The sequence below is a fragment of the Ruditapes philippinarum genome, unplaced genomic scaffold (genome assembly GCF_026571515.1).
Source record: "Ruditapes philippinarum isolate M1 unplaced genomic scaffold, ASM2657151v2 ctg617_1_1_1_1, whole genome shotgun sequence".
Lineage (NCBI taxonomy): Eukaryota > Metazoa > Mollusca > Bivalvia > Venerida > Veneridae > Ruditapes > Ruditapes philippinarum.
This window is the reverse complement of record NW_026859650.1, coordinates 486,329-755,012: the sequence shown is the minus strand read 5'-3', so window position 1 is coordinate 755,012 and position 268,684 is coordinate 486,329. Positions and strand designations below refer to the sequence as shown.

The window sequence follows — 268,684 nt, the reverse complement described above, 5'->3', positions numbered from 1 at the left end:
AGGTCACTTACCATGGAGGAAAAGTACCACGAGGTTTCGTACCATTTTTGGAGGTTATGTACCACATATATATTTTGAAATAAATTTTTACAGTGAAAATATTTATAGCTTAATAATTATAATAAAAAAATAAATGAACGAATTATTATCCCCCGCCGAAAGGCGGTGGAGGATATAGAAATAGCCTTCATCCGTCCGTCCGTCCGTCCTTCCTTCCGTCCGTCCGCTCTCATGGGACAGTAATAATGTGGCTAGAGGGACAATAGGTAACTGTTCTTTCTCTTTGATGTCATTCATTCCGTAATGCATTTATGTGGCTATTTTCTTTTGTGTGGATAAAAGAACAATAAAGTAGTCACATTAGTACTGTCCCGTTAGAACTTCCGTCCTTCCGTCCGACATTTTTGTCCAGAGCATATCTCAAAAAATATTTGAGGTATCAGCTTGAAACTTCATAGGTGGATAGATCTCATTGAGGAGGAGTGCAGTGCAACTCTAACTGCATAATTTTTGAGTTATTTCCCTTTGTTATTTTTCAAAATTAATTTTTGTCCAGCGCATAACTCTAAAAGCCTTTGAGATATCAATATGAAACTTCATAGGTGCATAGATCTCACTCAGGAGATGTGCAGTGCACAAAAATGATAACTCTAACTTTCATAATTTTTGAGTTATTGCCCTTTGTTATTTTTCATACTTAATTTTTCGCCTGAGTGGAGCATAACTCAAAAGTGTTTGAGATATCATCATGAAACGTCATAGGTGGATAAATCTTATTTAAGAGGAAAGCTGTGCGCAAGAATGATAGCTCTTCCCTTTATAATTTTGAGTTATTGCCCTTTATTTCATACATTTTGCCTAGAGCTTGTCTTAAAAATTTTAAGAGGTATCAACTTGAAACTTCATAGGTGGATAGATTTCATTTAGGAGGTGTGCAGCACACAAGAATGATAACCTACCTGCATTATTTTTAGTCATCAGTATTCACTTGGGTTTCAAATCTGTAATCGTTTCCATTACCAAAAGACCACTTTAAATTGAATTATTCTGCTCTACTGCATATACATTCTTCCAATGAGCAAACACATTCGGCGGGGGATGGCCATGCTAACATAGCTCTTGTTAGATTAGTATTACTTATTTCTTAAAAGACATAAAATTATCATATTAAAGCGATCTTAAATGGCAATAGTAATAGTTTACCTGTATCTATTCTTAAACAGTCAGAAATGAGTTATCAAACAAATAAGTTAATAACACTTGTCATTGAAAGAGCCAAGGGGTTCTTTTCAATAAGAGCTAGGGACTGGTTCCCGAACTCCCTTGTATCTCATAGCTTTCTCTGAAGTGACTTAGTCTTGTCTAGAGTCATATCTACGTCCCCGCGAGGGGTATAATGGAAGATAGATACATAGAAATGCATAATAGAGTACGAGAGGGCCATGATGGACCAGAAATCGCTTACCTGTATATAGGCCCCGGGCGGGGCCAATTTTGACCCAGGATTTTTTTAAAAATAAAACTTTGTAGACACCAGTTAGAACATGTTTCATGATAAATATCTAAGCTCTAGCTCTTTTGAGTTTTTAAAAGAAGATTTTTAAGCTTTTACTATACACATGTAGGGAAAAACAAAGACCCGCCGCCCCGGACGGGACCAATTTTGACCCAGGGCTTTTATTTGAACAAACTTGGTAGACACTCACTAGAAGTTATTTCATGCTCAGTATCTTAACTCTAGCTCTTTGGGTTGTTTTAAAGAAATTTTTTTTTAGTTTTTTACTATAAACATATAAGGAAAATCAATGACTCCGGGGCGGGGCCAAATTTAAACCCCAGGGCCCTTATTTGAACAAACTTGGTAGACACCCATTAGAAGATGTTTCTAGCTAAATATTTTAGCTCTAGCTCTTAGGGTTTTTTAGTAGGCAAAGTAACTGTTCTTTGCACTGCACTTCTAATCAATGCGATCTATCAACCTATAAAGTTTCTTGTTGATATCTCTTATAGTTTCCAAGTTATGTCACGGACAATTTCAAAATGTAAAAATGAACAAAGGGCAATTTCTACAAAATTTGGCAAGGCAGAGTTCAAGTTATAGGCACTGCACATCTACCCATTGAGATCCATCTACCTACAAAGTTTCATGTTGATATCTCTTGTAGTTTAAGAGTTATTTCCCGGACAAGATTTTTTTAAAAGGGGAGATAATTAAAAAATTGGGCAAAACAGAGTTATGTTTTTTTTGTACTGCACTTTTACTCAATGAGATCAATCTACCAACAAAGTTTCATGTTGATATATCTTATAATTTTAGAGTAATTTCCCAGACAAAGTTCAAAAAGTAAAAATAAACAAAGGGCAATAACTCCAGAATTAGGCAAGGCAGAGTTATGATTCTTGTGCACTGCCCATCTACCCATTGAGATATATCTACCTACAAAGTTTCATGTTGATATCTCTTATAGTTTTACAGCTATGTCCTGGACAAGATTTTTCTAAAAGGGGAGATAATTCAAAAATTAGGCTAAACAGAGTTATGGTTCTTTTGCACTGCGTTTCTACTCAATGAGATCTATCTACCTACAATGTTTCATCTTGGTATCTCTTATAATTTTTGAGTTATGTTCCGGACAAAGTTTTCACAGTGTTAAAATTAACAAAGGGCAATAACTCCAAAATTAGGGAAAAAAAGAGTTATTGTTCTTATGCACTGCACATCTACCCATTGAGATCTATTCACCTACAAAGTTTCATGTTGATATCTCTTATAGTTTTAGAGTCATGTCCTGAACAAGATTTTTCTATAAGGGGACATAATTCAAAAACCGGGCAAAATAGAGTTATGGTTCTTTTACACTGCACTCCCCCTCAATGCCCTCTACCACTGTATGAAGTTTAAACAAATTATCTCCAAGGGTTTTCAAGTTATGCTCCGGACAAGACATTGGACGTACATACAGACGGACACTCCAACATTTTGGGTTTAGGGGCTATCTTCTTTGTTATTTCTTTTGTCTGTTTAGGGGCTACTAGCCCATAAACCCTTTGATCACGGAATAAACTTATTGTTCTCTTTACCGTTATATAGCCCCTAAACCCAAAATGTTTGCTCGGACAAACGGACGGACAAGGAGCCGACTGCTCCCCCGAAATTTTTCGGGGAGCATAAAAACACTTTGATGAAATGACCTGTTGGCGTCAGTGACCTTTGACAATAAATACGTTGGGCAGAACTTGTCTAGGCGTAGCTATAAATACAGTTTGAAGTTCCCTGGTCAATGCACTTTAATCTAATGACTAATGTTTAATGTCACAGGGACACTGACCGTTGACCTGAAATTTGGGGTGACTTGTAGAACTATTCAAGGTGCATCAACATATTGAAGTAGATTGGCACATTTTCCATATTGATAAAAACAAAATAAATGTATTTGGATATTCTTATAAAATATTCCATAAAGTTCTAAAGGATCTAGTATGAACATTTATTCAATGAATAATTATATTTTGTTCTAGAATATTTTATTATCTGCTATCTAAAACAAGAACGTGTTTGTTAAACACAAATGCCCCCGGCTCAGATTCTTGTCAGTAGCAATATTTCAAAAAATGTTTACCCATTCACTCAGTTATGGACAGAAAAATTGCCAAAAAATTGTTAACACAAGTTATATAGCTTGACAAAGTCATGGCATTTTGTAATTGTGAAAAATATAAGTTGCCAAGTCATTGCTCTGACTTTTGAAGTTGAAAAATATTCAACTTCATGCAAGTTATCTTCTACATCTGTCATTAAATAAAGGCTGTATGGGCAAAAGTGTAAAAATCTATTTTTAGCACTGGTGACCTTAACCAAACTGACCCCTAACTCTATCCAAAAGAAGAATATCATGTAAGTTATCTTCCAACCAAATATGAAATACATGTCAATAAATAAAGGCTGTATGGGCAAAAGTGTAAAAATCTATTTTTAGCACTGGTGACCCTTAACCAAACTGACCCCAAACTCTATCCAAAAGAAGAATACCATGTAAGTTATCTTCCTACCAAATATGAAATACATCTGTCAATAAATAAAGGCTGTATGGGCAAAAGTGTACAAATCTATTTTTAGCACTGGTGACCATGACCCAACTGACCCCTTACTCCATCCAAAGGAAGAATACCATGCAAGTTATCTTCCTACCAAATATGAAATACATCTGTCAATAAATAAAAGCTGTATGGGCAAAAGTGTAAAAATCTATTTTTAGCACAAGTGACCTTGACCCACTGATCCCTACCCCAATCAAAAGGAAGAATACCATGCATGTTATCTTCCTACCAAATATAAAATAAATCTGTCACTTAATAAAGGCTGTACGAGCAAATGTGTAAAATTCTATTTTTAGCACTGGTGACCTTGACCCAACTGACCACTAACTCCATCAAAGTTTATGTTTCTATCAATTATAAATAACATCTGTCTATAGAATAAGGTCAATACACCTGTAAAAATGTAAAATCTATTTTTAACATTGGTGACCTTGACATTGGTAACATTGACCTTGACCCAAATGACCCCTTACTACACCCAAATAAGGAGGACCTCCCTTTTTAAACCCTGTATTAAACTTAAGACATCACATAAAATATAAAGGCTGTATGAGCAAAAATGTTAATATTTATTTTTTAAACCAATGACCTTGACCTTGACCCTAGAGACCGCTTACTCCACAAAAAATTAGAGAACCATCAAAGGTATCCACCTTCTAAATATGAAAGATATCATTATAGAAATTAAGCAATTAGGAGAAATTTAAGATAAATATCCAACTTGCCGAAATAGGTTAACCAGACTAGGCCCTATTTTCAAAGTGAAAAAAGGGAAATTACTGGGAAATATGGATGACACAGTTATTTAACTTGGCAATATCATGAACTTTGTATTGATAAGTAAGTGTGGAAATTATAAAGCCATTAGTATAGATAGAACTTAAGATATTTCCAACTTGCCGTTTTAGGTTAACCATTATTCATTTTCTAAGTGCAATAACTTGGTAAATATGAAAGCCAGAGTTATGAAACTTGCCCAGATCATGTACTTTGTATTGATTAGTAAGTGTGTAAACTTAGAAGCCATTGGTACAGGTAGAACTTAAGAAAAATCCAACTTGCCGTTCTAGGTTAACCTCGTACGGACAGACGGACGAACGGACGGTTCAATCACTATATGCCTGGGGGCATAACAAACATGTATTTATTAAATGATCATGTATCTTAAACTAAAACTTGGATCATGTATCTAAAACTGGCCAAAAACATCCATAATTTTGACCAATCCTTGTGTTGCTGAGAGGGTCATGGCAACAGCTTCGCATTTATTTCATTTTTTTTTTCCTTTCTTTTTTTTTGGAATGTTTGGGGTAATAAATAAAACAAACACAAATGTAAAGCAACATTTATTCTAATGTACAGGAACACATAAAAGGCAATCACAGATTTTTTTTACAATGGTAAGTGTAAAGAGGAAGGGGGGGATAACAACAAGAAAATTAAACTGCTTCAGTTGGCCCCTTTTCAAAACTTTTAAGAATTTTTTTTTATCAGAGATTCCTTATATTTTTCATTTAAATATCAATCATATTACATTATACACATATTTCCACATTCACATCTCAGAAATAACAAATAAATAACAAACTCAGTTATTTTTCTACTATAACATCATCTTTGTTGTTAATATTTTAATAAAATCACATTAACAATGTAAATCATCACAAACTTAAATAAAAAGGCTAGGCCCTCGTGATATAATTTTCCCTCGTGATATAATTTTAAATTAAACCTTGTGATATAATTCCTCGTGTTCGAACTCCAAAACTAAATTCACATTTAGTGATGTATTATTTATGAATTATCAGTGGATTTTTCCCTCCAAATAATTCTGCAATATAAACATGCCCCACTACAAATTCAGTCTGAATTGTATCTAACTGTATTTCACTGAACAGCCATATGGCATTATGTCGGTTATTGGTAACTTGACCTTTCATGGCTGAATTATTGGTGATTTGATTTTCTCAAGTAATAGTTTATTTGACTTTCTCTGTGTTATTGGTCATTTGACTTTCTTTGTGTTATTGGTTATTTCACTTTCTCTATGTTATTGGTCATTTGTGTGCTGTTGGTTATATGACATTTTGTGTGTTATTGGCAGGGCTTCCACTAAGTTTCAAAATTTGGAAGTCAGAGACGGCAAAATCTCTGATATTGGAAGTCAAGAAGGAAAAGCATTAAATTTTGGAAGTCACAAGCCAAAATCAATGAGTAAATGACTCCCAAACTTCCATTAACGGAAGCCCTGTATTGGTTACTTGACCTTGATGGTCATTTTTACATAATGTGTTATAAAGTATTTGAATTTTAGTTGCTTATTGCTTATATAACCTTTAATGGATAATCTGTTCTCAATTTCATTTTGACTTAAATGTTGTTAAACTTTAAGCTTCAGTGGGTTATTTTCCAACCCAGTCTAACAAATATTTTTATTCTATTCTGGTGTCTATAAATGAATATACTTCTATAAGACTAGTATATTTAGAAAAAAGTTTAATTACCACTTTAATAAAGTGTTACTGTAATACATAAAACTTACTTTTAAGTCATAATATAAATTATGCGGAAACTATGTTTCATCAAAGATCAGTGGTGAAACCGAATTCTGAACAAGAAAAGTGAAATAAAAATTTGCTGAATAAAGAATTCATAAAAATTATTTAATTACGTTACAAGGTAAAAAAGCTGCATTAAACGTTGCCAATAAAAATTAAATAGTAAATAACAACATGTACATACCACTTCCAAAACAGATAGCAAAAGAAATGTATGAAAGTAAGTAATAAAATAAAGATGATAATTTGGCAAGTATACTCCAAATCTTAAAGCTAAACAATGCTGTAATAACATAAATCCATTAGTTAATAAAATCCACTGATACATAAAATTCATTGATTCATAAAATCCAAAATACATAAAACCATTGGTTCATAAAATCATTGGTTCATAAAATTCACTGATTCATAAAACTCATTGATTCATAAAATCCAAGATACATAAATTCATTGGTTCATAAAATTCACTAATACATAAAACTCATTGATTCATAAAACCCAATTGTTCATAAAATCCATTGTAAAAGCCATTGATACATAAAACTCATTGATTCATAAAACCCAAAGATTCATAAAACTCATTAATTCATAAAACCCAATTGTTCATAAAATCCATTAGTAAATGAAATCCACTGATACATAAATCCATTGGTTTATGATCATAGAACCCAAAGGTTCATAAAATCCATTGATACATAAAACCCAATGATTCATAAAACCCACTGATTCATAAAATTCATTGGTTCATAAAACCCAATGGTTCATAAAATTCATTTGTTCATAAAACCCAATGGTTCATAAAAATTCATTGGTTCATAAAACACACTGATTGATAATATTCATTGGTTCATAACCAAATGGTTCATAAAATTCATTGGTTCATAACCCAATGGTTTATAAAATCCATTTGTTCATACAATTCATTGGTTCATAAAATTTCTTTTTTAATTTCAATAATGGTTTCGGCAAAAGTTTCAAATCTGAAATCATACAATGTTAATTCAAGTGAATTTAGGGTCAGCATATTATAATAAATTGGCCATTATTAAGATGGAAAAAAAAGAGACAAAAAAATAGAAAATATATATTCCTACTTTGACACATTTGTTCTGAGTGGTCAATTTCGCCCACAGAAAAAATTCATTGAAAATTTATTTAGCAGGTTCTGAAATTTCACACCATGATAATAATATAGGAAAATGGAAAATATAGGGATTTTATCTCCATTTTCACAAACCTGTCAATCAAGTAAATGAAACATGATTATTGAATTTTTCAAACTTGACATAACTCTATGTATAACATTTGATTACAAATTTCAACCACCTCTAAAAAATCCTTATTTAAGATAACAAAAAATTGTATTATACAGCAATCTCACCAACACTATATTGTGAACTGAAACAAACCAGTACCAGTCTGATAAACCATTCTAATAAACCAGTCTGATAAAACCAGTCTAATAAACCAGTCTGCAATGTAAGGTACACTAGAGAAAATGCTTATATTGGAGATGGTAACATTTAGAACATTTCATCAACAATTTGGACGTTAAAGGGTGTAGGCATTGGGTGGGGACGAGGGTAACAAAACTAAAACAATGGCAAGTAAACATGATTTGACTTTGTTATTGGGGGGGGGGGTTGCTTTTTTTACATTTGAATGATATAGTAACTCTTAAATATATATGCAACTAAAATGTGAGATGAATATTGATCAGTGTAAAATAATAATAAAATAAAACATAATAAGAATATGTCAATAACATCCTTTTTTTAAACCATAAAAAAATAATAATAAATTGTGGAGATTTTATAGGTGGTGTGTGGCAAAAGTGCTTGAACACAATATGACCATATACAATACATGTATATATTTTTTTTGAAGTATAGTGCATGTATATACATGGTGTGGGTATAGGGCATTCATGTACATATACATGTATATGTAAGTGATGATGATTATTGATTAACAAAGTTTCAATACATATAATTACAAACATGGTTATTTTAAATTAAACAACACCAGATACCATAAAATACTGTACATAAATTCTAGAACATTAATTATGATAATTGTATAGCAACTAAAGTTGAAATTCTAAGCTTGTGATGCTATGGGTTTCTTTAAATTCTGTTAGATTACGGCTTTATAATTACAATTTTCTTGGTATGAGGAACCACTTACAAATGAGCCGCATCATGACAAAACCAACATAATGGGTTTGCGACCAGCATGGATCCAGACCAGCCTGGGCATCCGTGCAGTCTGATTAGGATCCATGCTGTTCGCTTACAAACCCTATAACAAGTAGAGAAACTGATAGCGAACAGCATGGATCCTGATCAGACTGCGCGGATGCACAGGCTGGTCTGGATCTATGCTGGTCGCAAACGCATTACGTTGGTTTTGTCATGACGCGGCTCAAATAGCTTGTTTGCATGCCATAATGCACATGCCATAATGCAATATAAATCAATTGTAACTACTGACCTCCTTCTCCCAACTCCCCACCCAAGGAAGACTGTGAGTGGTGTGGGGGAAATGAGCAAATTTTTTACTTTCCATCTGTCCCGTCCCTGCTGGGTGGTCAATGTAGTGATGTTGTTTTGGCACCAAAATTTCAGGTTTAGGACTAGCTCAGTGTCAGGGCATTTAACCAGGATTTAACCATCTGATGTCCCCACAATGTTGAGACCTGATAAAATTCTACTACTACTAAACACAGTAACTAAAAATCAGATAAATTAACACAATATTGTCACTAAATAAATCTAAATTATAATAAAAATTCATATTCATTCATATCAATATTCTCAAGCAATTCATAAAAACAAACAAATCACATAAACAAACAAATCATATAAACAAGCTAATCATACAAACAAACATATCAAGAACAAACAAATCATATAAACAAATCACACAAAAAACCAAGCTAGTCGTACAAACAAACAAATCATATAAACAATCAAATCATATAAACTAGCATGATTATGAAACATTACATAAACTTTCTGCTAAGCCATATAATGTACCTTTAAATAAAAATACCTTGTCTAATTTAGTTATTTTTCTCCCTTCAAACAAAAGTTTAAATATAATTTGATCACAAATTCACATCTAATGAGTTTGCATCGCTGAGACAGTATTCATGGCAACCAAAAACAATAAAAACAACAAAACAAAATATTGACAAAAAACTAAATCATCAATAGATTCAACTCTTATTTAAACACTTTCATGTATTTCAGTGTCAGAACTTGAACATAATTCCAAGTTATAATAAATAACACAAGACATTATCATTCGAAATTCATAAATAATTTGGCACTTAAGCTTTAGGCAGTTTGTAGCTTTTTTATCCTTCCAGTTTCAATTTTTTTTAAGTTTGGCTTTAAGTAAGTTGTAAAGTAAGACAGACACACATACAGACATGGAGATACCTGACATTTAACCATTGACCTGCTGAATTTTTAAATGAACTGGTCCATTTTACATTCTTTAAACTGTCCATTTTCAATTTTATCAAGATGAAAATGTAAATCAAGTCAGCCAAGAGTATGTCAGCTTTGATCAGACTGCACGGATGTTTAGCCTAGTCTGCCTGCATAATTGCCGCAAAGGTGAACCACTTTCGGTCACAGCAGGTTCAAGATTTAACACTGTGTGGTTTATGTGTTGAACTAGTAAGTCGCGTGGGTTCAAACCCTATCTGGGGCAATCTGTTGTTTCCATGGACAAGAAACTTTAAACTCATTATTTACAAAGGATGGTTCGAAAATGGATTCGGACGTGCTTCAATATGCTTATAACAAAAATCATACCAGTATGTCAAACTGCAAACTATGGCCAGCAATATTTAACGCAAATAAAAATCATACATATGTAGGATAGGAATTTTAGGATCCATACACCTATTTCTGGATGCATTAACATACACACGGGCATGTTAAAGTTTGATACTAAATGCCTATGTTTTTTGACACGAAATGGTAAAATAGAAACATGAAAATAAAGAGCACATTTCACAAGAAGAAGAACAACATGAAAATAATATAGGTCTATCATGGGATTTTTGTTGAACCGTAGTAAAATATTAAACACATAAAAATAATAAAATATATCAACATTTACAGCTATTTTGTTAGAAATTGTAAATAAAAATAAATATGGCAAAAAATGTACTTCTTCATTAAGGAAACAATAAAATAAATAATGAATAAATTAGGTAAATCTTACTGCGTCATGTTGCAATTAATTGGTAAGTATGCATGTCGATTTCGTAAAACGCACATGCTGCAATATAAAATCTGCTATGAAATTCCAGATGGGGAAAAATTTCCTTAATTAAAAAATTTGACATGGCAAGTCAAGGTCATTTCAGGGTCAAAGTGAACACATGATAATAAAACTGTCATTTAGCTTACATAAAATGTTATGGCCATGGTTAGAGTGGTATACATCAACAACAATGATAATATGCTCTTAGTCACACTGGCCCAGGGGGGAGGGAGGGGGGCTGGGGGAAGATGAATGATAAAGCAAGTTGAGATCATTTCATGTCAAGTTATTCTAAAATCATAATAATAAATCAGCTTCTAATCTAAGTTAGTAAATGTGCTTGAAAAACATTTATACACTCAAAGTTGTTTGGCAACTTTGCGACATTCACTGGCACATGAATTTACCAGGTGGCTTCCATTCAATACTAAATAGAATCATAAATCTGCTGGGAGGCTAATGGAATAGCTTTGCCTAAGAATGTTCTAAAAGTAATTGACAAATGGTACAATGAAATAAATCCCAAAACTCTGTCAATACAATGACAAAGATTAAAATGGCATGATAATGTTTACATAATAACACATGTACATTAAAGTGTGATAGTATTACATGCATCATAAGGCATATCACAAAACAATCTTCAACATTCCTCATAATAAACAATAAATTAAACCAAATATACTTTAAAACCTATGAATAGAACACAGCTGTTGTAATTAACTCCCAAGTACATCCATACAGCTAATTTCTATATGTGCGAATGGCTAAAATCCATGACATCACATTCATAAGTAGTGACATCAATTTGGCACCAGTGTGATTAAAAAAGAAAGCTGATACATTTTACTCCCTTGTTTTGGCATTTGAATATCTATGATAAGTTGATAACAGATTGATGTTGTCAGAACTGATGTACTTTAACACCAAACTATATTAAATCAGTGAATGATTAGTTATGGTACAAAACTTTCTATTGTAACTTTGTTACTTTTCCGAAAAATGCTTGCAGAAATTTTTCTATGCAGCAATATTATGATGAAAATATGTCGTAACATGATATCACAGATTTCTGCAAGCATATTAGGAAAAGTACAAAATCTACATTCGAAAAATATATATAAACTATTGGAATTGGTAAATGTTTGCTTCAAACATGGTAAATGTTGATAATTCAATTAATGATAAATATCAGGTAAAAGTTAGCAAATCCATATAAAATTATGGGCACGACCATTTGCAGATACACAATGTTACCATAACAACTGTCACATGATCACCCACCCTGATGATAGTAACTAAATTTATAAAGTGAAATGATTTACTTTTATAAAGTTATATGAATTACTTTTATAAAGTAATATGAATCACTTTTATAAAGTAATATGAACTATTTTTATAAAGTAATATGCATTAGTTTTGCAAACTAATGAATTATATTTTTTATAAATAAAAGTGTTCGGAATTCAAATTTTCTTCAAGCAATAATATAATCATATTACATTTAATTACCTGAATTTCATTTTCCTTACAGAAATAATGAATTACATTTAATAAAGCATATGATTGGGGTTTTTTATAATGCAACTTTATGAACAAAATTTTAAAAAAACCTGTCAGAGTGACCTAATTATTACAAATATTATATAAAGAAAGTGTTAAAACAAACATAAAATGTGTCATGATTAATAATAAAGTGCATATTCAGCAAAAAATGATAAATTGTGAAAATAAATGTGTGCATTTTTAGTAAAGTAAATTGTGACCAAAGAAAAGGCATCTTTCATAAAAGATGTTTTTTCTTTCCCACTTGTTAAATAGGGTACATAAATTGGAAATATTTAAATATTTGTCAGTCACTCAATGTCTGTATACATCAGCTTATCAATGTACAAGTTGTTGTTCACTTCGTCTTACAATAAACAATTAAACTTACAAAACTTACAAAAATACCATGTTGATGAACAAAATGAATAAAACAAAATGTGACTAAATTAAAGGTTGATTTATATTCCCATCTCTGACTGACTAGATCAGATGTGCAAATTAATTGGTGATAAACAAATGTATTAAACGTGCTTCATGGGTACATATATACAATGTTTATGCAAAATTAGCTGAAAATCACAAGATTGGTTTGAGTGAATATGTCCACTAAAGATAATAAAGAGTGTCATATCATACATGGACCATTAACCAATACAAAATAAATTGAATTCTACACACATAAACTCTATATCTAATACATACATGTACATGATACAGTCAACCCTATTTTGTAGACTAGCTCTAAATAGAGGGACCTTTAAAGACCTTAAATTCATTTCAAATATTCAAAACATTCAAGCCTACAATAAATGACCATTCATCAAACAATGTACAACTGCGAATATTACTAATATTCAAACAATTGTTTTGATAAAATTTATGAACATTACTTGTGCACAACTTTTTTGAGAAATGAACATTACAAGTGTACCACTGTTTTGAGAAATGAACATAACCGGTTTACAACTGTTTTGAGTAATGAACATAACTTGTGTACAACTGTTTTGGGCATGTGTCGATTTCAAAGACATAAATTTTTTCTTATTATTGTAGTATTGAATAATTACCTTATTAGTTATGATCAAACATTTAAATGAAATTTTAACACATTATAGTTTTGCGAATAGAGCTCTGGACGGATTTATAGATATATGCTACTCAGAAACAATTAATTTACTTTTGTTCAATTTGAATAAAAAATAAAGCCTAGAAAAAAGCCATCTGGAAATTTCTTTTAAAAGCATTAAATTCACAGCCTGATATTTTACTGACGAGACAAAAATAGTCTTAAATATTCATGCTCATCAAAAATATTAATAAAAATCAAGCAAATTTGATTTTGGTCTTGAAAAACTACCAGTAACTGTGAATTTTTGGACATTCCCTGAAATGTTTGGTTCTTATTTCATATGAGAAAAAAACAAAAATATTAAAAACTCAGAAAATGCTTAGTATTCAAATATTACTCCCTTTTTTGTCATTTATCAAGGAGCATAACTCTGAATAGTAACACATTTTGACATGGTAGAAGACAAATGTAAATTTATGCCTGAGAATTTTTTTTGTAACTTTTCATGTGAAAACACTGTTATTTCCTGATTTTAAATCACATATAAACAGTGAAAGTTAAGCAATTTGAAATGGTTCAAAAATGGGATGTTTCTAACAGATCTTTTACTCCTATTAACGGAGGTCCGTTTTTATTCTTTTATATATATATTAACGGAGGTCCGTTTTTATTCTTTTATATATATATTAACGGAGGTCCGTTTTTATTCTTTTATATATATATTAACGGAGGTCCGTTTTTATTCTTTTATATATATATTAACGGAGGTCCGTTTTTATTCTTTTATATATATATTAACGGAGGTCTGTTTTTATTCTTTTATATATATTAACAGAGATCTGTTTTTATTCTTTTATATATATATTAACGGAGGTCTGTTTTTATTCTTTTATATATTAAGTAAGAATTGAGATAATACCCTATCATATAAAGATGCTAATGATTTTTTTTAAGCTATATCTTCTTTTAGGTTTTGATATATATCAACTCCAAACTTGAGATGTCACATCATTTTTCTACCTATATCTTTATCGTCATCAAAGATGTTTTTCTTCTACTCCATTTCTTTTATCATCAGTGACCTTCACCTGCAGCTCTGTCCCCTGCAACAGCTCTTCCGCGGCGACTGCTATGACGTCGTCCCTCGCCCACGGTTGCATTTCTCCCGAGGCAAATATTCCGTAGAATACCGAGCCAAAAATATAGAATCCACCAGCTATATAGAACACTATTTGCCACTGTTCCCGAGACTGGTCCTATAAAAACATAAAAACAAAATTACCATTATTTATATTTTTTCAGTACCTATAATTGATAGACCCTTGCAAATAAACATTTGTAAAACAACCATGATTCCAAAGGAAACTTGTCTTCATATCTTTAGATTTGATCATACCTCAAAGAAATCAATTTTACCAATTACCAGATAGTTATGTAACCAGACAATAAAAAAACTAGACCTATCACTGAAGGTGATTAATACCCCCACCAGCAACTTTGACTTTTTGAAAAAAAAGTAGTCTGAAGAAAAATTTGAACACAAACTATCAACTGTGTACAAAGAAATATTTCAATTTATTGTAATCGCAACTGGGGTCTCGAAATAAGCTTGCTAAGTTTGATTACAATATCTCATTCCTAACTCTAGTTATTGTCCGGAAACCATTTTTCTATTTTTAGTAACACTGTAACGGTGACCTTGACCCTAGGGGGTCCAAATGATATACCAACCCAGGTCTTCATATAAGCTTGCTATAGGCCAAGTTTGATAACAATATCTCATTCCTAACTCTAGTTATTGTCCGAAAACCATTTTTCTATTTTTCGTAACGGTGACCTTGACCCCAGGGGGCCCAAATGCAATACCAACCAAGGTCTTCATATAAGCTTGCTATACGTCAAGTTTGATAACAATATCTCATTCCTAACTCTAGTTATTGTCCGGAAACCATTTTTCTATTTTTAGTAACACTGTAACAGTGACCTTGACCCTAGGGGGTCCAAATGCAATATCAACCCAGGTCTTCATATAAGCTTCCTTTACACCACATTAGATAACAATATCTCATTCCTACCTCTAGTTATTGTCCGAAAACCATATTACTATTTTTCCTTACGGTGACCTTGACCCCAGGGGGCCCAAATGCAATACCAACCCAGGTCTTCATATAAGCTTGCTATACGCCACGTTTGATAACAATATCTCATTCCTAACTCTAGTTATTGTCCGGAAACCATTTTTCTATTTTTAGTAACGGTGCCCTTGACCTTGACCCCAGGGGGTCAAAATGCAATACCAACCTGACTTTCCACATAAGGTTGCTATACACCAAGTTTGATTACAATACTTCATTCCAAACTCTAGTTATCGTCCGGAAACCATGATGTGGACCGACCGACGGACCGACCGACAGACAAGCTGACTCCTATATACCCCCCCTAAACTTCGTTTGTGGGGGTATAATAACTAAGTTAAAAGTGAAATGGTCTATAATGGAAATAATTGTATCAATAGCATTCAGTATTTAATATAAGAACAATCAACAAAAGAATTGTGTATGTGTCTTGTTGACAAGTGTGAGATACATGATCTGATATAACATACCGTATAAGTGGTTTTTTCTGCGGTGACTTTATTTCTGCGTTTTCTGCGGTCAGCTTCAGCACCGCAGAAATAAAAACCGCAGAATATTTCTCCACATTTTTTTTAAAGAAATGAGTTCTACATTATGACCTGTTTCCTTTAAAGGAATAAAGACTAACGGATTATAACGGTTAGCGGGTCATCGAGTTATATAAAATTGATTTCGGCTAAATATGCAATATGTGCATGTAAGGATGTAATTGTTGTTAATTATGCCAATTTATGAACAAAGAAATTCAAACATCATAGTGTTTGCCTGTACGCTAAAGGGTTTGTTTACCACTAAATCATTAAAACCATTTAAACCCTTATACTGCTAAATAATCGTCGTATACATTAATTGTTGTCTGATTTACGATAAACTTCTATCAATTTTATAAAATTAAAGATACTACCGTGGTATATTTTTCACACGTCATTTCACACTGATTTAAAGATGCAAACTGTCTATTGATGCACATTATATTTGTTTGCAAGCAAACAATATAATTGTTTGTAATTACTATATAATATAGTTCTGCGGTGACGACGGTAAACAAAATTTTAATGCGAATGTGTACATGCAAATAAAATAGGTAAAGTAATGTGACTTAGACTTTGATAAGATGAGCCGCAGAATTAAAATCACATTTTGTCCAAAGAATGTGCCGCAGAAATTAAGTCCGCAGAAATAAAAACATGCCAAAATTTTGAAATACCGCAGAATTTGGAGCCCGCAGAAAAAACCACTTATACGGTAATATTCATATAGCAGAATGACATAATAAAATGTTCTAGTACCAATTATCATTATTAATCATATAAATGTTCATAATAAATCACTTAGAACCTTATCAACATTGTTTATTCAAGAAATATTTTATTAGAATAAATTATACAAATGATACAATTCTATTGTTGTTTTTTTTTCATTTTTTTTTAAATATTTATGGTAAATGTGCCCACTGCAGACCTTATCCACTTTAAGCTGCTCTCTATATCTCATGATATTTAGCAATATTTAGGTAAATTTGATCATTTTTGACTTAATCTTTATTTATGTACATGAAAGTCTAAAAATAAAACAATTAATGGGCCTTGTTTGAATGACCAAACCAAAATCTTTTTTTTATGTTTCCCTGCAAGAATATTGGAAAAAAGTGAAGCAGTAAGCACTAAATCAACATATATCAGAAAGAATATGCACACATAAAGAGCTGAAATCATCTCTCGAAATTTATACTAGAACTATAATCATTTTATCAGACAAGTCTTGCATGTTTAGTATGTGTTTGACAGAAAAATGTTTTTGTTTTTTTTACCTTCATGCCTGACCCTGCCCCTAAACTAAACAAAGTTAACAAATATTTTTCCAATTACAGCTTACTTAAGCACCCAAGCAAATATCATAAGACTTTTACCCAACCTGTGAGATTTTTATTCCAAAGGTTACCATTTAATTTTTTTTTATCTCTTAACATGAAGTTTTAATATGCTATATACAAACAAACAATTCAAGTTTACTTAACTATATAGATTTTGATTCTAAGGTCATGAAATGAAATCCTAAAACTATTAAGATTCTCTTGTTTTTCTTTTTTTTTTTGTCAGGTTTTAAGTTATATAAACACATATGGCTACTTTCTAGCTTTACTGGTAGAGGAAGACGTTAAGTGTCTCTCCCTGCATTATTTCAGACACCAGCAAAGATTTAAGAAGAACTATCGACTTTTTGTAAGCCATCTTCTTTACTAAAAGACTCCAAAGTCTAAAAGTCTATAGCAGAATTTAAAGTCATATTGTGACAGGCAAGTGGTTAAAAGCCAACCTTGACTATTTGGCTATGAACCCATCCCCCACCCTCCCCCTAACCGAGAATAAATGTAATAAGTTGTAACCTGTGTTTGGAGCATGTCAGTCCCAATACTTACCGATTCAAGGGGCAAGTACAATTTTGCATCAAAGATCAGAGGGAACTGATGTTCAGAACTAGTTAAATTTTCTTGTAGAGAATTTGGGTTTAAAATCTTAGCAATTAAAAACATATGTGAGGTAATTCACTAACACACTACTGACTTAACAACACGTAAATGAGGATATTTACTGATACACACTTCCAAAACAACACTGAGACAAAAATTCTTAAAATAAAAAAGATATAAAAAAAATATCATAAAGGCACCAGATTATAAGAAATAAATTTGACGCATTATATATATAAAATGTGGCAATGAAAAGGTTACGATCTTTTAACATTAATACATCCAAAATCACATAGTGGTATCGCACATTTAAGTTACTGAACTTAAAACACATTTTTTTAAATGATGTGCAATATCTTATAGCTGCATGTCTCCAGATGAGCCAAAATATTTTTAAGAAAATCAAACTTGAGAAAAATGAACCAAGATTTTAAGAAAAGTAAAATGATTCAAGATTCAAGTAATAATTTAAATGTAATTTGCGATTAATGGCTGATTTTCCAGTATAAATCACCATATTTCTACTGCTTGACTAACGTTTTCAGAGCTACTTTCTCACATTTTGACCTCTTTTTGGTAATTTACACTAAGTGCCGTGTGCAATGTGTAAATTACTTTCTTTGTTCACTTCACAATATTTTACTTTTAAATACATTTCAAAATTTTCATGAAAATTTGCATAAATTTGGAGTTATGCTGCTTTAAGAAAAAAAATACATATTTAATGAAACAGTCACAGTTTAAAAGTGTGTATCAGAAAAACACAGTGAATAGAAGGTGAAAAAGTTTGAAAAATTAAAGTGACATTAATACATCCAAGCATAAATGGTGAGTGTTCAGGGAAAATTCAAAAGAACTTCACATTTTGACGTAACTTTTTCAAGTTTATACATGTATTTTACTTCGCATTAATATGAATAATCAATAACACATGTGATGTGACTCAAAGAAATATTCATATTATATTCGTTGGCATTTATCAGTAACATTAGTGTGTAGTCTTTTATATTTTAAGCAACTTTTAATATTATATTCTAAACATTTCTCATTATATGTTATTAGTCAATCACTATTACATATTACAGTTTTGTTTTAAAGGTACATATCTACATCTAGTACAACTAAACTTGACAAGCAGGAAATGAGCATACTGCATACTGTCGTCAAGATTTCATTGAGAAAAGTAAGGCATTTCATTGAGTATTTATATCATGATATTGATAAGAAATAGCAATTTTTGTATCATTACTATATAATAAACTCAAGAAATTAGAATATAAAAGAAATATAAAGAAAGCATTGATCTTTGCACCACATGTAAGCTCTTGTGAAAATTTAAGCAAAACCATCACGAAGCTGAACAAGAATGTTGACATGATGCCACTTTAAAAATGATTAAAAAACTTACTTTTTTGGTTTTGTTTGTTTGAGTTTTATGTCACACCGGCACAGTATACTGTATAGGTCATATGGCGACATTCCAGCTTTACAAGTGGAGGAACGAATGGGCACCTGAGTAGAACCACTGAGGTTCTGTAAGCTAACAGCATAGCTTCCTCACATGAAAAAATCCAAAGTCCCTGTTGGGATTCGAACCCACAGCAGTGAGGGGCAAGTGGTTTGAAGTCAACAAAATTAAACACTCACAACCGATGCCGCCCTTATAGTTTTGTTGGATTTTAAGTGACTCTGTAAAGGTCAAAAGGTCAAATGGCATTTTCCAGATTTTCATTGCAACAAGGCATCTAAGTAGAACGCTAGCCGCATAGTTTCCTCACATGAATGAGTCCAAAGTCTCTGATGGGATTCGAACCTGCAACCTCGCCAGGGGCAAGTGATTTTAACTTGGTGACAATAATCATTTTGCCACTTAGGCCATAACTTTGAACTGATAAAATTTTTTAGCCAGTGACCTTTACTATTCCGATATCTACAAATGGACGATTACAATATCTACAAATGGACTATTCCAACCTCAAATCAGATCCATTACAAAAATTTAACAGGATACGGATCATCCTGTTTAATTCACAAAAATCACATAACATACATAACAGAGATCAACAATAACTACAGTTAAACTCAAACTGTGAGAAATGAAAAAGACATAGAAATGTGTAATGACAAAGTGAAATTTAGAAAAAAGTTATTCTTGGAAATATATGCTTAGCACAGGGAGTCACTTACCAAACAACCATTAGTTTTAAGAATAATTTTCCAGACAAGTGCAAAATAATTTTTCAAGTCATCATTTTCTCCAAAATTTAAATCATTAACATTCAAAATATTATGTAGAATTAAATACTTTCAGATGATAACGTATGAAATATTATTTAACATCGGCCTTTAATAAGAAAGATAGTTATATATACCTCTGCAGAAGCATCTTTGGTCTAAATTGACATTGGGAAATAAAATATTCAGATTAAAGAACTAAACTATTATGTTTATAAAAACAATAAAACAAAATAAATACAGAATGTTCATACAGCGTTTTAATTGAAGTGTCTCTTAAAGGTGAAAATGCTTGAAAATGTCAGAAAAATGTCGGACATATACAATATGTGCACAGTGCAGGCACAAAGTTAGAATAGTAGAAATTTGTAACATAATTTCCCCTTAATAGGTGCATAAAACCGTATTTATCGTAACATATTTTATTTCATGTAAATTTTATTAAAGTCAGAATTTTACACTTGTTTGGCAGTAAATAGTGTAATATACTGGAGTTATATATTAAAGCATAAAATATTTAACAGCAAGGTGTTAGTTATATATATGGTTACCAATTAAAAGCAAAGTGTACAATTCCACAATTTTTCTGCCCTTTGGTGTAAAGAAATTGGATAATTTGCTTTCCTTAAAAGCTAATTTTGACATTAGTTTCTAAGTCAGCATGAATATGCCACTTTTGCAAAACAACATTACATGCCTGACATTTGGTCAGGCTATCCAGAATATTTTCATTGTAATGTCAAATAAATATTTATTGACGATTTCTTTTATAAATGATTAATCATGCCTGACTAGTTGCATGCTGAAGTTATCTTGGCCACTCTGCCATTATGACTTACAATATTAGATAGGTAACATTCCGGAAACCTGGGTAGAAAATTTATGTATTTGTACATTTTATATTTGAATATACTGGCTTTATAATGGTGTATATAAAGCTATACAGATGCATTCACAATGTCAATAAAAAAAATATTGATTTAAATACACAACTGCATTATAATTATATTCTCACCTCAGTTATCACGCCAACAACATATGGTGATAAAAATCCCGTCACAGCTGCAATAGAGTTTGTGATACCAAACAATATCCCCGCAAACGCTGGAGCAATGTCCATGTGGTTTACAATCCATCCGCTGTACTGGAACCCGGTTGTTGCCACGCCCAGAACCAGCAGGGCAATAGCAAAACCAGGCTGGGTACAATCCACGTAACCTAGACAAATCAGTAGAGCAGCTGGCAACAACATTCCTAGAAAATAAAATACAATCATAGACAATAAAATAACTACAAAACATTCCTATGAAACAAAATGAAAACAAAAGTGTAAACATTCTTTGAAAAGTAAATGAACACATTGGCACCCCTTTATAATGCTTAAATTGGGATCCAAGGACTTAAAAAGCAATATATACAGGTTTTTATATATGATATCCATCTAGAGATCAGATTGTTGAAAGGAAGAAATTCATTGTATTACCCCAACCACATACATACAACGGCAACATTTTGTTATATTTCAATCAATGCAAATCATTTTCATATAATAATAAATCTATTTCTTAATCATGTAAATAATTGAAACAAATATTATGTTGAAAAATATTATTAGGCAATGTACTTCTATTAGAACAACGAAGAGCTGTCCATAGGACAACATGCTCGACTATTCTCAGTGTTTGATAGCAAAAAAAGAGCTTGGATAATATAGAAAAATCTGGGTTCAAAAGGGGCAATTATTCTGTCAAAAATTAAACTGTGACTTAACAGCCTAGTATAGCCTCACTTTACCTGTGATGGTAAAAGCCTTTCTTGTGATGGTTATAGAACAACAGCCTTTAGACATGATAAAATCAGCAATCCAGCCTGACACATTTATCATGGCCCAAAACACTATGTAAGGTAACGCAGAAAACAAACCATTCTGAAAAATTACAGAAGAAAAAAAATCAAGAACATAATAAACAAAGTCACCTGTTACATGTTTGTTTGATTGGGTTTTACGTCACACTGACAAGAGTATAGGTGCCCTGGTCATATGACGATGTTCCAGCTTTTCTAAAGAAAGACATCAAAGTGCGCTTCAGTGCATTATTTCAAGCATAAACGGGCACCTGAGTAGAACCACCGACGTTCTCTAAGCTAGCTGGATAGACCACTTATATGGAAAAGTTTATACCATTTCAGACCTCTTAAAATTATAGTGACTTCCCAGAGAGCCTGTAACCCTCAACAGATTTTCAGTTCGAGTCTGTTAAATGTTTGATGGTCAACTGTTTGGACACTATAATGGTAAAAGGCTCTCAGCAATGTGTACTATTTTTCATATAATGGCATATCTCTTATTTTAGAAGATTTTGCATCAATCTTTTCTATTTCTCTCTGAAACAAAATATTATTTTGCTAATTTAAAGTAGGGTTTTATCTGTTAAGCAATGATTTCATGCATGCAGCATTAGTTGTTAAGACAATTTACTAACATGTTTGCTTCATACAAGCATTTTGGAAGAATTCTTGAATTTTTCAAAATTCTAATAAATTTTTTTTTTACAGTTGATATATAGCTTAATACACTTCAATACTTACAGCAGATATGTCTAGTTTCAACACTTCATTCATATATGTTGGTATACTAGTCAACAAAGTGTATGTTCCCCAGTCAGTGGTAATATTAGCTACCAAAATGGCTATCACAGGCATTGATAGGGCCATGCCCTTCCATGGAACATCTAACTTCTGAAAAAATTAAATTAACTGTAAGTCGCAGTATTCTTCCAATCTTCCAAGTTCATGATAAAATAGTTTTTCCATGTTAAAAACTTTTTCATTGTAGCTTAAAAGATGTTATCTGGAACTCGGCAAATGTGGATTTTTCTGAACTAATGCCCCAGTACAAACAAATTTTAACTACTATAACTTCAAGGTGCACTCCTGGTCACAATAGATTAGTCAACCTGTTGCACTTACTTTTGAAGCTGTAACATTAAAAGTTTGTTAGTACCCACAGGTTTGCTTGGAAAAATCCTTAAATATTCTAATAAGTAAGTCTATTGCTATGATAGCTATCATCTGTACTGTTAGTTGTAAGTTTTAAATGAAACACTTAGGCAGAAGGTCATAAGAAAATTCGGCACTTATTTTGAAAATTTTTCCTAAAACTGATGAAAACTTTTGTCCAGATTAAAAGATTGGACAAGTTCAAATCATAATTGACATAAATTTATTCCATACATTTTAGAGTTGGAAGAGAAAATAATCTTTGAACCTATGTATTATTTATAAGCAAGTTATGGCTGAATAAATTCTGTAGAACCTATTTAACTTAAGGGTAGCAAACTCAACAATAACCAAAAATTGACCCAATAACGTATCTCAAATACTGTATAAGTGGATATTTCCTGTGTCGAAAAGCTAGCGAATTAAAACCCCAGACATACGAGACAGTGAGAATATATATGCAAATCATGCAAGGGTAGAATTTAATGACAGGTTGGTTGATATTTACGCTAGAGGTAATTTAATATAGCAATTTTCATCAATTCGTGAAATTCGCAAATATTTACACGTCGCTAACTTAACTGCTTATACAGTACACTAACCTTATCACCATCTGAGTTTACGCTATCTTTCAGGGCATGTTTGATGTAATTTCTCTCAGCTTTCGTTATTCTTTTATGTTGAGATGGGGTATCGCTCACAAAAAACATCCACAGTACAAACCAAACAAAACTTAATATTCCTGAAATTGAATAAATTGAATGAGAATGATATTTCATAGAAAAACAATACATTGTAATTTGATATAAAAACTCCTCACTTTATAAATGGACTAATCAAAAATCAACTTTAGCACTACATTCGTAAGGTAAGAAGCATTAAACATGCTTGTAAGTCATGCATTTCAAATAACATTATAAAACATATGAGCCGTGTCACGACATAACCAACATAGTGCGTTTGATACCAGCATGGATCCAGATCAGCCTGCGCATCTGCGCAGTCTGATCAGGATCCATGCTGTTCGCTATCAGTTTCTCTACTTGTAATAGGGTTGGTAAGCGAACTGCATGGATCCTGATCAGACTTCGCGGATGTGCAGGCTGGTCTGGATCCATGCTGGTCGCAAACCCATTATGTTGGTTTTGTCATGATGCGGCTCATATATTTCCCCTTTCTAAGAAAAACACATTTTGAGATGGTCATTTTAGCATACAACTGCCTCCTTATGACAAATTATTAGCCTTTATTACAATTTTCCTACAACTACATGTCAATTTGTTTTCTTATAAATCACTAATGCAAAACTCATCTGAAGAGTACATCTGTATTTCTCAGAATTGATATTGACCTTATAGTATATGATGTATAACAATGGTGTAAAAGAATGATTGCAGAGGAATATAATATTATAGAGGATATTCAAGTTTATTATATACTTAAAAATGAAATATTGAGAAATATTGATGAAATAAAATGCGTATTTTCATTTCCCGTATTTTCACTCTAAAAATTTATTTTTCACTGCAGTGAAACATATTTTCCGTATTTTCTCTGGTGTCTTGCCGGACTACTTTCTTTTAAATTCTGCCAGTACACAAAATTTAAGGGAAAGTCTTTCAAATTTTAATGTCAAAAAAGAGAAAAATGTATATAATAAACAGAAAATTCAAGTTTTTTCTATAAATACATGATTTATTTTCATCTTGTGGCATGAAAATTACCATATTTCACTCGTGGCTACCGCCACTCATGAAATATTTATTTTCATACCACTCGATGAAAATAAATCATGTATTTATAGACAAAACTTGAATATCCTCTATTTCTTCTATAAATACATGATTTATTTTCATCAAGTGGTATGAAATATGGTAATTTTCATACCACAAGATGAAAATAAATCCTGTATCAATAGAATAAACTTTATTTTCTGTTTATCATATACTTTTTTTCTTTTTAAAACTTTATGAAAAGGAAGAATGCCCTTTTAATTTTCTGTAATATCTGAATATAGAAATAAGTAGTCCGACAAGACACCAGTGAGTATACTAAATATATGTTTCACTGCAGTGAAAAATGAATTTTTACAGTGAAATACGAAAAATAAAAGTATGCATTTTATGTCATTAATAATTCTCAATATTTTATTTACAAGTATATAATAAAAACATTTATCTCTCATATGACACTGCCATATCTATATATACATACCTAATACATAAAATATAGATGGCCAACCACCAGCAAACCCGTATTTACAGAGTAGACCTGCTAGAGGGAACGTGATAACATTGCCCACCTGTGCCCCTGAAAATAAACATTTATATAATAAATGTTAAATCTATATTATAAAGCATAGATAATTGAAAATTTCCAGTTAGTTAGTTCATTCGCTTTCCATTAAAAATCTGAACAGTCAATATTTCCATATTAAGAATTAATTTTAATTTCTCCCCGTCATATGTACATTTACGAGCTTTTTTTTTAAAGTAACATACATGTAATAGTACATGTATGAAAGTCATGACTGTTTTATATAAACAAAATTATTCAAAATACAATCATGACATAAATAATCATTAATATAAAATTTAATGTTGAATCAAAGTTACGACATAAATAATTTTGATGGTAAGGTTGTGTTTTGTTTTTTCATTGAAAAAGTACATATATATTATTACAAAAATCACCAAAAAAGTATTTTTTTCCAAATGAATTTGTAGTGCTCTGTAAATGTACATTTTACCAACATAGGTAAATGCTTTGTATACCGTACATACATGTATATAAGTAAATGTTTTATATAGGGTAGTAACCTACACATACAATGTTGTATGTAGTGTAAAAATTCGAGAAAAACGATTATATGCTTTATCAATGGTATATAACATAATCACAGATGGTACCTACCAGCATAAGTAAAAGCTGCCAATTTACTTCGCTCCAGTGGTGGTGCCCATGATCCCCATAGGGCATGCATTGATGGATAACAAACACCCTGGTAATAAAAGAACAAAAAAATAACTGTATTTATTTCCAATTTATGTCAAATATTTTTCAGTTTATCTTAAAACTATACAATGTTTAATGTACATTGATTTTTTTCTTATTTTTTTTAACAGCCGAATAAAGTTCCCCCTAATCCCAAAAAGCCAAAGTGTACCCCGAGGATGCTTTATTCCCCCCCCCCCCCCCCCTGAAATGCCCTGAGACAATTTATCACCAAAAGTATGACTTAGCCGAATTAGATAAGCTTGATGATAAATACAATAGACTGAAAGACAAAAAGCTGTCAGTATAGATAGTGTCTGCTCTGTACCTTGTGTGTTCAACTGAAATAAATAATAAATTTGATTATATATGGCTTGCTCCTTTTTTCAGTTAATTTTTTAATAATCATTTACCCCTTTTTCTGATTTTTCACGCTATTTTTTTCCCCTTTAGAAACTCACAGGTTGTTTTGAAAATTCATAAAAAAGTCACTGATTATACTAAAATAATCAATTAAAAAAAAAAGATGATTTATAGCGAGAAATCAACATACTAACCGAGGTTATCCCAACAATGACACGTAAAACTATCAACATAATATAGTGCGTTTGTGCTGCAAATGGCGTGAGAAATGTAGCGATAGTTGCCCCTAACATACTGTATCCCAAAACCCTCTTTCCTCCCACTTTAGTTGCAAGCCAGCCCCCTGGAATTTGGGTGAGCAGGTAGCCCCAGAAAAATGATCCCAGTATCACACCTTGTATAGACTTGTTCCATTCAAATTCACCATCCTAAAGAAAAAGATAAAATCAGAGTGACAGAAAATCAAGTATGAGAAAAATTGAGTTGTTTTTTTAGTATGATAATACAAATCGTCGCATCGTTGCCTTTTTATTAAATATACTGTGCTAAGATGATGTAATATTTAATTTATATTTACAATATCATTTGACATTATATTACAAGACTATAATGTATAATTAGAACTCATTTACAAAATATAGTACTTTAAAGAAACTTTATCATCAAACATTAATACTGCACTGCCACAGAATTGCTTTCTTCCTTCAAATTTGAAAAAAAAGAGCTTGAAAGAAGCACTTACATATTATAATCACATTCACATTGAACACTTCATTAAGTGCTAAGATATCTATACTCCTTACAAAAATTTCATTCTTCAAAATCATCTACATAACCACATAACCTCATAACCTTTATAGAGCACCGCCCTTTGCCCTTTGGAAGACAAAAATTTTGTTTGTTGCAGAGAAGTGATGCTCTAGAGGTATTTATTAACCTTTTGCTTAAGTCTTACTTTTACTTAGTGGTCTTTGTATTATTATTATTGTTATTGCTACACAAAGGGTTGCTCAATAGAGGTTTCACTGTACCTGCATATCTTTGCTACTTGTTCCATTGGCATCGACTGCCCCAACCATTCCACATTGGCTACTATAGCTGCTAGTCTGTGATCCATTACCACTTGTATTGGCATCCTTTAGGCGGAGAGCTGTCTGATTAACCATGCATACAATAGCTACACTCATATTCACACGTAGGGCATATACATTCACAAATCCAAAAAATCCCAAAACTGCGAGCGCTAGACGACAGGAGGTCCACCATGGTACTGAAACGCACATAAATTATTATTCATCAATATCATTAGTTAAAATGTTGTATAATTCTGTTGTATTTTTAGCCTGTATGTTAAAACATCCCCTTTTGCCCTTTGATCCCTGGTTAATTAACACATGTTTTCTTTAATTAGCACATCTGTTGTCTCAGATAAAAAATGAAAACCTGTATGATATTATGAATAATTATATACATAAAATTCAGTTTCAGATCAAAAATATCAATAAAAAAGTGTTATTTGGATAACCTAGCTGAAATGTTTATATCATCATCATCATCTCAAGTAATTGCATCACTCCGCAAGGAGTATACTCGCAATCGGATAAAAACTGTATATACATACGCAGCAGGCAGGACTGACTGTTTTCCAAAATAAAAAGTTTCCTTATTTATAGTTTCTAAACAACTCCGTGATTAGTATTTTATATGTTGGCTGGCCAGAGCTGATTGGAAAGCATCCAGGCTGGTCTGTCTGGTCAACAACGTCTTGCGGCAGCTTGTTCCAAAGCACGATGGTTGCGGGAAAGAAACTATTTTGGAAGATGGAGGTGCGTGCTCTGATTTGGCGGAAGCGTTGGTTGTGCCCTCTGACAGTCTTAGCATTGGTAAGTGGAGGATCTGGTATAATATCCACAAGGTTGTGCATTATCTTGAAGAGCATAGTTGTTCTGGTGTTGTTGCGCCGGTGTTGGAGGGTGTCCCATTTGAGGTCGGTAAGCATGTCGGTGACGCTGCTTGTTCGCGTGTAGTCTTGTTTCACGAATCTTGCAGCGCGACGTTGGACCATTTCTAGTTGGTTGATAAGACCCTCAGAGTGAGGGGACCAGACAGATGAGGCGTATTCAACAGTAGGTCTGATATATGTCTTGAAGGCATTAGACTTGGCGCTTGGAGGGCTAGATCGTATGTTTCGCCTGATGAATGACATGGTGGAGTTAGCCTTTTTGGTGATGTTATCGATATGTTTTTTCCATGAGAGGTCTGAAGAGATGGTGACTCCAAGATATTTGGCATGATCTGCAGTGTTGAGTTCTTTTCCGTGGATGCTATAGGTGTTAGTACTAGGTTTTCTTTTTGTTGAGATGTGGATGACTTCACATTTGTCGGGATTAAAAGCCATCTGCCAATCATCCTCCCAGGATTGGAGACAATCAAGGTCATGTTGAAGTTGGCGTGAGTCCTCAAGGCTACGGATGATTCTATGCAATCATCGGCGAAGAGTCGAGCCGTGGATTGGACTTTCGATGGTAAATCATTGAATTGATGTAGGCCAAGAAAAGAAGAGGGCCAAGGACGCTGCCCTGAGGGACACCAGAGGTGACAGGTGAGGTAGCTGAAAAGGAGCCCTCAAGGACAACCTGTTGTGTGCATGACGAGAGAAAGTCTTCAATCCAGGAGTGGGTTGTGCCTCTTATTCCATAATGGTCCAGTTTCTGAAGGAGACGTGAGTGTGGAACTTTATCAAATGCTTTTGAGAAGTCAAGCAGAACAGCGTCAATTTGATGGTTGTTATCTATTCCTTTGGCTAAGTCATTGATGGTCATTAGTAGTTGAGTGTCGCAGGAGCGTTTTTTTCTGAACCCATGTTGGTAGTCAGAGAGGATGTTGTGTGAGTCAAAGTGAGACATGATGTTGCTGAAGATGATGGGTTCCAGTACTTTGCAGGAGATTGATGTTAGAGAGATAGGTCTGTAGTTGGATGGTGATGAGTGATTTCCTTTTTTGAAGACAGGTGAGACAAGGGCGGTTTTCCAGTCAAGTGGGATCTGACCTTGATCCAGAGACAGTTGGAATAGCTTTGCTAGGCCTGGAGACAACTCTTCTGATGCAAGTTTGAGGAGCCTAGTGGGTATCTTGTCTGGGCCTGGAGCCTTGTGTGGCTTAAGATTTGACCTTTTCCAAAACCTAGTTAAACACCATTTTCCGGTACGTTACAGATTTAGCTCTGGGGAATTACACCAAATGAAATACATAACACAGTTACATGACATTTCTATTTTTCCATCATTCTTTTACTGTTTAAGGTGAAAAAATTGATGTTTTTGAAAATTATCAATATTCCTTTAATATCTATTGCAAATTTTTCAAAAAAATAAATTGTTTATAATGAAAATCAATAAAATTTAAACAGACATAGTGGAATCTTCCATAATAAATAAGGTTATTTTCTGCGTCAACTTGTGTATTTACTTTATTTTTTGTATGGAATTATTCATACAATGATATTTAATTACTTTCTTATAAAGAAATAACTGTTTTATTTTAATTTAATTTAAAACAAGGGTGCCATAGTCACAAAATACGCCCGTTTACGAAAGCTTTAGCTGGAGATGGGGGCATTATTGATAAGTGTTATCTAGCAAGCAAGCTTTTATTCTTGGCACTGTGTTGTTAAATGAACCTTAAAACAAATCAGTAGGGAAGATATGCACAGGATGTGTGACCTTGACCTTGGTCGCAGGGGACCTGAATTTTATGCACGGCACTCAGCCTCACAATGATGAACATTTGTGCCAAATTATATTGAAATCCCTCTATGCATGTAGAAGTTTTGCTCCAGACAAGCGTTTTTCTATGAGCTCTAACTGTGACCTTCACCTTTGACCTAGAGACTTGGTTCATGTGCAGGGCACTACGTCTCATGGTGGTGAACAATTCTATAAAGTAACATTAAAATTCCTCCATGCATGTAGAAAATACGCTCCGGACAACATCTGGATATTAATCATCTCCAGTGACCTTGACCTTGCAAATATTAACCTAAATTAAATGTGTCACACCTGTAGTCATGATAGTTACCATTTGTGCTACAATCCATCAATAAATGATGACTAAATGGTCCCTATACACATCTTCAAATTTTTATCTGAACTTTGACCTCTATGTGTAACCTTGACTTTGGTCGCAGGGATCTGAATTTTGCGTGCGACACTCAGCCTCACAATGGTGAACATTTGTGCCAAGTTATATTGAAATCCCCCTATGAATGTAGAAGTTTTGCTCCTGACAAGCGTTTTTCAATGAGCTCTAAGTGTGACCTTGACCTTTGACCTGGAGACCTGGATCATGCATGGAGCAATACATATCATGGTGGTGAACATTTCATAAAGTATTATAAAATTCTTCCATACATGTAGGAGATATGCTCCAGACAAAATCTGGATATTTCACCATCTTTAGTGACCTTGACCTTGCATATATTGACCTAAAGTACATGTGTCACAGCCGTAGTCATGATAATGACCATTTGTGTTACAATCCCTCAATAAATGATGATTAAATCGTCCCTATACACATCTTCATATTTTTATCTAAACTTTGACCTCTATGTGTGACCTTGACCTTGGCTGCAGGGACCTGAATTTTGTGCGCAACACTCCGCCTCACAATGGTGAACATTTGTGCCAAGTAATATTGAAATCCCTCTATGCATGTGGAAGTTTTGCTCCGGACAAGCGTTTTTCAATGAGCTCTAAGTGTGACCTTGACCTTTGACCTAGAGACCTAGTTCATGTGCGTGACATGGCTTCTCATAATGGTGAACATTTCTGTGAAATTTCATTAAAATCCCTCCATGCGTGTAGGAGATATGCTCCGGACAAAATCTGGATATTTCATCATCTTTAGTGACCTTGACCTTGTATATATTGACCTAAATTATATGTATCACAGCCATAGTCTTGATAATGACCATTTGTGTTACAATCCCTCAATAAATGATGACTAAATGGTCCATATACACATCTTCATATTTTTATCAGAACTTTGACCTCTATGTGTGACCTTGACCTTGGCTGCAAGGACCTGAATCTTGCGCGCGACACTCCGCCTCACAATGGTGAACATTTGTGCCAAGTAATATTGAAATCCCTCTATACATGTGGAAGTTTTGCTCCTGACAAGCGTTTTTCAATGAGCTCTAAGAGTGACCTTGACCTTTGACCTAGAGACCTGGTTCATGTGCGCGACACTGCTCCTCATAGTGGTGAACATTTGTAAGAAGTTTCATTAAAATCCCTCCATACATGTAGGAGATATGCTCCGGACAAAATTGGACGCCGCCCGCCCGCCAGGGGCGTTCCCATAATACGTCCCGTTTTTCAAACGGGCGTATAAAAAGGCCGAAAACATCGAGTTCGCTATTACGATGGTCCCCTATGGTACCACTGTTCTTATTATTTCCAGCAAATTTTACACATAAAAAAGACCTTGTATTTACTATTTTATTAAATTATGTTAAACTGTCGCATCTTGACTTTAAAATACACATGTCATTCATAGAATAATTCAATGATTTATATTAGAAACATCTATGGTCATTTAGTCATGTTTTGAATGGGAGCTTAAACGGAGAGCACTAAGGTACCGTGGTATGTAAATTGATTGCCCATTTTGGCTTCAGTAGAATTTTTTCAACAGAATATGACATCACTCATGATCACTGCAGTTTCAGCAGACGACCTTTATTTGTCAGAACATGAAATTTTCAGTTTAACCGGTAAATATGGGATAAAATTAAAAAAGTATTTCCAACACACTCGGGCAGCTTTGGTTTTTTCTATCAATGACAGAAATTTATTTAAAATGAAAATATTTCGAATATTTGTTTTCCAAATTCAAAAAAGCAGCACTTCAACTTTCACTTTAATGGTGGAAACATTCGATTGGTCGCATTCAGTGAGTATAGAAACACATTTTCCGATTGCACCGGAATGGGCAAGGACGCGTTACCCGCGGGGAGTACTACATGTATACACTCCATTAGGTAGATTCCCCAGAGCTATGTGTAGTGGAACCCCATTGTATCGTGCTATTCATTGTATCGATCTATTTACAAATCTTTCGATTTTTTTGCAAAATGCACTAGCAACTGATTGCTAACATTTACAACAGTGTCACGAAAATCTTTCGCATTCGTTTTGTGCCGTAAAAATGATAAAAAACATGTTTCCAGTACCGTCAGACTTTGTAGATAATAAATAGACTTAAAATTAGTGTGTTCTTATTAAAAACACATTTACTGCCTGTTGAAAGTTCCTAAATTTATGCTGACATTTTAAAACAGACATCTTTGATTCTAATTGACTGAAAAATCTAGCATAAAGATGGGTCAGACTTCCAAAACTTTGACTAACTGAGCGATTCTCACAATGCATCGATATAATGGCGTGACCTAATTCTTCAACCTGTTTGACATATCTGTAAATAACCGTTTATTCCAAAGCTAAAAACTATATATCAGTGATGTTTGTCATGTAATATTTTTGACAAAAGAATCAAAATAAATGATACAAAATAAAGATTCAGGGAAATTTAAATTTTTTGACTGCAGTTGTGATTTATGAGTATAGATCGATACAACGGGGTTCCAGGCTACAGAAAGTACCGGAAAACGGCGTTTAGCTAGGTTTTCGAATTCGTTTGTTCTAAGCCAACATAAAATAGCACAGTAATATTTTGTTCATATAAATTTATTTATCAAATAAGATTGATGCTTACCAGATTCTTTGTCAAAATCATCTTCCACATCAACCTCTGGGACTGGATTGCTTCTTCCTTTTCCCATTTTCTAAATCTAAGATCTAAATCCTGTTTTCTAATGCTTGATTCAAAATTAGTTCCACTTGTCTAAACTAAACACAGTTCGTTTAACTTTGATCAATTCGCCTCAAGATCTTATCTAAATCCTCATGTGTAGACTAAATCTGCATGAAAAGAAAAAGTTCCCCCTCAAATCAATAAAACTTAATCGAAAGTCGAACACCCTTATCTTAAAATAATTATTTATTCAATTAATTCTAAATTTATCTTTAAAATAGTTTTAATTGCATGTACATTATGTTACACGTTTTTCTCTGAGCCCAACGTAAACAAGGTGATGCAACCGGATGCTTGTTTTTGCTGAAGGCATATTCGTTTCATGCCAATACGGATTAAGGGTTGTCACGTGATCAATGAAAAAAACGATATTACTTTGTCCGTATGTAGCTTAAATAGGTTTATGCAAATGTTTAAAGATATGGGGATTGTAGCAAAATATTTTTAAATTGCTCTTATTAATGCCATTTTCAAGATATACGTTTAAGACTCAACGCTGATGTTTGCAGACGACAAAATTTTATGCGTTTGAGTTTCAAACGAATATTACCATTATTTACCGGAAAATGACGTGGATGACCGAAATGTTACGACTGAGACAATCGCAACTTTTCGGCCTTTTCCGTACGTCTTCGGATAATTTGCCCAAATTCCCATAATTAACCACAATGAAAACACCATACGTTCGTAGTACTATAGTGGATATGGAAAACTCGATAGTAACATTTAACAAATGTGTCCATATATGAAGAAAAAATGCAACACTAATTGCAAACGTATAAAAATCAAAATAGATTTATTTACTGCTTTTTCATGATAGAACCTATTAAAAAACAAGAGCAATGCTATTTTAAAGTGGGGCAATATATGCCCAAATTTAATCAAATACATGTAATCGATCTCTTAGGGAAGAGACCTATTCATTATACTCGGCCAAAAATGTTTTATCTTAATTATCCTAATAATACTAAATAACCCCGAGGAAGCATTTTGTATCAATGCTACATGCCAAATATCTAAGCTCTGTCACATTGTAGTTTCACACAATAAGATTTTAATGTATTTTCCTATACAAGTCAATATAAATCAAGTGATCACAGAGACATTTTGACCAAAGGGGCATAATTAATATCACATAGTAGAGATCTACAAGGCAATGCTGCTACAAGCTTAATATCTAAACTTTAAGATTAGAGCTTAGTGTGATATAGATTTGTCATTGATCAACCACCATGCTGTAATGTTCACTGTCTTTGTATCATGCTGCCCATCCGTTACCTGACAAAACAGTGGAATAAAGGTGGGGGGGGGGGATCTATGTCCTATGGACACATATCTAATTTTAGTGATTTTGCTACTGATAAAAGCACTGATGAAACGGAATAAGTTTGAACAACGAATTTATCTTTAAAAAAACTTACAATTTAAAAAAATAACAGTTGGTTCACGTGTATGCGCTGCTAAAGACAACTAGAACTCCGCGAGTCGGATGTGTCGCCTTGTGAACAATATAGTTTAGGAGAAATGGCCCGGACAAAAATGAAATTTGAAAATCATCAAAGGGCAATAACTCAAAAAAATAAGAAATGCAGAGCAGCAGTTTCTGTGCACTGCACTTCTTCTCAATAAGATCTATCATCCTATTAAGTTTCAAGTCTAAAGCTTTTATACTTTAGGAGAAATGGCCTGGACAAAAAACAAGAATGAAAATTAACAAAGGGCAATAACTTAAAAAATAAGAAATGCAGAGTACCAGATCTTTGGCACTGCACTTCTTCTTAATGAGATCTACCATCCTGTGAAGTTTCATGTCCTTAGCTTTTATACTTTAGAAGAAATGGCCCGGACAAAAATACAGTATGAAAATTAACAAAGGGCAATAACTCAAAAAATAAGAAATGCAGAGTACCAGTTCTTGTTCACTGCACTACTTCTTAATGAGATCTATCATCCTGTGAAGTTTCAAGTCCATAGATTTTATACTTTAGGAGAAATGGCCCGGACAAAAATAAAGTATGAAAATTAACAAAGGGCAATAACTCAAAAAATATGAAATGCAGAGTACCAGTTTTTGTTCACTGCACTACTTCTTAATGAGATCTATCATCCTATGAAGTTTCAAGTCCATAGATTTTATACTTTAGGAGAAATGGCCCGGACAAAAAAAAAGTATGAAAATTAACAAAGGGCAATAACTCAAAAAATAAGAAGTGCATGGTACCGGTTCTTGTGCACTGAACTACGGGTCATTATAAGAAGCATGCATAGCAAGTTTGAAGTCAATCCGACTTATAATGACTGACTTGTGCTCCTGACAAGCTTAAGGGGACACCGACGCCGATGACGACAACAACGCCGACACCGCCGACAAAAGTAACCCCTATATGTCGCCTTTTTTAAGGCGACACAAAAACAATAACAACATAAGCCATTTCACTGTACATAACACAAGTTTGAATGCAGTAATATATTCAGATTTGGAAAAGGGGTTGGCCCCTACGAATAAGGCACTCAGTATAGGGATATTTTTGTTTGAGTATGGATGCACTTGTTTGACAAAAGAACATTTGTATTAATTTATCCTTTTTTTATTAACGTAATTTGATGATGGTTGTCACTGCCAGAATAGTAGCAATACTTGAAATCTTAATACTTTCATGATAAATGATGCCCTCGTGCACTCAAATTGTACTCCACCTACAATTTTAAGTACTTAATTGATTTATGTTTTCATTTTAATGATTTTGTTTACATATTAAACCCCAGAAGCACACTACTCAACGGTTTGAGCAGTCCGCTAGCTCAAAAGGACAAAAGACTCACACTAACGTTTCATTTATTCTTGAATTCCTAGAGTGGAAACACTTATCAGCTTATCTGGGCCAATGTTAGTCTTATTGCTTGATTATATATAAAGAAACTTATGATATGGTAATTCGTATGACATAAAATCGTTAATAACATTGTTAATTTAAGCATGTCCCTGAAGTGATTACACGATCTTAATTGTGTGTGAGATATACTGAAAAAAAGTACTGATGTTTAAACAACGACTTTTCCTAAAGAAAACACTTTTTCAAATAAAGAACAGTTGGTTCATGTTTTTTGCGCTGCCGGGTTCAAAAACAATAACAACATGAGACGTTTCAATGTATAATAAAATACGTTTGAATGCAGTAATATGTTCAGATTGGGAATAGGGGATGGCCCCTTGGAAAATGTTGCTGGCTCGGTTTGGTTGAGCCTGTTCATGTAAGTTCATGCAATCTTTCATAAGTAAATCAATACTTATATATTTATTTTGTATAAATTAATCAGATGACCATAGTCTGCCATCAATCGTTAAATTTTACTGAAAATGGCATAACCCCAACAATCCAATTTCTCCTTTCAAAAGATTCTCCGATCACATTTTAGGCATCAGTTAATCCTTCTAAAATATATCTTTATGAATTTCGCTTGTTAGCACCAACAGATTACATAGCTGTGGGCAATAATTAGTTGTCATCCATTCTATTTTAGCATTTTTTTAAAGGTGTCTATATACAGTACGCATAACCTATTAAAACACAAGTCGGCAAGAGATGTGTTCATTGCAATGGAAAATGTTATATTTTTATTTTCAATACTTTCTAGGATTTTCGTAATCGTCCCTGAGATCAACTGTTTCCTTTCATCCTCAAATATAATGATGCACGTCTGGATGTGGATTTTGGTATTTTTACCATTTTTCTCACAAGTGTCATTTCCGGTTTAATTTCCAATTAGCAGACAATTAATTTTATGTGGAAAAAGGTAGATATCTGCTCACATTATTTCAGAAAATAACATATTATCTTTGTAACTTTTGAATTGAACATGTAATTTTCACTTTTAACCGCATATATTTATGATGAGAGCATGTGTTCAATTGATACCGCGATAATAAAGTGTACTAGTTTTCGGATAGACAAAATGATAGCTTATTCATAATTTATAGATGAAATATTGTAAAATGAGTAATATGTTTTCTCAGCTACTATCTTTAAGATTTTCATTAAGTTGATGTTATCAATTTTGTTGTCCAATCTCATGATATTAGAATTACTAGAATGTTGTTTTAGATTTTTTAGATTTTGTTTAGAAATTTATTTAACTACTGAATCACTGATCCACTGGCACTAGACTTGAGCCTGTGGTAAGTTAATGATTCACTTCGTATAGACTTGGTCTGCATCAGTAGATACTTTTTGGTTGATTCTTGTGATGAACTTTATAAATCTATGTCCCCACGCAGAGTTTGAAATTTTACAGGGAAATAAACAGGGTTCTCACTAGGACTTTAAAACATGGAGTCCATGGACTCCCAACCCTGAAAAAGTTGGAGTCTAAAAGCGCGTCACAATAAATATGTTTACAGATTAGTCATTCAATGCTCACAATAGCATTGCTGATATTTTGAATCTTCAAGAGACTTCCAAAGTTTATAGTTATTCAAAAGAAACTCTGAACTACATAGTATAATTATTGTTTTGTTGTTGATATTTATTATGAAATTATTTCATTATAATGCATCAACACATGGAAATCGTTTGTTTGTTTTTTTTCCACTTTTATACCAAATCAAATTTCATTCTGGTTAAATAAGTCCACTCTAAAGACAAAAAGTTTATATTTGTAAAAAAAACGTAAATGTATATAGGCAGCGTTTAGCGGAATGAATAGGAAAATCGTGTACAGCTTCAAACAGTGTGTAAGAGATTCATCCGATCGACAATTATTTTAGCAAATATCTTCAAAAGGGGGCAAATTGAAGATCGATATTTAAAGATTTAATGTTGATTAAATAATAAAGGAACAATTCATTCGCATGTTTGGCTTGGAAACCGAGAATTTTTGCGAAATTTTAGGGTTTCTGGCGAACGTGAAATCGCCGATGTTCGGGATCAATTTTCGGATAGAATCTAAATATCAAAGAAAAGCGTATGTGTATTTTGGTTTGTTGTCCTGGCATTTCGGCACAATATCTTAAATTCTTAATAGCCTTATCGAAAGTTCTTGCAAGAATGAAACTAAAGCAAAATTGTGCATAGAAAATGCCTAAAATATTCGACAATCATTCAAAATTACACTCATTTGTCATTTTAAACTTGCGGCGTAAATAGTCGATAATGTTATCCTTTTGTCGATAAAATTTGCTAATTTCCAATCAACTGTTGATCAAAGATATAAAATTATCACCTCGTGTTATATCTGGTAATTACATGTACTGTACAGCGCGTGTATACATTAGTCTGATCACTATTGAGTGATAATGATCGTAAGCGTTATCACTGATTGGCTAATCGCTTCACGGGTCGATGTGCATAGGACCGCCTACCTATAGACTGACACGCGCTGACGCATTTGTGTATTTCTGGTTGTAAACAATCGGTAATGTTTATGCGTCCCCAGGCAAAATTAAGCGTACGTGGAATCCTTGCTCTGAAATATTTGCGTCCAGCTGTAATAAACATGCGTACCGGGACGCCGAAATAAGCGTCCCCGAGAACCCTGAATAAATACAAAGATACCTTTAATGAAATGTTATGAAATAACAAAGTAACAGGGCTGGCAAAATCTGATTTTCAATTTCTTGTCCGTTTTTATGTGAAGCATTTTTTAGCTTGTCCGTATGATATTTACATAGTTAATTCTTGAAAAATTTCACTTATCCGTATAGGCTGTGGGACAACCTGGGCAATACAGATTTTGCCGGCCCTGATGAAATAAGTAACACCATCATTTATGAATTATTAAGGCGACATGATGTTATATGAATATTGATTTTCTAACTATCTAGTCAGACTCCCAATCAGTGCTTCGATTTAGAATAGTTTTACTGCAAAGAAATTCTTGATTATTATGCTATATTAAAACATAGTCTTGGGTTCTATGATCTATAGTATCTAAGGTGTAGCAGATAGAAGATGAATAACAATTTTTTTTTACAGATTTCCTTTACTTTAAAAATTTTAAATAAAATAACTAACTATGCATTTGTCACATTGTTGTGTATTCAAAATAAATTAAATAAAGCTAGATATAAAACTGAAAGTAGTTATAGTTTGATTAAAGACAAAAAAAAAAAAACGACTGGATTTTTTTTATGACTGAATTTTTTTATGAATGGATTTTTTTTCAATATAATAATAAGCAGGGTCTTTCAAATAGAAAATTTGAAAGACCCTGTAATAAGTGAATATAATTTCTAACATTTTTGGAAATATTTGGCTTTGTTAATCACTGACGGACAATTGTGTTAATGTAAGTGATACTGCAAATTTGGATTAAAAAATATTTTCCATGATATTTTAGAAATATGGACGGTAATCATGATGATTTTGATAAAAAAAGTAGTTAAAAGCAGTGATTTTTTTCCAATTTTCAAAACAACCTGTGGCTTTCTGAAGGGGAAAACATAGCGCGATAAATCAGAAAAGGGGAAAAACAAATAACAACAACTGAGAATGTAATTTACCCACACATTTTATAAAATTTTCAAAGTAAATAGCACAGGCTATAGGAACAGCTTTCTGTCTTCCAGCTGATTACTGTTAAGTCATGGTTCTGGTGAAAAAGTGCACAGGGCATTTCAGGGGAAAATATTAGCTTTTTAAGGGGAAAATAAACCTATTTTGAGCTAGGGAAAACAGCCTTTATTCAGCTGTAAAATACAGGGAAAAATCACTGAAAAGAGATCAGTTACCAGATAGAGGTGCTCTTTTCTCTGCCTGTGAAAGAAGCCCTAATTATTATGGTTGAAATAGGCCGTACATTGAAATTAGGAAAAAAACTTCATAAAAAGTCGACTTTGGGAATTTTAGAGTAACCAATAGAAAATAAGGAACATATTTCAAGGGATTCCCTTTTTGAATGAAAACACTTTTTCAGAGAAAATCAACAAGATGATTGATCATTAATGCAGATTGGGATTTTTTTTTATTTTTCTTCGTTTTAAAAAAACATATTAATATGTTATGGCATCAGTTGGTATTACCTCTGTTTTACTTTTGATAAAAATATGAGGGAAATAAAGATGGTTTGATTTCGTTGATATAACATTAGTTCGAAATTTTATATCAAGAAAACACTTTGTTTTATCATAGAGATAATAATTTTTAAAATGGAGAGGAAGCTATTGTGTCATACACTTAAAATCTTTAAAACGATTAAATGTCCCGCGAGTTCATAATTATATTTTTCTTGAGATTTATATGCCACCATCTTGAGTTTGTCAAAATAAATAAAGAAATAAAGAAATAAAATAAAATGGAAAAAATATTCCATCTTTGAGCTTCTTATCCCTCAGTATTATAAGTCTTTGGTTTTATAAGACTTTGATTTACTAATCAATTGGACCTGGCAGGTTGTCATAGTTAATTTTTAAGATTAAATAACAAGAAATCAAGCATTCTGATTTTACAAGTCATTTTTTCCCATTATTTTGAAGGTTCTACACATATTAAAGGAATAATTATGCTAGGGTAACATTTTGACAGAGAGCAGAATGAAAATTACTAGGTGCCTGTTAATTAGCATGAGTGAAATAACACACAGAGAAGTACCATACATGAAGATCTCCCTCCACCACGGCATGCTGTATGTCCTTAATAGTGCTTTTGCGACTTAAAACCCAAACCAAATTATAAGTTTGAGTAAGCCACTGGCCTGTAATCAGAGTAAGCCACTGGCCTGTAAACAGAGTAAGCCACTGGTCTGTAAACAGAGTAAGCCAATGGTCTGTAAACACAGTAAGCCACTGGTCTGTAAACACAGTAAACCACTGGTCTTTAAACAGAGTAAGCCAATGGTCTGTAAACACAGTAAGCCACTGGTCTTTAAACAGAGTAAGCCAATGGTCTGTAAACACAGTAAGCCACTGGCCTGTAATCAGAGTAAGCCACTGGCCTGTAATCAGAGTAAGCCACTGGCCTGTAAACAGAGTAAGCCACTGGTCTGTAAACACAGTAAGCCACTGGCCTGTAAACACAGTAAGCCACTGGCCTGTAATCAGAGTGAGCCACTGGCCTGTAATCGGAGTAAGCCACTGGCCTGTAATCGGAGTAAGCCACTGGCCTGTAAACAGAGTAAGCCAATGGTCTGTAAACACAGTAAGCCACTGGCCTGTAATCAGAGTAAGCCACTGGCCTGTAAACAGAGTAAGCCAATGGTCTGTAAACACAGTAAGCCACTGGTCTTTAAACAGAGTAAGCCACAGGCCTGTAATCTTACCCGACTCTTAATTGAGTGGTGCTTCATATTTGTCTTATTTCAAAATCCTCTTTTGTTCTAAATGCATTGCAGGAATATTCTGTTTTTTACAAGGATCTGGAAGGTTAAATGTTGGAAAAAAACATTGTGTTCACTGTTGTTTAAAGTATTCTGTAAGTAAAAATTACATCATAAATGCACAATAATTGATGTTTCTTTGTTCCAGTGTTGCAACCATATATAAATACATTGTAATTATATTCACTGTAAGATTAAAATAGAATAGTCTACCATTACATTATGAGGATGTGTTTTATTGAGTTGTAAAATTTGACTGGGTGATGTAGTTTTCCTGATTAACTTGTCAGGCATCTGACAGGTTCTCTTTTATGCTGCTTGTTTTACACCTGTTCTTTTTATACTTGTCCAAATTAATTAATTATTAAAGCTACTGAAGTCAGCAAATATAGCAATTCATGCAAGTTGTTGTTGTTAGAAATTTTTTATTAATATTGAGTCATTGTTGTTTTTAATTCTTCCTCTATAGAAGCATGCCTTATGTTAATGAAAATGTACAAAGCAATATATACAAATAGTTTTGAAGTGATTTGAGAAAGTTAAAGGTACTTATTGTTGACTGTTGTAAGTTCTTCTTAATTTCATATAGGTTACTTCAGTTTTGCAAGTCATCCCTCGATATATGTAATATCTTAATTATATTTCTGTAAATCATGGAAGAAGAAGCTGTGCTTTGGTTTTATATAGAATTTGTTTTAGTGTGATTGTGTAGAAAGATACAAGTGTTAAGACACATTCTCCAATCTGTTCCTGGAACCAAACAGTACTGAACAATGTGTGTGAAGGTTCTTGCAATGGCTCTTGCCTTGACAGGTTTTGAACCTGAATGGATAGTGGTCCTTCGATAACTAGTCCCATACGTCAACCACTTAGCCATGACGCGGTGCTTTAATCAACTATCCTCCAGAAATATATGTATCGAGTCACTGGTGTCTGATGGTACCTATAAATAAGCATGACCTATATTAATAATCCCTCCCCTGCAATTAATGAGGCCCATTAAAACATAAACACTGTAATATTAATAAGGAATGTTCATTTCAACAACGAGTTGTAATATAAAATGTTTTTACTGTTTGACACATATGAATATTGTATGCAAATGAATTAAAATGTTCAGGAACATAATATGATGCTTTTTTATGTAGGGTTTTTACTGTTTAGGAATGATTTCGTGCATGTGCCATTCACTCATAAGGAAATAACGTCACCTTAGAGCAGTAACGCGTGAACACCTAATATAATTTAACATGAGTTAACCCGATATTGCGCTAAGACGACAATATACCCTTATATTCCTGTCATACAATTATTTTTTTAAAGATTCAAACAAAAACTTTGTAGATTGCAGGCAATAGATATTTTAGCTCGATAAATTTTAGTTTAAAATCATTTTATGCATCAGGGATGCAGGAGAAAAAAATGAGATGGTGGCCAATTACTTTAATAAAAGGGTCCAGGGGTCAATACACATAATGTGAAGCATAACTTCTGTTATGTATTACAGATGTAGCTATTTCATCATTTTTCTTTCTTTTCTCTTTCATGTGACATGCACGGCTTCCTATGACATAAATTCTGAGAAAGTTTTTATTTTTATGAACCGAAATATGCATGTTATTAAATATCAATTCATCTGTTGCAAAAACATACTTCTGCATTACACTGCATTTTACCAATATCTCTTTCACGTCAAAAAATTGTTTCCAAAATTAAATTTCCTTGTAATAAAATGAAACTGTAAAGTTTTGTGCCATAAAAGCTCTGATGCATGAATAACTTCGAAAGCTACCAAATGTGACAAAATTGGATTTATAATACATTGCTGTTCAGCGTGTGTTTTTTTTGTTTTAAGATGTTGAATACTGTAAGAGAGAATGTTTTGCTGTGTCTTTGATAATTTTATTATTTTCACCGTCATACAGCTGGTCCATGGAAACATCATCTGCGCAGCAGTGATAACATTTATTTTTTGCTCGTGCATTTGTTAGGCTTTTAACTAAGCGCGTCAAACTTGTATCGTTAGTTGTGAAATTATCATCCCATTAAACCTTTTTATAAATTTTTTTGGGGTTCGGAGTGAGGGGTGGCGCTGTGTGTTGAGTTTTAAGTTACCACTATATACAAGAATAACATTGTTATAAATTTCTAATAATGTCAATTTTCTAGTAATGTTAATTGGACTAAATTAGTAAATTATTAACACTTTTTATCACATAAACCAAGGCGCAGGAGTGTAATAAAGCCATTGGATAAAAACTATATTACACTAGTGTAGTAATACTTTGACATGACTTATAGGTACGTCAATGAAATATGGCTACCATTCTTTGAAATATTGACATTAATTATGTTAAGTGTGTCCTTGAACTTTGTCTTATTATTTTGAAAATCATCTCTCAATTACCTAACACAACAGATCTGATCGAAGAACTTATAACATATAACAATCAAATCAATTGTGTCAATGAAACGATTGATACTTCTGACAAGTAGTACATCCTGTACAAATAGTGAATTTGCAGAAACAGATGACATTGAGATATATTTTGCAACTGCATTCTGCAGCCACTCAGAAATATGAATTCTCTCTTTATCAAAATGATTACAATGCATTTCCGAATATGGGGAAACTATTTTCGTACCTTCTCAGTAACCAGTTATTGAATTTCCTAACCAGTTTTTAGCTAAAACCCGAATGTACACGTTTAAACGGATAAATGTAACACCCCTACTTTTTAATCATTAATAGTTCCAATTTGGCTAAACCAGTCATGGTTGGTAGTTTGATGCAGACGCCTGTAAATTACTGTAAGTAACACAAAGGTCATCACTTGTTGTTTATACATGTATTACTTGTACTCTTCCTTTAATGGCTTCAATAATCACAAGTAAAAAGATGATGTTTATATGAAAATGAAAAAAAAAAAATATGATTAATTTTCAAAGTTAAATGATTGATTACTTAGGTAAGTAATGGTAATTAAGTTTACCTCACTGGAAATAATATTTTAGTGTTTCATTGGGGAAAATAGTATGTATAATATGGCATAAAGATACTTCCCACAACCTTTTGTATTCTCAAGTGCTTATTAAATTGTGATGTTTACTGGAAGGGAGATAATTGTGTCTGACTGGTAATATTTGAAGTGTAGTCATTATTACCTCCCTTCTAATTATAACATTAGAACCTCTTCAAATGTGTCATCCAATTAAATACATGTATATTGGAAATTAAAGAAATGAATAAGTATTGAATACAATGTATCTTTGTGACTTTTGCAGGCTAGTCCATGTAATATTGTATGCTGTTAGCTCAAATAACTTTATTTGTCATATACACAAAACAAAAATTATTGTCAGCACTGTCTCACTGGCTTTGTTTGAATAAATATGAGTTATAGAATTTTAATTTTCCTAAGATTTGTCTAGATTTTTAACCTTAAACCTTTAAAGCTTATCTGGCACTGTCTCAAATTGGTTGAAAGAGGCCTGGAATTGTAACTAAAACAAAACAAAAACAACAGAGCAAAGAAGACAGGGTATTTGTTATACAATAGGTTGCCATGGTGTTGCCATTCTGCTTTATTTATGAAATCATCACTCCTTTCATAGTATTCTGGTAGGAAAAAAGTTTCAATATTTTGTTGTTTTTTTACTTGATAAATGTGATAATAGAATACTAGGTTTTGTAAGATTTCGACATTTCGCTATATTGTATATAAAATATTGATCAAATAAAAGAAATAGTATATAATATGTCCATAAAATTTGGAAATCTAAAATGTATTTGTTCAATAATTTTAATATCTTGACTAAATGATAAATAAAATGATAAATAAATAAAACCTGATGGAACTCATAATTAGTGATAATCCTTCGTCAGCTGACAGTATATAGCCAGGCCAGCCTGCATTTCCATGCAATCTTAAATCAGGCTGTAAAAAAGCACTGTTTGCTGATGAATTTTAGTATTTTGATATTGAAATCCCTTAAATTTTAAAATGGACTGTTCCAAATTTGCAGTAGGATAATTCCTGGACAAGTCCATTTAAGTATTAATCAGTATATTATTTAGGATTACGTGCCCTATGTTTAGATTGTTTGGTTGTTAATAAGCAGCCTTTTATTCTTGTTTATCCTTTATAATCTGTTTGTTTTTGTAAGTTATAATAATAATTAAATAACTGCCCTGATCATGCATCACATTCATATTTATTCCAACTTTTTTAATAAGCCTTAATGATAGGTGGGGTCTGAATTAGGCCATGCTTGAATTCAGTTTCAGGGAAAATTATTAATTAGGAACCAAAGGTTCTAGAATGTACATTGAACCAATTACATTTTTTTTCTCACCATTTTGCCAGCTAATTTTTTTGTTTGTTTTTTTTGCTTGATGTTGCATATTACATGAACTTTAGTTTTATTTTGAAAAAGATGTTCTATTTTGAAAGGATTGGAAAGTCACATCTATATTATGCCGTGGACGCTTTTATACTATTAGTTAAGAAGACTTTAGAAGGATTAAATATATACATGTAGTATGGAAACATGGTCTGAGCCATTAGGCTTGGGATATATATAGCAAACGGCTGTATGTAAGATTGTTTCTTTGACGGGAACTTCCATTGTTGCTACTGATGTTTTATTTTTGTCCGCTGACTTAACTAAGGAAATGTGTCAATTTGTAATACAGGGGTTGCTGACGAGGCACAATCTCTCTAACAATTTATGTTGAACATTGAGTAAAATGAGCCGCGTCACGACAAAACCATCATAATGGGTTTGCGACCAGCATGGATCCAGACCAGCCTGCGCATCCGCGCACTCTGATCAGGATCCATGCTGTTCGCTATCAGTGTCTGTACTTGTAATAGAGTTGGTAAGCGGACAGCATGGATCCTGATCAGACTGCGCGGATGCAGATGCACTATGTTGGTTTTGTTGTGACGTGGCTCAAATGGTCTTCTGTGTCTCACTGCTGATTCAGAAATTGGATATTATAGTTGTCAATCTCTTGTGAAAATAATATTAATTACTGGTAAGTTATCCAGGAATGCCCCTTAGGTGGACTGACAGCCAAGATATGAAAAAAATTGTGTTGAAATTGGCATAAAAACCAGACAAGCTTAACGAAGAAAGATATTCTTTTTATGAATAGTCAGACCCATACATCCCCTTTCAAATCTGCACAACCAACAGTGCTACATGCAAGGAAAGTGGAGATATTGACGGCCAGAAAAGATTTTTGAAAGATTTTCATTTAAAGATGGACTGCAACCATGCAGTGCCAAACCTGACATGTGATAACAATTTGTTTTAAACTGAATTCACCCATCATGCTGAATTAACAAGTCCGAGGTCCATGACTTTTGGCCGTGTGGCATATACATCAGCCTGTGGATTGCTTGACCACTCACAGTCATGTCTATTCAAATCCTGCTGTTGTAGTTGATTTTTATGCCCCTGGGCATATAGTAATTGAACCGTCCGTCCGTCCGAGCCAACATTTGATTATTATGAGCTTCATTCCGTAGTTAAATAAAGAACATAAACTCATAAAATTCAAATTAAGAGCTATTTTTTTGCTTTTATGAGCTTATTTTGCTTATGGACGTTGGTCCAGATGCTGTTTATGAGCTCATTTGCCTCATAAACATCAAATTTTGGTATGTCCGTCCGTCCGTCTGTCTGTCCGTCCGTACGAGGTTAACCTAGAACGGCAAGTTGGATTTTAAGTTCTACCTGTACCAATGGCTTCTAAGTTTACACACTTACTAATCAATACAAAGTACGTGATCTGGGCAAGTTTCATAACTCTGGCTTTCATATTTACCAAGTTATTGCCCTTTTCAGCACTTAGAAAATGAATAATGGTTAACCTAAAACGGCAAGTTGGAAATATCTTAAGTTCTATCTATACTAATGGCTTTATAATTAGCACACTTACTTATCAATACAAAGCACATGATATTGCCAAGTTATATAACTGTGTCATCCATATTTCCCAGTTATTTTCCTTTTTTCACTTTGAAAGTAGGGCCTTGTCTGGTTAACCTATTTTGGCAAGTTGGATTTATCTTAAATTTCTCCTAATTGCTTAATTTCTTTACTGATATCTTTCATATTTAGTAGGTGGATACCTTTGATGGTTCTCTAATTTTTTTTGGAGTAAGCGGTCTCTAGGGTCAAGGTCAAGGTCACTGGTTTAAAAAATAAATATAAACCTTTTTGCTCATACAGCTTTTATTTTTTAGATGATGTCTTAGTTTAATACAAACACCTTCTTCTTTGGGTGTAGTATTGGGTCATTCGGGTCAAGGTCAATGTTACCAATGTCAAGGTCACCAATGTTAAAAATAGATTTTTACATTTTTACAGGTGTATTGACCTTATTCTATAGACAGATGTCATTTATAATTGATAGAAACATAAACTTTGATGGAGTTAGTGGTCAGTTGGGTCAAGGTCACCAGTGCTAAAAATAGATTTTTACACATTTGCTCATACAGCCTTTATTAAGTGACAGATATATTTTATATTTGGTAGGAAGATAACTTGCATGGTATTCATCCTTTGATTGTGGTTGGGATCAGTGGGTCAAGGTCACTTGTGCTAAAAATAGATTTTTACACTTTTGCCCATACAGCTTTTATTTATTGACAGTTGTATTTCATATTTGGTAGAAAGATAACTTGCATGGTATTCTTCCTTTGGATGGAGTAAGGGGTCAGTTGGGTCAAGGTCACAAGTGCTAAAAATAGATTTTTACACTTTTGCCCATACAGCCTTTATATATTGACAGATGTATTTCATATTTGGTAGGAAGATAACTTACATGGTATTCTTCTTTTGGATAGAGTTAGGGGTCAGTTTGGTCAAGGTCACCAGTGCTCAAAATAGATTTTTACACTTTTGCCCATACAGCCTTTATTTAATGACAGATGTATTTCATATTTGGTAGGAAGATAACTTGCATGAAGTTGAATATTTTTCAACTTCACAAGTCAGAGCAATGACTTGGCAACTTATATTTTTCACAATTACAAAATGCCATGACTTTGTCAAGCTATAAAACTTGTGTTTACAATTTTTTGGAGATTTTTCTGTCCATAAGTGAGTGAATGGGTAAACATGTTTTGAAGTACTGCTACTGACAAGAATCTGAGCCGGGGGCATTTGTGTTTAACAAACACGTTCTTGTTTTTTCATAAATTTACCCATAAGCAACTCAGCTTGTTTGCAAGAAATGCCATTGCTTAGTATATTAACGGATGCCCCCTTTAGTATGAGACATTGTAAGAGTGCCTTATTGAGTTGTGGCTCAAACTATAGAGCTGGTGAGCGGTCATATGGATACTGACCAATATAACAGGGTCAGAATACAAAAAAAAAAAATGCAAACAAAAAATTTATGAATACTCGTGTTTCTGTAAAATGTTTACTGGCTCTAGGATATCTATAACACTTGTCTTATATTTCTCACTAACCAATATTATATATGAATATTGAAGGATGATATTGATCATGTATCTGAAAGGTTACATCAATCTAGAGGGTTTGGGTCAGAAACTAATATATTACATATACATTTGTTGACACTTGGCTCTTTTCTATTTATAGATCACAAACAGAATTGGCTGGAAAAAAATCTGGATATATAGTTCACTTACTTATATAGATAATTTTTGTGCTTCTGATCATTTGTATTTTCTTTAGAAATAATTGGCTTTTTGACATGGTTTTTTTGTGTGTTTTTCTTCACTTTTGAATTTACAGTGATATTCTCCTATTCTCCTGTGAATAAACAGAGAAATATTCTTTTTTGACACAACCTATCATAGGTAGGCTATGTACGTACATTTCAACCAAGTACATTTCAACCAAGTCGGGGCCGGCAAAATCTGATTTTGACTTACTTGCCCGTTTTAATCTGAAGCATTTCTTAACTTGTCTCTATGATATTTATATATTTTATTCTTGAAAATTTCCACTTGTCCATACAGGCTGATACCTTGACAATACGGACAATCAATTTTGCCGCCCCTGCATGTTCTTAAAGAACCGTGATCATGAACCTTTTGCATGTTGTACATAGGTTGTAATACATAATATTATCTTGTTTTTTTGACATTGAACAACATAATATATTTTTAAAGGAATATTATTCTGTATGCAACTCGGATGGAAAAAATCAACTCTCCATTTTTTTTGCCCTGAGGTTCTCCTTGACCTGGAAATTTTCCAAAATTTACTTTATAAATATCATATGGTTAAGTAAAGAAATACATTAAATAAAACAGAAAAGTAATTTAAAATTCAGATTTTGTCGGCCCAGTAATTTAAGATTGTACCGGCCCAGTAACTGGAGCTGTTTGGGTTATTTTTACGCTGGGCACCACTTGTTCATTCCCCTGTGTGCCTCAGTATAATCAACATTACCGCTATGTTAAAAGAAACACTGGTACCCAAAAAATCTTAAAGATTAGAACAGAGTTCAAGTAAATCAGGCAAACATTTTCTTTTCGATTTATTGGAAATTTTTTTTTAGAAAAGTAAAGAGACAATTTTGTTGTAAAAGAAGTTTTGGTTATGTTGTTTAAAAGATGTGAACCAATCAAAATTAAATGTCACCTTTCAAGTTTAAAGTAACAGCAATAATCGTGTGACAGATGTTTGGAAAAAAAGCAAAAAAATATCATGTGAATATCATGACCATGTAAAAAAAATGTGAGGTATTCATAGATTATGTTTGGTTTGTTTAATGTGAAATATGTCAGAATTGGATATATCAAATTGATTCACAACAGCTGGGCAATTAATACCACAGTTTATAAACATTGCTGAAGACATTTTGCTTTAGATTTATTTATATATTATGATATACATGCAGTCATTGAATTTAAGATTTTGAATTTACTGGCCCGAATTCCAGTTTTGAATATATTCTACTATATATTTAACAAAATTTTCTTAAAATTTACACTGGCCTGACCTAATTTTCACTGGCCATTGGCCACCGGGCCTTTGCTAAAGTCGATGACTGTACATGTAACTAAATCGCTGTGTAGACCAATTCTGTGATTAAGAAATAAATGATACAAGTTGTATCAGCTTGCAATAAATGATACAGTTTTGAAAATTAAAAGGACTTGTAATATCACAAAACCACTACTCCTTTTATTTTTATAGACTGACAATGAATGATACAGTGATTATAGTAAGACTTTCATTTCTGAAAAAAAATTAAAGTTTGTCATCCAACAGTGCAGTGATTTTTTCAGCCTATATTAAACAGCTGAATAAAGGCTGTTTTCCTGGTGCAAAATAAGTATATTTTCTACTAAAAATGCTATTTTTATGCCCACATGGCACTAAAGGATGTCCGTTCTCATGTTGTGTCACATGTAGCTCTAAAAGTCCTTGATTAAGAGTCAAGAATTCAGTTTTGTTAGAGTTATTGCCCTTGACTCATTAAAAATTTAGTCATGAAACTTTACAGAAATGTTGATCAGCATGTGTAGTTGTGGTCCTGGAGGTTTGCTTGTGGATTTATTCAGTATTTGTAGAGTTATTGCCCTTGACTTAGTTAAAATTTGCTATTTGCAACTTGTGTAACGTGCCTAGTCCAAAAAGTGAGTCATGAAACTTTCCAGAAATGTTGGTCATCATGTGTAGTTATGGGGTTTGCTTGTATTCTGTATTGTCAGAGTTATTGCCCTTGATGTAGTAAATTATTTTGAATAATCTTTGTATATTTTTCACCAGAACCAGCTGACTCATATCAGCAAGTTGATAAATTCATTTGACTGAAAGACAGAAAACTGTCTCCTAAAGATAGCCTCTAAAATGTAAATGTGTGGGTAAATTCCATTCTCAATTGTTGGAATTGTATTTCAGGTCTACCCCCTTTCCTGATTTATTTATTTTGGTATATTTTCCCCATAAGAAAGTCACAGGCTGGAGGCTAACATATGAACTTCCAGTTTCATCATGGTTTAGGTTAAACACAACTTGTATGAAATTCTTATCAGTTTCAAACATGAATCATTAAAATAAATCAGTCTTTGAAATTGTTGACATAATTTTCAGATGGCGTTCTCTGTAAAATAAACAAAAAAAGTTTAAAACTATTTTAATCAGAAATTTACATCTTAATTGCATTTTCGAAGCATCTTTTTAAAAAGGGAACACAATATTCCTGTTAGGGAATAAGTTGTCTACAGTTATAATTCTATAATAAGGATGTTAAGAAAACTCCCACTAAATAGACTCGTAAACACAAAGTCTGTAGAATAGAAATGATTGTGTTTTTTTTAAAGCAAAAAAACAACAACAAAAAAATGTTTCTCACTTGGCCAACAACTTAATTAGTTTAACGATAGTAAACAAATGCATATATGCTGTTCCATAATGTTAATGAGGTATAATATTAATACTACAAGAAAATGGGCAGAAAACTAGCTGCATCAACTCTTATCTACAGCTTTTATTGCTAATAATACTGCCTTGCGTAATGAATCTAAAATGTTTATAGACAATTATAGAGATTTTAATCTGGGCAAACTATCTTGAGAAAACCTACAGTTGCAGCTAAATGCAGTCTTAAAGGAGTGTCAGGCTTTAAGTTTGTATGTTGGTAATTATAAAGAATTAGTTTATACATTTCCGCATAAGCTGACTATATAAAGATGTAATGGGTGTTTCATGAACTGTTTAATGTTGATTTTACAGAAATTTCAAGGCCATGACATAAAATAGAGAAAGAAGAAGTTAGAAGCAATACAGATTCTTAAATAAGTTCAGGTACTGGCCTGGCAGCTGTTTATATATACATACAAGGTGGTCTTGCAGCTGGTACAGGGTAGCCTTGCAGCTCTGTTGATATACATACAGGTTGGCCTGGCATCTGGTGTTGATATGCATACAGGGTGGCCTGGCATCTGGTGTTGATATACATACAGGATGGCCTTGCAGCTCTGTTAATATGCATACAGGGCGGCCTGGCATCTGGTTTTAATATACATACAGGATGGCCTTGCAGCTCTGTTAATATGCATACAGGGCGGCCTGGCAGCTGCTGGTAATATACATATAGGGTGGCCTTGAAGCTGCGGTTTATATACGTACAGGGTGATCTTGCATACTTTAGGATTGACTTGGTAGCACTTGAGTATATCCAAACTTTCTGGTCAGCTCTTATAGACACCCCTCTAGATTGCATTCAAGTTGGCAATACTATATACTCTTAGGATAGTCTGACAGCATTTAAATACATTCAGACTCAGGCTGTGTGGCTCTTGTTTAAAATTAAACTTTTTCACCAATGTGAATTGTAATGTATATGAGTGACACAATATTGACAAGAATTATTATCATTTTATAAATACTTTGAATTTTCTTTTGAAGAAAAAGGTAATAAACTTTCAAAATTCAATTTAGTACTCTAATAAATTTTATTTAAAAGGTGCATATCAAAAATGAAATGTCATTTTCAGGTATATTATTTGTACTAAATGAGCTATTACCCTTGAATTTTCATATCATTTGATATTAGTAATTGAATTCTGCAGCTATTACAGGATCATGGTCATTTTCATTATTATTATAAAAGCAGACAGATGCTTTTCGTGGACTGAAGAATAATTTGTCTATGAAATTTAATGTCTGTTGATCGTTTTAAGAAAATATTGCATTATAAAAGGTAATCTTACCATGATCAGGAGGAACATTTCCCACAAATGATCTGAATCATTTGAACAATTTTCTTTGCTTTTTTAACGTTTTTTTTTTTTTTTTTTTATAAATTTTGAATTTCTGGAGTTTCTAATGAACAGTCTGAGACTGTGGTTAAGAAATTGATCCTGTTTTATTGGTATGGTATATAAAAGAAAACAGAACAAGTTATTCATATGCATGAAATTATTTTTAGCTCGACTAGCTCGAAAAATATTTCACTCACCCCAGGCATTGACGCTGGTGTCACACTTTGTTTTAAAGGGGAAACATCTCACAGAATATACATACTTAACCTTTTACCCCATGAGCATATTGCAAAAAATGGCCGTTTTCATTGAAAAGCCTCCTATAACATGAAACTATGAAAAATGCTTCAATACTAATGAAACCTGGCACAAATGTTGACTACACCATAGCCTCTGTAACAGCATGCTCAATGGTAAATTTCCTGTTACCATGGCAACGGGGGCACGTCTCAAAATTGCCAAAAATCACTATTTTGCATTGTTTTTTTCCATCAAAACTGATTTCAAAGTGCTGCAACTTCTCAATGAATTGAGATAGAGTAAAAGGCTTTTCAGCGTCGGTTACTAGTTACCCTAAGATCGACCTGAGGCCATTTTTAGCCTGTCACATGTCCAAAATTTTCTTGGCGATGAGGGGGACTACCGCCCCCCTTCAAACCCCCCAAACAGAAGGGGGCACATCCCCCTTCTGGCAACCCCCTGATGTAACATTTGGATGGGGGACGGCGCCGAAAAAGTGGTCACTTTTTTAACAACATTTCTCAAACGAAAAACAGTGTTTGGGGCCTAAATAGGGCATTTTTTCACTGTTTGAGGCCTCAAAAAAAGGGGGGGGGCAAAAAGCCGTCGAAACACGCTTATATAAGGGAAAAGGTTAATATACAGACAGCCTTTCAGCTTACTTTCACCTTAATGAGATTGACAAAGTTTTTGCGTGCAAGTTGGTATCTCCAAAAATTAATGAAGGGAATTGGTTGAAAGCTTCACACACTTATTCGAGAGAATTATAGATGGTTTCATTGTCCAAGGCCCAATGGACTTTGACAGAATTATGGCCCTTTTTGAACGTCGAAAAATTATAACTATCAAGTACTAAGAAAAGTCGAAATAACTTGTTGTTAGTAATATTGAATTGAATGCATGTCATCATGAAGTCTTTAATGGGTTATATTCTATATTAATGTGTCCATTTAAAGGCAGATTAAGTCTCAGAAATGAATTAAGATATTTCATCTTTAGAAATTTTAAGGGGCAATCATGTGCTTTATAATGTTCTTTTTAATCTAGAGCATGTGAATATGCTTAATCATTGGAAGAAAGTTAGGCACTGTCGTAAAAAGAAGCAAATTGTGAAGAAAGTGGTATTCTGAAATTTGGGGGAAAAAATGGATATTTTGGATTCAGAATTGGTGGTAACATCTGAGTTCCCCGATTATTTTGGTGATAAGGTTTAAATGTAAGTTGATTCTCCATAAAAGCTATTGTAACAGAGTAAATCTGTGACTCCTTTGGTTGATTCCAGTTCATGTTTCAAGTCTTTTGTAAAGTTTAATATCTCAGTTGGAAGTATGGCAAGTTGTGATTGCTGTAGATTTTTCATTAGCACAAGTTGTCCAGGAGGTGGAAATAAAAATCTCATAATGTCATGTGGTATGTACATGTACCTTTTTCAAGAAAATTATTATTTAATATTAACAACTATGATGATTTATATCTAAATAAGGATAGGTAGATAAGTGTTTTTAGTAGCAGGTGGGCTTTTGTGATGGCAGTTTGTCTCATTGTCAATCCTCCATCAATATCTACATTTTCTATTAACAATTTGGTGAATTTTGACCAAACTGTCAGGTGGCCCTCTACAATAGGTTACGAAAATTCACAATTCTCAAATATTAGTTAATGACAAAGAGACCAGATTTTAAAGTGAATTGGGTATTACTCCATCATTTCCTTTGGAATTGGGTATTGGCTCCATTTAATTGGGTATTCCAAAACTCAATACCCTATGATTTCAAGATCAATTGGGTATTCAATTATGAAGATATGAATGGTTTCAATATCAATAAAATTTAAACTGTTTTAAAAAGAAAATAGGATTAACAATTTACTAGAACTTTTCACAATTGTTTTATTTTTTATATAAAATGCTCATGTTATATTTCATAATATTTTTAACAAGTTCGTTTTCTGACTGATTTTTGATTATTTACGACTGTTTTGTTCAAAACGACGCCATATTGCTTTCAAAGCGTCTATTGATACAGCTGGGACCTACTTATTGACGGTCTCCGCAAAATCAACGGTCTCTGCCGGTCTGTAAAGACCGTCGGCCTGAGTAGACAAATCGACGGTCTCATGTTTTATTGATATGGCTAAGTCGGTCTTTGGAGACCGTGGACCGTCGAAGACCACAGACCGTTGATTAGTTAGCATTAATTCGGGAATATTCTGATAGCATGCATATCAATATAATTTGTCCAAAACTACGAGCATACAACAGATTCATTTTGCGGTGATGAAAATGACAATACGCACAGGTTTTTAAGACAATTGCGTATTTTATTTTTTTTAATGGGTTTTGATACGCATTCTTAAAAAATCAATTGCGTATTTTATAAAATTAATTGCGTAAATACGCAAATACGCACCTTATCTGTTGCTCTGAGAGACAGAGACATTAAAGTATAGAACTTTATTTAATAAAAGGTGTTTATGCTTTAGACATTTCCCCCCATTTTTTAGCATATATGCTGTACCATAATGTTAATGAGGAATAATACTACAAGTAAATGGGCAGAAAACTAGCTGCATCAACTCTTATCTACAGCTTTTATTGCTAATAATACTGCCTTGCATAATGAATCTAAAATGTTTATAGACAATTACAGAGATTTTAATCTGGGCAAACTATCTTGAGAAAACCTACAGTTGCAGCTAAATGCAGTCTTAAAGGAGTGTCAGGCTTTAAGTTTGTATGTTGGTAATTATAAAGAATTAGTTTATACATTTCCACATAAGCTGACTAAAGATGTAATGGGTGTTTCATGAACTGTTTAATGTTGATTTTACAGAAATTTCAAGGCCATGACATAAAATAGAGAAAGAAGAAGTTAGAAGCAATACAGATTCTTAAATAAGTTCAGGTACTGGCCTGGCAGCTGTTTATATATACATACAAGGTGGTCTTGCAGCTGGTACAGGGTAGCCTTGCAGCTCTGTTAATATGCATACAGGGTGGCCTGGTATCTGGTTTAAATATATACATACAGGGTGGCCTGGTATCTGGTTTAAGTATATACATACAGGGTAGCCTTGCAGCTCTGTTAATATGCATACAGGGTGGCCTGGTATCTGGTGTTAATATACATACAGGGTGGCCTGGTATCTGGTGTTAATATGCATACAGGGTGGCCTGGTATCTGGTGTTAATATGCATACAGGGTGGCCTGGTATCTGGTGTTGATATACATACAGGGTGGCCTGGTATCTGGTGTTAATATGCATACAGGGTGGCCTGGTATCTGGTGTTAATATGCATACAGGGTGGCCTGGTATCTGGTGTTAATATACATACAAGGTGGCCTGGTATCTGGTGTTAATATACATACAGGGTGGCCTGGCATCTGGTGTTAATATGCATACAGGGTGGCCTGGTATCTGGTGTTAATATGCATACAAGGTGGCCTGGTATCTGGTGTTAATATACATACAGGGTGGCCTGGCATCTGGTGTTAATATGCATACAGGGTGGCCTGGTATCTGGTGTTAATATACATACAAGGTGGCCTGGTATCTGGTGTTAATATGCATACAGGGTGTCCTGGTATCTGGTGTTAATATGCATACAGGGTGGCCTGGTATCTGGTGTTAATATACATACAAGGTGGCCTGGTATCTGGTGTTAATATGCATACAGGGTGGCCTGGTATCTGGTGTTAATATACATACAGAGTGGCCTGGTATCTGGTGTTAATATACATACAGAGTGGCCTGGTATCTGGTGTTAATATGCATTCAGGGTGGCCTGGTATCTGGTGTTTATATACATACAGGCTGGCCTGGTATCTGGTGTTAATATACATACAGGGTGGCCTGGTATCTGTTGTTAATATGCATACAGGATGGCCTGACATCTGGTGTTAATATACATACAAGGTGGCCTGGCATCAGGTGTTAATATACATACAGGGTGGCCTGGCATCTGGTGTTAATATACATACAGGGTGGCCTGGCATCTGGTGTTAATATACATATAGGGTGACCTGGCAGCTGCTGTTAATATACATACAGGGGGTAACCTGGCAGCTGCTGTTAATATACATACAGGGTGACCTGGCATCTGGTGTTAATATACATACAGGGTGGCCTGGCAGCTGCTGTTAATATACATACAGGGTGACCTGGCATCTGGTGTTAATATACATACAGGGTGGCTTGGTATCTGGTGTTAATATACATACAGGGTGGCCTGGCAGCTGCTGTTAATATACATACAGGGTGACCTGGCATCTGGTGTTAATATACATACAGGGTAGCCTGGCTGCTGTTGTATATATACATACAGGGTGACCTGGCATCTGGTGTTAATTTACATACAGAGTGGCCTGACAGCTGCTGTTAATATACAAGGGTGATCTGGCTGCTGCTGTTAATATACATACAGGGTGGCCTAGCAGCTGCTGTTAATATACATACAGGGTGGCCTGGCAGCTGCTATTAATATACATACAGGGGGTAACCTGGCAGCTGCTGTTAATATACATACAGGGTGGCCTGGCTTCTGTTGTATATATACATACAGGGTGGCTTGGTATCTGGTGTTAATATACATACAAGGTGGCCTGGTATCTGGTGTTAATATACATACAGGGTGGCTTGGCAGCTGCTGTTAATATACATACAGGGTGGCCTGGCAGCTGCTGTTAAAATACATACAGGGTGGCTTGGCAGCTGCTGTTACTATACATACAGGGTGGCCTGGCTGCTGTTGTTAATATACATACAGGGTGGCCTAGCAGCTGCTGTTAATATACATACAGGGTGGCCTGGCAGCTGCTGTTAATATACATACATACAGGTGGCCTAGCAGCTGCTGTTAATATACATACAGGGTGGCCTGGCAGCTGCTATTAATATACATACAGGGGGTAACCTGGCAGCTGCTGTTTATATACATACAGGGTGGCCTGGCTGCTGTTATATATATACATACAGGGTGGCTTGGCAGCTGCTGTTACTATACATACAGGATGGCCTGGCAGATGCTGTTAATATACATACAGGGTGGCCTGGCAGCTGCTGTTAATATACATACAGGGTGGCCTGGCATCTGGTGTTAGTATACATACAGGGTGGTCTGGCAGCTGCTGTTTGTATACATACAGGGCGACCTGGCAGCTGCTGTTAATATACATATAGGGTGGCCTTGAAGCTGCGGTTTATATATGTACAGGGTGGTCTTGATTACATTTAGGGTTGCGTTGTTTCTCTTGCATACTTTAGGATTGACTTGGTAACACTTGAGTATATCCAAACTTTCTGCTCAGCTCTTATAGACACCCCTCTAGATTGCATTCAAGTTGGCCATACTATATTCTCTTAGGATAGTCTGACAGCATTTAAATACATTCAGACTCAGGCTGTGTGGCTCTTGTTTAAAATTAAACTTTCCCACAAATGTGAATTGTAATGTATATGAGTGACACAATATTGACAAGAATTATTATCATTTTATAAATACTTTGAATTTTCTTTTGAAGAAAAAGCTAATAAACTTTCAAAATTCAATTTAGTACTCTAATAATTTTTTTTTAAAATGTGCATATCAAATATGAAATGTCATTTTCAGGTATATTATTTGTACTTGAGCTATTTAAACCCTTGAATTTTCATATCATTTGATATTAGTAATTGAATTCTGCAGCTATTACAGGATCATGGTAATTTTCATTATTATTATAAAAGCAGACGGATGCTTTTCGTGGACTGAAGAATAATTTGTCTATGAAATTTAATGTCTGTTGATCGTTTTAAGAAAATATTGCATTATAAAAGGTAATCTTACCATGATCAGGAGGAACATTTCCCACAAATGATCTGAATCATTTGAACAATTTTCTTTGCTTTTTTAACATTTTTTTGTTTTGTTTTTTAAATTTTGAATTTCTGGAGTTTCTAATGAAAAGTCTGAGACTGTGGTTAAGAAATTGATCCTGTTTTATTGGTATGGTATATAAAGGAAAACAAAACAAGTTATTGTTAGCTCGACTAGCTCGAAGAATATTTCACTCACCCCAGGCATTGACGCTGGCGTCACACTTTGGTTTAAAGGGGAAACAACTCACAGAATAGACATACTTTATATTAATATACTGTCAGCCTTTCAGGAAATTTGCACCTTTATAAGACAACGAAGTTTTTGCCTGCAAGTTGGTATCTCCAAAAATTAATGAAGGGAAATGGTTGAAAGCTTCACACACTTATTCGAGAGAATTATAGATGGTTTCATTGTCCAAGGCCCAATGGACTTTGACAGAATTATGGCCCTTTTTGAACGTCGAAAAATTATAACTATCAAGTACTAAGAAAAGTCAAAATAACTTGTTGTTAGTAATATTGAATTGAATGCATGTCACATATTGTGAAGTCACTAGTGGGTTATATTCTATATTCATGTGTCGGACATTTAAAGGCAGATTAAGTCTCAGAAATGAATTAAGATATTTCATCTTTAGAAATTTTAAGGGGCAATCATGTGCTTTATAATGTTCTTTTTAATCTAGAGCATGTGAATATGCTTAATCATTGGAAGAAAGTTAGGCACTGTCGTAAAAAGAAGCAAATTGTGAAGAAAGTGGTATTCTGAAATTTGGGGGAAAAATTGGATATTTTGGATTCAGAATTGGTGGTAACATCTGAGTTCCCCGATTATTTTGGTGATAAGGTTTAAATGTAAGTTGATTCTCCATAAAAGCTATTGTAACAGAGTAAATCTGTGACTCCTTTGGTTGATTCCAGTTCATGTTTCAAGTCTTTCGTAAAGTTTAATATCTCAGTTGGAGGTCTGGCAGGTTGTGATTGCTATAGATTTTTCATTAGCACAAGTTGTCCAGGAGGTGGAAATAAAAATCTCATAATGTCATGTGGTATGTACATGTACCTTTTTCAAGAAAATTATTAATAACAACTATGATGATTTATATCTAAATAAGGATAGGTAGATAAGTGTTTTTAGTAGCAGGTGGGCTTTTGTGATGGCAGTTTGTCCCATTGTCAATCCTCCATCAATATCTACATTTTCTATTAACAATTTGGTGAATTTTGACCAAACTCTCAGGTGGCCCTCTACAATAGGTTACGAAAAATTCACAATTCTCAAATATTAGTTAATGACAAAGAGACATAGACATTAAAGTATAGAACTTTATTTAAAAAAAGGTGTTTATCATTAACACATGCTTTAGACATTTCCCCCCATTTTGTATCTAAGTTTTAACAGTATGATGTAGGACTACTTATTCACAAATAATGGCATAATTGTTGATAATTTTTACAATTCAACAAGCCCCTAAAATCTATTCACTGAAAACATTTTAGCGCTTGAGTACATGATTTACTATTTTACACAATTCTTTTATGGTGACAGTCATGTATGTCTTTGGAATGCAGTGAACATTTTGTGGGCACCCATTTTCAATCATAGACCTCTCACAAAACAGCCATTGGCCTTTTATTGGGAAGAGTAATGTCTCTCTCCATGCTGCTGTTTGCAGAATTAAAACGATTATTTCATATCAGTTTTAAATTAATGCTCAAAAAACCCACCTTTAATCTGTGTGCTGCTTGGATTGTTATATCACCAAAATCCCGAGCTTAATGTTAACTGGTTAAGATAACATGGAAAATTGCATTCTTTCATTAAAGGTTCAGTCCCCAACTGCTGTAACTGCTGATATGGCTTTTGCTCTTTGAAAATTGAATATGAAAATTTCACAGATTTGTTAATATTTGTATATGTAATGTTGTGTCTTATTTATTGCTATTGTATGATTGTCTATTTGTGCATCTGGCCACAGTTATAATAATGTTAACTGTTTGTACATCTGGCCACAGTTGTTATCTACTATTTGTACATCTTGCAGTTATTGTCAACTATTTGTGCATCTGGCCACAGTTATTGTTAACTGTTTGTACATCTAGCTAGAGGTATTGCTAACTATTTGTGCAACTGGCCACAGTTATTATACCCCCACAAACGAAGTTTAGGGGGGGTATATAGGAGTCAGCTTGTCGGTCGGTCGGTTGGTCGGTCGGTCCGTCCGTCGGTCGGTCCACATCATGGTTTCCGGACGATAACTAGAGTTTGGAATGAGCTATTGTAATCAAACTTGGTATATAGCAACCTTTTGTGGCAACTCCGGTTGGTATTGCATTTGGACCCCCTGGGGTCAAGGTCAAGGTCACCGTTACTAAAAATAGAAAAATGGTTTCCGGACAATAACTAGAGTTAGGAATGAGATATTGTTATCAAACTTGGTGTATAGCAAGCTTATATGAAGACCTGGGTTGGTATTGCATTTGGACCCCCTGGGGTCAAGGTCAAGGTCACCGTTACTAAAAATAGAAAAATGGTTTCCGGACAATAACTAGAGTTAGGAATGAGATATTGTTATCAAACTTGGTGTATAGCAAGCTTATATAAAGACCTGGGTTGGTATTGCATTTGGACCCCCTGGGGTCAAGGTCAAGGTCACCGTTACTAAAAATAGAAAAATGGTTTCCGGACAATAACTAGAGTTAGGAATGAGATATTGTTATCAAACTTGGTGTATAGCAAGCTTATATGAAGACCTGGGTTGGTATTGCATTTGGACCCCCTGGGGACAAGGTCAAGGTCACCGTTACTAAAAATAGAAAAATGGTTTTCAAACAATAAGTACAGTTAGGAATGAGATATTGTCATCAAACTTGGTGTATAGCAAGCTTATATGAAGACCTGGGTTGGTATTGCATTTGGACCCCCTGGGGTCAAGGTCACTTATACTAAAAATAGAAAAATGGTTTTCGGACAATAACTTGAGTTAGGTATGAGATATTGTAATCAAACTTGGTGTATAGCAAGCTTATATAAAGACTTGGGTTGGTTTTGCATTTGGACCGCTTAGGGTCAAGGTCACCTTTACAGTGTTACTAAAAATAGAAAAATGGTTTTCGGACAATAACTAGAGTTAGCAATGAGATATTGTAATCAAACTTTGTGAAAAGCAAGCTTATTTGGAGACCCCAGTTGGGATTACAATTAATTGAAATATTTCTTTGTACACAGTTGATAGTTTGTGTTCAAATTTTTCTTTCAGACTACTTATTTTTCAAAAAGTCAAAGCTGCTGGTGGGGGTATTAATCACCTTCAGTGATAGGTCTAGTTGTTAACTGTTTGTACATATAGCTACAGGTATTGCTATATGTTTGTGCATCTGGTCGAAATTATTGTCAAATATTTGTACATTTTGCAGTTATTGTCAAATATTTGTACATGTGGCTACATGTTTGTACATGTGGCTAACTGTTTATACATGTGGCTAACTGTTTATACATCTGGCTAACTGTTTGTACATCTGGCTACAGGTATTGTTAACTGTTCATCTTGCAGTTATTGTCAACTATTTGTACATCTGGCTAACTTTTTGTACATCTGGCTAACTGTTTATACATCTGGCTTACTGTTTGTATATCTGGCTAACTGTTTATACATTTGGCTAACTGTTTATACATCTGGCTAACTGTTTGTACATCTGGCTACCTGTTTGTACATCTGACTAACTGTTTATACATCTAGCTAAAGTTATTATCATCTATTTGTACATTGTCTCAAGTATTGTCAGATATTTGTACATCTGGCCACAGATATTGTCATTAATTATTGACCAAAGGTATTGTTAGGTATTAGTTTGCACATCTGTCTAATCTTACGGTACCACAAATTTCAACAAATTTTTGTACATCAGGAAATGATTATTGTTTTTTAGACATCTTGCCACATTAACTAGCATCAACTATTTGTACTTCTTGCCCCACTTATAATCAACTATTTGTCTATCAGGCCATGTGCATCTTGCCACAGTTATTATCAACTATTTGTTTATCAGGCCAGTTATAATCAACTGTGCATCTTGCAATAGTTATCATCAACTATTTGTTTTTGCCAACTATAAATCTTGCCACACTTATCATCACCGCCTCCATAGTCGAGGGGTTAGAGTCTATGACTTCTAATCCAGTAACCTATCTGGCGTGTGTTCGATCCCTGGGAGATGCTTTGGTTATTGCCAACTGTGCATCTTGCCACAGTTATTATCAATTATTTGTTTATTAGGCCACAGTTATTGCCAACTGTACATCTTGCCACAGTTATTATCACCTATTTGTTTATCAGGCCACAGTTATTGCCAACTGTGCATCTTGCCACAGTTATTATCACCTATTTGTTTATCAGGCCACAGGTATTGCCAACTGTGCATCTTGCCACAGTTATTATCATCTATTTGTTTATCAGGCCACAGTTATTGTCAACTGTGCATTTTGCCACATTTACCATCATCTATTTGTTTATCAGGCCACAGTTATTGTCAACTGTGCATTTTGCCACATTTACCATCATATTTTTGTTTATCAGGCCACAGGTATTGTCAACTGTGCATTTTGCCACATTTACCATCATCTATTTGTTTATCAGGCCACAGGTATTGCCAACTGTGCATCTTGCCACACTTACCATCTATTTTCTTATCAAGCCACTGTTATTGCAAACTGTACATTTTGCCACAGTTAATATCAACTATTTGTTTATCAGGCCACAGTTATTGTCAATTTTTTGTACATCTGGCCTCTGTTATTATCAGTTATTGTGACAGGTATATTGTCAACAATTTGTATATCTGGCAACTGTTTGTGCACAGCTGTGTACATCTTGAAAAAAAGCATTAATTGTTAGACATACAAGACAAGGTGTTCAGACCGTTTTGAAATACATTGATGTTTTACATTTTGTCTCAGATAATGGGCTAGATATTTAATTGTCCCCCGCCTTTTCGAAGAAGAAAGGGGGATATAGTAATAGGCTCCGTCCGTCCGTCTGTCCGGCCGTCCGTCCGGCCGTCCGTCACACTTTCATGTCCGGTCCATAACTTTGTCATTTATTGAAGGAATCTGAAAAAACTTAGCACAAATGTTTGTTATAATAAGACGATGTGTCATGTGCAAAAACCAGACCCCTATCTCCAAGGTCAAGGTCACACTTGCTCATTCAAGGTCAACATTGTCTATTTGATGGTATATGTCGTGTCCGGTCCATAACTTTCTTATCTTTGAAGGGATTTTGTAAATACTTGCCACAATTGTTCACAATAATGAGATGATGTGTCATGTGCAAAAACCAGACCCCTATCTCCAAGGTCAAGGTCACACTTGCTCATTCAAGGTCAACATTGTCTATTTGATGGTATATGTCGTGTCCGGTCCATAACTTTCTTATCTTTGAAGGGATTTTGTAAATACTTGCCACAATTGTTCACAATAATGAGATGATGTGTCATGCGCAACAACCGGTCACCTACCTCCAAGGTCAAGGTCACACTTGGAAGTCAAAGATTAACATAGTCTATTACAGGGTATATTTTGTGTCCGGTCCATATAACTTTTTCATTTATCAAAGGAATCTGAAATAACTTGGCACAAATGTTTGTTATAATTAGTCGATGTGTCATGCCCAACAACCAGACCCCTACCTTCAGGGTCAAGGTCGCACTTGCGCATTCAAGGTCAACATTGTCTATTTGATGGTATACGTTGTGTCTGGTCCATAACTTTCTTATCCTTGAAGGGATTTTGTAAATACTTGCCACAATTGTTCACTATAATGAGACGATGTGTCATGTGCAACAACCGGTCACCTACCTCCAAGGTGAAGGTCACACTTGGAGGTCAAAGATTAACATAGTCTATTACAGGGTATATTTTGTGTCCAGTCCATAACTTTTTTTATAGATCAAAGGATTTTGTAAATACTTGCCACAAATAGTCACTATAATAAGACAATGTGTCGTGCCCAACATCTGCATCCCTACCTCCCAAGTTCAAGGTCACACTTAGAGGTCAAAAGATAACGTATTCTGTTTTAGGGTATATTTTGTATTTCTTCAGGATTTTGAAATAACTAGGCACAAATAGTCACAATAATAAGACAATATGTCAGGTACAACACCTGCACCCCTACCTCCAAGGTCAAGGTCACACTTAGAGGTCAAAGGTTAACAGAGTCTGTTATATGGTTTATTTTGTGTCCCGTCTTATAACTTCTTCATAGATCAAGGGATTTTGAAAATACTTGGCACAAATAGTCACAATGATAAGATGATATGTCATGCATAACACATGTGTCCCTACCTCCAAGGTCAAGGTCACACATAGAGGTCAAACATTTACATACTCTGTAATAGGGTATATTTTGTGTCCAGTCCATAACCTGGAATTTTAAAAATACTTTGCACAAATACCGTAATCACAATAATAAGATGATATGTCAGGCACAAAACATGGGTCCCTACCTCCAAGGTCACACTTAGAGGTCAAAGATTGACATAGTGTGTTATAGGGTATATTTTGTGTCCGATCTATAACTTCTACATAGTTCAAGGGATTTTGAAAATACTTGACACAAATAGTAATATTAATTAGATGATATGTCATGCACAACACCTGCACCCCTACCTCCAAGGTCAAAGTCACCATTTGAGGTCAAAGGTTAACATGATAGAATTTTACATTCCGTGTTTCATTTTACTAGTATTTCTTTAATAAATTCATTGTTGCATTTGTAGATCTAGCATTGATCATAATTTTGGAATGAAAGTCCTGACATCCATACCTCAATCTTTTGAAATAGCACAATTTTATGCGTCATATAAAACTTCCCCGAGGCGGGGGACGTTGGTAACTCTGTTACAAATTCTTGTTAGTAATTAATTTATTCAGTTATTTCATTAACATACAGCTAGATACCTATTAAAGAAGTCATTAAGGTCAACAAGTTGAATGTTTACAAAATAATGTGTGAACTTAGTCATTATAATTATGCTGCATTTACAATTTTACATAGACAGCTAAATGGACTTAAAAACCTTATTTGGAATTGTCCATTGTTTTAAAGGGACTCCACTGAGGTTTTTTGACATGACTGCATGGACTGAAAATATTTTTTTCTCAGATTTGTGCATCATTTGAAGTAAGTATTTAATAAATCAGTAATTTTTGTGCAAATTTTTTTTCAAAATAATTCCCCTCTTCTGTTTTTCCAGAAAAATAATTTCTAATGTGCAAAATGATTCCAAAATGAAAACTTAAATTGGGCAAAAAATCAATATTCAATTTAATTCTGAGTATATTTCTTTAAAATCCTTGGCAGATTTGTCCATATCTATATTATTATTTCAAATTTTATGTTTTTTAGGCTTTTTGACTTCAGTAAGAGCTCCTTTAATAGATTTCAGGGTCAAAACCAGGCATTAATTGTCAGACTGCCTGTATGGCAAGACTTTATTGCAATTTGAGTTTTAAATATTGAGAACATTGCATAAGAGAAATAGGGATAATTTCCTAGAATATTTAAGATATTTTAGAGCTTAAGGATATTATGATTTAATAACAGAAATTCATTAATAGAAACATGAGGAGGGTAAAATTATATTTTTACTTCAAAGATAAAATAATAAAGTCTTTATTTAAAGAGGCTACACAGTTACAACAAAGGCAGTCTACCCTGTGGGCCTCATATATATATAGCGTTATATAAATAACATGCTAAATATCTTAATGGTCTTGTCCGTCTTTCAATCTGAACAATACAATTCATCATTTTTACAGAAAACTTCAAAATATGCACTGGCTGAATAATGTACTTCAAAATATGCACTGGCTGAATAGTGTACTTCAAAATATACACTGACTGAATAGTGTACTTCAAAATATGCACTGACTGAATAGTGTACTTCAAAATATACACTGACTGAATAGTGTACTTCAAAATATGCACTGACTGAATAGTGTACTTCAAAATATGCACTGACTGAAAAGTGTACTTCAAAATATACACTGACTGAATAGTGTACTTCAAAAGAATAGTGTACTTCAAAATATACACTGACTGACTAGTGTACTTCAAAATATGCACTGACTGAATAGTGTACTTCAAAATATACACTGACTGAATAGTGTACTTCAAAAGAATAGTGTACTTCAAAATATATACACTGACTTAATAGTGTACTTCAAAATATACACTGACTGAATAGTGTACTTCAAAATATACACTAATTGAATAGTGTACTTCAAAATATGCACTGGCTGAATAATGTACTTCAAAATATGCACTGACTGAATAGTGTACTTCAAAATATGCACTGATTGAATAGTGTACTTCAAAATATGCACTGATTGAATAGTGTATTTCAAGATATGCACTGACTGAATAGTGTACTTCAAAATATACACTGACTGAATAGTGTACTTCAAAATATGCACTGATTGAATAGTGTACTTCAAAATATGCACTGACTTAATAGTGTACTTCAAAATATGCACTGACTGAATAGTGTACTTCAAAATATACACTGACTTAATAGTGTACTTCAAAATATGCACTGACTGAATAGTGTCCTTCAAAATATGCACTGACTGAAAAGTTTACTTCAAAATATACACTGACTGAATAGTGTACTTCAAAAGAATAGTGTACTTCAAAATATACACTGACTGACTAGTGTACTTCAAAATATGCACTGACTGAATAGTGTACTTCAAAATATACACTGACTGAATAGTGTACTTCAAAAGAATAGTGTACTTCAAAATATACACTGACTGAATAGTGTACTTCAAAATATACACTGACTGAATAGTGTACTTTAAAATATACACTAATTGAATAGTGTACTTCAAAATATGCACTGACTGAATAATGTACTTCAAAATATGCACTGACTGAATAGTGTACTTCAAAATATGCACTGATTGAATAGTGTACTTCAAAATATGCACTGATTGAATAGTGTACTTCAAAATATGCACTGACTGAATAGTGTACTTCAAAATATGCACCGACTGAATAGTGTACTTCACAATATGCACTGACTGAATAGTGTACTTCAAAATATACATGACTGAATAGTGTACTGATTGAATAGTGTACACTGCAGACCATGACTGGCCTATCTTGGTCTGCACTGTTGGCATGGGTAGATTCTGCAGCTGACTGAGCTGGCTAAGGGTTACAATGCAATTAAATCAAGTGTTGCTTTTTTACTGCACAAAGGGTTCAAAATATCATTCTTTTTCTTGACATAATTGTGTCAATGGAAAGAAAACATGATGCTAAAAATATGACTTTACTTAAAAAAACAAAACAGAACAAATTTCTTTAACCTTGCTCTAATTAGAAAAGATATAAATACTTTGAGAGAAAAAATGGCATTAAACACTGTAAACAAGAAATAAATCGGAGAACAACACGTTAAAGGTGGGCAGAAACCTTTAAAATTTGTTTTGTAATGGAATGCAAGGCTTTTATCACTAATTTTCTGCAAATTTATCTTCAACATTTTAACGACCCTTTTATTACTGTGTTATATATCTTATAGTGGTATTAACACAGTATTTGCATCCTAATAGTCTTGCAAGTTTTCAATAAAACTCATCATAAAAATAATGCATTACAGATGCCGTGAAGAAATTATATTATGTTTTTTGTTGTAAACAGTAGGAGTCTTAAACTAAAGACTATGGCATAGTTCCTTCTCTGTGAATGAATTGCAAGAAGTACATCAACAACACCTTATTCTTAGCTTCTTTAGTGATTTATCTGAAGAATTTTTGCTACTGACAGAAAATTAAAAAAGATGTTTTATGCCACTGGTTAATTATAGTGAATGTGCCAGCTTGATTTAAAAGAATGTGGAAAAAAGCATTGATGTATTGATGAAGTTATCTACCAAGCTGAATTTTAAATAGTTTTTTTTACACATTCACTGCAAAACCCTAATTATCCTACTGTCAATTATAATATTTGGCACTTACAACTGCTGTTACACTCTGGAATCAAAGGTGATAAGACAGATAAGGTTGCCTCTTCTTTGTTTCTACTGGTGTCAAAGGTTGCCTCTACTTTGTCTCTACTGGTGTCAAAGGTTGCCTCTTCTTTGTCTCTACTGGCGTCAAAGGTTGCCTCTACTTTGTCTCTACTGGTGTCAAAGGTTGCCTCTACTTTGTCTCTACTGGTGTCAAAGGTTGCCTCTACTTTGTCTCTACTGGTGTCATATGTTGCCTCTACTTTATCTCTACTGGTGTCATAAGTTGCCTCTACTTTGTCTCTACTGGAGTCATAGGTTGTCTCTACTTTGTCTCTACTGGTGTCATAGGTTGCCTTTACTTGGTCTCTACTTGTGTCAAAGGTTGCCTCTACTTTGTCTCTACTGGTGTCATATGTTGCCTCTACTTTGTCTCTACTGGTGCCATATGTTGCCTCTACTTTGTCTCTACTGGTGTCATAAGTTGCCTCTACTTTGTCTCTACTGGTGTCAAAGGTTGCCTCTACTTTGTCTCTACTGGTGTCAAAGGTTGCCTCTACTTTGTCTCTACTGGTGTCAAAGGTTGCCTCTACTTTGTCTCTACTGGTGTCATATGTTGCCTCTACTTTGTCTCTACTGGTGTCATAAGTTGCCTCTACTTTGTCTCTACTTGTGTCATAGGTTGCCTCTACTTTGTCTCTACTGGTGTCATAGGTTGCCTTTACTTTGTCTCTACTGGTGTCAAAGGTTGCCTCTACTTTGTCACCACTGGTGTCATATGTTGCCTCTACTTTGTCTTTACTGGTATCAAAGGTTGCCTCTCCTTTATCTCAACTGGTGTCATAGGTTGCCTCTACTTTGTCTCTACTGGTGCCAAAGGTTGCCTCTACTTTGTCTCTACTGGTGTCATATGTTGCCTCTACTTTGTCTCTACTGATGTCATAGGTTGCCTCTAAATTGTCTCTACTGGTGTCAAAGGTTGCCTCTACTTTGTCTGTACTGGTGTCATAGGTTGTCTCTACTTTGTCTCTACTGGTGTCAAAGGTTGTCTCTACATTGTCTCTACTGGTGTCATAGATTGCCTCTACTTTTGTCTCTACTGATGTCATAGGTTGCCTCTACTTTGTCTCTACTGGTGTCATAGTTTGCCTCTACTTTGTTTCTTCTGGTGTCATAGGTTGCCTCTACTTTGTCTCTACTGGTGTCATAGGTTGCCTCTACTTTGTCTCTACTGGTGCCATAGGTTGCCTCTACTTTGTCTCTACTGATGTCATAGATTGCCTCTACTTTGTCTTTACTGGTGTCAGAGGTTGCTTCTACTTTGTCTCTACTGGTGTCATAGGTTGCCTCTACTTTGTCTCTACTGGTGTCATAGGTTGCCTCTGTTTTGTCTCTTATGGTGTCATTAGGTTGCCTTTACTTTGTCTCAACTGTTGTCATAGGTTGTCTCTACTTTGTCTTTACTGGTGCCAAAGGTTGCTTCTACTTTGTCTCTACTGGTTTCATAGGTTGCCTCTACTTTGTTTCTTCTGGTGTCATAGGTTGCCTCTACTTTGCTTTTCCTGGTGTCATAGGTTGCCTCTGCTTTGTCTCTACTGATGTCATAGGTTGCCTGTACTTTGTCTCTCCTGGTGTCATAGGTTGCCTCTACTTTGTCTCTACTGGTGTCATAGGTTGCCTGTACTTTGTCTCTACTGATGTCATAGGTTGCCTGTACTTTGTCTCTCCTGGTGTCATAGGTTGTCCCTACTTTGTCTCTACTGGTGTCATAGGTTGCCTCTACTTTGTTTCTTCTGGTGTCATAGTTTGACTCTACTTTGTTTCTTCTGGTGTCATAGGTTGCCTCTACTTTGTCTCTACTGGTGTCATAGGTTGCCTCTACTTTGTCTCTACTGGTGCCATAGGTTGCCTCTACTTTGTCTCTACTGATGTCATAGATTGCCTCTACTTTGTCTTTACTGGTGTCAGAGGTTGCTTCTACTTTGTCTCTATTGGTGTCATAGGTTGCCTCTACTTTGTCTCTACTGGTGTCATAGGTTGCCTTTACTTTGTTTATCCTGGTGTCATAGATTGCCTTTACTTTGTCTCTACTGGTGTCATAGATTGCCTCTACTTTGTCTTTACTGGTGTCATAGGTTGCTTCTACTTTGTCTCTACTGGTGTCATAGGTTGCCTTTACTTTGTTTCTCCTGGTGTCATAGATTGCCTCTACTTTGTCTCTACTGGTGTCATAGATTGCTTCTACTTTGTCTCTACTGGTGTCATAGATTGCCTCTACTTTTGTCTCTACTGGTGTCATAGGTTGCCTTTACTTTGTCTCTACTGGTGTCATAGGTTGCCTTTACTTTGTTTATCCTGGTGTCATAGATTGCCTCTACTTTGTCTCTACTGGTGTCATAGGTTGCCTCTACTTTGTCTCTACTGGTGTCAAAGGTTGTCTCTACTTTGTCTCTACTGGTGTCATAGATGGCCTCTACTTTTGTCTCTACTGGTGTCATAGGTTTCCTCTACTTTGTCTCTACTGGTGTCATAGGTTGCCTTTACTTTGTTTATTCTGGTGTCAAAGGTTGCCTCTACTTTGTCTCTACTGGTGTCATAGGTTGCCTCTACTTTGTCTCTACTGATGTCATAGGTTGCCTCTACTTTGTCTCTACTGGTGTCATAGGTTGTCTCTACTTTGTCTCTACTGGTGTCATAGGTTGCCTCTACTTTTTCTCTACTGGTGTCATAGGTTGTCTTCTGGTATCATCCAGTTGTTTCAATGGCACCTCGACTGAAACCAGTCTTTGAACCAAGGTTCTTGAAAAGGTTCCATTCATGGAATATAGTCAGAAACCAATAAATGTTAAGAAATTTAATTTATAAAGATTATTCTGAATGATTCCACTAATTAATGAACCTTGTTGACTAGCTTTTTGAAGCCGTGAATATTAATGGAAGTCATGATTTCATCTGTTAATTATGCAATTTGTTGAAATATTTAACTACATTAGATTCACCAGATGAGAATTTTAACAATTTAAATGAATCTTTGATGATAACATATTTAATTAAAAGGTACATAGACGAAATGATTACATTCAAGTATTTGGTTTAATATCTAATGTAATTAAGATGCTATTGCCAGCATTAAATTAATAAAAAAAAAACTTAATCAGTTTGTTAGATTTAAGATTGACGGGAAAGATAATTTCTCTAAATTATTTCTCTGTTGTTTCCATACTGCCCTTCCACCTACTTATGGCTCTGTGTCCACCTTATAGAGGAATTTTGTAATAGAGGTACTCTGGAACTGGCAAATGTGGGTATTTTACCATCTAATCCAGGAGTTTATAAACGTTTACAGATACAACTTGGTAAATTTTATATTGATTATAGAAAGATTTGTTTCGGTATAGAGTACAGTCTCCTAAATGAAGTGCTAGTTTTCTAAGTGAAGGGTAGTGCATGATCAAAGTTTGTTTGTACCCTAGGATTAATAGGGAAAGTACCACATATGCCAAGTGCCAAATATCATCTATGGTGATACATGTTTCCAGTAGTTTTGCAAAAATAAGAGTCAACAAAAGCCGAATAGTGATTTTATAATAATTGATAAGTCATATTTTCCTTTTAAAATCAGATACTCGGGAAATCTCAAATGTGGGTTTTTCTGCCTCCCCCTCGCAAACCCCCCTCCTGACCCCCCACCTCCCCAACCCCAATCTAATCCTGGGGTACAAACAAATCTTACAGTTACAACTTGATATATAATAAGTATGGAAAATAAGTGCAAGTGCATTGTTCACTCTATTGTGAACAATAAGAAGCTATAGCATTGTACCGTGGCATTAGATGAAGAAAATCCTCATTTGCCGAGCTACGTATAACCTATATTTCAAACTCTCTGTTGTTAATGTGAGGGGTTTTGAAAAATATATAGACTAATGATTACACTGTATTTTTTTGGTATTTTGAAAATTTCTCATTAAATAATGTACTTGATAGCATTTTAAGATCCTGTTCTATAAGAATTTCTGATCAATTTGTGTATTTTCATTATCCAGGTGTTCTTTGTGGTTTCTGGTATTGGCTACATCTAAGGGCACCTAATATTTACAGAGGACTGGAAGACAGTTACAAGACCACCAAGGGTTTACAGTTTTGTTGAACTGGGCTTTAAAAAGTTGCTGTAAGTAAGTTCCGGAAATAAAAGTAGTGAAATGATTGATGTTGCCAAATTTCTGTAAATTGTAAAACGTGTGTAGGATACATACAGCATATTTGTTAATTTATGTGTAAGATCGAAATATATCCCAGTGAGCACCAAAAAGTATATTTCACGAGTAGTGCAGCCACGAGTGAAATATGAATTTTTGATGTTCACGAGGTGAAATATATTTTGATCCTACACTAAACTAAACAATTTATTATATGCAAAGAAACGTTTAAAAAGTCATTTTAACCTAATACTAAATGAAAAGCGTGCCAAATAATTATACAACATGACGTCATTTATGACGTCACGTTTTTAAGTTGGTTTCCAGTACCGTGCACGCTGGTATTTCACTGAAACTACATAAGGGGCTTAAATTCAAAACAGTGAAATTATCAAATTGAAAATTTCACTGTTTCAAACAGTGAAAATATCAGTTTTATATTTCACTGATATATTTCTATAAACCACCGAAAAGCATGTAATAAAAGAGTTATACTTTGAAATTTTTTTTGTGAATTATACAATGTTCAGTTTTAAGTTTTTCAAGCAAAACCTTGCATGATTCCTTAAGATTAGGTTGCTGTATTCACAATTTTTGTTTGGAGTGGGGGTGGGTTTGAAGGATCTATGAAAATAATCTTTGGGTATACAAGAAATGAAGAAAGTTACCATACCTTACACAATTGTTTTATAAAGATAAGATGCTTTTTATGCCCCCATTTCGAAGAAAAGGGGGTATATTGCTTTGCACTTGTCGGTCCGTCGGTCCGTTGGTCCGTCGGTCCGTAGACCAAATGGTTTCCGAGTGATAACTAAAGATCCCTTAGGCCTAGGAACTTCAAACTTGGTATGGTGATTGGTCATGACCAGTAGATGACCCCTATTGATTTTGGGGTCAAGGGATCAAAGGTCAAGGTCACATTGACCTTGTAAGCAAAAACGGTTTCAGATCAATAACTAAAGAACGTTAAGGCCTAGGAACTTCAAACTTGGTATGGTGATTGGTCATGACCAGTAGATGACACCTATTGATTTTGGGGTCAAGGGGTCAAAGGTCAAGGTCACATTGACCTCTTGGGTAAAAAAGCTTTCCGAGTGATAACTAAAGAATCCTTAGGCCTAGAAACTTCAAACTTGGTATGGTGATTGGTCATGACCAGTAGATGACCCCTATTGATTTTGGGGTCAAGGGGTCAAAGGTCAAGGTCACATTGACCTTGTAAGCAAAAACGGTTTCCAATCAATAACTAAAGAACGTTAAGGCCTAGGAACTTCAAACTTGGTACGGTGATTGGTCATGATAAGTAGATGACACCTAAGGTCACATTGACCTCTTGGGTAAAAAGGGTTTCCGAGTGATAACTAAAGAATCCTTAGGCCTAGAAACTTCAAACTTGGTATGGTGATTGGTCATGACCAGTAGATGACCCCTATTGATTTTGGGGTCAAGGGGTCAAAGGTCAAGGTCACATTGACCTTGTAAGCAAAAACGGTTTCCGATCAATAACTAAAGAACGTTAAGGCCTAGGAACTTCAAACTTGGTATGGTGATTGGTCATGATCAGTAGATGACCCCTATTGATTTTGGGGTCAAGGGGTCAAAGGTCAAGGTCACATTGACCTTGTAAGCAAAAACAGTTGCCGATCAATAACTAAAGAACCTTAAGGCCTAGGAACTTCAAACTTGATATGGTGATTGGTCATGATCAGTAGATGACTCCTATTGATTTTGGGGTCAAGGGGTCAAAGGTCAAGGTCACATTGACCTCTTTGGTAAAAACCGTTTCCGATCAATAACAAAAGAACCCTTAGGCCTAGGAACATGAAACTTGCTATGTTGATTGGTTATGACCAATCAGATGACCCCTATTGATTTTGGGGTTAAGGGTCAAAGGTCAAGGTCACATTGTACTTGTAGGTAAAAACGGTTTCTGATCAATAACGAAAAAACCCTGAGGCCTAGGGACTTCAAAATTTATATGGTGATTTGTCATGATCAGTAGATGACCCCTAATGATTTTGGGGTCAAAGGTCAAGGTCACATTGACCTCTTAGGTAAAAACGGTTTCTGATCAATAACTAAAGAACCCTTAGGCTTAGGAACTTCAAACTTGGTATGGTGATTGGTCATGACCAGCAGATGAGCCCTATTAATTTTGGGGTTTAGGGGTCAAAGTGCAAGGTCACATTGACCTTGTAGATAAAAATGCTTTATGATCAATAACTTAAGAACCCTTAGGCCTAGGAACTTCAAACTTGGTATGGTGATTGGTCATGACCAGCAGATGACCTATTGATTTTGGGGGTCAAGGGGTCAAAGGTCAAGGTCACATTGACCTTGTAGGTAAAAGTGGTTTCCGATCAATTTACTAAAAACGCTAAGGCCTAGGAACTTTAATCTTTGTATGATGATTGGTCATGACCAGCAGATGACCCCTATTGAGTTTTGGGTCAAGGGGTCAAAGGTCAAGGTCACATTGACCTTGTAAGTAAAAACTGTTTCTGATCAATTACTTAAGAACGCTTAGGCCTAGGAACTTCAAACTTGGTATGGTGATTTGTCATGACCAGCAGATTACCCCTATTGATTTTGGGATGAAGGGGTCAAAGGTCAAGGTCACATAGACCTTTAAGTAAAAACGGTTTCTGATCAATTACTTAAGAATGCTTAGGCTTAGGAACTTCAAACTTGGCATGGTGATTGGTCATGACCAGCAGATGACCCCTATTGATTTTGGGGTCAAGGGGTCAAAAGTCATGGTCAAATTGACCTTGTAGGTAAAAACGGTCAAGTAACTAAAAACGCTTAGGCCTAGGAACTTCAAACTTTGTATGATGATTGGTCGTGACCAGCAGATGACCCCTATTGAGTTTTGGGTCAAGGGGTCAAAGGTCAAGGTCATGACCAGTAGGTACTTGATAACCCTTATTAACTGTTTGATCACTGGGTCAAAAGTCATGCATAATAACCTTATCACATGACTAATTGGCTGCTGATAGGGGGCATACATGTTTTACAAACATATCTTGTTTCATATTGCTTTAATTTCATGTATTGGACCATTAATAATAATTGGGATAAAACAAAAGGCGATGGTGGGGGGCGGGGGGTGGAAAGGGGTCTTATGTGTCATGTTGACATTTTTAGTTTTAATTCCTTTAAGAAAAGTTTATTTATGTAACAATTATTGTTTTAAAGTGTAATGACTTGAAACATGAACAAAACTTACTTAAGTTTATCTAGACCATAAGTCTACAGTTATGTTAATGATATAGAGAAGGAAAGTTTTACTGCAAGGATTAGATATTCATGATCAGGGGTGTACAGTACTATAGGATTGCAATGAAATTATATACTACAGAATTTGCTTAAGGCATAATGCATTATAACTTAATATCATAAATGTTTTATATGTTATCTCAATTCAGAGGAAGTTAGAATGATCTCTAAAAAGTTTAACATTGCGAATGAATGAATATGGTATAAAAATGGGCGGGAGTCAGGGTATGTGGTCAGGGATAGTCAAGAATGTGTAATAAGACCTTGACATTGTATAAAAGCATGTGTATGAAATAGATTTTTTCGTCTGAAAATTTGTGATTGAATTTGGGCTATAATGTAAAGATATTTGTTTCGTCCTTTGCAATGATTAAGGGCCACTGTGAGATATGTCAGAAAATGTGTAAGAACATTTTATCCCTGTCATGACATCCTCATTCAACCTGGAGCTGCAGGATACCCCAGGAAGATGGACTTACTCCAGAATTTTGAACATTTTTTGGTTTTCCCAGCTAATACAAACTTTCACAGTTATCACATTGAAAATAAACAAAACAGACTGAATAATCTATTGTGCACTAGAAGTTTTTCTGGTATAAGTTTGTTTTGGTAACGCGGAAACGCTTGGAAAAATCATCAATCGGGAGAATTTCAAAATAATTATACTTTACTGAATAGCAAGCAGTGCAGACCATGATCAGACGTCAAGGAGGTGCCTTAACTCAGATCTTGGTCTGCACTGCTAAAGCATGAGCAGAATCAGCTTTTTCGACAGCAGGGTCTGTTTCTATTTATATAGAACTTCTTTGATAATGGGAAAACCTTGTAACATTTTACGCATCTTTCAAAGTTATATACAGTCTTCTACAGTCTATCTCTTGAATGAAGTAAACAGATCTGCTATCTACAATTTTCATTTTTTGTATGCAATAAAAAAAAACAGCCTGCATAAAGTGAGATAAATCGTAACTGCATTAAGAAAAATATACATAAGAAATATTTTTACATACTCTTCACAAAAAAAAGGTTGTTTTAGTGCATTTGTATTAGTGGCAGTCTTACAGTTAATTAATTTTTGGGGCAATCTGATATCAAGTTTACCAAATGAGGATGACAAGATGGCCCATATAAAATCACTGAGGTGTGTAAATTTTAAGTCGTCATCATATTATTTCAAAGGATTTGCTTTGACAGCCGAGTGTCCAATTTAAGATATCTGATACTTAAGTTTAATGCTTTACATATTGTCCGAATATATATCCTATTTTGGAGCAGAATTTATAAAATATACAATTTCAATATATAAACCACTTTTTAGGGGGTTGATTTTATATTTAAAAAAAAAACTGCTTGCAGTCTCGTAAACACAAGACAGCTAGGATTTTGACAAGTTCATAATTCAGTTGAAATTTCAGCTGCTTGTTGACATAAATATATTTGCTTATAGAACGATGAAATTTCATTATGAATACAGTCAAACCTGTAAGATGTAAAACCATCAGTATAGTATATGAAAGTTAAAGAGGTTTCATGGGAGTAGCTACCTTAAAGAGAGAAAAAAACTCACATTCAGGGGCAGATAACCAGTGTTTCTGCCAGCTCTGATTTTCTGAGGGTCTTTTATGACCCCCTGTATGATGTTTTAGGGGTCATTTCAAATTCATAAGGGTCATGCCAATAAATTTAACAAAAATGTAAAAAAAAAAAACAGGTAACACTTTATAAGTTTTATTTACAATATTTTGTATATTTTTCGTGAAGAAATTGGTCAATCTCTGCTATTTTGGATTATTTGTCATCCAATAATAACGCTGTATTTCTTAAAAATTATGTGTGTTAATTTTCATAGAAGAAAGAAAGTCGATACTATATTGAAATTCGTTCATAGTCGCCTTCTATTTTTCATAGTGCTTCATAGTACCGCCTAGTGACGTAATCAAGGGCCAAATAAAGCTTGACACTAAATATGTTAGTGTTCATCCTTAGCTGTTTTACAGAAATTAGAAACATTCTCCTGTCGCTATCGCTCCCTTCGAAGTTTCTAATTTCTGTAGAACAGCACAGATGAACACTAACATATACGCAGACTGCATTTTCCAGCAGACAGTTATTCGTTCGCAGAATATGACGACAACAAAATAAATAATTTTGTCTGGGCGCTTTCAATATATGCAGTAACGTATAAATGCAAGCGTTTATTAACTAGTTGAAATTGGCTAAATGCCGGACCACGGACCCGGTAAATTTCATTTCTCATTAAAATTATAGTGGAGCCCACGGTAAACATTCCGTACATTTTTATACTGAATTGACGGTTTATAGTCTGTATATCTGACTTGTGTTGAAATCAGCGACGGTGAAATTCTTGCGTCACAAAATATGCACTAACTAAATTTCATTGCGTCATGGCTGAAAATAGTGCGCCAAAAACGCAAAAACGCGCTCTGGCAGAAACACTGGATAACTCAAACTGAAGGCTGATGACCCAAAAATTTTTTTTCGTCAATTCATTTAAATTATGAATATCTTTAATCATGCAAACTTTAAGAAAATTTTCTATGCCAGTTTAAATTTTCCTTCTTTGCCTTCGTAAAAAAATGCACTACTCCCATAGTCCTCAATTTGAGCTTTATTTTGACATATTAAAATATGACCTTAATCCCTAAATCACATTGATTTTAAAGGTCAGATTTTTGAAACTGCATAATTCTAGAGGAAATTTCACCCTAACTTTGTTATATATTTATTAACAGATTTAATCCAAGGGTCAGTGATTCAATCCTCTGGGGAGACATAATTTCTCTTGTGACAGTTGATTTCTGGACATTGAGTCCAATGGTCATTTGGCTCCACCGCTGATTCAGAAATCATGTGGGATAAGTAGCCGGTCATTTATGCAGAAATTGATGATATCTGGTTAGTTATCCAGGAAAACCAGGTAGATGGATCAACCATAAAGATATGACAATAAGCCTATTTAAAATCCTGAGAAACGAATCTGTCATGTCTGTGTGGATTTGGTTTTTCTAAAGTTATTTATCTTGTTTCTTCATTTATAATCTGATATTGGAAGAATTTTCAATTTATAATCATATTATCAATGTGACGAGGGTTTGATTCATGCCTTTGATAAACATTCTTTTATTCTAGATAATCACAATAATAATTATAATAATATAGTGTCAATACAAACTACTACTGATCTTCAGAAATGAAGCATTTAATTTCCTTGTATCATAGAAAAAAAACCAGGATGAAAGAGAAACCATTTGAGCCACGTCACGACAAAACCAACATAGTGGGTTTGAGACCAGCATGGATCCAGACCAGCCTGCGCCTACGTGCAGTCTGATCAGGATCCATGCTGTTCGCTATCAGTTTCTCTACTTGTAATCGATCCTGATCAGACTGCGTGGATGTGCAGGCTGGTCTGGATCCATGCTGGTCGCAAACGCATTACGTTGGTTTTGTCATGACGCGGCTCATTTTGTATGTAATTTGTAACTGAAGCTAAATAAATGAGAAACGTTGACATAAATCTGGCATTTTATGAAGAAATTTTGCAGAAATAATTCTGGATAATGGTTACTTTATGTATAGCCTTAACATTACATATATTAGGTTGAAAGACTCTGCCTGATTGAATTAACAGACATGCAGTAATAGCTTCCAAGGAAATATGTTTGCTTTGTAAAACTGGAAATATATCCCAGACATGGCATATGGAAATCAGGTGTATTGTTTACAACTTGTGTTGAATAGTGAATTGTTTTTTTTTTTTTTGCCTGGGAACAATTGTACAACCGGTAAACACCATTCTTTCTGGGATAAGAATTCTAAAATTTGGCATTTATTTCCTATGTTATTTCCTCAAAATATTCAGTACCTGTGTATCCAGTTTTATTGAATGGCACTTAAACCCATAGGCTGTAGAATTGTAGGACTGTAGAAATACCATAAATGCATTGAATATTGCAATGATATTTTCTTTTTCCGATTCATTCTTATTTGTAGTACTCAACGTTTTGAAGATTTTTTTCCTGCACAATATGGAGAACATCAAATTGTAATCCAGATATAGCTGGTTCGATATTGGATTGAAATTTCACTCACCTGGAAATCATGTGGGTTGATATGTTGGTCACTTGCTGAGTTCATAACTTGCTGAGTTCATAATGACTTGTTTGGAACCAAACACATGTGTAAATCCGCATTCTCCTCAGGGTCACTGGTCCGATCTTTGGGCAAGGTGAAATTTACCGCGGGGGGGGGGGGGGGGGGGAGATAAGTAGTTGGTAACTTGGGGACAATTTGGTAATTACTTATTTAAGTTACCGTATCCAGAAAAGATGGTTAGATGGATTGATTTACTGCTGATAATGGTATGACCATAAATGTTTTAAAATTGGCATAAAAACTGGAAAAACGAACAAACAAATCGGAATTGAAGCCACAAACAAAGACACAAACTTTATAATTAATTATGTCAATTGGCTGCTATTTAATTAGCATTGTTTTCTTGTTTTCTTTGTCTATAACTAGGGAAACTTTAATACCTCCTTCAAGTAGGATGGATATTTTTTGGAAGAGATTGTTTTTTCCTGTCAGCAGACATTTATGTTTGCCATTTTTATTTGGATAATTTCCTGCAGAAGCTGTGTTTGTTTTTACCAAATCTATTTCATACTCATCATATTGTTTTGAAGGCTGGTTATTGACAAGTATGAAGAAACTTGATTATAAGAAACCCTCCTGCAGAGTAAAATATTTTTCTCTTTCCTTCTATTCTTCATTAACACTTTATTTGTTAGTCTATTTCAGAATATACATATATTGTGAGTCACCCACAGCTAAATGGAATTAATTTGTTAATTACATTCTGATCATATTTCCTATCAGAAAATTAGAAAGATGGTCTGTCTAAGTCACATGACCTGCTCCTGCCACAAGTTAAAGGTAATAATGAGCAGAAATGTTTCTAGGTTCAAGGTTAATTTAACATTTTAAGCTCAGAATAATTATGTTTTAGCCTACAGTTTCATGGCAATCCTAAATTTTGTTTACCACTGTAGGATTCACCTACCGGCTTTGAGCTCAATTATTTAAGACAGTGATAGTTTAATATAAAAGACATCTCAACTGCTTTGAGCTCATGTGATACTTGAATATAAAAGACACCCCCCTTATCTGCTTTAAGCTTATGTGATACTTGAATATAAAAGACACCCTCCCTTATCTGCTTTGAGCTCATGTGATACTTATATATAAAAGTCACCCCCCTTATCTGCTTTGAGCTTATGTGATACTTGAATATAAAAGACACCCCCTCCTTATTTGCTCTGAGCTCATGTGATACTTAAATATAAAAGACACCCCCCTTTTCTGCTTTGAGCTCATGTGATACTTGAATTTAAGACACCCCCTTATCTGCTTTGAGCTCATGTGATACTTGAATATAAGACACCCCCTTTTATCTGCTTTGAGCTTATGTGATACTTAAATATGGAAGATACCTGTTCTAATCTTAACTGCTTTAGGTCCCGAGGTTTGAATATAAAAAAACACTTCCTCTGCCTCAACTGCTTTGAGCTTATGTGATACTTGAATATAAAAATCTGGAAAGAGTGTGATCCCTTGGAACATTAATCTCAACAAAATTACATGAAAATTGCAGACTTGGTTTGATAGAGTCTGCACATGAAAGACATCTCAACAGCTTTGAGCTTATCATTTATGTGATATTTGAAATTATAAAAGACACTTCCTAAACTGTTTTTAGCGAATGTGATACTTGATTATAAAAAACACTTCCTAAACTGCTTTGAGATAATGGGATCCTCCTTCTCAACTGCTTCGAGCTTTTGTGATACTGGCAGTCTGGCATCTCCAAATGGCTTGCTGAAATGGCTGGCCACCAGGTAGAAATACACAAAATTACAGCTTAATTCTGCTCTGATAAAAATAATAGCTGGCTGAGCTTAATATAGAAATAGCTTTCAACAAATGATTTTCTCTTCCAACTAATGGATAAATTTTGATGACACTCAGCATTGTCAGAAAAAATGTTCCTTGTGTAGTACATTTAGCACTTTATAAAAATAATTTAAAAAATCATTCCAATTTACAGAACAAGATGGCTACCAGATCTAAAAATAGAAACAAATTTTATCTTCTCATTACTTAGCACATTCTGAAAGAACGGTCTGTATGCACATTATACTGTAAAAAAGCAATTCAAATTGTTTCTGCATGCAGGTGAGCAAAAAGGACATTTATGGTCCTCTTGTGTTAGAATTATAATACATCTTTATAAACTGAAAATTTTATGTTTACATTGAGTATTTTATGTACATTTTGTATTACTTAAGAGTTTTTGTAAGTCTGGGAATAGAAGATCCATATTTTCTGTCACATAAAATAATACAAAATGAGTTAAACATATAAATTATGCAGGTCTGGCACCAGCATAATTTTATGGAACAGATTGCTTTTAAACATAAATTGTTTAATAAATATTATCCATTTCTGGATAAATATTATCCATTTCTGATTTATATATAATGACTATTAGGAGAATAGGGAAAGCTAGTGGGCTGTGACTAAAAAAAGGATTGGAGCACCACACTAAATACCGTATTCCGGTATATACCGGACAAGGCGCTTGAATGATAAAATGCTGAAATCTTGTCTTTTTACCCAACGGAATGAACTTTAACAGGTCTAATTCATCTTTTCACACCGAATCAAGTTCGATAATCAAGGAAAAATGTAAAATTCGGCGAAAAAAACGATATTTGTCTATTTTGTGATCATGATTTCTGCAAGCGTCTAGAGGTACTGCTCCAATCCTGTATTGAGCTAAATCCAAGCTAGTGTGCTCACCCTGGCATTGGTGTCGGCATCATGGTCACATTTTGGTGTGCAAGTTGGTTTCTCCATAATTACTGAAGGGACTGGATTGAAATTTCACATAAGTGTTCTATATGATTATCATATGTGATGGGAACAGGTCCCATAACTCTTGAGTCACTTTTTAGCTCGACTATTCGATAAGAATAAGTAAAGCTATTGCAGTCACCCGAGCGTCGTCGTCAGTGTCGGCGTCTGCGTCGGCGTAACCACTTATGTTAAAGTTTTTGTAATAGTTCAAATATTTTCAAAGTCCATTGACATATGGCTTTGAAACTTTGCACACTTGTTCACCATCATGACCTCAACCTGTAGGCAGGAGGAGGTAACTCTATCAAGCATTTTGACAGAATTATGCCCCTTTTTCGACTTAGAATTTATGTTAAAGTTTTTGTAATAGTTCAAATATTTTCAAAGTCCATTGACATATGGCTTTGAAACTTTGCACACTTGTTCACCATCATGACCCCAACTTGTAGACAGGAGGAGGTAACTCTATCAAGCATTTTGACAGAATTATGCCCCTTTTTCGACTTAGAATTTATGTTACAGTTTTTGTAATACCTAAAATATTTTCAAAGTTCATTGACATATGGCTTTGAAACTTTGCACACTTGTTCACCATCATTACCCCAACCTGTAAACAGGAGGAGGTAACTGTATCAAGAATTTTTTTACTATCAAGCACTAAGAATAGTCGAGCGTTGCTGTCCTACCGACAGCTCTTGTTTTATACAGTTATACCCCATTTCTTATTTTCAAGCACTGAAAAAAGTTAAGACAGCTCTTGTTTTTGTTAAGTACTCCATTTAGTAACTTTAACATTTTTAGCTCCACTTCAAAAAAAAAAAAGAGGCATTGGTTAATTTTTGGGTAAGACCATTTTGGCAAAATTTGTAAAAGTTATTCATTTCAAACGTTGTATACATGTTTATTATCAAGGAAAGACGCTATTTCAAAAGGGCAGGTTAAGTCTAACAAGCATATTTGCAGGGTTGTGCCCCTTTCTCTGTGTTGCTTTTATTTTACTATCCATATTTTTGCGATGTTAAACCCAACCAAATAAAAAAAAGTAATTAAACAAGCATTTATATATTGCCTTTATGGAACAGAGACAGTCTTGGTTGTTTAACATAACTTAATTAAATTGTTGTTATGAATTTTTTTTCAAGCTTATATATTTCAAGGTGAAATATTTAAGTATTAAATGCTTTAAATACCTGTTGGTAACAAGGGACATGTGCAAATTTATCCTAAACAACCTTGTAAAATATTGTAACAAATAATTGTTGCTGTAATATACAGATAAAATAAACATTTTAAATTCCCAGAAATAAGCTCCTAGAATCTTATTGCAGCTTCATGCTTTTTTTTTCTGAAAGGTTATCTTTGGAGGGAAAAATCAATTATAATTAATTAGATTGATAATTATTAATTAGTCTTAACCACAACTTATGCCATAGATGTATTAAAATCTTTGATATTCTGTAAAAATTTACACTACTCTTGTGAAATTGCATTAAGTTACTACATTAAACAAACTATGCAAGTTTTGATTGAAGCCAAACAGGATATCTAGGCTGGAGACACAGTTGAGGGAACATGCTAAAACTGTTGAAACCGAAGCCATTAAAATGACATTAAAGTAAACAGAGTATCTCATACACTCACATGCTTGTATGAATGTCAAGATTAATATCAGAGTAGGTTTTATTGCGCCACATCTATTCTACAGTGCTGAAAAGATATTTTTATATATCAAATGTATGAGAAATAACATTTCTCTCTCTCAAGGTTCCCTGATTTTTTCGTGAGTCATGTCATTTTTTTTATGATTCACATTTTTTTAAAGGGCATATAGGTTTTTATACTGCTTAAGTTGAAGAAGTTACATAGTTGTATGGAAAAAATACCGTAGTAAGGGCTTCAAATTGGTTGTTTTCTCTACTGTTGACTGAAAAGCAATATTTACGCAGTAGGTCCGAATCCTGCCACCAGAGACTTTGGATTCTTTCATGTGAGTAAACCATCCAATGTCTGTGGTTCTTAATTAATAGATGACCTACTTGTATCTGAACTAGTGCACATTGCACAGAGGGTCACCTTAGGTCATCCTTCACCAGTAAAGCTGGAAAGTCACCGTATAACCTCTACTGTACCTGCAATGGTTGGACGTAAACCGATCCAGAACAACCAAAATGTAGTGGTCTGTCTATTTGACCTAATTATAACTAAAAATGTTTACGTTTTTGGTGACGTTGCACAATATTATTGATTTAGTGGAAAAAAATGGAATGACAATTGCGCAAGATGCAGCTGAAAGGCAAGACAATATCTGGGTCACAGGTACAATCTGTCTACCCCCACCCATGTAGAGTCATGCATATCTGTTAATACTTACTGCAGCGTTTGATAAACTTTCATTTTAAGTTTCAGAATTTTAAGAAAATGTGATCTGTTAATTAACTTTCCATCTCATGATCTGAATTAAAAAAATATGCCCTTGGTGTTTTATAGGCTTTTCCTTTTGCAGGGGCCAAAAAGGGCTTTAAAGTAAAAATTAAAAAATCCTTTTAAAAGGCCCCAAAAACAAGTGGGTTTTAGCGAAAACTTTCAAAGGGGTGCTAAAAAGTTTTTCAAATAAAAGCCCTGGGAAATCTTCCCCCCGGGGGGGCCCCTTGATTTTTCGGGAAAGTAAAAACTTTTTTTTTTAAAAAACCCAAAAAATTTCCTTTTTAGGGCACCCAAAAAAAGGGTTTTTTTTTTTTTTAAAAAAATTTTGGGGGTGCACCAAGTTTTTAAAAATAAAAAACCCGGGGGGTTTAAAAGGGCTTAAAGGGGTTTTTTATCACTTTAAAAAATTTAAAAAAATTTTTTAAAGCCAAAAGGTTGAAAAATATTTCCCGGGGGAAAACCTTTCAATTTTTCCAATTTGAAAAAAAAGGGGGAAAAAATGGCCCGGGAGGGTTTCTTGTTTTCCCCTTTAATAAGACCAAAAACCTTTTTTGAAAAAAGGACAGGGCAAAAATTTACCCTTTTTAAAAGGGGTTTCTCCCTTTCCAAAAAAAACCCCGGGGGAAAATTCCCCCCCATTTTGATTTTTTTGTAGTGTTAGGGGGAAAACAAAAAACAAAAAAACCCAAAAAGAAGAGGGCTTTATTTGACCTAAAATTTCAAAATATGTTTCCCAATTTTTTGCCCTTGGGCAAAATTTTTTTTGTTTTTTTAAGGGGAAAAAAAAAATTTTTGGAAAAAACCCCAAATTGCAGGTTTGTTTAAAGGATAAAAAATTTCTGGTAAGGGTTTTAAAAATTTTTTCAAAAAACCCCAAAACCGGCCTTCCCCCTAAGGGTTAAATTTTGGGTTTTTAAACCCCTATTTTTTAAATTTCCAAAAAAATTTTTTAAAAAAATACTGAGTTTGATTTAAAAAACCCCATCTTCAGGGGTTTTCTGAATTTTAAAAAAAACCCCTTGGGGAAAATTTTCCCGCCTTTTTTTTTTCCTTTCAGGGAGCGGAATTCGGGGCCCACCCCTTTTTTCCCAAAAAAGGAAAGGTTTCTTTTAAAAAATCTTTAAAAGTTTTAAAAAAATTGGAAATTTAACATAATTTTTTTTTCCCTTTTTCCCCCTTTTTCAAATATTTTCGTTTTTTCATGGAAAACCCCCCAACAAAAATTAAAGGGGGTTTGGGTGCTTCCCCCCTTGAAAAAAAGATTTTCCCCAAATTTTAATTTTAAAAGGGGTTTTTTTGTTTAAAAATTTTTTTAAAATTTGGCCTTTAAAATTAACTTTTCCTTTTAAAATTATTAAATTTTTTAAAAAAAAACCCCAAAACCCCCTTTTTTTTCCCAAAAATTTAAAATTGGGAAATTTTAAAAAAATTTAAGGGGTTTTTTTTAAAAAATTTCTTTCGATTTCTTTTTTGAGTAAATTTTTATTAAAAATTTAAAACTAAGGGTTTTGGCAAGAAAAAATTTGGGGTAATTTTTAAAACCCCAGCCCAAAAGCAACAGTATAAGCCTGGTCAGTCTGCAGGGCATGAGCGGGCTAGTTTGGGGAAATTTGGGGACTAAGGGTCTTTTGGGTTTCAATTTTCCCGGGTTTTTAAACCATAAAAATTATGTTTTTGAAATTTTTTCTATTTCCAAAAACCTCTTGTGGCTGAGGTTTTTGTTTTTTATGAGTTTTAAGGCATTAGAATTTACCCACCGGTTTAACTTGAAAGTTTTAAGAGGGGATTTAATTTGGGTTCAAATTACTGGAATTGATGCATCTTTTTTAGTTTTAGCAAGTAAAAGAGACTAAAATTGGTTTAAATCCCCCCTTTGGTTTTCCCTAATTTTGTAAAAACCTAAAGGTTACCCAATATCATTTTTCCGTTTCGGGCCCAAATTTTACCTAAATTGTTTTGGAGCGTTTTTTAAAACCAAAAAAAAAAAATTTTTCCCAAATTTTTTTTTCTTTTTTTGTTAAAGAAAAAATTTCATCCCCCTTGTGATCAGTTTTTAAAAAGTTTTGCAAAATTTAGGGGTTTAAGTCTTGTTTTTATCAAAAATGTTTCTTTTAGTTAACTCCTAGAATATATAGAAAATTTTTGTTAATGTCATGCCCACGAGAATGGGGTTTTGTAAATTTAAAAATCTATTTTTAAAAATGAAAAAGCAGTTATTTTGAGAATATTTTTGCAATGTTAAAAAAATTTCCTCCAAATTCCCCCTTTAGGAATTAAAGAAGAATCGGGGGGTCTTTTAAAAAGATTACAGGGGAATTTTGGGGAAAGGGCCCGGTTAGTTTAAAAAGGGTCATGCATCATACCACAAAAAATTTGCTTTTCCCGATTTGGCTTTCCTTGTCATTTGAAAATAGTTTATATGTTTACAATTGATATTTTTAGTTAACCCTTAAAGATGGGTTAAAAGGAAAACCCTTACCCTTTTTTAAATCCTTTGTAAAAATCCCTTTTGTCATGACATCAGACCAAAAAAAAGAAAAAAAAAGGAAAAGTCTAAAATTTTGTTAGGTTTTTTTTTGAAATTTTTTAATTTTTTGGGTGCACCCCTTTAAACGAATTCAAGGCCAGTTGCCTTTGTGCCATTTTTTATAATTTTTAAAATTTTTGGCAATTTAAAAAAATTTTTAAAATTGATTGTTCATGTTGCGCTTTTTTCAATAATTTTGCAGTGTTTATAAAAAAGGGGAAAGTCCCACATTTTTCTTTTATTTTTTTAAAAAACTAATTTTACCATTAAATTTAATGAGCACAGGTTTTTTCAACTCTTAAAAGGCCATTTACTTGGAGTAAAACTTATGACAGAGTTAATTGCCCTTGAATCCCAAAGTTGTTTCCCAAAATTTTTAAACAGGCTATTATTCAAGTAAAAAAAATGACTTTAGTTATTCCCCTTTAATCAAAGTTGTTTCCCAAAGTCTTTTGGAAAAGGCCTTTATTACTAAAAGAAAAAAATTAGGGAAAGAGTTTTTTGCCCTTAATCCCAAAGTTTTTTAAAAAAGTAAATGGTTTTCTGATTTTTAAATAAAGCTTTTTTTGAAAAGGGAGTGTTTTTTTTTTGTACCCCCTGAATAGAGATTTTTCACATTTTTGGGAAATTTTATGCAAGCCAGGAAGGGTTTTTTAATTTGGGAAATTATTTAAATTTCAGAAAAACTCCATCCAAATTTTTTTAGTTTATTTTTTTTTCTCTTTTCTTTTTTTCTGTCTGAAAAGTGTTTGTTTTAAATTTCTTCCTTTTTCAATACTGGCAAGATATAAATTAAAAACCTTTCAGACAAAAAACCCGTTTTTTTATATCCCCCAAGAAATTTTAAAAGAAAGTTTCTTAAACTTTTTTTTCCTTTACATTTCATCTAAAGGGTTTTATTTTTTTCAAACTAGAAATTTTAAAAGGGCGATCTGTTTCCCTATCCTAAATTGTCGGGAACTGTTCTTTCCCTAAAAAACCAAAAATTTTTATTCCCTTCCCATTTTATCTTTAGATCTCCCAAACTGTTCACTTTATTAAAAATCAGAAATTTTATGAGCATTCTATTCTATAGAGTCTACAAATCAGAAATTTTATAAACATTCCATGTTACAGTGTCTACAAACAGCATGTTTACTTAAAACCATACATTTTATAAGCATTTCATTTACAGTGTCTACAGATTGTTCACTTTAAACCTAAGCATTGCATGTTAAGCCCATCTCACACAGGACACACGGCTTACACGGTTGGCCACCTGTGTAAACCGTACATACAACCGAACAAACCGTAGCGTTATCCGAGTTACACTCGGGCCATTCGAGTGTATCCGTGTAAGCCGTGTATGATTTTTAAAACTTTTAAAAAACTGGTACGGATGCCATGTCCGTGTATGACCGTATAAGCGACCGTACAAGACCGTAAGAGACCGTATGAGACCGTATATACAGCCGTATGTGAAGTCCACTCCACGAGTGAGCCCAACCGTATCAATGTCGTATATAAATCGTATGGAATCGTTCGAAAAGACCGATGTCCCAAGTCCTACATCCAACACCCGATTAACACCACGAATGTCACAAGATCATCACGGTACGAATTCAAATGAGTGCACACACGGTTTCATACGATCGCCATAGTAGCGACCAATACGGTTCATATACGAAACATACATGGCCAAGAACAGTAAAAAGTACGGATATACAGGGTCTCACACGGCCTCGTACCCTTCTAACACGGCCTCAGCAAGAAACGTTACAAAAACACAAACTAACTGCTGCTACCATACCAAGAGTACTTGATGCATCACACTAGAATGTGTCAAAGAAGAAGGTTTGGACGCATAGAAGGAATACAAGAAAAAGCCATCCAGGCCCACCCACCACTCCAAACTTATTGACTCTGATAAGCTGGAGGACCAACCGACAATAAGACCATAGTCTCCCAGGGATTTCAAACTCCAAATGCCCTCCAGCAAACCGCTGCACCACAGAAAAAAGACACATTCATTTTTACATTTTCTTCACCTTTTTATTCATTTATTGATGTTAATGATCTATACTAAAGGTGTTCGTCGCTGAAAATTTTCGAAAATTCATGAAGTGCCAAGTCATCAAAAATGGGTAATTTATATGAAAAATATACACAAATGTGTGCATATTTCGAGCCTAACTCGAACAAAAGTCGGCGGGACCCTATGTAAACCCTGTGAAAGTCGAGTAAATCGAGTAAATGTCGTGTTTTAAATCGTACCAGACCGTACTAGACCGTACTTGGAACCGTACAAACAGTCCGTATGTATTCGTATGAAAATCGTTGTTGATTTTAACCTTGCTTGACCGAGTAATTTCCGGTGCTCAATTCGTACATTACTCGTGCTATATTCGAGTCTAATTCGTGCCAACTAATCCACAAGCATGGCTGGAGCGCTCAAAACTCGTACCAGTCAACCCGTGTATAACCGAGTATACCGTATGGGAATCGTGTGTCCAATCGTGTTTTGTGTGAGACGGGCTTTATGGAGTCTACAAACTGTTCACTTTAAACCATGACGTATACTGTGTCGATGTGACGTTAAAACCCAAAACAAACAAACAAAACTTTAAACCAGAAATTTTATAAGCATTTCATGTTAGAGTCTACAGACTATTTACTTTAAACCAGAAAAATTTTATAAGCATTTCATGTTAGAGTCTACAGACTATTTACTTTAAACCAGAAATTTTATAAGCATTTCATGTTAGAGTCTAGTCTACAAACTGTTCACTTTAAACCATGACATATACTGTGTCGATGTGACGTTAAAACCCAAAACAAACAAACAAAACTTTAAACCAGAAATTTTATAAGCATTTCATGTTAGAGTCTACAGACTATTTACTTTAAACCAGAAATTTTATAAGCATTTCATGTTAGAGTCTACAAACTGTTCACTTTAAACCATGACATATACTGTGTCGATGTGACGTTAAAACCCAAAACAAACAAACAAAACTTTAAACCAGAAATTTTATAAGCATTTCATGTTAGAGTCTACAAACTATTCACTTTAAACCAGAAGTTTTATAAACATTTCATGTTAGAGTCTACAGACTGTTCACTTTAAACCAGAAGTTTTATAAGCATTTCATGTTAGAGTCTACAAACTATTCACTTTAAACCAGAAGTTTTATAAGCATTTCATGTTAGAGTCTACAGACTGTTCACTTTAAACCTGAAGTTTTATAAGCATTTCATGTTAGAGTCTACAAACTGTTCACTTTAAACCAGAAGTTTTATAAGCATTTTATGTTAGAGTCTACAAACTGTTCACTTTAAACCAGAAGTTTTATAAGCATATCAAGGTAGAGTCTACAGACTGTTCACTTTAAACCAGAAGTTTTATAAGCATTTCATGTTAGAGTCTACAAACTATTCACTTTAAACCAGAAGTTTTATAAGCATATCAAGGTAGAGTCTACAGACTGTTCACTTTAAACCAGAAGTTTTATAAGCATATCAAGATAGAGTCTACAAACTGTTCACTTTAAACCTGAAGTTTTATAAGCATTTCATGTTAGAGTCTTAGCAGACTGTTCACTTTAAACCTGAAGTTTTATAAGCATTTCATGTTAGTCTACAAACTGTTCACTTTAAACTTGAAGTTTTATAAGCATTTCATGTTAGAGTCTTAGCAGACTGTTCACTTTAAACCTGAAGTTTTATAAGCATTTCATGTTAGTCTACAAACTGTTCACTTTAAACCAGAGGTTTTATAAGCATTCAATATTAGAGACTACAGACTCAACAGTTCACATTAAACCAGAAGTTTTATAAGCATTTCATGTTAGAGTCTACAAACTATTCACTTTAAACCTGAAGTTTTATAAACATTTCATGTTAGAGTCTTAGCAGACTGTTCACTTTAATCCTGAATTTTTATAAGCATTTCATGTTAGTCTACAAACTGTTCACTTTAAACCAGAAGTTTTATAAGCATTTCATGTTAGAGTCTTAGCAGACTGTTCACTTTAAACCAGAAGTTTTATAAGCATTTCATGTTAGAGTCTACAAACTGTTCACTTTAAACCAGAAGTTTTATAAGCATTTTATGTTAGAGTCTACAAACTGTTCACTTTAAACCAGAAGTTTTATAAGCATATCAAGGTAGAGTCTACAGACTGTTCACTTTAAACCAGAAGTTTTATAAGCATTTCATGTTAGAGTCTACAAACTATTCACTTTAAACCTGAAGTTTTATAAGCATTTCATGTTAGAGTCTTAGCAGACTGTTCACTTTAAACCTGAAGTTTTATAAGCATTTCATGTTAGTCTACAAACTGTTCACTTTAAACCAGAAGTTTTATAAGCATTTTATGTTAGAGTCTACAGACTATTTACTTTAAACCAGAAGTTTTATAAGCATTTCATGTTAGAGTCTACAGACTGTTCACTTTAGACCAGAAATTAAATAAGCAGTCTTATATTCTACAAGCATGTCAAATATCCCCTTAAATTAAAGTCTATAGATGGTTCAAGTTCAATTTAAACCAGAAATTTTATAAGTAGCCCATAGAAGCAGGTCACATATCACCCTGCATTATAGTCTATACAGATGGTTCCGGTCCACTTTAAACCAGCAATTTTATAAGGAGGTCTTACCGTCTAGAAGCAGGTCAAATAACACCCTGCATTATAGTATAGAGATAGTTCCGGTACATTTTAAACCAGCAATTTTATAAACAGGTATGTCTTACAGTCTACAAGCAGGTCAAATATCACCCTGCAATATAATCTAGAGATAGTTCCGGTACACTTTAAACCAGAAATTTTATAAGGAGGTCTTACAGTCTAGAAGCAGGTCAAATATCACCCTGCATTATAATCTAGAGATTGTTCTGGTACATTTTAAACTAGCAATTTTATAAGGAGGTCTTACAGTCTAGAAGCAGGTCAAATAACACCCTGCATTATAATCTAGAGATTGTTCTGGTACACTTTAAACCAGAAATTTTATAAGGAGGTCTTACTGTCTACAAGCAGGTCAAATATCACCCTGAATTATAATCTGGAGATTGTTCTGGTACATTTTAAAAGCAGGTCTCACTGTCGATAAGCAGGTCAAATATCTCTAGGGACAGTTCCGGTTCAATTTTAACCAGAATTTTTTTATGTAGGTCATATTCATGTACCATGCTACAGTCCACAGACTGTTATAAATTATATTTTCTTGCTGTTTTTACATACCATTTAGTTTAATAGGGCAATATTCTGTTCTGTAATTACTTACCCCCTAATGTGGATTATGAGGGTGAAAAAATTCATAAACCATCTTAAAATATAAATACGCTATATATACTTATGCATATAATTTATGTACCATCATATGTAATCAACAACAGATGCTGGTGAAAAAAAAGAACAACATTTATGCTCCACTTAACTCGGCCACATTCTTTATATTATTAGCTGTATTTCTCTGTTGGATTACAAGCATTTTATCTCAACAATTCAGAAAATAACCTTGGTGTTTTGTGGCAATATATATGGGTTTTTTTTTTTTAATGTATCTGGTTTAAAATTGGATTAAAGTTTCGAAAAGAGGGAAAATATTTCAAATTATCCCAAAGTGTTATTGTTTTATGTATAACTAAGTTAACAGAGTTTTGTTATGTGGTTGTATAAATAAATACAAATGGTTTAAATGTGGTTATTTTCGTGTTTTTCTAATGTTCATTGAGGGAGCGTTTTAGTTTCAGTGAAATATATGTGTTAATGTGTGATATTTTTTCGAGATTGTTTAATAGATTGCGTTGATTACTTTTCATTTAATTTAAGTGAAATGCACACCTGATGGCCACAGGTGTATATGTAGCGAAAGCATTTGTATAATAGAGTGAGCAGTGAAACAGTCAGTAGCCAAAAAAAAAAATATCTCTCTCTCTCTTGGCATACATTTAACATGCTGTTTATAATAAATTTTATAGCTTACAAAATTTATGGTAAAGCATCTCTTTCTGTCATGCTGTGAAACTTGAAATTTGAGATAGACTTGTATATGGGTAGATAACACTAAAACCGAAAACCCGAGTACTTCTTCCAACTTAGTGATATTAAACTGGTAAAAAGCTTGGCAACAGGCCCTTTGATGGTATACAAAAAATGCCGGTTGGAATTTAGCAGAGTTTGGTTGTTTATTGTCAAGAAATAACATCCGCTGCCGAAGAAAAACCAGTTTTCCAGATTTTCTTCGAAACGGAATACAAGTTGTGTTGTTTTTTTTCTTATGTGAAAATTTCAGTGTGCAGTGAGGGATAAATTGTTTCATTTGTAAACGAAGGTTTTAAGTTAAATTTGTTAAATGTGTAGAATTGATGTTGTATTATAAATCTGTCGGAACTGAGTGAGGTAATTTATCTCATTCAAAGAAAAAGTGGGTGGAGCTATATAAAAATCATTCAAAGTGGCGCTGGATTTCGTAACCCAAATCATGGATAAAATTCCAATCACTGGTTCCAGCACTACAGGTAATAGAAGCATGTTTGATCTCTCTTCAATGTGTTACATTAATAATAATAAAAAAAGTAGTCAATCAATTTGAAATATTGTAGTATAAATATAATATAATGTAAGCTTGTAAAGATAAATTAATAGTCCTTGAAATTGAATTTTATTCACTTTATCTCATCCTTTAAGGAATAAATTACTCACAATTGATATATTTTTATTGATATAGTTTGGCATCAAAGTCCAATGTTGGATACTGATGTTGACTTGACACTTGCACTGTGGGGGGGGGAATTGGGGTGGAGGTGTAACAGCAGTAAATTCACGATGCATGTTAATGAATGTAGTGAAGGTGTCCATGTATATTGAAAGATTAAAAATTAATGTCAAGGCTGTTTTGAAAATATTGTTCTGTTTAAATATAATTGAATACTAATAAGTCCAACTAATTGTACTGTGCACTGAGATACTGTGCCATTTTCGTGTCTGGGCAATATCTGGCCTCTAGAAGCGAGATTTTGACCCAGAACAAAAATATCTCAGAATCAAGCTTTGGCATATCAAAACATTTTGAATAAATTGAATACCTGACATAGCCCCAATAACCATATAGTAAATTTCCTAAATTTTTAGTGAAAAATCTTGATATATCCTGTCTGAAATAAATGGTAAGTGTGATTTGTCTGGTAGAAGATTTTCGTCCATGCAGTGTACTATTTTGTCTTTGTTTTGATGACCTGTCTGACAGATCTTTGAGCTTGTAATGGCCGTTTTTTTTTTCATCAACTTACATTAACTTAACCCTAACCCTTACCCTACTGAATTAGTGTAATGAACTTGTCCTCTTTTAAATTAAGAACAGTTCATTTGTAGTTTCTGGAGACAAACAAAATTAGCCCTCTAAACTTGCTTAATTTGTGTTAAAAATTTGCCCTGGTTTGAATTTGGAACAGTTGATTTGAAGAATAATGGATTTCAATATCAAAATACAAATTAAAGTGAGCCACCAATAGTATAAGAGCCTTTTAAGACAGCACAGCTGGGTAGTTTGACCTGGGTGGCAAAGATTAATGCCAACTATATAGACTGTATTGGTCAGCTTATTGCGCTGGCCTGGCTATAATGCTGCAGGGATGGCTGTGACATTTAAGCAGCTAGAGTTGAAATGGTGAACCTGTGTTGTGTCATTTAAGCAGCTAGAGTTGAAATGATGATGTCATTTAAGCAGCTAGAGTTGAAATGGTGAACCTGTCTCCTGTTATTTAAGCAGCTAGAGTTGAAATGGTGAACCTGTCTCATGTCATTCAAGCAGCTATAGTTGATATGGTGAACCTGTCTCATGTCATTCAAGCAGCTAGAGTTGAAATGGTGAACCTATCTCATTACAAATGGGCAGGGGGGGTAGGGGGGCCTCTTTCACAGTTTCTGCTTTTATTGTTACTGTTTATTTTGTTGCTTTTGTGGTTGTTGTTTTTATCAGGTAGCACCTTTGTAGAATCTTTGGCCTTTCTCTTGCTAACTTGATATCTTTCCTTGCGCAATGTTCTTAGAGAGATTCAAACCAACGTAGAGGCGGGGACCAAGTGATAATTTGTCAATGACCTTAACCAACATGTCAAGATTGCCTCTGCTCAAAGGTCAAGGTCACAAAAGGATGTATTAGGTCATATATGGTAATAATTAATTCATTTTTCTCAGTTTGAGACAATTGTAAGCTCATCTCTGTCTACATGAAATATGCATTAACAACAATTATGAGTCACCACTAAACATCTATGTTTCTAATAGATTTTACTAAGTTAATTCCTCTTATTTAGATACATTATTAGTGAAGCCGGTAAGCAGCAGCGTCTTTTATCGAATGTTTGTTTTTGGGCCATGGTAGGAGCTGTTATTATTAGCAGTTAATGTCATGTTGTGTTAATTAGTTTTATTTTGATTCTTAAAAAACAAGTTAACAAATATGTTGTTATATTTGTAGTTAATATCATTATGTTAGGAGCATGGATTGTGCATTTTGATATTTATTTTCATTTACCATGTTATTTGCTCTATATTTTAGTTGTTTTCCAAATTATTTCCCCTTGTTTTAGTATTTTAACCAAGTTACTTCCCCTGATTTAAGTTTGTTACTAAGTTACTTTCCTTGTATTTTAAAAAGTTTAAAAAGTAACTTCCCTAGAATTAAATTTTGTCAAACAAGTGACTTTCTAACAACTTAGTTAAATGATTGTGTTGGAAAGTAATCTATGGAAAATATCTTAATGTGTTCTCAAAATAGAAATGTTTTGAAATGTTATGATACTTTTACCGATATCTTTGATCAATGTTTTTTTTCATTCAAGAATAGCAGCAGCTGTCACCGAAGTTTAAACTGGAATGATAATGTTGTCATTGCCATAAAATTTTACAAATGTCAATTTTTTGCTGTAAAAACTGAGTTATTGTCAGCCAGGCATAAAGTTATGATGGTTGAGATACGATTGATCCACCAATTAACAAAAATAAGCAGTGTTAAGTTTGATCATGGTTAGAACATAGTCAACATAAAAATTAAATTGTTCGTTAACACTGACTAGCGGTCACATTTTTGACTCAATCATCATCAAACTTTGTCAGGATGCTTGTCTATATGTAATTGCTTGGATGAGTTCGAACATGGGTTATCTCAGATGAAAAACTTAAGGTCACAGGAGCAAAAAATAGAAAAATCTTGTTAACACTCAAGTGGCTACTGTTTTGATCCAAATATCCTGGAAATTAGTCTGAAAGTTTGTTTTCATGATTTCTAGGTCAAGTTGAAATATGCGTCACCTGGGATCAAAAACTAGGCCACACTGCCCAAATATGGAAAACTTTGTAAACACTGTAGTGGTCACATTTTTGACTCAATTGTCATCAAGCTTTGTCAGGATGCTTGGCTCGGATGAGTTTGATTGGTCAGATGAGCGATCTAGGGCCATTTTGGCCCTCTTGTTTGCCAATTTATCACTGAATGTCTACAGACTTGTCCTAATAGGGAGAGCATCAAATTGATTATCCCGGGGTCGCTGGTTAGATCGTACGCGAGGCATAATTTCTCTGTGACAATAATTGATCTCATATTTGGAGTCTTACGGTTAAAATAGATTGTCTCCCAGAGCTGATGCAAATGTCTTGTTGGATTAGGAGTCAGAGGCACCATATGTGGAAAAATTGATAATTACTGGTTATAGTCATAAGATTGGAACGCCAAAATAGACTCAAATTTTTTATTTAAACCCCTTTTTAATTTGAATTCCACAATGTTTTTTGCAAACATTGGAAGCAAAGAAAGGAATCACGAGAGAAAGATTTGATCACTTAATAACAGGGGCTTAAAAATACTATTGTTAATTTTAAGTTTAATAAAATTATTATTTTCTTTTATTCAGATAGGGAAAAATAGAGAGGCAACTTCAATATTACGATAATTTAATATTTTAATTGTATGTGTGTTTGGACAGTTGTTTAATTTTACTCTTTTGGGGTTATTTTTTTTTTCGCCAGTGAAAGTTTAGATAAGCTGCAGATAACATGTCTTTTAACGATTACATCCATGTTCGGAAATTAGGAAAACTCAGTGCTGTCCTTTTTGGTCTATTCCCAAATTGGGTAAACCGTAATAACCTTAATGTTACTCTTTTAACTAACGAATAAATTTTTACCCTTAATGAATAATTTTATATTTCACTTGCATTTATTTATTAAATACAGCAGATTGAATGAAACTGCTGTTACCACTAGATAATGATTGTTTTTCTCCTTCCAAGTGGATGATTTATCTAAATGTTTAATGGTGTAGGGGTTTTTTGTGTATTCTCTGTATAACTGCTCGATGTTTCAAGGTATCATTACAGAAGCACGTGAATCATCTCTTATCTTCATTTTATGTATTTCCATTCTGCAGAATGGTTTAGATATATCATTTTAAATGGTTATTAACTTTTCTGATGAGGTTGGAACTCAGATGGAATCTGCTCTCGTGTGCAGAAAAAAAAGATGGTGTCTTATTAATATTACATGTTATATAATAATATTGTTGTTTTCCTAGTGTTGGAAAGGGTTCTTATTAATATGTTTCCCCATTTTTCAGTGTTATATATTTTTTACAAGTTTGCCCTAGCTAGCTGGTAATTTATATCCTTTTGTAATTTTTTTCCTTGCAACTTCATTCAGTAATATCAACTGATATCTTAGATACTTTGTGTCATTTATACCACCCTATTGTCATTTTTCATTGAAATTAGGTCAAGTTCAAGGTCAGTGAGGCTAAAAATAGATGTTTCTACATATTTCACTCATGTTTGTAGCTTTAATGACAAAGAATTACCATGGAGCAACATTAATTGTTGACTCACTCATTTAGACTTTTTCTTTTTCTTTTTGTCTGAGTTTGCAAAAGAGACGCTACATTTTACTTCAAGTTTTGGTTATATCTTTTTCAATAAATGCCAGGGCAGGGGCAGGGTAAAAACAAGTGTTTTTTCCCCAGACTTTCATTATAATAGTAATGTAAATAATGATTCATTACCCAAATCTTATATTAAAATGTTCCTTTTAAGTTTGATAAAGTAATCGATTAAAGAATAAGGTTGCTATGGAGACAAGGAGAAGTCTATATTCCTTAATTATATAGTTGTAAAAGTCTGAAATTTAAAACATTCATGAGGCTTGACATCCTATGTTTCCTTATTCTATATTAGTTAAGCAGGATATATACCTATGGGTCATGTAAGTATGTTTTTCAGAAGACTTTAAGTACAGTTACCATGGCATTTCTGTTTACGTAAAAAATTATTTATTGCTGTCATTTAATCTGACATCGACCATTCTTAAAAGCCATAAGAAAGTACCATAAAAATTTGAAATTTAGGATTAATAACAAGTAACAATACACATGTATAATATTGGGACATATTTTTACATGAGTTGCCATTTATTGTCTCATAGAATTATCTAGGAAAGCATTATCACAGATTGTTTTTCGACAAAGCCGCAATGGATAAAGGTAATCTTCGTAATTGTATTGTCTTATTGACAGCATGTTATTGAATAAGACCCGAGAGTTAAAGACAAAAGGTATTCTTGTGAAAATGCTTGTGGGACTGGGATTTTGTGAAGTTGTTTCCATCCTTGTGTTTTAATAACACTTTTTAAGCTTAATTATTAAAGATAGCTAACTGTAATTGCTATGTGTCTGTTGGCCATCAGTCCTCAAATCAAATGGCTAATATAGGGCTTAAGTAAATTTAGTTTACAGGAATGGTCCTTTACTATAATTGTACTGGTCTGCAAATCAACTCATGTCTGTTAGATCTAAAAATAGAAATTAATAATCTTCTCCGCTAACACTGGGTGATTTTTATAGAATTCTTTAGGAATGATCATAAGGTTGTCCTTTTACACAGTCTTCTGGACAAATCATTGCCAGTTGGCACCAGCACAGAATATAGATACAAAGTGTTAACATTTACCAATATTGAAGATCTGAAACAGGCTGGTCCATGTTTTAATCTGGACAAAACTCTTTTGTCCTTTAATGTAACATTTATGTAATATGTACAGATTGAATAGTCTGACCATGATCAGACAGCATGGATTTGATGGCTGACCTTGGTCTGAACTGGTTACAGGGGTATATTTATTGCAACAAGCAGTCTGAAGGATAAATGATGTCCCCTCATCGCACACTTGGTTCACTTGTAAAATTGAACTTCATAGGACTGATCATTTTTTACAAAAAAATAATACTAAAACTTCTTTTCAACAATGGTGCAATAAGAAAAGACAAGAGTGGAAAGTAGGTCAAAGGTCAAGGTCATTAATTTAAAGAGTGGTAACTTTTATGTTTTTGAACAGACATGAACATTTTTCTGTAAAACAATGAGACATATAAATTAAGTTTGTTTAGCTTTTGCTGTTAAGTACATTCAGTTCCGTTGGAAATGTCTATATCACGGCTAAAAGTCAATTTCTTGTCCACAAATTGCGCAGTATTTTAGTGATTACAGATTCACAAGGGCTGCTTATTTTAGTTTTCTGAACCAAAATAGAACCAACTATTTAATAAATAAGAGCATGTAGGTCTTAAAGTGTTTTTATCTAGTTTATTTTGTACTCTCTCTCTTTGGGAATGATTTCTTGTCTGTTTGTAAAACATTTATTGCTCAAAAATATTAACAAGATGTCTGTAACTTACGGCAAATTTGATAGCATTTAAATAGACAAAAGTGGTCACTTCTGAAAATATCAAAGGTAAGTCAGTTCTTAATAATTTACTATGTAGTGAGAGGAAGTGTCTGGAAATATGTACTGTTAAAGTACTTTTGTTTCATTTGCGGATTAATGTATTACTAATAATTTTCTGGATGGATATCAGCTGGAACACAGTTGATGTCATATCATATTGATGGTACAGACTAAGCAACATGATGTGCATGAATCTTGACATTTATATCATGATGCATTATTCTTATGGTTTACTTTGCACTATTCGAGACTTCGAGTCAGACCTGTGGCAAACAAACAAAAGAACCCTTAGCCCTCTGAGAAGCAATTTATCCATGCTTAGCTACAAACACTAAGATCTGAGCTTGCAGAAATGCGTGTTTATTTGAGACTGGGAATCAGAACTGTGTTTCAAACCTGTTTTTTATACGCCCTTTTGAAAAATGGGTCGTATTAAAGTTTACCCCAGGCAGGCTGGCGGTCTGGCAATGTCCAATTTTGTCCAGAGCACATCACCATAGTATAGGCATAGAGGATTATTTCAATGAAAATTCATAGAAATGTTCATCACTTTAAGAAGCTGTGTTGTGCACATGAACCAGGTCTCTAGGTCAAGGTCACACTTAGAGGTCAATGAAAAATGCTTGTCCGGAACAAAACTTTTATATGCAAAGAGGGATTTCAATATAACTTGGCACAAACGTTCATTATTGTGAGACAGTGTTGCGTGCAAAATTAAGGTCCCTGCAGCCAAGGTCAAGGTCACACATACAGGGGTCAAAGAATATAAAAAATGTGTAATCGGACCATTTATTCTGAGAACAGTTGTTACATGATTCCTTTTAATAGATATATTATAAGACATGAAAGATAATACATATGTCTTCTGGGTCAGTAATTGCAGGTTGTCAAGCAAGATACATTACTTTGAAATAATAGATATTTTCTGAATAATTCCGCTTTAATTTTTAACTTTATAGCCCTTTCTTTACTAAACTTGAGTGCTAAGAACAATCTCATCAGATTTTTTTTCAACTTTGATGATTTTTTTTATAAGTTTTAATGTGTTTTCTTACAAATTTTATGCATATTGGTCCAGGTTTAGTGTCTGCTCTCTTCACTCAATTGGGAGGGCATTATATAAGTTATCTAGGGGTCGTTGGTTTGATCATGGAGTGAGGCAAAATTTCTCTGTGACAATCTCAAACATTATTAAGTCCAATAGTCCGATTTGCCTCTCACTGCTCATTCAAATATGTGGAATTTAAGTTTTTGGTCACTTAATACCGAGAAATAGGTAATTACTTGTTAGTTATTCAGGAAATTGGGAAAGGTAGATCAATTGCATCTGACGAATATATCATGAAAACCAAAAAAAAAAAACGATAAAACTGAGTTTTGGTAAAAAAACTTTCTCCTTTTTAGCCTGACTATAATTTGATAAGAATAAGTAGAGCTATTGTAGTCACCCGAGCGCGTCGGCTTAACCACTTACATTAAAGTTTTTGAAATACAGTCAACATTGTATTAAGAGACCACTCAAGGGACTGCCAAAAAGTGGTCTCTTAATAAAGTGGTCTCTCAATAGAATTCTGGAAAATTCGAGATTTATTTTGACAAGTCATAGATATATTAACATCTTTTTTATAAAAACAAAACTATACAATATTATGTATGCATTACAGTTTTATAATTACATTTATGCCTTTTCTAAAAATAAAAGTCATCAATATTGTTTGTTTTTGTTTTTTAGTAGAAATTTGTGTACATACGCTCATAATACTGTCAACAGGTCATTTTGACCATGAAACAAAGCATATTGTCTTATATTTTTAATATGTTCATACACATTTCCTGCTGATAATACTTTAGAATCATCAGCCAGAGATCCAGATAATTTTTTATGCAATGAGTTTTAAACTTCTTGATTTTTTCAACAATTAGTTTTCACACTACCCCCATTTCAAATTCAATAAAATTTTTAGAGATCTAGGATTTTTTTGTCTTTTTTTGTCGAAGGGTCATATTTATAGGGATACTACATGTATTTTATAAAGCATCAGATGAGCACCTACATGAGCAATGAAAGGCTCAGTTTTGTAATGTTTAGTCCACTACGTTTCACGATTTTATTTCGACTACAATCGATGACATTTGCTATTTACTCAGACTCAATTCCATGCACGATTTCCTCATACAATTTATCCGGTCTTATTAGTTGTCTGTCTTTTTTTCGCTCGATCCGACGTCATTTTCGTTAAGGGAGGTCACTCTGAGCACATGACAAAACTATGCAAATGCGGTGTTGAGATACGTTATTGCTCTGACAAAATATGTCACAATAAATATTACGATCGGAAAATCCGATTTTGAAACGTTTGCAATTGTTATTCATTTCGTTTTTAAACGACAATTATTTGTGACCAATGACCATGAAAAATATTTGTTTGTTTGCTTGTACACATCTAACTTACTCGCTAATTACACAGGTGAGAATGCCCGCAGGGAAGATTGTTTGTCACGGCCGTTTAATAGATACTTTAACACTTAATTTTGTACATTTGGGCCGACATTCAGTGGCCGCTGGCCGCGATATAAAATAGTCGTTTAATAGAATTAAATTAAATAGTAAAAATCATCGGTAGGGATTTTATGCGGCCGCTTAATAAAAAAGTCGCTAAATAAAGGTGGCCGCAAGTGCGATGCCGACTGTACCTCAAATATTTTCAAAGTCCATTGTTATATGGCTTTGAAACTTTGCATATTTGTTCACCATCATGGCCTTAATATGTACAACTGTATCAAGCATTTACACAGAATTATGCCCCCTTTTTAGCTCACCTTGCACAAAGTGACAGGGTGAGCTTTTGTGATCGCTTTTCTTATGGCGTCCGTCGGTCCGTCGTCCGTCCGTCCGTAAACTTTTACTTTAAATGACATCTCCTCATAAACCACTAGGCCAATTTCATCCAAACTTCACAGGAATGTTCCTTTGGTGGTCACCTTTAAAAATTGTTCAAAGAATTTAATTCCATGCAGAACTCTGGTTGCCATGGCAACCGAAAGAAAAAACTTAAAATATCTTCTTTAAAAAAACCCAAAGAGGTAGAGCTTAGATATTTGGCATGAAACATCTTCTAGTCAGTGTCTACCAAGTTTATTCAAATAAAAGCCCTGGGGTCAAAATTGGCCCCGCCCCGGGGGGTCATTGATTTTCCCTATATGCATATAGTAAAACCTTAAAAAAATCTTCTTTTAAAGAACCATAAGAGCTAGAGCTAAGATATTTAGCATGAAACATCCTCTAATGGGTGTCTACCAAATTTGTTCAAATAAAAGCCCTGGGGTCAAAATTGGCCCCGCCCCGGGGGGTCATTGATTTTCCCTATATGCATATATAGTAAAACCTTAAAAAATCTTCTTTTAAAAAACCCAAAGAGGTAGAGCTTAGATATTTGGCATGAAACATCTTCTTGTCAGTGTCTACCAAGCTTGTTCAAATAAAAGCCCTGGGGTCAAAATTGGCCCTGCCCCAGGGGGTCATTGTTTTTCCTATATGCATATAGTAAAACCTTAAAAAATCTTCTTTCAAAGAACTCAAAGAGCTAAGATATTTAGCATGAAACATGTTCTAATCAGTGTCTACCAAGTTTGTTCAAATAAAAGCCCTGGGGTCAAAATTGGCCCCGCCCCAGGGGGTCATTGATTTACCCTATAATGCATATAGTAAAACTTAAAAAATCTTCTTTTAAAAAACCCAGAGAGCTAGAGCTTAGCTATTAAGCATGAAACCTCTTCTAGTGGGTGTCTAACAAGTTTGTTCAAATAAAAGCCCTGGGGTCAAAATTGGCCCCGCCCCAGGGGGTCATTGTTTTTCCTTTTATGTATATAGTTAAAACACAAAAAATCTTCTTTTAAAAAAATCTTAAGAGCTAGAGCTAAGATATTTAGCATGAAACATCTTCTAATGGGTGTCTACCATTTTTGTTAAATTAAGGGCCCTGGGGTTAAAAAATTGGCCCGCCCCGGGATCATTGATTTTCCTTTTATGTATATAGTAAAAACTTAAAAAATGTTCTGTTAAAAAGCCCAAAGAGCTAGAGTTAAGATATTAAACATGAATTATCTTCTAGTGAGTGTTTACCAAGTTTGTTCAAATAAAAGCCCTGGGGACAAAATTGGCCCGCACAGAGGGGGGGGGGTCATTGTTTTTCACTATATGTGTATAGTAAAAACTTAAAAATTTTCTTAGAGCTAGAGCTTAGATATTTATCATGAAACATCTTCAAATGGGGATCTACCAAGTTTGTTCAAATAAAAGCCCCTGGGTTAAAATTAGCCCCGCCCCGGGGGCCTTTATACAGGTGAGCGATTTCAGGGCCATCATGGCCCTCTTGTTTTACTTAGAATTTACGTTAAAGTTTTTGAAATACCTCAAATATTTTCAAAGTCCATTGACATATGGCTTTGAAACTTTGCACACTTGTTCACCATCATGACCCCAACCTGTAGACAGGAGGAGGTAACTGTATCAAGCATTTAGACAGAATTATGCCCCTTTTTTGACTTAGAATTTATGTACAAGTTTGCATACCACCTTAGATATTTTCATATTCTATTGACATCTGGCTTTGAAACAAGTTGAAATATTATACTCTTCTTTGAGAGCATAATAGGACTCTCTCCAAGGCCTATAACTGTAACATGGATTTAAAGAAAAATTTTGCCCTTTTGTAAACTTAGAAAATTTTTTATTATCAAGGCTCTTTTTTTCTTTTTTCTTTTTTTTTTATTATCAAGCACTAAGAATAGTCGAGCGTTGCTGTCATACCGACAGCTCTTGTTGTTGACTGTGAATTTCTAATCCCTGCGAATGATAAAATTTCAAGATGTGGAAACTGGACTTCAGTGACCATTCAAACTTTAATTTATAGATTGATGATTAAGTCTATATTAATATAATAGAATTTGTTGACAAAATTTGGTAGAAATTGGTTGAAATTTTACATGTTGATGGGTGGAACACCTTAGAAAAGGAAGATTTTTTTTTTCATGAATTATGTATGGCTGATTCATGCATGTTCTAATTTATTTCAATAAATTACTTATACTGCAGTATTTTTAGTCATCTGAGACTTGAACGCTCGTTAAATTGTTGCTGTTCATAGAATGAGGAAGATATTCTAGGTATTGTTTGCTACTAAAAATGTGTGTCAAGGTTCCAAACAGCAATATTTTGTTTCTTGTTTCGACTGTATGGTTCTTCTTTTTGAACTTTATTTGAAACAATGAGTTTAAATTTAACTTATAACTATTGAAAAATGTGCTAGCTTCTAACATTAATTTAAGGTACTGTGTTTGTCACCACTGACTTATTGCTAGGGCTGTCATTGATGGACAATTTTGTATCGATATATCGAGAGACAAATATCGAGGATATATCAATTTTAACAGTAGATACAATGAAAAACATTAAAATTTGTGTTATAATTTGGGATCATGGTGTTATGCATGTTACAAAAACTACAAACTAACAGAAAGTTTCTTTTTTCTCTTATTTTTGTCACTGACATTTGAAAACAGAGTTTAAAGTTCAAGTTTAGCCTAGAAAACTGGAAAAAAGACCACTGGCTTCTCTTAGGCACAGGTGGCAGTATCAGTGTTTGGACACCCAACCCCTATCTGCCCCTGGACCCCTACTACAACCCTGAAAAAAAAATTAACACTCTAAGGCTTACTATAAGGTACCAAATACAAAACCACCGATGAAATTTAAAAAAAAAAAATTTTTCCACTATCAAAATTATAATTATAGAAAGGTGTAAAGCCTACTATATGTTCATTTGCCAAACAATGTGGAACACAGGAAATCGTCGTTTCGGCAACTGAGGCGCATTCCGAAGGCATTTTGCTGCATCATTCATTTACATCAATAAAAAGAACTTGAATTCCACAGCTTACTTAATTCAAGTTTAACGAATACCAATATTCTATCGATTTTTTCTATTTCACGGTAATTTTTGACTTGTCGCTGCCATTTTGGATTCTGATACCTGTGTGTTATACGCGATCTGATTGGACGTCAAATTTGGCTCGTCCAATCAGATCGCGTATTTCAACCCAGGTATCAGACTGCAAAATGGCTACGACAATTCAAAAAATACCGTGAAACAGAAAAAATCGGAATGATAGTGATATTTGTAGACTTGAATTAGATAAGCTGTGGAATTCTAGTTCTTTTTATTAATGTTAATTAATGAATGATGCAGCGAAATCCTGCCGGAATGCGCCTCAGTCACCGAAACGACGATTTCCCGTGTTCCACATTGTTTGGCAAATGAACATATAGTAGGCTTTTCACCTTTCTATAACTATAATTTTGATAGTGGAAAATTTTTTTTTTTTATATAATTTCATCGGTGGTTTTGTATTTGGTACCTTATAGTAAGCCTTAGAGTGTTGAATTATTATTTTTTCAGGGTTGTAGTAGGGGTCCAGGGGCAGATAGGGGTGGGGTGTCCAAACACTGATACTGCCACCTGTGCTCTTTAACCGGTATATATTTACTTACAGAAATAAATAAATTTTAGCTTGTATGGATATTTGAAAATGTGTATTGATATTGTATCGGAGGATGAATATAATCGTGAATTTACCGAATTAATGACAGCCTTTATTATAGCAAAAAAAAAAATTATTTGGAAATTAAAAATTTTTGGGGGGGTTCAGTGGCCCGGGGGTTAAGGTGTTACTTCAAAAACTTGCCCCCCGCTGTGGGAAGAATCCGACAGGGGGCTTTGGATTTTTCATGTGAGGAAGCTATCCCGCTAGTTACGGGAAAGTTGGTGGTTCACTCAGGTGCCCCTTCGTGCCCGAAATAAAGCACGGAAGGGGCCCTGAGGGTTTTTCCCACATTAAAAACTGGGAAGTTGTGATAGACCCATAATAATAATAATAAAAAATAATTAAAATTCTTTTTTAAAAAAGGTTTTAACATTAAAAATACAAACAAATTTTATATTTTTTTCCAAGTCCCCTCTGAAATAGAAAACAACAACAACAACAACAACAGGATATGCATAGGTAGAAAAATGAATGTACAATATGTAATTTTTAGAATATTACAACTCATATATTTTCGACAGACACTCAACAATTTGTTTAAACATATACGTATATTGCATCATTCGTTCGTTCGTTCATATATTTATTCATTCATTCATTCACTCATATGAACATCAAGATATGCTTTGTATTTTTCTTTAAAACATTTAAGGTTATTAACATTACGAATATTTAAAGGTATATTGTTCCAAATGTTCATGCCATAATAAGAAAATGTGTCTTTAATATAATTTGTTTTAGGTCTTGTCCATAATACAATATCTTTTCGTGACCTAGATCTTAAGTTATATATTTTGTTGTCGGATAAAGTCATCAGTTCTGTCATATAAGTCGGTGCCATGTTATTTAAAGTTGTGTCGATGTGACGTAAAACCCAAAAACAAACAAACAAAGAATATTTTGGGTTTTTCCCAGCTAATCCGGAGTTACAAACAAACTTTAATCGTTACAGTTTCGAAAACATGCGCAACAGAGGTTGACTTATCGACTAATTGACTAATTTTTCTTTCTTATATAAGCCACTCACATGAGAAAGAATAATTTCCATAGTAACCAACCTAATAAGTTACAACAATAAATGGTCCTTCCTGTAAATGTGAGACGTTTCTTGCAGTAGCCCAGCAATTTTTTACAAAGGCATTAAAGAAGGATACAAGAAAAGCATTGATGCAAAGCATCAAAGGGCGACGCCAAAAGAATTTGATCCAGTTTGCACCTAAATACTTAACAAAAGATGTGTACTTTATAGCAGTACCATTTCATGTGACCTGGAGGCTAGGCCCAGTTTAAGTTGAAACTTAACCAAAAAGAAAAGACTCTGTCTTGCCAAGATGCAAAAGACAATTTATAGTCAATTAACTAATCTTACGATTTATTTTACCAGATACAAGGATACCTGAGTCATCATCATATAATCACAGGCACGAGTATTGGACCTGGGAAGAAAAAGTATGACCAGATTGATAAAAAAAAAACTGTGTTCATCTTAAAAGTGTCAAAAACCAAAAAAAAAAAAAAAAGTAAATAATGACCCCCTTTAAAAATATACTATTAACTTAAAGTATATTTTTAAAGGGGGTCATTATTTACATTTTTTGGTTTGTGACAATTTTAAGATGAACACAAGTTTTTTATCAATCTGGTCATATTTTTTCTTCCTAGGTCTGATACTTGTGCCTGTGCATATAATAAAAGCTTATTGCTCAGGTTGCAGACATGTCATTGACATATATTAGACATAAAAGAGGACCTAAAATGAACATCAGGGGGACACCATAGGTACTCAGAGCAGTAGTAGGAGTACCAGCCACATCAACCAGCTGCTATCAGAGATAAGACTTGAACCATGTAAGAATGTCATTACATATGGCAGATGCTTGAAGTTCCATGAAGAAGAAGAAAAAGAACTTCTTCATGTGCAGTATAGTGTGATCAACTGTATCAAATGCTTTTTGTAGATCTAAAAGTATCATGCAATACTGCCTTTTGTCCATTTCAAATAAAATACAATCTATTAAATGAATCAAACATGTGTCAGTTGAAAAACCACTTCTAAACCCTGACTTAAACTGCCTGACCATGACTCGAACCCATGACTTCAGAAGACCAACTGAGCCTATCCGGCCCGGCTAGACATTTTCTCTTTAATAATGAAATAGTTTGCTAAACCACAACATATTTCCCCACTCTATTGGTTTATGTCCTTGAAATTTCTGATGTTTACAGAGCATAGTGAATTAAACTCATGGTTATATGCAGTCACTGGATGAGAAAAACTTTCAGCTTGACCAGAACACAAACCTGTGACCCACAGAATAATGTACCGCGCGGCTGTAAGCGATTGAACTATCTGGCCGCTTTACACATTTTCTGGCCTAAATAGTGAACAGTTCTAAAACCGTGACAGATATGTAGATTTTTAAATTAACAGATAATTAATTCTTAATTAATAAATAAGAAATAAACCTTACATACTCATAGTCTAAATTAAAATAACAATTTATTTTATTATGTATAATTATTTTTACTAAAAAAGGCTTAGACAGTAAACTATTGGTTGTGCCATTATTTATAACAGGTCAATTTGAAAGTGAACATAACTGTGCTAATACATGTACAATATCTATTTTTTTGTACGGATAAAAAACTAACCTTTTTTTCTATGATAAGAAATTTTATGAAGGCTGATTTGTATTTTGCATCAAGGGCACTGGGCGAAAACACGAAAAATGCAACAAACACACACTTTGTGTCTGGCGCCCGGTTACTTTTTTGTACTTTGTTGGTTTTCATGTGGCAAAAATCACCCGCTATAAAATTTAGTGTACAAATTTATTCAAGGGCAAATAACAATCTACTCTATGAAAAGTCTGTTGTCGGGTTTGACTCAGGAGACCTAAGCTTGGAAATTGAGACCGGTGTCCCTCCATTACAAATAGATAAGACAGAAGCTGTCCTTTTCAATCTATGCACATGTTAGAAAAAAAATTAGAATAACCATTCAAATATGATTTTTTGAGACTTTAACAATTATATTGCTTGATCCAAGTTTCAGGACATTTTCAATCAAATACATGTATTATCATTTATAACTTTAAATGAAAGTCTCATCCCTTTAATAATAATGACATAACGGTAACTCTTTAAATTCGAAATATTATAAGTCTCATCAGTCATCATATCAATATACTAAGATATACATGTATGCACATAACATTAATAATTCCCAGTTTCTATTTAAATAAATATGAAATCCTAACATTAACATTGGTACTAATGGATGGAATTCAAAATCTAGTAGAAATATATAAAACTCTGTTATAGATACTATTATTAGCCATCTAACACTGGGTATAAACAACTTTAACCTGTAGACTGATCAATACATGTATTATCATTTATAAATTTAAATGCAAGTATCATCCATCATAACTGTAAGTCTTTAAATACAGAAATACACATTATATCCATATACTATGATACACTTGTATGCACATTACATTAATAATTCTCAGGTTCCATTAAAAATAAATATAACATCCTATTAACAGGAATTCATAATCTTGTAGAAAGAAAACTATACTGTAATGTACATGATATTGTATAGTACATGTATAAAAGTAAAAAAAAATCTCAAATACTATATATATAATATAAATAGTCTATATCATGTGATACAGATTAAGTTGTGTTAGTGTCTAAACATTAAATGCATATCTCTTACAGTAACAAATACTGTCCCTCTTTTAACCTTCCATTAGACTTACTATACAATGTATAACTAACTGCATATAATGTAATCAAGTGTTTAAAAATGAGCACCTATATGTATAGCTTAAATAATTCTACCTTTCATTTTTTACCAAAAGGTTATTTAGTAACAATTCATATACAAACACATAGAAAATAATAATTTCACATAGTGATTAGAAGATGCCTCTAGCAGAATACCTATAGTATGTACCAACTGAAACAAACTAGAAAAAATCTGGCCTAGGGTATATCAAGCCAGTAAAAATATATATTCAATATTCACTCATCAGGGCCTCTCTGCTTTTGATGACCTTACAACTTGGTAAATTTTATAAAAAACAAAAAAATAGTAAGTAATACTAAAGATAGAGTAGACAGAAAAGAACAAATAATTTAGTAAACATGAGTTACTTCCCCTTAAAAATAGAGAAAACCTGAAACCCAAAAAGAACACCCTTAACATTAAAAATGACGAAATGTTGCAGGCTAAGTCAGTTTTATTAAGCCATGCAAATTAATGGTAAAGTATTCATAAAAAAAATAGATGACCATGTGACAGCAGTTATTGCAGAAAATCGGATAGCTTTCAACATCCGGATACTGGTACACTTTGTAAAAACAACCATTCTGTGCAACAGATCAACGTAATATGGATAAAATCAATAGGATAATCGTTAACAACAGTCCATTACCTATCCTTATACTCATTTGCAGGTGAACTTTCTTCTTGTAAAGAAAATTTCTGAAAATATATAAATGAATGAACGAAAGGATACAGCATCAATGTAGACCACAACGATATTCGAAATCCGGGTTTTAGTATTGTCAATAAAACTAAGGGACAAGCTGTTAAACTGAGCCTGCAATTTCGTGAAAATAATATCACAATGCACATGCTTTTTATATAAAGTTATTAAATACAAATATAACAACATATTTGTTTACTTGATTTTTACGAATCAAAATAAATCTAATTAACTCAACATGAAATTAACTGCTAATAATAACAGCTCCTTCCATAGGCAAAAATAAAAAGCATTCCATATAAGACGACGCCGCTCACCGGCGTCGCCAATAATTTTAACAAGTGTGGAGAATTTCCTTAATATTTGCACGATTAAAAAAGACCTTAAAGAGCAAAAAACTTCATATCATGGGCTAATAAAGCAAAAAACTTCATTTCAGGGGCAAGTAACTCAAAAAGTAGAATGGTGCCCCTGACCCCATATTTTTTCCATAAAGATTCTCTTAAGCAAGCAAAGTTTTTAAGCAAGCAAAATTTAAAAAAAAACTCAATGCTTAAAGTTAAAAATTCTGTCTTTGTCTTTGTAAATAATGGAGCTATTTTAGGAAATATCTTTTAAGCAGTTGAGTGTTGCTTTAGAAAACATGCTCACTATTGACCTAATTTAAGGGCTCATTTTTCACCATTTTGCCCTTTTCTGAAAACCATTAGTATACTATACAAAAAATGAAATTCTCGATTTGGGAATAAACTAATTTATATAATGACCATAATAATGATACCATGTTATAAAAATCGATACTCTAATTTATCAGCAATAAAAATTGCATCCCCAATTTATTGGTAATGAAAATTGCATCCCAATTTATTGGCAATAACTAATCTTTTTGTGAAAATCTTAATTATCAAACAATTTCATTACAATATTCCATTAGGTTTTTGTGAAATTATTCGGAAATTATTCGGAAATTATCATGTGAAATGTGTTTATAATCACTGCAGTATTTAGCAGGAAAAAAAAGAAAGAAAGAAAAATAACAGACTGTTGAAAAAAACACTGGTTTGACATGTAAAGTATGTAAGTTTATACCCAGAAATTCACTTTGGTTTATCAGATTTTGAAATCTTGACATTTCCCAATATTACCATTGGCATCTCTGTGCCGCATTTCATAGATAGACAAGATTTTATTTTGGAATACTTTTGGCTCCAGTTGGAGTGATAAGCAGTTGGCCTAATCTTGTTACTGATAATTTATCATCCACATGGTTTTGATACAAAATGCAGCCCAATCATTTATACAAGAGGATATTTGATAGCAATGTCTAGAAAAGCATTCAGTTATGGCTTATCAGTTGGGAGCTTATTACTGAAACATTTCTACAAATTTGCTGTATGTTAAAAGTGTTGTGTTTTTTTTGTGTGTGTATTTAAATATGATGATTAATTTATGAGTATAATAAATAGACTTTGGTTTTCTTTGGTTTTTAATGTAAGTTAAATGTAGTTTTGTTGAACAATTTGATTGAAATAATTGCATTTATGAAGATGTCATGCAACTTATTGCATAGTGGTAGTAATGCAAGAATTTGCATCATTTTTCTACATTCATAACAAAATTATGTTGTAATGCAAGATTTTGCATCATTACTAATTTACATTCATAACAAATATATATAAGTATGTCACATTTTGATTGTCAAATAAAAAAGAATACAAGATCAAAGTCAACACATTATTTTAAAACAATAGAATATGAAACCTCATTAATAATAAAGCAATGCCAAAGTGGCACATTTGTGATATTAACAAAAAAAGAAGTTGCATCATTTGTCACATACACAAGAAACACTTGAAGTCATAATTCACAAAATATGAAAAAAGAAGTCACATAAATTGAATTGTCACGCACATGACATTTAAAAAGAAGTCACATGATTTAAATTGTCACATACACGACAAAACAAAAAGTCACATGATTGATTTCAATTATCACACATGTAACAATTGAAAAATCATCGTTTTTATTATCACATACACAACAATACATCAAGTCACATCATTTTAATTGTTACATACATAACTTGAACTTCTGAAAAATGTTATGAATTTTTTTTACATTCTTTTCTGTTAAATTATTGAAATTAAATTTTCACAGTAGCCAGACTATATTTGAATGATCAGGATAAACAGAATATATTAATTATCATATTGAATAAATGAAAATCTACTCATATGTTAAAAAGTCCAAATTTTTTTGAAATTTTGCAGATTTTATTTTTCAACATGAACACTGTACTGGGATTTGTCATGATTTGATGATGTCATGAATCAGAGAGCACATGTTGTTGTGCTGCAAAAATTAGTAAAAATGATTTAAAACCTTTAAAAAAAAACATAAAATAAATTAAAATTTTGTTTGTTTTGTTATGTAAGATCAAGTTATATTTCACTCGTGAACACCATCACTTAAATTTTTATTTGCTGTTATGCCATTGACGTCTGGTGTTCACTCTGTGTAATATATTTCGATCTTAACATGCAAAACGAACAAGTATTCCTCTATATAAATAATATCTGCAGATATGAAATTCCTCAAGAATAGAACAAATCATTCGCATGTTTCTCCTAATTCTTTGTTATAAAAGCATAGGTTTTTTTTGTAATTTTTTGCCAAAAATTTGATGAAGAAATTTTTTTTTTTATGTAAGCGTTTACCATGAAAGTATTTATGTGTTTGTTATAAATTTAGACTGTATGTATGAGAGATTCTTTGTTGTCAATTATCTTGGGGTATATTATAAGATATATGTGTATATATATATAAGATGTAAAGACTTGATAAGGGGCATGTAAATAAACCAAAGTACTTATCAGGGATGTAACATATTATACTGATGATAGACATAGATTATAGTACCGTAAAATCAGTAAATTATTTTCTGAGTATATTTTCGTGACAAACCGAACGTTTATAGCAGTTAAAAGATACATTTTGTAGCGGATTTAAAGATTTAAACTTGCCATGCATTAAGTTGAATCATAATTATTTGATTAAATTAAAAAGAATTTGTGCTAGATCTTAAGAAGTTATTTGTCAAAAAGATTGAAAATTGTCAGTTTAAATTTAAAGTTCTGCGGAATTGATCCAGTTTATGGTATTATTAAATGCAGTATGTTGTATATTTTGTTTATCATATTCATGCTATCCCAGACTGTATGTTTTAAGCACTGTGTTTGTTCATTTTCAATTTAACGTGATAAATTTATCAGTATTCGGACAAAATTCTCTCACTCGGGCACTTTGAATATGCTGTATATGGAAACAGGTCTTGTACAAGAAATGGTATTGGAATAAATTGCCACTCGTGAGCTGATATTATATGCAAGTTATTAAATTTGACCTAGTTTTAAAAGAGCTTGGTTTTTCTGGGAATTTCTACTACTTAACATCTTGAACGCATTCAGTTTAAATTGTTCTTATAATAATCGGAATAACAAAATTACGAGTGAAATTAACGAACAATATTACGAATTTTAAGGATCTATTGGGAGGAAAAGTGAGTATTACTGAATTATTTAAATGTGTTTTACAAATAGTTATTGTTTATAAACGTTGTTTAAACTAAATATCTTTGAAACATGTGATTTACTTAAATGTAAATAAGATATATTCTGAAATTGCCAAAATCATTTGTATCTGTATTAATTTTGTGGTTTGATTAAGAAATGCTTTTAGGTGCAAACTAATTATAATTTCACATGATGTTTAAAAAGAAACCAAATAATGTAAAAAAATATTGAAATTTTGTAAAAACTTTAATAAATAAAGAATCAGTCAAAATCATTTCGTTTAGTGAAATTTTTATTACACGTTTCAACTAGCTTCATTAACAAATTGACTGAAAGTCTTAATATTATGACGGCTTATTCCTGAAACTGTTTAATAATTCCGTAATGGACATTATTATTCAACATGTCGTCCTCAATTTTGAACTGTCCTTATGCCAAGAATATCTGATCCTATTGAAATGTCAATGAGGTTATGAGGCCATAAGTATAGATTCCCCATCAGGCCAAACATTTTAATTATGTGGTAGTGTTCATCTTTAAAAAAAAGAAAAAAAAAAAAAAAGGTTCCAATTCTATTTATTATGATACTTGTGCCCCCCTCCCCCACCCCCTACATGGCTGAGTGGTGATTGTCACTGCCCTTAGAGTTAGAATCATTGTTGTCTATTATTTCTGAAGATTACATGAATCTCGTCTGCATTAGGACATTGAAATTCTTATTTTTATGTAAGGAAGTTACCATGCTAGTTTCTAGATTTTCAAAGAATGTCAAAATTACTGCTGTCTGAAGCAATACAATCACAGGGTTCCTGAAAATGGGAAAAGTCTGTGAATTTGAACTATTTGTCTCAATACAGCAAATAGTTTGGGACTATATATTTCAATTTGTGTTAAATAAATGACATCATTTGATTATACTGGTGACATAAATTTTTAATGCCCAATGGGCAACTCGGGTATCTTTTTTTCCTCCTTGAATGTTTTGTTATTGTAATATATGTACAATTGTCATAATAATAAACAATATCTTATCTTATCTGGCCCTTATGAATTTTAAGGGAGGTTAAGCTGGATCACACTGGGGTGGGGGGGGGGATGGAATGGAAATTACACATCAGTTAGTCTTTCTCTAAGAAAGATGTTCTGAAAGTCTGACATTATGAACCACGTGCTTTTAAGTTGATTTGCTGGCGACCTTCCAGCTTTAATGATGGAGGAAGACCTCGGGTGCCTTCCGTGCATTATTTCAGGCACGAATAGGCACCTGAGTAGACCCACCGATGTTCCGTAAGATAGCTGGATAACTTCCTCACATGAAAGAATCCAAAATCCCTGTCTGGATTTGAACCCACAGCGGTGAGGGGCAAGTGGTTTGAAGTCAACGACTTTAACCACTCGGCCACGGATGCCCCTCTTTAAGTTGAATGATGTAATTAAATTGTCTTTCTAAACATGGACTTGTACATATTTGAAGGGGAATTTTGATATATGAACATCAAATGTTTTTGTGTAAAAAGTCTTTAAAAAAGTCAAAAAGGTCCTGGAAAAGTCCTTAAATTTTCAAGATGTGTAAATAGGTTTTTAAAAAAGTACGAAAAGACTTAAATTTTCTAGATGTGTAAATGGGTCTTAAAAATTATGAAAAGATCCTGGAAAAGTCCTTGAAATTTCAAGATGTTGAAGAGTCTGAAGTGATCTTTAACATTGTCAAGGTCATATGGGGTTATCACTCACTTAAATGTCACTTTTTGACCTAATAACAGGGTTTGGTGTGACTTAAATCCAATATAAAAGAATAAATTTAAAAAAAAAGTAAATAGATAAAATGACATGCAGCTCTTAGTGTACACTTGGCAAGAAATATAGAAACATTGAATGTGCAACCTTTTAAAGCCATTGACCGTTATAAGACTCATTGAAAGTAATTTGAACTTGGCTTCTAAAACGGTGTCACGAAGTTCCAATGTTTCGATATCCTCATCACTTTTTGTTAAGAAGATCTAGATTTTCTTCTTAGAATATTAAAATAAATGTGTGTCTCTTTTTCAAATGAAACGTTCTTTCAATGTTCACTTTTAGACTTGATTTAAGACCTTTAAATTCCAGAGATTCACAACATATTTATAGTGAGTTGCTTTAAGAATTAAACATGATTTAAATGTACTTTCCCTGGGATCCAGAGACATATTAAGATGTGTGGCTATGGGGGGGGGGGGTAATGTTTATTCTAAGAGCATAGTTCATATATTGAAGGTAGACATAAGTATGATAAGTCTCTCAGTAATTCATATGACTCTTTCCCTGGGATCCATAGACATGAGAAGTGCGAGTGGGAGTGGGGGGGGGGGGGTAGTGGGGGAGATGTAACTTTATTCCAAGTGCATAGTTCATGCATTAAAGGTAGACATTGGTATGATAAGTTTCTCGGTAATTCATGACCCGAAGATTTAGTGTCAGAACTGACATTTACATGTCTGCTGTATTTATAGGGTAGATTTACTCCACAAGAATGATAATTGTAGACAATTTACAATAAACTGCTCCTATATGTACTTTTACTCATTATGAAAGTTGGGGTTTTGCCAGACTCCTTGGGATTATCTAGTTTTGCTGACTGCATGGAATGGCAGACCTATATCAAACTGACATAGAAACTAAGAATTGAAAGGACAGGATTCCGTTATATACTCTGATCTATTGTATTTTTTTTTGCATATCTGATTCAATTGTCTAGAGTTTGCACAGGTGGTGAAAATACTCATTTTTAACTCCCTATGTGTAAGATGAGTCATAATTGCTTTAAATGATGTCATTCCTCTGCCTGTATGAACAAGTTGCATGGTAAGGAAGATGAGGAATAAAGTTGTAAATTTATTGTTACACTTCAGTTAGAAAATAGTGCTATATTGTTCGAGTTATTTTCAATGAAATTAGGGGCCACTTGGGTCAAGGTCACTGGTGCTAAATATAGATTTTTACAACTTGTATGGCCTTTATTTTTTTACTGATATATTTCATATTTAGAAGGTAAAGATTATAACTTTGTAGTTCTCTAACTTTAGGTTGAGTAAAGGGTCACTGGGTCAAGGTCATTCATGCTAAAAATAGATTTTAACACTTGCTTATACAGCATATACAGAGGGATGTTACTTGAAATGCACTAAAAAATGTGCAGGTTTAATATTAGCATCCATCCTCTTGAATTTGAGTTTTGTTATATTTTCTTTTGAATTAGAATTAATCATTTATGTAATACGCCAAAAAATCCCCAAAAATATAGAATCCATAAGGCTGGTATTGATATTATAGCAGAGACTGGTTACCGCTTTAGACAGTTACCCTTAAGCAAGAAATTCTAGTCAAGAGAGTATGAGCAGCCACAGTAACATACTGTCATTAGTCCTTTATAACAGTCATGCAGATTATTAAATTCAAGGCCTATGGTTTGAAGGCTGTAAAAGCTTTTGTCCCACAATAAAGTGAAAACAATTTTGCAGGAAAGGTAATATTACTTTAATTTTCTTTGCTTGAAGCATAATGCATTGTCTTATTTTTATTGTGTTTAGTTGTCTTTGGAATTAATTGGAATCATTCCATTTTACTTTTAAAGCAGCAGGCCTTCATTTTTATCAAGGTTTGAAATTATTGTAATGTGTGAAAATGTTGTGAAATCGTAACCATAGTGTCACAACAAGTTAACTGCTTATATAATTTAATAGGAGTTAACACTTTTAGTTAGGGCCGGTAAGACTTCATACTCTGAGTTCCCAGAAAGGTAACACCTATTGTAGAAATGTTTCATTTATAAAATATATTTGCTCATCACTTTAAGATAATTGAAAGGTGAGATGCAGATAATTATTATGAAACAATATGATCGTCTATAAAACCTGGTATTATAAACAATTGTTCAAATTGATTGACAGCCCATCAATAATCATTCTGCTTGGTGGCCTTGCATAAAAAGTGATAAACACAATCTGTTAAAACAAAACATATCAAACATGACAAAAATTTATCCTTTAAAACATTTAAAGCACTGATTTATGAGCATAATTTGATGAATTATTATCTCGTTGAATGATTAAATATACAATCTGCTTCCTCAGTGTCATTTGAGCAGTCAAATTTTGAAAACAGGTGTAAAATATGGCTTGTTAAGGTAAGGAAACATAAATTACAGATGAAACTAAAACATATTACTTGCACTGTATGAACCTTTCGGAGAAATAAACAAAGTACTAATTTATGCTGATTTATGACTAGCTATTATATATTACTAATATAACCTGAATCTATAGGTATGTAGGCAAAGAATGTATGAATAACTCTAAACTGTGCCGTCTGGTTAGCTAAATAGGTAGAATGTTGGACTGTGAGACCTGGGTATGATTCCTGGACGGTGCAGGTCACTTTTGTTGTGATTGATAATGAAATCCTTTGTATGGGCAATTTGCCGTTTGAACCTCTGCACTGGTTCAGTTCCTTTAAAGAAGGTGAAGGCAACTTGTACTGGTAAACTGCTTGACAGCCTGCCTAGGAATGTAAGGTGGCTTAACTGAGCTTGGTAAATTAATTATGACTTACTGCTGTGATCCGGAGTGAAAACTACCAAACCACCACCACTGCATAACCCAAAACCTGCAGAATTAATTTAATGGAGTTGACCAGCTTCCATTTTTTGGGACTTACCCATTATCTGAACTTTGATAATTTCCAGGTAAAAATTTTAAGTTTGCTTTATGTTTGTAACCCCTGTCAGGTTAGCCCTGTTTCGGTGCCATATGATCTTAACTGTGTTAGTGCACTTTAAAACCAAACAAAAAACAAAACCAAAATAAAAAAATTAGTGAGTCAAACAATATAGTAGTAGAGTCCGGTCAAACTGCGCCAATGCACAAGCTATTTTCTGTTCTTGCAAGGTAACATTTAAAATATAAGAGTTTTTTCCTTGGTAGAAGATTATAATTTCTTGGTTGTAAACTTAACATTTGTACAGACGGTGGAATAGTTTGCTTATTTGTACATATAGATATAATAAGTTCTTTCCATTAAGGTGAAAATCTTGGTTCTATGCTCGGCCCAAAAGTAAATTGCACAAACTATAATATTATAAACTAAACACAAATTGTCAAATAGTACGTATTTAAATCTTTGAAGATTCTAGTAGCTCTAACATTCATAAAAATTGTGGCTTTTGATTCGTAAAAGGCCTAAGTCTAAGTTTTTGAAGGAACTTGTGTTGAAGATATGGAGCAGAACTTTGAATATTGATAATTATTCCTTTTACACCGTCTATTAAAGCTATTTATATGTCTGTGAATAACTATTACTGTGGCTGGAATGTAATAAGATATACTCTTGAATCGACAAATTTGGGTTTTTCCCCATCTAATCCTGGGGTACAAACAAACTTTTTCTGAATATACGGATAACAAGCGCAACATTTTGATCACTCTATTGTGAATGAATTCAGTGCAATGTGGAGCTATAACAACAGTTGTTTTTACCCGAGGATAAAGTGGGATAAAACCCATATTTACGGGAGTTTCGGATAATATCTGTTCACTTCATAACTATTCTATACAAGAACTTCATTTGGACATATTTGAATATGACCTTGACCTCAATTCACCTTTAAATTTAAGGTCAGACTTGCAAGAATGGAAATTCTGTTATATTACCAGTTTTATTTGCATCGCAGCCGCTGGGGCAATTTTAACATATTATGTTTTACTTTGTAACACTATATAAACAGAATGAATATCATCTGTAATTTACACAGCTTTTGTTGAGAATCTATATCTTTGCATAATAACATTTGTTTGAATAATATAATCCCAATCTCCTACTAATACACCATTCATTAAAAGAGCTATTTCGTAATTTTGTCGCTCTGCTGGAGGCCGAATGTTAATGGTAATCTATTCATTTGTTTTTCATTTTAGCTAAATTGAAAGGGGCGTGAAAGGTAATCAGTTGTGAGCCTAATTTAAAAGCCGAGATAATTTGTTTTTGCAGTTTTCCGCAGTAAATTTACAGGGTAAAAATGTAATTGCAACACTGATATACACAAATGTAAATATATAGGGAGTAATCGAAAATGTGTTAAATTTCTTATTAAAGGAGATTGTTTAAGTTCTTTAATGAAAGCAAAATCTATTTCAATGGCAATAAAGCTTTTGCTTTAATTAAATGATAATAGACTTTTCTATTTTTAGTGGGGACACAGTGACTTTGGTTATGTTTTTGTTTGTAAGTAGGTATCGCTAAAACTACTGTGAAGGAAATGCTGTGCAACCTTCACAAACTTGTTCTTGTGATTATCTAACATGATGGGAACAGGTCCCATAACTCCTCCATTCTTATTTTCAGGCACTGAGAATAGTCTAGTGCCCGGTCTTTAGGACAGCTCTAGGTTTGTACAGAATTTTTTCAGTTCGATTGTGCTATGTGCTTATACTGGCACACTTGAATCCGTTCCTGGACCAACCAGTACTGAGCAATGTTTGTAAACAACGGCTCCCCCACCCACGGGGATAGCGACCCTTAGATTACATGTCCGACGTGTTAACCACCTGGCCAGCATTACTAAGGACAGCTCTTGTTAATGAATGTGTCTATATAATTTATATGGTAAACTCGCTGGTAAAAGACGTACCTGCTAATTTCTATAATGGACTTGCCCTGCACTGAATTTGGAACAATCCTATTAAAGTTTAGGGAATTTCAATGTCAAAAAAATTCCAAAAATTGAGCTACCAACAATAAAGAGTCTGCATGGTTTGCATGCAGTGAGACTTCATGGCAGTGCACGCTTGCCAGTTCTATACTGGTGGCAAGGGTTCAGCAGGTTGAAGGTTTAAACCCTTTGAGTGACTGTGAGTAACCTGCTTTACAGCCAAACCAAAGAAAGTTGTCATTTGATTTGTGGATGAAAAGTTGTCATTTGATTTGAGTATGAAAGTTGTCATTTGATTTGTGTATGAAAGTTGTCATTTGATTTGTGGATGAAAAGTTGTCATTTGATTTGTGGATGAAAAGTTGTCAGTTGATTTTGAATAAAAAGTTGTCAGGTGTTAAAAACTTTTCATCCACAAACACCTGACAACTTTTCATCCACAATGTGGACAATGTGGACGATGAAAAGTTGTCTGGTGTTTGCGGATGAAAAGTTGTCTGGTGTTTGTGGATGAAAAGTTGTCAGGTGTTTGTGGATGAAAAGTTGTCAGGTGTTTGTGGATGAAAAGTTGTCTGGTGTTTGTGGATGAAAAGTTGTCTGGTGTTTGTGGATGAAAAGTTGTCTGGTGTTTGCGGATGAAAAGTTGTTAGTCGATTGCGGATGAAAAGTTTAGTACTGGTACAATAACCAGGAGACTATGTATAAATGAGTTTAGGTATCTGCACAGTGGTGTCTTCCTTTGTAACGTGACAAATTGGTTACAAGTGGAAACCTTAAGAGGTACTTTTTATACAAGTGTTTGTAAAGCCCCCGGGGTCAAAAACTGTAATGGAAGAAAACTATCCTAAATCTTTAGAAAATAAGTCTAGTAAGTTTAGTAAAATGTGTGTATGTGTTCCCTTTCCCGTATTATGTTGCATTCAAATTGCAGCTTTATTATATACTTTATTACTGAAGAATTTACATATAAAAAAGTAGGTGTAATATACACCAAACAGGATGTGCTATGGTTAACTTATGGGTACATATTACAGATGGAAAAAGAAAGATATATGATCCTTTAATATGTTTTGCAGATGTAAAACCTGAAACTTTGGACATAGACATAAAGATTGACTGTCTAAGATATTACCTCCCCCCCTCCTTTCTCTCTCAAACATATAATTTTCTGAACAAGAAGCAATAACATATTATATGTTATGTTTTTTACATGTGTGTAAAATATATTCTCACACTATGTATGCATGACAAGAAATAAATCATGTTTTCAAGGTCTTAGTATGAGTATCTCAGGTCTCTGATTGAATTAATTGTTCATACAGAATTATCTATGTTTGGTATGATATAGAGATTTGGATAAAATGTTTTGTAAGTAATAAATTTTATATGAAAGCAGTTGGTATAAGTTAGTGTAAAACTTTTCAAGATAAGTGTAGAAAGCTGCATTGGGGGTTAGTTTTAAATGGGAATAAATTAAAAATAAGAAATATAATAAATAAATTAAATTGGCCCGGTTTGTTTGGGGGGTTAAGTTTTAAATGTATGTATCAGGGATGGGGTAGTTTTAAATGGGTGTACGGAGGTTAGCTATAAATGAGTGTGTTGGTGGGGGGGTGGGGGGAGGGTAATTTTAAATGGGTGTATGGGGGTCATTTTAAATGGATATAAGAGGGTATAGGTTTTAATGGGGTGTATGGGGGGATAGTTTTAAATGGGTGTATAGGGGTTAATATATATATAACAAGTTTTCTTCTTTATTACGATGTATAATTATAAAATGTGTTTCTACTTTTCATTGTTTTCTTGTTATTGTGTTAAGTCTCAAAGGTAATTATAAGTTACTTACTCATTTTTAGCTCGACTATTCGATAAGAATAAGTAGAGCTATTGTAGTCACCCGAGCGTCGGCGTCGGTGTCGGCGTCGGTGTCGGCGTCTGTGTCGGCGTAACCACTTATGTTAAAGTTTTTGTAATAGTTCAAATATTTTCAAAGTCCATTGACATATGGCTTTGAAACTTTGCACACTTGTTCACCATCATACCCCAACCTGTAAACAGGAGGAGGTAATTGTATCAAGCATTTTTTATGCCACCGCAGCATCTGCGATGCGGTGGCATATAGCGATTCACCTGTGTGTGTGTGTGTTTGTTTGTGTGTGTGTGTGTGTGTGTGTGTGTGTGTGTTATATAGATTATATAGTGAACTTTAAAAAAATCTTCTTGTGAAAAACCAGTAGTCCAATTTCAACCAAACTTGGCAGGATTGATCCTTGGGTGAAGGGCTTCCAAAGTTGTTCAAAGAATTTCATTCCATGCAGAAATCTGGTTGCCATGGCAACCAAAAGGAATTATAAAGAACAAATTTAAAAATCTTCTTGTAAAGACCCAAAGGCCTAGAGCTTAGATATTTTGCATAAGGCATTGTCTGGTAGACCTCTACCAAGATTGTTCAAATTATAGCCCTGGGGTCAAAATCGGCCCCGCCCCGGGGTCATTGATTTTCACTATATGTACATATAGTAAAAACTTGAAATACCTTATTGTAAAGACCCAAATAGCCTAGAGCTTAGATATTTTGCATAAGGCATTGTCTGGTAGACCTCTACCAACATTGTTCAAATTATAGCCCTTGGGTCAAAATAGGCCCCGCCCCGGGTCATTGTTATATAGATTATATAGTGAACGTAAAAAATCTTCTTGTGAAAAACCAATAGTCCAATTTCAACCAAACTTGGCAGGATTGATCCTTGGGTGAAGGGCTTCCAAAGTTGTTCAAAGAATTTCATTCCATGCAGAAATCTGGTTGCCATGTCAACCAAAAGGAATTATAAGAATAAATTTAAAAAATCTTCTTGTAAAGACCCAAAAGGCCTAGAGCTTAGATATTTTGCATAAGGCATTGTCTGGTAGACCTCTACCAAGATTGTTCAAATTATAGCCCTGGGGTCAAAATCGGCCCTGCCCCGGGGTCATTGATTTTCACTATATGTACATATAGTAAAAACTTAAAAAACCTTATTGTAAAGACCCAAATAGCCTAGAGCTTAGATATTTTGCATAAGGCATTGCCTGGTAGACTTCTACCAAGATTGTTCAAATTATAGCCCTAAGGTCAAAATCGGCCCCGCCCCGGGGGTCATTGATTTTCACTATATGTACATATAGTAAAAACTTTAAATACCTACTTGTAAAGACCCAAAAGGCCTAGAGCATAAGGCATTGTGTTGTAGACCTCTACCCAGATTGTTCAAATTATAGCCCTGGGGTCAAAATCGGCCCTGCCCTGGGGGTCATTGGTTTTCGTTATATGTATATAGTAAAAACTTTAAAAAAATTTCTTCTAGCAATTGACAAATGCTAGAGGTTAGATATTTTGCATGAAACATTGTGTAGTGAACCTCTAGCAAGATTGTTCAAATTATAGCCCTGGGGTCAAAATTGCCCCCGCCCCGGGGGTCATTGATTTTCAATATATACATATAGTAAAAAATAAAAAAATCTTATTGTCTGTAGGTACAAGGTACAAGGCTTCAAAAACTTAAAATACCTTCTTGTAAATTCCCAAAAGGCCTAGAGCTTAGGTATTAATGCGGTGGCATAGCATTTTTCTCAAATGCAATCTTGTTTTTACTATCAAGCACTAAGAATAGTCGAGCGATGCTGTCCTACCGACAGCTCTTGTCCTTTTTCTTTTGTGAGTTGAATCTTACTACCCTGGGTGATTCACTATTCTGTAAGAAAGAATATCCTGACATAAAGTTGACTGAGTATTGAAGATAGATAAACTTAACAGGTCACCTGAGGTCAAGCTGAATTATGTCCTGCATCTGAAATAATGCACAGAGGGTCACCTGAGGTCAAGCTAAATTATGTCCTGCACCTGAAATAATGCACAGAGGGTCACCTGAGGTCAAGCTGAATTATGTCCTGCATCTAAAACAATGCACAGAGGGTCACCTGAGGTCAAGCTGAATTATGTCCTGCATCTGAAATAATGCACAGAGGGTCAGCTAAGGTCAAGCTGAATTATGTCCTGCACCTGAAATAATGCACAGAGGGTCACCTGAGGTCAAGCTGAATTATGTCCTGCATCAGAAATAATGCACAGAGGGTCAGCTAAGGTCAAGCTGAATTATGTCCTGCACCTGAAATAATGCACAGAGGGTCACCTGAGGTCAAGCTGAATTATGTCCTGCATCTGAAACAATGCACAGAGGGTCACCTGAGGTGAAGCTGAATTATGTCCTGCACCTGAATTAATGCACAGAGGGTCACCTGAGGTCAAGCTAAATTATGTCCTGCACCTGAAATAATGCACAGAGGGTCACCTGAGGTCAAGCTGAATTATGTCCTGCACAGAGGGTCACCTGAGGTCAAGCTGAATTATGTCCTGCATCTGAAAACAATGCACAGAGGGTCAGCTAAGGTCAAGCTGAATTATGTCCTGCACCTGAAATAATGCACAGAGGGTCACCTGAGGTCAAGCTGAATTATGTCCTGCACCTGAAATATTGCACAGAGGGTCAGCTAAAGTCAAGCTGAATTATGTCCCGCACCTGAAATAATGCACAGAGGGTCACCTGAGGTCAAGCTGAATTATGTCCTGCACAGAGGGTCACCTGAGGTCAAGCTGAATTATGTCCTGCACCTGAAATAATGCACAGAGGGTCAGCTAAGGTCAAGCTGAATTATGTCCTGCACCGGAAATAATGCACAGAGGGTCAGCTGAGGTCAAGCTGAATTATGTCCTGCATCTGAAACAATGCACAGAGGGTCACCTGAGGTCAAGCTGAATTATGTCCTGCACCTGAAATAATGCACAGAGGGTCACCTGAGGTCAAGCTGAATTATGTCCTGCACCTGAAATGATGCACGGGTCACCTCAGATCAAGCTGAATTACATCCTCATCTGAAATAATGGACAGAGGGTCACCTGAGGTGAAGCTGGAAAGTTGCCATTCGACCTCACAGATGTTGGTCACAGTGACTTTAATGGATGACATGACTTAACTTGGTATTGTTTGCTGTTAAATATGTAAACAAAATTTAATATAAGAACACCGTAAATGATCTTTGAGTTAAATCTTAAGTTTCAATTTCAAAGAAGAATACCAAATTGTTTTTTGTCCATTATCTAGATTTCTAAGTGTAAAGTTTAAGTGAATGCTTAACTTTAAAAAAACAAAACAAAAAAAACAAAAAAACAATACAACAACATCTATTTGTTTTTACAAAACAAACCACATTTCATTGTTTACATTAAAACTCTGTACAATGACTTTGATTAAAATGAAACTTGTTGCCAGACTGTTGTGCAGAAACCAGACAAAGGCAAGATTTATATGGATAGATAACATAATAGTGAAATAAAAGACAGCTTCCCTTAGATACTTAATAGAAACTTCAAAAGATTTTTAGATTAAAAGTTGTAAATGTCTAAGTTAAATTATCTGGCCAGTAATAATCAATAAGAATAGAAAATAAAATCCTCCAGTGAATTTCTTTGATATAAACAATAAGCTCTTATATCATAGTGAGAAAAAGGAAGTGATGGTATGCAGCGATTCATCTTGCTGGTTTGATTCTAAATTTGTCACACATTCTGTTTGATTGGCTAGAACAAAAGCTTAAACTATAACAATATTTTGAAATAACAATAGCTTAAACTAACAATAGTATAGACCAACAATGATACAAACCAATAGTAGTATAAACTGTGAGAATAGTAAAAACTAACAGTAGCATAAACCAATAAGAGCAGAAACCAACAATTGCATAAACCAATAAGAGCAGAAACCAACAGGAGCAGAAACCAATAAGAGCAGAAACCAACAATTGCATAAACTGACAATTGCATAAACCAACAAGAGCAGAAACAAGAAACCAACAGGTGCATAAACCAATTAGAGCAGAAACCAACAATAGCATTAATTAATAATAGCATACACCAACAATAGCATAAACCAATAATAGCATAAACCAACAATTGCTTTAACTAACTAGAGCAGAAACCAACAATTTCATAAACCAATAAGAGCAGAAATCAATAGGAGCAGAAACCAACAAGAGCAGAAACCAACAAGAGCATAAACCAATAAGAGCAGAAACCAACAAGAGCAGAAACTAACAGTTGCATATATAAAACCAACAATAGCATGTAGTATCTATAGTATTATATAAAATAACTACATATTTATTTTATGCTGATGATATTGTAAAAATTAGAAACCGTCTAAAATTAAACCAGCAATAGCAAGAAAGAACAGTTCTATAATAGCTGAAACCAATAGCCTAAAAAACCAACAATAGTATAAATTAACAATAGCAAAGTTTAACAATTGAATAAGCCACTAATAGTTTAAAAATAGCAATTATGGAATCATCTACAATTACTAACGCCTACCTTTTAACATAAATTTCCTTATCTTACATGTTTATGTTAGCTAGATATAGATATTAGGTAGGTTTTTGGTCTATATAGACTGATAAACAAGGCCAGTCTAAAAATTGATAAACATTTCCATCACTTGTAAATAATGTGCGCTTCAACCTTGACCTCATTTCTCATGCCCTTTTAAATGCTTCTAACTAATTTGATGAAATGTCCCGGGACTGAGTTTTTAAATACTGTATATCTCTGTTTGAGAAAATGCTATGCTGTCTGCCATAGACTGGTTTTTCAACGTAATAGAAAGTTGTCTGATAACATAGAAATTGTCAGCTCAAGATAATGTGCATGTCCCCATTTGATAACGGCCAAAAACTAGGTCATGTTTAGTCTCAGGTGATCTAATGTAATACTAGCGTGAAACTGATAGTGCCTTTTAAAAGCAATACATAAAATTCTGAATTGTTCTGACAGATCATATCTGTTGTCTTTTAATTTACTTAATTGAATGTGAGACCACGGGTCTTGGATATTAACATTCATGGACCTTGATTTTGCAGATGTTTTCATGGGTATGTCATTTGTGTTATATAAATAACTTAGCCTGATAAGGGAGACAATCCTATATATTTTGTTTTCTTCTATCAGAAATAAAAATAAGGGGAGATCACTGTGGCTGTAATATGTTTAATGATGGGGAAAAAGATAGATGACAGTCATTATTGATATGAATATTTGATAAGTTGATTGTGGGAGATAGTCAGTTGAGATGGTGTTAATCCGATTAGGCAGGGATCAGTGGACTGTTGGCTTTAATTATATATTAATGCCCTATACCATGTCACTTATTACTGTGTATGTTTCATGTTTATTTTTAGATTAACAGAGAGATAAAAAAAAAATAGTTACTGTTTCACAATCAATATGAAACTCTTAGTGTTTCATTGTTGCAAAATAGACCAATATGTAGACATTGTGCAGAAAAATTGGGTTTGGGTGACAATTTTGAAAATATTGCATTTTAAAGGGACTTCACTGAGGTTTTTTGACATGACAGAAGTGGAAATAATTTCGAGATAAATGTTCCATTTGATGCAGCTATAGACCATTAACTTGTGTGCAAAGTTGCTTTATCTGCTTCTCCAGAATAATTATTCCAATTGAGAGAAAATGACCCAAAACTGAAAGCAATGCAACCCTTTTCACAGAAATCGGGCAATGAATAGTACAAAAATGCAATTTTCAATTTTAAAAATTATATATTTGTCTATTTCTTAATAATTTTTTTGCATGTCTTTCTATTTTTATTGCCCCAGCTAATCTATGTAAGAAATTCAAATTTTTATGTGTTTTAGGCTTTAGGACACCAGTGGAGTTCCTTTAACACTTATGTTATGTTATGACACTATGCTTGCAACCCATTGACAGAATGAGATGATTTTTTTATGACTTCACTGAGAACAAGCTGAAAATAATATGGAATTTTACTTAGGTTGCACAAAATTTGATTTCTGTAACTTAATGGTGTGCAGCTCAAATTGTGATGTCAGTGGCTAATTATAGAAAGGAAAACCTATAAATGTCTGGTAATGCACTGATCATGATACAAGGATGGAGGGATTTTAGTGACTAATTCGATAGAAATTTTCACCATTATGTTACACACTTAAACTAAGGTTACACCTAGGGGTCAGAGGACAAAAATGTTCACAGGCCATGTCCACGCAATGTGAAAAAAATCAGGACACTGTAGTGTTAAAATTGTTACAGGCCTATTTTTTGACAGTGGCACTTGTTATGAGACATCTCAGCAATTGTCAATAATGAGTGTAAAGTTTCTTGCTCAAGGAAACAATGACCTGCTGCCCTCGCTGCGCGGCGTTTTGAACCCAGTGGCAGCTTTATTTAAGCCGAAAACATTTTTTACACAGAAGGTTCCATAAGAATGTTGCTTGTTTCACATTGGGTCTAAGTTCAAGGTCCAACAGTGCTGTTAGCAGAAATGGCCAACAAAGTGCGCTTGTTGTTTGTTTTGAAAGTCACTAATATGGGCCAAGTTCAAGGTCAATGAATAAAACAAAAACATTGATTAATGTCTCTCTTTCATGGTCCTCTTACATTTGTAGAAGTGCCAATGTGGCCTCAAGGAGCTTTCATCAAAATATCACAAATTTTAATTTTATGCTTTTCGAAAACTTCCAAATTCATTTTGTATAGAATTGTCTCCATAGACTTATAATAGTTGTTCAGTGATGCACCAGAACACTTCCAAGTTTTGATATACTCTAATTAATTTATATTAGCAAGTGCTTAATAGACATTTGCAGACAAGTTTATAGTGATGAACAAAATTAACAGCATTGATTCATATCTATAATTAATTAAAATTTAATTAGCGAAGCTAGATAAATGGGATATGGAACTCCCCTCAAGGTTTAACAGTAATAAGATTTTTTCCCTATTATAAACACATTTACACCTGTCCTGAAGGACCACTTTTAACTAAAGACCACCCATGGAATAACTGCTATTATAGACAGCCATGTTATATAATTATCTAATGCCTCTGAATATGTAGATTTTTGCATTTGTCCATAGACAAACTGTATTGTTTCCATTAATAGATTAATATATAAAGAATTGTCACTTTTTCTTACAGCTGTTTTCTCTATAATTTCAGACAGTGGCACACTGGATTTACAAGACGATAAGCTGGATATAGATGGCAGTGTGGTAAGTTAAAATGAGTTATCTGCCCTTAACAAATGAGTTATCTGCACTTGATAAAAGTAGCCTGCCTTTGAAAAAAACAGCAACATGCAGTTGATAAAACAGTCACTTGCTAATAAATTTATGAGTTATGTGCAGGTGCTAAGTTGTGTCTAAGTCCGATTGAAAGAAAAAAAAACAGGAACAGTTATCTGCCCTTGAAAATCAAATATGAAAATCGGTTATCATGATACAACATGCAGTGATAATCAGCCTCCGGTTCTATAGTAAGGCAATTCATTTTGTTGCTTCATCTTTATTGTGTAATTAATGAATACATAGTTGTTTTTTTATAGAATTTTGCATTTCTAGTTGTACATCAAGATCATTTATGTGGACAAGTTATATCAATTTGCTGGTATTCTGTCTATTTGTTTGTTTGTCTTATTTTATTCATTAAAAGCACAGTGTTTTGCATTTGTTAATAAGCCAGTCTTAGTGTCCATGCCAAACGCTATGGCTAAGTTTATGTCATTTGAAAACAGTTACTTCTTCACAGCCTGAATTTTGGTTGGAATCTTAACTTTATATAATTCTTGATGCCACGCAACACTTAACATGTGTATAAGTAACATCTTAAGTATTAAGTTCTATTCTAAAATATTTAAAGCAATTAAATACATGTATTGAAATGAGAAATTATTGTACCAATCAAGTTTCATTTAAGCTTATTGGTCAAAGATTTTAAATTCCCAACATCAGGGGGGTTACTGAAAGCATATGAGCTGCGTCATGACAAAATCAACATAGTGCGTTTGCGACCAGCATGGATCCAGACCAGCCTGCGCATCCGTGCAGTCTGATCAGGATCCATGCTGTTCGCTTACCAACCCTTTTACAAGTAGAGAAACTGATAGCGAACAGCATGGATCCTGATCAGACTGTGCGGATGCGCAGGCTGGTCTGGATCTCTGCTGGTCGCAAATGCACTATGTTGGTTTTGTCATGACGTGGCTCATATCTTAATACAAGAAAAGAGGAAGCTGAGATTGTTGCTATAATCGTATTGGTCAAAATGCCTTCCTTATTGAATAAACATTGTTTTTTATTTGTGCATCAACCACTTTATGTATTTAACATTAAACATTGGTTTTTATTATGCCTCCATTTAACATCCTTTTAGTAAAATTTGAATATGTATGGCAGATGAAACATTCATTGACATACATGAGAAGTTTGGTTTGATTTTGTTAAAATTTATTCCAGAACAAGTAAGTAAATAGTAATGTTTAATGGCAAAAAAAAAAACATGTCTAATAATAGTAACATTCATGATATCATATTGATATGAAGATTATCAAACATTTGAAAATGAAGATAGCTTAGCTCATTAAAAACGTAACTCTACTAATTTAATCCTTATTATTCTAAAATTGAAATTTTGGAGTGATTCCACTTATTGTTTGACACTGTCTATTGTTTATGTTGAATTTTCTTATCAAAATGCTAAATCAGTATAGAGTTTGGTCAGACTGCATGGATGTGGAATCTGACCTTAACGATAGCTCCTTAAGGTCCATTCAGTGTTGCCACTATCATGTTACTTTAACCCTTGCCATGTTTCATAAATAATGAAATTGTCCATCTTTAAATTTGGACAAAAACATTCACCATTTTTAGGGAAAATTTCAAATGTTCAGACTGATACCCCCCCCCCTTGTGACTGACTCAGGGGTTGTCTGGAATTGTTCATGAAAGGCGAGTAAATGGTTCAAATAACTGGAGTCTGTGCATCTTTTAGCTCCAGCTGGTGAGGTGGTTTTGACCACTTGTGTTGCTTTGAAGTTTGTAATACCCTGAGGTTAGCCAAAATCATCTTTCCTTTCTGTGCTGTATTACCCATACTGTGTTGGTGCACCGTAAAAACCAAAGACTGAATAATGAAGATACGGCCAATTGACTGGATGGTTGAATGTTCCGGCTGATCTTTGTCTGCACTTACAGAATCTGTTGTAGCTAGCCGGTTGAGAGTAAAGTAAGCAAAACATTTGTTGACATGTTAAATGCACCTTTTGTTATAGCTTTTGCAAACTGATTTAAAAAAAACCCAAAAAACATGCATCTATGCATGTTTATCTTGATAATTATTTACTTAAGTGTTTAATGATATGGTATTTTTACAGTTTATACATTGTAAATAAAATGAGGACTGTTGAAACAGACACAAGTCAATTGTATTTGGATATTTTCCAGGAAAGTCATGATACTTGGTACTAGATATGATATATATCTGATGTTGTTTGACCTTGACCCCTAGCTAAGATAGGTTCATGATGTGTTTAAATTTGTAACAGTCATGTAGGAAGATATCATGAGAAACTAAAATTTTATCTGTAAGAATTCTATTTCTTTTTGGTGTGGGAGGGGGTTCATGATACAAGATTGTTGGAGACTGAATACATCCTGTCTTAATATCCAATTATAAGGCAATTAGTAACAGTATCACAACATAATTGGTATAATGGACTTGTCCTGCTGCCAAATTTTGGACCAGTCCATTGTTGTTTTACAGGGTTTTCCATTATATATGAAAATACTAAACTCAAGTTATCATCATTTGAACTATTCTTGTATCTTACGCCTTCACGCTTCATTCTCGTTTCCCAATATGGATTCATAGCTACCAGGGCCAGAACTCCGAGTCCTATTTGATCAAGGACCTCTGTCAACTTGCTGGCATCGTGAAGAGTCAAATCACACCACATATCTGGCACCCATCGTGGGGGCAGGAGTATCAAAAATAAAAAAAAACCAACATACCCAATTTATTCAATTATTCATCTATTTAATAATTATATTCATTGATTTAAACACATAATTTATTACTATTCAACCTATGACACTGTCTAGACTGAAAGTTTTACTATATGCTGATATGATATAAACCTATTGGTCTGATTGTAAGGTACTTTTATTCCATCCATAGCCTGCGCAGTGGCAAACTGATTCTACTAATGCAACCATTGCAGACCAAGATCAGTTGTCACGTCCATGCCTTCTGATCATGGTGACTGCAGTCTGTTCGCTATTCCATCAATACGTATTTTGAAATTTTTTCCCAAAGTAAAAGTTAGATTAAAAGATGGACAAGTCCATTTAAGATTTTTAGCCACATATAAAGGGTTAATTGTTGCGAAGTCTCCCAAAAATTGGCGGCGTGGCCGAGTGGTTAACGCGTCGGACTAGTAATCTAAGGATTGCTGGCTGTGTGGGTTCAAACCCTAGTGTCAAGGGCAAACCGTTGTTTCCTTGAGCAAGAAACTTTACATTCATTACTGGTTGGTTCCTGGAATGGATTCGAGAGTGTTTCAATAAGTTTAAAGCTTCCAACACAATTGAACTAAAATAAATTTGTATAAACTTAAAAGTTAAAAAAGAAGTAACAAAAACAAGTAACAAGGAACAAAATATTTTGTTATCTTATTTGCTTTACATTTCAACTATGCGTCTAGATTTCATTGAAAATAACAAACAACTTGTTTTTATCTGTCATTAGGTTTGGTTCACGGCAATGAATTATAAATAAATGAAGAAATCTAATACAATTAAATAGTACTTTACCGATTTCATAATCCAATATTTAATTTTGGGTTACTTCCCTTTTACTAAGTTAGTTAAAAGTTTAAAATGAAATAAGTGTTAAATATTTTGATTATTTTATTGATTGACAGGGGTGATTGATTTATTTATTATCAAGTTTATTTATTAATTTGGTTGTAATTTTCATCACACCAACACAGTATTAAAACTAAATAAAGAATATTATAATTTATATATGTTTTGTAGATCAGATTTAGAAATCATCTTTAAAGAATTAGATGTTGGTGTTGTTATGTCTGCAGTTTATGTCTAATATATTATTAGTTTATGTCTAATATAATAATCTAGATAATTTCTAGACTATACCAATTGTCACAGAAGGTAATGGTTACTTATAGTAAATTAAGGTCTGTGGAACTATGTAGGTAAATTATCAAATAATGGTAGGAAAAAATATTGAGTAAAATGTCCACAAAAAGCTTAGAAATTGATAATTTTAATGAAATCATTTCTACTACCCTTCAGCTGAATAAGAATAATTTGAGCCACAACACGACAAAACCAACATAATAAGTGCGTTTGCGACCAGCATGGATCCAGACCAGCCTGCGCATGCGCAGTCTGATCAGGATCCATGCTGTTCGCTGTCAAGTTCTCTACTTGTAATAGAGTTGGTAAGTGAACAGCATGGATCCTGATCAGACTGCGCGGATGCGCAGGCTGGTCTGGATCCATGCTGGTCGCAAACCCACTATGTTGGTTTTGTCGTGATGCGGCTCAATTATTTATTTATAGCACTGTCAACATAATTTCTGGTACTGATTCTTTAGAAAAAAAAAATCATTTCTGTTACTTTTTCAACAAAAAATTAGAAATTATATCTTATGAAATATTTTATAAGATTTATAAACAGTTAAATTATGCTGTTTCCATAATTTTATGGTTGATTCTCAAAAGGGTTGTTACAATAGCATGACTCTGTTATTTAACACAATGGCATATAAATAATGTAAATTAACAATCAAATGTTCCGAAACAAAATTAATAATTGTGCTGATATTTCAAGTAGAGTTTTAACCATTTTGGGTTGACTTTGATCATGGGCTATTCACTTTTATGGATATTTGCAAACATATTTCTTTCATACAGGCATTTTGGAAGTTTTTTTTTTTTTTTTTTTTCAAAATTGAAACAATAATTTTGTTAAGTTTGTGAGAGAGGTAGCAGCATGTATATACCGTATATCTTGTTGCAATTTTAAGTGCAATTGTACCCTGAAAATCAAACAATCCTCTTCAATTAATTCAAGAATTTCGTATATACACACTCCGGAAGGAAATTGTTGATGTATTGTCATGTCAACATGGATGTCCATTCACTCACGGGTTCTATTATCATATTTTTAGCTCACCTGACCACGAAGTGGTCAAGGTGAGGTATAGTGATGGGGCTATGTCCGGCGTCCGTCGTCGTGCGTCGTGCGTCGTCAACAATTGGGTTGTTAACAGTCTAGCAGTCACAGTTTTGATTGGATCATCATCAAACTTTGTCAGAATGTTTATCTCAATGAAATACAGGTCGAGTTCGAAGATGGGTTATCTCGGGTCAAAAACTAGGTCACAGGAGCTAAAAATAGAAAAACCTTGTTAACACTCTAGAGGCTGCAGTTTTCATCCAAATATTCTGGAAATTTGTCAGGAAGGTTGTTTTGATGATATCTAGGTCAAGTTCGAAGATGGGTCATCTCCGGTCAAAAACTAGGTCACAGGAGCTAAAAATAGAAAAAGCTTGTTAACACTCTAGTGGCTGCAGTTTTGATCCAAATATTTTGGAAATTTGTCAGGAAGGTTGTTTTGATGATATCTAGGTCAAGTTCGAAGATGGGTCATCTCCAGTCAAAAACTAGGTCACAGGAGCTAAAAATAGAAAAAGCTTGTTAACACTCTAATAATTGGGTTGTTAACAGTCTAGCAGTCACAGTTTTGATTGGATCATCATCAAACTTTGTCAGAATGTTTGTCTTAATAAAATACAGATCGAGTTCGAAGATGGGTTATCTTGGGTCAAAAACTAGGTCACAGGAGCTAAAAATAGAAAAAGCTTGTTAACACTCTAGAGGCTGCAGTTTTCATCCAAATATTCTGGAAATTTTTCAGGAAGGTTGTTTTGATGATATCTAGGTCAAGTTCGAAGATGGGTCATCTTCGGTCAAAAACTAGGTCATAGGAGCTAAAAATAGAAAAAGCTTGTTAACACTCTAGTGGCTGCAGTTTTGATCCAAATATTTTGGAAATTTGTCAGGAAGGTTGTTTTGATGATATCTAGGTCAAGTTCGAAGATGGGTCATCTCCGGTCAAAAACTAGGTCACAGGAGCTAAAAATAGAAAAAGCTTGTTAACACTCTAAAGGCTGCAGTTTTCATCCAAATATTCTGGAAATTTGTCAGGAAAGTTGTTTTGATGGTTTCTAAGTCAAGTTCGAAGATGGGTCATCTCAGGTCAAAAACTAGGTCACAGGAGCTAAAAATAGAAAAAAGCTTGTTAACACTCTATAGGCTGCAGTTTTCATCCAAATATTCTGAAAATTTGTCAGGAAGGTTGTTTAGATGATATCTAGGTCAAGTTTGAAGATAGATTATGTCGGGTCAAAAACTAGGTCACAGGAGCTAAAAATAGAAAAACCTTGTTAACACTCTAGAGGCTGCAGTTTTCATCCAAATATTCTGGAAATTTGTCAGGAAGGTTGTTTTAATGATATCTAGGTCAAGTTCGAAGATTGGTCATCTCCAGTCAAAAACTAGGTCACAGGAGCTAAAAATAGGAAAAGCTTGTTAACACTCTAATAATTGGGTTGTTAACAGTCTAGCAGTCACAGTTTTGATTGGATCATCATCAAACTTTGTCAGAATGTTTGTCTTAATGAAATACAGATCGAGTTCGAAGATGGGTTATCTTGGGTCAAAAACTAGGTCACAGGAGCTAAAAATAGAAAAAGCTTGTTAACACTCTAGAGGCTGCAGTTTTCATCCAAATATTCTGGAAATTTGTCAGGAAGGTTGTTTTGATGATATCTAGGTCAAGTTCGAAGATGGGTCATCTCCGGTCAAAAACTAGGTCACAGGAGCTAAAAATAGAAAAAGCTTGTTAACACTCTAGTGGCTGCAGTTTTGATCCAAATATTTTGGAAATTTGTCAGGAAGGTTGTTTTGATGATATCTAGGTCAAGTTCGAAGATGGGTCATCTCCGGTCAAAAACTAGGTCACAGGAGCTAAAAATAGAAAAAGCTTGTTAACACTCTATAGGCTGCAGTTTTCATCCAAATATTCTGAAAATTTGTCAGGAAGGTTGTTTAGATGATATCTAGGTCAAGTTTGAAGATAGATCATGTCGGGTCAAAAACTAGGTCACAGGAGCTAAAAATAGAAAAAGCTTGTTAACACTTTAGTGGCTGCAGTTTTTATCCAAATATTTTGGAAATTTGTCAGGAAGGTTGTTTTGATGATATCTAGGTCAAGTTCGAAGATGGGTCATCTCCGGTCAAAAACTAGGTCACAGGAGCTAAAAATAGAAAAAGCTTGTTAACACTCTAGGGGCTGCAGTTTTCATATAAATATTCTGGAAATTTGTCAGGAAGGTTGCTTAGATAATATCTAGGTCAAGTTCGAAGATGGGTCATCTCAGGTCAAAAACTAGGTCACAGGAGCTAAAAATAGAAAAAGTTTGTTAACACTCTAGTGGCTGCAGTTTTCATTCAAATATTCTTGAAATTTGTCAGGAAGGTTGTTTTGATGATTTCTAGGTCAAGTTCGAAGATGGGTTATCTCCGGTCAAAAACTTAGTCACAGGAGCTAAAAATAGAAAAAGCTTGTTAACACTCTAGTGGCTGCAGTATTGATTCAAATATTCTGTAAATTTGTCAGGAAGGTTGTTTTGATGATTTCTAGGTCAAGTTTGAAGATGGGTCATCTCAGGTCAAAAACTAGGTCACAGGAGTTAAAAATAGAAAAAGCTTGTTTACACTCTAGTGGCTGCAGTTTTGATTCAAATATTCTGGAAATTTGTCAAGAATGTTGTTTTGATGTTTTCTGGGTCAAGTGCTAAGATTGGTCATGTCTGGTCAAAAACTAGGTCACAGGAGATAAAAATAGAAATTTTTTTTTAACACTCTAGTGGCTGCAGTTTTGATCCAAATTTCCTGGAAATTGGTCAGGAAGGTTGTTTTGATGATTTCTAGGTCAAGTTTGAATATGGGTTGTGTCCAGTCAAAAATTAGGTCACATTGCCCAAATATGGAAAAATCTTTACAACACACTATAGGTCACATGTTTGACTCAGTCGCATCAAACTTGGTCATGATGCTTGTTTAAGACATTGCTTGGATGCGGTTGTGTCAGGTGAGCGATCCAGGCCCATCATGGCCCTCTTGTTTATATATTGTTATGGCGCACACATATAGGATTGGATGTAATAACATTTATTTTCATGTTACCATGGAGATTTGACATCACAGTCCTGTAGGAGAGGAAAACTGAGTGACCATCTTAAAGGTCAAGCAGGTACAGCAGGTACTGCTTGTACTTTGTTTTACCAATCCCTTGCTGTTTAGTTGCGAACTCACAGTTTGCAAAGTTACCAAGTAAAATAGGAAAAAGATACGAACATGCATGAACATTTCAAATTGTTCTATCGTTGCAAGTGACTTTGGATGCAGACTATATCACATACGTCTACGGTACAATACTTTTACTTATAGTACATTTTAACATTAATTTTATAAAGTACAAATGTAACATCAAAGGTTGATAATAATAATAAGCACCTTCATTTCCATGTTTACTTACATATCCACATTAACAATGCAAACATATATGAGAAATAATCTTAATGATAATAATAATAAACTTAAGATAAGTAAAATATGAATTTTATAATTATGATAATAATAATAATAATGATAAATTTAAGATAAGTAAAATATAAATTTTCTAAAGTCATTATCGGCGACTGTCCTCAGCATTGTACGTTATACCCGAGAAGAGCGTGCGGTTGACACAGCGCCACCTATAGCAAACAATTACAACGAAACAGAGGGAATTAATTTTTACAAACACAGAAAATTATATTTCTATTAATTTTGATATCAAGCACGGGCAGGTACCTTTTATGTCAAGTACAAACTGCTGTCTTCTGTGCAGTGTTATATCAAGTACAGCTTGCCCCTTACAACACACTTGATGAGAAACCTTTTCTGGTCTGAGGTGTTAACCACTTGGCCTATTGCTATTATTGTTTGTTTGATACTTTGTTTTTGAGTTTATTTATACTTGGCGCCGGAATTAACCATATGTCTGAGACTGTAGCAATATCTTTGCCGGTCCACTATAGTAGTCTAGTTGGGGACGTCTTTTTCATGCTTAATCTTCTGGTAGCCCATTCTTCGTATAGTGGTAGTGAAGGAGTCGACGATCATAACTGCCAAGGCATGAGCTTTTCAACTAATGATAACAAAAACAACCTTTGTTAACGCCAACCCTCCAGAGTTAGTCACAACAGGTCAACCAATCATCTCTGGTACTTAAGGTGATTTGATTTTGACCTGCCGTGTGCCTTCTCAGTGATGTGCACGCCTCTGGAGGGATTTGGAGAATGTTTGATACAGGATAATTCTCCAGTAATATGGTGTGTAAATATTGTAATTGAGTACAATTTGTTAATGCCTGTAATTTCCCTTCTCCCATTTAATAGTATCAGAATTATATGATATAATATGGTTCAAGACATTTTATTGTCAAATTTCTGCCTTGAATTCAATGTGCATAAAAGATAATTATTTTAAATCTCTTTAAAAATCATTATTGAACATTAAAGTTGATATTGAATTAATTTATTTGTTCAATTATTATGGTTAAAATGTGCACAGTTTATGATGACTATTTATTTGTTTAGGTAAGCCATTTACAGGTACTTAATGTGTTTAGAGTAATAAAATTATGCTCAAATTAGAAGAAAAGACAAACTATATTTTGTACCGATAAGACTGATCATTTACAGTCAACAAATAAACTTACGATTTAAGTTACTAATAGTATGTTTGTAAATGAAAAAAGATGTGGCGGTGTGGCCGAGTGGTTAACATGTCAGACTAGTAACCTAAGGATTGCTGATCACGTGGGTTCAAGCCCTGTCAGGGACAAGCCATTGTTTCCTTGAGCAAGAAACTTTACACTCATTGCTATTAAGTTGGTTCCAGGAATGGATTGGAGAGTGTTTCAATAAGCCTTTATATAGCTACCAAAACAATCTAACTAAAATAAATTTGTATAAACTAATGAAAAATGAGCAGGTTATGATATAAATTTATATCTTACTTGTAAAATTTAGTAATTAATTATATAACATAATTATGATAAGCCTTGGGCTTAGTCTTAGATAATGTTTTAAGACACTTCTATAACATAAGCATAATAATATTTTATACAGAATTGAAAACGGACATTACTCAGGCATTCCATGTTTTAAATCAACTACATGAATATAAGTGGCGTCAGTGGTCGAGTGGTTAAGTTCATCGACCCTTCAAACCTAAGTTTGAATCCCATCAGGGACTTTGGATTGTTTCATGTGAGGAAGCTATCCATGCAGCTAGCTCACGGAGCGTCAGTTGTTCTACTTGGGTGCCTGCTTGTGCCGAAAATAATGTACGGAGGGGCACCAGTAAAGCTTGAAAGTCTCAATTTGACATCTACCGTGTTGGTGCAAAGTAAAAACCCAAACAAAACAAAAAACAAAACAATCGAAACACATTTATTTTAGGACCTTTCATGATGACATACAAGTATATTAATTTATTTTCCTGTATCGATTTCCAATAAAAACTGAAGTCTTTGAAAAATTAATTAAAATCTTTACAAGTCATCATAAATGACACATTTAAACAATAACTCCACATACTGTGTCATTTATCCGACAATGGGCTATTTTATTCATCCTTAACATGGCCTTTGAGGTGGATCAAATTCCGACACGGCACTTGTAATTCTATAGATAGATGACTGGGTCCTTGGCAGTATACTTATCACAGAAATCTTCGCCCTGACTGACTGATCTTAAGACATTTTAGACATTGTAGAGAAAACAAATAATCCTTTTGTTTGACATTGACACTAACACAAAAATAAAGAATCCGATCTTGATACCTCCCTTCAATGGTAGTAACAAAAAAATGTGACATACAAAAATACAAAAACTTGCGGTTAAGGCTGTTTGCAACATTGAAACTATATCAGTTAATTTTTCTTTGTACTATTTGTATTAGGTGAACCAATTTTTTGGTGTTTTTTTTTGTTTGTTTGATATAAGTGGTCAAAGATCAAGCTTTGACATCTCTGGATTTTTTTTCATAAGTTTGCCTTTTACAAGCTCTAATGGTTACTTAACATGCTTTTATGTGCTAATTTATGTTGAATCATGATGATGTGTTTAAAAAATATATAAAAAAAAGACACAATCGTGCCTTAAATATTTTTTCCCTGGCCAGGACATGATGTTTGTATATTTGGTCTTAACATTTGTTTTGAACACTTTTGTTTAAATGTTTCCTTGGCCTTAACATGTTGTCTTGTTAGATGGGTGGGATTTGCCCAGGTTGTCCCACAGCCATTACCAAAAATTTAAAATTTTGCCAGAGTTTTTGTACTTTATAAATAAAAGGCAAGTATTAGTCAAAATCAGATTTTGCCGGCCCTTAGGTTGGTATGATGTTTTCTTTAATATATTGTAAATTTTTTGAAAAATTACAGAGGAACATGATTCCAATTATAAATATATATTGGCCTTAATTTTGCATTACTAAAATATTTCATTATTTCTACTACATGAGATTATTATTTAATTAATTTTAGTGAAGCACTTATAGATAAGTGAGGCAGCTGAAGCAGGTTTAATTTTAAACTTCCACATATTTTATGATAGTATTTTATACTATATGACTAATATACAAGTCTTGTGGGGTTTCCGTATGTAGTATCATAGAGCTCTCAAGATGTGATATTTTTGTATACTAGCATTTGCATGTACGAGTATATATTATATTTAATTTATAATACGTTGTTTTTCATTGGATAATCGTGCTGTTTATATAGTTTTATTACACCTCTACTATCAATATATAAAGAATTCTCACTTTTTTTCTCAAAAATGGAAGTTTGCTGTATTATAAATTTGTTATAAATATTCCTGACAGGTTATATGACCATATATAAACAGGCTAGCAGCTCGGGTATATTTGCAAACAGCCATTTATATTATTAGTTATAAAGATTCTTGACAGGTTATATGGCCCTATATATACGGCTGTTTGTTAATATAACGGCTGGGGTTACATTGCAAAACAGCTCTTTATATACGGCCATATATCATGTCAACAATCTTAATAACGAATTTATATTATACAGCACGCATCATTTTTTAGAGAAAAAAGTAAAATTTCTTCATGAATCGACAGTAGCTGTGTATATAAAACTATATAAACGTCACGATTATCCAATGAAAAGCGACGTTACAAACGTGCAGTATTATAAAGAGTCATATAACCTGTCCAAAATCTATATAACTAACATTTTTAAGGTGACGGTCACTCAATTCTGATATATTTGTTAGCAAACCTTAACCAGCTGGATTTGTGAAAGGGATTTGCCCATCTTTGAATTCGGAACAGTCCTTACAAAGTTTAAAGGATTTCAATATAAAAATACAACAATGAAGCTGGTAATTACCAACAGTTACATATATAGCCTGGTCTATCGGCACAGATGTGCGAGCTTGCCGGGCTTCGAGACTTTCATAATTACTTTCCAATAACAGCATTAGACAAGGGTAACATATTGCCGTAAAATGCATCATTTGTCATGCAATCAATAATATTACATAATATCTTTACCCTTGTATGGGTCTTAAAATAGACTAACATTACGGAATTACCATCGTGCTCGTCTATAAATAGACTTCTGGGAAATCAAAGGTCTGTGTTTATTGATGCTTGTTAAAATTCATTGGAAAATAAAACAGTTACGGATATTGCTTTTATGTTACTGAAATTCAACATTTTCACTGCTTGTGTGTAATATATGTACATGCGTAATGGTTAAAATATATCTTACTTTTTGTTGATTTTGTGTAGTAATAACTTCAAAAATATTTTGAAATATGAGATTTTTTCATTGTTAAACAGAACTTCAATATATAATAATATATATGCTTAAATAAAGGTACTAGTGGACAGTTTACTTATGATCTAATCACAATGTTCAAGTGGTTAGTCTGACCCTTGATAATGGCATGATGAAGCAGAACATTCTAAAATGCTGTTGGTTCCCAATGGTGCCATTTAAGCGCTTTTAAGGCCCAATATGCCTCAAAAATGTTTTTATTTTTATGTCTCAAAAGAATGTTATTTCTGGTGTCAAACTACAGATACTCATTGGCCAATTACTTGAGCCATCTTTTGCTTCTGTTGTTTTCTGGCATTTAGTACAAATATAGTGATTTAATAATTTGTACGGAAGTCAAAATACTACTTTGTTTTCATTTAGCAGCTATTATGACATATAATTACACTTCCAGCGCTAGTATACTTTTTTCAAGTAATTGCAAGCATCTGACTTGCTTTAAAACCAATGTTTAAAAAATTAATAAAATGTTTGATTTTTCTGAATATGAACAAATTTATTCATTTCTGATGCATAATGGGCCTTTAAGATAAATTAAGAAGTTTTTCTATTATACTTCAGCCAATGTGCTTAAATAATCTTCTATAATAAAGCATTGAGTGTGCTCTTATTTACTTATACCATTGTATTGAAATGTATTGGGTAGTGTGAATTGTGACCAAATGGATGTAACTGCGTAATGCTTTTTTTTTTTTTTTTTTAAATGCGTTTATTTAAGGTCGCCGCCGGAAAGCCCATATGGGCGACCGTACACTCAAGTCGGGTCATCCTAGAGCGTCCCGCCGAGATTTTTCGTCGATTTTTTTCCAGCTTTATTGGTGGAGGAAGACCCCAGGTGCCCCTCCGGGCGTTATTTCAGGCACGAGCGGGCACCTGGGTAGAACCACCGACCTTCCGTAAGCCATCTGGATGGCTTCCTCACATGAAAGATTTCGACCCGAGTGAGGATCGAACCCACAGTGGTGAGGGACCTGTGATCTCAAGTCAGCGACTTTAACCACTCGGCCACGGAGGCCCCTTAAAAGAATGTTTCCGCTGAGGATTGAACTCAGGACCTTCCACGTGTTAAGCGGATGTGATAACCACTACACCACGGAAACAGTTAATGCTTGAATCAGTGTTTCCTTAAATAGCTGGGTAAAAGCACCTGCCAAAGTGTTGGTGAAAATATGTTCTTTAATTTCAGATATATCATACATAGTGAACCAAATGTTGTTTGCCTGTAAATTTTTTAAGGATTTTTTGCCCTAGGCATACATTATAAATGTCTAGTTTGGAATCATTTGTAGAGAAATAAATTTGTATGCTGTTGGGCATGGAATGAGATATTACTTGCTAGAGCTGTCAGTTATGCCACTTTGCCGATACAGTTTCTGAGAGAAAAAGGCCAGAATGCTGTCTGAATGTGGTTTTTTCTAATCTACAATATCAGGACATTACTTCAAAATCCAAATGATATCCCCATAGCTACATACTTTTTCCTAGCGTTTTGTCCTTCTACAGAAATTATTTCCCATATCAACAAATTTTTTCTAGCCTCTATTTTACTACCAGCGATTTTTTTTTTCCAGCGCCGTAAACTTGTCAGTGATATGACCATTATCATGATAATTTTCGTGTCAAAATTACATTTGGTAGGCTCTCGTGTGCGTTAAAAGTGTCTTCAGCAATATTAAATACCGACAGTTTACGACCCGAACCACGATATGTATTGTCAAAAGGTCTGAATCATACATTTCCTGATGTTTAAATAAATTTCAAACTGTTAATTTAAATGTTTCTGATGCTTTTAAACGTATTTATATATAATAAAATTGTTGAAATGTTTTCTATGGCCGTATTTTAAGTATCATTTTGCCCTATCATTAAGTTATCCGATGTATTGGTTGGTAGAACGCCTTTGGAACAGAAGCGTTAACTTTAGGTGGGGTTTGCATAAAGAGATCAGAAAAATATCAGAATACTGTATGAATAGCGTATATCTCTGAACAATTTTCGTTCCTTTCGCGTTATTTGTTTACCATTCAGTAAAGAAATTTATGTCAATATTTGCAAGCATGTAATAAAATCGTAGGCACAATAAAGTTCTTATCTTGTCAGGGACTACAATCTTTATTCTTTATTCATGATTACATTGAAAACATTTATCTTTGCAAAAAATCGAAGTCTTTATTTAATAACCATACGGCCACGGTACTTTAATGCGTGCAGTGTTTAAGGGAAAAACTTGTACTCGGATTTGTATGGGTTTGTTGAGTGCCTTCTATAGACATTAATACAATGCACATTATATAATGCACCATCTGGGTAAGCTTCAGATTTATTTGAAGCGAAAGAAAATGTCACTGTTTAAAAAAGAATTTCCTTTTATTTGCTGACAGTGCATTGTCAAGGCGTAGGAATTGTTCCTGTGGATCCCCACTTACTTCTCCACAAGTTGGTATCAACTTCTTTCATTCAAATCACTAAAACACAGATATTCACAGTCCAAAGGAAGACGAAAGAAAATGAAACTTTGTTTCATGTGCGTAGATAAAAGGATACATGAAGATTTAATACACTGGCAGGTCTGTAGTTTATTAAATTTTCAAATGTCTTCTTCAATCTGTAACCTGAAACTTAAGGAAATTAATTTGAAAGGTAATGGTTACTTTTACAGTCAAATACAATCATTCTAACTGTAGAAACTTAATAATGATCCCCTTTATCAGATACTTTGTAAATGTTCCTTGAAAGAAAATGCTACTTAAGGAAGGAAAATTGGCACGGAGGGGCACCTGAGGATTTCCTCCACCAGTAAAGCTGGAAAGTCGCTTCTGTGTTGGTGCAACATAAAACCCCTTCAAAAATTAAAAAGAAAAAGAAAGACAGGAAGTTATTATTTAAGTATATTGAGGTCAAGGTCAAACAATTGACCTTGAACCTTGACGTTTTAATCTCCATATATCCAATGAAGTAGTTTATATGAAGATGAAAACAATGTGGCTTACATATCATACATGACTTGCTTATTAATGAGTTTGTGGTAACAGTGGAGAATGTTTAATAGATGACCTGAAGACAAAACTGCAAATCTTTAATCAAGTTGTTTAAAGGCTGGAGTGTGTTGTTTGTTTGCTTGAGATATTGAAATTCTATTTAAGGCCTGAGGATTTGTCATCTACTTAGCATCAACAAGGTCTAGAAATAGATTTAAACTTGAATTTGCTAATTTTGCTTCATGTCCATTGTTTTATTTCTTTGTGAATTTATATGAACAATTTTTTGCTGAATCATGTTTTCTTGTTTATAGTGTCATGTATATTTCTGCAAAGTTTTGTCACAGTCTGTAAGTTTTTAATAAAGCTATAAGGTCAATATTTCTTTTACAAAAATTTTATACAAATCTGCCATTTAAATTCTTGTCCAAAAATTTCCCATCAGAACCTGAGCTTGACTAAAAAAAGACCTTTTAACAGTATGAATTGACCCTAGCAGTTTATAATTACCAGACTGAGACTATTCTGTTGAGTTTTTGATTTCTTTATTTTAACCCATAAAAAGCCCTATTTTCTGCAAGTTACTTCCAAAGTCATTGAAGCAGGGTATTTAAGTCAGTGTTAAAAAAGACTTGGATGAGTAAATGTAAACAATAGTTTTATATATTAAGTATGTACAGTAAAATTTGTTCTGATTCTATAATATTTTAAAATTCTTTTATTTTTAAAGGTATAGGAAATTAATAATGATCATTGCCTCATATTTCTAGTACTTTATCAAAGAAATGTACATCGATGTATAGTTTTTGAATTTACTTCATTATGTTTCTTAGAACTGAATTATAAGCTAGTATAAAATCAAATTTTCAGTAGTTGTCAAGATAATCAGATGTTGTTTTTTTTGTTGTTGTTTATATATATGTATAGTAGATGTTAAGTAACATATATGTCATAAATTGAAATTTTTCTATCTCTTTTCAAATTACTTTAATTATTAAAATACTGTACATCAGACTTGTATTGATTTTTTAGGTTGCGTGTTTGAAATTTTTAGTTACAAAAATTTTATAAAGCAACTTTGAGAAGATCGCGTTCCAGTGATGTAATACTATACATGTTTTACTACACAGTTATTGATAAATTGATTTTCGTGCTTTTAATACTTTCGTTTCATGTGTGCCGATTCTCATAAAAATGAAGGCTGCGTAATTTAACGTTCACAATCAATGCAGCACGGCAATATCATGATGGCTTATTGTGAAAATGAAAACAAATCACAGATTATTTACCGCCTGAAGAAACTGTGAAATGATATCAAAATATCATGGTTTTAAAGTAAATTCTGATAATTTTTGTCGGAATTTAATATTCTGCATGTGGCATTCAAGCAATTAATTTGAACATGTTTCATTTATAGTATGTGTTTATAGCTCAGTGGGGGAAAAAAGCCCAAGTTTTGTGAAGTTTTAACTTCTGTGTTGATAATATATAAGTCATATGATTTTTAAACTGTACAAAAATGCTGGTTTATGCAAATCTGGATTGCTTTTTGTGAATTTGAAAAAATATTTTGGAAGAGTTATCAGTTTGTGTGAATGACAGGTAGGAATGTTAAAATAATATTGTCTCTACTGACAATATATAATACATGATCTTTGCTTTGAATACTACCGGTATGTTTATCTCTTCTTGGTGTTCCTTTAACTTCAACTAAGAATTACTTTTCATTGAATTCTTTATCTTAGGTTTAATTGAATTTATCTATACTTTTGCATTAATTTTTTCTTTTTTGCTTTGTAAGTACTTAATCTTTGCTTTAAACTTATTATTTACTTAAATTTCTTATCTTTGGTTTGAATACTTATCTTTGCTTTGAAAACCTTATCTTTGCTTTGAATACTTATTTTTGATTTAAATACTTATTTGAATAGTATTCTTAATCTTTCCTATGAATAGACTTCAATTTCTTTATAGCTGACCTGTATTCTTTATAGCTTTGACTATTTTAAGCTAGCTTCATTTAACTATAATATACATGTACATGTATAATTATTTTTTGTTTGATTTTACTTCAAACTTGCTCAGGTGTTAAGATGAAATTACTTATTTTTAGAAGTGGTATCTTTCAATATTATGACTAATATAAATATTGAAACACAATTACGGGTAGTCACATTTTACAACCATTCGCAAGCTATCATGACATTTCTGGTTCATCACACGGTTATTTATTTTGCCTAATTAGGGATTCATATCATGGTCTATATTTTCACACCAATGGCTTATTTCTTTGTTTTTTTGTTGTTTATACTCGGTGCCGGAATAAACCATATGACTGAGACGTTTGGCATCCTTGCCGGGCCGCATCTCAGTTGCCTCATTGTTGATGTCTTTTTCATGCCACTCTATCTGCAAATCATGTTCTTCTTTTGTTGTTGGTTATAATACACGCCTTGCAAGAGTTTTGAAGAAAACTGTTGTCTAATATACAACTTTAATACAACTGGCTTCAGCTGGATGTGACACCATTGGCAAGACATTTTTTTAAGTAGAAAAACCGCTGGCTGTCTGTATGTCAGTTTAATGTGACAGTGCTTGCTTGGATTCATATCTGTCAGCTGGATGCGACACCACCAGCCGCTTTTCAGGTCAAATCAAGTCTACTCACACGGTTATCGTAATTGGCGATTCATATCATAGGTTGAAATACTGTTATTTAAATCGGTGGTATTTTCCGCCTGTAGATTAAAATATTGGATCCCCTTTGTCCCTTGGCCAAATCGGTTGTTTTCGTTGGCACATTTGTTGCCTCCGGTGAAAATGAAAAGCCTACATGTGCTCAAATTGTTTTTGTTAAGACAGAACTTAATGGGTACAAATTTTGAGGCATATGCCTGATGTTCAGGTTTTTTATACTCTAAAAGCACTTGTTTTTCTATATAACAAATCAAAATAATGCTTAATTTAGGGTTTTCAGAATTTTTAACTTGCACCCATGGAACTTACAGACTTATTCCTACAAAGATTCACATTTAAATTTCCTGATTCTTGCATTGGTCAATTTATATAAAGTTTGATTAAAAAGGAATATACAAATTTATAAAATTTGAAAATACTATATATTGCATGCTTTAAAACATTCATAAATGACACATTTTCATAAAAGTCACAACCTTGTTTTTAAAAATTATCATATGTTTCACACAGGGACCCAGCACAGTGTTGGGATAGTGTAAAAAAGTAATTCTAAAAAAAAATATATACCTTATATATAATATATAGACTAAGGTATATATTTTTTTTTTAGAATTACTTTTTTACAATATCCCAACACTGTGCTGGGTCCCTGTGATGTTTCACCCCTTTGATTATTAATAGATAAATAATGAATAAATAAATGATAATTGTAAATTTTAAATTTCTTTGTGAAATAATACCGTACATAATTCGTACATAATTCGTTGCAAGATGTAATTTATATTGAACCATATTAGATAAAGCAAATTTCCAATACCCAATATGAATTGACCACTTACATTGGGGGGGGGGGGGGAGATAGTTTGTAAACTGTTATATAAATATTGTTGAAGTTATGTTTAAGCTACTTTAACACTCAGGCTTATTTCTTTTGTAAGCGTCATCTACAGTATAATGTATATTTAAAAGGACAAGTTTACGTCTACGACAAGAGTGTTACGACCAATGTTTAATGCTTAAACATGTTAATTTTAGCTCGTAAAAACACTAAATTCTTATACAAAAACGTGTCACTGATTCGCGGTTGAGTGACTGCCATGAAGGACATAAAATGTATTTTATACTATAACTGAATAGGAAGATATCAAGGTGTCTGTTGTAGGCAGTAAGGCGAGAAATAGTGTACAGTTTTTTTTCTACGTTTTTTGGGGTTATTTCACGGAGTGATTACTGAATAAGTTAGGTTCTCCGTAAGTGGAGTCGCGTGTATGTATGTGGATTATATATATATATATATCTAACACAAGTGCTTTAATATAGACTACAATAATATGTACATTTTATAGTATATACCATACAAAAACGGAAATATATTATGAAACTACGGAGATACAAGCTTTAAAGTGAATTTCAATTTAAGGTTTGTATACATGCGTTTATTAGTACTTAACAATTTTTATCTAGGTCATACTTTATTTTTAGGTTAAAGGTTGGGAATTTATTTGGGTATTAATTTGGACAATACAGGATGGTAATAACAAGCTTAAATATTGACATTGAATGTAAACGAAGTGAAAACTTTGTTATTATGGCAGTGTATTTATGATACTGTCATTCCTACAATGTTATACATGTTTTAAGTCCAAGGACCATGCTTGACAATGAAATTATGTCAAGTTTGGCCTTTAAAAAAAGATTTTTGATTTATTTTAAAATAAGTGCTTTATATTAAAATGAAGTGATTTTACAAATCTTAATTGACATGACTTATATTCAACACTGATCTTGTAAGATACTGAAGTAAATGTTAACTGGGAGCTTTGAGTGCTTAAGTGAGTGCCTGTCAACAGAGCTTGGTCATGGGTATAAGCCCTAACACAGTCAACACCATGCTTCTTCACATGATACTTGTACTAGTTGAAGTTCCTGGAAGTAAGTCTGAGTCAGAGTAGTTTGAATTTGCTGTGCTATGTTTCTTCATAAGAATTAAAGCTTTATAATAAATGATATTAGATCTAATGGAATATGCGAGCATATTTAAATGTGAGCATCTAAATAATTGGTTACCCACTAATTCTTGATTCTTGGAACTTTTTTTTTGGGGGGGGGGGGGGGGGGGGAATGTGAATTAGAGAGAATTTTTGTTTTACACAGCTTATCTTATAATAAGCCTTAACCGTGATGGAACCAAAAGCGAAAATTAGCCTTAATGCCACCAGTACAGTATAAAGGCAGGCTTCGGAGCTCAATTTTTGTATTTTAGTAAATCCGCTTTTTTGCTTTTCTTCAAATCCATTTCATTATAAAATTGACCAGGTGAAGGTTTTGAATTCTGTATGTTTATATTATAAAACAACATTGTATGTTTTCTACTCCAGAAGTAAAACAATGCTTTTTTTCTATTTTTTCACTGAAACCATGTCAATATTTGATAAACAAACAAAACCAATTAAGCCTCACAATTACATTATACTCAATTTGTGTAATGGATATTTCGTGCTTTGAATTTGGTCCAATGTTTAATTTGAGGTATTTCAATATGAAGATGGTAAAAGTAGAGTGTGTCGGGTCAGACTGTTTATAAATATAATATGTGCATGCAAACTTGTCTTGCTCTGATGAGGTCACCATAATTATTGCACCATACTTAGCATTCAAATATGGTTACTAAAATGAATTAAATGTGATATATGGTTTAGCAGCCCTTAAATTTTTGTATCGTTTTCATTGTGTGATTCTTCTATTGGTAAAGTCTCGGTACTTTTAGGATTTTGGTTTACGGAGCCTTATAAGCATCAATGTATGACTGCGGTCATATTGGTATTTTTTAAAAAAATGTCGTCATAATCAAGAACACCCTTTAATGAGACAAAAATAAAAACTAAAAATTGTCAAAAGCTAGGCATGAGTGGTTTTGAGGTTATTATGATGTTACCCGGCATTTGAAGATATTAACCAATATGCATTTAGGGTTGAACATAATCACAATTTCTTCCTTCATAGACTGTGCCCAGCAGTATAGAGAGATTGACACCAGTTTGTGCAATATGAGTTGATCCCTCTAAAATGTTACGCAGATCAATTTTAATATTTAAATGCAAGTTCAGCATAAACTTTAAGCAACTTGCTCAGATACAAATTCAGAGCAAAAAAGTTCATCAGACCAATTTAAGTTAGTACAGAGAGGTAGCTTGATTATGAATGGCATCATTTTTTCCCATTTGCTATAATTATGCCTATAATTGACCTGGATCTTGATTGTAATTGCTATAGTCATATCTTAAATTGATGGAATAAATTTGCTGATTGACCTATTTGTCATTAACTAAGGTAATATTAATTTTTTTTAGCTCACCTGATTATAAGAGATTTTGCAACTAGTTCATCTTATGTCCATCCATAATACACAAGTCCAATTCTGATGAAACAATACAGGAATTATCCAATGAGTGGTCCTTGAATTATTTTGGTATGCCGAACAAGATTGCGGCCAGAGCTAAAAATAGAAAATCATTCAAATGACTCAGACTTTAAAAAAGGTGTCTTTTCATTTCTGTTTTAAATTCTGTTCAGCAGACGGAAACACTTTTAAGGACCATCAGGGGATATAACTGAAAGGCCGATTTTAATGAAAGTGTGAAACCAAACACAGTACAATCTAAGTAATGGTGGTAATGAAAACAATAGTTAAGATTGTTCCCGGCCGCTGAACAAGATGTGGGTAATAATTAGTGCAAAATTCAATTGACATTTCCGTTCCTGAACCAACGTGTAGAAGTTGACGTGTAGAAGTTGACGGAACTAATAATGGAGATGAATAAAAAAAATCTTGCACAGAAAAAGTACTTATCTTACAGGCCCGTACAGGTTTTGACAAATGATCCTTGAGTATATGTTAAAAAAAAGAGGGAGATAATAATAGTCCTCAAGTTCCAAGAAAAAGATGGCCGCCCCCTCCCTCTCTCTGTTTGACAATTTATCTCAGACAGACATCTAGTCTAAATGGCTAATTATTTCAGAAATCATATGGTATAAGTGTTCAGTCACTTGTGTAGAGAATGGAATGACATAATTACTGGTTAACTTTTCAGGAAAGTCTGATAGTCTGACCGACTGCAGAAATGATGACCAAAAATTTGTTAAAATCCTCGTTAACAAAAAAAAACGACAATGAAATAGGAATGGCTGCAAAGTTACCATAATGTCAAAAAACTACAGATCTCTATATGCCTTTGAAATATTTTTAGATTTGATCTCTGTTTTTGACATTTAAACTTTGGTATTGTGTCTGAACCAATGTTTCCTTTAATATAAGACATAAATTCTTGCTGTGTCTCAGGAAGATATTTTTTTGTCTATATGGCTGCAACTGACAAGGTGTCACTTAACTGGTAAAATACGGCAGACTTATAATACAGACTTATAATTACGCCAGCAATTGTCATATTTAAGTATTGACCTAACTACAAATATACATTATACTTCTTTTTTGTATGTAAAGATATCATACTGGGAATACTATTTCATTCTTTTGTTGAAGTTAAAAAAAAAAATTCCCATGAAAATTGTCACTGTTAAATTTTTATAAGTAAAAAATAACACGGAATAATTTCCAGCAGTGGATCTTGTGATTATGTAAGACCAGAATTCTCTGTTTGACTTTTGTAAAATGATTGCAAAAAATAGCTGCAAGAAGTCGAAACTATTAGGTACTTAAGGAGGAAGTCGGCTACTTAAATCTGAAGTGAGTGTGTCATGCACGCGCTATTTTTTCTTACTTGGAAAATTACGAAGTCAATTAAAATGCTATTTTCATAAATTAGTAGATTTATTAAACCACCCAATACTAAGGATGGAAATGAAAATGATTAAACCATTGTCACCAGTATAAAGCCAGGCCAGCCTGTCTAAATCTATGTAGTCAGACCAGGCTCTATACTGTTGGCTGACCATCTTAACATCCCCAAAATTGGAAATGGACTGTTCCAAAAATTGGAGCTGGACAAGTTTATTTAGCAGGTTAAGGATGCAGGTCAACACCTACTTGTACTCCGCAGAGGTTATTACTATATTTGAATATTATAATTAATGTTTGATAAATAATATAATTATTGTTTGATAGATAATATAATTATTGTTTGATGAATAATATAATTATTGTTTGATGAATAATGAAATTATTGTTTGGTGAATAATATAATTATTATTTGATGAATAATATAATTATCATTTGATGAATAATATAATTATCGTTTGATGAATAATATAATTATTGTTTCATGAATAATATAATTATTGTTTGATGAATAATATAATTATTGTTTGATGAATAATATAATTATTGTTTGATGAATAATATAATTATTGTTTGATGAATAATATAATTATTGTTTCATGAATAATATAATTATTGTTTGATGAATAATATAATTATTGTTTGATGAATAATATAATTATTGTTTCATGAATAATATAATTATTGTTTGATGAATAATGAAATTATGATTATTTGAAGATAAATTTAATGACTTTTATGAATAAAAAGAATTATGAATTTATGAATAAAGAATTATGATTTTATGAGTAAAAGTTTAATTTTTACTCAAAATTTATCAGTACTTCCATTTAGAACTTAAATTTGGCAGAATGGTTAGAAAATGTTTAGACATAATAATTATGCAAATAAAATACAAATTAATGTTTACAAATAAAATGCTGTGTACTGTAAAAATATATTCAATATGAAGAAATCAAACACGCACGATAAGTATGTAGGTTTTGACGTACAATTGCTTTCCATTCCGAGCTCACGTTGACCAAAGAGGTGCATGTTGATACCATAATTCCATTGTAAAAATTATTGTGCAGAATGATTTATTATAATGAGGATATTATCATTATGGAATTGATCCTCTTTAAAATATTGATTATTTTTTTCATTCCGGTATTCTTCATAGCTGATAAGTTTTGATAATTTAACTTGGCAGTTATTTAGAAGATTCAGTGATAATTTTACTTAAAGCATGCGTGCCTTAAATTTTCATGAAATTTTTTAAAATGTATTTAAAATGGAAATATTGTGAAATAAACAAAAAAATGTAATTAACTTATTTCAAACAGCTTTTATAAATCCATATAAATACCCCCCCCCCCCCCCCCCCCAAAAGAGATTTAAATATTTTGGCTTATCTGGAAGCAAAAATTGCATCTTTAATACTAAAAGATGGAGATTCTGCTTTGATTTTTGCACTAACAGAACAAGTGCATGTTTTTCTTTGAGAGCATTGAACCACTACATGTGCATAAAGGGCCTAAAAGTCCCTTTTATCTGGTGTTGTACAGCTGTGGTTTAAAGTATACATTATAGTACTGCGGTACTTTTTTCCCATGGTACCAAACTCTAGCAAGTTTCACTTCCAAGAGCAAGAGTTTAGAGGGGACCCTTTGAAAGACCTGTGATATGAGTTATTGTGCAAAAACACCATAATCTTTAACCCTTACCATGGTAAATTTCTTAAGTAGGTTTCTTTGCCAAACCATCCATTTTTTTGTTTTTAGTTATTTATTTATTTATATTTTTTTTGGAGGGGGGGGGATTCAAAATAAGTACTTACAGTGCAGACCATGATAAAACAGCAATGAATGGGCCAGCCAATCTGGTCTGCACTGGCTGCATGGGTAGAATAAGCTGCCGCCAGTAGTCTAAAAGTTAAATATAATTAGTATAATATTGGAGATTTTAGAATATCATATTCTGATCAGGTGTTTTTATATATTTTATTAAAAGACACAATATTCCATGTCATTTAGGGGCGTGGTGATGGGGAGAGGAAGTTTGATTTGAAGTTCCTCTTGAGCAAGAGTTCTGTTGGTTAAGTTTAGCGGACCTACTATATTCAATTATTTTATGAAAATATATTTATATTTATTCAGTGATGTTTATTGATATAAGAGTTTGACAAGAACATTTGAGCCGTGTCATGACAAAACCAACATAATGGGTTTGCGACCAGCATGGATCCAGACCAGCCTGCGCAGTCTGATCAGGATCCATGCTGTTCACTTACAAACAAGTAGAGAAACTGATAGCGAACAGCATGGATCCTGATCAGACTGCGCAGGCTGGTCTGGATCCATGCTGGTTGCAAACGCACTATGTTGGTTTTGTCGTGACACGGCTTATTTCTTTTAGTTCAGTACACTGAATCAGGAAGTTAAATTGATGAAGAGACATTGTGACAAACTTTCTTTTGACTTGCAATGACAAACAGCTCAGGTGGTCTTTGCAATTTATCTAACTACAAAAGAAAATATATTTATTTTTGCTCCTACTTGACAAATTGCTCATGTAGAATCTTCTTAATTGGAAACATTTTTGCAGTTCTTAGACTATGTTATATTTATATAGAAAAATTACTTATATGTCTGAAAATCACCTCATTTATAATATTTTATGATCATTCAGAATTAATGCAGCACAGTTTTCCTACTCCCTCAGATCATTTCCTGGTATGATATTATTGCCGATTAAGCGGATAAAACTGTTTCCCTTTTTTGGTTATTTACTCAAGGAATCGATAAATAACAGATATATATCTGTGCTAGGAATTTACTTGACATCCCATGCCTCGTATTGGTTTGGTGTGAAATTTCATGCCCACGAAAAAAAATTTGGCCGGGAAAGCTGTCTTGAATTTAAAAAAAAGGGAATTGTTATTCTTGCTTATCACATACAATTTTTAGCTCAACTTTTTTTCAAAGGAAAAATATCAAGTTACATGAAAATTGCAGACTCGGTTTGATCGAGTCTGTACATAAGGGATAACGAAAAAAAATGCAACATCCATCACGCCCCCTAGCACCGGTTTGAGCGGTACTCAATTCTCAACACTTAAAAGTGCTGGACCCAATGATCCCGAAGGACCAGAAAAATATAACCAACACTGGAGTGAAGTACAGGGCAACTTTTTACCGCTGCCACACAGCACTTGACACATGCTATTGTGATGTGTAGATATCTGGAAAAAAGTGATCCATGGCATCAGTGGCCATTCCCATTGCAACTTTGGTCTGATGGAATATAGTTGTAGACTTCATAACCCCTGTATGATAGTAATATTATGTCTGCATTGTCATCATTTTCTTTAATCTTTAGAGAGACATTTTCAGGACATGTACTGATTACCCTTTCACATGATTAGGTGACACGGATTTTGATTTCCATTATATCTCTTGCTTTACTTGTTGTTGTTATATAAAAGTTTTCTAACCTGGTAACAAAAAAAACAATTGTATTAGTTATTTTAATATTAATAGAACAGTTTGCTTCTTATGGAAAGAAAACATGTATAGCTGTATAAATAGAAGAGATGGCTATGATTTATTATTGTACTCTTTTTAATTTCAAATATTACTTACTATAAATAACTGCAATTAGTTGGAATAGTCACTCTGCAAGTATAGAATGCTGTTAATTTTCTGAATTCAGTAATGGTTTATCTAGAAAAGATGCTCACAAAAACATCGCAATGTATTGGAAGTTAGATTGATACTTACGACAGTTTTCCGATAGTTTCCTGACCGATATGTTTGAAGCTATTTGTGCCAGCAAGATAACATAATCTTACAACTACGGCATATCAGCGGGTTATATTTACTTACGGCACATAAGGTCATTAAGTAAATTTGGTCGCACACTGTCCTCAAAATTTTGAATGTAAACATTAAAGTTTGGAGAGTTTTATATGGATTACTAAATTAAAGGGAAATAAAAACAGGTGAGAGTTGTATAGAATTCGGATATGTACTTATTAAGTAATATTTCTGAATTGTTCATTCTTTGAAATTATTTTGTGCCAAATAATTATTTCGATATTCTTTGAACAGTATATTTATGTCTGATTGAAGTCTTTAATTTGTACATTTCATTATGTATTTTAAAGTTATACAATGAATAAAGTAATAAACATTGTGAAATATCATTCTGCGCTATCTATGTATTATATATATAAGTTAAGGATAGCTATTGGATTTGTAGAAACTACTTCAGATTTTATGTCAAATTGTAATTTACAATGTTTATTTATAGTATGAAATACCTATTTATGATCAGCTAGAAAAAAAGAATTTTGTTCATTTCTAGATAACCTTATTTACATAATAAAAAATAATTAGGTTGCGATGACACATACTTAAATTAGGTCCAATAAGAAAAAAATAATTAAGTTAAAAAGTGAAAGTGTTATCCAGGATCGAAACTCCTGTTTTTAGACCATTGTGAATTCAGTTGTTGTGTAAAGGACCAGAGCGATATTGTTATAGTCCCTTTATGGTCCATCTATTGTTGAATTTACTTCCCTTGTTTCTGTATTATTTAAATATGTATTTTTGTAAGAGGAAAGAGAAAATAGCCTTTCCTTAATGCTGATGATCTGTTAGAGCATTATTGATGAAAGGGTCCACCTCTCTTAGCATTATTGAAGAAAGGGCCATAAATTTTTTAGCATTATTGAAGAAAGGGCAAACAACTCTTAGCATTATTGAAGAAAAGGCCCACAACTCTTTCAGCATTATTGAAGAAAAGGCTCATAACTCTTTTTTAACATTATTGAAGAAAAGGCCCACAACTCTTTAAGCATTATTGAAGAAAGGGCCCACAACTCTTAGCATTATTGAAAAAAGGAGAATTATTGAAGGATTTGGGCCGCAAACTCTATTAGCATTATTGAAGAAAGGGCTGTAACTCTTTGACAAGTATTTCTAATTGTATGCCTCACAAAAGAATGGTGATGAGGTAAATTGAATTTATATAATTACATAACTTAAATAAAGTCAAAGTAAAAAAAACAATAAACAACATTTATCTCTCTCATTCCATGTACAAACATGACACAATGAAGTATATACTATGATATATTTACAAGATTTTTTTTTCATCAGGCAGTGAAGAATCGGTTCCCTGGAAAAAATATACAATCATATAATACTTTAATTATTCTACCCAACACTTGTAGATAAGTATCAATCTTCCTGGATCTCATTATTGTTCATAGAAAAACCTGTCGGTGCATATCTGATTAAGATATAACTTGTCCAAAGTGCAACAATAGTACATAACTGTAAGTGCTTTCTGAATAATTACCTGCATAATGTGTTACAGTGCCAAATATTCTCTCAGTTACAAAACTATTTCCAAAACGTAATTAATTATAAACAATTATTATAAAATGTGGAAGATGAAAATAACGTCTTGTCTTATGTCAGCTCACCTGGAACACAAAGTGCTCTATTGTAAGTTATTATGCTCATGAAATCAGAATGAAAACTTTGTAGAGAATAAGGACTCTTAGTGTTGTTAATTATTTGGTCCATATTTAAGATGGGTTATTCTGAAATCCAGGGTCCTGAGACATTCACGATTTTTGGGTCTGAAATTTGGCACTATTCCCATGCCCAATTAATTTAAATTTTCCCCCCTATTTTAGAAAAAAGTTGCAAACTTGGTGCCCTACGTTATGGGCCCATCCCCAGCCCTCTGTAAGGAATTAAATGCCCTGTAATCAATAATTAGGTCATTAGGTCAAATGGAAGGAATTGTTTTGAAGAAGGACTATGTCAAAAATATTTTAGATAATGGTCAAATTCTTAAAAAATCTTCTAAAAAAATATGGGTTAAATCTAGGCACACATTTTAATTTAGTTTGAAAAAAGTAGGTCACTAGGTCAAAAAATAAAAAAAACCCCAAAAATGTTCTTTACATGTTTTACAGATGTCACAAATTTTGATGTTGGTAGGATGGAAATTTATATAAGGTCTAAGGTCACATACTTTGCTTCTTTCGTAAGAAAAGCGTCAGCATTTGAAGTGGAGAGGTGCTCAGTTAGGGAACCATTGCCATCTTGGCCATCTTGTTACCTTGTGCTAGGATAGCACCTGTACAGAAAAGATAAAGTCTTCTGATCGACCCTCTGGGCTTATTCCTTATTGTATTAGTCTATAATATAGACATAAAAGATGCATACCAAAGTATTTTAAGTTGCTCTGTAATCATTTATAGCTCAAATAATATTCCAATTTATTATAATGATATTTAATGAATTAAATGCTACTCTTTATGAGCAACAGCCTAATTTAATCTAGTTACAAGTGAAATATTATTCATAGCAACATGAAAACCCACTATGAACTTATTATCGATATAAGATACCTGGAAAATGGTGAATTTACTTTAATCAAATTTCTTGGAAATTGTGTATTTATTTTAATCAAACTGCTTGGAAATTGTGTATAATAATTAAATTAAATTGCTTGGAAATTGTGTAATTACTTAAATTAAATTGCTTGGAAATTGTGTATTTACTTGAATTAAATTGCTTGGAAATTGTTTATTTACTTAAATTAAATTTCTTGGAAATTGTGTATTTACTGAAATAATATTACTTGGAAATTTTGTATTTCTTTAATTGACTGCAGGAAATTATTTAAGGTGCACATTAGTGATTGTTCTTCCTCTATAAGTAAAGCTTGAAAGGGGTATTCCCATCTTACATAATTATAAGGTGAATAAAAGGTTGGACTTTAAAGGCAAGGGAATATATTATGTGCAATTTGTCTTGAACTCTATAAGAAGAAAGGATAAGTAAAGTTAAGTAAGGAGCGTTGCAGATGGCTTGAATATGTGGAGAGAAAAAAATGTTTGACTTGTAAAAATGGTAATATATCATTGTGACACTAGAAGTGTGTATATGTGATATAAAAAATCATAAAGTGATCAAGGTTTTATTCATTATTAATAGCTTGACCTGACTTTGTGAAGTTAAACTGTTACTGTTAGAACATGTTTTATGAATAGTTGGGTGATGATTGATGGATATTTGTTGGTCACTTGTAAAGTAAGGATAAATCTGCGCTCCCCACCATCACCTCCCCTTTTATTTCCTTTTCAAGATGATGATAGGTGTCTATAATTGTAATGCTCCTGCCAATGACTTTTCTTTACAATGTTGTTAATATAATGTTTCTCATAGTGCTTTTGTTTACTGGTTACCAGTTCCAAAGATATTTGTTGTGTTGCATGGCGACCTTGCTTATACCTCTACCATTTGGTTGGAAATGAGGTCAATGTGGCCGAGCCAATAGATTTTACTTTCCCAATTGATGTAGTTGGCTGGGAGTGAGGGGGGTAGCGTAATTATAGATTTGCCAATGTCTGTCCATCCTGCTGAAAGAGTGGAATCTGGTGGTAGTGATGTCCTATGTACACAGTTCTAAATTGACAATTTTATAATATACGATGTATAGTTTTGTATGTATGCACTTTGCGATGACCTCTTAGGGCCTCTACTTTAATCTGTAAAACCTTTTTGTTCACTGATCTTTTCGATATATTATAGACAATGGAGAAAAATTGATAACCTTTGTCAGCAATAGAAAGTTTTTAGGGTTGCTTCAAATATACAAGTGTCTTTGAACCCATCACAACCTTCCTTAAAGTACTTATTAAAATAGAAAAAAAAGAAGGAATGACAGCTGTTAATAAATAAATAATATATTTATACACATATATACAGTATTTTTAGCATCAAAGAATCAAGTTTTTCAATAACAATTCTGAAATCAAATAAAGGATTGAAACATTTATATATTGTTTTTGAGAATAAAAGCTTTTGTTCAAAGTATGAATCAAATAGTTTTTGTCCATCCTTTATGTTCTCTTTTTGTCTGGTCCATGAATTGTAATTCATGGAGGGATTTTGAAATAATTTTGCATAAATGTAGCAATTATTGAAACCATTGGCTTAGCTTTGTAGTGCATTTAGGCTTTGTCCAGTCATCAAATGGACAGATTTTGAAATAACTTTGTGGTACATGAAGAAGACTTAATTGTCTTGCCACAAAGAATAGGTTGAAAGCAAGAAAGGTGAAGAAAGATGAAGACGTACTTAGAATAGTATATTAATGGTTGTATCTGGTGTTCATGAACACTTTAATTTGCTATAGTTGGGCATTTTTAATACTGAGAATGTAAAATTTTCTTCTTAAAGTAATCTTGCCTTTCTTGTAAGCCAAAGTTCATGGTCAAAGGTCATGGTCCCTTCATTAGGCCTAGCTTGGGAGTGGAGGGCTTTGGGTGGAAGCTAGTAGACAATTTTACATTGACAAGTCATATGTTTTGTCTGTATTTGATAATTAAAATATTCATGGTATCAAAAAAAAACAACAAAAAACCCGAAGAATTTGTAACCCTTACTGCTGGAACCAAACCTTATAAACCTTTCCTAGGCAGGATGGAGCCAGGCCAGCTTGCTCGGGATGCTTGTAGCCGGAGCACACTCTTAAAGCCTTCCCCCTTGAACCTTAAATGGACTGTTCCAAATTCCATTAGCTGGGCAATTCCATTACACAAATACAGTAGGTTAAGAGTTGAATAAATTGTAGTCAAACAGTGTTCAGATAAGAACATATAATTCCTATTACATTCCCTCTTTTTCATCTTGATGAATATTTTATGAATCAATTAAATATATTCAAGAATTCAGAGAGGGAAAAAAAATATCCTGATTTATAAAAGGTAATCTGTTGTTGCATGGTTTATAAGATATGCTGTTGTCACACTTGATCACACCTAAAAGGATGTTATTTCATGCAAAAATTGAACAGCATAATGAGCCCACCAGTGATATAAAAGACACAGTTGAAACGTTTATGAAAGATCCATTTTGTATGTATTAAGTCGGCGTTTGGAAATTCATACAAAGTCATCGAGTTGTGAAAATTTTATGTAAAGTTTTGCAGCTGCTAAATAGTAAATTGATGATATTTATTGAATTCATATGCTACATAAAATGATAAACGTTTTATAATCTTTACTTGGATAAAATCTTGTCTTGGCTGCTGGAAATGTCCAAGTTGACTGCCAGGTTGATCAAAAGGATCTTAACATGTAGTAAAGCAGCAATAAACCTTTACAAGTAAAATATCTTGAATAGACAAGTCCCTCTTTCAATCTGGGCACAACCAATCTGGGGCACAACCAATCTGGGCACAACCATAAATGAGCCGCGTCACGACAAAACCAACATAGTGCGTTTGCGACCAGCATGGATCCAGACCAGCCTGCGCATCCGCGTAATCTGATCAGGATCCATGCTGTTCGCTTACCATCCCTATTACAAGTTTTTTATTTGTTTGTTTTGGGTTTTACTTCACATCGACACAGTATTAGAAATTATTAGAAACAATTCCTGCCCTGTTATGGATTGTATAGACCAAATTATTAGAAACAATTCCTGCCCTGTTATGGATTGTATACACCAAATTATTAGAAACATAAATTTTCTTGCACTGTTATGGATTTGAGCTTGAATTTCTTGATTTTCAAGCTAAATGCTAATCTGCTAGCCAAGAGTCTTTGACAAAAATGTCAGAGATTGTTTTATTATTGAAGTCATTTAAGCTCTTAAATATAATGAAACATATTTCCAGGAACTTAAAAGGGTCTAAAGTCAAGCTTATTTCTTACAAATATATCTAGTTCCTATCGAAAGATTATAATGCCAATATGTTAAATATAGAAGAGAAATATCATAATTTATATATAATATACTGTGGGAGACGTGGAATCCCACGCTCGATCCATATCAGGCTGATAAACACAAAGACAAAGTAATATATTACACCACATAGCTTAAGAAATCAGTTTCCCTGAATGTAGAAATCTTATTGTAATGATTTTCAGTATTGGTTTTGACTGATATATAATTATATATAATATTGTAACACCTTGATGGAAACCACAGACAACAGTAGCACAGTTGTGCTGAGACTACATTGTACCTTAAAAGTGCTTCCTTGTTAGTGAAAGACACATATCATTTTTTTTTTGCTGACATCTATGAATGCTATATATATATAATAGTACAGATTAGATTTTTACCCCTTTTTGCCTGCTGATTGTTAGTGACCCTTGCGACCAGTGAATACCATTGTCAGTTGGCACATGACCCTTGTTGTCTGTTCATGGTCTGCACAGTTCACTGGTCTGTGAGTGACAGGACTGATTTTGAAATTTTGAACTTTAAATATTGAATGATGGACATGCAAGTCCATTTGGTTTATACAAAATTTATTTTAGTTTGATTGTGTATGAAGCTTATAGACACACTTTCCAATCCGTTCCTGGAACCATTCGATGCCGAGCAATGAGTATAAAGTTTCTTGCTCATAGAAACAATGACTTGTAACTAACGGGGTTTGAACCCGTGCAGCTAATCAGACAAGATCATTAGACAAGTCCATTTAAGTTAATTAGTGTGTTGAAGATAATAAAAATTAATAACCGAAAACATCCTTATAATGTCAGAATACTTGATAAATGACAAATATTGATTAAATAGAAGAGACAATAACATGAATACCATCTAGATAAAAGATGATTTAATTAATTAGGGCAAAAAATAGAACAACAACAACTAAACCAGACTAGACTATAAATAGTTTCATTGACTGTGTCTCAGAAAATTTCAAATCTTCAGAGACTGGTATCGCGCTTACATCAATAAGAAAGTTTCACTAGATGAGACAGGTAATGAGACAGAGAAAAATATGCTCATTTGAGCTCTATATAAATATATAGAGCTTTGTAATGAAGTGTAATAAATTGGATAATGTACAGTATGTTTAATGGTAGGGTCTGATTGGAGGAAAAAAAAATCATGTGATATTTGATAATAACATTGATAAGGTTAATTTTTTGAGTGGATTAGTATTGCATTTTTAAATGTAACTGAAAATTATTTCTAACACCACAGACTATTATCAAGACCTTGACTTTCTTAGTAAGTTATGTAACATTAGCATAGAAATTGGGGCAGCATAATTATGTTAATCGTAATTATGTTAATTGTAATAATTTAAGAGAAATTGATGTATGCGTTCTAAAATTGCCAATGAATCAACAGCAGTTGAGGTATGTTACAAGTGAAAGGGAAGTTCAGGTCATGTAGAATGTATACAGAAATACAAAGTGGACTATGGACATTTGGCTGAATTAGAGATACTAAGAAAATAACAGAAATATTATTATTGATAGCATAATGCCTTACTCACATATAAGGAAAATATATGACATTTGTTATGATAGGTCTTTAATAATTTCATTTTCTTATTTTTTTAAGGGACTGTGATATTCCCGTGACATTGTTTATTCCTTTTGCCTTATACTATTTATATCATGTAATACCACTTGTCGTCTAGTCTGACAGGTTATTAAAAAAATTGTCTTGATAGGCCTTTAATAATTTTTTTTTCTTTTCTTATTTTAAACGACTGTGATTTTTCCGGTGACATTGTTTATCTGTTTATCAATGCAGTATTATGGTGGTAGTGTTTATATTGGTACCTCATAGTGACTGATCAGTGTCTAACTGCAGATCAATATTAATTTCAACGGCCTGATAAGACTGCATTCCTGCCTTAATGAAACCTTGAAATATTGATCTAGAATACAGTCTGGTGGACAGCGCAACATTATAACACTATTTTCTGTTAATAGGCAAAAAACTACGGATGAACGAAATGGTGTAATGTACATTTCCTTTAAACTGAATTAAGTCTGATCGAAGTTCTGATTTTTATGAAGTGTTTGAGTTGGGTTTGACGGTTATTGTGTTTTGAAATAATGCATTATTGGAAATAAATAAAAAGGCGTGTTTTATAAGTGATATATCTATGGTAGGTGATAATGACATAATTATTACTTGATAGTGTGCATGGTGTTGTCTTTTAGCAGTAAATTACTTGTGTCCATAAACACAGGATATCAAGTTATCAATTAGTAACTGATAACGTATTATTGTGTGTTTGTGTACACAAAATATAGTGTGTAGAATTTTTGAAGTTATGTAATTTTGTGTGTGTGACATGATCAACTGTAATATGTTTGTTCTTTGATATTCTTTGAGATTGTTTTCATAGATGTATGTAAAGTATGATTTGAAAAAAACTTCATGATTAATGTTTGAAAATTTTGTATAAGATACTGACAATGAAAATCTGAGAAAGTGATCAGGTCTGAATTTTATCTGAATATAAACTGAATACAGTCTGAATTTTATCTGAATATAAACTGAATACAGTCTGAATTTTATCTGAATATAAACTGAATACAGTATGAATTTTATCTGAATATAAACTGAATACAGTCTGAATTTTATCTGAATATAAACTGAATACAGTATGAATTTTATCTGAATATAAACTGAATACAGTATGAATTTTATCTGAATATAAACTGAATACAGTCTGAATTTTATCTGAATATAAACTGAATACAGTCTGAATTTTATCTGAATATAAACTGAATACAGTATGAATTTTATCTGAATATAAACTGAATACAGTATGAATTTTATCTGAATATAAACTGAATACAGTATGAATTTTATCTGAATATAAACTGAATACAGTATGAATTTTATCTGAATATAAACTGAATACAGTCTGAATTTTATCTGAATATAAACTGAATACAGTATGAATTTTATCTGAATATAAACTGAATACAGTCTGAATTTTATCTGAATATAAACTGAATACAGTCTGAATTTTATCTGAACCATGTCTGACAATACAGTTCAGGTAGATATCAGACTTTGGAATAAGATTTTTTTCTGAATAATGTCTTGAGATGTTGAAAACTGTTTTAATATGGAATAGTCCTGACATATACTTATCAGCAATGTGACAAAATTTTAATGCGAGTTTTTCCGATCTTAAATCCCTTGGTAGTCAAACAAACTAGTTCAGAGCCTGTTGTGTTGCCTTGTAAAAGTTTGTTTGTACCCCAAAATTTAAGCAGGGAAAACCAAAATATTATAAATTCCAGAGTATTACTCATAAAATTGAAAATCAGACATATGGGATACATTGATAATGCATCTTTTTATGTTTAACGATATTAAGAAACACTTGTACTTAATCATGAACAGTAGAAATTAACTTATACTCAACATCACTAATTCCGCGTCATCACTTATCTCACGGTAATGGCATATTTTCATGTGACCATTGTTATAATTGATCAGAATTGACATATTTTATTCAAACACCTTAACAACAAAGTTTTTGTGCAAAATAATTTAAATCTATAGATTTTTACGTAAAACAGAACAACATTTTACAAATTTCTGCAAAAAACAACAATAGTCCATTAAATTTGTGCATACGTCTGAAACAATCATCATTTTCTAAATGTTCTTGTTTGTTGAAAAAATAAATTTTGAGTTACAATGTAAAAATACTTTTAATATTTAAAATTATGCAAAATAACTTAAAGAAATTTTAACTGAAACATGAAAAAACTGAAATAAAACACCATTACCGCGAGGTAAATGATGACATACTGTTTTCAAAATGGCCGACACACGGTTTACATCTGACAAATTAAAACTAATTTTGATTGAATATATTGTTGTTTCCTTGTGTCATATAGCAGAAAAATGACTAAATGATACAGTTTATGACAGTTTTTGTAGTGTAAGTTTATTGTTTGTGTTCTTTACTGTTTTAAAGTGTTAAGTACCGTGAACTAAGAGGAGCACAGTATATATATTAAACAAATAGCACCTGTATGATTTTAGTTTTATAAGTCTTTTATTGTATTTTGACTGTTTGAAATATATGTACAGTATATATACAATTGATCAATGCCCCTGTGAAAATGGCAAGAGCAGTTCCAAAAATGTTCTTGCACTGCTCATGAACTTTGTTCAAAAATTGCACCTGAACTACTCTTAAAATGTTCAAGAACTGTTCAAGTACATTTTAAGAAATGTAACAAATTGGACAAATTTTTAGGAACAATAAGGAAGTATTTTTATTAAGAATTATATATATTATATCATTGGTTTAACTGGTTTATTCAAATGATGTTTTTATTGTATATTTCAGTACCTGTGTGAGCAGACCCTTAAGATGACCAGCCTCAGGTAAATTATATTCATTTATCTAATTTTTTACTATGATGTTTGTATATTTAATTCAATGGTATAACGTTGTCTTGCCGTGGCATTGTCTTGCCGTCACATTGTCTTGCTGTGACACTGTCGTGCCATGACACTGTCTTGTGCCGTGAGTTGTCTTGCCATGACACTGTCTTGCCCCGATACTGTCTTGCCGTGACACTGTCTTGCCCCGACGCTGTCTTGCCATGACACTGTTTTGCTGTGATACTATCTTGCCATGACACTGTCTTCAACCATGACACTATCTTGCCGTGACACTGTCTTGCCATGACACTATCTTGCCGTGACACTGTCTTGCCATGACACTATCTTGCCATGACACTGTCTTGCCGTGACACTGTTTTGCCGTGATACTATCTTGCCATGACACTGTCTTGCCATGACACTATCTTGCCGTGACACTGTCTTGCCATGACACTGTCTTGCCGTGACACTGTCTTGCCATGACACTGTCTTGCCGTGACACTGTCTTGCCGTGACACTGTCTTGCCGTGACACTGTCTTGCCATGACACTATCTTGCCGTGACACTGTCTTGCCATGACACTGTCTTGCCATGACACTATCTTGCCGTGACACTGTCTAACTGGGACTCTTTGTCTGTACATTAATTGACAACTTAAGTTTTCTTTGTTTGCAAGCTTCCTTACATTAATTTAAGTGCTTCAAAAGTTCATAGAATTAAATTCCTCATGTTGTGTTTCAATGGCATTTAAAATGTAAGTATATTGGGTGTGCATGGAGTTAATATGGCAACAACAGAAATAAACTACTTTGTTTAAAGCATATTTAAAGTGCACATTATAGTCAATTTATAAAAGTACTTTCTTTTTTTCTCAGTATATTCAAATAAAAACAATTCAGTGATCAATATGGGTATAAAGTGTATGAATTGTGGTAAAAATTCGCTCCTTACAAGTAGATTTAGCACTTAAGACTATATTAATCTCTTAATTTGTAAGATTAAACAAAATGATTTAATAGCTTGTAATCATGTTTTATGGCATAATATTGCAGCATTTTACATGAAAATATATTCAGATTGTTGTCAGTATTTGTACTAAAATTTAAATTAAAGTCTGCATGTTGATTGTATATTCTTCATTTACTTTTTGTGTGTTTAACCGACCAATAAATGGCTTTTGTATATTATTGAAAATTCTTCATTCTACGGATTATTCTACAGCTTAAACTGTCAGAATTTTGAACTTGCCACCCTATAGCAGTATAGAGTCCGACATCTGGGTTCTGCAGTCTAAACTGACAAATACTGTTGACAAAGCCTCAGCCTTTACTGTTGCAGCAATCAAGATTACATCTCAAAACAATGTTACTATTTATAACTCCAAGTAGAACCAATGTTACTATTTATAACTTCAAGCGGAACCAATGTTACTATTTATTAATCCAAGTAAAACCAATGTTACTATTTATAGCATCAAGTAGAACCAATGTTTCTATTTATAACTCTAGATAGAACCAGTGTTACTTTTTATAACACCAAGTAGAACGCATGTTACTATTTATAACTTCTAATGAAACCAATATTACTGTTTATAACGCCAGGTAGAACCAATGTTACAATTATAACACCAAGTGGAACCAACGTTTTTCATAATTATAACTCCAAGTAGATCCAATGTAACTATTTATAACTCTACTGGTTGAACCAGTCTTTTTTTTTATAACAATGTCGAGAAGAACAAATGCTACTTCCAAATAAGACAAATGTATAGAACCATTGTAAGAAATTATAACATAGAATAAAACCATTGCAACAATTTATAAAGAGTTGATTTAAAAGTAGGTCGAACTAATTTGTAACAACATATTACTGAGAATGGAGCCAGTCTGTTAAAATATTTTGTATTTTCTACATAAAATGTTTTGAAACTGCTATGCTTGATTAAAATTACAGTGGGAATTGTTTTATCTTTAACATAAATAAGTTTAACGTGTCAAGATTAAGTTGATGGCCAGGTTCCAAAAGCATGTAAATATCTGGTAGATAAACATACAATATTTAGATTAGGCATGACATTCTTATATACAGTGAAAATCAGGTAACAACTGGGTTCATTGAGTGTAGATATCATATAATATACAATATATGTTGTTGATTATATATGTTATTTCATAGGTGGCGCGATGGCTCAGTTGGTTAGACCACTGATTATCACTCCTGAGGTCCCGGGTTCGACCCTGGGTTATAACCTTGGGATTTTTCAGAGACACTTGCAGTGTTTCCCACCTAACTAGAGGTGTACTGGTAAGAAATCCAGGTAATCCTCGCATGTATCAGTGCTATACACTGGGCATGTAAAAGAACCAAGGGGTCTATTCAATAAGAGCTAGGGGCTGGTTCCCGGATTCCCTTGTATCTCATAGCTGTCTCTTAAAAATGTATACAATGTATACCTGCTTAGAGTGATCGTAAACGATTTTAAAGCAGTATGATGTAGAACTAGAGTAGTTAGCTTTGAAAATATGTGTCTTAGTTATGAGAGTATATAAGCCACTTATAATGTTACTAATACCATAAAAATCCTTCTTCTTATCTTTCCTTCATTCCTTCCTTTTATCCTCCTTTAATCTTTTCTTCAGTCCTTCATTTTAACTCCTTTAATCTTGTCTTCAGTCCTTCCTTTTATCCTTCTTTAATCTTTTCTTCAGTCCTTCATTTTATCCTCCTTTAATCTTTTTGTCAGTCCTCAGAATCCTTTTATCCTTCTTTAATCTTTTCTTCAGTCCTTCATTTTATCCTCCTTTAATCTTTCTTTCAGTTCTTCCTTTTAGCCATTCTTTAATCTTTCATTCAGTCCTTCATTTTATCGTTTAGTTCTTCCTCCAGTCCTTGCTTTTAATTTTCTTTACTCCTTCCTCCAGTCCTTCCTTTTTCTTTAGTCCTTCCTTCAGTCCTTCCTTTTATCCTTCTTTAATTCTTCCTTTAGTCCTTCCTTTTATTTGTTATTAATATTTCCTACAATCGTTCCTTTTATCTTTCCATCTGACACACATAGTAATTCTCCTCATGAGGTCACAGTCAAGGTCCTTGGAGGCTTGAAATAGATGCTGCTACTTTACTGTAAAGATTAGCTTACATTAGTTTGTATTCAAGACATTATGGTAATCACCACTGTAATTAGATTGGTTTTATTATTTGCTTCTTCACAAATGCATTAATTGCCAATAGACAGAATTATTTAGTCACATAACAATATGTGCAGCCTGCATTAATTACCATTAGAGTTAAATGGCCCATGAAAACCATAATTGTTCTTTCTCCATCATAAGTCACTGAAGGTATTATTTTGAAACTGTGTGTGTTGTAAACTTAGTAAGGGTCCATCCGCTCTTTCATGCGTTGATAGTATGGACCCCTTTTTTTGAAACCTCACATGTGATAAGAAGTCATTGACCAAGATCCATAACTTAAGCATGAATTTGTACTGAATTATTTACCAGTGTATGTGAAAATTCCCCAATGTCTCTTCATTTACTATCATGTATTTAATATCTATTGAACTTTGTGAAACACAGATTTCCTGTACCTTTCCCATGGGGCTCTTTGGCTGAATGGTTTAAAAGGTCACTGACTTTGAACTACTAACCCCCCACTGACCCCTCATCATTGTGGGTTGAATCCTGTGTGGGACTTTCACTGGATTCTTGTAATGTGTGGAAGCTAATCCAGCTAACTTACAGAAGGTCAATGGCACAACCTAAGTGCCTTCTTGAACCTGAACAGGGGGACACCTTAGATTTTCCTCCACCAGAAAAGTTGGGAAGTTGACATAATAATTAGCTTTAAAGGGTGGGTGTGACTCAGAATTAAGAACTCAACCAACCTATACCTCTTTAAGATTTTCTAGAACCATAGTTACTGTACTCTAGTTTCCATTAGCAACTAAAAGGATCTTTTTTTTCTTCAAAGAATGACAATAATTTAGATAAATTGAACATAAAGAAAATATGGGTCAGTTTTTAAACTGAATTATAAAGAAAGCTTCTCAAGGAAATGATGTTTAAGTAACATTAGTATCTCTGATACACTGATCTCAAAAAAAATTTCTCCAACAGCGTTTTGGTTATGTCAGCTTTGTTTTCTCTTTGAGGTCTCTTTGAATGTGAGCAATTTGAAAGCCTTTAAAGGTATACAATCAAATTTCAGTAGTATTTAAGTGACTTTTATAAGGGCTTTGAACATTATTGCAAGGGTCTCCTAAAACTCTGCTGATTCAATTTTGCTAGAGATATTTATTCCAATCAAAAGTTGATGGAAATTTGCTTAATACTTTGATGTGATAATTAAATATTTTGGAGACAAAAATTGTTTTTGATATTTGTAATGATATTAAATATTCTTGGAATTAGATATATAAGGTATCGTTTTTTTATGAAATATTTCAATTTTGTATCTTTGAAGATTTCAGCTTAATTATATAATTATCACTTTAATTTCTTACCATTTACTGAAATAGCTAGACCATATTGCTGTTTAAACCCCTTAGAGTATTCCAATTAAGTTAAACACTGATCAATATCATGTTTTCAAATAGTTAAATGCTTGTTAGAATGTCCAGATAGTTAAACACTTGATATGGTGTTCAAATAGTTAAATGCTTAAAATGGTGTTCAAATACAGTTAAATGCTTAAAATGGTGTTCAAATAGTTATTGCTCAATATGGTTTTCAAAAAGTTTAATGCTTGATTGAATGTCCAAATACTTAAACACATTGAAATGGTGTGTTCAAGTAGTTAAATGCTTGAATAGGTGTTCAAACAGATAAACACTTATTATGGTGTTCAAATAGTGGAAAACTGGATATAGTGTTCAAATAGTTTCACACTAATGCTATGGTGTTCAAAATTAATAGTTAAACACTGACTACATGTGTTCAAATTATTAAGCACTTAATATTGTGTTCAAACACTTTAACACTCAATATGGTTAAACTTTAAATAATTGTTCCTTTTAGTTATTTAAAATATATTTTTTTGGAGACTTGTAAAATATATCAGCTATTTTAATGTAGTCCGACCAATTTACATAATTGTATTATATACCATACAGTCTATATTGTACTATATAATTTATAGAAATATGACCTTGAATCTATTCCCTGCGTTATAATTGTGTATGGCACACTGAATTCAATCTGCCAACCCATTCAACCCTTGCAATGTCTACATTCTAAAACAATGCTATCTATATTTAAATGGTTTGGAACATTGAATTCAGACAAAAGACCGGATAGTCTTTTAGAACTACATTGATCAAGGTATTATCCAATGCTGAGGTTTGTATTCTTATGTTTGAAACTCATTTGATGCTTACAATACAGTAGTATGATAGTGTCTCGACTATTATTTGAGCCGCGTCACGACAAAACTAACATAATGGGTTTGCGACCAGCATGGATCCAGACCAGCGCAGGCTTGTCTTGATCCATGCTGGTCGCAAACCCATTATGTTGGTTTTGTCATGACACGGCTTATTTGATAAGTTAATGTTTATTTTACTTGACAATGAAATTCATGTAGACGTTTTCTGCACAGAATATCAGACATGAATTGTAAATGGGATTTAATTGGCAGTGTCGATATTCAAAGAGTCAATTATAAAGAAGTAGTAAATTGATTTATATTTTTTTTGTCAGATTGTCAGAAATTGGAAAATATAGCAGCAAACAATGAAATCTAGCTGTAAAAAACCTTTTGAAAAAATACAAGATTTTAGGTTATCAGGATTTAACATAGTTGATCCGCTGTTATATAGCAATGTTAACTTTATTACCACTACTAAGACACAGTCCCGGCCCCCACCCCCGTCCCCCCTCCCCATGATCTCCGTATTTTTTTTTAGGGCTTGTTAGTCTGTGTCATGCCTGAGACAGTTCACCTCATCATGGTTATCGTTTCTTATAGCACCTTTAATTTTTGACCGATTTATGAGATTTGGTTGACTTCGATTTTAGGGTTTGGGTTCAAGTTCGAATTGGTCAGAGGTCACTGAGTTTAAAAATAGATTTTTCTACTTTTCCTTGTAGCATCATTGTTTAGAGTAGCCTGAATTGGTGATGTTATATGGGGGCATGCCGGCAGTGACGCTTGCACTTACCATTCGATTTACCATACCCAAATTTGCCCAATCAAACCAAGCCTGCAGCATACACATAATTTTTTACCATTTTGGATGTTCTTCATTGATTTTAAGTTTCTATTTTTGACCATATTAAATGTTTTGAATTTAATTGCCTGGAAATACATATATATAGAAATAAGTTGTGTGTAATCATACTGCATGACAATACTGCATACTATTTCCACAACAGCTTGCCAGATAAATGCTGCAGCGGATAATATCTTTCTAAAATGTCAGTGTTAATTCCTGCATGTATTGAAACAGCTGGATTAACTGAAAAACCAACAATTACAGTTATCTTGGATATAAATTATGAGATTGAAAACCTATTTTATGTCCTGTTTTCTTCATTAAGAATTTTTGTCTTGATTGATATCTGTGATTGCATAAATTAAACTTATCATTGTCACTGGCAGTAAACAAGACGATCTGCTTATTATTACTTAATTTTCAAAAATACTACCTATAATGATCATATAGATTTGAATTCGGCTAAAAATGACCAACCTAACACATGGGTATATTGTTCAACCAATTAAAAAACATAGCTCAATCACATAGGCTAAGTTGTGAAATCAATTATTTATGTAAATTACACAACTAATCACACATGCTTGAATTGTGCAACCAGTCATAGACTTAACCTATAATCACCATTTATAGATAATGTGCAACCAATCAGTGACAGACCCTGAATCACAGCATTAAAATTTGCTACCAGTCATAATAACTTTAAATTTGGAATCAATCACAGACATTTCAAATATATTATTCAAATATTTTATTGCCTTGACATCATCAGGTAAAATTAATAAGTGACCGAATTCATAGATATAACTCAAATAGTATGAAGAAACTAAACTGTTATATATTAAATACTGTCTTTAATGTATAGCTCAAATAATATGGAGAGAAATGTTGAAATAAAACCTATAAAATGTACCACTTATGAGGCCAATTTTCTTAAATGGACTTGCCAATCTTCTAATTCCTAGAAAGCCGCATTCATTTCATTTATAGGGAAAATTTCAAAGTAATCACTGACTGAATGCAAGCTAAAAGTGCAGACTTCAAGTGAAGATCAAACGGCAGATTGTGCACTTTCCATTTTTGCAGTTTTTGCTTATGTTTGATCTTCAAGTGTGCATTTTTCGTTTGGCATGGATCTTGGTCTGCATGTTCTGCTTTGGTTTACTTTTGATCTTGGTGTGCACTTTCCGCTTTCTTTTGTACTTTTGGCTTACTTTTGATCTTGGTCTGCACTTTCCGCTTACTTTTGCACTTTTGGCTTACTTTTGATCTTGGTCTGCACTTTCTGCTTACTTTTTGCACTTTTGGCTTACTTTTGATCTTGGTCTGCACTTTCCGCTTACTTTTGCACTTTTGGCTTACATTTGAATTTGGTATGCATTTCCACTTACTTTTGCACTTTTGGCTTACATTTGAATTTGGTATGCACTTTTCGCTTACTTTTGCACTTTTTGCTTACTTTTGATCTTCAGGTCTGCACTTTCTGCTTACTTTTGCACTTTTGGCTTTTAATCTAAATGGTCTGCACTTTCTGCTTACTTTTGCACTTTTGGCTTACTTTTGATCTTGGTCTGCACTAAAAAATTCTGCTTACTTTTGCACTTTTAGCTACTTTCGATTGTGGTCTGCACTTTCTGCTTACTTTTGCACTTTTGCTTACTTTTGCACTTTTCCCTTACTTTTGATCTTGGTCTGCACTTTTCCCTTACTTTTTCCACTTTTGATTTTGATCTAAATGGTTATAATGTCAGAAGTCTGAGGGCTTTTAAGATAAATTGTCAAAAAAGACTTTTATTTATGATGTTATGTACATTAAGGGCTTAGTTTCTGGTCATTCAAAATTTTTGATTTATTGACACGTGTAAATGTGCCATACAAACAGTAATCATGCCATTTACACTCTAACATAGGCTTATTATAAGCTTCTTTAAGACCTTATTATTACATATATATATATATGTGAAACAAGAAAGCTACAGCTACATATATGTATGTTTTAATTATATTTCCATTAAGGAGTGGTAGTAACTTGTAACTAGATTTTCTCCCTGGTGATGTAAATGTTAAAGCCAGACATAGTTTGCAATTAAAAGAAAATGAATGAAAGTGTTAAATTCGCAAAGCATTCTGTTACAGAACTTCTTTTTCCTTTTCCTAGATATATTATTAACTGGACATGAGATGGGAAATGTTCTTGACAATTTTTCTTCTTACGAGAATGTTGAACCGAAATAGGTTTTTTCTCTCATTTTGAGAAAAATTTAGACAACAGATAATAGTACATTGTCTGTCATCATAGTCATTGTCTCTTATATTTTTGATGGATATGATTTTCTACCAGTAAAAGTACAATTAGGGATGTCTTAAAAAATCAATGTCAGTTATTTAATCTTGCTACATGAGAATAACATATGACAAAATCAAGTCTTAATCTTTAGCTTTGCTAGTGGCAATAGAATATAGCCGCCCAGACCGCCCCTGCGAGAATTCCATGAATAATTCATGAACTGTTCATGAACATATTCATGGACAAGTTCATGAATGTGCATGAACAACAAATGAGACTTTTTTTCGTTCACGGACAATTCATGAATCAAGATATTCATGTTCATGAATATATGTTCGTTAACATTCATGAATATATCGATTCATGAATTGTCCATGAAAGAAAAAAAGTCTCATTTGTTGTTCATGCACATTCATGAACTTGTTCAAATGCACATTCATGAAATTGTTCATGAATATGTTCACGAACAATTCAAAAACTTCTCCCAGGGGTCATAATAATGTGACATCACAATCAATTTTCATTTAATTCTAAGACTGCTGATTTGTACCAGCCATAAAATGCACAATAGACAGTGTTTTAGTACAAATACAAAACACAACAGCCCATTACACAGGTAATGAAACTTGTTAAACACTGTGCTCATTGATTCCCTATGTACAAATTGAATTGTCATTAGAATTCACGACTTGCCAGTTTGCTCTTCAATTTATTTCTTTGACACAATTTTCCATAAGATTTTATATAGTCCATTATGTAAATACATCACTTTTTCTTCATTTTGCTAAGTCATTGTTATTTATTCCATTTTTAAGTAAGTTTGCACCGAAAATTTGTTAAAACACATGTAGAGCTTTGTTTCTGGCGGCCATGTTGACTTTTGCATTATGGGTGTTACCAAGGTCAGCCAACTCTTGTTGATGATCAGTGAGTTCATGAACTCACGAGAGTTCATGAACTGAAATTTTTCAGTTCATGAACTGAAATTTTTTCTAACACTAAAAAGTATTCACATGGGTTAAAATTGTAAAGACATTAAATTTGTTTTTAAAGTTCATGATTATTGTCAGCTTGTTCATGAACATACCAAAATGTTCATGAACACATCAACATGATCGTGAACAGACATACATATTCATGAACTTGAATGTTCATGAATATTTGTTCATGAACATTTCTGCCAAGATGATGAACAATTGAAAGATGTTCATGAATATTCATGAACTGTTCATGAAAATTCATGAATTGATGAACATGCTTTCGCAGGGGCAACAATACCACACCAAAATCAGCCTGCGCATCTTATCATCAGGTCTGCACTGTGTTCACTATTCATGGCTGATTTTGAGGTCCACACTGGTTGTAATTAGATAGACTCAGTAGCCACCTTAATTAAACTACATGCCTGAACGGTTAAACCTTCCATAATAAGTGTTATGGAATTTTCCTATTTACACTACTACAGTCAAAGTAAATACTGGAAACAATATTGGCTTTAAGTTCTCCACCTGGTTGTATTTGCTTGCACTTTTTTAATGTAAATTCAATTATTAAATAACTAAATATTTGCGCCACTTGCTTTTAGTTATGTTTGTAAAACTGGGTAGAGTATAGCCCAGTTTTGACTAATTAACTCGTCATTCTGAGAAGTACTTTTGATGAAATCGATATTATATTATCATTAAGGGTTAATTTTGATGGTAAATTGAAATCACCGAAATAATTATACACTCACAGATTAATTTCTTCTACCTAAAAGGTGTATTTATGAAATCGTAATGAAGTTATTAATAAACACAATGAGGATGGAAGCTTAATCCTAGGAAAGATTCTTTCTAATTCCATTTTATATTGTTGAACTTGATATATGTTTTTGTATTGTTATATATACATGAGAAATATGTTTTTGTATTGTTATACATACATGAGACAATTAAATTTAAATTAGGTACTTGTGTTACAGCCTACAGGTGGTATGAATTGTCTTATTTTAACAGAATCAAAACATTTTCATATTCAAATATGCGTTTTTCATAGTGATGTTCTTTAAATTTATTATCATACACTATAGTATGTTGCAATAAATATGGATTCTTTGGGCTTCAAAATCCTAGATTAGAATTTATCAATTAGTTAAAAATGTACAACCTAAAATTGTCCAAATCATACAGGCTATATTGTGCAGCCATGCCATGCAGACACAGGCTAAGTTGTGCAACTAATTATTATAGACTCAATCACACAGGCTAAGTTGTGAAACCATTTTACTATTAATTTGAATCTCGCCTTGGGTGTTGAAATCTGTGTTTCAGGTGGTTCATGGAAGGTCTTAATGGTCTTAGTACTGAGTATGAGCTCTTTCTGGAAATAATGTACAAAGCAGTACGGGAGGTTTTCCTCTGTGGTAAAGTCGAGGATAATAACCTTGACACTGCATGATTGTATGACTTGAAACAGAAGTGAAAAAAAAATATACATGTATGTTAGAATGATTTGTGGCTTATGTTAATTACTATGACATTCTAATTTGTGTGAGAGTTATAAATAGAGATATACCTTCTTAAAGACATAGCTAGTCATAAGGCATAGCCAGTTATAAATTTGATACATAATGAAGCAGGTATTACGGTTGCTGAGATTTTTTTTCCTCCACATGCTGGATGTCTGTTTCACTTTAATACTATAAACTATTCACAAACTGTGCCAACAAATGAAATTGGGTGAACAGGCACTCAGTTTACACTAACAAAAACAGACAAACATGAACGTTTAGCCCCCCAATATCTCTGCACCAGTTCACCTTATGTTTCGGCTAAGGTTACGAACAAAGTGGAAAGATAAACACTATTGCTATCATGGCTGAGGTGAAATGAATATATATCTATGTACAGGCCTATAGTTTTAAGTCACTCGGTAAATAGGTTTAAGATCGCATTGTGTTATACAGGATTTGTTTTGCTTTGAATTTTAACACAGTCGTAAAATTACGTTTCAGAGTGGCATATATTAAATAAATAAATATTAAAAAAAAAACGTGAATGTTTCATTTGACTAAACATTTACTGAAGGTGGAGAATATGAAAGTTAAGGAAGTGTATCCATATAGTATAATGTAAAGTACTTGTAAAATTTATGAGGTGTTAAATACGAACAAAATGATTTTTATAGTGTCTGACAGTATATGGTCATGTGCCGTCTTCAATCTATATGCTTGAAATATGCGTGCATTGGAAATATAAAGTTTAGAATATTACAGAGGATTGTTTAAAGCAGTTGACAAAGTAGTCGAAGTTTAGAAACGAGTCTAAAAATCATCGTGATATGATTAAATCGTAGTGAATGTGAAAATTGCCGATGGATTATGATTTACTGATTTACTCCTTCTTAAATGCAAGTTGATTCATCAAATGTACTCTAAGTCTAATAATAATAATTATATAAGTAATTGTGAAAAACAAAAAAACACACGTATACAGAAAGAAAAAAAATTTCCGATGATATATGGTATATGCTTGGTATATTTTGTCGTGGAGCTTAGATTTATTGATTCAGGAATAGCCAGCTTCTTTGTCATTAGTCCTTTATTTGTGAATCTACTCTTGACACATATATGAGGCAGTCGAAACAGTAAAATTGTGATACTGATTTTGTGTGCGTCATTCTCTGTTTTTTCTATCTCGTTACGTCAAAATTTATATAATTTTTACAAGTATTATTCTGAATTGAATGAATTTTTCTCTAATGATATTAATAGAGGAGTTAATATTTTATTAGTGTATATGAAAACATGGATATAAAGTCAGAACCAGCGGCTCCTGTTATAGGCACAAGTCTGTCTTCGTCGTGTTACATGAACACCATGTTCCTCGGTGGTAATATTGAAAGTAAAGATGATAGGGGACCGTCCCTCGGATATTGGGACCGATACCAACCTTTGTCAAGGTATACTTCCTGTTAATTCTGTTACAGCATTTCTTTAATTTTTCTTTTCTAATTTTCTTTTACAATTCTTATTTTTTTCATTTTATGCAAACTGAATTTTTTTTTTTTTAAATTTTATGTCCAAGGTTTAATTTCAGTTTTTGTATTTTTGTTTAATTTTCTTTTCAGTTTCTTTTGGTTTGTGTTGTTGTTTATTTGTTGTTTTTTTTGTCTTGTTCTTGTTGTTTTTCCTTTCAAAGTAGTAAAATATTTAATTTTCTATCAACCATCTAGAATGAGAAAACAGTGATAGTAACTTTGCTTCTTTTTTTTCTTTCAATATTTCTTCTTTTTTTTTTTAATGGAAAAGTTTTGTTTTCTAATTATTTTTACATTTCTTTATATTAGTTAAAGTTAATGAAAAATCTTAGCAACTGTAAAAATGTGAAAAATAATTATGAATAAAAGCTATAGGTAGTTTTAAGACTGACACAGTTTTAAATTTTAAAGGAGAATTATAGATTTCAATATCAAAAATACAAAAATTGAACTGCCAACAGTATTTTAAGAGCTTGTTAATGCAGACTCCATACATATGTGATGGTGGTGTTGGTAGTTTACCCGCAGTAAACCACTTTGAATTTACCAGAGCACAGTTCAGCCACTGCATCATTTAGAAGCAGACTAGTACTAGTGCCTTCACTTTATCAGCAAACTGATAACTAAAAATTTTGTCCATGCCAGAGCCGAGGTACAGTGCAAATGACCGTAGAAAAGATTTCATGATAGGGCACAATATAAGTGACCCGCACCCTGCGGGAATCTAACTTTAATAAGTCTGGTCCTGATTCACAGTCTCTACCATTTTGGCTAACCAGATTGTGCCTACTGCACATATGTGCAGACTAGCCTAGTTTTATAGTGGTATCAAAACCTAGTGGTATCAAAAGTTAATGGTATCAAAACCTAGTGGTATCAAAAGCTAGTGGTATCAAAAGTTAGTGGTATCAAAACCTTATAAGTACCAGGTATCAAAACCTAGTGGTATCAAAAGTTAGTGGTATCAAAGGCTAGTGGTATCAAAAGTAAGTTGTAGCAAAAGCTAGTGGTATCAAAAGCTAGTGGTAGCAAAAGCTAGTGGTATCAAAACCTAGTGGTATCAAAAGTTAGTGGTATCAAAAGCTAGTGGTATCAAAAGTAAGTTGTAGCAAAAGCTAGTGGTATCAAAAGCTAGTGGTAGCAAAAGCTAGTGGTATCAAAAGCTAGTGGTATCAAAAGTTAGTGGTATCAAAAGCTAGTGGTATCAGAAGCCAGTTTTAAAGTTTTACCAGGTTTAATATAATCTGACTGATCATGAAAAAAAATAACATTTAATTTCATCTCTCACATTTGACACAATCAACAAGGATAAATGGAAAAGAAATGTCTATACGAAAATCATTTGCTCAACTAATGGCTATATATGTATTTAAATGATATGTATTTAAATGAATTTATAAATTTATGATTTCTCATAAATTTTGTTGTGTAATAATTGTATGTACATTATTGCAAGTGATAAAAATAAGTCAAACATGGTTATTCCTTATCAGATAGGCCTTTATGTAAATAATGTACTAAAATATAAAATCACTAAACATGTTATATAAGACTGTTTCATAATGTTGAAAGTATTCACAACTTTATATAAGTGTTTCATAATGTTGAAAGTATTGGTTGGCAGAATGTTGTGACAAAGTGTTGTTTTTTAACATCTCGGGTAAGGGTCAAATGGGGAATTGGGAGGAGAATGGTTTGATTTTTTGATCATTGTCTTTAATTTAAATCAGTGATTGTTACCTTTAATGTTTCGTTGAATTATTTTTTGGTTCATTATAAGTAGTTACATAGTTTGTAATTTTAGTTTTTTGTGTGTACTTCAGGTTTAAAGGCGACTTAAATTTGTTTGACTCGGACTATTATATTAATGCTCCAGGTTTGAATTGTTACCTATATCAGCCTGCAACATTGAGTGTTTATATGCCCTTACTTAGGGGGCATAAAAAATTTGCTTTGGTTGTCCTGTCATTAACCTGCTTGTCCTAAGACTGACAAAACAGCAGAATCATGGGGGTGGGGGCAGGGGATGGGGGATCTGTACCCTATGGATGGACACATTCCTATTTGAATAACAAGAGGGATTGAATCATTCTAATCCCCCACTGTGTATGTTTTGTATGAATATAATATGTTTCCTTGGTAACACAGCAGGCGATTATTATTTTCAAATCTGTAACAATGTGATGTTATGTGGTGTATGAAATTATAGATTATTTTTCAGTTCTTTCTAAATTTTAACCCAAATCTTAAGCTATTAACTGGAGAGAAAAACAGAGATGCCACTAAATTTTTGTGGTTTTGGCAGATTCAGATTTGGGACCCCAGTGAAAATGCTAATGGGCTGATCTGAATTCATTTTTTAAAAGCAACTCATAGAAAATAGTATACTATAATAAATCATGTGTGATAAAGCTATATAAATAATTCAGTTACATGAAATACCATTTCAGCAAGGTGTTGGTGAATGACATTAATTTTTAAACACAATTTTTAAACACAATTTTTAAACACAATGAACACTATATCATGTGTGCCGAGAGCCCAGTTTGCTTGCAGGCACACTGTCCACTCCTGCATTTGCCTTCGAGCCATTTTGCTGAAAATACAGAAGGGAAGTTTAATCAGGTCTTAAAAACCCTTCAACTTATACCAGATCCAGGCCCGCGAGCACATTGGCATATTTGTGCAGTCCTTTTTAAAAAAAATCCCCTTACCAGAGCTAATTATTAATAGCAGGGCACACAGGTCCAGCCCTACTGGTTTATGGTAACAAATTCCATGAATTTCAAACAAACTCGATTTTGATTTAGATTCAGTGTAATCAGTGAAGTTATTTACTGTAATCAGATTGTAAAATGTTTCTACAATAATGCTTTTCCTACAACGAAAAAAGCAATCTTTCAGGTGCACCTATAAACGCAATTTTCATGAGAATGTTAACTGTTAAGTAGATAGATGCACTTTATAAATCGTATTGCACGAAAATAGTTCAGATCGTTACCTTTCGTTTCGTTGTTGTTCAAATTATTTTGTTCTTTTCTTTATGATATGCCCTGCAGTAGATTCTACTCTGATTTAATTATTGTTTACTGTGTAATAAAGTATGCTTATCTTGTTGATTTTATTATAATTGTAAAAAGTCGCTTCCAGCATCAGTTCAATTATGAAAGGTTACGACACTCGTCAATTCTCGGGTTCAAAGTGTTTTGTTGTTATTTTTTCCGTGTGTCAATAGCGCTAATTAATTCTTACCATGCTCAATATTTTAACCGGACTTGTCCATCTTTCAATCAGGACAAAAAGCATTTATCATTTTTTAGGGTAAATTTTATATTTCGTGCTGTCAGACATTAAAAAAAAAACCCACAAAATGTGTGGACCATGACATTGCTCTGCACTGGTCTGGCAGATAAATTCAGCTTGAGATTCATACATTATAAATAAGTTATGTATACATACATTATGTAAGTAGGATTCAATGATTTTATTTCTCATGCTAAACGAGTTTGGTTTTGATCTGGTTCGGTTTTGAAATTCCACCGACACTATTGTGGTCACAGTATTGGCAACTTTCCAGCTAAACACCTCTGTGGTTTAAATTATACCAGTGAAAATGGTGGGAGAACTGATCTTCTATGGTTGGTGCACTGATGTCTTCGATCTGTGTGCAAGCATGGGTGGTTCTCACATGAAAGAAAAGTAAGAATGTGCCGGAATTAGAAGCGTGGTCTATTTCAGTAAAAATGGTCGGAGCACTGATCTTCTAATGTGCAGACATGGGTGGTTGAATTATAAGTAAGATCATGACAGAATTAGAACCAATTACAGTTGTGAGGAATCTGGCGACAAATTTGGCTGATATTTTATTTTACACTCATAATTTTGCTCATAACTGTGTATTACATGATAAGATCTTCCTTACAATTGTTTTCTAAGTGTTGTGCACATATTTAATTCATTAACCTAAATGGACATGTGTTATATGCCTGACATATGTAACATTCTTGTAACCTTGGATAAGTGTGTATATACAAAAATGGATATTAAATATAGCTCAATGTAATTTATGTTGTCATTTTAAGCTAGTTGAATATTTTTATCACACCACGTCTCTGAGTCTTTCAGTTTAATGTATAATCATTATCTATTTTTGTCATGTTACACATGTTTGCTATAAAATGCCATGTATTGTTGTGCCAGTTAAACTTTACAAAACAAACAAACAAAAACTAAAAGTCATGTTGACGTCAACAACAATGATGTTATAATTGATGACATGTTTCAATAAATAGCAGGGATTATTGGCATGCGAGCAGTTCCCGTACAAAAATCGTAGTGACTTAAACATTATTTTTTGTTACGCTCACTCACCACAATTTGAATGTTACACATCAATATTCAGCTCGTCACACAAATCATGGAAATTCCATCATGTTCTAAACATAGTATAACCCTTAGTTATGAGGCCTCATATGGGGTACCGAAATTATCCATTATTTTGTATGAAGAGAAGTAGTTCCCGTACATAAAATCTAACCCATTATAATTATACAACTTTATTATATCGGACCTATTTTTCATTTACAATTGTTGAACAGACCATTATCTAAGAGATAAATAGATGTAATTCAGGAAATAGAGCGTAGACTAAACGCGGGTATCAATTACCCGGTACCGTTACCCCAACGCATTCACATGCAATAGCATACTTGTATGCATTATATTTTACGCATCAAAGCCATAAAATTATTATATATAGTAATATTGGTCAACATTCTGATAATTAAACAAGTTTACATTACATTGCCTACTTATTTGTAAACAGGTGGTATTAGTGGAAAACCCTTTAACAAGCCTCACGTGTAAGTATTTTTGCGCATGCGCACAAGGACGGAATCCCCCAGAGAAAACAAGGTCACGTTTTGACGACGCACAGGTGAAAGTGATTTAAAATGAGACTTTATATACGTACTGCCGAACTGACACTTAGATTTTGTCTCGTTTATGTATCAGCTTGATTTGAAATGAATTTTTGAAGAATGCAAGTAAAAATCAAGCGTTTAAATGAAAAATACGGGTACTGCTTCTGTACGGGAACTGCTCGCATGCCAGTATATTGTCCAGGTTTTATAATTCATTAAAAGCCTGTGATGAAAAGAACCCAAATATTTTGTCAATGTAATTGTTAAACCTTTTATGGAAATGAATTTCTTAGAAATGTTATTTAACCTTTGACCTTAAGGCAGCAACTAAATCTAATAATGTGACCTTAAGTGTCAGAGCAATTACTGGTCAGTCTGCATGCCCAGTCAATGCAGGATTGATGAAACACAGAATATTTAAAATATGTTTTAGGTTATGTACAGACACATTTCTTGAAAATATTAAATCATCTTAACCTTTATTGAAAAGATTCCAGATATCTGTAACTTCTTTATACTCTTAACTTAGTCATACCATCACATGACATACTTTCATGTCATTTTCAGAGGGAAGAAATTATTCTTCGTTAATACACCCACTGACTTAGACATTAAAAACATAGTGGTTTTAACAGCCATTATATAGACTCTTAATGTATAGACGTCATATGAAATCATATCTTATTGGGTTTTTTTTTTAACCCCACAATAATTATGCTACGTAAAGGATGCTTTATGATGGATAGATTCTATTTTTATCATATCAGACTGTGTTAAATATTCCAAAGATTTTTACTCAAACCCTTTAATCCACCTATAATCACACAAGACCACAGAAAAATATTTGGCGATGTCTTTTGTAAAATTAAAACTCCTGTGACTCTAGAAGAAGAACTTTAACAAAACCCATATTGTGTCGATGTATTAATTTTCACAATAACTCCAATAATTTTTAGCTCGACTTGTCGAAGAACTAAGGGACAACTAATATGCACTCGTGTCAATTCTTTGGCATCATACTTTGAAAAAGTTTTTTAGTTTTTTTTCCGTTCAAGTTGGTATCATTGAAGTTGGTATCAAAACTGTACACACTTATTTGAAGGCATAATAGGAGGCTCTTGTCTTTACCTATCAATGCAGTACTGAGAATAGTTCATCATGCTGTTCAGTACTAAAAGTTACCATCGTTATTGCAATTTTGTTTTGACTGTATAGGAGTACTTTTATGAAACCTACATTTTTTTTAAGTGCTACATAAAAGTTGAAACACTGAGAAAAGGTTTTCTGCATTAGGTTTGGCTGCTCAGGGCTACGATGATTCATTCACTAGTTACAATATCCACTCATTATTGAGAGGAAAAGAAAGCTTGCTATTGAGGGGAAATATCTGAAACCTACATCCTGTAGAAAACATAGGAGCTGTTATAAAACACCACTTTAGAAAACATAAAACCTCTAAATTAAAAAGCAAATCTAATGACATACAGCTGGTGTTTGTATAGCCAGAAGCTCCGAGCTGAGCTGAGCTTTTCTCTGGCGTTTTTTTTTAAAGATTTGATCATTATATATAAGACAAAATCTTTCTGGTATTTATTCCTCAGCTTGTAAGAATACATGGTAAGAAAAGTTTGTTGTTTGATTTTGTTTTTGTTTTTTTCCAAAGGGTAGTTTTAATAAGTTCTTTCTGACATTATGTCTGCATTTTGTGTTGTACTATGAAATCGGAACTCGGCCATTATTATTTTATTTTGATGGATTTTGTAATCAAAATTATATTATATATTTATTATTATATTATATAGAAGCAAACTTTAAATCAATCGGTCAGTATTGACTGCTTTGGGTTCAAGTCCCATCATTGACTTTAGATTTTTTCATGTGAGAAAGTCGTAGGAATCTTATTAACTCACTGGTGAACGGATTTGCATTTAACGTTTGATAATTAAGTTCATATTAAAAGTGCATGGTGCAAGTCCAATACAGTTGGTTATATTTCTGTAAAGGTTAAGATGGGGAAAAAAATGTCTGCATAAAAAATTGGAAATAGTTTCATTCAAAGTTTAAGGAATTTCGATGCCAAAATACAAAATTAATTTGAACAACCATGCAACAGTATAGAGGTTGGTCAGATTGCGCGGACATGCCGACAGGCCTGTGTTTCTATACTCACAGTTGGCAACGGCTATAATCATCTTCAGTTGTTAGTCTAAACAGCCTATTAAATGGTTAAATACATTTCACTATGTCACCATTTTAAAGAAAAGTAGACTTTATTTTCAACTGATCTGAAAGCTTTTATCCGTTCCTGAAACTGTCCATTAACTCTTAAATTCTGGACTTCATCTGTAAATTTGATTTGTCTGCTGGATATAAAAGTAGGTCAACTGAAAGCCTATACACAATTAAGATTGATGTCATTTAATTGTAATCCCATATAAGGCGTTAAAAAAGTACAGAAGCTTTTACATATTCTCGGGAAAGTACAGAATCTTCCTTAGACAATTTCTTTTTCTCTACAGGCTAAACAAAAAGCCCTTAATTAAGTCAGTTGTATAAGAAAAAAACAGTAATTAAGAAAGCATCTATGAATTAGCAGGTCAGTTGTATGAAAAAAAGAAATTTGTATGAAATATTAGAAGCGAATTATCAAATTTGTAATATAAGAAATGACGATACTAAAAATTTAAAATCATTAACGATGCCAATTTAATTGTGTAAAGAAATGACAAGCATTTAAAATGCCAATTTAATTGTGTAAAATATCAAGTAAATTGTGTAAGGAATGAAAATAATTAAAACTTATGGATCACTCGTAAAATCAGGTTAGTTGTGTAAAAATTGACAATAATGAAAATAGGTCAAGCTGAATAAATGAAACTCTTTTTTTTCCAGGTCAGTTAATTATTATATTATAAAAACACCTGATAGTAGATATTTAAATGGACTCTAAAATTTCAATCTCGGAACAAGCCTATTCATCATTTGTAGGGAAACATTATCGAAACATATATAGACTAAAAAGCGAACAGTGCAGACCATGATCAGATCGCATGGATGTGCCAACTTATATTGGTCTGCACTGGTTATATGGTTAGATTCTATTGGCTCGTAACAAGCACTGGCTATGGTCGCAAGCAGCATCTGCAATACTTTGATAATGCCATTGTAAGGAGCTGAAATGCGTGTTATTTTACTATGTGAACCACTTATATAACTTAGTCTGAACTTTTCACTATGCTCATAATGATTTCAAAAAAACATTTCTATTATAGATAAAACATTAAATTTAACTTGCTTATGTCATTCATATTGATAATTTTTCAGTGTTGAATGGAAAAACGGACTAGTTTCCACACAACAAACTGTTGTCTTCGTGTTGTTGTTCTTCCTTGCAATAACGTACTTTCCCTTATATAGAAGTTGTTAATTTTTTTACTCACAGTTGGTTATGTTGAAGATGACCTCATTTCCTGTTATTTGTTATAGTGGCAGCCCCTAAATATCTAAGTTTTTAACCAGGTTGCACTGGTGAAAACCAGGGTTATAGTTTGTTGAATGTTGGGCGGGCGGCGGGGGTCAGGGAAACACAGTTTTCTCAGCAACTACTTATCACAGCCTCTTGATATTTGGCATACAGCATTGAGACGTGGTCCCATACTGTTCTGTCGCTTATCCACTTCCTGTTTATCAACTTAATTAAATTTTCGACATTATTGGTCAATGGTTGGAAATTTTCGTAACAGTTTTCTCAACAACGACTTTTGGCATACAACATTGACACGTGGTCCCATACCGTGGGATTTGATTTCAGGTCCGTTGCTTATCCACATCCTGTTAACAACTTAGTTAAATTTTCGACATTTAAATGGGCATTGGTAGGAAATTTTCGTAACAGTTTTCTCTGAAACTACTTATCACATGCAGCCTTCCAGTATCTGGAGCCTTTTGGTAGCCAGTGCCTTGTTAGCCTTCCAGTATCTGGAGCCTTCTGGTAGCCTATGCCTTTTTAGCTTACGGTATCTGGAGCCTTCTGGTAGCCGGTCCCTTGTTAGCCTTCCAGTATCTGGAGCCTTCTGGTAGCTGGTGCCTAGTTAGCCTTCTAGTATCTGGAGCCTTCTGGTAGCCGGTGCCTTGTTAGCCTTCCAGTATAGGAGCCTTCTGGTAGCCGGTGCCTTTTAAGCCCTCCAGTATCTGGAGCCTTCTGGTAGCCAGTGCCTTGTTAGCCTTCCAGTATCTGGAGCCTTCTGGTAGCCGTGCCTTTTTAGCCTTCCAGTATCTGGAGCCTACTGGTAGCCGGTGCCTTGTTAGCCTTCCAGTATCTGGAGCCTTCTGGTAGCCGGTGCCTTGTTAGCCTTCCAGTATCTTGAGCCTTCTGGTAGCCGGTGCCTTTTTAGCCTTCCAGTATCTGGAGCCTTCTGGTAGCCAGTGCCATGTTAGCCTTCCAGTATCTGGAGCCTTCTGGTATTCGGTGCCTTTTTAGCTCGACTATTCGATAAGAATAAGTAGAGCTATTGCAGTCACCCGAGCGTCGGCGTAACCACTTATGTTAAATTTTTTGTAATAGTTCAAATATTTTCAAAGTCCATTGACATATGGCTTTGAAACTTTGCACACTTGTTCACCATCATGACCCCAACCTGAAGACAGGAGGAGGTAACTCTATCAAGCATTTTGACAGAATTATGCCCCTTTTTCGACTTAGAATTTACGTTAAAGTTTTTGTAATAGTTCAAATATTTTCAAAGTCCATTGACATATGGCTTTGAAACTTTGCACACTTGTTCACCAGCATGACCCCAACCTGTAGACAGGAGGAGGTAACTCTATCAAGTATTTTGACAGAATTATGCCCCTTTTTCGACTTAGAATTTAAGTTAAAGTTTTTGTAATAGTTCAAATATTTTCAAAGTCCATTGACATATGGCTTTGAAACTTTGCACACTTGTTCACCATCATGACCCCAACCTGTAGACAGGAGGAGGTAACTCTATCAAGCATTTTGACAGAATTATGCCCCTTTTTCGACTTAGAATTTACGTTAAAGTTTTTGTAATAGTTCAAATATTTTCAAAGTCCATAGACATATGGCTTTGAAACTTTGCACACTTGTTCACCATCATGACCCCAACCTGTAGACAGGAGGAGGTAACTCTATCAAGTATTTTGACAGAATTATGCCCCTTTTTCGACTTAGAATTTACGTTAAAGTTTTTGTAATAGTTCAAATATTTACAAAGTCCATTGACATATGGCTTTGAAACTTTGCACACTTGTTCACCATCATGACCCCAACCTGTAAACAGGAGGAGGTAACTGTATCAGGCATTTTTTTTACTATCAAGCACTAAGAATAGTCGAGCATGCTGTCCTACCGACAGCTCTTGTTAGCTTTCCAGTATCTGGAGCCTTCTGGTAGCCGGTGCCTTGTTAGCCTTCCAGTGTCTGGAGCCTTCTGGTAGCCGGTGCCTTGTAAGCCTTCCAGTATCTGGAGCCTTCTGGTAGCCGGTGCCATGTTAGCCTTCCAGTATCTGGAGCCTTCTGGTAGCCAGTGCCTTGTTAGCCTTCCAGTATCTGGAGCCTTCTGGTAGCCGTAGCCTTTTTAGCCCTCCAGTATCTGGAGCCTTCTGGTAGCCGGTGGCTTTTTAGCTTTCTGGTAGCCGGAGTTTTTTGGTAGGTGAAGCCTTCCAGTTGCTGGTTTTACTACACTGATGACAGTACCCACCCATATAAAAAAAGTACTGCCACCAAAACCCGAAAATACTGAACAGCCTCCAGAATCTAAACTCCCATTTCTTCCGTCTCCATTGCGTCATATCCATTGCAACAAAATTTAGGAGTAACGAAGGTCCACTGTGTATTTAAACAAAAAATATTAAAGGATAATCACATGTGATTATTATAAAGACATTTTGCATGTTATGAATATATTTCAGTTGAAATGTCTTGCTGAAAGCTTTTTGTTTAGTTCTGTTAATAACTGACAGATATGAAATAATGGAGTATTTTTTTTCCCTGCAGACAGGCACTCCAGCTTATATGAACAGGTAAAGTTGTGAAGGCGTTTAATTAAAAGTTTCATGTTGCGACATTGTTGTTTAGCATGCAACATGCTGTTTTATGGTGGAGTTTACAGTGGCAGTTTTTGATCGTCTGATGACATATCATTTTAAATAATTAAAGACATTGCCTCAAACATTGAAGGTTTTTGCCAATTGTTGCCAGTTGTAAATAATGTTCCTATCCTCCCAGTGTAATATTAGTAATACAGATTTTTGGCATGGCTTTCTCTTCTATTCTTTATTAATGAACTTGTAGTAATTGTCAGTAAGATCTTTCATTATGATATTACAAGTTCCTCTTGTCAGTAAGATCTTTCATTATGATATTACATGTTCCTCTTGTCAGTAAGACCTTTCATTATGATATTACAAGTTCCTCTTGTCAGTAAGATCTTTCATTATGATATTACATGTTCCTCTTGTCAGTAAGACCTTTCATTATGATATTACAAGTTCCTCTTGTCAGTAAGACCTTTCATTATGATATTACATGTTCCTCTTGTCAGTAAGACCTTTCATTATGATATTATAAGTTCCTCTTGTCAGTTAGACCTTTCATTATGATATTACATGTTCCTCTTGTCAGTAAGTCCTTTCATTATGATATTACAAGTTCCTCTTGTCAGTAAGACATTTCATTATGATATTATAAGTTCCTTTTGTCAGTAAGACCTTTCATTATGATATTATAAGTTCCTTTTGTCAGTAAGACCTTTCATTATGATATTACATGTTCCTCTTGTCAGTAAGACCTTTCATTATGATATTACAAGTTCCTCTTGTCAGTAAGACCTTTCATTATGATATTACATGTTCCTCTTGTCAGTAAGACCTTTCATTATGATATTACATGTTCCTCTTGTCAGTAAGACCTTTCATTATGATATTACATGTTACTCTTGTCAGTAAGACCTTTCATTATGATATTACATGTTCCTCTTGTCAGTAAGACCTTTCATTATGAATATTACAAAGTTCCTCTTGTCAGTAAGACCTTTCATTATGATATTACAATTCCTCTGTCAGTTAGACCTTTCATTATGATATTACAGATTCCTCTTGTCAGTAAGACATTTCATTATGATATTATAAGTTCCTCTTGTCAATAAGACCTTTCATTATGATATTATAAGTTCCTCTTGTCAGTTAGACATTTCATTATGATATTATAAGTTCCTCTTGTCAATAAGACCTTTCATTATGATATTATATGTTCCTCTTGTCAGTAAGACCTTTCATTATGATATTACAAGTTCCTCTTGTCAGTTAGACCTTTCATTATGATATTACATGTTCATCTTGTCAGTAAGACCTTTCATTATGATGTTACATGTTCCTCTTGTCAGTAAGACCTTTCATTATGATATTACATGTTCCTCTTGTCAGTAAGACCTTTCATTATGATATTACTCCTCTTGTCAGTAAGACCTTTCATTATGATATTACAAGTTCCTCTTGTCAGTAAGACCTTTCATTATGATATTACAAGTTCCTCTTGTCAGTAAGACCTTTCATTATGATATTACAAGTTCCCCGTGTCATTATAAATTTATCTCATTCAGGCTATATATTCCCATATATTCCTCCAACCTGTGTATCCCTTTATCCCATATCATATGTTCAATCTGTATATATATCCCTTTATCCCATATAGCCCTTCAACCTGTATATTATCCCATATATTCCTTTTATTTTCTATATCCCTTTATTTTGTCTATCCCTTTATTCCATATATCCTGTTAATCCATATCTTTAATTGCCATATTTACCTTTATTCGTTATATCCCTTTATTCTTTATATCAATCTTATAATGCCGTCAGCAGTGGTGTATTATGTATACTGGTGTACATGTATACTGTACTATACAATATTAATTATTAAAGTGAATAATGTACTATACATTATTAATAATAAAAGTGAAAGCACAGGTTTATTTTAATGTTTGTTTATTGATGTCAAATAGCATTTTGGCTGGATCATCTTATAGGGTAGATTTAAAGGGTCCAATGTCTTTGTGGACAATAAGCATAATAATTCAATGAAAGAAAACAGAATGATAGGAAGTATATTACAATAACGCATACCAAACTCTCATAGTCACTGACCGAACTTCTACTTGTTATGGCAATGGTTTCAGTATGGATCAGGGGAAGTAACCACTGCGGGAGTTTGAACGATTCCACATGAATGAGTGGAGGAATTTAACCTTGATGATAATTTCATTCTCCCATTCTTTCCTATATTATAAATACCCTGCCCTGAATGAGTTTATTGATTGTACAGTTTATTATGTGTTTCCCAGATACTTTTTTTCCCCAGGTTCGTTGCAGAAAGGAAAAACTAAATGAATCATAACATTAGAAAGGCTAGAGAAATCATTAACATTCCGAGGCTTACTACTGTATTATCTCTTATGTACAACACAGCATCATGTGTTGTTTAAAAATTCCTTTGAACAATTCTGAGAATTTTAGCAGGGTTTTTTGTTGTACGTGTCATTCTGTTGCCAATATTAAGAAAAAATATTAATGATACATAGTATATATTAATTTTATATCTCCTATTTTTGAATAAAAGTTAAAGGTGGGCTATGGATGATGGATTTTGAGTTGAAGTACACAATACAGGTCAAATCCCACGACCTTGACCTTTTTTATTTTCTTTTTGTAATTACTTTGTAAGGTACTTTGATTTTAAAAGTGAAAGTGTCGAAATTGTTAATTTGAGGTGTAATTTGAGGGATTTTTTGTTAGAATTCATGAGCGCGTCCTCGAGCTGACAGCGTGTAAACGGACACAGGCCGTGCTAAGACTGTACCTATTGAAATATCATTTCATTGTTAACTCTTTCTTGTTCTATGTTTGTATCTTTAGCTTCAGGTTGTCTTTCGTCTCTGTATAAGAAATAAATTACAAATGACAACATTACTATAGTTGCAAGGCATGGTCATTTTTTTTGCGAAGAGAAGACGGGGGAAAAAATCTTCTGCCATGTCATGTCATTATTCTACAGTTAACAGAACAATGTCACATTTTTGCGCTTAAGTAATCTGTAAAAACAGGAGATGAAAAAATTTGTATGACAATGAAAAAGTGAAAAAGCCATTAAATTAATTGCGATGGTATTTTACGCAAAACTTTAATTACTTAAATATTCAAATATATTCCCCATTAATGTTAAGAAAGTCAAATGATGTCATTGTAATTAGCTCTTAGTCTGATTTTTATACTTTTGTACGTTTTACGCGCAAGATCAACGGGTACAAGTTTTATGTTCCATATTTTTATTATGCTTACATTAACGAGGATTATTTCCATATACATATTTTTTTTATTATTTTATAAATATATGATTCGATACAGATTGTATTCACAGATAAAATATCCGATAGAAAATCATGATATACTTTGTCTGTTATTGTAATAAAAAAATCAAATCTGATAGCCGTGAAATGAAAGTTTTGAACAGTTTAATTTCTGAGTCGGCATTTTTTTTTGCTTTTTTGTTCATTTTTAAATGGAAAATGACAATTAACATATCTGTAATAAAAGCACCTGCCATTGACGATTGAAGATGTCAAATATTAATCTAGCTTCACTTCTTAGTGTAAGGGTGGGGATTTTTTTTTTCTCTAATTAGAAATTAAAGTTATTTTAAGTTCAACGATTTTTGTCGGTTTTAAATGATGTATCAAATTTCATAGCGATGACAGATTTTCTAATTTATAGATTTTTCCCACATTATGATCGCAATTTATATTTCATTAAATCCTTGAAAATATATGTTAAACTGGTACGGGGGACGTTCCTTCATATTTGTTCCACTAATTTCTGTTTCATTGTGACTGAGCAAAAACTGACTTTTTTTTTTCAACTTGGGACAGAAATTATGACTTTTTCTTCATGAATACTTATTATTTAAAAGGAAAGAAAACATTTGCTTTGACTCGCTTAATTGATATGAATTTGTAAAGATTGTTGTAACGCTGTTCATTTACAGAAAAGCACGTCTTCAGAAAAGGCTCAGTTTAACTTCCTTGTTGATGATGATTTGATAAAAAGATAACATGTCTAGTGAAATTCATCCTCAATATAACAAAGAAGTCACATTTTGTTCATTAAATGGTAGCAGCTTAGAATTAACAGAGGTTGATAAACTCAAGTCAGCTTGATAATGGCCGGATTCTTTGGTCCTTGAAGATATTTTAAAGGTTCTTGATTCAGCATGTAATATGGGTTAACCCTTTCGCTGCCAGAGGGTTATTGTTTTAGTGATCACCTATTTGCCAGAGGGTTTTCTAAGAAATTACTATTTTATTAATTAAATAAAAAATTATCTTTATTTTTATATAGTATTATAAAAATATTGTTTAACGCTGTTAGTTATACAGAAAAGAGTTTTCAGATGGTAGTTTAATTCTTGTTATATATTTATAAAAATTTTATGAAATTATCTATATAACAAATTTATTTTGTTCATAATTAGCATTATAGAAACGGGCTATAAACCAGTCCTTGATAATTGCGAGAATACTGGGATTGTATTTAAAGTATTTTATTAGCATGTTAATAGGTTAATTCTCAAAATAGTACATTATACAAATTCAGTTGATTATATGGATTAATTGCCAAAATACGCTACACAAAATTTAGCAGGTTATATGAGTTGATTGTCATAGTAGTACTACATAACACAAATTCAGTGGATTATTTAGCAGGTTATATGGGTTAATTGTCAAAATACATTACATGGATCGGTTAATTGTCAAAGTAGTACATTACAAAATTCAGCAGGTTATATGGGTTAATTGTCAAATCACTTTAGATTCGACAGTGCCAGGATCAACAACCAATGAAAATAATGCTGACTCAAATATATACATGTATGTATATATTTATATATATAACTTTATGAAATGAGTATATCATAAAATGTCAACTTTTTTTGGTTTTGACGACTGATAGCTGGGAAAGATAATTCAGGGACTGATGCAATTATCTTAACTACAACATATGTTTTGCTATCTCCAGGATTAATTGTATCCTCTATGGAGTAGATTATATAATGGGCGAAATGAAAATGCAACGGCCCTCTGTCATGAAATATTACATGCGCATTTCTCGTTCATTTCATAATTTTTTCTGACTGACGGGATGTAGTGGCAGATAATGTTCGGTCTGTTGATGAAAAGATCTCAAAAAGTATCAAATTTAATTACATTGCAATGTATCACAGAGGAATACGAAGCTAGTGCATGGGTTTTTCATGTTTACTCGCTGCGTTTGTCGAAGTTTCAAAAACGACTAATAAGCAAATTGCCCCTTGTAGAACTGATGAATTATAAGTTATGTTTGAAATTTATCGCGTAATTGAACATGCTGTTTAGATAATGTTTTAAATTAATGCGTATATTCCTTTTGTTCTTTGACGAAATACGACAAAAAGTCATTTGTACTCTTTTGTACAGCTTTAATGCACTATTACACAGGCTTCATAATTGACTATTATCTATTATACGAATTGAATTTCAGTGTTCTATGGTATTTTATGTGTAAATAAAGAATGGCAGAAAAATGGTGGAGGTGGGGGGGGGGATCGGTGTTAAAGGGTACAGGTTTTGGCTAGTTTAATATTGGATTTTGTAGTTTATCAAGTTTGCCAGTTCTTTTGTTTCCAAGTTTTCAAATACTGGAGTATCTATGAACATGATATTTGATATTTAATTGAAAAAGTCAAAACCAAGTAGGGGGGCATTGGGTTCTTAATTCCTATCTGTTCTATCTATTCCATTGTGTACGCTATTTTGGTCATTAACTAGGCTGAATAGATACAATAATAAATACAAATTTTGTATTGTACTGTTGTCATTGAGCATAAATTTTACCTCCATTTTTAGTTTGGCAATTTATGAAATATGATATATTCTTGAAATTTAATTGTACTTTTACTATAACTACAGCAATTATTTTTTGAATGTGCAAAATGTAATTGATTAGTGTATTATGGGGAATTACTCTTGTTGGAGTAAGGCAGTATGGGTTATATTTCATTTTTCATGCTTATTGCATTATGGAAACCAGGGGAGCTCACTCTTGTCAGAAATGTATAAATGGTTGTGCAAGTTGTCTTTCTTGCACAGTTAGTATGTTGATGAAAATGCAAATTACGTCGGACTATTTTTATTGCTTAATCTTTTTTATTTTGTGTTATCATGCATATTACTACACATATCTTCCTCCATCAAAAATCTTGTTTTCAATTTATAATGACTCTGCAAATAAATCTTTGTAGAAAGTGAAAAGTCGTTAAAATGGTGAAAAAGAGAAGCCTTGCCGAAGATGGTTATCTTTATAGGCAGTTTCAACTGCGTATCATCACGCGCAGGACTTGTTTTATAGGCGTAAGCAGGCAACAATGTGCAGTGAATGTCTGATAAACTCAAATAATCACATACGTAATTATATGTAATCAGACCAGTATTGATTCTTGCCCTTCCTCGATCTAATCCGACTGATTAGCATTTTCTAGAGAGGAAGTGTTAATACTGATTTCATCCTGCTTTTAAAACAACAAATTGTTGACATTATCAACCAATCTTTAAAAGATTTCAAACAAATGACACAGTTTGTAACTTGTTGGCTTAATGTAAAGATAACGATTTTGTATTTGAACTTGTATTTGTATGTCTTAAAAAAAAATCCAGGCTCAGTGAGCATAAGTGGTTTACACACATCTAAAAATAGTGTTGTTGACAAAAGAAGTGGGTGCTTCAGATAAATTGTTTGCTATTTTGCCTGGAGATTAAGTTACTAGAAAAAATTAAAAAATGCTATGCTTTTCAACATTATGCTAGCTGTAATAATCACATCCACAAGCCTCAGTAAAGGGCAAACGAGCCCACATCAAATAAATCTGTGTTGTTTGACTAGAAAATTAACTGTTTGCTACGCAAATACAGTTGGGGTACATTTCTTTCTTTTTTTAAAATCCTTTTATAAATTCTGATGGACTTTTTCAAATTGAAGGCAAGTCAGTGACTGAAATTACCAGGGTTATTGTTAAATGTATCTAAATACATGTAATTTTAATCATCACATCCTTTCATTATAAAGATAGAATTAAAAATTAGAAGATAGTATTTGATAGTGTACTTATGGAGCTGTCAGATTATTTTAAACTTATTTATATAGACCAAGAAGGGAGATAACTTGTACTGTACTATAATTAAAACTCCTGTTTGATTTACAAGATTTACTTCCCTTTATTGAATGTTAAATAAGATCATATTTATCATTACTCTCTTGATGATCTTGATAACTAATTTCTTCATTATCATCATCAACATCATCATCATCATCATCACCATTATCAATATCATCATTATTTTCACCATTTTCATCATAATTGGCTGTAAACCTTTCATCACTTCCATCAACCTCATCATCACTTTCTCCTTCATTACTTTCTTGGGAAAAAACAACATCATCATCATCACTTTTATAGAAAGAAATAACATTGTTGGTTTCTTCATCATTATCTTGTTCATAGAAATAATAATCATCATCATCATTTTCATCATCATCAGCAGCTGTCATCACTATTGTTAAAATCATCATCATCATCATCATCTCGAGCACTTTTATTACAATTACAGTGTGTTCGCTCCAGATATAGGTTGATTAGAAATTAGATAATGTACTAGAAATTTAGAAATAAGCTATAAGAGTAATACAGACATTATTCCATGTCAATTTAGCATCAGATTAAGGTAATGAATGTGTGCATCAAAAGAAATTCACATGTTACTTTTTCCCATTTATCTTCAGAAAATATACTTTCCGTAACACTAGAAATTCCCGGATTATAAGCTAAACAAGCGGTAGGTAAGAACATGATCCTGTGAAATCTTAAAAGAGAATCCCTGTGGGTACAAATTATAAGTAATTAAGCATCATTCTGCCTCAATTTTTCCAGGATATCGCAACAGCAAAGCATATGTATCTTCGACTTGAGAGTTTGGTACAAAACAATTTCTGGCCTGATTGTAAAATAGCATGTTTAGCCGTCCTTACGAAAGATTTACTGGTATTTTCAACCAATGATAATCAGTTTACAAAATTGATATATTTAGCTTATATATACTTATTATATAGCCAAAAGTGTTATAGGGCTGCAATAAAGCTCCCAGAATTGTGGCATGTCTGTTAATTAATAGAATTTATGTAACGTTTTGATGTTAGGAAAATAAAAGTGTTTGATATTATGTATTTATTTCTTACATTAATTTTCTATGAACATTATCTGGGAAACGATATGTCAAGTGAAAGGCCTGCTGCTGGAAGTGGGTTTGACAATAATCTTTTGAAGCTTGCAATGTTATGGAAGAAAATGCATTTTGCCTCCCAAAAAAATTCTTTTGAAATTGATGCAGTAAATATTTGACTTTGAGCGGCCCTCTAGCGATTTTTAAAATTTTTTTCATAAGATTGTAGTTATATAAATGATTATGCTATATATTAAAACATTAATTTTGTTCATGTCTGCCATCTTAAATGATAAATTTATTTAATGGACCAAAAAAAAATTAAAAATTAAAAAAAAGAGCAGATAAATGAAGAGGGGAGATAACTCAAAACTGTGGAACACAACAACTCATTAATTTTGATTTCAAATTTGTATTTGCTTGTTTATTCAAGATTGTGCAAAATTTCTGAAATTCTATGTGACAGATGTTATTCTATTATAATTGTTGCTTTTGCAAAATAATTTGAATTTTTTTTAGAGTTATGCCCCCTTTTTTAAAGAAAAAAAAAAATGTTTACATTTTGAAGTTATACCAAGATATTTTTGAGCTAAGATTATTTTTTTTAAGATGATAGAATCACTTCAAACTTTGCATAATGACTGAAAATGAAATAACAAAAAGCTGATTTAATTTTTGTGGAGGGGCATTTAGAGTAATGGTTTGTAAATATTTATTTCTTTAATATTGTTACCTAAGCAATCATTTTAACACCGAAACCTTCAATAGTCAAATTAGTTATTAAAATTTTAATTTTTCTCATCATACAATTAAAAAAAAGAAAGAACATTTCATAGATGAATTATCTATCTTGAGCAGAATGACTAAATCGAACTCAACCGTTGCTGAATATATATGCGGCACCCTTAAAATGGGAAGAAGATCTTTTACATTACTGGCACAAGTCCCATTGCCCAAACAGCCTGTTGGTATGTAAGTAGAAGAATAAATTAATAATTACCTACATACAATAAAAGGTGAGTGTTTGATGATGCTCATAGATATATCTGTTATATAAAATTTCTGAATCAACCTGAAGACACGTTGTTCGTTATTGTTCTGAGCTTTATATGATTAATTTTGGGCTGTTTCGTTGCCAGGGTGAGATTAATTAAGAATTTCTTCGGCAGCCAGCTAACATGTGGCTGCAGTTAGGTTTTTACCTTCAGGGGCAATAACTCTGATTTTAAAGAGAGGGAGGTAAATCATTATATGGGTATTTTGTGAAGACCCTGAGGGATATGTTTGTACATTTTGCCAAAAAATTTGTGCGAATATTATGCAAGGTAAAGATTTCTGCATGTTTTTGTGAAATCATTTCTTTTGGCTATATGATAAAATAATTTCTCATCTACAAAATATTTAAAGTGCTAAAATTAACAGTGCATTTGCTTTGTCTTTAAAAATTTTTTTAGTAGGAAAAAAAAGCGTGTTTGTCAATCAATTGAATTGTATCGAAAAAAAGATTGTGATATGTCATCTTTTTCATTACTCAAACATGTCTAAATTACATCTCCGATATTAAAGGATTGGTAAATTATTTTTGGGTAACAAAACTTTTATATTTTATTTCATTAACAATGAGAATTCTTGAAATATCATTGTTCCTTTTGCGGTTCGTTAAAAGAAGAGATGACAATGCCCTGTGTTTATATCTCTCGTTTATATATCATCGTTACATACTGTACAGTAGGGAGGAAAAAATCCCGTAGTCATTGCATATGTCTTAAATTCCCTTCCACCCTTTGCATTTTAATTACAGCTTATGTACAGTAAAAACCACAAGAACACTCCATGCAGTAGCGAATACGGAACTATTTATCCCTTTGGTTCGACATTATCATGCGATAATGAAAAAGAGATCACATTTAATGAAAAGCTTGCAACGATTTTAACGATGAAAAAATTACAGCTTTGTTAATTCTCGACTCTATTTAGAAACTTAAAACCGTCAATTTTCGTTCATATTAGTTCGGCTACAAGGCTTTGATTGTATGAACGGGCCATGTTTTGTGACAATATTTGTGGAGCTACGGCAAACACAACATATCAGATTCCACAGATTGATAACTTTATTTAAAATGGCTGACAAATTTGAAATAAATTGTACGCTGACAAAGTTGATGGGCATATGTAAATGAGGTGGAATGAGAGGTGTCACATGTTGAAAAACGGAAATTTTACCGATATTTGGACTTCAAGATTTTCATTTTTATTTTTATCAAATTTATAGCTAATGAACAATGTTAGAAAAATTATTGTTTTTCAGGCTTTTGTTTTGGTTTATTTTAATTTGATGACATTGAAATTACTTCAAACACCATGAGTAAGGAAACATTTTTTTATTTTTTTTAATGTAGCTGATTGTTCTGTCTAAAAAAAGGGGAGGTTACTCAGACTCTTGAACTTCACTATTGACACAAAGGGAGGTAATTCATTGAAAGTGCTAGCCTGACTAACTCAATGTGTTTTTGATTATTTTTTTCCCTTAAATTAAATAAAGTTCTCTTCTTTCAGTATCATGTTTTTATGTTGTAGAAAATAAATAAATCTTGATGATATCATTGTCAGGTTATGTTTTTGCACCAGGAGAACCGCTTCTGTGAGAAATCAATCCCCGTAACTGATACAATAACATGAGGGATGTTTCTAACATATATTATTTAGTTATATAATTAAGAATTAAGTTTTTTATTTCTTTCCAATTAATCACTGAACCTAATACCGGCGTATTTTAAATTTTGCGAGGAAATTAACGAAGAATAATCTACAAGCTGGGTGTTGTAATATAGTTATATACGTACATATTTGTAAAATGCGAAAGGCAAAGATGTTAAAAGTAAGAGAAAAATAGATTATCTAAAGTCTGACTGCAGCCCAGCTAAAATGCTTTGAGCATGAAACTTGTCTTTTAAGGAGCTATAAGGTTAATAATGAGCACAGTATAGTTAAGGTATGGTCAGTTGGTCTTTCATAGTGAGGTTTAAGCTGCATGCCATTTTTACACAGAATGATGAGCCAAAAAATTTCAAGAACATCGAAACACAGATTTTAAGAAAAGTAAAAAAGATTCAAGTAAATCTTTACATGCTTAATATAATGATTGTGCTGTTGAAGTAATAGTCTCACCCTATTTCTACTGGTTTACTTATAACCAGTAAGGGCTAATTTAAGTCCCCAACCAGTTTAACTTGAATTGACCCCCTTTGTGATTATATATAGACTAATATTTATATTTAGGAACTAAAAAATAATTATCATTTGTTACTAGTATTATTTGATGCGGCAGGCCAGCCTGCACATCCATGCAATTCTGTCTACAGTTTTTGTACTTATTTTTTAAATCCATTTGTGTATGTTGATATTGAAAACCTTCACACATTGAATGAACTGTTCCAAATTCAAAACAGGGTATATATTATTAGGTAGAATTGAAGGCTGTTTCCTTTGTATTTTTGTCATATTACTCGTTTTTTATTGCCGTAGCATCAAAGACTTGCGGATGATAGATTAATAACCTTGTAACATTTCTTGTTAAAAAGAGATTGAATTTTAACTTTAAACTCAATATTAGATATATGATAGTAGAATTAAAATATCTTTATTTGTCGGAGATTTAATGATTATATTATTGCCAGCATCATTTACTGGTATTATAGCATTTTAAAGGGATGCATGAAACAATGGGTTATACATTGCTTTTATGTAAGTGAAATGGACTTCGTCGACAACAAACCCCTTGAGGTTTCATTAAAGACTTAATGCTGCAATTTTACGAAGATTTCTTATCCAGTCTTTTTGATACACAGTCCATGTAATATAGGATAATTTTTTTTTCTCTATACAGAATCAGTGTCATTTTGTTTTATCAATTTTATCAGGAAAGGAAATTGTTAATTCAATGAACATGTATATATTTTTGTTTTTCTTTTATATTATCGAGACGCACAGTCACATTGCTGATTGATCATGACAATATTACGGTCCTTAAATTCCGATGAATATCAATTTGGACATTGATAGACAATTTATACTTGATCATTAATAATTTGATTGAACACGTAAGAATAATGAATTCAAACATTTGAAAGCGTAAAAAAACACAATATGTTCAGACTAGAATTATCTTTTATAAGTACGATATACTGATATACAATGAGAATTTGACAATTTATTGTTTTCAACTAGGAAATTGTCTTTTATTGCGTGTGAAATTATGCATTCTTGTAAAATTGTAAAATTGTTTTTAGGTAATAAGGAATTGACCCTTGCACTATGCACTATGTTTGTAATTAAGTGAATTATCTAAATTATGCATGCAGTATAACTGTTGTTGTTGTTATTATAATATTTGTTTTATGACTAAGATTTAAGACAGTGGGCATATTATTACAGTGAAAAGACATTAATTACTGTACTGATATATACAAAAAAAGTCACGTCAAAAAAAAACAAACAAAATATAGAGGAGAAGGGGGGGGGGAAATAATGATGCATGCTCAAGTTTACATTATTGTAGTGATTTTATTTCACTGTAATTAACCCTAAGGTTTGTAAATTTATTATGTGACCTTTAAAATTTGTTCAGGTTGTCATGTAAAACATGTCATTATGCATAATGTTTTAACAATTGCTACAATTTTTTAAGGCGACAGCTTTTAGTTCATTGAAGGTAATGGACTGATGTCGGGCCAGATTCGTGGCATATTGATTTTAATCTTCCAGGCATTATCTATGAGTGTAGTCCCATATTTTAAAGGACCTCCTGATTTTAAAGGCCCTGCATGGTATAAGGGTTACAATTTTCAATGAAATATTTTTTATGATACATAGCTGGGAAAATTATCTTGTTTTCATAAACTTAATGTCAGATTCTTGAAAAATTTAATAATATAATATAATATCTCTCTATTATTTAACACACATGAATATTGTTATTGGTAAAACAAAATAAAAATTATTTTGCAACAAAATATATTATATAATGCTGCTGTTTTAAGCATTACGCATGCACTGTTCACTTTAAAGAATATATACAAACATATTTTTTTCATACAGGTATTTTGAAATAACTCTTTCAGAATATTATAAATAATTTTGTACAGGCATAAAATACATTCAAGGTTTATAGGAAAAAGAAAGAAAAATATTAATTAAGAAAAAAGAGGAGGTAATTAATTGCATGGGAATATTTAGAACCGATTTTTCTTCATTTGGTTAGATTTAAATTACAGTTATTTATAGCCAAACCACCTGTCACCAAAGGCTATTAATAACATCAATATTGCAAGTGCACTTTTTATTGGAAAGTTTGACTGAAATATCTATTTTTAGCCCGATTGACATATTTTGATTGACCTGAATATTTTAGATGAGATGAACTGAGTGACCAGACAGTCGGAAAGGTCGTGGTAATAACTTGAAGTCAGTATTTTGTAAATATAACATAATTATACTTGATGGCAACATTATTTTTATTGGTGGCGACATGATTTTATTAGTCCATATACAAATTGTAATATTTGCCAAGTTTAACATTGCTATTATTAAATCCCACTTAATCTTCATGAGCTTATTTGCTTCTTGTTTTAATGTATGTTATGTGATATGGGTTGGAAAAATGACCTGCTTGGTCCATGGATACCCATGATGTCTGTAAATTTCTTTCACATGACTTAGTTTATATATCTATTCCAGAGAACAACAAGCACCCTGATACCGATCGGAATGATCGGCTTTTATTATGACCGACTATAAGGCTCGAGAAGTTGCTGTCGCCCTTTTACAAAATCTGATTTCATTCCATAAGGGCGCCGCGCTTCGGCGCGGACGCCAATTACATATTGTTTTATATTAGTGTAAATTTTATGATCTCGTTAAGTTGTATTAAAGTTATATTAAAATTGATATCTAATTATAATACTGTCGTACCTGTGCAGCAAGAAATGTTTTACTTAAAAAAAGTCGTGGGTTACAGATTCTTATGAATTAACTTTGCCAGGAACAAGGATAATGTTTTCACGATAGACTGGTTGCCCTTTTAGAGGGAAAAGAGAATAATTTGCCCTTTTAGAGAAAAGTGGAGTTTGCGAAGGAAACAATTTATGATTAAGACGCTGGTCATTGAGCTTGTTTTCCTGATTTTAGCTTACTTGTAGCCGTGTTTATGGCTCCGATTGTCAATTTATCTCAAGGAAAGCGATAAATCAGAGTGATATTTCATCAACAATGTTCCAATACTTGTATTTCGGTACTAGTCACCCTGCCGAATAATGACAAAAACAAATTCCCCCTGATGCAAGTGCGTTATTTTACGCTCCGTTATCGAGATCAATATATTGGGACTGATTAATCTGTTTACGAAGTTACTCGGTACAGTGATAGAGACGGTGTCTTGTATTTTGGATACAAGGAGGGTAACTCTATAAGCACCGACATACACAAAATTTAAATTAATGTTGCTTAGATACCTAATGTTTGAATTTGTTTGTTACTTTATGTGAAGTTTTTTTTCCATTGCAGAATTGGACTGCTATAGAAAAAAAAGTTGAATTCTGATGTTTCATTATTAATTCAGTTGAATAACTCTTGTATCTTTTTTTTTTGTAAATGTTTATCTTTTACAGACTTTTCTTTGTGTTTCAAATGTAGAACTCGTTCTGCTGTGAACAAGCTGATTAAATTCTCTTGAATTTAATTTCAGAGTTAGAGATTCTATAGTTCTATACTAAAACAGCATCCTTACTTTCTTGTCAGTAAAATTGGGATGCCTTGTAAATTAAATGATGTTCTTTATATCATGAAGAAAATAGTTCCAGTGGTGGAATGATACAACTTTTATTGCCGTTTTTTGCAGTATTAGCTGCATTTATCATTTTAGATGTGGCAATCTTTCAAATGCACCTAGTTCTTCTTCATTCCGTTTTATGTTAGATATGGAAAAAGAGGAGTGTACATATAAAAAATGATTTGTCATTGAAATTTAAAGACGCGTGTAAATCCGACGTCAGTGGGCAGAATCAAAGTCAAATGTAATATATTTGCGGCTCGATCAGTTTATATCACCAGAGTTTGCTTATACAGGCATTCATGTGAATTGATACTTAATTGATTATTGAATAGATCCTGATAAGTTTTATTGAAATGAATTCAACGCATTCCGTGTTATAAGTTGAATCAATATTCATAACATCTTGTTTTCATTAGACCCCCTACAATACGCGAGAAAGGAGCTTTGATGGTGGGTCTTAATGGAGTCAACGTTGCGAAATGACTCGTCTTTTATAATATAACGAACACCCTTTTAAGAACATGAAATATCGTTTATATTAAAGGTTTCTCGAATAGAAATAAAAGTAACGTTGCCTTATAGCTCAATAAGTAAGTTTTCGTTTTAGGCCGTATGTAGAGATGGAAATGTGTTTCTGTTTGTTTGTTTGTAATATATATATATAAACATCTATGTTGCGAAAAAGATTGTGTAAAAGAACAGTTATTATTATTAAGTGTTTTATAGTAACAATATGTTGTGAAATAGTCGCTAAGTGTCAAGTACATTCATTCTGTATATGTCAGTCAAGTGCGTAATAGTGTAAGAATTTCTCAAAACAATGCTCTAGAAATAGTACCGTTTCAGCATTATACCTGAACTTGGCAAAAATAATGTGACATACTTTACTTAGCCTCTGGCATAACACTGTACATTCTTTCTGATAAAAATACTACTTTTTAGAAGAAAAAAAACTTAATAAAAAAAAAAAACACTCATTAATTCTGCAATAGGAAATTGCTATGTTGCATACCGGTATACTGGTAAGAAAAGTATTTGCAAGTTTGCTAAAGATACCGTAAGATTGCATGTTTGAACCCCACATACAAGCCAGGAGACAATTTAGAAGATTTCGATGCCTGTGATACTATATTATATGTGAGCATTGCATGTATATTGACCCATTAAAGTCTACAAGCGGCCCATGGTGAGATTTCCAATTCCGCTCATTATGGCAGAATAGCATGAACACCTAAACAAAACTAAGTCTATTGATGCATAATCTATTACCTCATACAGTTTTAGAGGACCTAGTAATTCACTGCTGTTTTATTGTGGGATTTCATGTTGTTATTATTGAAGCATCAATTAATTATAAACCCCATGCCATAATCCCTGCTCAAGCTCCTTGAAAAAAAAACAGAAATAAGTAGATTTTCCTCATCCAGAAAAAATTCATATGTAGATTTTGCTCCGTGAAAAAAACAGTGAGACTCCAGAAAAAGTCCATATGAAGATTTTTCTCCCTGAAAAAGAGAATCCAGAAAAAAATCCATATGAAGATTTTCTACAATATTAAAAATAGCAGTATGCCAAAAAAAAAAAATACCGTTTGTTTTTAGTTACGTCTTTAAATACTTTTAGATCAGTCTGATTGACAATATTTTTTGTAATGCTAATGTTGTGATATATAATTTCATGTTATCCAAAATATTATTTATCCCAAAGTATGCAGTTAAATAATTTATAAGTAATTCTGTTTTGATTGACCGTGTCAAGATTTTAAAGAACAATTTGGCCTGAGTTTGCTAAAATAAGACATGTAATTCATATGTGGGCCTGTTTGCTAAAATAAGACATGTAATTCATGTGTGGCCAAGTTTGTTAAATCAAAGCACTGAAAGCACTGGAGGGTCGCTTGCGCTGACAAATTTATATGACATTATATTGCTGGTGATCACTTGAAAGGCCAAATTTCCTGTCCTTTTGCAACTTTTTTTAAAGGGTCAAGTCATATTCAAGTGGAAATGACTGAGTACAAAGGAAAGTGCAATATTTTGCCATATGATTTTATTCAGGGAGATTTATCATTGACATCCAACAATTACAACACGGTTTATCAAAAGTACTAAAACCAGTACTTTTTCTCAAGTGGTTCAGTTGAGATCGAAAAACCAAATTGCTTTATATCCTCAAAATAATACTTTAAATTGGATAAATTTTAAGAGTACACTACTGACAGAAGCAGAAGCTGGAAGTAGATAACCAAGTCCTCTATTAACAATGACTTAGCATTGATAATATCATCTACTTATAAGGCATATGAAAAACATGCTCATTCTTGGGGATTATAGTTATTATCAATCTGATATTCAAGTTATCATCAACCCATGTGCATATAGACTGGATAGTGTTCAAACAACTCGAAAAGAAAATGGTTGAAAAATCTTTCTGTTTCTATGCATACTAGTAATAAGTGTTCCATCAGGGATAAACTTTCAGTGATTGTGAATACATGACTTATCAAAGTCACAATTTCATCCAGAGAGATTCATGAAATTCTCACAAAACAATAAGTAAAGTATGATTAGTTAAAACTAGAACTATCACTAAATGTGATTAATACCCCCACAAGACTGCTTTGGACATTAGGATGTAACAGAATACCTTGTAAAAGAATTGAAATAGAGTTATGTTTGTGGGCAATTAAAGAAGTAAGTTGTGGTTCTTGTATGTTGCATTTCCTTTCAATGTGGTTGACCATTGATGAAGTTTTATTGAATTACTCTATAATAAGTCCAGAAAGACAAGGAAAAAGATCAATAACTCTATAAATACTGCAGATTGAGTAATGGTTATTGTACACTGCACTTTCTCTCATTTCGCTTGACCATTGTATGAATTTGTATTGAATTCCAACTACATGTACTAGTTTTCAAGTTATGCACTGGACAAAAGTAATTAAGGGCACTAACTGTAGGGTCATTCCTGCAAAGTTTTATTACTGTGCAGTCTTTGGTTTCGGAGGAGATTTGTTTAAAGAAATTTTTGACGACCCACAACAACTGATGGTGGGGGATCACAATAGTTCACCATGAGCACGTTGTGCTCAGGTGAGCTAAAAAGTAATGATCAAAGTATAAGTTTGTGGATGACCTCGGCAATTGCCATGACTGTAAACAATACCTCTATTTTTTTTAAAAAGAAAAAAGTCGAGCTAAAAAGGGCATAACAGCATCAAAAATAATTTATTGAAAACTAAATCTGCCTTTTGATACTAACATGGCAAATATCAACTCACTTCATTTCCTTCAAAAGTTGTCCTTCAGAAATCAATTGAACACCATAACTTATAACATTCTTTTCAACAGTAAAAAAATGACATTACTTTTAGATTATTTCACAATAAAGTATAATTTCAAAAGTAGCCAGACCCTTATTTGAATGAGATTGAAAAGCCTATAAACAAACAGAAATTTTGTGGGAAATACATTTATTTCTCAGAAAAATGTGATAAAATAAAAAAGTAGATAATTAATATTTGCAAATCATGAAGGAAATTAAACAAATTCAGGAAATATGACAGAATCACTTTCAAATCTGAACATTGAAAATTAATGATTCTACACAGAAAAAAAAATCTGCTCTCTTTGGCTTGTATGATGGGCTATAGACCTCGGACATAATAAGGTGTCATATCTGAACTACTTTCAGTCACAGTAAAATAGCAGCCTCCAATTTACCAACATTGTGGCAAAGTTATACATTGTATATGTTTTTTCAATGCCATTCATGAAAATATTAAATCTGCTGTTCACTCTATGAAATATATTTGGATCTTGCATGCAAAAGAAACAAATACCCATTATATGATATGTTTCCAAATTTCTTCATATTTACAAAAATTATATATTTATGTAAATTAGTTCATTATAACAAGCAAAACTGTAATTTCATTGTTCTGACGAACAATCTGTAGTGTTTTTGTTAAACAGCCATACTCCAAGACCGACAAGTTTTCTGTGGCATTATATTATCCAAAATTAACAATATTGGGAAATAATGGAAAACAAAAATATTAACAAATACATGTATAAAATAAAACCAATGTATATTAATTTAATGTCCATTTATAGTTGAAACTGCGAAATTTAGCTATGTCAACGTCTGAAGGGATTCCAGTTCAATTAATCTTGTGTACTCCCATAACTGAAGCTACAAATATCTGAAAATAAAATATATTTGTCATGTTGCAAGTAATTGTTTATCTGGCACTGAATATATTCAACATCATAAAGACAATGTGTTCCATACATAACAATTTACCAGTAAAATCGAAGACATATTTCTTATATATCCCCAGTAAAAAATTCAGTGGAATACCACTAGAATACCACTGGAATACCGCTGGTATTCCAGTGGATTTTCAGTGGAATACCAGCGGTAAATTTTGGTGGTATTCCACTAAAAGTTTACCGCTGGTATTTCAGTGGAATTCCACTGGAATACCACTGAAATACCAGCGGTAAACTTTTAGTGGAATACCACCAAATTTTACCGCTGGTATTTCAGTGGAATTCCACTGGAATACCAGTGGAATTCAACCAAATTTTACCGATGGTATTTCAGTGGAATTCCACTGAAATACCAGCGGTAAAATTTGGTGGTATTCCACTAAAAGTTTACCGCTGGTTTTCCAGTGGAATTCTACTGAAATACCAGCGGTAAACTTTTGTGGTATTCCATTAAAAGTTTACCACTGGTTTTCTAGTGGAATTCCTCTGAAATACCAGCGGTAAATTTTGGTAGAATACTACCAAATACAGAGCCGGACGGACGGACAGTGCGATTTTAATTAATATGCCCACCTTCGGGGGCATAAAAATCACTGGATATAGTAGTTGAATAAGTTGAAAATACAAAATCATTCCAAAGAGCAGATATAATAGCAAATATTTTATATACATTTGTTGGCTTTATATATATATAATAGTAAGTATTGAGTCTCAACACATTTTTTTAGATCTAAACTAAACAGTTATTTTGGTTATTCACTTCTGCTTTGTTTTATAATATTTCCTTGTTAAAGATGCACTCTTACTCCCAAATAAGATTTCCTAAAGTTAATAATATTGTTTTAATAAAACACAAAAAGTGCAAGAACAGTTCAAGTACTACAGTTCATGAACAGTTCCTAAACTACATTTACATTATTTCACATTCATGAAAAATGCAAGACCAGAGCAGACAGATGATACCAATCAATTTGTGGACTGACAAGTCTAAACAATATGTACTCAACATAAGCTCTAAGCTATATTGTTAAAAAGTAAACCACAAACATGTAAAACTACATGTAAAATTTAAAAACTACACATCTTTGTTAAACAAGAATTAAGAAATAGTTTCTTCAATACAGCTTGCTGATTTTCAAAAGTGCAAAAACCAAGAACTTGAAATTAGTTTGTTTAGTTTCCAATGTTTCACTTATTTTGTGATTTATTTCCTTCTGATGACCTTTTGTAAGTTCTCTAGTTTTTTATTAAATACTTCTTTTGATACACCGGTTTTCTTCCTCACTAGTCTTTAAAAATTGCTGAGTTTCATGGGTTCAAGTGGTGGTCTCGGGTAATCCTTGCACTTATTGGGTCATCTTTCCAGTCCTAGAGTGGTTTCTAAGTTCCTCCACAGTGAAGATAGTCTTTGCTAATGTAACCAAGACTTCTTGAGTATCACTTACATGTTCCACAGCTTATAATTCGGGGTCCTCCACTTTTGTATTCTGACACTCTAAAGCAGTAATCCGCTCCTCCATGCGCCAAATCTTTCTATGCAGGCTTCTGCACTCATCCTCCCATCTAGTTTGGAAACACCAAAAAAAAAAACAACAATATAATGTCTAGTGTTTGAAATGACAGTTTTAAACATCACACAAATGTTACGAAAAAATGCGTTTCCATAGTACCCTTCAAACCTATTTTTATACCCCAGTGTCAGGGTAATCAGTTTTTCATTAATATTTAAGAAGAAAAGGCTAATTATGCGAATTTTAATCCTCGTGAAATTAGACTGAATTAAGATTTCGGGAATTTTTGCCATGACAAAATATCTGGTTCTACTGTAGACAATTGTAAAATTGGGTCCTTGTAACCTCAACTATATTGCTTACCCGTCAGATCTAGCCTCAACTACACATTACAACCCCTAGCAGTTCCTGCCTTTTCGATGAACTTTCATATTGGACACTGTCAGCAGGACCTATAATATTAATCACAATCAAGAAACTTCTAACATCATAAACAATTGACCAATATCTTTAAAATATCCTGATCGACAAACCGTAACGGTATCATTATAATTTTTTCAATTTGCATGTTCTAAGTAATGTTTTAATACTCAAAATATCTTGTTCAAGCATGTTCAACCACTTCACATCCTGCCCCTTACTAATACAGTAACAGATTACCATGACCAGTGTAAATTTTAGAGAATTTAGTAAAATATATAGTAGAATAAATTGTAAACTGGAATACGGGCCAGTAAATTCAAAAATTCAAAAAATCTTAAATTCAATGCCTGAGAATTCAATTGTATTCAGGTCAGTGCTACAAGTATGACACTGTTTATGCTATTTATGTTCTTTGCAAATCATCATTTGGGATTTAGTTTAATGGACCAGTATTCAGATTCTCTAGTATAAGCTTAGGCAGTGTCAAAGACAAGCTATTTTAGCTAGGCCGTATCCTGGACCACTGACCTATAAATTTTGGTGGCCCACACAACTTTTTAGTGGTCCAATAATTCCTATAAATGCACAGAAATCTTAGAGATTAAATCCAACACACACCCCAAAAAAAACAAAAAAACAAACAAATAGAAAACATGATTTCTGTGCCAATTAAATTTTTGGATTTAAAAATACAGTCATGTGCTATTTTCCTTGTTGATCATATTCCATTATAAAACTACATAAATTAATGGGTGATATAAAAATATTGTCTCTTTATGAAAAACTTTTTTTCTAATATAAGGGAAAATTGCTTAGGTAGTGAACTGTCTGCATACTAGGGTATTGAACTATCTGGGGATAAAAAAAACTTGCTACCATGCATTTTTCAAAAAACTATTTTAAACTAGATATGATCTTTTAGAAGGCATTAGCAAATAATTGCCTGCAGGGAAGCAGAACTGTCTTCAATCTTCAACGATGCTTTGTTTTTTATTCATTTTATATCGATCCTTTTCAACAACAAAGAAATAAATAAAAACGGGTCGCGAAAATATGTGACAAATGTCCGTTTACGCAATATTTCCAGTAAGGTTTAATTATCTAAACTGTAACTAGGAATGAGCTGGAAATACAATTATTATTTGTATTGTTACAGTCGGCAAGTTGTTACAAAATAATGCTTTAAGAAGTGAAGAAAGGTCATTGAATTAATTATAGACTCTTCATTTTTTTCTTGGAGGAGTCATAAACACGCCGGTTCAGTTTGGAAAAAAAATCAACTGGTGCATTTATGATAATACTCACTGTGAATATCACCGATTGCAGCTTTGAAGGTCTTTTTCTGATAATTTGCTTGAGCAATTTCACCTTCCTCGTTGTATATCTTTATTGGGGAGATGATATCATCAATTCACTGTTGGTATGAGACGAAGTTTTTGCCGTCTTTGAATGTTGCGCGCTCAATAGACCTGTGTACTACGCAATAAACCTGTGTACTACGTCAGTGACATGTGTACTACGTCAGTAACATGTGCTCGATTTTCATAATTTCGTGTAATTCCGTTGTTTTTGCCGTCAATACAATGAGTTACATGCCATAATTTTTAGACTCATTTCCGGGACACTTTCATTTGAAGGTGGGCATTGATCAGCAAACGTATTTCTTTTTTTTTTTAATTTACATAGTGGCATACAACCTATAGGCCCTATAATAACCGGTAATTACAACTTGCAAATTTAATGACACCATAAACAAAGTCAGAATGTCAATAATTATTAACTGTTTTTCTATCTTTTTTAAGTGTTTAGGCATCGTTAATTCAATCAGTCACAGAAAAGAATAAAGCTTTGTTAAGTAATGACAATTACCCACGTCATTTACCTGAAACATTCGGTGAATCTTGTAGATTTTATCACCTCATATTTAGCGGTAATTTTCACGGTGTTTGACCACTAATAAATGTCTCCAGGCAGATTAAATTTATACTGTCCAGTTGGCCAGTGTATGACACCTTCACTCAGGAAGCCACAAGGGGTAATTAATCTTTTAATTAATCAAAATTATTGTCGATAATTGTTTGTTGGAAGGGGCACGTAGATATACCAATCAAAGGATTAGTGTCACCATTGCAATGCTGTTCGGGGATAATCGTTTGTTATTAGCGTTCTAGATAAGTTTACAAAAACTTGACAATAAAATTATATAAAAAAGTAAAATTTCTTGCTTCAGAGTAGATTATTTTAGATTTTTTTTTTTTACTGGGACATAAATCATCTCCGGGACAGACACCTTATTTCAGGGATTGTCCATGGCATGTATGACAATGACTGAATAATTTTGATTATATCATTGAACTAAGTTCATGAAACTTTAAAGAATTTGGTTTCGTTCTTTTTATGCCAATGAACAGTTCATGAACAAGCTTGAAGAACTGTTCATGAACATATTAAAGTTCTTGAACAATCATTATGAAGTGTTTAGGACCAGTTAATGAACTGTTCTTAAATGTATTGAAAAGTACATGATTTCAAGAACACTATTTCACAGGGGCGATATACTGGTTTGAACCATGACTGTCTAATCATCCAGTAAATTTATACTATGATTGTATTTCTATCATATAATTGAAACATTATATTATTCAATTGTTTTTAACTGTGAATAAATAATAATTCAATTACTTAATTGTAATGACTATATTGATTATGATGTTTACCCTAGAATTCTATTTTTGACCTCAGATTACCAACATGTATACACACAAATATGATCAGAGACAGTTTTGATGGAACCTTTTTTTCATGTTCGTAATTGTACATACCAATGGTAAAAATTAGTCCACTGGAAGTGTCCTTATTAAATTGTATATATATTATTGAAGTCACCAAGTTCACTGGAAATCCAGTGGTTTACACTGGGAAATCCAGTGGTTTACAACTGAAATAAATTTGACCAGTGGCATACCACTACTCAATATTAGATTACCAGTGAAAAAAAACCAGTGGAATACCAGTGGAATTATAATAACCACTGAAATTGCAGTGTTATTCCACTGGTATTATGTAGTATTCCAGTGGAATACCAGTGGATTTATGGTTACCACTGGAATACAGTGGTATTCCACTGGTATTCCACTGACATTTTTACTGGGGATATTATATATATATATCTTTATCATATCTTTGCATGAATTATCATAGTAAGCTTGCACCACTATGTAAAATGCTAGTTTCTGGTCACAAGAAAATCAAAAGCAATGGATGGTGTGATATACAGACTTAATTAACTTTTACAAATGGCTGCTGAAAAACAAACCAAGAATATTGTCAATTTCTTTTTCAAATTAAATGATAGGACAAATATATTGGTTTTCAATTAATGCTTGAATGTACAAAGAATAGAACATCCACTTCTTAACTGCAAGCCAGAACCATAGTGTATTCTGGTGTCAGGTAAATAATTATTATCGCTTATTTTTGTATCTCATGCTTTCTTTAGATGGATAACAGTAAAAATTTAAAGTGTACTATACCTAAATTGGTATTCTGTATGCTGAAGTTTCCTTTTGAATACAGAAAAACTCCTTCACATAGTAAGCTTCACTTCAATTAAGTTGTTCCAGAAATAATACATTGTTCTACTTGGTACTTCAGACAGCTTCATTTGAACAGAGTGGGCGGCAACTTCTTACTGCAAAGTGGAGCAAGGTTTAGTAAAACAATTAAACAGCATAATTTGTTCAAATACAAGAAACTAGAAGCAGGGCATAATCTGTTATTGTTTTTCAGAAAAATAATTGAAAATTTAACTTTTGAATGGATCATTTCACTATGAGCATACATTTCAATTTTTAATTTTCTAGTGTAACATGTTTACAGTAATATATATTTTTTTTGTATGATTACTAGTCCTACAATGAATTAATGTAATTCTGGAAAGGGAAATTTTAATTTTAAATACTTTGTCATGATTTTGAATTAGTAAAGGTCTGCAATGATATCAGTCAAACATTAGAAAGTAAAAACCCTGATATTACAACAACATCGGTGCAAGTTTTGAAAACTTTGGAAAAACCTTAAACTATAATTCATTTATTAATCATTTTTCCACATAATCTAATAGTAAAACATGATGATATTTGTCACAAAATCCTAGGCTTCAGGCATATGCACCATGCAACAAGTGATTACAGTAAACATGTTTAAAAAGTTTGATGACTGTAATTAATTTACTAAGGGATCAGTAATTACCACAAGATGACAAACTTTTAGAACCTTATTGATAAGGAAAGACCTTTTTTTAATGTACATGCAATCAACAACAGACCTAAATTTATTATTTGAAAAAATGACAAACCTGTATGAATTTTTTTCTTTCTTGCAGCAGAAACCTCTTCCTTACAGATAATGCAAAAGAATCTATAAATAGGATCATGATGATCATCATTCACGATGAAGACTTTCATGGCTGAAACGTCATCACTTTTTGCTATAACAAACTACCAGTTTGAGCTATCTTGTCCTGTATACATGTATATAACTTGTCTGAACCTACTGTACCTTCACTGTTTATCAAAAAAGTAACATGACAGAAGTCACCCGTAAAAAAAAGCAAACAAAAATTTAATGTCTTATAATATATTAAAGATCATGCACAAGTAATCAGTATTAAACAAGCAAGTTATATCATTTTACCACAATTTTTTCTGCACATATGATATCTGCATTAAATATATATTAAATAATAACTTTTTAAAGGTCCATTAAGCCTTAGAAAAGATAACATTTTTATTTTTCAAACTTTCCTTTTACATATCTTGTTGCAGTTTCAAATAGTTACATGTACTCATTGACCATGTACATGTAGATAAGTTATCTGGCAATTGGTATAATTACATTAATTCATATTTTGTATGTAAGTCAAAATAATACTTTGCTCACATTTTGCTACCTTTACAACACATGACTGTTTGTTCAGTGTTACTCTTTTCAGTGGTTAAACATTTAAAAATGCTCTAAATACATCATTAAAAACATAATTGAACACATATTTGACCTTTCTAAAGAAATTAACAAAATTAATTTATCTCTGACAGTCACACATTATATTGTGCTTTTAAGATTTTCAAATATTTTTTTACCAGAGATTCTTTTACCTATACACTTACTCTATAGATTAATTCACTAAGAACAGAAGATTAATGTAAAATGTACTACATATTTAGTTACACACAACTTGACAGCAAATTATACATTTTCAATATTTATAATAAAATACAAAAAAGAAAAACTGTTTCTCTCTGTAACCAAAGAGAAATCATAAATATTGTAAACTTCAGACTCATACTCTTATTACTACCTTTAGCTAAGGTTGTTATAATATATGTACTTTTCCAGTCAAAATGAGGTAAATATTTTTCAAGGAATTCTTCTTATAAATTAATATGCGAACACAAAACAAATAGATATTAACAATATGACAATAAGTTAAAATTCAGTATTTGACCATGATGGTCAGTCATCTAAAAGGTCAATGTCATATATGAATTACTTAAAGGGACTCCACTGAGGCTTTTGACATGACCCAGAATGGAAATAATATTTCAAGATTGATAATTTGATATTCTATTTGATGTAGATCTTGGCAAAAACCTATATGCAAAAATTTTCAGATCATGCACTCGCTCTGTTTTCCCAGAATGATTACTTGAAATGAATAGTGTAAAATGTCCCAAAAATGAACAGTGCTTTTGATTCATACATGTATTGGGAAGAATAGAATTAGAATAGCACAAATATACAATTTTCAATGTATTTCTGAATATATTTCTTAATAGTATGACTATGTGCATATCATTCTGGACACAAGGAAAAAACAACAGCATTTATTGCAAAAAAAAGCTGGTATACTGCTTTTGTACAGGAAATACTTCCATGACAGTAGTGTTGTCTTAAATTTGACTACTAAAGTCAAATATGTGTTTCAAATTTTCCAGAGCTCAATAAAATAAATGTGGGTTTTTCTTATAAACAAACATTTAAAGAGAACTTACACTGAACAATACTATCATAGTATGTCTTGACCATGTCCACATTTAAAAACCTCACACAACAGTTTATTATATCACACACCTGAAATAAATGCATTTCTTATTTAACATTCATATGATTTTCATATCAACAATAAAGCATTCCCCAACTTATAGTTATCTAAATCATTTGGCTTAATAGTCAAATTCAGCTACATCATGTACATGTATAATACCAAACTCAAAACAGGTCAATGCATCAAACTTATTGGGACAATCAGAAGCAAGTAAAATGTTGACCTTAACCATTCAGACAATATCATTCATGTTTATAATATACAATGATTATTTGTGAAATTAATCAGTCAAATCCCATGACGTTATCAATTTAATTATATATTTTTCTTATATCAACAATTTTTTCATATTATTAGAAAATCCCCTAATCATGCATGTAAATAAAGTGTTATATTGATTACACAGTTCTAAGTACTATCGTCCGTTTTTGTATGCACTTTAGCATAGAGCAGAAATGGGGAAACCACGCACTTGTTGTGGGAGAACACTTCTGGATCAGGAATTACCTTCTAAAAAAAATCTAGTTGTAGAATCTTTCTTTAAATACAGGTAAATATGACTGAGTGACAGGGCTTGAGCAAAATAAAAAAATCCAGTTGTTTGCACCTGTGTGTTTTCCTATGTGGTCTTTTATTCGCTCATTTTTAAAGCTTTAATACTAGGTAATTAGGGTACATAAAGAGAAACAGAAATTCTACAAAAAAAAGTCCAAAAATAGCCCAATTATTTGAAAAATGCTGCAGACTCCAGTTTGATTGAGCCAGTTTATGGATAGTTTTTAAACTGGAAAGTGCATGCTACTGTTCACACCAATAGCACCCAGGTTAAGCAGTATTCAACATTTAAACATGTAATGGTAATTTTTTTAAATTTATAACATTAGCAGGTGTATTTTTATGGCAGTGATCATGGAACTCCAATGTGACATGTTAGTGCCAGTCCATGAAAAGTGGCGTATGATTCCCAAAGAATACCAATGTGTGTTCCCTTAATTGAAAAAAAAAAGAAGGGGGAACTGAACAAAAAAAGGATACTGTTCATCAAGATTCTGTGTATTTTTTTGCGATTTTCAAAAACTTTGGTTTAGATTGTTTCAATAATTATTTCTCTAGACTATGAAAACTGAATTTGACAAAATATTTGAACTCAGTTAGATGTCAGTGTGAGAACTGAAGCCTAAGAATAATCAGACACCTCCTCTTAGGACAGACTTACTACATTGTAAGGGCCCCTTTCTGTTTGATTGTTGTTAAACAAAGTTAGTTTTTTGACTTTTCCATACAAAAATACTAAATCACTTTAACTATACTGATTGCTAAAAAAACAAACGCTGAGGCAAAAAAGTTGGTTCAGATAATTGCCCATTGAGTAACTTTTTGGAGTTATAACAGGCCCAATAACAGGCTTTTGAGAAATTTTAAATTAAAATCATTTCTGGGGGGCATAATGGGCCTTAAAGCCAGTATGTCTAGGGGGGGGCCTAAAGGACAGTAACTTTTATTTTCCAGTACTGTTTAGCCTCAAACAAACCGAAACCTGAACATTTTTCAATTGTTCATTTTTGGGTGGTTCTTAAGGATTCTATTTTTCCTCTATTGATATGCATTTGTAAACATAAAAACAATAATTTTTGATTCACAATCTGCTTATATAATGTCATGCCCGACAAATTACCATTTGGCCAATAGAGCAATAGAAAATACAATGTTTCATGACAAATCCTGTGTGTTAGAAACGAATATCTATGAGTAAATAAAATCAATATATTATCATACTTATATCTATTACATCAATCTATTATCTAGTTTATTTATTAAAACTCTAAAGTTAATTAAATAACTCATAATATATTATTTGATACAATGAGAATCTAGAAATTTAATTAAATTTTATTAATTATACTGTTAGTTCTTTGTTAAACCTTTATCTGCTTATCTATTAAATATAAAGGAAATATTACCAAACCAATTCCAAAAAAAACCCAAACCTAAATATTTTTCTGTCCCAAAGTATTTTTTTAAAAAAAAAATTTTTAATTTTAGGGGCGAATCGCACTAAAATTCGGACGGAATCGTCACTGTGGCGAATCGTTTACCCTTTACCGACAATTTATTTTGATAAACAAATTAATCTTCAAAAATTAATCTTACGGGTGGTTCAGTTTCATAAAGTTTTTTCTTTTTAAACGAGGTAAATCTGTCAAAATTGCTCAATGAAAACTCTACAATTTACATTCAATATCTGGATGTCTGTAATAATGAAGTCGAATCAAGCTGTTGAAGAGCATGGGTGACTCAGTGAACTGTCAGTGATCAATTCGCAGAATTGTGATATTTTTTCTGTACAGCAACAAATTCTATCTGTAATTTTCGTTAATAATACATTAAAAATGTTGATAAACCCTCCTGTATTGAATGAAGGTACGGATTTTCTAACTTGTTACCTACTATAGAAATATTGGGAAACTATTTTACCTAACGTTGCATTGTATAATTCAGCCGAAATTCAGGTTTCGCGTAAGCCTGAGATTGTGCCTTATTAAGTTGGCTTTTCGCTTTGCGCAAGCGCAGCGCCAAAAGGATCACTGTTACTTCATATGTATCAATGATATTAATTTTTTGGGAGGATTGAATATCTTGTTTGAATTATATTATTCTTGTTTAAACATAAAGTATATGACAGACTGTTGTTAATCATTGGTTAAAAAAACAACAGCACAATTAATTTTGCTTGCATGATTATAATTGGGCTGCCATTTATTTGTGATTTATATTAATATGCATGTATCAATGACAGCATTATGATATGAATAATAAAATTTGGGGAAAAAATGTTCAAGTTGAACATAACTAGGGAGTGACCGAAATTGGCTTAAACAATTAATGGGTTTTCTATTGACAATAAATCAGGCATCTTTAGCACTGAGGCCACACTCATGGATAAAATCTGTGCATATGAATTACAAATTTATGAATATTGATACAAGAATAGGTGCAATTGACTTAATTAAGTTGATAGATTGGACTTTGGGCTTGCTGATGAAGTTATGCACAAGATGTTTTTATTATTATAAGGTTCTGTAGCATACACATTGTGTTGTCAGTCAATATAACTTGGGGGTTTTGTCTTTGATTCGACTATGGGCTTTATAAGCTATTCAGTAGTTCTTATGGATTGCTGTACCTTCTGCCTTCAAAGTTTGGTACGTTATATCTAAATACTCAAAAGTGGTGAATGAAATGCTCAATTATGAATCATTGAAGTGTACTAGATATGCAAGAAAAAAAGAACCACACACGGGATCTGGTTATTCTATGCAACATAGGGAATAAGCAGCTTCTGATTGAATGATTGGTTTCTATTGCCCATATGTTTGCATAAAAGCTAATCTTTTGGGTGATATATTATGTATGTATGAGATATGTAGATATTATCAATTCGATAATGAAAATCTAAAAAAGATGGGTCTACTAAGATTTGTAGGAGCACAGTAAGTGTAAAAAGGGTCTGTTCCAGCTAGTTAGAAGATTTTCTTGTAAAGTGATCTCACACAAAGCATGTTTTACTACCTGTTTTTTGTTTTGTTTTCAAGTTATAATAAATTATATACCATTTTGAATTTTGTCTTTCTATTTTAATGTCAGATTCAGAGAAGTTTGTACTGTTTATTGAATTATCTACAGTATTGCTTGATATGTCAATATGTTTGCCACGTAGGTGATAGTGTACGTATTCTGTTTCCTTCTTCAGGCATTTGAAATTACTGTTTTTCTTTATGATAGCCTATTTTAACTTCTTGATCTTTTGTTTTGTATATCATATAAACATGCGGACTTTATGCACTGGAAAGCAATGCGATGTTTGTTTCCCCCTTTTTTTTTGCGTGTGCATATATTTTGATGTTTAAGTCTGACGGGGTCTTCTGCATTTTTTTTGTTGACTCTTTTCTCTGTTTCTGTATGTCCGTCAGATCCGAACTTCTTTGATTACTTAGTCATATTGTGGCAAATAAAATTAGAATTTTTCTTTTTCAGTGCAATCGTCATATATTTCTACACTTGAGTAATTATTTTAGTCTTATTACATTAATTCTATTTTATTGATGATTTTTCTTCTTTTGCTGTTATTTGAAATTCTTTTATGAATCATAAATTCGATTTAAAAAAAATGTGTCTTAAGAACAATGGTGTTTTTAGACATGGAAAGAAAGAAAAAGTCATTTCTTGATGGAATTAGGTAGAATTTTAGCAATTTCGGTCTTTTGCGAAGTTTAATAGCTGTTTTGATTCATGTTATTATGTGCGAATGTTTAGTTTGTACTAATTCATAGAAATCAAGCCGGACAAGTAAATCATATGTTTTTTTTGTCATATTAAAATTTGAGGATGTATTTGGAGGTAACGAGGTTAATATGCATGGGTATGTGGATCATCAATGGTAAAACTAAGTTTCAAACGTAGAAAATAGGCTGGTATGAATATAGGTCCTTGGTAATTCTCATCATAACTCGAAGAAATATTCTATATGTTTTTCATTGCAATTAAAATTATAAACTGCTATATTTCTTAAATGGACGTTGCCAAGCTCTAATTTTTAGAACTCAAAGTCACTCTATAGATTTGGGGGAATGAAGATGATTTAATTAATTTGAAGGTCTGGTCAGACAGGCTGTTATCATGCCTGATGGTTCTGACTGCATGGTTATGCTAGGCACTCTGCTGGTAAGCTTGGGCTCAGGGTATTTACCTTAATTGTCAAAGTTCCATACTTTTCTTACAGTTAATGAATTTTGACTGCGCGTTAAGATTAATAATAGTTAGCACTACATATGATTGATTAGGAATATAAGATATATAGATACATTTAATTGGTATTTTGAGGTAACCGTTACCTTGAATATAATAATAAATGTATATAACGATCGGTTTTAATCTGGACATTGAGTTATTCTAAATCATTTTAAAAGGCATAAGAAAACTGTTAGTGTATAGATTAACATTAGTATCGTATGTTGATATAATATGAACAAATTCGGCGCTTTTTTACGTAATGAAACTAAATCTTTTTGATTTCAAAGCTGATTTTTATAAGTAAAGATCTCGTAACCAGGATTTTCACTAATTAAAATAAAAAAAATCTACTTTTGTTTAAGGCATTTACATTTTTTGATGAAAAGTTTGTGGAAAATGTTGTGTAGTGTTTAGAATTGAAATGTGATGTAAGTTGTATGTTAATCATTAAAACAAAAAAGGGCTAATACAGATTTCATGATTGTATCTCAAGAACTATACTAATACTCCTTTAAATGCTTTATATCTATCTGGTTATAGTACACAGTTTAAATGTTTTTGAAGCTGATTGCAAAAACTACATATCCATTATTTTCATTATGTTACCCTCTTGCGGATAAATAAGAATATGACTGTTTGGATCTCTAGTTATCTTTCATTCAACTTTTAAACTGGGTCCTTTAAACAGTTTGTATAATTCCTCTAATCAATAATAGTTGTTATAAATTAAGTCATAGTAGTGAAGTAATCCTCTTAAATGTGTAAGTGGCGGAGTTTCGTTGTAAACGAAATTGCTTGAGGCGTGGATATGATTGGTGATCGAAGACGCTTGTTCCGCGAGTACGTTGTATGTTAACGTAATTTTATTTAACATAAATAGTTATAGACAAGGAGAGTAAAGGAAAACCAGATGGGGTGATTTTGTAATGATAAATCGGTGAGTATTAGTATGCAGTTGTCATGTTTCTTCTATAAAGCCAGAGGAATTTGATTATTGGGGAATATATTTTAGTTCAAAGAGTTTTCTGGACATTTACATATTTGGCTTACTCACATTGAGTCGGTCATAAACAACAGTCTAATGGAATAGTGAAGTTGTTTGTTTTCCGTGAATGTTTACTTTTTGGTCTGGTTTAGTTATGTGTGGTTTATGAACGAAAGTAAAAATTTTGTTCCGGACATTTTGTGATACGTGCTTCTTATTTATAAATAAAACGTGGATTTTTATATTTTTCATAGGTTTATGCTGATGATAAGTGTGAATGTTATTAAGAATTTTATGAGCATTTTGATTCTTTTTGTCGGAAAGTTTTGTTATTAATCAGGAAAAGTATATATTTAAATATGTGATAACATTTATCAAACATGAGTTGATTAGATGTAAAATAATTGATGTTTTTCTGAATATGGTGTCGTCTGGTGCCGGCCCACAATGGATTCAACCTACCTCAAATCATGAGTATCATATTTGACTCCGGACCTATATTTAATTTACAGTGTGTCAGACACGCTCAAGCAGATGGGTGGTCTGAAGTGTTTCTACCCCGGCATAGGTATAGATCAACTAGTTGAAGTTTTCATACATGTTTGTTGTGGGAATTTTTAGTAAATGGATTATAGTAGATAGAGGATAATTGAAGGATTTTTCCAATGTTTTTCATTAGGTGCTATTATACTCTATTTATATTATTTTAATCAATATTGCTCTATGGTTTTGTATAAGTGGATCTAAGAAAGATTCTAGTCATTTTAGCTGTAATCTGAATTTTCATTGTCATTTGGTATTATGATGACTATCATACTAGTTGCATATAAGATCTTATGAAAAGGTTAATATTTTCAAAAGTTTTTTTTTTGTCTGTGGTGTTCTTTAAGGGATTTTGTTTTCACTCCTGTCGTTTACTCACGAACAATATAAATGCTTAGCTGTGTAACAGCAATGTATAACTCATTATTCTTAACGAAAGTAACCACGCTATAGTCTTTGCATAATTATATATTCACAGTACATCTGACGAATGAGTTTTCATGGTGTAATAAAATGTATGAGAAAGTAGAATATTATTATATGGATGAGAACTGTGGTAATTATTGCGGAATATTGGTGTATGTTTAGCAAATAGTCAATCTTGATTTATCTATGATGTACATATTGGACATTCGAGCATAGGCGTTAATTATACTATATATGTTGTTAATCTCTTGCAGGTAGTGCGGTCAGTTGGGGTTAGGTGGTATGAGCAGCTGTCATTTTTTAACAGCTTGATTGATGGTCGGGGCTGCATGTACACTGCTCTGAATGTCGCAGTTTTTACAACTCTGGGTCATTAATGGTCAATTTCAACTGACACAGTAGCTGCAATTTATTTACTATTTCATACAAATTAGTGCATATGTAAAGACGTTAAATCAGGCTATGACATTCTTCTATCTACAGGTACTCTTAGTGCTGTTGTTAAGGTTTATGGACCATATAGAATGTGCGATCAGATGACATCGTTAGTGAATTATGCTAATAAGTTTTCTCGAGAAACAGATTGCCACAATTGCTATTTGTGACTCGAGATACTTTATACGGATACAGTTTTAGACTTTGTCCTGCACATGTAATAATTGGTCACCAAATCAACGAATTTGGTGTTGAATTTTCGCATAACTAAAAGTAATGAATAATATAAGCTGTGTTGTAGCTATATAGCAGAACTATTTATTTTTGTATAATAGGTGGGGATCTATTAAGTAAAAATTTTGTGAAAATTATATCTGTTAAAATTGTCAAATAAGAATTAAGCAAAAGTCTTGTAATTGGAAGTTTTATATGTTTTTTTGTTTGTTGTCACAGATATGTGTATATCTTCTTAGTATATTTTCTTTGAAATATTTGTTGTTGTTGTTGTTGCACAAAGGCTTCAGGGCATAGTAATAGTTTATTTGCACAGGTTGGTGTATAGTACATGTTTTATATAGATAACTTTGTCAACTGAGATTATAACTACTGTGATATGTTGCCTCATAGGCGTATATTCATCATGTGGAATATCATGTTTTTCGGCTGCAGTTATTTAAATATACAGTTTACTCATGGGGATAAATTATAAAAGTAAATTACGTGATACAATTTTATTAACTGTAGATCATTTAGTAGTCTATAAGCATGTAAGAACATATAACAGATATTTAATGTTATTGGTTTACTAGTGAGATAATCTGAGTGCATTTTTGTTTTTCCATTAAATAAAAGCGATAGATCTTTGGGCTATTTGCACTTTGATGCAGGATAATGCAGATACTGCATGATTAAAAGATCTGATTAAGTTGTAGAAGTGTAGCTGTTTAAGACTAACTCAGGTATGGATGGAATTAAGGTCTGTAATGTTTGCATATTGCACTTCCGTGCCCATAACAAGTTGATAGAATTTTTATAGTATATCTAAATCAGTATAACAAATGATTTTGAGGCGGCAGAGACAAAAAAGATGTAACAAAGGATACAAAGTGAATTTCACAATATGAATAACTAGAATTTTTCTTTACAATTTGGTAAGCCTGAGAATATGTTTTGGAATTGAGAGTGATTTTAATCTACATCAAGTATTCATAATAATACGCACAGACAGACACGCTTGCGTATCTATGATAAGATTTGTGTCTATGATTGTAAGAAATTTTATGAATGATAGTGCTAGTGTTTGTGGAAAAAGAAGTTCTTTACGTACATATAGATTCTAATGTGTGTGTATTGTGTCAGTAAAAATAATCAGAGGTACGCTAAATAATGATTATTAAGTAGTTTTTGTGTCGATAGTAAATGTAGAATCATATTTTTATTTAAGGTGGAGTTTTATATTGTCTTCGTCTACATGGTTTATATTTGCACTTTTAGTGTATGTCAGTTTTTATTGTACATTTAACGATTTTATCAATTTAATCGTAGGTGTCTATTAATTTTTACATTTTTACAATAGTCGTTCGTTAGTAGAGTGTTATCGCTAAATACGTTAGCAGATGCGTCAAGATTTTAGAGTAATAGGTCTCTAGCACAGAATGAATGCAAAGATGAATAGTAGATATGTACTCTTTGTAGTGCCTTTCGACTTGAAAGACTTCGTGGAACACTATTTTAACGAAAATTTGATAAAAGTTATGGTTTGTAATACATTAGGAACAATTAGTATAAATATAGGTAGAAAATGTGTGTGACATTGATGATTTGGTAAGGAAACGAAGGCTTAGTGTGTGTAGTCATACTTGTTAAATCTATGACTCATGAATATAGCTATTCATATCTTTATACTATAATTTATATGTACTTATCTATGTAATAATCTCCGGGTCAATAGGAGTTCGGTAGAATATTTTTTATTATATAAGCCATATCTGCTGTGGAGGACAGAATCTACAGTCTGCGACACACACCGTTTGTGCAGGTCCGATCAATGTATTTAGTCTGTCAGTTAGATTATAATATTTAGTTCGTACATATTGTTTTTAAATATTCACTATCAGACGATCTGGCTTTTGGTAGCCAGATTGTATAACCAGGGAAGTCCATTTAAGATATTTAGTAATTTAGGAATAGTTGTAAAGTTGATGATATGTCTTCATATTAAGCACGCATAGTTCAAAATAGGTGATAAGTTTTTTTATATTATTTGAACTTGGTTGCGTTTAAGATAATAACCATTAATTACGTTACCCTAACCAAAACGATTTTAAACGGAGAGGACTTTAGTTTACCCTCGTCGTCTGTCTGTACCGTCTGCTGTGTCTGTCAGTCTCCGCTTCAGCTCTCGTCGTCACCAAACTTGATGCCGCGTAAATTGCACAAGCTAACTCGAAATATTTTTATGGAAACTTGATATATTGGATATCTGAGTGGCAGTATGGAGATTATGAATCCGTTTTTATTTTTATTCTATGTTGAAATTTGGTTGCTATGGGCATACAAGATGGTTGAATATTATGGAAGCAAATTTAAATCTAACGTACTGGAAACAATTTCAGTGATTGAATCTCTCAAAAGTACTTGAAAATGATTTTATGAAACTTGAATAATGGTATGATCGGACAGCTCCTGGATGATTATTCACCAGATATACTTACTTTTCTACTATGTTGAAATTTTGGTTGCGCATATCGTGGTCCACAAATATGCTGAATTTCAAGATTTCTGATTTAAATTTTTCAAGCTTTTTCAACTATAAATGTTTTTTTTTCAAGGATGTTTAACTCTAAACTTTAAATATTAAGTTATCTTGGTACCATAGCACAATCATTATGTCTGGACATTCCACGGTAATATCTAGCAAAAAAAAAATTTTAGTATTACTCCTCAAACATCCCTTGAACTTATAAGTTGTTTCTTAGGAGGAAAAGATGTTCGTTTTTTTAATATTCTTTAATTTCTTAAGGTTGTTTATCTTCAAACTTCATTATTTTCTTTCTTTTTAAATCGATTTTTTGAGAAGGATAAATTTAATGCTAGCAATACTATTGTCGAATTTATGAATCCTTGAACTTAGATTTCTTATTGAGAAACTGGTATTATTTATCGATCCATAATTCATCAAACTCCATTATAGGATTGTACTTTAGATCCACAACATGTAATATGGACAGAGGTGTGTATGAGTTAATTTCTTACTAAGTCATTGGCATTACACATTAATGTGGATTTGTAAAGACAGCGAAACTTTATTTTATTGATGTTTATTGTGGTGATTTTATTAAAAATAAGACTCATCCTCATAAATTCATTTAATGAGAAATATTCACAGGTAGTTTGTTATGAGACAATTAAAAGAACTTTTTCTTGAGGTGAACAGGTGAAGGCAGAGACTATGTATCATGCCCGCATTCTATCTCACTAGATTGTTTAATTGGGCTCATAAAACAATTCACAAAATTGTTCTTAATATTGAATTTCAGAATGATCCAGGCAGCTACTAATGAAAAATTAAAATGTTTTTTTTTCTTTTTCATACATTTCAGAGTAATTTAGCAATATTAAAATATATCGGTAATATTTTGTTTTCTGAAAACTAGAACAGCTAATTCTTGATGGCATACCTAATTGATGGCGAACTTTAGTAATTATGAACTACAAGTTTTTAAATTGGGATATAGTCAATCATGATTCTTAAAGGTGACAAAATAATACGAGACCCAATCTGTATTTAAAAGTAACTGGGTCAAATGATATTGTATTTTTCATTTCTCACATAGTAAACCCATGATATATGAAATAAACTATCTCCGGGCTTTAATGAGCATAGCCTATCTAGAATTAAACTAGTGTTGTAATTATATAGGTGTTGGTAGTCTGTTGTAGAAATGTACTGTATATACAAGGCGATCAATTTTTTAAGTAAATGATTGCCTCAGATTCAATTTTATTTTAAAGTGCTTCTAAACCAAACAAACTTACTGAATATTCATTCTCTAATGATAATGTGAATTGATAATGATTTCTCTGACTGAAGTTCTGGGGGAGCAAAAGGTTCTAAGAAAAATTATAAAGAAATAATGTAAACAACAAAAATAAGATAGATATATTAGGGTATTTTGCGATGTAGAAAAAGTGTTGAACTACGCTTTCGACTGTAATGTCCGAGAATGTCAGATTAAACAAATTTGTAAGAAAAAAACTATGTATATGTATCAAGGAAGGGTTCAAAAATTGTTGTAGACAGTGTATGTATACTCGGACCCTATAACTTTATGGATGTTATTAATTTTTGGGTAATAGAAGGGAAGTTAACATTTTTAGGTGTGAGTAATAAGGTGTGCTATTGCAATTTCAGATCACTTTAATGTCCAAGAATGTCAGAGTAAAGAAATTTGTAAGATAAAAAACATCTTTTGTCTAAACTATTTTTGCACGCCTATATTTTGGATAGGTTTTATTTTGTCTGACGAAAGGAAGGTGGTATATCTATTATTTCGCCAACATTTTCTAGTCATATAACATGCATTTTATTGCAACAAAGCAGACAGTAGTCTTTCACAGCCAAGATTTTTCAAGATATATCTGGTTTCTCATAGTAAGGGCTTTGAGTATCTTTCAAAGAGTAGCGGAATATAGAACTATTCGCTATTATATCTTGGGAATTTTAAACACGTGCAAATTGGTTTGTTATTTTCACAGATTTTTAAGTTTAGAGAACAATTTTCTTTATTTTATCTATATTTGCTGCTGAATATTTGTAATTGCAATTAAGTGTTTTTTAATGCACATAAAGGGTGGGTGGTTAAAAGCTTAAGAAACGCGGATTGACAGAAATATATATGGTCTGTCTCTTTTTTCTGACATGTTTGAATATATTTGATTAGGTTAAGCAGTTTTCAAAAATGGAGAAAGTTCGCAACGCATATCATGAAGTAGGAAAGACATTTTTGAAAAGATCAAGCTCATATGACTGATGTCACATGCCATCATATCGATCAGATTCAACTGTCCTTCTATAAACAGTCGAAAATTATGTGACTATTGCTCGATAACAAAATTATTTCAATTTACAAGTATATTGTACATTCACTTTTGTCCTTGTTTATTGTGAAATGGGAAATTTTTTTAAGACATAACATTATTATTCTGTTTCTTAATTAGCGCATGCTAGTTTTGTTGGGTGGTTTTGGATTCTGTAGGGATCTCATAGTATACAGGTTACAAAATTCAACTTGCCCTCTATGGTAATTTAGTCGTGTAAGAATTATAAGTCTGTGCGTATCCGATTTGTGTATGACTACAAGGAGAGCCATTATGATTTGTCCAGTTAATTTTTAGCATAAAACTTATTTATTTAACATTTAGAGCTTCTTGAGCTAAGGTATATTTTAGTAATATGATCTGAGAATAATATTGTTTTGTCATTGTTAATTCCCAAAAAAATATAAAAACAATTTATGGATCTCGTTGGCTCTAATGTACACTAAATTTCCTGTATTAAGAAGTCGAAGTATATACCTTATATCGATGGACTATAATAATGGTATGATGAAATATAATGATGAGTGGCAGAATGCATAAAGATCCGAGGATGATAATATGCAGTAAATTATTAACTTGCTGGTCGGCAAAGCTAATCCTTTCTTGAAGTTGGGATTACAGCCTGGGGTACATTTTATGTGCCTTTATTGAAAAGTATGTTAAATCTCTAAGAATATAATAAAGACGAGAGCCTGATTCGATAAAAATCAACAAAAAGTGAGAATATCTCCAGATTGTTATGTTCGCCCTTTAATGCAAAGATATCTCGTAATAATAAATCAAATCTACTAACTTTGTATGTTTTTTTTCTGGTTGGTTGTTTGCTGTTTGTTTATATATATAGATGTGTGTATATATTTCCATCATTTGGTTAAAAATACTTAAAAACTGAAAAACAAAAACGTAAAAATATGTAAAAGGATGTTTCTTTTTCTAATAACAAGCTGAATACCGAAGCAAAGGTAGAATGTAAGAGTATTCATTTTGCGTTTTTCTTCATTTGTTTGAATTTAGTTCGTAAGCCTCAACAAAATGTAATCATTTTGTAGCATAGGAGTTACTATACTACCTGCTGGCTAACAATTCTATCCCCCTTGACTACAGTGTCATTATCATAATAGATTATAGCCTCGTCATTTCTATCGCAATCTGGATTAAGTTCATGGATGTGTTACGTTTCTAGTACACATTAGAACTATTTTAAAATTTTCCCCTTAAAATAATGAATGGTTTTGTCCAGAATGAAAGATGGACAAGTTCATTTAAGATATTTAAGTAAGGTTAGGGTTAAATAAACCAGCTTTTCAAAGATGTCGGTCTGAGAGCAGTGCATTATAAGCTCTTTCAGGACTCAGTGACAACCGAAAAAGAAAGAAAAATGTCTGTGTGTGGTATTGTCAGTAATTTTAAAAGAAATTGAACACTAGGTAGTGAAACATACAAGTGTTTCACTTCAGCCTGTAAAGTTATGATTGACTCTATTGAATGCTGCCATATAATTTGTTAGTTTTTGATATCTATAATCTCTTAAATTTTTCAATCGGTGACATTATCTGCGAAATCTTTTTGAAACGAAAGGAGATGGTATCTGAATACGACTTGTGCTTGACATGTATTGTTGAGTTATTTAGCCATTTTGTGAGAAGGGGAAAAAAAAGAACCTTGTTCAACCTCAATCTTCAACATATAGAATTAAGTTGTTATGTACTATAAAGCATGATAAAAATCTCTCTCTTTTTCTTAGCATAAGATGATGGTTTATAACTTCTTTTGTGATGATTATGTTCTCAGGTTTTGAATGGTAATAATCTGAAACATGTCATTATATACTGTGCAAACTTTAATAGTTTTTAAAATTTAGTCTTCTAATTTTTGATAAAAAGATTGAGTTTTTGTGATGGAAATGAAAATTTTATGATGATGGAATTTTGTGTCAAGAGGTGTTGTTTTTTTCTTCAACATTTTGATTAATTTCAAATTTTTAACTAATAAAAGATTCAAACAGTTTAAGTATGGTGTCATTTTTATCAAGGCAGTTTCACACACAAGTCAAATTTGATGATTTTTAAGTTTCCAATAGGAAAATACACTTTAAACATCTGTTTGTGTGCACGGCAGCTATAAATTTTTCAAACTTAAATAAATTTACTGCAGTTGAAATGAAAATTGATGGAAAAGAAGCAATCTATTTTCAAAATTGGCGTAATAAATTGTTATCTGTTACAGTTTGTTGTAAAAACAAAAATTTATCTAGCAAAAAGGTTTGTTATTGCGTTAGTATTTATTCAATTATCCCAGAAGATTAGCAAAGCTGACGAAGCGCTAAGTTTTGATCTGTTTAAGCCAAACTCCAAAGCAATGCAGGCATCGTATGTCTGAGAAAGCACTTATCGAACTTACAGAAATCTTGTTCACAAGTTTACCAGATGTCCCGCTCCATGTGACCTTAAAACATCAGGTACCTGATTATTGGTCTATTTAGAGAATATTTGCTTAAAGACTGGAAATTAAATTAAAGAAAATATGCTCTGTTCATTTTCACATTTATATGTGGAGTCTGTTTGCACATGATATATAGCTTAAATGGAAATCCTGTCACAGGTTTAATTGATTTATTGTTTTTGAAATCATTCATGTCAGTGTTAAGGAAGCATATAAGTTAGTAACAGAAAATTGATGCAACTTTGCAGAAGTCACCTAATTAGAAGAAAAAAGATGTGTCTGAAGTTGATTGAATGTTAGGCAGAAAGATCAATGAAAATAACTGGTTTAATTCACAGGATAGAAAAACCAGAATTAAAATCTCCCCCAAGATGATGTTCTCTTGAGTGAAAAAATGAGTGTTTAATGAAGTCAATCACTTGGCATTTGAAATTAGAGACTGTTTATCAGTGTCTTCATGCCTTTTACCAATTCCTAAATTAGCCTCATTTAATCTAAGTTTACATAAAAAGAATTTAGCGAAATCTGGTATTAGACAGGGGGCTGTTTTTACTCCACTATAATTAAGTTAAGTTGTATCAAATTTCTTGCATTCTTTGAACTTTGAAACACAAGGTTCTCTTTTCAAAAAAGTGAAGAGTCTGAAAAGGGATGAGTACATTTATGAATGACATTTCCAGTGTATGACTTTTGTCTTGTAATTAGCTTTTGATACAAAAGAAAAAAAGGAAACATTTAATAAGTAGAAGTAACATTGCTTGTTAAACTGAAATAAGTAGAATTAATTTCAAAGTCAAACCTTTAGAAACAAATTTGAATGGAAGATTAAAGTGTATAAAGCTTATGATATATTTGCTGCAAAAAAAATTTTTATTTTGATTCTGAAAAAGAATACTTCCAAAAATACCCATATGAAAGAAATATGTTTGTCTATTTCCTGAAGAGCAAATGACGCAGGCACAGAATTATTGCTAAATGGTAAAAATCCTTTTCAAGTTAGTAAATAATATTTTGTTCTGGAACATTTCATAAAGTTTATGGACAATTTTCATGCGTTAAATATTAATGGGGACAATGTCTGTAACAAGTCTTTAAAGAATCAACCATAACTTTTCAGAAACAACATAATTTTAATGTTTATAAATTTGATACAAATGTATCATTACATATTATAGCTTTATTTATTTAAAAATAAAATCTTATGGGAAAACAAAAGTCCCTTAGGTCCTGAAAAGAACCATTATTGCATAAATACATTTCCTTTGCAAAGAAATGTTTCAATAAAGCGCAGCATGGACTTTAGCTTGCAGATATGCAGTTAAATGTTGAAATCTGTAATTAAATTCTAAATCAACAGTACCTCTGAGTTTATGATAAGAACTAAGCATTTTAATTATGATATTCGCAATTATACAAACGAACTCTCTGTGTTTGTTGCAAAATTTGTGCCGGTGTTTTTACCTGTGAATTCTATTGGCAATCATTTTCATAAATGCTTACATTTCAAGGAACTTAGAACTTAGAGAACTTCTAGAGAGTGTGCATTTCAGTGCAATCTGGTGCAGTACATGCATGCCAGCAATTTTGCTTCCTTGCATTGGAGCATGGATATTGAATATTGAGTGGAAATCATGATAGATTTTAATGCAGCCAGGTATATTGATGCCGGTTGACAATCGTGATGGCTCTATTGAATTAGTTGGTGACAAGAACATGATCAATATAACTTAATTGGGAAATCTGCTCATGTGGAAATGTTGGATGAATCTATAGCGCAGCAATGTTCTTACGATGCTGCTTTAGTATTAAATCATATAAGTGGGAAGATATCTTTGTTGTCAGATTATAGCTCGGGTTCTTTTGAAGTTCTCGATCGTTATAAGGTGACATGTTGCCAGTAGGGCATTCACATCTAAGATTGGTACATTGTACTTATATAAGTAGCAATACTTGTTGTTCTCTGAGGCTCAACTCCCCCCTAAAAAGCAAATTCAATGTTCATGTTTATTGTAAGAAGGGTAAACATTTAAACTGGATTAGGTAACTGACAAAACCTTTTTTTATTGCAAAAATGGAAGAAGTCAAATTGTATGATTTAGAATAGTGATTACCTGAATTAACAAAATTAATGCCATATACATTTATTTTGTTTTAGAGAGAATGTAAAATACCTAAGTCTTTGTTTCATTTGGTTTGTATAGCGGAAGTAAGCAAATTGCAAGTTGGCCAAGTTATTTTACCTGACCATAAAATACACTTACTGACACAGACATGGCCATTATATCTTACAGCCTCAGGGTTACTCTTACAAAATGTTACATATTATCAAAGTGTGGTATCATACCAAAGTGCATATTTTTGTTTACCTTATGAAAGGTGTATTATAAATATTGGGTCGGTTGGTTATGTATAATAAACATTATGTTGTGTGTGGTAGGTATTTAGATGAATTCCTATCAAGTAGTCTAATCAAGACGGAGAAATATATGTTTTCTATGCTACATAGTTGAGCTGAGCTTTTTAGAAGTTAAGAGACACGATTGTCGATGTAGCCCAGTCGGCAGATCTGAGAAACTTCGATGTAGCCCAGTCGGCAGATCAGAAACTTGAATTTGATTGGTCCTCTTTGGAAACAATTTGCTTTTAAATATGGTCTGGAATGTAATTTTTGAATTTTAATTACGATACTGGTATCCATTTGATTTGTCTACCCTTGTTTTGTCATTTATTGGCTTTGTTTTATCTATTACCATCCAATTAATGCCGCAAGAAAACTTATTTATTTCTCTTTCGTTTTAATTTCCTGCAATCTTTGCCCTTTATTTGCAAATGTTTGGTATTTTTGAAGCCGATTATGAGGTTTGTTACAAAGGGCCTTTATTGATGTCGCGTTTACAGATTATGCAAACGCTAATAACAGTAAATTAGATTTTTTATAATCTTGTATATATTAATTATTATGGATTGTTGATTAACGTAGTAAAATCTATAAACTGTTACAGACAGCATGGACGTCATTTACATTCGCTAATTTTAATTATATAAAGTATTAATGTTAATTGCGATAGATGTGATGAATAGTTTTAATTGAGGCGATGCAATTTGAACGCTTTAAATGAAGTTCGGGGTCCTTGTTTGTTATTGTATGCCATTTGATGTAGTGATCACCCTAGCTTAAAGACAAGTGGATTCAGTTGAAAAATAATTTTTATAATATACAATTTCCTGATCAATCAAATTAGCATCGCGATTTAAATATCTTTAAATAGACTGGGCTGAAAAATTTACATAATTTGTCTTCCATGTCCAAATGATATTTACATTTTTGTACAATGGTTTGAGTTGGGTTTTCTTTTGTCATGTTTTTATTGTATTACGGACGTATCTTAAACGTATGCGCCTGTATATTAAGACACTTGGATTGTGTGTCAAAGTTGTCGAGCATGTAGTTTAGAGTTCAGTCGGTACAAATGTTTGTATACCGCCATATTTGTAAGATGTAATGATTGAATTGTTTTCGTGGGGTATTGTTAAACTATGACGGGCGGTTAAATTTAGTTAAAAAAAAGTAGATATTATTAAATATAGATTTATGATTAGAAGACAAGAGCTTTTATATATTTATATTTTGCACTTGACAAAGATTCTATCTTATTTCGATAAGCCCCTAATAGAGGCATTTTTCAACAATTGTTACTATTTATAGTCAAGATTTTCTTTACACTTTGACAGCCATCAGGTGGGATGACGTATCGTAAAGTTTGATCAAATTCTTTTCAGTATTTATGATAACTTTGCTATTAGTTATTTGCAGTTTTCGTCATCACTGATTGTAAAATTTGAAACGTTTTTTAGCACCTGTTTATTATTTTCAATAATACCCCGGTCACATATTCACGGAAAACGCCTACGGAAGAGCCACGGATTAATTTCGGCATCGTCAGTAGTTACCCGTACTGGTCTGTAGCTCTCCGTATTGTAACCGTGATCAATCGTAGTATTCCTTGTATATCCGTAGCGATCCTTGACAATTTTTGAACATGCACAAAAATTTGCTACGGAAAAACCAACCGTAGCGTATCCCTATTAGTCCGTATTAAACCGTACTGATACGTACTTGTCCGTACGTAAACCGTTCTAGTCCGTACTGATTCGTAGGCCCCAACTTGTCCACGGTTTGGTACGGAGAACTACGTATGTGTACGGTTACCCTACGTATAAGCTACGGTTTTAATACGGATTAATACGGCATTATCACGGAAAGCCACGATCGTAATACGCTCTACTACGGAGAGGCAAGGATTAGCACGGTCTTTTACGGTTTATTGCGTTGCATCACGAAACGGTACGGAATGGTACGGTCCACCACTGTTTAGTACGGATAAATTAAGTATCATGTACTTTTTACTGCCTGCTTGTTCAAAACAGATATTTGTGTGAACATTCAATAAATGATAATTGCCATTAATTGGCTGCAACTGTATATTGATATGGCTCAGAATACGGAGGCAGTGGTCGAACTGCTTCATGACATGCATAGAGGTAAAAAAATATGTTAATATCGTACAACAATGCATAAGTATATTTTACAAACCATTGAATTGTGAAATGGAAGTAAATATGTACATAAAACGAAGTGTCTCATAAGCCTCGGACGCTGGCCCTTGAGTGATACTAAGATTAATTAACAAGCATTTTACATATTCTTAAAACATAAACATTCACGATAATTAATGTAATTGTAAATGAACAGCACCTTTTAAAATCAAAAGAGAAGCAGTATTGATCAACATTTTTCATTAATGATTACTGGTCCATATCTAATCAGGTAAGAGAAGACAGAGGTAATGGTTGACTAGAGATGGGCTTTTACGAAGACCCCTTCATGTTTAGTATGAGGCTCTCATGGCCGAACTTGTTGAGGATCCGGCGTCCTTCAAGAAATTCACTATAATCAGACCTGATATGTCTCGGGGGTCGGACGCGATGAGGCCGAATCATTTCCGCCAAAATCATTGAACTCTGCAATTCGTTTTCCAGGTGTTCTTTTCTTGTGAGACATTGAGCATGCAAGAGGTTGTGGACGGATATAATAGGTCCGTATAGATCCGTGGCAATTCGTTCTTCTCCGTATCAATTCGTTCTTCTCCGTATCAGACCGTACTTATTCGTACTAACCCGTGCTTATACCGTAGCAGACCGTAGTGTATCCGTAGTGCGTCCCTCCTGATTCGTGTCGCTCCGTATCAAAACGTGTCGGTCCGTAACAATCCCTGTCTCTCCCGGGGCTTTTGGTGGTAAATCCGTCGAACTCCGTACTCATACCGTTGTGTGTCCGTACTGGAACCGTAGCGGACTACGGTATTTCACATTTCCGTTGTAATCCGTGAACAATTGGACCGTTGCTCTTCCGTGGCATTATCCGTGAATATGTGACCGGGGCATAAGCTAGTACTTACTGATACAAGCATTTCTATATTATTGTTTCAAAAGTTGAATTTGTATATTCGGTCTTACTTAAATTGTTCCAAGAATGCAGGTCTAATTGTGGACTTTTTAAACTGTTCCAAGCATTGGTAATGTAAATCCAGTCGTATTAATTATTCCGTATATTACAAACCATAATCTGGTCCTTATAATTAATTATTCCATATGTCACGAACCATAATCTGGTCTTATTAATTATTCCTTATATCACAAACCATAATCTGGTCTTATTAATTATTCCTTATATTACAAACGATAGTATGGTCTTATTAATCATTCCATATATCACAAACCTAAATCTGGTCTTATTAATTATTTATTGCAAATCCAAAACTTGTCTTAATAATTTTTCCAAGCAATGCAAATCTAAATGTGGACTTGTTAGTTAAAGGAAGCATTGCAAATTTTAACCAATAAATCTGCACTAATTAATAATATTTCAAGTTGTTTTTGCCAAATCAGTGATAAAGCAATTGATATACTGTTACATAAGATTTCAGTGTTAATTATGTTGAATTATCTAATTTATGTTGCCAATAAAGTAATTTTTCTAGTTTTGATCTATTTGTAGATTTGTGATATGTAACAGTCTGCATAATTAAGTGAAGAAAATAAATAATTAAACCTTTTACATTCATCAGTTATTTGTATATGCCCAGAATAAAAGATAAAGTAATTTACTGTCATCTCTTTCATATTTTAATTAAGCAATTTATAAATTATAAATGCAAACTTTTTGTGGTTATTATATTTTGATAAAGTAGGAAAACCGCAAAATTGCAATAATTCTATGAATTTTCATAAGGTGCACTTTTAACCGATTTTGCTGTAGACACATTAAATGTTCAGATGATTTTATGACTCTAAAGATAAGAAATATTTAATAAATATTTGTGAAAATTACTTGTTTTGACAAATTTGAATTTCTATTAGTTTTATGATTTATCAATAATATTTCTATAGATCTTGGTGATTGAAATTATTGAGGGAATTATGTAATAAAGGGGGGTGAACTCCTTTTGGTTAATTGAATAAAGGGAATTAACTCTTTTTGTTTTGTAATAAAGGGAGTGAACTCATTTTAGTTAATTGAATAAAGGGAATTAACTCTTGGACTACATTATAATTTCTTTTCTTTTATATTTTACTTTGCTACTTAAATGTATCTGAATCATCCGATATAATATTATGAATGTTGTTTTTTTACATTCAAAAACTAAAAGTGATATATTTCTTTTGCAATTCTTCATAAAAAATGGAAAATAGGAATTATAAATTCTCATCCCTTGGTATTTCACTTAATAAGAGAAAAGTTTTCTATGCAGGTGGCCCTAATTACTTCAACATGTCTGCTGGAACAGGTTTACACCCTGAGCTGAGATTTTGTTTTTTTGAAAACTGGCAATTTAACTACATGGTTTTGACCTATATGACACTTTTATTGAAAGTAAAGTTGTTTTTTATATGAGAGTAGAAGATTCATTAGCAGTTATAGAGGAGTTTAATTGTATACTTGATAAAAAAAATTGTTCTTTTAAAAAATTTTATAAGACTTAATATTATATTTTTGAAAAAAAAAATATTTTTGTTATATTAAATATTATGTGAATAATTTCTTTTAGTGTTCATTTAAATATCTCAATGGTGTTTTTAACAACAACAAAAAAAGTTAAAGATATATATAATAAATCTAATGTTTATGGAACAATGTCTTGTATTTTATTGTGATTAAGCTCTTCTAGTGTTTATGTAAATCATTCAATGGTGTTTTGTAAAAACAGTTTAATATATTAATCATAAATTTGCTCTCAAAGTCATCATTTATCATCATCATCTTCGTTATCATATTTGTCATCATCATCATCATTATTTTCATCATCAACATCATAATCATCATTATTATCATCATCATCATCTGTTTTAACTTCCCCATCTAATTCCCCTCTTGTATGACTTCAATTATTTATTACTTTTAATTATCACCAAATTATCATTATAATCGTCAACAATATCACTTAAAACACCATTATCATGAACTTAATCATCATTATCACCATGAACAACATAATTTAAAATATCCGTATATCTATAAATAAATGTACTATTATAATATTTTTGGTCTAATCGAGAAGGAATATATGTATTAATGTATCAAAGTTTTAAGGTTAAATATTTAAACTGACTGATCTGACAAGTACAATAGGTATGATCTAGTAATGTAGATCATAATACCTCCACAGCCCTTAATTCGTGTTTATTTACCAGTCATCTATTGTCTTAAAATTTAGACTTTAAATGTGAAAAATTATATAATTTAACAACTGGAATTAGTTAGAACACTCTATTACCAGATAGATGTATCTTTTACTTGGGTTGCAAATATTTTCATTATGTGCATATATTTGTAGGGAAAACATTTAGCATTGACGTATTAATTGATTCTCGGCATGGGACTCCATGTATGTATTGAAAAATGTTGACTTAATGGTGAACAGTTTGTTAAATGTAAATATTTGTTTAGTTGTATATGTCCTTGCAAAAACGAGAAAACATACTTTGTTTGGCAAATAATGATTTGTTGAGGGGTGAAATAGGATATTAGAATAAGTGTCTCAGTATACTCTGCGCTTACTTGTATCGAAGGATTGCCTCATTTGCATGAATTTAGGTCATAAGCCGTAGGCTATCTTTGTGTAAGTAGTGGATCAATGGGAGTTCACCAGGTGCATTTGTTATGAGGTCATTGAAATATGCGTGTTCGGGATCAGAGATTCCATTCCGAATATTTAAAAGTAATTCCTGCTCATCGGCCTGTGAAATTATAAGGTATTAGTTAGCATGATGGGGTATAATAGCACAGTATGCTTTTTGTATAAGCACGTACCCACACAATTTTTTGTTTGGGCATTAACTGAAGCAGAAGTAGGTGACAAAAAAATATGACTCGGAGAAAAAAAACACACAAAAAAAACGAACTTAGCTACGAATGTAGTAATTTTCAGTCCTTTGCAAAGATAATTTCCCCGTTGCTTTCAAATAAGCACATAATTACAAAAAAAAAAGATTGTTATGTGTTTTAATTTTGTTAACCATTGACAGTATGATGGATTGAATGGTCTCGACCCATTATGAAAATAAATAGATAAATTATAGAATTTTACAGTTTATCAATCTAGAATTTTTCCATTGATTTTCATAGGAAAATTATCTTCATTTTCTGATGATTTTCTATTTTCAGTTTTGAGGACTCGAACAGTAACGGGTATGGAGACGGAATTCCCAACCCGTACAGACCCATGGACCTGAGACCAGATTACAATGGCATTGAACCAATGCATAAAAGTCGTAAAAATAAGGAGGACAAATACTGTGGGGTTTGTGGGGACCGAGCTCTTGGATACAACTTTGACGCTATTTCATGTGAATCATGTAAAGCTTTCTTCAGACGAAATGCTCCTAAAGGCCTGGTAAGTTAGTTCATCAGTTCTTCATCATTTTTGGCCAATAATACAAAAATAATATTTGTGTTAATTAACACAGAAAATTATCTAACAACACAAAAATATGTTACGCAACACAAAATTACAAGCTTGAGAAAAAGCTCACAGAAAATGGCAATGTTATTGAGGAATAATTTTTGCAACAGCTAAGTAAACTCACAGTTTGTTTTACAATACAGAATAGAAAATAATTCACAATGTAGAAAATTAATTCAACATATATATAGAAGGTTTACTACTTTGAAAATACCTTGCAACAAAATGTATAATTATGGTATTTTAAACACATTTATATTTTCTTTTTAACACACACAGTCACATTGATTTTAACACGGGCACGATTTTCATAATGGTATTCTGCTATAAAACACATGCATGTATATACATTCAAAATTTATGTTTTAATTGCAACGCAGGTTCTATAGTATGTACTAAGCAATGTCGTGCTACCCATAATACACTTTATAGGAAGTCAAATCGCGCAAACGCGATTATGTCTAGTACTTCAAATACAAATCGAACATTACCGTAATTATTTTGTTCAATTACATTGCAAATAATTACATTAAATTCGATTTCAATGAGGTCCATTTACATATACAATGGTTAAAACAAAGAGCAGAATATGTTTGAAATCCTTGTCAACCAAAGCAAACAAACAAAAACTGCAGCCACATTGGAAATGTGTTTAAACTTATATTGCATAACATGACATTTTGATGGAGACTCCATGTCGTGCAGAACGTTGTTGGAGTGAATTTTTTTCCTGCCCTGTATCTGGTTTATGCTACCTTTTGATATTTAGAAAAGTAATTCTAAATATAGCATTGTTGTATAAATGTTAAGTTCATACGTTTTTTGTTTACTTTTCCTCACTAGAACGCTGAAATTGCGAAAAAAAGTATAATCAGTATATCAATTTTAATAAAATATATTTTGTACTTCTAGAATGAAAATCATGATAAGTCAATCAAATAGCAAATGAAATTGCTCGGTATACATGTTTATAATATATATAATTATGTATTTATATTATTTATCTGTATTTGTATATTATATCTGTACATATGTTCATATATCTGTAAATTATTAATAGTTATAACTAAGATTTTTGACAGGTTATATGGCCCTATATAAATGCTGTTTGGAAATATAACCCAAGCTGCTAGGCAAGGGTTATATTGATATACGGTCATATAACCTGTCAGGAATATTTATAACAAATTTTAATATAAAACCGCAAACTTGCTTTTTTGAGAAAGAAAGTGTGATTCGTATATATAAAACCATATAAAAGTTAGGATTATCCATTGAAAGGTGACGTTACAAACGTGTATTATTATTATATATGAAGTATTTATATATCTGTTTCTATGATTTGTTTGTTTGTTTGTTTCATTTTACGCCTTTTTCCAACAGTATTTCAGTCATATAGGCCTGTTTCTATGAATTCATATATCTAATGACATGTATTTATATGTAAAAGCTGTATGTTATGAAATACATCTATACATATACATTAAGTTGCATTTAGTATTTGAATCCCGTACTGTATAGGGGTTACTGAGTACGTTTTTTGGCATCGATAATGTAAACAAACATTCTGGGTTCAGGACTGACTAATAATGTTAGGAGATTAGTTTATAACATTTCATGCATGATAATGTGTTTTTGTTCTTGTTGATTTGTGGTTTATTTGTTCTGTTGTTTTAGTTTTTAAAGTACAAATGCTGTGATACTATCTTAGCATTATGTTACAATCACAGGAAAACTTTGGGGTTGAACGTCAATTAGTCACTATGAACAATTAGAATTCCTAGTAAACGCCCTGTCAATATGGAAAATGTCACGCCAGAAAATAGAGAGCCATTATCAGGGAATAGTGATGATCATTTTAGATGGTCTATTAGACTAGAAAACCTTTGTGACTGATTCTATAATACATGATGAATGTTATACTAAGGTCACGGTCACTGGTTGAATATAGAAAATTTTGTTTATCAATTTCGCTCATTTTTAGGTTCCTCAAACCAGTTTGTACTTTGATTTTTCCTTTGAAAAGTTAAAAGTTTCTTTGTAATGTATGATATTATTATGCAGTTTTTGTATAGGTTTAGAAAAAGTTTAATGGAATGATCTTGTAGAAAAATACCCGGTATGTGTTTGGAAAAAAAAACATTTGATTTTTGGAAATATAATGGTTTTTCTTTTTTATTCATACTTTTTTATTGGTGGCAAAACATAATTTATTTTTTATAAATGAATAAATATTTAAATGTCATGTGGTTTTCTCAGATTGCCGAACCTATTGCTGGAATTAAAATTCCAGGATGTCTGCAAAAAAATGACTGATACATAAAAAGATCCTAAAGCTTTACTGATGCACCTTAAATCATGACGCTTAGAATAGAATTTAACTTTTCATTTTTGTTTTAAGATATTTTTATTAAAACATAAATTATGGTTTGTTTTTATTGGTGTCAGAGTTACTAATTTTAGAAAAATTGTACATTTTTTTCGAGATTTATGCAGATGATTTTGATGTATATATAATGTATATAATAACTTGTGTCCATTGGCTCAATAAGTTTTTCTAGAAAATTTATTCTGTTTATGGAAATTGACTCCCAAAATTGAAAAGTGTTGAAAATCGGGCTTAGGATAGGACTTTTAAATACAATTTTCAATGAGTATATTCCTAATATTCTTTTGTATATCATTCTGTTTTAAGTACATGTATCCCAGTTGTTTTATGCACAGAATTTTAGGCTTTTGAAAATCAATAGAAATCCTTTAACATCTGTTACTGAAAGGGCAATTTTAAGTTGTATGCAATTCCAAGTAAATGCTCAACTGATCCTTACAATATTTCCCTATGTTCAATTTCCCGCCTTTTGTTTTTCTTTTTTTCCGGGAAACGTACATTTTTTTTTCTGAGGCAGCTTGTGTAATGGTTTGTTTATGAAGCTGTTTTGCATTGATTCGTTTTTTATCTGCAGTTTGTAATGTTTGTTTTTATAGCTGTGCGCAAGCTATGTTGCAATCTTAGCAGCTGAATAGATTTAATAAGTTTGGACACCTCTGATGCATGTTAAGCAGTATTGTAATCTAAAACAAACAAGTTTTGCAACATATGGCACCAATGTACACTAATGTACCCTAATGTACCGTAATGCACCCAACAGTTTATCGTAATGATGGAGATAAGAAAAAGTGAGGAAATGAGGCCATCTGTATTATCAAGAAGTCATAACTCCTTAACTTATTTATATGATTATGACATAAAAGTGATTTGAACAGATTAACCATTTGTTTTGTTATTTTTGTGTTCTTTATAAGCTGCTAAATATTCATGGTTGTTTTGATGTATTTAGCCGTAACATTAAATTATACACTTTTTGTGTCTATTGTCAATAGACTAGAAGGACTGAAATATTTGTTGTTCAGGACTAAATAATATTTGTCATATTAATTTTGTATGTTATTAAGAAATAAATAATTCAAGGGTTCAATTAAAAAAAAAAAATATGATGTTGATTTTATTATTTCTAAGAAAAATATTTAGTCTAAATTATGGACAAGGATCAATGAACAAATTTATTACAAATTTGAAACTTAAAGGGTCTAATTAAGTTCCTACTTTAATTAAAACCCTTTTTGACTATAATTTTGTTAGCAAGAATTCAGATACCTGCCTTGTTTCTAATTTTATTTTTCAAATTATCTACTATTTTCCTTTCAATACACTTTTTGTCCTGAAAATAGATGCATTTTCTTAGAAGAAAAAAAAAAGAGACACAAAAAAATTAAGATTTTTGCCTTGATACTTAAAAGTTTGAAGTATTTAATTTATTGAAAAGTGTCAGTTTATCACACACAGAAAAAAAAAGATTATAAGAAAAAGGGGGGGGGGGAAAAACAAAAAAAATTCAGTCTGAGATGACATTAGAATTGCTGGGGTAAAGTTTTATTATTGCAATACAAATACATTCATAGCACTGATTCATTAAAGCTAAAAATAGTAACATTTTGATGCTCCGGAAGTGTACATTGCTGTCAATTAACCTTTATGCCAACTTGATCATATTTTTACGACATCTTTATTGATTTTCTGATAGAAATATTCGTTCCATATCTCTGCTCAATTTTAAAGAGATTATAATGTTAAAATAGGTAGCACATGTTTTGATGAAAGCTGAGTGAATTTGCAAGATGAAAGCTTATACTGGGCTGCGATCTTTCTTTTTAAACCAAAATTCCTCGGATAATCCTTGATGTTACCTATATCACTTTCCATATTTTCGTTGCATATAGTTTTCAAAAGTTTCGATTGTCGTTATGAAATTGCAGAAAAATTGATGGTATTTTATCAGCTCTAACCTGTTGTATTTTTAAGAATACTTTGAAACTTGAAGTCTTTGATGTTATGCACTGAAAAGTATAAAAATCCATCGATATATTTTCTAAATATATTTTTTTTTTCTTCCGCTTTCTGACAAGATTTTTATTTATTTAAAATGAACAATTCTATACTATGAGAAAAGAAAATATTCGTATTTTATTTACCCATTTGATGCCATTGGTGATCATGAAAATAAAAAAAAACGTCTTTTTTTTCTACACCCGCATTTACGTTATAGCCAGAATTGATGATTTCTTTATTTCTCCGTGATAATTTTGTGAAGTGGTTAAAATACAAGTCTTGTAAATGTTGAAAAGAGGGAAATTAAGCAAATATTTACTCTGCATTTCAAAAGCCGTTTCTGTTCATTCATCGACTAATGTCAAACTGTTCTATGTCATCGTAAATTTTAAACAAACATACATCATTTGTGATTTCACCAAGTTCAAAACATTACACAAGATGTTCTGAATGAGGCTATATTAACTTGAGAAGGAGATTTTTCTCAAAAGATATTTTTTTATGCAATATTTTAAGATATATTTTTTTTCTATTTTAAGTTAAATTGATGTTTGCCTAGGGGAGCATAATATTTTTTCGAGTCGAATAGATACTTGAGAGCCATTGTGTTCAAGCTTGCAATGTGTCTCATAGAATAGGTTTATTGACAAATTCTGTTCAAATGATCTTTGCTTACTGTAATGAAAAGCTGTAACTGCAGCCTTTCGTACCAAAAATAAAAAATTTTATAAAGGTTTTGATATATATTCAATTTGATGGAAGGTTATCGAGTGTATTTAAACATTTTTAAGGAACGAGTATGCCTAACTTTAATTGTTCGCTGAAAGAATGTTTTGTCAATTTAAGAAAGCATTTTATAAAGTTATATTCCTGTTTAGATGACTTTTAAAAGATTACCATGAAGTGTTTATTAAAATTCTATTTGGTAAAGTTATGTAGGTGAATTTCTTTAAGTGTGATGGATCTAAGATTTAGGAAGTTTAGGAACGCACTTTAAAGGCCCATTGTGCCTTTGAATGCTGTCATTTTAATTTCACAAAAACTTATTATTTTTGGTATCTTGGTACAGTTTTCAAACGATTAGTCATTTTATGAATGCAGAGTTTTAGATGTATCTTTAATTAAAATAGATAATTATTTTGAAAAATTTAGAAAAAGTACAGTTTTTATAGCAAGTATATATCATTGTTGTCCAAGCTCTCGTCTGTAAAATTGATTTGACATTGAAGACTTGTGGAGCCAGGGACCAATGTAAAACATCACTTGTCAGCAACCAGGTGACACTAAACATACCATAAATGTCCCATACCTTGTATCTTATTGTCCATGTATTTCTTAATTGTTGTTGAAAAATCAAACAATGAAATTCGTGAAATTTAGCAAAAATAAATTGATTAAAATGTTATATTTCATGACTGATGCAATTCAATTAGTAGTGATTTCAATACCAGTTTTGATATTAAAGTAAATGGTTATATAATTATGTTGAGTGCATTCTTATTGTGGAACCTCTGACATCTGCGTCAGGGAATCAATTCTATGGTTCAGTGGTCAGTAGCATTGTTACTTTCAATTATTATATAATGCTGCTGGTTGCGAGTTCGAATCCTAGCCATGGCAAGATCTTTTATGATACATTTGCATCTCTCTGCAAAATGTTCCTAAGATAATTATATAATAAAACCTAATGGTTGAAATTTAATGTTTTTTGTACTTTTATTATCTTGTGTTTTGGATTGATTTCTATAGTTAATTATTGCATGTTTAAGTTTTTGTTTGAAGACAATGGTGTCAAAATAATTTTGGTCATTTCAAGCTAGTAATAGCATTTACATTGTTTATATCGGCTAAATCCATGCCCCACAAATCCCTGTGGTTAACCAGCGCTGGAAAAAAATATGGGTAAAGCGTATCAACATGTGGTTTTTTTAAATATACAAATTTATTCATGCTCTGCTCCATTATATACAATATCGGAGAGAAATGTACCGAATGAACCCTGGTATAAGATAACCATCGGTCTCATGTATATCAAAAGCCGCGCAGTGATTTATTCGCTCAAAACACACACAAGGTTTAGTTTTTTCCATAATAGAGAGGTGAGGGGGGGGGGGGGGGTAGTATATGAAGGTAAAATTTGAAAATACCTTGAAGGCTATGATGATAATGTTTCATGTTTTTTTTACGGTGTTACTTGTTTTTGTTCGCAATTAAGTTTCTTGTTGAAAATGTAAAACACCGCGGTTATTGTTATGAATAAGCTAGACATGTATTTTATGCTGGCCGTTACATTATAATTACTCATTTCTCTACAGTTTTTGTCATTCCTCCATTGTGACATTTTGTACAACTTGTTAAGTGGGCTGATTTTTTATTAGGATGGCTTTTATTTTATTTTTTTGCCTCGTAAATTTGGAGGGAAATGCTTTTCACAAAAGCAGTCTGTTCTTCTTGACCCTTTTTTTGAGTATTTATGAAGAGAGGGTTTAAATAAAGCACATTGTTATGAATTGGCATTACATTTAGTTATAAATAAGAGAAAATTAGGCATCGAAAAAATTTTACTTTTTTAAACAGTTGCACACTATTTTTTTTTTTTTGTTCAAGATCCTTGTCAAGAAAAATCACTCGGATTTGTATTCATAATTGAGTTCTGAAAAATATACCTAGATAATGCATTATTTCTCTTAATTAATTTTTTCCTCGGGAATTAACCTACGTTCATTTTGTTAAATTTTTTTATTGGAAAAACTTGAAGGCTCTGTTTCTCAGTTTTAAACTTCAGAAGTGTAATTTAATTAAGGACGTTTGTACTTTACAATATACAAAACTTAATATGTATACTGTAAAGTTAAATCAATGATTTTTTTTTTTTACATAATGCTTTTCCAGAATGTTTGGCTTATGAATTTATTTCCTTAGTTTTGTTTATTTCCGTTGTGGTTAACATTTTGTATTGAGGATTTTCTACATTAGCATTTATGATAAATTAAAGTGAGGAAAAGTTTTCATCAATAATTAATATGAAAATGTGATGGATGAATACTGCACGGGGACACGCATGTCAAGTGTTTGTTGATTTCAATTTGGAATGTTTTCTGGTAGCCGACCTACAGGTAGCTTTGTTCGAGTTATCGATTACCAATTTACGGAATGCAGGAATTCAATTGAATTTGATCAATTGAGATGGATCATGGGATACGAATAATTCCCGCTTTAATGAAAATGTATCTGTGCTAATACCGTTGAAGCCGATTTAAAAACATGGAAAGAAAAATAATTATCACGAGTCCCAGGGACTGATTGGATATGTACGGATGATCATATTGAACGTCTTGATTGCAAACTTCCGGGCGGAATAATTGCAGATTGTCGCAACTGCCGCCACTCACTGAGAAACAAAAATAGTTGATTATTGCGTGGAATATGAAATTTGATTAGATTAAAGATAGTTAAGGGTCTCAGTAAAAGAATGAGGCTGAATGCCTGATTTGTTGTATTAGTAAAACAGATAGATGTGTGGGAGGCGGGATTAATTGGAAAGGTGACGGTGACTAATTGAGTTCCTTGGTCAATAAACAACACCAAATGAATCTAGTTATCTGTGGTCTAATTATCCATTGGTCAGATCTGGTTTTCAGAATACTTAAAAATGTTGGCTATATTTAGCTTGTAGTTCCTAATCACATATTTTTTAACATGGGAATTTTTGCGTTCATCCCAAGTTCCATTAAATGAATTAAAAACCAAATTTTTTTCCTGCCTCTGTGAGATGACACAGTTACACTGTCATGGTGATCTTTGATTTCGAAAAAAAGATTAATTGATCTGACTTGTCCTTGATTTAGAAAAAGATTGATCATTGCACATTTTTGCTTGTTAAGTTTATATGCTTTGCAGCTACAGTTTGCATATCTGTTTTCCATGGAGTTTTGCTGTTTTAGCTACTCCACATTTTGTGTTGTGGTATTTTTAGGAGTGTTATACGTGACTCATGCTTGTACATCAATATCTAATATTACCATATATACAGATGTTGTTGTAAGAAGAGTTAAAGGAAGTCATTTGAGGTTTTGACACATGTATGTGTTTTTATCAGCAGCATGTTAAAGCTATTCATCTTTTAAAGATGGTCAATCTCATTTTAAATAATATGTAAATAGCAATTTTTTTTGTTAGAACAGATGTTTTGACATTGCTTTAAGTGATCTTAGGAAGGACTTTTAAAGTTCCGAAATATTTGACTGATGGATTTTTCCTGGTATTATTTTATAAATCTGCAACTTTCATATTGGAATTCCATCATCATTTTCTCCATCTATTAAACAAATCCCTTTAAAAACAAAACATACTACTATGTAAATGTATGTGTCAGATGATTCAATAATACTTTATATTGTTAAAGAAGTCGAACCTGAATTCTAACTGCAGAAGAACTGATTAACTATGAATATTAACCTTTTTCTGTGTTTTTGACCTTCTGTGGATCTTAGCAATTAAGTTCAGCCATAAGAACTGCATAGCCAGGAATATTGACCTTTTTTCTGTGTTTTTCATCTTCTGTATGTACATTAGTTCAGCCAGAGGAACTTTGTGACAAGGAATATTGACCTTTTTCTTGTTTTGACCTTCTGTGGATCTACATCAGTTAAGCCATTAGAACTGCGTAACCACAATTATTGACCTTTTTCTATGTTTTCGACCTTCTGTATCCATGTTCTTGACCTGTATTCATACATTAGTTCAGCCGTACTATTTTCTACTTGCAGGATTACTTTAAGTGCCCTTATGAAGAGAAATGTAAGATGGACGTCTCCAACAGAAGATTCTGTAAGAGATGTCGGTTGAGGAAATGTTTTGAGATTGGTATGCGTAAAGAATATATCCTCACTGAGGAGGAGAAGATGCGGAAGAAACAACGAATTGACGACAACAGGTATGGGTAAGAAAAACATCCAATTTTTTACTCTCTTTTCATTATATTCGTGTTCGGTTTGAAGTGTCATACTGACATTTTGAAACGTCGTTCAGTTATTAACTTTCGAGCTTTACGGTGGAGGAAGATGTTCGGTGATGCTGAATTTTATTATTACTCGAAAGCTGCGGCACCAGAATACAACCACAGACATTCTATAAGTGAGCTAAATAGCTTTCATTCATGCAAGAATTCAAAGTCTTTGGTGGGATTTGAACCTGCATATGAAGGCAAGTGGCTAGGGATTTAACTGATGCCTGTGGCTTGAATTTGTGCTAGTATTTATTTTTATTTTGTGTATAAATCTGCTTCAAATTTTAGTTTGGCTAATATCTTTTAATGTTAAATACTTCAAATCAATATTTTATATCCCGCCTGGTCTCATCTTTTATTTATCATTTTGAAGAAATCAGAACAAGATGATCTTTTTTCCATTTAGATTATTTTTTAAGTGACATCCAGGCCAGCTTTTCCTGCTTATATCAACAGAATTTTGTTTAAAAATGATTCAGTGAAAAACTACAAATAAAGGGAGCGAACTGTCACTTTTACTTTTATGTGTTATTCATGGATAATGCCCTTGGTTAATAAAGGTTGCAGTTAATTATAGTATTTCACTTGACAGTATGATCATCACACTGTTGTACTGCATGAATGCTCATTGATAAAACTTGCAATAGTAAAACATTGATTTTAGATTGAATTTTATTGAACATATAATAAAAGATTAATTGTGATTTCGTCAGAATTTGAAAAAAATTGTTTATATCGTTTGCAGACGGATGAGAGACCTCGAAAAGAAAATGTCACAGTCTGGGGTCGTCACATCGTCATCAACACAGAAGCTCCGACCCTTGGAACCCGCAGAAGAAGCCGTAATAAATGAAATTGTTCAGGCTTACCGCGCATCTCTGTCTATACCCATCGAGTCAAAGGTTCCGAGAGATAATGCCAATTTTGCCGCGCTAGTTAATATCGCTGAAGTGAGTGTACGTAGGGTAGTGGATATGGCCAAAAAATTGAAAGCTTTTAAGGCTTTATCACAGACTGACCAGATTGGTTTATTAAAGGGAGGAAGTATAGAATTGCTCATTCTTAGATCTGTTATCTCATTCGATAAGGAAAACAATTATTTTCTAGATCCTTATGATAAGGACTCTTTGGCCATGTCAGCTGATCAGCTTAGGGAGGGCATCGAGAAACCGGGAGTCGAAGGTCTCGAGGGCATGCCAGGTTTGCCAGGATTCAATCAAGGTGGCGGACTCTTTGACGAGCATATGAAATTTGTCAAATCGTTAGCGATAGACTTGAAAGCCGATGAGACAGTGTTGATATTACTACTAATGTTGTCACTGTTCTCGCCCGATCGTCCCTGTGTACAGGATAAAGTGTACATATCCGCAGAGCAGGATAAATACGCGCTCTTACTTCAAAGGTATCTCGAATCCAAATACCCAAGTCACGTAGTTCGTAGCATCTACCCAAAGCTTTTGATGAAGCTAACAGATATTCGCAACTTGAATGAGGAACATTCGCAAGTTTTGTTGAAACTGAATCCCGAAGGTATTCAGCCATTGATGAAGGAAGTTATGGACTTGCACCTGAAAAAATCGGAAACAGATAGTGATTCGTCATCAGTTGCATCGCCATAGGAACATTCTATATTTAGATCATTACAGTTGAATTGCCGATTTATTTTAGGCAACATTTTAAGGAATGAGAATAGTCTTGTATTTGAGTCTGTACTTTTAAAAGGAAAAAAAAAGTTATAGATTTTGACTTTTGCCATCCAACTTACAGGGATAGATTTATAGTTGATTTGAACGTAGCATGTTCACATCGTCATTACTAGCAGATTATCGCTTGTTTTGGAGAAAACCCCCGCCAGTACGTATTTGCTCGTAGATGTAATGTTGTTTTATTTTTTCTGTAAATTAGTAGTAATAGTGATAAATAATAAAAAAATTACGTGATAACAAAAAATTACGTCCATAGAGTTTATTTGTACAGCCTCAATTCTGCTATTACCTCAGTGTAAAGATGTTTAGGTGTTGTACGCATAAATGAAATATTGCCATATATTATTATTATTATAATACTAGAGATCTCCGATTGATGATTCTATTTTGATGTTTGGAAAAAAAGTGTGATGATGGAAAAGGTGTTGTATTAATGGTTAATTGGAAAAGCCTGTTCTTGAAAGTTTTTTTTTATTTTTGATGTTTTAAAGTGGTACTTAGGATAAAAAAAAGTATATAAGAGAGAGAGTTTTTAGATTCTTATGTGCAGTAATAGAAACCGGTGAACTGATTTTTTATCATTTGAAACTCTGTTACTGACTGCATTTATGTTTGTAAAGAAAAAGGAGAACAAGTTTTCAATGAGATGGAAAATGGAAGACGTAGAGAAATATACTCGCAAATTATTAAAACAGACTGTTAAAAAAAAGCAAAAAGTCCACTTGACAGTTCAGAACGTCAGACAATTTTTATTTTGGTAATAAAATTGAATTCATTTCCCCGATAGGTTGAAGGTTTGAAATTAAATTTTAAAGGAACACCATATTTCTTAGTGTAATGGATTTTAAATAATACTCTAAAAGTCATAAAATCTAACAGGAAAGCTTCTTCACCAAATTTTTTTTATGTTTTTTTCAAGATTCAAACATGTCTAGTAAATATTATTACAAGTTGAAATAATTTATGAATATTGGCAAAAAAAGTGTTTGTGATATGATTGCTGTAGTTCTGTGGTAGTGTTGAAATGTAATGTTAGTGAAAGGTTATCTATAAAATGATATTCAACAAGTTTCTTCATTACAGAAAAGTTTTTTTTTTCTTTCTTTCCTTCGTTAGAAAATTGTCAATTTCTTACGACAACTGTTTATTATGAAAGTTAATATTTAGCTGAAATTATTCAGAATGCAACTCAATGCAGATGTTAAATATTGAGGTATTTGTCTGCGGAATTCCTAGCTACGTACATAAATTTCAAAAATTGTTGTTATTAAATAACATCAGTGTTTTTTGTTGGTTTTTTTAATTTTCATCCTATAGTCTCAGATATCTCATTCATCACTAACAAAATACTGTGAGAGAAATAATTTCTTTAATCACATTAATCTATGTATATATTTTGTTTGTGGATCTTTGTTTTATTTTTAAATCCTTAACCTGCAGAATTTTTAAAGTGGACCAGCCCAAGTTTCCATTAATTTTTTGGATGTGCAGACGGGTTGCAAAGTACTCAACCTTTTTGTTCTGGCAGGTTGGAGCTTTAAGAGAGTTCTTGTCATCTGTTATATTTCTTCTTCTTTTTCTGTTGTTATATTTTATTTATGTTATTTAAGTTGTGTTAAAGATTCTTTTTTTTGAAAATTTTAATGCTTGATTTTTTTTATTACTTTTAAAAAGACTAGATAATGAAATTGTCTAGGAGTTGGATTAATTTTTGTTTTTTGATAAGTAAAGCTTCGGATTTTTGACAAAATCCTCTTTTAGTGCAAAGAAAATCCTCTTTTAGGGGAAAAATCCCCTGTTAGACAAGTGTTCTGTTTTGGTGGGGGAAAACACCATTTTAGACAAAAGTCCTCTTTTAGTGGAAACAAAATCCCCTTTTAGACAGAGACAAAAGTCCTCTTTTAAATGGGAAAAATCGCCTTAAAGAAAAAGTTCTCTTTTAGTGGAAATAAATCCCCTTTTAGAAAAGTACTCCTTTTCAGAAAAAAATCCTCCTTTTAAGGTTACAGCCTCATATAAATGTGACAAAATTATAAAAGAGGATTCTGTCAGAAATTGCAGGGACTTTATATATAGTGAAGGTATTCACAATAAAATGTATGTATAAATGATTATTGTTTTAAGAACATTGTTGTTGAATTATATTGTTACAATATTTCTTTCTATTTTTCTTCACCTTTCACGATTTTTAATGAACTGTACAAGTAATGTAAGGGACGTGACAGAATGACTTATTTTGCTGTAACTGCAAACAAACAACCCTCCAAATTAAAGAAGCTATGATACTAATGAATGTGGACAGTCATTTTAACACCACCCTTGAACTTAATTTAGTAATATTCGGGAAATTGAAGCTGACCACTCCTATATTTGTATAATGAACTCGTCTCACTTTGAAATTTGGAACTGTCCATTGGTAATGTTAGGGGATGTTGTTATTAATATTCTAAAATTGAGCAGACGGCGGTATAAAACCTGGTCACACGGCACCATTTTGCTGGCTGATGTCAGCTGTGTACTGTTAACATTCTGGCAAAGTCAAATTTCTCAAGTTAATAAATTGTTAAAACCCAGGATAAGATATTGAAGGCCTTATTGAAAGTTACGTTATTGTATGTTTCATGTTATAACACTATTTTATGTCAGTTTAACTGCCTTATACAACTGTCAGAGCAGCTCTGTTTTCAACTTGTAACAATAAAATATTATTAAACTTGTTAAATTTTAATTTGTTTTAAGAATCACAGAGGTGCAGTACTTTGGCTATGAATTTGCTGTTAGATCTTTGTTTAATTTTGTTTTTCTCAAACGATACGAGTGCCTTTTTTCGATTGCCACTAGGAAAAAAGAAAGGGGTTTGGAATAAATGTGAAAAGGAATACTTTACACACAAATGTGTACTTGAATATGTAATATATATGTATTTAAACATTAAATGTTTACACCTCAAGAGTTACATGTTTAGACAAGATATTTACTCCCTTTTAGGACTGCTGAGTATTTCTCGGAAATTGCTTAGAGATGACATGTGGGTATATCTTGCTATTAAATTGAATAATTTTGTATTGGATTTAAGAAAATTTATTAATACTCAGGAAAAAGTCAGAAGACATTGATAATCTTTGTATTACTGGTATATAGGATCAAATTTCCAATAAATTTTGCAAAGTTTTTCACACAAAGAAGGAAACGAGGAGATTTCATATTAAAATGCTTTTATAACACAATTGCTGGTTTAAACTCTAAATAGATTCAGTGTTATTATGTTTGTTGAAAGACTCCAGGATAAACCCACTTGTCACCTTTATGTTTTTCCGTACTTGGAAACGACTTCACGCTGATCTGTTTCGTTTTGCTCAGGTAACCCATCTGCTATAATAAAAGTGATAACTGTACTTGCTCTTTAACTTGTAAACTTGTGCATATAATTTATGTTTTTTGTAGCATAGTAACGCTGTATTGTGATTATGTAGCATAAGTTATGCTAAAATAATTTAGCATTTAAAGCACAGAACAGTTAAAATTTGTTGCATAACGAACATTATGCTAAAATGGTAGTTGTAATATCCGTCTACCAAGAATATGAATTTGCGCGTTATATGAAATAATTGATGAGTTTCATATAAAAATTATTCTGCAGTTTGCAGACGGCTCAACATTTTGTGATTTCATAAAAGTCGGAAGTAAAACTGAAACCCTAGAATGTTAACTTTAACATTAACCTTTGAATCATTTTTTCATTATTTTCCTGGGCTTTATAGTAAATTCTGTCATTTAGCGTGTATTAATGCTTTTTCTCGACAAGATGTTAGAATATTTTAACGCATGTTTTTTTCAGAGCCAGACGGGCTAGACTAGTCGATTGTATTACAGGCAGCTGACACATGTAGGTCCTCCTCACTCCCTTCTGTTTGACGTCACTCGATGTAGATTTACGTTGTCAATTGTTGAGAAATTAGTTTCAAAATCTTGTTAAACTAAGTTTTCTGCATTTTTGGGACAAAATACTACCTTTTTTAGTACAAAATATAAGAAAGATTTTGTTTGTTTTAAACGATGTAATATATTTGCTAGGCTTTTAAGATTTTCCCTTCTACCAGTATAATGTAAGTTACTGATGTAAAAAAAATAATGAACGATCAGTTTCACTTGTGGTAGGAAAAACATTTTTTTGGGGGGTCATCATTTTGTTTTGGCAGCAATTATTTTTACCATTTGACCCATGTTGGATGTATTGGTAGATCCCCAAGTGCTAAATTTATTAGTACAGCTCATTTTATGAAAATCTAGCCCTGTGTAAAGTAGACATTGATGTTATTATTGACCATTTGTCGTACATCTCATTTTCATGGAACAGTTGTTTTATCATTAAAAATGGTGTGAAAAATAAAGGCAAAAGTAGAATTTACCTATCAAAGTTACCTGAATTTTTTTTTTTGAAAGATTTGACAGTAATGTAGTTAAGTACTGAATGTCCATAATTGTTCTTATTAATTTTGATACCTGATGTTAGTTAATAAGAGTGATGCTAGCATTGTTGTTATGAATAATCATGTATTAATTATAATTGTCTTTTTGTGATCATTTCTTCAAATTGTATCAGAGCTATTGAATATGTCTGTTTTGACTGAAGAGTTGGATTTTATATGTATAGCAAAAAGGTTTTTTGTACGAGTACCATTAAATGATATGGTTTATTTTAATATAAACTTTTAAAATTTTAAGAAATGATATTGACATATTATTTCACGGAAGTATTTATAATATAAGATTTTCAGTGCAGGCTATTTTTGTGACTTGAATTAGACAGTTATTTGGCTTGGGCAGTTACAAGTTATTTGCACAGTCAAGTTATTTGCACAGTCAAGTTATTTGCGCAGTTTTTTTTTAATTGAACAACAGTAATTCACACCGTGATTACTAGCATGAAAAAAGATGTCATAAATCCTTTTCTAGACTAAAATTGTGTGGTGCACTTGCACAGTCCATAGCTAGTTGAGTCTATATGGAAAGCGAGGGCAAAGCACAGTAACATTACGGGATCTAATTCATATATATATATATTATGTTATGTATATTTTGGTAAGCTTTTGTGATGTACTCGTGCCATAGTTTTAATATATGGAGAACATGACAGGCATATCAACTTTATTCAGGCTTGTCAATAATCAAGACGTACGTGGTAATGATGTTGAATTAATAATTTTTTTTACAAGTACGATTATCTTAAAATTTGATGTAATTTTAAGAACTCTAAAAATAATAACGAAAATGAAAAGAAGAAACAACTTTTTATTTGTGCAAGTTGTTTTTCATTTGTTGTTTGTTTTTTTTTCATCTCTGATCCTGATCATTTCATCAGACTTTTAAAAAAAATATTTTATGAAAGATTAAAGGCATATGAGAATTAATTTATTAATATGAAACATATTATATTTATAGTTCTTTAACAATTAACAACTCTTTCAATGTATACGGACTGAAAAAAAAAACAACTCAAAAACTACAGTAATTTCATGCTAGTATTGGGGCTTATTAGTGCCCTGTACAGACTTTTTTATGTATGGTGGGGTGTAATGGACAAAACGTCATTAACTAGCCACCATAACGTTTGTAAGCTTTTGCTGTGAATGCTTTAAGTGTGATATAGCCGTTGGGTCTTGAATGATATTGTTGGATTAAATGGCAGCCAGTACAAATGTATGTATGACAGTAAATGGCACTTTGTTAAATTCCATATTGCATTAAGTATTTTCATGTTTTTTTTTAAAAACATATTTAAAAAAAAAATAATTAAAAAAAAATCATATAGAACATATTTCTTGCCTATTTCTAAGATTTTTAGAGACAAAATTATTTAAATTTTGTATTTAAATTCAAATTGAAAAGACTTTGCTTGAATAGTCAAGTCAACTTTGCTTTATTTTAGAATTCTTTTATTTTTATTTTTTTTAGTTACATGGTAATTGACCAGATGTTAGGCTTATATATTCCATAAATTTAAGCATTAAGTAATGAAAATTTGTGGATTGCCTATCTCTAGAAAACATAAATAATCTGTTTCGATAATATTTGATAATATTCATAATACAATAAACAAGATCAACAAGGAACAATGAACACAACCCCACACGACCCAAAAGTTGTTCCTTATCTGATGAACAATTTTACTTCACCCTTTCAGAAAAAAAAAAGAAAATTTAGCAGCATACACAATTTTTGAAAATGGCATGTTGTTTTTGTCGTTTTTCGCTCCATCACAAAAACAAATTCTGCTTGTGTAAGCAGCTCAAAACATAACTATCGAAAATACATGTTTTTATATTTGTGCACTAATTGCCCCTGTTTTTTCGCTCAGAAGTTCAGTCTGCATAAGTAATTAACAGATGTTTTAATTAGTGTTACGTAATCTTGATCAAAACTGTAGCTCACGGCACTAACAGAGTTCCAGCATATTGGCTTTCCCTGCTACACAGCTGTTTCTATCGAAAAATATATGTTCTTATGTTTTCCACACAATTCTACGATTTTGCTCATTGAATATTGCACCAAAAATTACTTAGTGCTGTATTTAGATTTTAAATATATTCATTTGAAAATTAATGCTTTAACATTTGGAAAGGGTGTCAAATGGACACCATTATTTAAATGGATAGTTTTCATTTTTAGATTATTCCAAAAGCAATTAATACAAGGTATGAGGTAAACTTTTGTTCTTTCTTGTTTTTCCTCTTTTTTTAACAACTTTTTTTAAGAAATCATTATTTTTTAGACAGTCTTAATTGATATATATTCTTATCTTACAATAGAATTTATTTCATCTTTTTTATTTTTTCTGCCATTCATTTTAGATATTTTCATGTATGTGAATTTATTTTACTCCCACCTTTTATATACTATATTGATAATGATATTTGTTTCATTTTTGTTAAAGATAATCTAATACAGTATGCTGTATATTTTTAAGATACACATTTTTCTTTTCTGAATATATTTGCATTTTTTAACGTTTGATTATCTTTAAAAAAGAGATGTACATATTAAATCTTAGCATCATTTTTGAATGTCATGTTGGAAAATAAAAATACACAAGAAAATGTTATTTTTTTGCCTGTATGCCTTTTGTCAACTTAAGCTCTGATACATTGTTTTCATCTTAAGGGAAAAAAAATATATATATATTAATATATCACCATTATTATTTTTTTTTTTTGCGCTCATTGTAAATAATCATAATACGTGCTTACTGTTACCAGATGATATATATAAAGCTTGCATAGTAATTATGTTGATTAAAAAAAAATTGTAACATGAATTGGTGAAGTTATAAAGTAATAAATATTGAGTAATGTTATATAGTGTTGTATTTTCAATTTTGCCCTTATGTCTTATTTAAGATACTTTTCTCGGTTCAGCTTTCTAGAGAGTAAGCATTGCTACCATCATATTTTTGAAACATGGTTGTTCTTGACCGGTATGGTCGTTTTTCACCCCGGCAATATTTGAACATGATCCCCAAGTTGTGAGGCAGACATCTTAACCACTAGCAACTGCTCCCCTTTTACCTTCAACCTATTTTGTAATCAACTGACGGCTATTCATTTGTACTTATCCATCGCCCATGGATATATTTTATAGATTTCATTGAAAAATATGAAAATTGAGGGACCATTAATATTAAGAATTTGGTATTAGACTCCCATAAAGTTCAGAGGCTGGCTGCCATCTATACAGGTGATAATTTTGAAAGAACTTTCCCACCTTCCATTTTTTGGACTGTCCATTGTCAATTATGGGGATGTCGAGATAAAAATTTAAAAATTAACCAACAATTATAGAGCCTGATGCGACTTCTACTCTATACTGGTGGCAACGACCAGTCACATTTATTTCCAGCTAGGTAACTGTTAAATAGAAGACAACAAACTGAAAACTGTTGATGATTCTACAGCTTGCCATAATCTACTGATTCAAGATACTCCTGTGAAGTACTTACTAAGTAGATTCTATTTCAGAAAAAATCACTGTTTGGTGTTGGATGCGATACGCCCTCATGATACAATTCCTCCCATCCGAACTCCAAACAGTAATTTTACCGATAAAATAATTGATTTGGATGTATTATTTCAATTCTATCATGACATCAACAAATAAATGCTGCCGTACCTAATATCAAGCTAAATTGCGTCTGATTTATTTCCGTACTTTTTTTCAGTGCGTCACATTTTTAATGGTTACATCACATGTCTAAATATAGATCATCAATAGTGATTTTATTGCATTATAACACACCCTTTCGGTCCTTCTATGATCTATAGGAAAAAATGAGCTTCGTTTTAGAAAAACCCTTACCACACTAAATGAGCCGCGTCATGACAAAACCAACATAATGTGTTTGCGACCAGCATGAATCCAGACAAGCCTGTGCATCTGCGCAGTCTGATCAGGATCCATGATGTTTGCTATCAGTTTCTCTACTTGTAAAAGGGTTGGTAAGTGAACAGCATGGATCCTGATCAGACTGCACGGATGCGCAGGCTGGTCTGGATCCATGCTGGTCGCAAACCCATTATGTTGGTTTTGTCATGGCGCTGCTCAAATATCTTCAATAGATATGTCAGTTTCTCAATCTGTACATCAACATTCACTATTTTTAGAGGGAATTTCAAAATACAGACTGACTGAACAATGAATAGTACAGACCATGATCAGATAGAAAGGATGATCTTCGTCTACACAACTTGTATGGGCAGAATCATGCCATGAGTTCATAAACAAGCACAGAATGTCAAATTCTAAACACAAAATGCTGAGTCCTAAGCACAGGATGCCTAGTCGTAAACACAGAATGCCTAGTACTTAACACAGGATGCTAAGTCCTAAACACAGGATGCTAAGTTCTAAACACAAAATGCTGAGTCCTAAGCACAGAATGCTGAGTCCTAAGCATAGGATGCCGAGTCCTAAATACAAAATGCTGAGTCCTAAACACAGGATGCTAAGTCCTAAACACAGAATGCTGAGTCCTAAATACAAAATGCTGAGTCCTAAATACAAAATGCAGAGTCCTAAATACAAAATGCAGAGTCCTAAACACAGGATGCAGAGTCCTAAACACAGGATTGCTAAGTCCTAAGCACAGAATGAAGAGTCCTAAGCATAGGATGCTGAGTCCTAAATACAAAATGCTGAGTCCTAAACACAGGATGCAAAGTCCTAAACACAGGATGCTAAGTCCTAAGCACAGAATGAAGAGTCCTAAGCACAGAATGCAAAATCTTAATGTACCCACTTTAGTTTTAAAATAATGGGCAGAGGGGCATCTGGGATCTTACACAATAAGTAAAAGCTGGAACGTAGCAAGATATGACAGGTACGAGCATTTGTATGGCAACTTAATTTTAAATCTTACTGCCAGGGGATAATCAAGTACAGTGAGGTCCCAGCAAGTAAGCTACAGTCATTTTATCTCCAGAAGAATAGATTGTAATTGTTCCATATTTACAAAAAAAATAAAAAAATGATTATATCATTTTATTGCATTTTAAATTTAAAGAACATCTTAAATCAATCAAAACATAATGCTTCACATAGAGACACTGTTTCTTCGAAGATGTGCATTATAAAATTAAAATTTCCTTACATAAATAAGCGGATACAAAGGCGTCTTTGTAAAATTATTGCACATTAAATAAAGCACTCGGTGATAGAGATTTCATCATTATTCAGTAGGGATTTTTTTTTTACACGATGTTTAAATCAAGGGCCATGAAAAACGGGAATATAACAAGAGGTGAAGGATTTTGCACGAAGGTAGGTATTGCTGTCAATTAATGATTGGACTGGTATTCACTTCCTCTAAGTGCAGATAGTAAAACTGTCAACAAATCTATATCTAGTCTGTTAATATAACAAATCGAGCGTGATTTAACACTACAGATATTCATCCATTTCATTGTCAAAAGTCAGGGTATGAATCTAATGTCAAAAATACATGTATTGATTTTTTAACTTGATTGTTAAAAACAAGTTCTTGCATTTTATATAAATCATTTTCGTATCCACTTGCAGTAATGATGTCATGTGATTTGTTTTTGTTTTTGTTGGGTTTTAAGTCACATCAACACTATAAAGGTCATAAGGCAATTCTCGGCATCAGAGTAGGACCACCAACCTTCAGTAAGCTAGCTGGATATCTTCACATGAAAGCATCCATGGTCCCTGTAGGTATTTCAACCCACAACTGTGACTGATTCAGAGTGCAACCCTAATCATTTGGCAATGGAGGACCCTGGTATCATGTGAGAAAACATGGTCGCGACCAAAGTTAAGACTCACGCTCACAATCCCTTAGTATAACGGCAGACACCATAGTCTGCTCAGCTTAATATTTAGTGCCTAATTTTTGACACGGGTATTACTATACTATAAGATCATTTAAATTTTTATATTTAACACTGTTCTTAATGTAAAGGCCAACTAAAAAACTTACGCAAAATTAAAACAAGAGGGCCATGATGGCCCTGAAGTTGCTCACCTGTACATAGGCCCCCGGAGCAAGGCCAGTTTAAAGCCCGGGCTTTTATTTGAACAAACTTTGTAGACAACCATTAGAAGATGTTTCATGCTACACATCTAAGGTCTAGCTCGTTGGGATTTTTAAAAGAAGATTTTTTAAAGTTTTTTCTTTACACATATAGTTAAAAACAATGACACACCTGGGGCAAGACAGTTTTGACCCCAGGGCTTTTATTTGAACAATCTTTGTAGACACTTACTAGAAAATGTTTCATGCTTAATATCTAAACTCTAGCTATTCAGGTTTTTTAAAAGAAGATTTTTAAGTTTTTGCTAAAAAATCAATGTCCCCCGGGGCGGGGCCAATTTTAACTCCAGGGCTTCTATTTGAACAAACTTTGAAGACACTCACTAAAAGATGCTTCATGCTTAATATCTAAACTCTTGCTATTTGAGTTTTTTCAAAGAAGACTTTTCAATTTTTGCTATAGTTTTACACATATAGGGAAAATGAATGACCTCCGGGGCGGGGCCAATTTTGACCCCAGGGCTTTTATTTGAACAAACTTGGTAGACATCCATTAGAAGATGTTTCATGCTAAATATCTTAGCTCTAGCTCTTTTGGTTCTTTAAAAGAAGATTTTTTAAGTTTTACTATATGCATATAGGGAAAATCAATCCCCTGGGGCAGGGCCAATTTTGACCCCAGGGCTTTTATTTGAACAAACTCGGTAGACACCCATTAGAAGATGTTTCATGCTAAATATCTTAGCTCTAGCTCTTTGGGTTCTTTAAAAGAAGATTTTTTAAGTTTTTACTATATGTATAAATGGAAAATCAATGACCCCCTGGGGTGGGGCCAACTTTGACCTCAGGGCTTTTATTTGAACAATCTTGGTAGACATCCATTAGAAGATGTTTCATGCTAAATATCTTAGCTCTAGCTCTTTTGGTTCTTTAAAAGAAGATTTTTTAAAGTTTTTACTATATGTATATAGGGAAAATCAATGACCCCCTGGGGCGGGGCCAATTTTGACCCCAGGGCTTTTATTTGAACAAACTTGGTAGACATCCATTAGAAGATGTTTCATGCTAAATATCTTAGCTCTAGCTCTTTTGGTTCTTTAAAAGAAGATTTTTTAAGTTTTTACTATATGTATATAGGGAAAATCAATGACCCCCTGGGGCGGGGCCAATTTTGACCCCAGGGCTTTTATTTGAACAAACTTGGTAGACATCCATTAGAAGATGTTTCATGCTAAATATCTTAGCTCTAGCTCTTTTGGTTCTTTAAAAGAAGATTTTTTAAGTTTTTACTATATGCATATAGGGAAAATCAATGACCCCCTGGGGCGGGGCCAATTTTGACCCCAGGGATTTTATTTGAACAAACTTGGTAGACACCCATTAGAAGATGTTACATGCTAAATATCTAAGCTCTAGCTCTTTGGTTTCTTTAAAAGAAGATTTTTTAAGTTTTTACTATATGCATATAGGGTGAATCAATGAACCCCTGGGGCGGGGCCAAGTTTGACCCAAGGGCTTTTATTTCAACAAACTTGGTAGACACTCACCAGAAGATGTTTCATGCCAAAAATCTAAGCTCTAGCTCTTTGGGTTTTTTAGAAGAAGATATTTTAAGTTTTTTTCTTTTGGTTGCCATGGCAACCAGAGTTCTGCATGGAATTAAATTCTTTGAACAATTTTCAAAGGTGACCACCAAAGGAACATTCCTGTGAAGTTTGGATGAAATTGGCTTAGTGGTTTATGAGGAGATGTCATTTAAAGTAAAAGTTTACAGACGACGGATGGACGCCAGACGCCGGACAAAAAGCGATCCCAAAAGCTCACCATGTCACTTTGTGACAGGTGAGCTAAAAAATTGCAAAATAGTTTTTTTTAGGTGAATCTTCATACATGAAGTCATTACTACAGGGGTACAACTTAAAAGAGATCTACTGCAGTCCAAAAACTTAAAACGTTAAACTTGAAATCTTACAAAGATCTATTTTGGAGCTAATAACAGAAAATATGCAACAGAAAATATTAAAATCAATTATTGGAATTAAAATGAAAAACAATTTTTAGGTTGATAGTTAGCCAAATATGAATTAAAAGGTATTAAACATCTTTTTTTTTTTCAGTTATTTTACACAATAAAAATGCTTTTTCTGGAAGAATGGATTGAGCAAATGATCGCAAACTTGCTCGACATTTATCAAATGGTACACATATCGCGAAAAATTATTTCCAGTCCAATAATACCAAAAAAATCTCAGTGAAGTCCCTTTAATGTGGATCAAACTTTCTGTGATGTGAAAAGACTAACCAACAACAGTTAAATGAGCCGCATCATGACAAAACCAACATAATGGCTTTGCGACCAGCATGGATCCAGACCAGCCTGCGCATCCACGCAGTCTGATCAGGATCCATGCTGTTCGCTATCAGTTTCTCTACTTGTAATAGAGTTGGTAAGCGAACAGCATGGATCCTGATCAGACTGCGCGGATGCGCAGGCTGGTC

At 32.8% G+C, this 268,684-nt stretch overlaps 3 protein-coding genes, 2 long non-coding RNA genes and 1 other non-coding gene across 20 annotated transcripts; 1 reads left to right on the top strand and 5 right to left on the bottom strand.

Moving 5' to 3' along the window:
• Window positions 1-14,349: 14,349 nt before the first annotated feature.
• LOC132757369 (sialin-like) lies at window positions 14,350-33,945 on the bottom strand. 2 transcript variants are annotated; one of them, XM_060748635.1, is made up of 11 exons: window positions 33,532-33,945; window positions 27,786-28,024; window positions 26,949-27,182; window positions 26,311-26,398; window positions 25,612-25,707; window positions 24,000-24,139; window positions 22,987-23,136; window positions 22,192-22,324; window positions 21,413-21,651; window positions 20,535-20,555; window positions 14,350-14,813 (listed from the first exon to the last, which is right to left on the bottom strand). In XM_060748635.1, the coding sequence occupies exons 1-11, from the start codon at window positions 33,596-33,598 to the stop codon at window positions 14,595-14,597; spliced, it is 1,626 nt and encodes a 541-aa protein (XP_060604618.1). In that variant the 5' UTR covers window positions 33,599-33,945; the 3' UTR covers window positions 14,350-14,594. The 2 variants fall into 2 exon arrangements, with proteins under 2 accessions (XP_060604618.1, XP_060604620.1); XM_060748637.1 differs by lacking the exon at window positions 20,535-20,555 and having other exon boundaries at window positions 33,532-33,944.
• Window positions 33,946-37,332: 3,387 nt separating this feature from the next.
• LOC132757366 (nuclear hormone receptor HR96-like) lies at window positions 37,333-261,415 on the top strand. Of its 14 annotated transcripts, XM_060748624.1 has the most exons (8): window positions 37,333-37,425; window positions 73,868-73,992; window positions 132,370-132,422; window positions 169,850-169,887; window positions 182,160-182,327; window positions 244,241-244,469; window positions 253,695-253,867; window positions 254,679-261,415. In XM_060748624.1, exons 4-8 carry the CDS (start codon window positions 169,874-169,876, stop codon window positions 255,550-255,552), a joined length of 1,458 nt encoding a protein of 485 aa, XP_060604607.1. In that variant the 5' UTR covers window positions 37,333-37,425; window positions 73,868-73,992; window positions 132,370-132,422; window positions 169,850-169,873; the 3' UTR covers window positions 255,553-261,415. The 14 variants fall into 14 exon arrangements, with proteins under 14 accessions (XP_060604607.1, XP_060604614.1, XP_060604604.1 ...); XM_060748631.1 differs by lacking the exon at window positions 182,160-182,327 and having other exon boundaries at window positions 37,334-37,425; XM_060748621.1 differs by lacking the exons at window positions 37,333-37,425; window positions 73,868-73,992 and adding an exon at window positions 94,706-95,695 and having other exon boundaries at window positions 253,695-253,861.
• Window positions 71,248-72,120, bottom strand: LOC132757381 (uncharacterized). The gene has a single exon (XM_060748650.1). It carries the CDS (start codon window positions 72,118-72,120, stop codon window positions 71,248-71,250), a length of 873 nt encoding a protein of 290 aa, XP_060604633.1.
• On the bottom strand, window positions 146,253-146,325 carry Trnav-aac (transfer RNA valine (anticodon AAC)). Its single transcript has one exon. It is a non-coding gene; the product is annotated as a tRNA-Val (tRNA).
• LOC132757365 (uncharacterized) lies at window positions 212,557-219,134 on the bottom strand. Its single transcript, XR_009629442.1, has 3 exons — window positions 219,045-219,134; window positions 218,221-218,378; window positions 212,557-212,683 (listed from the first exon to the last, which is right to left on the bottom strand). It is a non-coding gene; the product is annotated as an uncharacterized LOC132757365 (long non-coding RNA).
• Window positions 212,818-216,309, bottom strand: LOC132757364 (uncharacterized). Its single transcript, XR_009629441.1, has 3 exons — window positions 215,993-216,309; window positions 214,628-214,716; window positions 212,818-214,316 (listed from the first exon to the last, which is right to left on the bottom strand). It is a non-coding gene; the product is annotated as an uncharacterized LOC132757364 (long non-coding RNA).
• Window positions 261,416-268,684: the final 7,269 nt, after the last annotated feature.

Coding starts and splice junctions, on each gene's coding strand:
- LOC132757369 (XM_060748635.1), bottom strand. CDS start 33,598: ATGGGAAAAGGAAGAAGCAATCCAGTCCCAGAGGTTGATGTGGAAGAT. Junction 28,025..33,531: donor TGATTTTGACAAAGAATCTG/GTAAGCATCAAT, acceptor TGTGCGTTTCAG/TACCATGGTGGACCTCCTGT. Junction 14,814..20,534: donor CCAAAGATGCTTCTGCAGAG/GTATATATAACT, acceptor ATGTTTTTATAG/GACCAGTCTCGGGAACAGTG.
- LOC132757381 (XM_060748650.1), bottom strand. CDS start 72,120: ATGACACCAGTAGAGACAAAAGTAGAGGCAATCTATGACACCAGTAGA.
- LOC132757366 (XM_060748620.1), top strand. CDS start 95,659: ATGGATAAAATTCCAATCACTGGTTCCAGCACTACAG. Junction 169,888..182,159: donor CTTAAGATGACCAGCCTCAG/GTAAATTATATT, acceptor ATATTTTATTAG/TGTATATGAAAACATGGATA. Junction 253,868..254,678: donor ATTGACGACAACAGGTATGG/GTAAGAAAAACA, acceptor TATCGTTTGCAG/ACGGATGAGAGACCTCGAAA.